Source organism: Canis aureus, chromosome 3, assembly GCF_053574225.1.
Source record: "Canis aureus isolate CA01 chromosome 3, VMU_Caureus_v.1.0, whole genome shotgun sequence".
NCBI lineage: Eukaryota > Metazoa > Chordata > Mammalia > Carnivora > Canidae > Canis > Canis aureus.
Window position 1 is genome coordinate 6,210,301 of NC_135613.1, and position 286,168 is coordinate 6,496,468.

Genomic DNA, 286,168 nt, shown 5'->3' on the forward strand with positions numbered 1-286,168 from the left:
GTGCTCGCTCCTACAGGGAGCCCGGCCTCCTCTCCGTGCCAGGGCCCGAGGCGTGGGGCCCAGCAGCACAGCCCAGGAGGCGGCGCTCAGCCCGGGGGCTCAGGAGGGCCCCGAGATGGGAGGTGACAACTGTTGGCATGCCATGCCGGGAACCGGAGTGGGTAGGACCGGGGACAGGACGAGGTGCCAAGGGTTGATGCAGGAGATGAGTCCGCGAGCGCCACGGGGTCTGGGCAATGAAACGAGGAAGGCAAGGGAGCCAGTTCAGGGCTTGAGGGTCCACAGGTACCCCTCTGGGAGGGTGGCGAACGGGGTGGATTACTCACACCGGCTCCCAGACTCCCCAGGGCCATCATTCGAGGCTGCCTCCGGAGAACGTCACTCCTGCCTCTCGTGCAGCCCAGCGAGCGCCCCTCTGGCCAGAGGCAGTCCAGCCCGGGAGTTGCGGCTGCTGGTGGGGAAGGCAGTAGGCATGCGGCGCGTCCAGGTCCGGCCAGGGCGTCCCCGACAGGGCACTCCACACAGGGCATCTCCAACAGGGCATCCCCGACAGGGCATCCCCGACAGGGCACCCCGCACAGGGCACCCCGCACAGGGCACCCCGACAGGACACCCCGCACAGGGCACCCTGCACAGGGCACCGCGGCCAGGGCACCCCGGCCACTTGTGCCGCCACCGTGACCCGCAGCCGGGAGGAGGGCCACCCTGGGACAGCCGTGGGCTCGCGATAACTGAGCCCCCCTGCACGCGGGGTCCCTCAGCCCAGGGGTCTGACTCCCCCAGGCTCAGGCCCATGCGGCAGCCTCGGCTCTCCCCACCTGCGGTCGGGCGCAGCCTGCTCGGCTCGGGTGGCTTTGGCGCGACCCACCGGCGCACACTCGGCTCCTGCACAGGGCCCCCCACGCCCACTGCAAGGCCACCGCCCCTACTGAGGTGTCACCGCTGGGGGCCCAGCTGACGACTGGCGGGCGGTATGAGGCAGAAGGGCGGCAGCTGCACCCCCTGAGGATGACTCCTCCGCCCGGGGCCCCTCTGCTGGCCTCGCGATGAGTCCTCAGGAGGACTCCCAACAGGGGCCAGTTACCTGGGTCGGGTAGGTATTTCCGTGCGGGGGTGGGGGGACACAGCCATGCCCCCAGGGTGGCAGCCCAGCTGTGCCGCTCGGCATCTCCTGGGGGATCCCAGGGCCCCAGCCCTAGCTCGCAGACTCCCCACCAGTGCCCTGAGCCCTGGGGTCCTGGGAAGCTCTGAGGCCCATTAGCATCCCCACGACTCAATTACGAGAGATGGAAACCCAACTCGAACCTTCTTCAGCAAGAAAGGATATTTATTGACTCATGTAACTGAATTGTCCAAGCAAGAATTCTGACTTCAGGCTTGGCTGGATCCAGGAGGTCCGGGAACATAGGCCAGAGTATTGCCTCTCTTGGCCCTGCTGCCCACCATGTCACCTTCATTGTCCCCCAGGAGTGACGGCTGTGGGTGCTCCAAGCCTATTTCGGCGGGCCCATGACCCGGCCCCAAGGCCTATATCACTGCTGGGCTCTGACAGCTCGTCCTCTTCCCAGCCCTTCCCTCCCGGGACTGTCCCTGTGTTTTTGAATCATCGCTGGCAGATGTCCCAGGGCAGGACTCAAGCTGGTTCTTCTCTGAGTGGTGAACCCAGGGGGTGGGGGCTTGGGGTGGACAACGGGCAATTATGATGGCAACAAATTCCTCTCTCTCTGTCACGGCCTTGAGGAGCCTAGACTCAGAGTTCTAGACTTGGGGTCCCTGACCGGACAGCACCCACAGCTGTACTCCCTGCGGCCTCTGCGGCTTTGTGGGGTACTTGGGAGCCTTTGGGCAGCAGGGACAGCTGCGAGGGAAGGCTAGGAGCAAGGCCCCCAGATGCATGGCTGTCCCTGCTTCTACCATCAGCTCACTGTGACTTTGAGCTGGCTCTTTTCCTTCTCTGGACTTCAGGACCCCAACTCACCCCCACCCCCACCCCATAGCTCTTGCATATCTCCAGTGCTCCCTTCCTCACCTCCTCCTGCCCCCTGTATTGTCATCAAAGTTAGTCGCCCTGGCAGGCAGAGAAAGGTTCTCACTAAGCCAGTCGCTCCCCCAAGGGCCCGGACAGCATGGGTGCAAATAACACCAAATCCGACAGTTTCAAGAGGCCCCAGAGGTCCAGTGGGGAGGAAACTGGTCCTGGAAAAGTTGAGCTGACCCCAGGGCGAGAGGAATGATTCCAGGCACCTGCCCAGGCACTATGCCACTGTGCTCTTGGGCCACCCAGGGGAGAGACAGTCCACGGGCACAGGGGCATAATGGGGTTCCCAAGAGCTGAGAAACAAGGTGTCCAGGATGAGTGAAGTGGTTACATCAGTAAGTAACTAAAAGCAATAGAAGAATCATACGCGGGATGGGAGGTGGGGGTGGAGACTAACTTGCGAGAACCAAATTGTTAAACTTTGGCTATTAGTAGGGAAAAAAAATGCAGGCCATTCCGGCCCTCTCCTCAGGGAGCAAATCTGCCTGGGGCCAGGGACAGAGACAGAGACAGAGATAGAGAGACCACGAGAAATAAGGCCCTTCTGTTTTAGACGCACATACACCGCCCAGCACCGCCTTCCTTGGCCTGGCGCCTGGTGGTTGCTTCCATGGCAAAGACACTTTGCAGGAAAGATGAAGGACCCTGAAAGGAGGCCGTGAACCTGGGTCACCCAGGTGGACCCAATATGATCACCAGGGTCCTCACCAGAGAGAGGCCACATAGTCAAAGTAAGAGAAGATGTGACGAATTGAAGTGGCAGGAAGAGAGAACCGAGAGGTTTACACCTGCTCCACTCCAGGGCAGCCTTGGGAGGAGAGTTGCCACCCCCAGGGATCCAGTTTCAAGTAGTTCTCCAAATGGGAAGGGACTTCCCAAGCACAGGGACAGGAATCACCCTGGCCATGGAGCTCGAGAAGGTTGCAGGAGGCAGGGGAGCCTAGGAGCTGGGAGCAGAGGGCCCCGAGATGTGGCAAGCCTGGGGCTGAGGCAGCTCCGAGTAGAGGCCCTTCCTGGTGACTGGAAGGCCGGGAGGCCAGCACAGGGTCCTAGAAAACCAGTGATCAAGAATCCTGGGCTGTGCTACTACATGACACCACGCCCTCAGCGGGGCTCTCCAGGCTGTGAGCCACCCGGGGCAGGGACTTCAGCTCATTTGCTTCTACAGCCCCCAGGCTGGCCTGCACGGGGACACACGCTGGATGCTCAAGGACAGCGTTTCCCCCAAACACCACAGGAGGACATGAAAGGGGACCCAGCGCCTAAGAAGTTGGGAAATAACACACACATGCAGCCCCCTTGCAAAAATTCACACCTCTACACACCTGCTCCATGAAAAGTCCTGAAACCCAGGAACCGGGGGACCTTAATTAGCCCAACAGAATTTATTTGACCACAGGAAACTTTTACTCACACAAGACTGATTATGAACCCCCAACAAGTGCTCCTCGTGGAGCACGCCTTGAGAAATGCTGACCCACACGGAAGGAGTGAGTCACTGAGTGGCTGAATGAGTGAATCATGACTTAATTATTTGGTGAATGAATGGAAGGAAGGGAGGAAGGTGGGAAGGGAGGAAGGTGGGAAGGGGGGAAGGAAGGGAGGGAGGGAGGGAGGGAGGGAGGGAGGAAGGAAGGAAGGAAGGAAGGAAGGAAGGAAGGAAGGAAGGAAGGAAGGAAGGAAGGAAGGAAGGGAGGGAGGGGAGGAGGGGAAGCCCAGCTCCAAATACTGGCCTCCACCTGTATCTCCCCAAATGCACCTTGCCCCATGGGGGCTCAGATACTGGGGGGTGAATGAGGATCCTAATGCTGCTGCCCCATTAATACCTGGGTCTGTATGAAAAGGGAAAGTCTCCTCTATTATAATTTTAATCTACTGCCTCCTGAGGGAAGGCTGAGGGGCAGTGAGCTTCTAGCATGAACCCCACCCTTCCAGGCCCATAGGGTTTATAATTCGCATCCCCAGTCTGGGAATAAACCAGCAGACTGTACAACAAAAACAAAAGAAAACAAAAAGGATGGAGGAAGGCGGGGAGGGAGGAAGATGGTGAGTGCAGAGAGGAAGGATAGAGGGGAGAGCACATAGGCAGTTGGCTCTGTTACCCCCAAAGCAGTCCAAGGATTTGCGTACAGCTTATTTGGGAGGTGATCCCGGGAAGCACGAGAGGAGTAGGGAATTAGGACAAGGGAGGGAGAAGAGCCAACAAAGCACGCTTTGTTGTTGTTTCGTGAGCAGCTTATTGCAGCAGGACCCGGAGCCGACCCCGCTGGGACCCTGTGAAAGAGTGGAGGACACACCTCAGAGCTGTCCCTCCAAGGGCAAGAAGCTGGGGGCTCTGTTCACTCACCCTCCTTGGTTGGTGGAGGGCTGGCCCTGGGTGCTGACACCTGGCACTTGTAGTTTGTCCCACACACCAGCAGAGCACACTCCTACAGCCGGAGACCGTTCTCAAGCAGGAGCATCACGACCTTGGCTGGTGACATCCGGAGTGGGCTGAGGGGACAGGCTGGCACAGATGGATGTGGGTGCCGCTCTGTCTGCTTTCCCATTCTGGGGACAGGGCAATGCCCGAGCCTGACCTCAGCTCTGCTCCACTGGGAGGACATGGCACAGCCCCAGCCACACTGTCTGAGCCCCCGGAGTGACAAGGAGTGAAGGCGAGGGCTGCGCACAGCTTTCTCTTCTGCTCTCACTCCCTCCCCAGCCTCCTGACTGAGCACCTGGGGAGGCCCCTCGCCCAACTCTCCTGGGCACTCAGCCTCCAGGAGCCACCAGGAGCCAGCCCCCAGCCCCAGGCCCAGGCCCAGGCCCGGCAAGGCAGCTCCGCAGACCCTCCTGGGCCACCTCCTCAGCTACCAGCAAGCGGAGGCAGGGGCGGCAGGCCCGGGGCTGCAGGCCAGCAGCCTCACCCACAGGGCCCGCCCTCTCTTGCATCCGCCTGAGCTTGTGGTCTCCGGCCCGGCCCGGGGGCCACTCACTCCTGGGGGGCGCCCAGCCCTGCCCGGCCCATCTGCCACCAACTGGGGCAGGCACTAGAGTTCCTGGAGCTCGTATCTGTCAACCTACCTCTGTTTCCCTGGAGGAAGGAAATCAGGTCCCTAAAGGTAGGCACCACCATGCCTCTGAGCAAGGGGGTCTCGGGTAGGGGCCAGAGCTCTGCCTCTGGGGGGAGCAGCATATCCATCACGCCCGCTGACTTTGGTCCCATTTCACAGTTGGAGAAACTGAGGGCTGAAGAGGTTAATGCAACTTTTCTATTGTCACCAGTCAGTAAGTGGCACCACCAGGCCTCAAGCTCAGGCAACGCAGCCTCCAGCCGCTAGACTATATGGCCTCTCCAAAGGGAGGAACCCACGAGCTCATAATAAACAAGGGGAGGAGTCTAGCTCTGGAAGGAAAGCTTTACTGTCTTCTGGCTCCTGGCCAGGACCGCTGGCGGGCAGTCAGGATATCGGGGCCTCACTCCAGCTCAGTTATTCTCTTGCTGTGTGACTTGAGACCAGGACCTGTCCTGTCTCTGGGCCTCAGTGTGCCCTTCTGTGAAATGGGACAGAGGGGAACATGATCACGGACCAGATTTCCATTTGGCCAAACGCCACAGCCCAACTGCTTCTCAGGAGCCTCCAGTGTCCCGGGGCATCAGCCCTTGGTCCTGCCTGGCGACTCCCAGCCACTCTGCTCATTGTGTCCCATCTCTAATACTCCTGTTTGTTCCAGACATACGCTGGGAACTATGCCTACCAGGTGCAGCCAGAGCTTTCCGAACACACGCTGCACACCTTCTGGGCAGGCTGGGCTCTGTGACCACCTCCGAAGCAGAGTTGTCACTTGTCCAAGCCATCAGCGTGGAGGACGCCAAGCAGATGGTGCTGGAGATCTTCCTGGCAAGAGCTGCATGCGAAGCCATTCTGGGAACCTCAAACAAGCAGGTCCCGGGACTGGGCAGAGAGAAACCAGCCAGGCCCCACTCCAGGCGCAGCTCAGAGAGAAAGCTGGTGAAGGCCCACAGTCGCCCCGAGGGGGCCCAGCCAGGCCCAGGGCCCGCAGAAAGGCCGGGGTCTGAGAGGGCCCCGGCTGAGGGCCCTGACTGTCAGAGGGCTGCGCCAGCGCCCTGAGTCGGCCTGAGTCCTGGCGTCCCTCCGCAGCCCCTCGCTGGCCCCTTGCTCACCAGGGGCCCATGCTCAGTGAGGAGTTCGTGACCTGCTACAGTGACCTTGTTCTGCATGGGACACCCTTGTCCCCCAAGGACCATGCCCTGAGCAGCCCGAAGGGAGACCAAGCCCAGGCCCAGCCTGGCCCCAGCCTACTGTCAGGTGAGGCATCCACCTCCTCAGGCTGCAGCGCTGAGCGGTCCCTGCCCCTGATGCAGCTCCTGAGAACCGAGTTGTCACTGTACCTGGCCAGCTCTGCCTGACACTGGGTCCCCAGTTGTCGGGCAAGCCCCCTGGCCCGAAGCCCGAAGCCTGAAGCCCAGCTGGAGCTGACCACCCCCGGCACAGACGCTGTTCCTCCAGACACTTCCTCTGAAGTGGATGAGCTCTGTGAACACTTCTCCCACCTCCTTGGGCCCCCAGCTCTAGCAGGCCATCCGAGGGGCTTCCCGGGCCCCAGAGGTGAGGACAAGGGACAGCCAGAGCCCCTCAATGGGGCCCCAGCCAGCCGGCAAGGGAGGCAGCACAGACAGTAAGGCCACTCAGCCCTGGAGGCCTCTCGACCCCCTCTCATGTACAAGAGCCCCCAACACTACGCCCCTCCTGTGGGAGCTGTGTGCTTGGTGAGTTTTATCAAAAGGTTCATATCAATGCATCTTATTACTGGCGATATTTACCTGCTGCATCCCTGGAATAAACTACTTGTCTTAGGAGCCCTGGGTCCCTTTACAGGAGAATGATGTTTAGACACCAAGATCCAGGTGCCAGGTGTGCTCACTGTTATTGTCACTGCTTCCAAGCCTACTCAGGAGACAAGTCAGGAAACATACGGACATATAGGAACCCATGCATACGGACATATAGGAACACAGGTGGCTCTTTTTCCATATCTGTACAGAATTTTTTAAACCATGAGTTTATACTGATACCTCTGCTTCTAATCCAACATCACAGGCTTTATTCTAGCTGTCCCCTTTTATTAAGAACTCCTTTCTCTAGAAGAGAACGAAACCCAGCTCTCGGAATCTACAGTCTACTTGTTTGTTCAAGTCTATTACCGTAGTGTCAGAACCGCTAACCATACCTCCATGAGAAATACTTTTAAAATGATAGGATAGCATCTAGGAAGAGTAATTTTTGCCTTCACTCTTCCTGCATCCATTCAATATACTGTTTTCTAGTTACTTAGGCTACGTCTCTCCAGCATGGCTGTTTTTCACTCGTGATGCTGCTCGGGTCAGCTGCGTCTGTATTCTGTGTTCCATTCCCCCTACAGCCGAGGTGATCTTGTTTATTTAGGGGGTAATGGAACACATCCCCATGGTTCTAAGAGTCAGTTATACAAGAAGACACATTCACACAAGTATCAACCCCTTCCCCCTGCAACATCATCCCATCCTTCCTTCTCTCCAGTCTGTTTAGTTGACAGGTTGTCCTCCCTGTATTTCCTCTCCATCTGTATATTTTCTTAGGTTTCTGCTTTTTATATAAAGGGTAGTAGATACTCATACTCATTTGGATATTGCTTTTTTTTTTTTCCACTCAAGATTGCCTTACATCCTGGAAATCATACCTGTTCAGAGAGAGCTTCCTCATTCTTTTTTCTACTCCACTGCGTGGCTGTACCATAGTTTATTTTAGCCACTCTGTTATGTAGGATCTTTAGGTTGTTTCCGATTATTTTGCAGTGAAAAACCAATGCTGCCATAAATAACCTTGTGCGTAGATATTTTCATATTGTAGGACGTACACATTAGATCCCAGAAGTGGGATTGCTGGATTGCAACGTAAGTGCCGACATAGTTTGTTAGGTACTGTCAAACTTTTCTCCAGAAGGGTTGTACAAATTTATACTCCCACCAGCAATATATGTGAGTACTTGTTTCCCCACAGCCTCACCGACAGAATGCTTGTTGTTTTGGTTTGCTTTCTTGCCAGTCTGGTAGGTGAGAAATGGTATGTCAATGTTCTTTTAATTTGCTTAGTCCATTTGGGCTTTTATAACAAAATACCACACACTGGTGACTTATACACAACAGAAATTTATTTTTCACCGTTCTGGAGGCTGGAAGTCCAATGTGGTGCCAGTATGGCCGGGTTCTGGCAATGGCCCTTGGCCAGTTTGCAGACTACTGATTTCTTGCTTTGTCCTTACTGGTTAGAAAAGGCATGGGCGCTCTGTGGGGTCCCTTTTATAACAGCACTGAGTCCACCCAGGAGGGCTCCGCCCTCATGGCCTAATCACTTCCTAAATACCATCGCCTGGGGCATTATGTTTTCAACATATGAATGGTGGGGAGGGGAGACACGCAAATAGACCATGCATTTGCATTTCTCTGAAAGAATTTGAATTTTCTTTTTTTACGTTTATGGGTCATTTTTAGATCTTTTTGGTAAGTTGTCTTTCACATCTTTTTCTCATTTTTCTTTTTGATTTTTGGTCCTTTGGCTTTCATTTATAAAGAATTCTTCATGGGTAGTTAGGAATATTGGTCCCTTGTCTGTTACATAAGTTGCATCTTCTCCCAGTTTCTTGTCTTTTGACTTTGTTCATGACAGGTGTTATCACCCAATTTAAAAAAATTTTATTTTAGGCACATTAACCTTCAGTTGCCCCTGGATTTTGAGTCGTAGTTAGGATTTCCCTAATTCCAGGTACTTGCAAGGTTCCAATTTTTACATTTAGATCCCTAACCACTTGGAGTTTATTCTTGGCTATGGTGTTAGATATGGATCTGTCTTTATCTTTCCCCAAATGGTCATGTTGGCATCATTTGTTAAAAAGTCCATCTTTACCCCAGTGATTGGAAAGGACATCTTTATCACATACTAAATTTCTAGGTGTGCTTAGTTCTCTATCTGGGCCATTCGATTCCACTGCTCTATTTATCTATTCGTGCAGCAGTACCACACTGTTTCAATACTAGAGGTTTTAGAGTACTTTTGAATGTCGGGTAAGGCTAGTCCTTTATGTTTTCCTTTTTCAGTGGTTTCCTGGTTATTCCTAAATGTTTGCTTTTTTAGTGTTTGTTTTTCTATATAAACTTTAGAATAATTATTATAATAATAATTCCATAAAATAGATTGTGGTGCTTCTACAAAGACTGTATTAAATTTGTAACTTAGGCAGAACTGACATCTTTATGTTGAGTCCTCCCATCCATGAATGAGATGTCTCTACATTTGTTCAAGTCTTATTTGGTGCCTTTGAGGAGAATTTTTGGCATTTTTCTTCTGTTTTTGGACATATCTTGTTAAATTTATTCCAAAATATTTAATCTTTTTACCATGGTAAAGGGGATTTTCACTACCATTGTGACCTCTGTTTATTCTTTGCATATGCTAATTTTGCATCCTACTACTTCATGAAAATGTTGTTGTGTTAGTTTTATCACTGATTCTTTGAGATATATCATGGTGTTAAATTCTTTACCCCAGCAGAAGGGAGTGCTGAGGTTCGTGGTGCCCTCCTGCCTCAGTCGGGGTTTTCTCAGGAATATTTCAGGACAGGGGCCTCTATGAGAAGCTAAACTATATGCTTCATGAGTGAAGGGACTGTGTCTGTCCTGTTCATCAGTGTGCACGTGTCACCCAGCACAGGGCCTGCCACAGGGTTTATGCATAAACCTGCATAAGTGCTGTTGAAATACAGGCAGAGAATAGAGGCCTGCTCACAGATTGCCCGAGGACTCTGGACTGAGCAAATGGCTGGTGAAGATGCTGAACTATTAGGTCCCCCACACCCCTGATGAAGAAGCAGGTCTTAAAAATGAAAATACAAGATCTCTACCACTCAGGCTTGGAGCAGTCCACCAACAGCTTCTCCCTCCAGGAAGGTGCAAGGAAGTCGGTCTCTTCTCCAGCCAACTTCAGAGACTTGGAAGGAGTTTGAAGGAGGAGAGAGTAGCCTGGCGTAGCTCCAGACCCTTTGTGTTCATCTTACGTTTAACTTACCCCTTCGTAGACTGTGCAGCCTCTCTCCTCATGAGGGAGAAAAACACCCCAGTGTCCACGGGAGGAAGAAACAGGACCAGAGAAGTGAGGGGACCTGCCAAAGGTCTTGTACTCAATAACAAGGGAAACTGGGATCTCAGCCCATATTCTGACCCCAAAGCCCATGTCCCACCCACAAAGCCAAATGGATCCCAAAAGGTAAGATTCACTTAAAACTTAACAATTGGCCATTGCCCATTTTTCTGGGCATTTCTTAGATGAGCCCAGAACTGCCAACATCTACCCATCCCTGGCTACAAATAAATCTGCTCTGTGCATTAGGGAAAGGACTAGTGAGAGATCACCTAAGCCCATGGAAAAGATCTGCCAAGAAGACTAGAAAACCATCAGTTTACCGTGTAAGGAATCCAGAGCCTTTTGGTACAAGGAGCGGTGTCCATTGCCATGGCCTGAGAAGCAGCTGTCTCTCCAGCCCTCTCATGCCACAGAAAGCCAGACGCAGATCCAGAGTCCTCGTAAGAAACAGGAACATTTTTAAAAAGAAAAGAAAGGCCAATTGCTTGCCCTGCGTTCTCTTATTCCAGAAAAGCCGTGAGGCACTTTTCAGAGGCACAGTCCCAAAGGCCAGTCCTAACCAGGGCTGTAGCCTGTGCCTACTGAACAGATCAGTCAAGGTGGCCCCCTGATTAACTGGTGAGAGCACGCATCCACACCACTCGGATGGAAAGTGCCGGTCACTGCAGTTGCTTCCATTTCTCAGCCAAGCAACTGTATTATGGCCCCATTTTCTGGGCTACATCAGATGAACAAACATTTATGGGGACACTCGCTGCATATCTGGCCCTGGACCAGACCCCTCCCATGTGGCAGGTCAGTTATCCTTGCAGCCCTGAGAAATGAGCAATTCTCTCATTTGATAGATAAGATAACCAACGCTCACAAGATGTTCAACAATCAACAAGGTGCCAGGTTCTCTCCGAACTCTGGGATGTCTGATTCTAGAAAGTGTCAATCTCAAGAGGTGGCCCATAAAGGGTGGCCCCTGGACCATAGCCTCATCGTCACCTGGAACAGTGTTAGAAAGCAGATTCTCGGGCCTGCCCACCCCAGATACCCTAGATTGGAAACTGAGGGTGGGCCTAGCAATTCAGGTTTTAACATGCCCTCCAGGAGATTCAGATGCGCCGAAACTGGAGAACCAGGAGCTAGAGACTCCCAAGAGCACAAAAGCAGCTGCAGGTCCCCTAAAAGTGCTTTTCCCCATATGTGTTCTGAGGAACACTACTCTCTTGGAGACTGTTAATGGCTATTCCCCAATGAGGGGTTCTACTGTCAAAGAGTTTGAGAGTCCCTGGCTTAAAGTTGAAAAGGTGTCTTGATCACAGGACTGCTGGAGTTGAACCTTGTGCATCTCAGAGAAAGTAGCCAGGTGGCGCTTCCCTAATTTCCTGGACTACGGAACCCTCCGTTCTCAGAACACCTGTGATTACCTCCCAGGACACCTGTGCTCCATGGACCCCAGCCTTGAAGAAAAAAAAAGCCAAGAAATGCAGAAATTCAGGACGATAGCAGTAACCGTGGAAACCCACTCCAGATTCCACAAGACTGGCTCTCTCCCGGCTTCTGTTTAATGACAGCCTTTGGCAAGCTCACTGTCTTCTGTAACCTAGGGGAGCACTGAGCTCACTCGGCCTTAGGGGAGCTGCAGGGTTGGGGTTATCAGGAGAAGAAAGCCCTGCCAGTGACCCTGGGGCCCCGGGTGAGTAATCCACCCCAAAGCCCAGAGGCGCCAGGCGGGACATTACTGTGACTAGATTCTCCACAGGGGGGCTGACGTTTCCAGCAGCCCCAGTTACTCTAATAACTAGAATTCTTCGGGATGGAGAGACCGCAGGGACGAAGGTCATTCATTCCACAGATGTGGGAGTATTTACAGGGAGCGCCCCCATCTGGCTCCAGGGCTCTAGGACAACAAGATGACACAGATTCAACAGTATTCAGGGGTAGGCAGGTTCTGGAAACATCTACCTGGTCTCAGAGTAGTAAATGCTTCAATCCTCTCCCCGACACCCCACCCCCGCCCCAGGTCTGGTGGTATGAGTCTGCAGGAGTCCCAGGCAGGGTCTCTGACTGAGGTACCCCACAGGTTGCGGGGGGCACTTCTCATTTAGGTGAGGCGCTCAGGTGGAAATGAAGGAGGGAGGGAGAGAAACGGAAAGGTGACACCGTTTCCTGGGGTCCACAGTTAGGGAGGGTTTCCTTGAGAGCCACGCTGTGGGAGTAGGTCAGACTGGTGGTCTCTGCCCATCTCAGAGGCAGGCTGAGCACCGGCTGGTGAGGAGGATGTGAGGTGACGTGAGGGCAGGGGGGAGGGACACGTGGGGCCAGAGGGCGCAGAGCACTAACGCCGGACCTGTGGTCCAGCCTGTGGGTCCCCACGTCCCTCCTGCCCTTGCCCCACCTCCAAGGCCTCTAGCAAAATCCCGGTAGAACCTTCCAGCTTATCTCAGTTGTGCCTTGCAAAGGTCATCATCAACATTAGAATTCACGTGTGCGTGGGGGACAGCATGTTCTGACAGTATGTCAGGGACCGTATGTCCTGGCCAACATTAGCCGGAGCAGGAGTTCTGGCCCCATCTTGGACAGGGAAGTGCTGGAGGGAGGAAGGAGGCCACGAACCATGAAGTTGAACTGGGCACCGAAAGCAGAAGGAGCCCGGGATCCTGATGGCCTCGGAGCCACCACACCAGCCCCGGATCACCCACCTCCACGCTTCTATGTGACACAGAAATACACTCCTACCTCATTTCGTTTGTTAATCGTCAAGTACATGAGATATTTCTGAATTATTCTAATCATGTATTTTGCATATAAAATTAAAAACCTGTAGTGTAAATTAGAACTATTTCACTAAAAATGCTGACTAAAACAATGTATATGCTGTTCAAAAATTTTTTTTAATTGCTAAGAGTCAAAGAGCCGAGACAGCTCTGGGGTATGCTCACGTTATGCCCTGCGGAACCCCACCTCAAGGTAAGAATGGGGCAACCCTGGCAAATCTGGAATGTCATTGCTCTGGCTTGCTAGGTCAACAGGTCAGAGATGCAAGCCCCTGCAAGGCTCCTCCCAGCCATTCCTGAGCCTCTGGGGATCACCTCCTTCTGCGCTAACACTAGGCCCCCCGCCTCCCATGTGCCATCTCCCTTCTTCTGCCCTGGCTTTTGTAACTGCTCCATGACCCCTGAAGCCACCAGCCCTGCCTGCCACGTGGGGAAAGCAACCTTCATCCATGCCAGCTGGGCACCAGCTGTTTCGTGTGACCTATCTGGGCTGACAGATTTTGCCACCTGCTCTGGCCTCTGCAGATACACAGCATCCTCTGCAGGGCCAGAGCAAGAGGATGGTGAGCTCCTTCGAGCCCATCCATCCCATGTTAGGAAAGATGGAGTTTACAAAATGACACACTTTATTCTACTGGCAGAGGATGCTGGAGGGAGCTAAAATCACTGGCCTAGGAAGCACTCCAAAATTAACAACAGGTTTTAGGTGAAGGATTTATTGGCTACCACAGGGCAATACTTTACTATTTTTAAATCATATTTCCCCCAAAACAGATGCTTAAAGTGAGCTGTGGGGATACTGGACTGTTCATTTACAAATTTCCAAAGACTTCCCTGGCTTGTCAAGACACCTGGCAGTACAGGCTCTTGCCTCCCCCAGGCTTCTGGTCAACCACTGACATTTGGGCTGAGAGACACATCCCCACTGGGTTGCTGCCCCTCATCCTGACCATGTGGCCCAAGAACTGGTCTGGGAGTCACAGTGCCTGCCCCTTAGCACTCCCTCTGGGACTGGACCACTGGACCAGCAGGATGCCTGTCAGCCACAGTGTGCACAGGAGCCATACTCACGCAGAGGCTGGGACAAGGCCTTCCAACCTGTTTACAACAACGCTGCTCAGGAGAGGCTGAGGCCTGTTTCCCCAAAGGTCACAACTGACCCTGCCCCACATCTACAGCCAGGCTTCTTGAAGCTCTCTCGGCCTGCCTCCAAAATATCAGGAGCATGAGTGCTCTAAGAGCCTTGGCTTGCAAGCTCTGATCTTCCTGTCCAGATCGCCCCCTATGAGACTGTTCTTTCTCTTACTTCCCACTTGACTCAAGAGACAGCTGTGGCTTTGATGCATTGTTACAGCTCAGTGAAGCTAAGATATATTTTGAGCCAATAAAGATGATTTCATGCTCTCTGGTCCAAGGTGTCTCCTTGGGTGGAAAAACATTTCAAAAAGACATAAGGCCACTTGTGTCTCTTCCCCAGGCCACAACCTCTCAGTAATTCCAAAGGCAAAGCTCTTCACACAAGGCCATTATAGACTGAGGCGGCCTCGGAATCCAGGGCTGATGGCCCCTTGCCCCAGCTTGGCACTGGCCAAACCATCCACACACCAAAAGCCCTTTCTCTGACATGGCACTGGCGGCAGCTCAGGCAAGGCCTTTGTCACCAAGGAAACCAAACACCATTCAGGAGTCAACGCATGATTCTCCCAAGGACACAGAAGCCCAGATGCCGAGGTGGCAAATGCCACAGCGGCCTCGTGCTGGGAAACCACTGAACATTAGGCTCAAGCCAAATACAGCACAATTTTGTGAAAGTCTAAGAACATCAATGGCCCTCGAGAACTACTCAGATAATGAGAAAGTGATGATACTGTCTCCATGCTCTGCTGGCTCTCTCCATACAGCTGTGAGATCTGTAGCAAGGGAAGACAGGCTCTCAGGATGAGACACAGAATGTTCTGGAGTCACCAAAAGTTTAAATTGTGCCAACTCCACTGTCCCTGGATGTGTGACCCTGGGCAACCCTTTAGCCTGAGCTTCTCAGAGGCCACCACCTCACCCTCCTGAGTAGTGGGAAGGGTTAGAGACCCTAAGCCCAGCATAACTTCAGGTGGCTCTTCCCTTACTCACATGGACCCAGCAGTGGGAAGCCACCAGGAGAAGGGCTGGGGGAGTGCAAGCCTGCAAACACCAAAGGGCATGACAAACCCATTGGTCCCATTTGTCATCTACCCACAAGGAACAGAGACCCAGCTGAAGACACTGGTAAAGAGGAAAAGACCGTCAGGAATACAAATGCGGCCAGATATAAAGCCCTCTCGAAAGGAGATATTTCCAGATTGCTCCTAATAGCTAAGTTGGTAGCAGCGGGCATTTTCCTGGCATGATCTTTCCATCCTATGAACCATGTTTCTGATTCTCTGGAGTTAATATTCGGTCCCGGTTTTGTTGGAAGAGTTCTAGCATTTTCCGCATGTCGTGGTCAGCCTCAATCACCTGGAAATTAAACACACGGGTCACAGGGCTGCACTTGACCTCAACATCATCCTCCCTTCACAGAGGGAAAGAGAGAAGGATGGAGGCAGGAGCGGCAGAGAAGTCCAAGGTCACAGGCAGATACAAAGGAGGGTTAGAGCAGAACAGCGCCAGGTTCTAGGTCAATTCACATTCTCAACTACATTTCCACTTAAGAATCCGGGCAGCCCGGGTGTCTCAGCAGTTTAGCGCCTGCCTTCAGCCCAAGGCGTGATCCTGGAGTCCCAGGATCGAGTCCCACATCGGGCTCCCTGCATGGAGCCTGCTTCTCCCTCTGCCTGTGTCTCTGTCTCTGTGTCTCTCATGAATAAATTAAGAAAAAAAAAAAAAGAATCCACTATGGCTGTCCCTGCAGCCAGCCCATAAATGACTTTTCCCCCTTTTCCCCTTAATCATCTTAATATTCCCCTAATGAGGGGGAAAGATAGATTTTACTTCTTTAAAAATCCAGTACAGTAATATCTCACTTTCCAGCAACCTCATGGCCTGGAAGCACCATGAGTAGAAGTATCTGAGCAATTCAAACAGATATCCCTCAGGCCACGCACAAAAGTTTGTGAGCATCCCTCTCTCAGATCCCACGCTGGACACACGCTCCCAAAATGTCTCAGTATCCATTTGCGCATCTGAAGAAGTTCAGCAGCAGCAAATTGGGAAAGGCAGGAGGGACGGGTGGAAATGACACACAGTTAGAGGTGGCGAGTATCAGCAGGAGAAAGAGGGCTGCTACACGAAGCCAACATGGGAACTCAAAGACATCAGTGGTCTGGGGCAAACAGTCCTACACACCTCAGCACTCCTAAGGGCGTCACTGTGTAACAGCCCAGACAGCAACTGGTGTTCCTTCAGATGCCCTGGGTCACCGGGAAGAGGGGCAATGAGGCTCCATGCCTGCTAGCCACTGAAGAAGGGATGGTTGCATCAGAAAGACCACCATCCCAAGTGGTTAAAACCAAAACCCACATCTGGAGGCTTCACCCATCTGGAATACTCCTTCACTGACAATGCTGGATAAGTGAGATGTTACTGTGGCCATCAGTGTAAGGACGTTGGAACAGGCCACCTTCTCTCAGGTCTGTCCAGCTGACTGTGAGTCTCATCCACAGTGAGGACCGGGAGAGAGAAAGGGCCCCTTCTACCCTCCCTGCTTCCTTATTCTAAATCCTCCAGCTCTGAAGGACCTTGCCCTTCCCCAGACTGCAGTGTGGCTGACATTCCCTGGGGCACTCCTCCTTCCAGAAAAGCCGCCAGCCCTGCCAGGGGGACTTACCAGAACAGGGGCTGCTACAGGGAAAAGATTCCCTTTGATGAGCCACTCCTCATAGAGGTGGTGAATGGCATCCAGGTACTCCTGCCAGGGAACACACACACAGACACACATAGGCACGCAGGCTGTCAAGAGCAGGGAGGGGAACAAACCTCTCCTCCAAGGATCTCAGGCAGGGGGGTGACTGTTAACGACCACGGAGCAGTGGCTGGGACGAAGGAGTCTGCAACCATCATCCTGGCTCAGGTGGATAGCATTAAAAGCAGCCACTCCCTCCATCAGGCAGCCTGGGCATCGTGACAGTGAGAGGCATCACTCCAGCCCCTACTCCATCCCTCTAGCACCACCCTGTACCACTGCTGCCTCATCCACACCCTCCCACCGGGCTTATCACACTTCCTGCCACTTCGCCATCAGCAGGGCCACCGGTTCCTTCATGGTAGGATCCCCAACCCTAGGCAGCCTCTGAACCCTCCCCTCTGTCCTTCCTTCGGGGGACTGCGGCCCTGACTGGCCTAGGGGACCCACTCCCACTGCTTCCACCCCACCAGACAACTTGTGACCTATGTGGGCCCCCTAGACCATGAAGATCAACTTCAGAAAGCACCACGATGGGGAACCCAGGGGGAAAGAGGCCCAGACACAACCTAAGCCATCAGAGCCTCTGCACCAGGCAGGACTGGATGGCGCACACTTTCTCATGCACAGGGCAAGGTGCTCAGGCCACACACAACCACCTCCCCAAGCAGTAATTTATAGCCAGCCCGGAAGCCCTCAGGAAAGCCTCATGGCCACCTTCTCATCCACCACTGAGTTCTCCCTTGGCAACGACAGATTTGTCCTGTAGGCCTTGTCAGAAATGTTAAGATAATGGCTTGGCTAATAACAGCTTGTAGGGACTCCGGACTTGTCATTTCTTCGGGACATCTGGGTCACTGCATAGAATGGCTGTGTCCTACCACAGCCCGGCCCAGCGCCGCTCTACTGTGCCCTTCCTCCAATCACTCCTACCTCCGGATTTCAAAGGAGCTACCTGGAGGGAGGCCTACGCCTTCACAGCTGGTAGCAACCTTGCTGGTGCCTGGGGAAGACAAGGCTGGGTGGGCCTCAGGGTCAAGTCCTGCAGACTCAACAGGTCTTCAAGGGCCCCCAGTCCAGCCCATCCTGAGCTCAGACCCCCAAGACATCCCTGTAAATGCCTGCCCAGCTGCTGTCTGTGTACTCCCAGTGGCATTCACATGGGGCATTCAGTTCTGTACTGAAGAACTCCTAGGTGCCAAGCTCTGGGAAACATGCTGGGGATGCAGAAGCAATAAGATCTAATCTTAAAAAGCTCACAGTTTGGGCAGCCTGGGTGGCTCAGCGGTTTAGCGCCACCTTCGGCCCAGGGTGTGATCCTGGAGTTCCGGGATCGAGTCCCATGTCGGGCTCCCTGCAGGGAGCCTGCTTCTCCCTCTGCCTGTGTCTCTGCCTCTCTCTCTCTCTCTCTCTGTGTCTCTCATGAATGAATTAAAAAAAAAAAAAAAAAAGCTCAGTTTGATGAGGGATGGGGAACAAATGTCTAAACAGTTCTGGTATGCTTGTCCTTAGGGCTGTGATCACCGTGAGCCCAGTGGTTAAGGGAGCACAATGGAGGGAAGGTCAGGGAAGGCTTCCTGGAAAAGGTGACATCTGAGCTGAAGGCAAAAGAAATCACTACACAAAGGCACATTTGTGCAACTGCATAGTGAGTGTGAGTGTGAGCATAACCACGACTGGTCTCTGTGGCCAGAACATGAAAGGCAGGGAATGGAGGGAGATAACGTCCATGAGGCAGGATCCGGGATGGCACGCTACCGGCGGGGACTTGACCCCAGACTGCAGCAAGACACCCAAGGGTCTGTGGCTGGGAAATTGCATGAGTGGCGTTCTGTACTGGAAGCTGCACCCAAGCAGCAAAGTGGAGGCCAGGTTTTGGAGGGACCATGGAGGGGTGAAGGAACAGGACAAGAAGAGCAGCCCAATAGTTACAAGAGTCCTGACCAGAGTCCCTGTGGCCCTGAGCCAGAACCCAGAAGGGCGAGGCACCGGGCAAGCGCCGAAGAGGACCGCCTCGAGCCCAGTACTGCACTCAGCACGGGGGATGTGGCTGCCAGTGGGAGGGAACATTCTAGCTCTAGCGAGGCTCCAGAGCAGGACGCACAAGCAAGCAATCTTCAGGTGGTGGACAGGACAAGCCCTGGGGACACCTGGGTGGGGAGAGGGAGCAGGGATGCGTCTGTGCGTCTGGGACCCCAGGAACTGAGGCAGGTCTGGACTTCATGCAGGGTCTCCACCCACAGAGGAAATCAGAGTTTATGCTCAGTTCCTGTTTCTCTCTCGGCAACCAGCACAATGATCTCACGGAGGGAGGGGCCGGGCTGGGGTGGAGGTGGTTTCCCGGTCATTCTGCGGGCTCACGGGCACACTCACCAGGGGAATGACCGTCTCCTCTTCCCTGCATCTCATCTGTAACCTCCGGTAACAGGTCTCAGGAGCGGTCCGGAGATAAACTGCAATTTAAAAAAATAATATGTGGTTCTAATTACCCTGTTTGTGGCTTGGAAGTGGAGGCCGGGGAGAGGGGGAAGGTAGGCATGTGGGCCAGGCGTGCAGAGAACCATCTGCCAGAAGCTCTGAGCAGGAGACGCAGACCACAGCCAGCTCCCAGCCCTACCGCTGACCGGCTGTGGGGCCTCCAGTCATCTTGACCCTCAGCCCAACTTCCGTTTTTCTTTCCATGTCACCAGCCGCCCAGGATTGCTGAGAGGCTGAAGAGGCTCTGTATGTGCACAAAGCTTAGCACGGGTTCTGGCCCGTGGGTCTCAGTAAAGGTCCCGGCTATGTCCCTCCTCCCCTCCTTGCACACTAAAAAAACCCCATCAAATCACAACAGACCCGGGAGGCACAAAGGACAGGGTGCTCCGCCAGGAGGGACCAGAAGCACCCGATCCTGTCTGCCCTTGGGGAGAAGATGAAAGAATCACCAGCGGTAAGGGCCCTGCCCGCACCCCTGCTGGCTGGCAGCCCCCCAAGCACCTCCTCCCAGCCCTGGGAGGGACGTCCGAGGGGTCCCTCACCTATCAAATCAACGGACACGTCGATGTTCTTCAGGATCCAATCAAACCATTCTGCCAGAACCACATAGTCCACTTCAGGCATCTTCCCACTATAACGAGAATTGTTGGGGTTTTATTCATCAAAAGGATCTGTGGGTCCTTCTGCGTAAAGGGCGTGGCACAGGGTACGTGGCACAGCCTCATCCATATGATATTGGACCCAGAACACCTCTGACCCTCTGCCGCCGGGGGACGTTTACGGTCTAACGCAGCAAGTGTCACAGACCTGCCGATGGGAGAGCACTTACGGGATTTGACCTCCAAGCAGAGAAAGGGGCTCTGAAGCCTGTCCCCAGGGAACAGGGACAGTGCTCAGGTTGGCAGGTGGAGCAGCAAACCGGTTTCACCTCTAGAAATTTATTTTGTGGAAATAATCACAGATGCCTGCTGTGGCACTGCCTAAAATAATGAAAAATGAAATCCTGGCACACTGATACAGCAGCAAACCATGCCTAACTGAATGGTGGTGGTGTAAAATGATACTTAATGACACGGAAAACACAAGTGAATGTTCAATGAGAACAGCAGGACATAAAATTGTGTGTAGTCTGACCCAACTGTATTTTCATGAGAATTCGTTCACACATTTTTAAAAAAGACTGGAGGGAGGGCAGCCCAGGTGGCTCAGCGGTGATCCTGGAGACCCGGGATCGAGTCCCCCGTCAGACTCCCTGCATGGAGCCTGCTTCTCCCTCTCCCTGTGTCTCTGCCTCTCTCTCTCTGTGTCTCTCTAATGAATAAATAAAATCTTAAAAAAAAAAAAAAGACTGGAAAGAAAAACAAAATGAATACGGTGCTTTTCTCTGAGCTGTGGGACTATAGGGGATTTTAGTGTTTTCTTTCTACCCTCCTGTATTTTCCAAAATCGGTAACATATTAGTTCTCAAATCAAGGGTTGGGAGGTGGGGAAACAATTACATATTTAAAATGTTAACTGAAAAAGAAGGAAGGAACGAACGAACGAACGAATGAACGAACCAAGATAAGAGACTAAGAATGCAAGAGGCCTGGCATTTCTCCCCAGCGACCCCCCCACCCCCTGGCTCCTGTACCTTTCTCCTGCCCCAAAAGGAAACCAGTGGCGAAGAGCCAGAGGATGGGCAACCTGAGAACAGAGATCTGTCAAAGGCTGGGTGATCCTCAGAGGCCCAGGAGAAGTCTTCCTTTTAACACCTCACCCACCTTGGATCCATCTTGGATCCACTCAGAGTGGATCCACAGAATCTGGCAGGACCTGCTACGGGACAGATGCTGTGCTTGGGCCCAGAGTACACAGGGGGCTTCTGGTTGCCTATCAATGGCTGGGGTGGGAGAAGAGCCCACTGGAAGGATGGTCTGGAGTTGGACTTCCACCTAGCAGGGAGGAGGGGTGCAGGGATGGGCATGGAGGGAGGCAAGAAGCTCAGACAGCTGGAGGGGAGCATCTCTGGGTGACTGACGCCACAAGCAGCCCTGCCTGGGGTCCAAATGACAGGGCATGGCACAGACTGAAGAGGGACACCCAGCCCTGGTCCCTGAGATGGTCATGGTGCCCTCAAGAGAGACCAGCTGTGCTCAGGCTGAGCAGTAAGAAAATAAACAACAACAACAACAAAAAAAAAATTAAAGGAAAGTACAGTGCCTGATAAAGAACAGCAGGGACAGAGGGGCAGCTGCTGGCGCCCTTGAGGTCTTCAGGCATCGGACCTCGGCCAGGAGACCAGAGCAGACTAACATGTGAGGGTTCCCCAAAAGAGTAGAGGAGGGCAGTGGAGGGGACAACTCCCACAACATCCTAGAGGGGACCCAAGCCAATGAAATCCAAGAACTGAAGGTAACGAACGACTTCACGACCAAAGGCTGGTACGGCGGGGGGACAGGTGGCTGCCCTGCCCCTAGTTCTTTCCTCTTACCTCCTTAAGAGTAGCCCATTATTTATTCAGGGTCTATCCACAGGCCTGCGTGTTCCAGGGAAACCTGACCCCACTCTAAGCTTCAGGGAAGGCCCAGCTGGTCTAAGAGAAATACTCTCGCCTCACCAAGCTGAGCCGATCAGGACAAGGCATCCCCTGGCCATAGGGCCCAGCCTGGACCAGTGAGACCCGAGGGAGGTTTGCAGGGGTTGATGGAAGCCACGCTTACTCCCACTCAGAGGAAGCCCCTGGCAAGACACCTACCCTCTGGCCGGCAGATGAGAGGCCTGATCCTGCCACAGCCATTTTGTCACCATGAGGGAGGGAGTTGTATTGAGGACACAAGACAGAGTAGGAAAACAGGGCCAGAGCCACTGAATGAAAGCGACCCTGAAGCCTGTCATTAAGACAGCCAGTAACGGGCACCCGTGTGGCTCAGTTGGGTAAGCGTCTGCCTTCAGCTCAGGTCATGATCCCGGGGTGCTGGGATCGAGCCCCACCTCGGGCTCCCTGCTCAGCGGGAGCCTGCCTCTCCCTCTCCCCCTGTCCCTGCTTGTGCTCTGCCAAATAAATATATAATATCTTAAAAAAAAAAAAAAAGACAGCCAGTAACAACCTCGTTGTTGAGTTGGGTTTTGGTTAGTCGTAGCTGAGAGAAGCTGATTTTAGGAAACCAAACCACTCTCTTTACAGGTTTCCCTTCGCTTTTCTTCTGGAGAACAAAACTGACTCTGAAGGAATGAGGATTTCCCAAATGGAAGCTGCTAGTCAGCCCCTCCCCTTCTCCACTAAAACACACGCTGGGTGGCCTGGAGGCCCCCAAACAGAGGAGCGACTCGGGGTGGCGGGCCAGTGGGCAGCGCGCAGGGGAGGGCCGTCGGCGGCGGGGGTCTCACGAGTCCCTGATGCGGGACAGGCAGTCTCAGACTGTACCCTGGAGGACTTCACCTGTGTCTGCAAGGGTCAAGGCACATCCTGCAGATCCCATTGCTGGGAGAGTCCCCAAAGCTGCCATTGCCAAACTGAGTCACAGCACAGAACACGGGGAGCACAATGTCAACTAAGAACCCAAATGAGGGGCACCCGGGTGGCTCAGCGGTGGAGCGTCTGCCTTCGGCTCCAGGCGTGAGCTCTGGGCAGCATCTGCTTCTCCCTCTGCCGCTTCCCCTGTTTGTGCTCTCTCTCTCTGTCAAATAAATAAATAAAATCTTAAAAAAAAAAAAAAAAAAAAAAAGGAAAAGAGAAGGAAAAAGGAAACTGAGGCCCAGAGCAGTGAAGCCCAACTCAGCCTGAGCAGGAACTGAAACCTGGGGCTCCACGGCCCCCAAACCCGTATGACCATGACATCACTTGCCCTCCCTGGTCCGTCTGCAGAAGGGGCTGCTCTGGACACTGCAGCGCCTCTTTGGGCTCAGCTGGAGGAAAGTCACAGTTCTCAGGGTCATGACATAGGCCTGAGTGTCTGGTCTAGGCCAGAGCAGGGGAGGTCAAGCCCCCAGGCCAGCCAGGGAGATGGGAGGACCTGCCTACTGTTCCAAACGCAGGGTCTTGATCAACGTCCACCTGCCCTATTGAGTCAGCGGTCTTTTCCAGCTGGGCCCCACTCAATCCCCCTACTTCTGCTCTTAGGAAAAGGTGACCAGCAATCCTGTAAAGCCTTTCCATTCAATTATTCAGCTCAGGGGCTTGGGCCACACAATTGCCTGCGTGGCCGCTGGTTTAGCCCTGCGAGGCCTTCTTGCCACCTTCAGCTTTTCATTTCAGGGCAGTGCCCACGCCTCACAAGTGCCAGTCACTGAGGAGGCAATGTAACTGGAATCTTCCTCTTTAGCAATTACCACGCTGTTCTCACACCCCTGTCCAGTGTAATTGCACTTATATTGTGCCCACCCCACACCTGCTGCTATGGGGGGCCCAGAAGAGCCAGGTCTCTCCCTGGGAAAACTCCCCACTTGTTCGAGGCCCAAACGGCAAGGACACCTTCGAGAACTTTTGCTTTAGGGGGCTGCAGAATGCCAGTATGTGGCCTGCTGTACCTCCCACCTCTCCCTCCCCAGATTCCAAGCCAAGACTGGAATGTTTCTCAACGGCTTTTGAGAAAGAGAAGAGGACCAACCCCAACACTGAGGGTCAGCAGCAACTTGCCCCCGCCCTGTGAAAGGGCTGTGTCCAACACGGTGGGAAGCCTTCTCCTTGAGCATCTGAGGGTGGGGGGAGACGTGAGCTCAGGCAGGAGCCGACACTCCACACGTGCTATCCTAGGGTCCCCAGCGCCCAGCTCAACTCCCCCTGGGAAACAGAACATCCTATTTTAGGCGTGTGCCAAGGATCCAGATAAACTCCATTCTAGCACACATTTGGTTTAGGTTCAAAATGACAGTCATCTGCATTTGGGGGGAGCAGAAACCTCTTAAAACACCTACTTTCTCAGTAACACTTCACGGTTGCTGACCCACTGCGCCGAGGAAAGCTGGCGTTGTAAGGAGAGTGACCTCGAGGAGAGCCCACACTCTATACTACCTTGCACTTGTTGCTTCGTCAGCTCTGGCTAAAAACACACTACTGTGCCTCCACGCAGAGAACCCCTGGCCTATGACTGCACCTCTCCTGGCCTAGGAGTAAATCAGGGGACCCTTAAAACAAAGAAAACACAACAAAAACCCCCCAACAACTAAAACCTGAAGCAACAAATGCAAAATGAAGAAATAATGGGCAGTGCAGGCAATAGGAAATCACGCATTACAGAACTTGCACCAGGTGGGCCAGCTGCCCCCAGGAAAGCCCGCAGGACTGGGCTCTTACTCTTCTTGACCCCAAGGAAGCCACAGGAACAAAACTCTCAGGGAAAAGGGCCTGGCATTTGGGCACAGAGTTCCTTGCCTCTGGCTGCTGGCTTCTCCTGAGGTCCTACTCCTCCAGGTGTGCTCCCCAACCAACAGGATGGCTGCCACTCACAGCTCTTGTTAGAAATGTAGGTTCTCAGGCCCCACCCTGGCCTCAGCAAAGCAGCATGTGCGTGTTACCAAGAGACACAGTGATCTGTGGGAGAAGCCCACCATAAGGACAAGTGGAAAGAGACAGAGGCCTGGCTCCTCTAAGTCGGCACCTTGGGGGCTCCAAACAGCCTGAAGCCTCTGGCCCTAAGGAGAGAAACCCAGAGGCCTCTCACCACCCCCTCATTCCTGCCGCCCCACACAGCAGAGCACGGGGCAGCTCCCCCTGCTCACCCGCCTGCCGGGCCAGGAAGGGGCACTGGCCCCGGATCCCATCTCCGTCCCTGCTTTGCCAAAAGGTTCAACGGTGCCTACACTTCAGGGCTGCCTCAAGGGCTCACAGAGGAGTGTGAAGAACCAGACAATAAATGTGGCGCCTGGCCTGCCCCTCAACCACTTGAGCAAACGCCTTTGTTTCCAGGGAATACAGATAACCGGGTCCAGGTCACAGGGGAAGCACCTGCGCCCCCCTGAGTTCTAGGCACCTTCTGAACCTGGGGACTCTGAGACACTCGGCCAAGGAGGGGGTACTTCCCACGCCACACGCTGAGCAGGCTGTTTGCTAGAGACGCAAACACAAGAACACATTATAGAGCAGACTGCAAAGTCCACATACATTTCTAAGACAAGAGAGGAGACCTCAAAGCAGCTTCCGGTTTGTTAGCCAGCTTCTTCGGGCTCTAGGGGCTCGGAGGGCAGGGGAGAGGCAGCCACCTGCGGGAGAGTTCCTTGGCCTCTGGAGGACGACACTGAACGGACTGAGGAGCACAGCCTCCCCCATCTCCCTGAAACTGAGGCAGCAGACGGCCGCCCCCCAGGCTGCCGCAGTGTTCCCAGCAGCCTCTGCAGTGCCCAAGGCCACCCATCAACCAGCAGCCTCTGGGCTGCACCAAGTGATACCAGAGACCAATCTTCAGGCTCCGACAAGGACTGCAGGGGAATCCATGCTCTCCCGAGGCTGCAGGAACTTGAGCCAATTAGATCCGGAGAACAGAAACTTCCCAGGACACGATAAACCTCTCCTGTGGTTCACTGCCCCACACAAATCCTAACCACAGGTACCAAGCTAAGGCATAAATATGAAGTTAACAAGGCAGGAGAAGAGCTCGAAAAAGTTAAAAGCTATAGTCTTTTTCCTACACTCCCCACAAGATAGCCCAGGGCAAGGGACCTACGACCTCAACCATAGCCACGGATATCAGGACACGAGAACCACCCATCAGAAACGCTGCAATGAGGGGATCCCTGGGTGGCTCCGCGGTTTAGCACCTGCCTTTGGCCCAGGGCGTGATCCTGGGGTCCTGGGATCAGGTCCCGCGTCAGGCTCCCTGCATGAAGCCTGCTTCTCCCTCTGCCTGTGTCTCTGCCTCTCTCTCTCTCTCTCTCTCTCTCTGTCTCTGTCTCTCATGAATAAATAAAATCTTTTTTTAAAAATGCTGCAATGAAAGACTACAGGCGTGAGTACCCAAAGCCCATGGACATCAGTTAAAACTGCCTCCTGAGAAAACAGAGACAAATGGCTCCTGGGGAAATCTGCCAGGTGTTGGGCAGCCTGCAGGTAAGGGATAGGGGGTTAGCTGGTGAATTTTGTGAAGAGCAGGGTAGACAGGACTTGCATAAGGGGCACAAAACCTAAACTAGGCAACTGCTGCATAAGATCTCCAGAGATAGACGACAGGAATTAGAGAAGGGGAGGGCTTAGGGAGGTTTAGGAACTTGGCCATGCTCACAAAGACCGCAAATTCCAAAGCCAGGATGGGGCCCAGGTTCTCCGAACTCCACACCTCACTTTCCCCGCTGGGCCTCTGGTCATTATATTCCCAGTTACCCTCTTCAAAGAAAGCCAGTGGTGGCCACACAGAAGTGGCCAAGCTGATGGCAATTATAAGACAGAGAGTCTCGCTAGATGAAGGGCACAGAAGTCCCACCCCGCTGCCCAGGGTCCACTCGTCGGCCTACTCGTCTGCTTTCATCAGAGCAATAAGCAAACACTGGTGGGGCTCCTTTGTTCCTTCTCGTCTCTCCTCTGCCTGTCTTCCCTCTGGCAGAGACAATGATGAGCAGGGAGCAAAGGAGAGCGAAGTGCTGGGTAAACCTGTGGTGGACACCTTGGCCCCACAGGTGAATCTCAGGCAGCTGGGGGAAGATGGGGCTCTAGCATCAGGACCACTCCTGCTGGAAGCTGGGAGGACAAAGCTACAGTCAGAACCTGCCCTGGCTAATGTCCTGACCCCATGGCATTAGTCTAATGCTCCGAATGGATGGGAGCAGAGGCTCTCGTTTTGGGGCCACACAGGCTAATAGGCATGATCCACGGCAGCTCAGGACCAATGGGAGAAGCCTTTATAGGGGCCCCCTCAGAGGAAAGGGTGTGAAACAGCTGGGGCCAGAGCCTGGGGAACAGGTCTGGCTGGAGACCCAAGAGCGGTCACACATCCCATCGCCCACCCAGCAACAGCTAACCATATGGCCCAGGTGCGGCCCCATGCTGGGTTCATGCTAGGCAAGTACAGCTGACATGCCCCCTGTCCTCGAAAAGCTTATGGTTCAGCTGGGGGTGTGGGGGGAGACACAACAGACAATTGAACAAATAAACATAAACCAAGTTGAACCACATGTAACTGCCATTCTTGTAGGTCAAAACTGGTCAAACGTTAATAATTTCATATGGTTCAACCTACTCAAAAGTTGTCTTATATACTATAAAGAAAAACAACAGAAAGAAGTAATTAAAAATGAGAAAGAGGGGCACCTAGGTGGTTCAGCCGGCTAGGCATCTGCCTGTGGCTCAGGTTGTGGTCCCAGGGTCCTGGGATTGAGCCCCACACTGGGCTCCTACTCGGCCGAGAAGTCGGCCTCTCCCTCTCCAACTGCCTCTCTTCTTCTTTTATTTTTTTTAATTTTATTTATTTATTCATGAGAGACACAGAGAGAGAGGCAGAGACACAGGCAGAGGGAGATGCAGGTTCCATGCAGGGAGCCTGACATGGGACTCGATCCCGGGTCTCTAGGATCACACCCTGGGCCAAAGGCAGGCACTAAACCGCTGACCCACCCGGGCTGCCCTCTGCCTCTCTTCCTGCTCATGCTCTCTCACTCGTTCTCTTTCAAATAAATAAATTAAATATATATATTTTTTTAAATGGGAAAAAGGTCCAACCCATCTAGCCAGGGTGGCTGGGGAGGGCTGGAAGAGGCAACACTCAGGACAGATGAGAAGGAGCAGGGAGCCAGCATGTAGAGAGTGGAAGACGGATGTCAGGACAAACCTGACATCAGGACCCATCTGTGAGGGAGCGATAGCAGCACCCCAAGCTCAGGGCAGGAAGAAGCAGTAACGCAGAGGTTGGCAAGGAGAGGGCGACCAGGCACACAGCTACCAAGGAGAGAGGGGTGTGGAAGGAGTCGAAGCTTCAAATAGCATCCTGTAGCCCATCTCCCCAAGACCCCTAAAATCAGCAGTCAACTGAGCACAGAAATCAGGAGGGTCCCAAGCTTCTGACACCTCAGCACTGTGGGCCACCAGAAGTCCCCTAACTATGTCTGTATGAGAGTCCACTCCCATGAAGGCAGAAGACAGTTTGGAGTGAAATTATAACAAACGCTGTGCATAACATCCTAGACTGAATGCTCTGTTGCTCTAGGTCTTCACCCAGCCCCACATCCCACTTTCCCATGTCACCCACATGGGCCCTCCCAACCTGTCAGACTGGGGTCGGCTAGCGTGACCTGCTTTGGCCAGTGGGATGTTAGCATATGTGAAGCTGAAGCCTGAAAAGCACTCATGCATTTCTGCTGGTGCCTTTTGCTCTCCATTGTCACCATGAGAAGTGTCCAGGCTAGCTTGCTGGTCCCATAAGGAAGATGAGCAGCAAGGAGAGAGGAGTCACCCCGGTCACCCTTGCCAGAGCCATCCTTGACCAGACAACCCCCAGACGTATCACTGGGCCCAGCTGCCAAGGTCAGCAGAGTCATCTGGCCAAACGCCCTAGATGCCTGAGCAATCAATGCAGAAAGTTGTCTGCCACCGAGGTCCAGGGGCTGGCTGTTACAGAGCATTACTGTGGCAGGAGCTAACAGATACAACCCAGTAGGTACTCAATATCTGTCACATGAATCCATATGTTCCAGTTTAATTTCTACAAAATTAATGATTTTATAAATAATCAATGGTGTGAACTACGGTACCTTCTATATAGGTTTTCTACAAAAATATATCTTGCGCTGTGAATCGACCGCTCCATCAACCGTACAGGTGATGTCTAAAAGAAAACAAAGTGATTCACCGACTCAGGTCAGGAAGGCTTGAAGAATGCGTGTTGCTTCCCCCGCCTCTGGTCTCTGCCAAATACAAGATTAGAGAAGCTGTGGGAGTGAGGCAGACACCAAAGCAGAAGTGCGGGTCTGACACGGGCCTCGCCTGCACTGTGCCCTCAGTCCAGGACCCTCCCCACACCCTGATGTTCAGGGGCCAGTGCGACAATGCAGGGACTGATGGGTTCAGCAACCGCAGCCTTTCACGGGAGAGGTGAGGCTCAACTGGCTTGTCGACTTGGGGAAGTGCTGGAAAAACTGCCAAGGGCTGTCCAGCAGAGTGTAGTCAGGTGAAAAGTGTGGTGATTATGGAGCCACACAGTGTGCATCTGCTTAAGCAGACGGATCTGTATGTCGGAGGTAGGGCCCCAAGAGGGCTGGGATGTGGGTGACATTCCGGGGGACTCTGCAAATCATCGACCGAGGGCCCGCAAAGATGTGAGACCTTGGTGCCTCCTCACAGGGCTGGCTGAGGATCACTGCAGCCCTCTGGAAACTGGGAAGGACTGTGCCCAACTTGGCAAACCCTGCTCTCACTCAGCCTGGCCCACAGCACCCACGGGACCTGGACCAGCAAATCACACGCACGTTCAAAGCAATAACCCAGGAATTTCCTGGCTCGCTCTCTCCTTGTGTTTATCTGTCTGTCATCTTCCTTTCCATTTTTTCCATCGTCTCCTTATCTATGACTCTCTACTGCCCATCTGCTAGCTCCCCGCTCAGCCATCTCTCCTTCCACTCCTCTTTCCTTGTCTGTCCATCTCTTTCTCTCCATCCTTCATGTTAGATTTCCTTAAATAGATAAAAACATATACGTCCTCTTATATTCAGACCTTAGATACAATTTAGATTTGCAACTGAGTGCCTGCTCAGGGGAAGCAGGGTGGGCAAAGGCGAAAAGTGCCAACCTCACAGGCTCTGATCTGTATCATGGAGACAGATATTTGGGGAGAAAGAAATTCATATGGATCTGCTCCTATCTTTCCATTTTTAAAAGATGCAGATTTAGGGATCCCTGGGTGGCGCAGCAGTTTGGCGCCTGCCTTTGGCCCGGGGCACGATCCTGGAGACCCGGGATCGAATCCCACGTCGGGCTCCCAGTGCATGGAGCCTGCTTCTCCCTCTGCCTGTGTCTCTGCCTCTCTCTCTCTCTGTGACTATCATAAATAAATAAAAGTTAAAAAAAAAAATTAAAAAAATAAAAAATAAAAGATGCAGATTTAGGGGCACCTGGATGGCTCAGTTGGTTAAGCATCTGCCTCGGCTCAGGTCATGATCCCAGGGTCCTGGGGTCTCCCTCTCCCTCTGCCTGCCACTCCCCCTGCTTATGCTCTGTCAAATAAACAAATAAAATCTTAAAAAAAAAAAAAGATGCAGATTTGTAGAACGATAGCTACAGTCACAACCCCCCAGCCCTGGATCAAACCATCCAGCAGAGTGGGCGTGGCAACATCACTGGCCGTAGGGATCTCCCGTCTCCTTCATGGAGAGTACCCAAAGCTGGCCTTTCAGGCTGGGCTTCCAATGCTGAACCAGAGGAGCCAATGCAGCTCTCCTCAGCCAGTCTCTCTGCTAAGAGACTCTGCTCCCATTCCCAGGCCTGTTGATGGAAGGGGTCGAGGCAACAGGTCTGTGCCCTGCGATCTGCCCCAACACCTGACTGGCACAGGGCTAGGCACAGGACCCAAGCTGAGCCAATCAAATTCTTTCACCCAATAATATGAACCAAGAGCCAGACCTCATGAAGGTTAGATCAGTGGTTCTCAACATGCAAACAAACAAAAGCATGCATTAAAATCACCTGGAGAGCTTGATAAACACAGATTGCTGGGCCTCATCTCCAGAATTTCTGGTGCACCATGTCCGGGATGGGGCCCGAAAATGTACATTTCTAACAAGTTTCTGGGTGCTCCTGCTGCTCCAGATCCAGGCACACTTGGAGAAGAACTGAGGTAAATAACGTTGAGCCCAGGAGTGGTCAGGTTGTGAAGACTCGAGCTCACAGTGGCACACCTAGCTTAGGTTGCTGGGTGGAGGCGCTGGAGGCCGGACCTCGGAGAGTGCAGGAACAGGAGCCCTTGGCCCAGGACACACAGGAGGCTGAGCAGCGCTCCAGGTCTCTCGCAGCTTCCTCGTGAGGTCTCCTTCCCTGGCTACCATATACCCCCCACATGAAGAACGCTTTCAGAAGGCTGAAGCCAAGCATCTGAAATGTACCTGAGGACGAGTATGGTGGTCCAGCATGGTGAGCTGCACGTATGTCTGCAGTGTGAGGCCCCAGCGACAGGCATCGCGGTACATCAGACCCTGCACAGGGGAAAATGCAGCATGTTACCTCAAAGAGCTCTAGCTGTAGGACTCTGGTCTCTTCAGTCACGGCCATCTCTTGACACCCCAATGGGGTTGCAGTGAGGCGAGGGATGAACCCAACGTGGTCACAGGGCTCTCAGGACAGTGGACAGGCACCAGGGCAATGACAGGACAACTAAGTAATGGCCATAAGAGGAGCCTCTATGAAGTCCTCAGGGAACACTCCATCAGTCAGGGTTTACAGGGCCCCCTGAAGTCACTTCTCCAGCCAGCAGTCAAAGTGAGCCTATTAAACCTCAGTCAGCTCTTGTCACTCCTCTACTCAGAACCTTCCAAGGACTTCCTGCTAAATTCAGAACAAAATCCAAACCCCTTACTAAGGCTCACAGGGCCCTAGGAAATCACTGCCACTTTCTCTTGTACCCCCCTCCCTCTGACTCAATGTGCTTCCAATCACGTGAGCCTCCTGAGTGTTCCCCCAAACACCCAAGCATGACCCCACCTCAGGGCCTTTGCATTTGCTGTGCCTTCTAACCACTCTTGCTCCAGATACTTGCACTGCTCCCTCCATCCCGATGTTTTAAGTCTGCGCTCCAATGTCACCTTAGCAGAGATGCCTTCTCCAACTATCCTATCCAAAATAGCAGCCCCATGCCCATCATTCTCTCTTGCCTGTACATAAAAAACAGTCCATGTTCCATATTCCACTTGCTAATAATCTTAAATTCTGCCCTTTTCAGCATGTTTGCTTTTTCTTTTATTCCCCTCTCAGTGCTAATGAATTGAATTCTAGTGCTCTGCCTAGAAAACTGTGGATTCCTACCTGCAGGTGAAAGAAAATCTGAGACAGTTAGGAGAAACCCTCCTTCTTGTCTGAAGTCTGCACGTGTGCATGCACACGCACGCACACACACACACACACATACACTTTCCTGCATCAGCAAGCTGATTCGGATAAAGTGATGAATTAAGACTTCCCAAAACTATCAAACTTGCCCTTCTGTCCAGAGTGAAAATGTGTGTCAAGATATCTAATTCTTTAATATTCTGTGTTATAAAACTGTCATTGGAAATGCTCTTTGTGAGACACCGGGTGGCTCAGCAGTTGAGCACCTGCCTTCGGCTCAGGGTGTGATCCAGGAGTCCCGGCATTGAGTCCCACATCAGGCTCCCTGCATAGAGCCTACTTCTCCCTCTGCCTGTGTCTCTCTCTCTCTCTCTGTCTCTCATGAATAAATAAATAAAATCTTAAAAAAAAAAAAAAGGAAAAGCTCTTTGTATCATGGAGCCTCAGACTCCTGAGACTGGGCCTATGTCCTGTGAAATGTCATCTCTGAGCCCTAAGGTCTATGACCTAATTGTCTGACCTAATAATCCAGTCCTGGTTCCCAGAGAATATGAGTGTTTGTTATGTCCAAAGAGAATGACTGACATTCCATCGTCTCCCACATGCATGGAGGGGCAACTCTTTTTATGTCTCTGAGATTCTTTATTCAAAGACTCGAAGAGTCTTTGCCATATTTAAATAATATCCTTTTGCCTGCATTAGATGTTTTCGTAGCTTCTATCACCACCCACCAAGTCACACAGCAAACTGTCTTCTGCCTTCTTGCACCAGAATATTAGGCCAAGAGAACAGGAGCTTGGAGGTGCTCACTGGCCCTAGTGCCTAGGACAGTGTCAGGCACATGGGAGGCATGCAGTAAATATAGGTAGAATGAATGAATGAATGAATGAATGAACGAACGAACGAATGAACGCCCACTAAGTGCTTCACAGAATGCTATGTTCTAGCAAACTACAGTTACCAAGTTAGACACAGTCCCTGCCTCTAGTGGAACTCAGAGTCTAAAGAGCCACACAAGGAGATGTCATTGGTGTTGCTGGAAACGAGGAGATGATAGCACAAGCTCCTTGGTCCGTGGGTCAGACTGTGATCTGTCATTTGCCAATGGTATCTCCTCAGGCAACTTATTTTAGCCACAGTTCCCTCACCTGAAAACTAAAACTAATCATCCCTCCATCACAGGCAGGAGCCCAGAAGCAACATCCGTTTCTTCAGCTCCCTCTTAGCGGACTTAAACCCCACCCCTCTCTTTCAAGCAGCCAGAGCAGAGCATTCTCCCTGGGGCAGGAAGGGTAAGGGGTGCAAGCAGAGCATAGCTTGCTTGGTCCACCCAGACCAGGCTGGTCCACCTGGCTCCAGCGTGAGGCAGATTCAGCCCAGGACATTGCCAAGTGCTAACCCAAATCAGAGGTTTGCCAAGGAAGCTGGTTACTCAGAGATGGGTCCTAGGGCCGGGCCTGAGGAGACCTCAGTTCCAACAGGTTCTTCTAGAAGAAGGCAGGGGTGGAATGAGCAGCAGGAAACGGACACCGCTGGTAGCCAAGGCTGACCACTGGGATAGGTCTGGGACAGTGGACCCCGTGATGTGCAAACACCCAGCCAGGCCTCGGAGACCGCTGACCTCAGAACACAAATACGCTGTCATGTTCCATCTGTCCCCTCCCTCTTCTCCTCCAGGCCAGCTTCGAGCCAGCAAAGGCCTGTGCAGGGAGGGGGCAGGCTCAGGCACCAGCACCACCATTCCCAGCACTCAGGTGGAAGCGGGCAGTTCATGCAAGAAACAACACACCCACCAGAAGGCTATGGCCACGGACATTTCTCCACTTGGGCACCGGTTCCTGTAACACCTGCAAGAAAAGAAAACATCAGAGCTCTGCAATTCCTCAGGACACGGGCTCCCAGGGTGGACCATGAGAGCCAGGCAACCATCTCTGTGAAGCCACAACTCCACCAGAGTGGCTTTCTCACGTGACTTTCCAAAGTGACCTGAGGACACTGTCCTTTCCTGAGTGCAAGTCTACACACATGCCGCCCTTCCAGCTGCCTTGGGAGCTCCCTCCCTTCCCTGAGGGCAAGGCAGTTCATTCGATCTCTCCTCCATGTGCTCTATCCTAGCCCGACTGTGCCCATGTCAGGCTGGCCAGACAGGAGACAGAAGCCAAGAGGGAAGCTACTTGCAGCACTTCCAGCTGTGGCCTGAAGCCCAGCTGCCCTGCTGGGGGCTCTCCTGTGACCTCAGCAATTTGCACCCCCCGCTCCACTTCCTCCCTTGGGTCTCTGCATTGGGCATGCAGACAGTAAGAATCAGGTTTCATTAGTTCACTTCCTCAACTGTGCCAGAGCCTCTCTAGGGGTATAGGTACATGCTAGAAAGGATTTAAATGGGGTTCTTGCAGCCAAGATTTTGAGAGTACCTGGATCCATCCAGGGACCGGAAAGGGCATGTAAGCGGGTTCTATAGGTCACTAAAGACCAAAGGAAAGCAATGTATGGGACCCAGGAAGAGTAACTCCCCCCACCCTTCTACTCCCCTGACCAGAGGCTGGTCACAGGTGGCCCTGACCTGTGCTCCATCTATGGCTCTACCATCCAACACTTACTGAGGACTCACTGTGCTAGGTGCCATGCTAGGCAAGAGTCCCTGCTTTTATGAAATTTTAAACTTAGGGCACCTTGGGGTGCCTGGGCAGTTCAGTGGGTTGAGCGTCCTACTCTTGGTTTCAGCTCACATCATGATCTCGCGGTTGGGAGATGGAGCCCCACGTGGGCTGCGCACTCAGCAAGAAATCTACTTGAGATTCTCTCTCTCCCTCCCTCTCTGCCCCTCCCCCTACTCAGGCACACTCACTCATGCTTAAAAAAAAAAAAAAAACAAAAAAACGTACTGTGAGAAGCAGGTCTTAATCAGATCATCACAGACATCACATATTTTCAAGCCCTGAGAAGTAGTATGAAACAAGGGTATAGAAGGACCAGAAGAATCTACACCAAGAAGGGTAACCTAGCTGGGGAGGTCAAGAGCAATGAGCTGAGATCCAAAGGTTAAGTGAGGTCTTCCTAAAGCCAACGAAGTTCTTTACACTACAGAGGTGTGGTCTCCAGAGCCAGTGAGCCCAGGCTGGGATCTGGCTCGACCACATGCTAGCAGTGTGACACTGGCCATTCATTTACCTCACTGAGCCTGTTTCCTGCTCTGCTACCGAGGGAATAATTGTACCTACCTCATAGAGACTACTCTCAAAAGACGGCAAAGCCAATTAGACGGTAGAATGAAGCCTTAACACAGTGCCCAGTATATAGTATTATCCTCGTTAGATGCGGACTCTTGTTATTATTATTTCTGTTGTTGTTCCCTGGCTCCAAGGTCTTAGATGAGAACATATGTGCTCTTCAAATGCCATGCAGAGTTACACTACTCAGGACAAGCATGTCAGGAGTCCCTAAGACCCCTGCTTCCCCAGGTGTGATGACCCACTAGGAGGATGCACAGGACACAGCACATAGTGGTATTCACAGCTAAGATTTGTACGGGGAGAGGATACAAAACAAAATTGGCAAAGAGAAAAGAGTGGATGGAAAAAAGTCTGCAGGGAGACCAGGCACAAGTTTCCAAGGGGCCTCTTGCAGGGGAGTCACACAGGAAGCAGTTAACTCCCTCAGCAGCAAGCTGAGACACCACGTGTGAGGTCGTGTCTACCAGGGAAGCTGGCCTAAGCCCAGCAGTTCAGGGATTTTATCAGAGTCCACACATGTAGGCAGGCTCTGGCCGGCACATGCAAAAATTCCAGGCTCCCAGAAAGAAAGCAGGTGTCCAGGATAAACCATATGGTTTGCACAAGCAGTTTAGGCACAGAGAGCCATTTCTATCAGTTAGGAAACGATGGAACGCTCCCAAAATCTAAGTTCCCACACGCCAGCCAAGGGCCAACGTTGCACATGAGCCTGTCTGAGGACAGTGGTCTTGGGCCTGCAAACTCTTTTCTGCACAAACAAGATGAGGGCTACAGAATGTTTATTCTTTTTATCAAACCATAGGCATATATTTTTTTAAAGGATTTATTTATTTATCTGAGAGAAAGAGAGAGAGAGAGAAAGGAGGAGGGGCAAAGGGAGAGAGATGAGCTGACTCCAGGGTGAGCAAGGAGCCCATGTGGGGCTCGATCCCAGGACCCTCAGATCATGACCTGAGCCAAAATCAAGAGTCGGATGCTTAACCGACTGAGCCACTCAAGTGCCCCTCAGACCATATATATTTTTAATAGAAGTAAAAAGCAGAGAAGGGAAAGAAGGAAAGAAAATACCTCTAAACGTATGAAAATTGTAAGATCTACAGTAACAAAGAAGAGCCAAAATTGAAAAAAAAAATGACACCATTAAACTAAAATCTACCAAGAAGAAGAGTCAGGGTCTTAGTGTAGAAGCACTTCTCCAAAATCTATGAGGTTATTCTGACTGACTGGGCTATAAATAAACTAGAGATTACGTTAATTGGCTACCCATGCTAATATTCCCCAGCCTGGACACAGATACGTCGGATTAACACTGCAACATTCCAGCCACTCTTACCAGCCTGACTTCCTTTCCACAGTAGACCCCTCCTAAGCCGACGGGAAGCCTATGCCCACAGTGTCCAACACAGTGGCTATGAGCCACGTGTAGCTATTGTAAACTTCAAATGTGAGCAGGCCATACGTCTAAAATACGTTCCAGATTTCAAAGACTTGGTGTGAAAAATAGAATACAAAATAGCTCATTGAGGGACACCTGGGTGGTTCAGCGGTTGAGCACCTGCCTTTGGCTCAGGTCACGATCCTGGGATTTTAGGATCAAGTCCTGCATCAGGCTCTCTACGGGGAGCCTGCTTCTCCCCCTGCCTGTGTCTCTGCCTATCTCTGTGTGTCTCTCGTGAATAAATACATAAGACCTTTTTAAAAACAGCTCATTGATGATTTTTACACAGATATATGCTGACATGATAACATTTAGAATATGTTGTATCAAATTAAATATTCTTTTGGGATTTGGGTTTTTCTTTTTTTTTTTTTTTTTTTTTAGTAAAACTATTAGGAATTTTATATTACCTATGTGGCTTGCATTATATTTCTATGGGATACAGCTGCTTTACACCCTCTATAAGTCACTTCCATCCAGCTTTTCCAGGTTGTCTTGAACCCAGTGTAGAGGCCATACCTCAATGTCTGTTGTGTTGGAGAAGAACTCCAGGCACGTCGTCTTCCCGCTTGCAATATTGCCCTCAACACAGATCTAACAAAAGATAAATGCACATTAGAATAAAAAATTAAGCACTGAGGGGAGTATCAGGGAAGAATTTCTAGGGAAGGGCTCAGGTAAAACAGCATAAATGATTCAGTTCAAGTCTTCAATGTGCACACAAAATTTCCCCCATGGGAAATTTCCAAGGTCCCACCATGAGCAGTGGGAATCACAAACTGATTCCCACTCCTGGTGGCTGGCTCCAGGCCCACCACGGATGGCCACCAAGTCACTGCCCGCCTAAAATCCCTTCCTAGACCATACACAGTTTGCTGTGCCCACCATAGCTCTGCCCTTCCCTAGCTCAACCCCTCAGACAGATTTTAGGCCCAAGTGTCCTGCCTCCTTAACCAGAGTACCTATGTGTTATGTGGTACCTAACTCACTGCTTTACACAGGAAAACATGGACAGCAAAGTAATTGGGCAGGAGAGGGCTTGGTTGAGCACCTTGCTTCAGGCCAGGCCATAAGATGGGTAATGTAGACCATTACCACACTTGACCGTGACAGCTAAGCAGTGAGTCCTAACATTTTCACAGAAGAGAAGAATGAGGCTTGTAGAAAGGACTTAAGCAGAAAGGACAGCTTGAACCCACACTGCTCACACTAACTGAGAGAGGGCTCACAGCCATCAGGGCACAGTGACCTATAAACCTAGGCGGGAGGGGCACCTGGGTGGCTCAGTGGTTGAGCATCTGCCTTTGGTTCAAGTCATGATCCCAGGGTCCTGGGATCGACTCCCGCATCAGGCTCCCCGTGGGCAGACTGCTTCTCCCTCTGCCTGTGTCTCTGCATGAATAAGTTAATAATATCTTAAAAAAAAAAAAAAAAAAAAAAAACAGACTGGAGGAAGGCAGAGAAACATGGGCCATGTAGATGGCTTGCCCAAGTCAGAGGGCTTGGCCAAGGAAAGAGATGGAAATGCACGTAGGTCTGTTAGACCCTTTTCATGACCCCAGGGAAGCCTGTCATCCCCCCCACATAACCCACGCGGGGTCACAGCGGGCCGTCTCACCTTGCTCCCCCCACTATAAACTCTGCCAGTCACCTGTGAACGTTCCCTCCCACCTCGATGTTAACAGGATGCTAACAGGTATCCGGGAGACCACACATTCCCACTTCTACAGATGCTGGCCCCCCTCTGGGTCTGGGCCCCCAGCTCACTCCCTCAGAACAAGAAATGGCAGAAGGAACCTAACAGACACACAAAAGGCAGATCCCATCAGGGCCCTAATGTATTTGTTGTCTTATTGCTGTTCTTTAAGGGAAAGGACTTTTTATCTTCCTAGAAAACGTAGAAGAGCTCAAGTTAGACACTGTTCTGCAGAGACTTGGTTCCTTTCCTGTTCACTGCAGGGAACAGAGTGATTAGAGGAGACCGTCATCCAGAAGTTCCTGTTCCTATTCTGTGGTGGTGACTGACTTCCCGTTGCAGCTCAGCACAGATATTCTGACTTCTGTCCCGTGGGACGTCCTCTGGGCACCTCAGTTCGTCAGCTCCCAGCCCCCACATACAGCTCCTCTTCCTGTTCCAGTCCTCAGGAGAGGCTGCACCATCCACCCCTCAACACCCCGGGGTGTCTCCGGCCCTCACCCAGCAACTTCTCCAGGCCCTGCTTCCCAATCATCTGCAGAACCTGGCCTGTCTCCCTAGCTCCCAGTTAAGGCCTCTACCCTACACGGCTGGAGCAGCCTCCCATTGGCCTCTATGCCTTCCAGTCTGGCCCAGCAGTGCCCCCAACCCTACCCATGGTCCGCCACCATCTCTTCCTTTTTTTTTTTTTTTTTAAGATTTATTTATTCATTCATTCAGAGAGAGCGAAGAGAGAGGCAGAGACACAGGCGGAGGGAGAAGCAGGCTCCATGCAGGCAGCCCGAAGTGGGACTCGATCTCGGGTCTCCAGGATCACACCCCAGGCTGCAGGCGGCACTAAACCACTGCGCCACCGGGGCTGCCCCCCCCCCTTTTTTTTAAGATTATTTATTTATTCATGAGAGATAGAGAGAGGCAGACACGTAGGCCAAGGGAGAAGCAGGCTTCCTGTGGGGAGCCTGATGTGGGACTCGATCCCAGGACCCCAAGATCACAACCTGAGCCAAAGGCAGACAGACTCTCAACCACTGAGCCATCCAGGCATCCCTCACCACCATCTCTTCCTGAGAGGCAAACCAGATCACATCCGGTCGAGTCTTTTAGGAGCCCTAGGTATTGGGAACCTATCTCCAGTCCCTCCTTTTCAGCTCTCTGGGGACTGACTGGAGTCTCAGGCCAGCAGGTTCTCTTCCTTCTATGACTCACACTTGCAACTTCCTCTGCTCCAACACTCCTGCCTCCCCTTTTGCTTCATTTCCCAGGATGCTTCAAGGCTCCCCCAGGCTTCCCTGAGTCCCTGTCCTCTGGAAGCCCTGCTCCCTACTCACAGCCTCCAGAATCACTGCTATTCTAGAACTACTAAGGTCCTATTGATTGCCTTGCTCCTCATCAGACCAGGCACTCACTAATGACAGGGCTGTTTGGTCCCCAGGAATTCAGAGGATTTGAATGATTAAGAGTAGCCCCAGGCCTAAATGCAGGCTACATGCCACCTCCCATGGACTTACTTGCATGCCTGAAAGCACCCCGATAGGCCTGGCTCACATCAGTGGTAGCTCAATTAATAGCACAATAATGCATCAATTCTCAGCCAGCTCAACATAATACCCCTTCTCCCTCTGCGATGCCTATCATCAGAACCCACCCCGCCTCTCATTTCAACACACTTCCACACATCTCAAGTGTTTCTTTCTTTTCTTTTCTTTTCTTTTTATTTATTTATTTATTCTTGATAGACATAGAGACAGAGAGAGAGAGAGGCAGAGACACAGGCAGAGGGAGAAGCAGGCTCCATGCCAGGAGCCTGATGCGGGACTAGATCGTGGGACTAGATCGTGGGACTGGATCCCGGGACTCCAGGGTCGCCCAGGCCAAAGGCAGGCGCCAAACCGCTGAGCCACCCAGGATCCCCCATCTCAAGTGTTTCAATCATTGATCCCCTTCATGCAACTTTACTCCTTCCCAGGCCCTTTCCATCACCCTAAATACCCCAGAGGGCTTACCCACCCTCTCTGCCCTCTGCAGATCCCAGCCAAGCTATTCCTGACATCACCCACCAAACCACTCCCTCCTGATCCACAGAAGCTACCAACTTCTAGCTCCCTCGAGGAACTGAGCCTCTGGATTGACGGTGATCAAAATGTTGCTCCCTACCCTAGCCTGCTAAAGACTCCAACGTCTGCATGAGCACGTCCAGCTGGGCCTTCTTTGACCTTAAACCCCATACCAGCCCCAGGCCCTTAAACCCCACAGCTGGCATCTCAAAGTCACTACACTGGCTGAACCCATGTCTGTGGACCCCCATGGATTCTCTCTGAAACCCCCATGCACTCCACTAGTCTCAGCACTGGAGGGCAGGGGGCAGGAGTCAGCCGACTTGCCTTCACAGCCAGGCTGCCACCCACTAACCCAAGAAGGTAAGCATTTTTCAAATCCTTTTGTAATCTTTCATCAAGCTAACAGTCCAATCCACCTAAAGGCTATAAATACATGTAAAGACTCTTGATAAGGATACTAGAACCTGGTAACAGGTGGCCTCTGGGAAGGGGGTCTGAGGCCCAGGGGTGAAGACAGACTTCCTCATCCCCAGAGTTCCTCTTATATTTCTGTTTTTAATATGTGCACATATTCCTTCTCTCAGCTCAGCGCTCCCTCTCTCTCTCTATATATATAGATACAATCTCCCACTGTTTACATACATATAATCCTACACTGGGGCATGCACATAAAAGAGGGACTTACCACTGACTTTTTCTCTTTTTCATTTTCTCTATCTACAAAAGAAAGAAGTCCATGTTTAAAGTCAGCTTTAAGTAATTCAGTCTTCTTCGTCCTAATTTTGGAAACCACCACAGAAACAGTAATATTTATGCTTCCTCCCTGGCCTAAGCATGTCTTTCATGGACATGGGAGTCCCCCCACGGGTGGATGGAGGCACACCCGCCACTGCTCTCTACCTGCACGCGAGACACACTGTGCAGCGGCGGCCCGGGGCCTGTTGGCACCGCTGGGCCCCAATTGTGCTCAGCTTGTTTTGCACTTGGTAGGTCATACTTTCCACTTTCCATGCATTTCATATTTACGATCCTCACAGATGGGTCCGGCAAGTCAAAACACAGGGTGGCCTCCACAGGGGCCCCACGGCTAAGAGTGGGCAGCGCGCGTGGGTTTCGGGGCTGACATCACACGGACGCCGGGGGTGCCCCGCACGGCCCAAGACCAAAGAACGCTACACCCTGGCTGGGCGCGGCGGTTCCCCTCTCGGAAAGGGGCAGCCTCCACCCACTGGGCGCAGCAAGTCAGAGACTAAACCACCCCCACCCTCCCGGGACTGCGGACTGCAGCTCCCGGCCTCCGTCTTCCCCCAAGGCCAAGAGCCGGACCCCGACGGGAGCAGCCCCCCGCCCGCGGGGGTGGGAGGGTCTTCCTGCTCCCCGGAGCCCCCTCCCCCCACCCCCGCTTCCCGGCTTCCCGCCCCACCCCCTCGCAGCGCCCCGGCGTCTGCAGCAGGTGCAGCAGGTGCAGCAGGTGCAGCAGGTGCCGAGGGCCGCCCCCAACGCCCCCCTCCGCGCCCCGCCCCTCCGCCCCCGGCCCCCTCCGCCCCCGCGCCCCGCCCCGCCCCTCCGCCCCCGGCCCCCTCTCCTCCCCCCGCCCCCTCCGCCTCCTCTGCTCGCCCCGCCCCGCCCCGGGGGTAGTTTCGGGTTCGGGCCGCCGCGCAGGGAGCGAGAGCCGCGGCCCCGAGCGAGGAAGAGCCGCGTTACCGCGAGGCGGGGCCCGGCGCGGCGCCCCCCGCGGCCCCGGGCTCCAGGCGGGGCTCCCCGGCCCCTGGCGCCGCGCCGCCCGGGCCCCCCAGGTCCGCAGCGGCCGCAGCAGCATGGCCCGGCCCACCCCGCGGCCCGGAGCTTCCTGCGGAGGCCGCGAGCGCGCCCCTCCCCCCCCCCCCCCCCCCGCGCCCGCCGGGCCGGCTCTTAAAGAGACCGCGGCTCGTTTCACCCTCGGTCGGAGGAGGGAAGCAATTCCAGGCGAGGGCGGAGCCCTTTGCAGCCAGGAAACCTTGCCTCTAACGGGGTGCCGGCTGGATGAACCGCCGATTTGGGGCGGGGGAGGAGGGGTCGGGATGGCCAACAATACCCCAAAACCGTTGCTTAATTAATGAGTGGTGGTTGCTCAATTGGCACGTGTTCTCCCCAGGCACTTGGCACACACTTGGGGTGTCATTTATTCTTCCCAACAATCCTGCAAGTGGATATTGTCACTCCCAGAATCCTAGCTGAGCTGATCCTCTGAAAACTTCGGAAACTTGTTTAAAATGATCAGAAGTATTCATTAAGGGGTGAAGCTGGAACTCAAGCCAGCCTTCTTGCCTCACAGCCTACGCTCTTTCCTCCAAACTTTGACATTTCCAGGGTCTAGACTGTCAATGTATTAGATGACTCAAGAAAGTGTTAAAAAACACAAACAAAAAACAGACAACAGGCTCAAATAGAGTTTGCTTATGCTAAGCCCCCCCTCCCCCAGCCAAGACTTATCTTGTTTCCAGAAATGGAAGCTTAGGCCAGTCCATCAGAAATAGCCTGATCAATACTATCTAGTTTGGCTGCTTGATATACCCCTGCCATCCCCTAAAGCAAAGTAACCTTGCAACAACCACCCAGCTTTTTTGCCAGTGTAACTTTCTTCTTCTGGCTTCCTTTTGCCTATAGGTCTTTTATCTTGTACAGCTCTTTGGAGCTCCTTTCTATCCACTAGATTGGATGCTGACTGAATCAAATTTTGTTTAAACTCTTTATTTTTTTAAGATATTATTTATTTACTCATGAGAGACACAGAGAGAGAGGCAGAGACACAGGCAGAGGGAGAAGCAGGCTCCACACAGGGAGCCCCAGGCAGGACTCGATTCCCGCTCCCCAGGATCACACCCTGGGCCGAAGGCAGCGCTAAACCGCTGAGCCACCGGGGCTGCCCAAATTTTGTTTAAACTATTAAAAATTAACATACCTCAGTTTATCTTTTAAGAAAGGCACAACCAGGGGATCCCTGGGTGGCGCAGCGGTTTGGCGCCTGCCTTTGGCCCAGGGCGCGATCCTGGAGACCCGGGATCGAATCCCACATCGGGTTCTCGGTGCATGGATCCTGCTTCTCCCTCTACCTATGTCTCTGCCTCTCTCTCTGTGTGTGTGACTATCATAAATAAATAAAAATTTAAAAAAATTAAAAACAAAAAAACAACAAAAAAAAAGAAAGGCACAACCAAATTCCAACCGAACAGAAAACTAGGGGTGGGAAGGCAGTCTGTAAATCTCATCTATAGTCAGGTAGCAAAAATTCAGCCCAGGTGTGAGGTAGATGGGGTATATATAATTCAACAGGCCCAGGCCCTGAAACCCAAGCTGATGCAGTAAGAACTGTGTGGGCATGCCCATCCTAGTGCTTGGGTGGAAGCATTTCCTACCTTTCTCAGAAATACAAGATGCTAGTAGTCACCTCTAGGACAGAGAAGTCATTTGCGAGAGGGTTCACTCAGTCTCTAGCTCTACCAGAAAACCACAACCCCATCTGAGGCTTTCTGTAATACCTGCCACAGACCTAGCACAGGGAAAACGTGCCCTCCATAAACTTCAGGATTAAGTTCCACGTGTTTGTGACTTGGGGTGAGGCTGTTGGATCAGACTGTGATCCCCTGGGGGCAGGGGCAAGGCAGGAGGCCCAGGCCACTGATTCAGAATACACATATTCTACATCCAGTATGTGCCAGGCCCTGGCAACCCTTCAGGGAGAGTAGCGGACGCTGGCAGGCTCCTGCTTTTGTGCAATTTATATTCTTTTTTTTTTTTAAGATTTATTTATTTATTCATGATAGACACAGACTGAGACAGAGAGGCAGGGACACGGGCAGAGGGAGAAGCAGGCTCCTCGCAGGGAGTCGATCCCGCATCCTGGGATCAGACCTGAACCAAAGGCAGGTGCCCACCCGCTGAGCCACCCAGGCGTCCCGCAATTTATATTCTTAAGATACATGTCAGCTAGTGTTCAGTGCCATGAAGGGAGAGTGATGGTGGCCACTCTAGACGGGGTGACCAGGGAAAATCCTGAGTTGGTGTTAGAGGTGCTCAGCGTCCCGGGGTGGCCCTGCAAGGGGTTCCAGCGCACCCCCCATCCCCCGCGTGCACACCCCTCCGGAAACGCTCCGGGCGGGAAGCCCCGGAGTCCTCGGCGCCCGACAGGGCGAGGAGGGCGGTGCTAGGAGGAGCCGCCCGCGTGGCTCCCCGCCGGGCCCCGGAAGTGCCCAGGCGAGCCCCGGACGCCTGCAAGGAGACGGCGGCGAGCAGCGGCCCCCGTGAAGCGCATGCGTAGGAGCGCGAGCCGCGGGGACGTGCGCATGCGCGCGCGAGGGCGGGAAGCCTGGGGGCGCCTCGCGGCCGGGGCGGCGGTTGCTGTGGCGGCGCGAGGCCCGGCGGAGCGGGGCGCTGAGGCGGCGCCCGAGGGGGAGAAGCGCTGCTGCCGCGTCCGCAGGCGTGATGTCGACGCTGAAGCCGAAGCCGAAGCCGAAGCACCGCCCCTTCTGCTTCAGCGTGAAAGGCCACGTGAAGATGCTGCGGCTGGTGAGGCCGGGCCCCCGGGCGGGGCGTGCTGGGCGAGCGCGCAGGGCCGCGGGGGACGGCGCCAGGCGGACGGTTCGCGGTGCGCCCGGAGGCCGCTGCTGCCCGCGGGCTTCACGGACGCGCCGCACGGCCCAGGGAGCACCCTGCTGCGTGGACCGCACCGGGTCAGAGGGACCCGAGGGCTGCGGGGGAGGGAGAGCCCGGGGATTGCCCGGGGCTGCCCCGGCAGGCGGCAGGGAATCGCGGTGTCTGGATCTGCTGGTGAACCTGACGCGCCGTAAGAAAAGGAGAGGAGTCGACGCGGCCCCAAGTCTTGGGCCTAAGCAACGGGAAGGACGGAGCTCGCACCGCCTGAGCACCCGGGAAGCAGATGTAGGAAGGGGATCCGACGCATGGGATCGTCCTGTGGGCAAGGCGTGAGGAAACAGGAGCTGAACGACGGAAGAAGACCTCGGGGAGCCGCGGAGAAGCGCTTTTGCATTTTTTTTTTTTTGAAGATTTTATTTATTTATTCATGAGACGGGGGGGAGGGGCACAGGCAGAGGGAGAAGCAGGCTCCCTGCACCGGGAGCCCGACGTGGGATTCGATCCCGGGTCTCCAGGATCGCGCCCTGGGCCAAAGGCAGGCGCCAAACCGCTGCGCCACCCGGGCCGCCCACGTACTTGCATTTTAGAAGTTGTCCCCTAATACCTTTGTCCTGGTAGCTCAGGGGAGATACTAAAGGGCTGTAGCTGTAGGGATGAAGAGGGGATGGGTTCCCAAGACGGTCAGCATTAAATCAACAGGACCTGAGGATTGATACGTTGTGGGGAGTGGTGAGGAGCACCGATAACAGAATTAATTCTAGGGTGGGTGACGGGATAGAAAGTGGTATGAACGATTAAGGGCAAGGAGCAAGCAAGATGAGCCCAGTTTTGGATGCGGTGAATTGGAGATTCCCGTAGGTATTCAGATAGAGATTGCAAATGACCATTTATATGTGAGATGTTGAGGATTGACTTGGGACACGGACCCACGCTTGTCGACCGAGTCATGAACAGAAGCCAAAGGAACGCCAGCATCTTAAAAGGATGGGTGAAAGGAGAGAAGCCCACCAAGGGAGAATCGCTGCAGGGGTATAAGGACTAGGAAAAAGTGACGTGCAAAGAAAAATAGGAAAAAGACAGGCAATGGCAATTAGGCCATGGGGTTCCCATAGGAGAAGAACTAAAAAATGTTCATGAAGTTTAGTAATTCTGAAAAATCATTGAGCAAAAGTAGTTTTCAGAGTGGTGAAGAAACGTGTGAGATATCGGTGGGATATTTAAAAGAGAACTGGAGACAAAGGCTGAAAGTAATGATAAAAGAGCTGTAAATAATGGATAGGGGAAGAACCTAGTGTGACTGAAATCATAGGAACTTTTAAGAAAATAGATTAATCACCAACGTCAAATTCCATGGTGCAAAAAGTTGACAGAGGATGGGGGCCGAAAAAGTAACCCTAGATTTCATGATCCATGAACTCAAGACTATGGTTCAGTAGAGTAAATGAAGTGGTTTGAGGTGAAATGTTGCTAATAGTAATTATATTAATTATAAAGAACGGCTTTTTAAGTTACTGGTTATATTTGCCACATACTCAGACCAATTTAGAAGCTTAAAGGTAGCTATTTTTAGGCTAATAAAGTGATTGAAAGAATTATGAATAATGAGCCTGTATAGATTTAAGGTTTAAAAGTGAGTGTAGGGGGAAATCCTTGGGTGGCTCAGCGGTTCAGCGCCCACCTTTGGCCAGGGGCATGATCCTGGAGTCCTGGGATTAAGTCCCACCTGACCAGCTCCTGGCATGGGGCCTGCTTCTCCCTCTGCCTGTGTTTGCCCCTCTCTGTGTGTGTCTAAAGTGAATAAATAAAATATTTTTAAAAACTTAAAAATTAAAAAAATAATAAAAAATAAAAGTGAATGTAGGGCAGCCTGGGTGGCTCAGCAGTTTAGCGCCGCCTTCAGCCCAGGGCCTCATCCTGGAGACCTGGGATCGAGTACCACGTCAGGCTCCCTGCATGGAGCCTGCTTCTCCCTCTGCCTGGGTCTCTGCATATCTCTCTCTCTCTCTCTCTCTCTCTCTCTCTCTCTCTCATGAATAAATAAAATATTAAAAAAAAATAAAAGTGAATGTAGATGCTACCAGCTAACAGACCAATCATAAAAGTCTAGCCAGGGGAAACTCTTGACAAAACCATTTTCCAAAAATATAGAGATTTGGGGTAGAGCTGTAACATGACAGCTTCTACGAACATGAAATTGACAGACTCCCTGAGACCTATCAGCTTATTTTTCCTTTAGGTCACTTAACATTTCTGTGTTTTATATCATCTTCCTTTGGAAATGAGATTGAATTAGATTATCTTCAAGGCTTTTTTTAACTCAAAATATTCATCAATTCTGATTGCATTCTATTTAGGTTAGAGAAAATATGTAAAAAGTGAAGCATCAGTATTGTTGAGAGTTTTTTTTTTTCCTTTTCTCCCCCACAGGGTTCTTCAGAGAATTGTTTTTCTCTAACAATTTATTTTTAATTTTTCTCCAATATTTTTCATGGCAACATTCTATGTGTAAATTTGACAGTAGATTCCAGATTGCTAAGAGTTAAGGAGTGATGATGAGCAGATGGTAAGGAATTACACAGTCATCATACAGGTGTTTTTGCAAAGCATCATAGAGAGAAGTAGAAAACAGGAGTTTTCTTTGGAGACCAGGATGAATGGAAGGCATGTGTGTGTGTGTTTTAAGAGAAGAGAACTTGGATATGTTTGTATTATGATAAGGAAAGGAGCCAGTGAGGAGAGATTGGAAGGTCTGAGAGAGAGAGAAAAAAAAAAGATATGTAGTAGGAAAAGATGAAGGGAGAAAGTGATGGTATTAAGGGAAGTGATGGTATTAGTTGTACAAGTGGAATGACAGAGAGGGACGCCTAGTCCCCTAAAACACAAAAAAAGGCAATATCCATACATTTTAGTAATTTTTCTTTTAGGTGTGCATATATATGGCATAAACACATTTATTACTTTAGAAATGATCATTTTTACAGCTTAAACTTGCATTCAGTAATCATTGAATGAATCTTTTTTTTTTTTATCCTTATAGGCACTAAATGTGACATCCATGACCTTTTTTATCATTGCACAAGCCCCTGAACCATACATTGTCATCACTGGATTTGAAGTCACTATTACTTTCTTTTTCATACTTTTATATATTCTGAGGCTTGATCGAATAATGGACTGTTTATTTTGGCCTTTGCTTGTAAGTGCTCAGTTTTACTATTAAAATTAACTAGTTTTTTTTCCCGTCATAGACATTTTTAAAGACTAGTCTTTAGTTTTTTAAGCCTTTATGGAATGTCTGATAGGCTTAAGAAGGAGGAAATCTACCCACTGCTACCATATTCTGTGTTGTTACTGGTGCAACCACAGCATAAATTCTCCTCTGAGCTCCCACCTACCAGTAGATGGGACTGACCCTTCTGTTAGAATTCACTTAAGTGTTTATCTATTAAAGAAATTTAAATTTAAGATTATGCTAAGAAAATTATAGAGCATTCTTAATCTTTATCTCCCTTTTAAGTACGTATTGAGATGGCTTCAAAATTGGGGAAAGAGATGGAGGCAGATACACAAGTATCCAAATCTTATATATCTCGGATCTCTAAATGGAAAACTAAAATAATCTGGGAAATGAAGTACAGGGTTATCTTACGTAAGAATGTCTGTAATCATTAATGCTAAATAATTAACTCATCTTATACTACCTTATTTAATAGCATATGAACTTAACTACTCTACTAATAGCATTGAGAATAACTGCCCAGTAGAGTGCCTACATGGTTCTGAAAACAGCCAAAATAGGCAAGTTGAAGATGCTAGTTAAGGTGAACATGTCCCTTTAGCCAGTACTATTATCCAGTTCTGGGATGAACTGAATGACCTTACCTCTCTCTCCTGTTTTAAGTTTTGTCCCCAGCATCCTGTCTCTGTATGTCTCCCTCCTAAGACCCCTTGCTACCACTCCCACCTTTGGCTGGACTGATAGCTGCAGTTAAGTCTTCCTCTGCTGCACTTGTCCCATCTTCCTGGATTCCAAAGTGCTGATATCCAAGCTAGTAACCCCTATTAAGAAGGGAGGACTTTAGAGCTATTCTCAAACCATAAGCATGCCTTCAAGTGGTACCTTCTAGAACCACCTTCAAAGGCCAATGATGAACATTTCAAGCTAATCACAAGCTGAAAAAGTCCCAAAAGGAGAAATCTGGGAAATAGGATCTTCATAGCAATTCTCTAAACTTCTACTTGATCACACTTTTAGAGCTGGACTTGACTGGAGGGAAGTCTAGGAAAAGAGATCACAATGCCCTCTTCAGCTGGCCCTCAGAGTATATAATGTCCTTTAGTAGCAGAAAGAGCTAGGCTAAATTATTCTAGGAATTTCTTCAAGGACATAAACATGGCCCATATCCTCTTTACTCAACAAGTTGTATAGTTGCTCTTCACATTCTGCTTTCCAAGGTTAATAAATCTAATGCATTTTAGTATTTTTTCTCCAAACTATAATTCTCTAGAACTTATTATAGACCCTAGCAATAAACTTGGAGCCCTAAGCTTAACAAACTACACTGAGAGGGCGAGTGGCCTATGTGTAGACTGAAATTTAGTTTCCAGTTCTCTGAGGATCAAACTTTGCTGAGAAATGGTGCTATGTGGTCAAATATGGGATTATTCCCTTATGAAACCCAGATTCCTCTCTGTTCTTGATCTAGGAGAATCATTTATTCAGCAAGTGTTACATGTCTGCTAATCCCAGCTTCTGTAATGTGTTCTTTCATAAAATACAAATCTTTTTTTTAATTTATTTTTTAATTTTTTTTATTTATGATAGTCACACACAGAGAGAGAGAGGCAGAGACACAGGCAGAGGGAGAAGCAGGCTCCATGCACCGGGAGCCCGACATGGGATTCGATCCCGGGTCTCCAGGATCGCGCCCTGGGCCAAAGGCAGGCGCCAAACCGCTGCGCCACCCAGGGATCCCATAAAATACAAATCTTATGACTGTGAAATTTTCAATGTAGCCAAGAAGCAAGACAGATGAGTAATTCAGTAATAGGTGCTGGGATAGATGCGTACCCAGAATCATATGGAGGCATCCAGCCAGGGAAGGGGACCAAATCATCATAGGCTTTCCTGAAAAAAACTATGCCTGAGTCGAGGGCTGAAGGATTAAAAGTAGTTAGTTAGCAGGTATGGGGATCAGAGGGCTTTCCTGGTAGAGGAAGCAGTATATGTGAGAGTCTAGGGGAAGGAAGAGCATGACACTCCAGCACCTGCCTGTAGTTCTGAATGGATGGGATATTGAGTTGTGGAAGAGAGGGGGCAAGAGTGGAGTCTTGAGAAGCAGTAGGAGGTCAAAGCATTGCAAGCCTTTATGTGCCTTGGGTTTTAACCAAAGGGCATTGTAAGCTTTTCAGGGGTTTTAAATGAGAGTCACATGAGCAGCTTACAATTTAGGAAATTGCCATGGTCAGTGTCAATAATGGCTTAAAGAGGAACAAAACTAGACGTAGGTCTCAGAGACCACTTAAAAATTTGGTTCTAGAGATCCAGGAGCACGGTTACCGGGCGGGCTGGGTCTATGGTCGCTCTGCGGGCTGCTCTGCCGGCTGGTGCTTTTTTTATCAGGGCAAGCTGTGTTCCATAGCAGGGAACTTTTGGCAGAGCTCCCATTATTTGCAGTGGATTTTGGATAAACAAGATCTGTTGAAGGAACGCCTGAAGGATTTAAAGTTTCTCTCAGAAGAAGAGTATTGGAAATTACAAATATTTTTTACAAATGTTATTCAAGCATTAGGTGAACATCTTAAAATTAAGACAACAAGTTCTTGAACAGTCTATTTCAAGAGATTCTATGCCAGGTATTCTCTGAAAAGTATAAATCTTGTATTTAAAAAAAAATCTTGTGTTAATGGCTCCTACTGTGTGTTTTTGGCATCCAAAGTAGAGGAATTTGGAGTAGTCTCAAATACAAGATTGATTTCTGCTGCTACTTCTGTATTAAAAACCAGATTTTCATATGCCTTTCCAAAGGAATTTCCTTATAGGATGAACCATATATTAGAATGTGAATTCTATCTTTTAGAACTAACGGATTGTTGCTTGATAGTGTATCATCCTTACAGACCTTTGCTTCAGTATGTGCAGGACGTGGGCCAAGAAGACATGTTGCTTCCCCTTGCATGGAGGATAGTGAATGATACCTACAGAACGGATCTTTGCCTACTCTATCCTCCTTTCATGATAGCTTTAGCTTGTCTACATGTAGCTTGTGTTGTTCAGCAGAAAGATGCCAGACAGTGGTTTGCTGAGCTTTCTGTGGATATGGAGAAGATTTTAGAAATAATCAGGGTTATTTTAAAACTGTATGAGCAGTGGAAGAATTTTGATGAGCGAAAAGAGATGGCAACTATTCTTAGTAAGATGCCAAAGCCAAAACCTCCTCCAAACAGTGGAGAGGAGGGTCCAAATGGAAGTCAGAACTCTAGCTACAGCCAACCTTAAAACATTCTGAAGAATTCCATAGTGGACCAGTTGGAAATAAACCATTGGACAGATTTCAGTTATGTCTTCAATGGAACACAAATGAAAATGAATAGCTTGCTTCTGTCAAACATATTGGGAAGTGATTTTATTTTTGCAAAATAAGTTTTTCTTTACCTAATTTGATTCTAGTACATAATTCATTAAAATTGATTATAATTGATTATAAAAGCTTGGAAAGGTTCTAAGGGGACCTACAGACAGTCTTACATAGATATTTCAAAATTAATAGCTTTTGATTAGTATACTTTTTCTTAATTTGGATAATAGAAATTATAGCTTTTTATTAAGCCAAGAAACATAAAGCATAATTTGTTTAAAATTCTCTTTGGTCATTGAAGGACCAAAAAAGGACATAAAAAGTCAAATATATGACGGTTTTATTTCCCTCCTTAAGTTAAACTTTTAAACTGTATTTTAGGAATCAAATCTTAACAAAATCCTGGAAGATTTTGGTAATGATGTTGATAATTTCAATAGGTACTTGATAATCAAGTACCTATTTACTTAAAAGTACTTTTTATTCAATAGTTTTAGTATCTTGCCATGGAAGATACTAGCCCAGCCTAGCAGAAAAGTGCAATATGTATAGCATACTTTGACATTTTAAAAGTTATTATTAATTCCATAACCATTTTGAAGTGTTGGGCAAACTTAAAAAAAAAATCCTACATGATGTTCTTTGCATTTGATTCACAATTAATCAGGCATTTTGAAAGCTAATTGGATAAAACATCATAATATGGTTGAAATTTGGTAACATTTTAATGTTAATTTTTACTCTGCTGTGAAAAGTTTTCTTTTTTTAAGTTTTTTATATTACATCACACCCTAGTTTATTTTTGTGTCTTAGTGTGGATTTACAAATTTACTACAGGTAAATTGAGCCAGGAACACAATCAGGTTTCAGGCCAGTTTGATACTGGCTGTTCTTAATTCTCATGAGTGTAGGACTTTGTTTTTGGTTGTTTTTTTTTTTTAATTTTTATTTATTTATGATAGAGAGAGAGAGAGAGGCAGAGACATAGGCAGAGGGAGAAGCAGGCTCCATGCACCGGGAGCCCAACGTGGGATTGGATCCCGGGTCTCCAGGATCGTGCCCTGGGCCAAAGGCAGGCGCCAAACCGCTGCGCCACCCAGGGATCCCGAGTGTAGGACTTTGAACTAAATGTTATGTCAGTGGGACTGTGCTATCTGTGGAACTTAAAATAATAATTTTCTTCAGATTTAAAGGAGAGTGATAAAATTTGGAGTCATAGGATATTGATGTACAATTTAAGGATTAAATTTTTTATAAATCAATTGTGAACAATGGATTATTAAATTAAATGTTGACTTCCTAGTATAAAACTTCAAGAATAAAAGTAAAGTTCTCCAGCTTAAAAAAAAAAAATTGGTTCTAGGGACGCCTGGGTGGCTCAGTGGTTAAGCGTCTGCCTTCAGCTCAGGTCCTGATCCTGGAATCTAGGATTGAGTTCCACATCAGGCTCCTTGTGTGGAGCCTGTGTCTCCCTCTGCCTGTGTCTCCACCTCTCTCTCTCTCTCTCTCTCTCTCTCTCTCAAATAAATAAAATCTTTTAAAAAAATTGTTGGTTCTGTAATCCAGGCATGAAAATTATAAAGGCCTGAACTACAGTGATAACAGTAGTTGTAGAGAAAGGGTTAACCGGGTAGAATTGATAGGACTACGTACATAAGAATTAAGAATATCTGCCATTTAAGTATCTTGAGATGATAATGATATAGGAACTACAGAAAGAAGAATAGGTTTAAGGAAGGGCCAGGGAGAGGAATGCAATGAGTTCAGTTTGAGAAATACTAGGTTTTAGTTGCTTATGGAATATTCAGATGGAAATACTCAAAACAGGTCTGAAGTTTGGGAGATAGGAGTTAAAGCTGCAACTTTGGAAGTCAACACCTTGTGATGGTAGATGAGCTCTGGGACTGGCCTAAATGGGAAAGAAAGAATGGAAAGCAAGCTGAAGGTAAAACTGGGAAACGCCCACATATTGGGTGAAAAGGAGGAGGAGCCAGAGAAAAGCAGGAAAGAATGCAAGGGAGACCCATGTCATAGAAGGCAAGCGAGGAAAACATTTCAAAAAGGAGTGGTGAACACTGGCACATGTAAAGAGAGCAAAATAAGTCCTGGAAGAAATAAATATTCACAGACTGTATTCCTGGAGGTCCCTTGACCAAAATGGTGTCCCTCAAGTGGACAGGTGACCAGAAAGCTGAAAGTATGGTTAGACTGAGCAGAGGAAGAGAAACAACCGTAACTAGAGGGGTGCTGCATTGAGGAAAGCTAGCCAGGGACAAAGAAGGATAATGAACAGAATAAGGTCCCTGCAGAGTGGTACACTCCCTAGAACCCACTTTTACCCATAAGCCATTCATATACACTTTCCTGAATTACTCACAGGAGGCAGGGCTGTCTGTCTGAAGTAAATGTGTGGCTTGCCTTGAGGCCAGCAAAATATCCAACACAGAGGAACATTAACCAATGACAGTCTGAATATTTCTTGCAAATGAGAACTTTTTCTTCCTACATGCATCTAATCTTGCCTGGTCCCCATGGAACTCTTCCTTTTTTTTTTTTTTTTTGTTTGTTTTGAGAAAATGTGAATGAGGCAGAGGGATAGAATTTCAAGCAGATTCTGTGCTGAGCGTGGAGCCCAACATGGGGCTCTATCTCATGACCCTGAGATCATGACCTGAACTGAAATCAAGAGGTGAATGCTCAACCTACTGAGCCACCTATGCACCCCCATTTTCTTTTTAATAACCACATTTCTAAATTACCAGTTTAAGGTCTGATATTTGTATATTAACAATACATTCCTGCCTACAGTTCCCTGTAAACAGATATAAACCATTCCAGAATAAAGACAGTTTACCTTTCCCACACTATACATCCATTCAAAATGCTAGCTTAAAGCCATTGTTCAGAGGGCAAAAGCTTTGTTTCTAGAAATCACTAAAGAAATGAACTACATGATCAGAAATAATAGCATAAACAGCCAGCCATTGCATGCAGATGTATGAAAGTTTTTTCCTGAAAATTACTACTTTCTGCCAAGTGGGTGCAGCTTTTTTATGAATTACATTAACTGCATTTTAGTAACATTATAGAGTTGTCTGATTTACAGTGTAAACAACTCCACATTTTCTCTTAGCATTCTGTACCATTCTATTATAAACCTTCCACACAATACATCATCCAGTCCCAACCAGATGAGTTCTCCTTCCAACTGCATTTAAATAAAAAGGAAAGTCTAAGTAGTTAAATGATTGGTATATCATAGGTCAAGAAAAACACTAGGCATTGCTGTAGACCAAATGCAATATAGGCATCATTTTACTGTGGCACTTGGATTTCCTAAAATAATTTTTAAAACCACTAAATTTAATAAAATGAAAATTTCAAAATCTCTAGGCAGCTGATTTATTTTTTGGTGATCTTCATGTAAAGCTGACCTTGCTATTCTGTGTTTTAGGATATTATCAACTCAGCGATAGCAGCAATATTCATGATAATCATATCTGTGTTGTCACTGTTACCAGAAACCACAACATTTATAGTCCTTGGAGGGGTAAGTATAGGTTTTTCTGATTTCTTGCTTTAGGTTTAATTAGTATTCAAATTTCCTTGAAAAATAGATACAAGAACAGAAATCTACACTGTATTCATCCTTGGGGCTCTTAGGCCAGTATATAGTCCCTAGTGGCTTAATATTTTTTGTGTGAGTACATGTCCTGATTAACATGGAAGAATATGATTTCACCCTAAAACTGAAGTTAACCAAGCTGTAGTTCCTATATATTCTGCATCAATATTCAGGGCTAGACTAGACTGATCTGTTACATTTAGCTCTGAGAAACCTGATGTCAAGCAGAAGACCATGGATGAGTCTCATAGCTCTCCCTTTTAAAGAAAAGGCTATATACCACTTGTTAAGGTGAGACAGATTGCTCTGAACTCAGTTTTGTTTCGTTTTGGTTTTGTCCAGATCTTTCTTCAGATGGAATATAAGATGTCTCATGACATGGTGGTAGGAAGCTTTATAACTAAAGAATTTATTTTGAACTTTACTTGAAGAGAAACAAGCCAGTTTAATCAGACTTTATCCAGGAAGGCAAGCCAAAATAAATAAGAATCAAATAATTGAGTTTTAGTTCCATCTGATACTCTTCTGAAATTTCTTTTTTTTTTCTCTTCTGAGATTTCTTTTTTTTTTCTTCTGAGATTTCTTATAGGAGGTTCAAAATCATTTGGCTTTTATAGATTCTGATCTAGAGATGTGAATCAGAAAGTTCTTAAATAAATCTCCCTCCTACTTCCTTGTCTTTCCATAGTATGGGCCACTTAGGAGAACTAACCATTCTCAGATAGCCATGTATGTCACAGTCCATGGTTTTTCATCTCCTTATTAAGCCCCAAGCAACTTCATAAGGGATAAGAATTATTCTAGAAATGAAATAGTGCTATAATAGCAATTTCTTTTTCAATATTGCCCTGGCTATTTGGGGTCTTTTCCGATTCCACACAAATCATAAGATTATTTGTTCCAACTCTCTGAAGAAAGTCCATGGTATTTTGATAGGGATTGCACTAAATGTGTAAATTGTCCTGGGTAGCATTGACATTTTCACATATTAATTCTTCTAATCCATGAGCATGGAATATTTTTCCATCTCTTTGCATCTTCCTCAATTTCTTTCAGAAGTGTTCTGTAGTTTTTAGGGTATAGATCCTTTACCTCTTTGGTTAGGTTTATTCCTAGGTATCTTATGCTTTGGGGTACAATTGTAAATGGGATTGACTCCTTAATTTCTCTTTCTTTAGTTTCGTTGTTAGCGTACAGAAATGCCACTGATTTCTGGGCATTGATTTTGTATCCCGCCACACTGCCAATATGAGTTCTAGCAATCTTGGGGTGGAGTCTTTTGGGTTTTCTATGTACAGTATCATGTCATCTGCAAAGAGGGAGAGTTTGACTTCTTCTTTTCCAATTTGAATGCCTTTTATTTCTTTTCGTTGCCTGATTGCTGAGGCTAGGACTTCTAGTACTATGTTGAATATCAGTGGTGAGAGTGGACATCCCTGTCGTGTTCCTGATCTTAGGGGAAAGGCTCCCAGTGTTTCCCCATTGAGAATGATATTTGCTGTGGGCTTTTCATAGATGGCTTTTAAGATGTTGAGGAATGTTCCCTCTAGCCCTACACTATGAAGAGTTTTGATCAGGAATGGATGCTGTATTTTGTCAAATGCTTTCTCTGCATCTATTGAGAGGATCCAATGGTTCTTGTTTTTTCTCTTGTTGATAATGATCTATCATGTTGATTGCTTTACGAGTGTTGAACCAGCCTTGCATCCCAGGCATAAATCCCACTTGGTCATGGTGAATAATCTTCTTAAAGTACTGTTGGATCCTATTGGCTAGTATCTTGTAGAGAATTTTTGCATCTGTGTTCATCAGGGATATTGGTCTATAATTCTCCTTTTTGGTGGGGTCTTTGTCTGGTTTTGGAATTAAGGTGATGCTGGCCTCATAGAACGAGTTTGGAAGTATTCTATCCCTTTCTACCTTTTGGAACAGCTTTAGTAGAATAGGTATTGTTTCTTCTTTAAATGTTTGATAGAATTCCCCTGGGAAGCCATCTGGCCCTGGACTTCTGTGTCTTGGGAGGTTTTTGATGGCTGCTTCAATTTCCTCCCTGGTTATTGGCCTGTTCAGGTTTTCTGTTTCTTCCTGTTCCAGTTTTGTAGTTTGTGGTTTTCCAGAAATGCGTCCATTTTTTCTAGATTGCCTAATTTATTGGTGGATAGCTGCTCATAATATGTTTTTTAAATTGCTTGTATTTCCTTGGTATTGGTTGTGATCTCTCCTTTTTCATTTGTGATTTTATTAACTAGAGTCTTTTCTCTTTTCTTTATAATAAGGTTGGCTAATGGTTTATCTATCTTATTAATTCTCTCAAAGAACCAACTCCTGGTTTTGTTGATCTGTTCCACAGTTCTTCTGGTCTCTATTTCATTGAGTTCTGCTTGAATCTTTATTAACTCTCTTCTTCTGCTGGGTGTAGGTTTTATTTGCTGTTCTTTCTCCAGTTCCTTTAGGTGCAAGGTTAGCTTGTGTACTTCAGTTTTTTCCAATTTTTTGAGGGATGCTTGTATTGCGATGTATTTCCCTCTCAGTACTGCTTTTGCTGTATCCCAAAGATTTTGAATGGTTGTATCTTCATTCTCATTAGTTTCCATGAATATTTTTTTAAAGATTTTATTTATTTATGAGAGAGACAGAGAGAGAGAGAGGCACAGGGAGAAGCAGGCTCCATGCAGGGAGCCCGATGCCGGACTTGATCCCAGGACTCCAGGATCACGCCCTGGGCTGAAGGCAGGTGCTAAACCGCTGAGCCACCTAGGGATCTCCCTCCATGAATCTTTTTAATTCTTCTCTAATTTACTGGTTGACCCTTTCATCTTTTATCAGGATGATCTTTAACCTCCACGTGTTTGAATTTCTTCCAAATTTCTTCTTGTGATTGAGTTCAAGTTTCAAAGCATTATGGTCTGAAAATATGCAGGGGTTAAGACCTGATTTGTGACCCAGTATGTGGTCTATTCTAGAGAAAGTTCCATGTGCACTTGAGAAGAATGTGTATTCAGTTGAGTTTGGATATAAAGTTCTGTAAATATCTGTGAAATCCATCTGGTTCAGTGTATCATTTAAAGGTCTTGTTTCTTTGGAGATGTTATGCTTAGAAAATCTGTCATTTGCAGAAAGCACTGTATTGAAGTCTCCCAGTATTAGTGTATTATTATCTAAGTATGTCTTTACTTTGGTTATTAATTGATTGATATACTTGGCAGCTCCCACATTAGGGGCATAAATATTCATGATTGTTAGGTCCTCTTGTCGGATAGATCCTTTAAGTATGATATAGTGTCCCTCTTCATCTCTTACTACAGTCTTTGGAATAAACTTTAATTTATCTGATATGAGGATTGCTACCCCTGCTTTCTTTTCAGGACCATTTGAATGGTAAATGGTTCTCCAGCCTTTCATTTTCAGGCTGGAGGTGTCCTTAGGTCTAAAATGAGTCTCTTGTAGACAGCAAATAGATGGGTCTTGTTTTTTTATCCAGTCTGAAACCCTGAGTCTTTTGATGGGATAATTAAGCCTATTCACGTTCAGAGTTACTATTGAAAGATGTGAATTTAGTGTCATCATAATACCTATTCAGTCCCTGTTTTTGTGGATTATTTCTTTGGGCCTCCTCTTTCTTTTACGGGGTCTCCCTTAATATTTCTTGCAGAGATGGTTTGGTGGTCACATATTCTTTCAGTTTCTGCCTATATTGGAAGCTCTTTATCTCTTCTTCTATTCTGAATGTGAGCCTTGCTGGATAGAGTATTCTTGGCTGCATATTCTTCTCATTTAGGACCCTGAATATATCCTACCAGCCCTTTCTGGCCTGCCAGGTCTCTGTGGAGAGGTCTGCTGTTAATCTAACATTTCTCCCCATATAAGTTAGGGATCTCTTGTCTCTTATTGCTTTAAGGATTTTCTCTTTGTCTTTGGAATTTGCAAGTTTCACTATTAAATGTTGAGGTATTGAATGCTTTTTATTGATTGGGGGGGGGGGACTCTCTCTATGTCCTGGATCTGAATGCCTGTTTCTCTCTCCAAGTTAGGGAAGTTCTCATCTATGATTTGTTCAAATATGCTTTCTGGTCCTCTGTCCCTAACACCAATTAAACGTAGATTTTTTTCCTTCTGAGGCTGTCATTTATTTCCTTTAACCTTTCCTCGTGGTCTTTTAATTCTTTTTCTCTTTTTTCCTCAGCTTCCTTCCTTGCCATCAACTTGTCTTCTATGTCACTCACTCTTTCTTCTACCTCATTAACCCTCATCGTTAGGACCTCCAGTTTGGATTGCATCTCATTTAATTGATTTTTAATTTCGGCCTGATTAGATCTAAATTCTGCAGTCATGAAGTCTCTTGAATCCATTATGCTTTTTTCCAGAGCCACCAGTAGCTTTATTATTGTACTTCTGAATTGGCTTTCTGACATTGAATTTTAATTCAAATTCTGTAACTCTGTGGCAGAGAGTACCATTTCTGATTCTTTCTTTTGTGGTGAGTTCTTCTTTCTAGTCATTTTGCTCAGTGAAGAGTGGCTAAAAACGAGTTGTACTTATTCGAAGCGCAAACTCTTCTCTCTGTAGCATTCCAGCTGTTCTCTCTTTAACTCTCAGGTCGAATTTGTAGGTTTTCAGGATGATTTGAAAGTTATCTAGGTAAGTTGGTGGGGACAGGTGATTTGGGGGACCCTACTCTTCCGCCATCTTGCCCCGCCCCTTAAATATTTTTTTTAAACTTACGAATAAAAAAAAGATAATCTTATCCCTCTACTATGGAGAAAGAGGAACAAGGCATAGGACTTACAATTGACCCTTGAACATCAATCCCCCCACACACACTTGAAACTTTTTAAACTCTGACTTCCCAAAAACTTAGCTACTAATAGCCTACTGCTGACAAGAAGCACTGAAAATATAAAGTTAACACATATTTTCTATATTATATATATATATTAAACCCTGTATCTTACAATAAAGTAAGCTAGAGAAAAGAAAATGTTATTAAGAAAATCATAAGAGAAAATACATTTACAGTACTGTACTATAATTATTGGAAAAAAAATCATATGTAAGAGCACCTATGCAGTTCAAACCCATGTTGTTCAAAGGTCAACTGTACTTTTACTCATTTGCTTATTCATTCACTGATTCATGGTTTAAAAATATGCACTTTAGTAGATGCTGACAAAATATAGAGTTGTGCTGTCCAGTGCAGTATCCACTAGCCACATATGACTACTGAGCCCTGGGAATGTAGCTGGTCTGATTGAGATGATCTATACATTTAAAATACACACTGGATTTCAATGACTTACCAAAAACTGTATAACATTTCATAATAATTTATTATATTGATGACATACTAAAATTATATTTTGGATATACTGGGCTAAACAAAATATGTTATTAAAATTAATTTCACTTGTTTTTTGTTCTTTTTAATGTGCTATTAGAAAATTTTAAATTATGTGGCTTACATTGGTGACTCACATTATATTTCTTTTGACAGCATGGACTAGAACATGAGCCCACCTTATCCTCAAATTGCTTAGAGCCTAATACAGAGAACAGAAATGCAAACAACTGTATATAAGCCATTGATAGAGTACTGTAGGCCACAAAAAAGAGAAAGCAGCTACCTTGCTCTGTCAGTAGAAATGCAACTTCCTAGGAATAAAGGGGAGACAAGGGAGATGTTTCCAGGTAGAAGAACCAGCAACATGCAGAGTACCAGAGTTATGGATGGATAGGTAGGAGGTACTTTTTGTGGTCAGAACCTAGGAAGCTGAGTTTGAGATTCAGGATGGAAAATGGAATGGAATCTAGAGCCAAGAGGCCAGACTTCCTAGCCATTGGATGGAACTGACCAAATAGCATGCAAGGTATATTCTTCTTTTCTAGCCCAGGTGCCAGCTCTCAGATAGCCATCAGAATACCTAAAGACCAGGTTCTAGTTTATTCCCTTTACCTTTTTTTTTCTCCTGAGGCCTCCTTAGAATCCCACCCTTAAGTGGATGTAGCCTAGCCTTTAAGAGTTCACTTTGGATCATCTTATCATTCCAGTTCTCTAAAGTGTTTATCACAGCTACAGTTGCAATGATTTAATCTTGAGCTGGTGTTAACTTTGGCCCTTTCTTCAGTAGAGTTTGTAATAAGAAAGGCAGTTGAACATTGAGGGCAGGTCAAGAGATCCAGACAAGTATTAATTTCAGAGCCCACACCACTTCAGTATTATTTCTGCTTACCTAAGTTATCTTTTCCCTTTCTCTAGGCAGCTAGGGAACTTGAGAATGAGAATAAAAGGATCCTTGAAGTTTCCTCCCAGTTTAGCATTAGGTGGAAGTGGATGGAGCAATCTCAGTATCCTAGCAGGAGAGGAAGCCAAATAAAACCTGTGTGAATGATGGAGGTCCAGACCGCCGGGACAGCAGTGACAAAGTGTGTTTGTTTCCAGGTGTTTGGACTCCTAGTAGCAGTGTGCTGTATTGCCGATGGGGTCCTTATGTACCGGAAGCTTCTATTTAATCCAAGTGGTCCTTATCAGAAACGTACTATTCATGACAAAATATAAAGGTTTTGTCATTTTATATTACTTTTTAGTTGATCCTAAGTATTAAATATATTTTTTTATTCTTCCACCTATTTCCTGTGGTTGTTCTTTTAATCTCAATATGGGAACTGGAAGAAGAGATGTGGGAAATCTGCCCAGCGCTTACCAATACTGTCACTTCCAAGTGAGCGCTGGTAGCACCAGGACCTGATCGGGTTGGATTTTCCTGCTCCTGGGCCTGGGTGGCAGAGAAGAATGCATCCGGACCTCCGGGGTCTCCGGAGCCCCCTTCCTTGGCTTGCTGGCAGCATGGGGGAGTGGAGTTGCAGGGATAAGTTCCAGGCTAGGCAGTGGCATCGCAATCAGGTAGTGACGAGGGTGGCCAGAGGGCCGGGTTTGTCCTCGGGCAGCGAGAGCTGAGCGCGCGCGCGGGATAGGCGGCCGGCAGCCGTTGGGGCACGCTGCTGGTTCCCAGGGGCCAGACTGACGCCGCTGTGCAGGCTCAGAGCGGCAGGGCCAGCCTGACACAGCCAGGCCCCGGCGCCCACCATGAATGCCAAAATCACCAAGACCCCCACAGGGAGCTTGCAACAGCAGCGTCCCACACGCCCAGGAGCTTCCACAGCTCCGGTGCCACCACGCCCTGGGCCGATGGTGCAACCCTCACGCTCTGGGTCGGGGGTGGCGCCCTCTCGCCCTGGGGCGGCGCCCTCTCGCCCTGGGACCGTGGCGCCCTCTCGCCCAGGGACGGCGACGCCCTCTCGCCCAGGGACGGCGGCACCCTCTCGCCCAGGGACGGCGGCACCCTCTCGCCCAGGGACGGCGGCACCCTCTCGCCCAGGGGCATCCAAGCAACCGGAGAATACAGGACCCAGGATGCAGCAGGATGCAGCCTCAAGGATACCCAAGGGCCAAGAGAAGTCCTCCATCCAACAGCGTGCTGAAGGACGGGCCAAAGTCCCGCTCAAATTCAGGGACAGCTTCAAGCGTTTTTTCTTCTCGCCCAAGGGGATATTGAAGATCCTGAGGCTGGTGAGTAAAAAGAGCTGGTGCTGCAGGGTGGGTGCAGCCTTGGGGGGTGAGTCTCAGGGGGCGCCACCTGCGGAAAGCTTTCCGACTTCCACTTGCCTCACCTTTATTTCCCTTCTTCCCTTGCTCCTTACCCCACTCAACCCTTATTACTAAACCAGCGCTCCTTTGCCGGTCTTACTTTATATTTCTCACATTTCCCCTCACAAAGGGAATTAGGGAAACAGTGAAGATAAGAGCAGAAATGTATAAAATAGCATACAAAACTCAGAACTGTCCAAAATTGATAGAACTGTCCAAAACCAGTGGCCAGTATAACAGGGAAAAAAGGGTGAAGAGAAGACATATATTTAAAGTTATGCACCTGACAGGGAAAATAATCACAAAGGATGAAGAAACTGAGAGGATCCCTAAGAGTATTTTGCAAAACAAATAAACCTAAATGAAATAGCTTATTTTCTAGGAAAATATAATTATCAAAACTGACCCCAGAATTGAGAAAAACCTAACCAGACCAATGTAAACACAGAGTAAAATGAGAATTAGTCAAATGAGTATCTTTCAAAAATATATCAGGGCCAGATTTTTTTATACATTAACTCTTTCAAACTTTCAATAGGATGTGATTCTGATACTATTGAAACTTTTTCAAAGAATGGAGAAAAAAGAAGCCCTTCTGAATTATTTTTTCAAAGTAGTATAGCACTGATATCAAAAACTGACCAAGTCAGAAAAAGAAAATAGAAATTTCACTTGTATCAAAGCAACAATTGATCGAGTTTTGGAATATAGGTGAGGTCTGGAGCCAATGACCAAGAAAGAATTCTTGAGACATCTTTGGCGCAAAATGGTGGTTTTATTAAAGCACAGGGACAGGACCCATGGGCAGGAAGAGCTGCTGCCCCAGGCCTGTGAGCAGTGGCTGATTATATACCTGGGAGTTGGGAGGGGTTTGAGGATAGTATACTCCCTAAGGAATTTTGGAAGCAAGGTTTCCAGGACCCTGAGTGGGCCAGCTATTGTTGGGAAAAAGTCATTCATTACTGTCTAATAAAACCTGTCAGGAGACCCTTCAGATGTATATCTGAGGGTCATGTGCTTGGGGGATAATTGCCAACAGTATCGTGAAGGGTTTAGAGATAAAGGAAATTTCTAAAGGAGTTTTTATATGTTAAAGTTGACTTACAGGATCCTGGGGGTCTAAGATGGCCTTTTGCCCTTAGCAAAGTATAAACATCAAGGCAGTTGAATCCCTAGAGGAATGAATGTCCCTCTGCCTGTTTCAAGAATTTGTCAATGTGTTATCCTGAGCTTATGCCTTGTCCTCAGCTAGTCTTCTGTCCTCCCATCAAAAGTATTAATATATTAGCAGAAAATTTTCATTAGTACTTTTAAAAAATACACTGTGATGATTCAATATTAGGACTTTATTAAACTAACCCAACATACTATAGGTAAAAGGAGAACAAATTAGGAGATTATATCAAATAAGGAAAATAACACATTTGACAAAATTTAACCTTCACCTCTGATTGCAAAAAAAAGAAAGACCATTAAAATAGGAATACATAGGTACTTTATTGACATTATAAAAATAAACCCAAAAGTCAGCATCATATATAATTAAACATCAGAAGTATTCCCATTAAATGAGGAACAAAGAGGATGCCCTTATCAATACTGCTATTCAGTATTTTCTGGCACTGCTAATCATCACAATTAGACAGGAAAAATAACAGTTGAAAAGAAAAGGCAAAATACATCATTTTTTTCAACTGATATCACTGTATTTCTAAAAAACTCAAAATCAACTGGGAAACAATTTAGAACAAGATAGTTTCTACTGGGATCGCTGGCTGGCGCAGCGGTTTGGCGCCTGCCTTTGGCCCAGGGCGTGATCCTGGAGACCCGGGATCGAAGACCACGTCGGGCTTCCGGTGCATGGAGCCTGCTTCTCCCTCTGCCTGTGTCTCTGCCTCTCTCTCTCTCTCTCTGACTATCATAAATAAATAAATAAATAAATAAATAAATAAATAAATAATTTTTAAAAAAAAGATAGTTTCTACTAATTTGGTACATGATAAAGGTTGAATTTCAGATAAGAGGGGATAATACTGGTGTTTCCCAATAAATGATGTTGGGATAATCATCAACCACTTGAAAGAGAAAAGTGGGGAGTTCTACTTCTTTCTATCAAAATCCATATATCCTTGTATATACTTCTTTCCAATATGAAATATACACTGTGAACAGTGGTTACTTTTCAGGAGCTAGACTAGGGTTGGGTTGAGGGAGAAGAAAGAAATGAGTTATTTTTCATTCTTCCATACTTAATGTGCACTTTTATTGTTTCCATGTATTATTTCATTGCTTGGAAATATGAGAAATTTGACCAATAAAATGTATGTGCAAAGCAACAGAGGCAAGTGCAATATATTCAGATTTATATTCTAACAGTCTATGGGTTTGCTTTGTTTTTTACTAGCCCATGTGCATTAAAACAAATCCTGTTTCTTTTATTGCAGGGTCTTATCCTAGGAGCATTAATTTGTTTCATCATTGCCAAAGCCTATGAGCCGTATATAGCCATCACAGTTCTGGAAATGTGCATCGTTCTTTTTTTTATTCTAATATATATGCTAACCCTTCACCACTTGCTGGTTTTTTTAGATTGGCCCTTACTTGTAAGTGTTCATTTTCATAATTCAAATATAAGCTCTGCACTCGGTCCCAGAGTAAAGTCTCTCCTCAAGTGAAAACAAAAGAGCTATCTCTCTGTATAAGAACATAACTCGAGTTGGCGACAGTGTTGCCCTGGTGACAGGGGAGAAACTAGCTTAATACTCAGAAAGCTTCCTTGGCCACCTCTGTCCATAGCACCACCAATACACACACCTGCTTCCATCACTTATGGCACTAAACACATGGTACTTTGCAGCCTGTCCTAAAGAAAATTTCAATTAGTATATTCAATAGGTAAACACACTTCTCATCTATTGCTTGTAAAACAGCACATGCTTCTACTTTCCAAACAGCAGCTACTCTAACAGATTTATAAACATTTCCCCCCTGCATTAACAAGAGTTGGAATGGTAAAGTTGTAGAAAATTATTACACATACACCCTGAAAGATTGCAAGAGTCAATCTTTTCATGGATAGTAAGGGTCCATAGTCCCAAGGGGGTGCCACATGGTGGAGTATTCAAGAAAAGACACTGCATTGCCTTCCTCAGTAGCTTTTTCCAGAACTTCATATTCTTTACCAACTGACAAATTCCTGAAGCTAATCCCTCAGGTCTCAGATAAATCCTATTTATTGTGGAGCATGGGGTTAGGCATCCTCACACACTAGAGAAGGACTACCGTTTTGTCCAAATACAAACACTGGCCCACTTACTGGCCCAGCACCTTCCTAGCTGTGTGAATGTTAGCCTCATTTTCTCCATCTAGGAAATTCAGTGGAGGAAAAGAACAATCACAATAACTACCTCATAGAGTTCCTATAACATGTAAATGTGTTTAAAGCAAACAGCACAATGCTCAGCATAAAGCCAACACTCACAAAGTGTCCATCAGACCCCATAAAGTAGTCAGATGGCTTTTACCATTTCATCTTGCACCGTAAACAATCCTAATTCAGAGGTTGGGCCTCTCTTACATCCCACTTCTTCTAGTAGTGGTACCTTCTTCTAGTCGCCAGGTAGGATTGGTTGCTATTCAGCTAAAGCTCAAAATATGTTCTTGAAGTGTGTGAAGGATTTTCTGAAAAAGCTGCTGAGCTCTCTATCCCACAGAATGCAGAGCAACAGGAAGCAGACAAAGCAAAATATGAGCAACTCTAAGTGGACATTTGGAAGACCCTCTTAGTTTATGGAGCCCTTATATAAGGATAAAGAGGTTTCTGAGGGGAAACTAAAATCTTTGACCATGGAGATTTTTAAGAAGGGAAGGTAAATTAACCATTTTGAGCACACAGCATGTACCAGATACTTTTTCATATGTGTTACCTTATTTAATCCTCACAACAACCCAGTGAAGTTGTAGCTCAGCAGATAAAAAGACTAGGTGAAGGAGATGAAGTTGCCCATGGCCATATGCAGTTATATAGAAAACTCAGGCCCAGCTTTCACCCTCTTTCCAGACTTTTTGCCCTATTGCCTTACGGTGGTTTCTCTGTCTTCATCCTCTTTTCATTGTTATCCTCCTTGGATTCTCTAAATTTTATGTTCTCTGTAATTTCCCCTGTTTCCTCGTGATTTCCTTAAAATGGGACCCAGAGGTGAACTGATTATCCTGGAAGGTGGGTCCAGGTCCTTGGGGCAAGTGACTGAGGACTTCACAGCCAGCAAGGTCAGCACTGTGGCCAGGAGGAATAGAGCCCTCTGAGGAAAACCCCACACACTGGAAAGCTGGAAAGCTAGAGGGAGCCTCAAAGCACCATGCTTTGCTGTAGGGGCCAGGGAGAGTATCTAGGAAGTGTCTCAGACAAAGGAAAGAACTGGGGGCTCCTAAGAATGAGCCCGGAAAATCCTAAAAGAGGAACTGCTCTCACTGTGGTCACAGATGGCTCAGGCCAGCTTTTATAGAATTGCAGGCCTTTGATCAATTCTGAGAAAGCCAGGCCCTCTTTTGCTATCTCCACCCTTGGGTCACAGCATTCCCTTTCCTTTAGATGACTCTGGGAGCCCAAAGAGTGATTCAGAGCCCCTGCCTTTTTCTTACTGCTGTCCTCCCATCTATGGCCCAGAGTCTGGAACAGCACATGGATATGCCTGGTGAGCTCCTAGGAGCTTCATGGTTGGGAAACTATGAAGGTCACTCAGTTTTTCTGATGCCCAATTCACTAGCAGCACACATACTAACCAACATAGTTGCTCAGATGGTGTGTGATCTAATGGACTAGGAAGGATTTTTTTAAAGACCCATCAAAATAGGATCCAAAACTATGTTCTCCTGTCCTGTCCCTTTCTTTTGGATCTTCCCTTTCAGATTCCATGCAGAGAAGGACATATGACATTACTCAGAAGGATAGTTACCACTGGGTGGTAACAGGGAGGTCTTGGCACGGGAAGCGATGTGCTGGTTTAGTGACAGGATTGGTGTCTAGGAAAAGACTACTTGTCATTTCAGAGAGTAGGTGGACTTGGAGATGTGTTGGCATCAAGCTGCAAAAGTCCCTTGGGACCTTATGGAACTGTGGGAAGCCAGAGAACTTATTTCCTACTGTCCCTGCTTCAGGGCTTCGTACAGGCTCAAAGGCCCACCCATACACTAGAGGCATCCAGCATGCACAGCTGCCACTTTTTCAGCCCTTTTCTCCTGGCAAGATGGTTTGGTGCCCTCAAGGCATAGCATTAGGGTAAATAGTAGTGATTTTAGGTGGCAATTTCCTTAAAGGCTCACATGAGTATAGAGTTCCTTATTCCTCTATTCCCATTCTTGTTTGGCAAGGGGCTAATGATGAAAACTCCCAGCAGGAAAACAGAAAATCTTTGATAAATCAGGGCTTCAGACGCTCAGCAGGGCAGCATCAAAGACTACTGTCCTCACTTACAGACCTGCTGAGATCTATGGACTCGGGGACCATATTTTGGCAAGGCCTCCTTCTCTGGAGAGATGATGGAGCCTAAGCTTGGGACTCACACTCCAGTCTCAATTGTATCTTGTTCTTGGAAGGCTATGCCAGCAACCCTGACACCCATGGGTCCATCCATCTCTTAGCCAGCCCTTGACTTGACATCATGGGTCTGCATCAGAGCTAGTGAGTATACAGCTTTCCTTACCGCCCCCCCATGGTGGGGTCACTGTCTTCATTTTTATAATACATTATAAATTTTACCCATTAATCTAGTGTCATCTGTCAACATCCCCAAGAAGAGTATGAATTGTAATTATCGTATGAATAGCTCATATTTTTAACACTTCTACACTACAAAAAATATCCAATATGGTCAGAGAAACTGTGTTCTGCTCAAGCAGATGTTTTTGCCAATAGAAAGTTGGGGGTTTGGGGGGTTTTTTTGTTTTTTTTTTAAAGAACATAATAAATATTTTAAACTAAAACTCTACAGAAGTGATGATTCCAAAACTACCAGCAATATCTTTACATTTATAAGGAGGAAGCATCAGCTTTAGAATATCCCCTTCAAATAAGCTTAATGAAAAACCACAGTTCTGGTCATTTCTGATCAGGCTATGCCATGTGTTTGGAGAACTCCAGGCACAAATGGAATCAGTGGGAGTTGCAGAAAGTTGAATACTATATAATGTTTATTATACACAAATTCATATTACAAATACCACATTTTGTGAAACAAGTTGTAAATGTTTACATTTTTCTCTAATATTCAGTGATATTTAAAAATAAGCATTCATCATTAAAGCACCTTGTTCTTTCCCAGTTATAATTCTACACAATTTTATCTCAACAATTTGGAAGCTTTATGGAAAAATAATAATCAAGTAACAAATCCATCTCTCATTTTAATCAGAGGAGGCTACCTGAGTTAATTAGCTATTTAGTCAAGAAGAAAAGAAAAAGATGAGTAAAGACGGCAGGTGGTAAGGTTCAGCTGCAATTTTACTCCATCAAAGAGAACATCTCTCTTTCTCTCTCCCCTCCTCCACCCCCCACCCCTGTCAAAGATGAGGCCAACAGCAATGATGTGTCTAAGTCAAAAAGGAGGAGGGGGGTTAGTCCAGAGAAGACCTCTGGATACTCAAGTCAGGCTGCAGTGGGTCCTAGCCACTTACTGGTTGAGCAGCCCCAGGCATGTTGCTTAGCTACCTGTAAATTGGGGATAATGAGAGTTTGTGAGAATCAAATGAGATTAACACCCTGGCACAGAATGTGACACAGGAAGTGCTCAAGAGAAGTGAGCTACAATAGATTGTTAGATACAAGGCAAACACATTAGCTCCAAAGGACAGTTCAGGAGAGCACTTTCTTGTGAGCAAGGACCACAGTAAACTTTAGTAAGGACAGAGTAAACACTAATAAGGACAGAGTAAACTCTAGTACTCCAGTGAGGAGATGGAATCATAGGGAGTCAATGACTGGCTAGCGAAGCCTAGTCTACACTTGGTTTATAGTGTTATCATCTAAATTCTCAACCATCTATGGCCACAGCTAATTTTTATTTTAAAGAGTTTACATTCTGCCTCTTAGTTGTAAGAGTCCTTGTTCACATTTTTTAATATCTTGGTTTACACCATCCTAAAGGACTAAGCTTCTTGCAAAACTATAAAGCACTATACCTGCCCCACTGTTGGCAGACCTCTCTCATTCAGCCCACAGAACCCAGCTGGATTTTACTTCTAACCTTCACCAGCCCCGTTCTTTGTCCCCCTTCCAGTGTTACCCACTGGGTGTCCAAATAATTAGCGCCCTTCGAAGAGGCAAGTCAAAAGATAGGGCTAGAGCTCCTTGCTCAGCAATCTCAACAGGAAGAACACCTGAAGTTTGCAGAAAGTTTACCAACTGTGTACATTTTGAAGGCAGAGATCACAAGTCCACACTTTAATGCACTCCCACAACCCACGATGCCAGGTACTTAGCTGGTATTTTCAGATTCATTATACCATTTAATCCTCAGATCAATCCAATGAATCCCAGTCACTATCCCCATCTAAAAATGAACATGTTGGCAAAGAGGAATGATAAAACGTGTCCCAGGTCACACATCTAGGAACTGGCAGGCCAAAAGAGTTCACCAACAAAACACACTCCTATCTTACATGTTCCTTACCATTTTGACCTTCCATAACCCATTATTCACAGAAAATGTCCAAGATGGATGGTGCACTTCCAACCTTGGGGATGATAGTTCATTTCCTCCTTATTTGAGTGTCCCTGATGGAGGCAATAGTGAGATGAGTTCTAATTTCCCTCCTTGGCAGATATCGAGTGTTAGGCAATTTAATAAACCTCTCTAAGTTTCTGCTATGTCCTCTTAAGATAGGGATCATAACAATACTGAATTTGGAGGGTACTTGTGATGGTTAAATAAGGTAATGACTGGGAAATACCACATTGAAAAGAGCTTCATCAGAGCCATTATGATTCTGTACACTGGATGGCAGGGCTCCTTGCTATATTTTGGGCAGGGGCACCAGACAGACTGACACTACCAAGTCAAGACATCAAGACTTAAGGACTTAAAATGTATTCCAATTAGATATCTGGGCCCTATCAGGGTTCTATCACCCTGGACTTTTGACTTATCTCCCCACACTGGTGCCACTGACACATTGAGTGCCCACTTTTCCATTACTACTCTATTACCAAAGCCCAGCCTTTGCTTATCTTCAGAAGTGGCCCCCATCTACTTATCCTCACCCTTTATTTAGCACACAAAACAGAAGATTGTGCTAGCAGTTAAAGAACTCAGTACTGAAATCCAGAAGAAAGGACAAAGGCAACCTATAGATGCCAGGGCAGACTCAATTCTGGCCATTTCTTAGGAAAGAACAAAAGCCAATACCATAGGCATTCACTCTAGAATACCAGGCCTGCTCCTCAGATGGGTTCTTGCCTTCTTGCAATTGATATGTGACTCTCCAGAATAAATATGACCCAACTAACTTCCAGGGTATCTGTTCTACCTGCAGGTTTGGGAATGCAATTAAATCAGTAAAGTACTAATCTAAAATTTAATTTTATATTAAAAATATATTATGGAGTAGAATACAGAACTGATATTAATTTAAAATATAAGATTTTTAAAAATCATATTTATGAAGATCTGATTTGGGTAGGTGTTTTTCACACTCACTTCCCTAATGCCTTTAAGGAGCATGTGATGGGAATGTTGTCAACTTTTTTTTTCTTTTTTTTTTTTCAATGGGATTCTTTAATGAAATTAAACCCAGTTATGCTGACAAAGTCCTATCCAGTACCTTAAAATGACATAAACTTGTCATGGAAGGTGCAAGAACTATACTAACAGTTCCTCTTAATAGTAATCAAAGAGAAAGTTTTAAAAAGACTTCCATCCTTAGATGGGTAATTGACCAATGTAAACATTTTATGAAAAACAATATTTTATGAAATTACTTTTTTACATAAAGTTGATAGTTTTCAATTCTGTATTACAGGATCTTATCAACAGTATCATTACAGCTATGTTCCTTTTAATAGTTGCCATCTTGGCGATGCAAGAAATGGAAAGAAGGCATTTATTCTATGTTGGAGGGGTAAGTTGAAGACTTCATAACCCCATTTAGGAATAGTATTTTAGGGGTGTCTGGGTAGGCTCAGCTGGTTAACCATCCAACTCTTGGTTTCGGCTCAAGTTGTGATCTCAGGATCCTGGAATCAAGCCCCATGTCAGGCTCAGTGGTCAGTGCAGAGTCTGCTTGAGATTCTCTTCCTCTACCTCTGCCCCTTTCACTTGTGCTGGCTCTCTCAAATAAATCTTTTTTAAAAGATCAGTATTTCAAAACTCTGCAAAGGGAAACTGGCAGACCATCATTACTTCATTTACATAACATCCTTACCCCTTCTCCTTCTTGCACGGACTTCTTCAGAAGATGTGAAGCTGCATAAACTCTAAACTCATGAAAATCTTCATTCTAATACTCATCCTCCAAATAGGTACAGACTCCTCTTTTGAGAAACGTACACACTATTTTTTGAAATGTTGCAACAAAATGTTCTTGTCTCCAAATGGGACTTTGATTTTTTTGGACTAGAGAATTATATTTTAAAAGCACATGAAAAGAAAAGCAGATGAACAGGGGGAAAAAAGTGAATGGCCGAGCCTATTCAGGAAGGAAGGAAGGAAGCTCCCAACATGTGCCCCGCACATGCCAGGCATGCTCTGACTTAATCTTTACAATTCTCATTTTTACAGATATGAGAACTGAGGTTAAATAGTTTACCCTGGCTCACAAGCCTGGGACAAGGTGGGACTCAAATCTTCATCCTATAAAGAGCACAAGAAGTGGCCGATTAAATGCTTTGAAGATGGAGGGTGGGAAGTGGGGAGGTGAGACTTTGGTTCAAGAACTTAAGCAATGAGGGATCTCTGGGTGGCGCAGCGGTTTGGTGCCTGCCTTTGGCCCAGGGCGCGATCCTGGAGACCCGGGATCGAATCCCACGTCGGGCTCCTGGTGCATGGAGCCTGCTTCTCCCTCTGCCTGTGTCTCTAACTCTCTCTCTCTCTCTCTCTATCATAAATAAATAAAAATTTAAAAAAATATTAAAAGAACTTAAGCAATGGGAACAGAAATTAATCCAGAAAAAAGGGTTTGAATTCTTTGAATTTGTTCCATAATCAGTAAATATCTGTCAGTCCCATTGGATTGTGCCAGGCTCAATCTTAGTGTTGAGGGTAGAGCCCCTTATCCCTATAGGAGCTCACAGATTAGCTGGGGCAAGACCTATCTGGGAAAAGTTCATTCAAGCAGCCAAAGATTAAGAGACAGTAAAGACAAACATCCAGAGCAGGCAGGATTTGAGGAGCATCTAGAATCTTGGGTGCTATGGTCTGCTCTTCCCCATCAGCTAACTCAGCCACCCAGCCTTCTCTTACCTGGGAGGGGCTCCCACCCTCTGGTCCTCCATCAATTCCTACCAGGAGCCCCCACCGCACCCCACTGGTGTCCCTGCCTCTGGTTCTGTTCACCTCATGGCCACTGCAAGTGGGCTTTCTGAATCTGGCACCTGGTATCTCCTCTTACGGTCCCAAATTCTGCACTTCCTAGCCTCAACTCTGTGCCTCCCCTCACCAGCCCCAGAGGTCTCAGCCATACCACACTCTCTGGAGACTCCTGCCCTGTAGTTGAAGTTCTCTTCCTCCCCGTTGGTCCTCTTGGGAACTCCCTCCTGCCCTTTTCAAACACAGCCCAGGAGTCCTTTCCACTAAGGGCCTCCTCAGGACCTCATACCTATCCAGAGCCTCTAGGCCAGTTCTTTCCTCTGGTCCTTCCCTGGTGCCTCAGGCATCAGGAGAGGTCATTACTGGCAGCAAAGCTACCATTTCCAAATCCTTTTCTCGGAATGGCAAAATGTGCCACAGCATCAGCTAGGCAGACACCAAGAGATAGTGCAGGGGCAGAGGGGCAGGCGGCCACCTGCAGCATCCTGGGATGGAATATAAAAGGTTGCGGCTAAGCTGCAAAATAACCTAGCCTTTCCCCTCCCACATATGGTCTTATGTCTGACAGATCCAGTGTCTCATGGCGGCAATGGTGTGTATCCTGGATGCGATGCTGGCCACCAAGACCATGAGGGAGAAAATAAAAAGATTCCTGGGAATCGAATTAGACACCAATGCCTCCCTGCTCCTGGAACCCATCCCTGAAAAAGCACAGGGAACCAAGTCATTCTGGACGCTATTCTCGAAAGCACCCACACCGGCACCTGGGAAAGCACCTGCGAAAACAGGCACGCCGGCACCCGCGAAAGCACCTGAGAAGGCACCCGCAAAAGCGGGCACGCCGGCACCCGCGAAAGCAGCCTCGCAGGCATCCACGAAAGCACCTGCGAAAGCACCCGCGAAAGCAGCCACGCAGGCACCCACGAAAGCACCCGCGAAAACCCCCACCTCGGACTCCAGGCGCACACCCACCCAGGTGTCCTCAATGGTATCCTCGCGGCCATCCTCGGGGCCCGCATCCTCGGTGCCATCTTCGCGGCCATCCTTGCGGACACCCGCACGGACATAAACGTTGGTGCTTCGTCCCTCTCGCTAATCCCAGCACTGAGCTTGCATGCTGTCGCCCATCCCGGCCCACATGCGATCATAAAATCAGGGCTGCTAAGTTGGGACCATTTTGCTTCCTCGTGTTGCCTTGTGTAAAAGTCGAGTTACCTTCTTCCGCGGCCGCTGAGCCCGGCGCGCGGCGCGGGACGAGGTTGCCCAGGGGCGGGTGGCCGGGGCCCTGACCCGGGGACGGGGGGGTGGGGGGGCGCCAGGGCGGGGCGGGGGCTCCGGTTCGCAGGTGTGCGGCGCTGGTGGCACCGGCCCGACACGCCCCCAGGTGAGGCCGCAGCCAGGTGAGGGCGCAGCCAGGTGAGGGCGCAGCCAGGTGAGGCTGCAGCAAGGTGACGGCGCAGCCGGGTGAGGCCGCAGCCAGGTGAGAGCGCAGCCGGGTGAGGCCGCAGCAAGGTGAGGCCGCAGCCGGGTGAGGCCGCAGCCAGGTGAGGGCGCGCGGGCACCCGCGGCGGGTGGGGGGCGCCGGGGCGTTGGCGTTCGCCGGGCCGGGCCGTTGGCTGAGCGGGACCTCTGAGCGGGTGGTGGCACCAGGCGCGCTCAGAGGCCAGGCCTGTCCGGGGACAGCAGGAGAGATCCGGCAGGCGGTGACAACTCCCACGCAAGGATGACTGACAAAGGCAAGAAGGGCAAAGCGGCGGCCCCCGCCCCGGACCCAGCCCCGGCCGCAGCCGCGCCTCCGCCCCCTCCGCCGGGCGCCAAACCCCAGGACCAGGACCAGAAAGAGGAGCCCAAGAAAAAGGAGAAGTCGGTGCAGCCCAAGGATGAAGTGGGCACGAGGAAGGGGTGTCGTCGCTACAAGTGGGAACTCAAGGACAGCAATAGAGAGTTCTGGGTTATGGGGCACGCCGAGGTCAAGATCCTGAGCTTGGTAAGTCGGGCTGGTACCGGGTGGTGGGGGGTGGGGTGGGTGGAGAACGATGGGGAGAGAGAAGGAGCTCACTCCAGATGGGCCCCGAGGAGCTGGAGGGCTGAGGAGAGCCCTTTGCCATGGCTCAGGTGCATGTCTCCCAGCAGAGCTGCCTAATAGCTTCGATGATAATGTTCACGGGGACCACGGTGCACCCTCTCCTGACCCTCATCATCACCATGGAGTTGTCCGTCTTCTGCTTCTTCTTCATTACCTACACCTTCGCCATCAACAGATATATGCCTTTCATCCTGTGGCCGATTTCGGTAAGTGAGGAGGTAGGGAGTGCGTGGGACTACTGTGCCTTCATGCATGTGTCTTGGTAAATGGAAGTGACTGTGAACAGAGCAATACGTCCGTTCCCCACCCCCCAACATACTTGTGCCGAGGGCATGAGCTCAGCACCTCCGGTGGGGCTAGGATCCAGGATAGGGCAGCTGAAGTTAGGTAGAAAAGGCTTTCAAAAAGTCCAGCTTTGGGGTGGGGATGGTGGCGGCTCTTATGTATCTAGTGGTCAAAGGAAGAGGTCTTTGCTTTCCTGAAGCTATGCTCTCCACCACAGCAGGTGAGGTACAACAACCAGCTGTTCCTCCCACTTCTGTGCCAGCTCACATTTGAATGGGGAGATCACCCCAGAAGGTACCCCACCCCCAGAAATCAAAGGAGAAAACCAAGGATGTTAAGCATAGGGGCACCTGAATGGCCCAGTCGGTTAAGCATCCAAACTTGATTTCTGCTCAGGTCATGATCTCAGGGTTGTGAGATCGAGCCCCTGTAAGGCTCTGCAGTAGGCATGGAGCCTGCTTAAGATTCTCTCTCCTTCTCCCTCTGCCCCCTCCCCTGCCATGCACGTGTTCTCTCTTTCTTAAAATAAATAAATAAATAAAGTTAAGCCCAGAATGTTCAGCCCAAAGTAGTCATCCATTGGAACAGGAGCTGGGCAAGTTACCCAACCACCTATAGCCTGTTTCCTTCATCTGTAACATGAGGACAGTAATAATCTCTCATGGGATTGTGCCTGAGAAATAATTACAAAGTGCTTGATGCTGTGCCTGAGGGTGTAGGGACTTGAATCCCTACCCATCATCTGTGTAATCACAGAGCACATCCACCAAACTCCCATGTCACTGCATATTCCCAGCGTGCCTCCAGAGCCCTAAACTCAAGGCTTCACGCACTTTACACATAAAATGGTCTCAGGATAACCAAGTAACTTACCCCCAGATAACTTAGCTAGTAAGCGGCAAGAAAAAGGATTCAAATCCAGCTTTACCAGTAAAGTTTGAGTCCCTAACTGCATTCTGTCCTGCTTCCTTGTCCAAAGTGATCAGGGCCTAGGGATTCATAGGTCTTAGCAGGGTAGGTGAGAACCCCCCAATAGAGGGAGAAAGGAGAGGAGGACCAAATAAGACTCTTGGGAAAAGGAATAAACAGAAGATAGAGTAGAAAGGCAGAGGGCTGACTCCAAGGAACTTGAGAAGATACTTTCAGTTCCAGTGAAATGAAAAATCAATAAACTCTGAAAATCCTCCTGCTGCACTTAGGGAAAATGTAAACACAACTGCTATAGCTGAATGACTGAGCCAGCAAAAAAAGAGAAAAAAAAAAAAAAAAAAAGAAAAGAAACAAATGCCAGCAATGAAAAACAGGGCAGTGATCAAATAAGCTACTGAAGTGTGGGTGGGAACAGCCCACAAAGTATTACCCCATATGGATTTTCATGCACTCATAAGTTACAGGAGGTGAGAGGCCTTGGTCTTCAGCAAAATGGGGATTTAGAACTGAGACCCCTGCATAAGCCAGCACCCTGAAAAGACTGCCCCCTTAGGGAAAAGACAGGCAGAGAAGATACCTTTCCCCCACACAGAAGAATAAGAAAGCATGTTCACCTCTGTCTGAGCTTTGAATTGAAACACACACACACACTTACCTTGAGAAAACAGAAATTTTGAACCTGAATTTTGTACAGATTTGGTTTGAATTTTTATTACTTTCATCTTTAAATGTAGGCACAAGCCTAGAAGACTTGTGCCTGGGAATTAGCATAAAAATTAATTCTAATTTAATGATGTTCTGATGATGTCCTTGGAACTCCTGACAGAAACAAATGCAAAGTCACAATCAAAGTATAAAGAGATACCCACAGGAGAGGTGGGAGCAGCAGGGGAGGAGGGGGAGACTTGTCAAAAATGAGTTCACAGTTCAAAACTACAAAATGCCTGATTTTAAAATCCCCATGTCTAATAATTGAGAATCAGCAAACCTAACAAATGGGAGGATTAGAACCCTGAGAATATGAGATTGATAGAAGAGCTGTCTTAAAATAATAAGAAATATACTTAAAATAAAGATATAAGCAGAGGAACGCCTGGGTGACTCAGCAGTTGAGTGTCTGCCTTGGGCTCAGGGCATGATCCCGGAATGCGGGATCGAGTCCCATATTAGGCTCCTTGCGGGGGGGCTTGCTTCTCCCTCTGCCTGTGTCTCTGCCTCTCTGTGTCTCTCATGAATAAATGAATAAAATCTTTAAAAAATAAATATATAAACAGAGCCCTAACAACAGAATAAGACATTCTGAAGACAGAATAAAAAGATCTTTTTTAAAATATAAAATATGGTATCTAGAATTAAACATAGTTATTGAAATAAAACTGTCAATAATGTGCTATAAAGCATATTAGACAAAGCTGGAGAACTAGCAAACCAAAAGATATGGGGTGGGGGGAAGATGTGGGGATATTACCCAGAATATGGCACTGAGAGATAAAGACAGAAAATATGAGAGAAGCTGAGTCAGAGAAAATGGAATGAGAAAGTCCATCATAAGCCTAATAGGACTTCTAGAAGAAGAGACTCATAAGAATGGAGTAGAAATACTCAGAGCGAAAATGACTGAGAACTCTCCAGATTTATTTATTTTTAAATATTTTATTTATTCATGAAAGACACAGAGATGCAGGCTCCCCATGGGGAGCCTAATGTGGGACTCGATTCCAGGACTTTGGGATCACGACCTGAGCTGAAGGCAGATGCTCAACCACTGAGCCACCCAGGTGCCTCAAGAATCTCCAGATTTAATGAATAACCACTAAAAATGGCAGAGTTGGGAACACCAAAATTCTGTCTCTCCACTAAAATAATGATTTGGCTGTCAAAAACTGTCAGAATCAACTTTTTCATGACTCTGGAATCTAATTTTTAAAAACTTATGGGGCATCTGGGTGGCACAGTGGATTAAACATCCAACTCTTGGTTCCAGCTCAGGTTGTGATCTCAGGGTCGTAAGATTGAGCCCCGTTGTTGGGTTCTGTCCTGGGCATGGAGCCTGCTTGAGTTTCTCCCTCCCTCTGCCTCTGCCCCTCCACCCCACTCTCTCTCTCTGTCTCTCAAATAAATCAACCTTTAAAAAAAAAAAACTTAAACAATCAGAAGAATGCTTAAGGAAGAAAGAAGCTGTTGAATTTGGTAAAGGAGTCTTATGACATTTTAACTACCCACCATCCCTCACATCCCAGCTTGTCCATAACCATGAATACAACAGCCCCCATTTCTGGTCATGTTCTTCGCTGGTAACAGAAGGAACAATACAGACCTATTGTCAAAAAATGATGGTTGTGCCTGGTGGCTCCTTGAGGGACAGGCCCAGGAACTTGACTTTCTTTTACCTGCCTCAGAGCTTTTTTAGGGCTGAAGCAGCTTCCTGGATATCATTTGTCAAAAGTATTTTTTTTTTAAGATTTTATTTACTTATTCATGATAGACAGACAGAGGCAGAGACAGGAAAAGCAAGCTCCTTGCAAGGAGCCCAATATGGGACTTGATCCTGGGATCATGCCCTGAGCCAAAGGCAGACACTCAACTGCTGAGCCACCCAGGCGTCCCTGTCAAAACTATTTAAAGGATATCTACTAACCATAGCCACCTGAGGCAAGGAAAATCAGATGAGGCAAGGAATAGACAGACCAGAGTTTGGGAAGAGGCTGGAGAAGGAAATACAGTGGGGAGTAAGAGCTATGCAAAGCTACTACACATACCAGGAAATCCAGAAGGCCACACATGTGCCGAGGGCTGGACACATGCTCGCAAAAGACCCTAAGCTTGTGCCCCTTGCAGACTTCTAGGTTCTGCACAAGCAGCAGGTGAAAACAGAGTTCTAAATAGCTTGGACAAGTGTTGAAGGAGTACCTCAACACAAAGCCAACTTGCAAAGACTAGTAGAGTACTTTTGTTTGTTTCCAGATATTTAAGGAAATCTCTTTCAGATCACTACCTGAAGGTACCTGGGAGTTCAGATGGTTAAGCATCTGCCTTTGGCTCAGGTCATGATCTCCAGGTCCTGGGATCAAATGCTGCATCCACCCCTGGCTCGGCAAGGAGTCTGCTTCTCCCTCTCCCTCTGCCTTCCCCTGCTGCTCATGCTTGCCCTCTCTCTGTGCGTCTCAAATGAATAAATAAAATCTTTAAAAAAAATTAAGGGGTGACTGGGTAGCTCAGCCAGTTAAGCATCTGCCTTTGGTTCAGGTCATGGCCCCAGGGTCCTGGGATCAGCCCTACATTGGATTCCCTGCTCTGTGGGAAACCTGCTTCTCCCTGTCCCTCTGCCTGCCACTCCCCTGCTTGTGCTCACTTTCTGTGTGTGTGTGTGTGTGTGTGTGTGTCAAATAAATAAAAATCTTTAAAAAAATTTTTTAATAAAAATCACTACCTGACCATTAATCTAGTGAAACAGCGACTTCAGTGGCAGGACTAGAAGAATACAGTCTTTAAAAAACAGTTTAGAGGGATCCCTGGGTGGCGCAGCGGTTTGGCGCCTGCCTTTGGCCCAGGGCGCGATCCTGGAGACCCGGGATCGAATCCCACATCAGGCTCCCGGTGCATGGAGCCTGCTTCTCCCTCTGCCTGTGTCTCTGCCTCTCTCTCTCTCTCTCTCTGTGACTATCATAAATAAATAAAAAAATTTAAAAAAAAACAGTTTAGAAAAAAAGTCATTAAACATACAGATGTCTACAACTCACAACAATCAGCAACAACAAATCCTGGGGAAGGAGGAGAATATGGTTTACAGAGTAACTACATTATAATATTCAAGATGCCCAGAATTATAAAGCATGCAAAGAAATAAAGTATGGTCCATTCACAAGGAAAAAAAATTAATAGAGACTGTCTCTGAGAAAGCCCAGATATTAGACTTACTAGACAAAGAGTTAAAATCCATTGTCTTAAAAATGCTTAAAGAACTAAAACCAGAAAAACAATTCATGAACAAGTAGAAAATATCAGTAAAGAGAAATTATAAAAAGGAATCAGGAAGAAATTCTGGAGCTGAAAATAATATAACTGAAATGAAGAACTGACTAGACTGGTTTAACGGCAGATTTGAGCAGACAGCATGAATTTGTGAACTTGAAGATAGGCCAATTGAGATTATCCAGTCTGAGGAAATGAAAGAAAAAAAGAATGAAAAAACTGAAGAGACCTATGAGGCACCATCAAGTATTCTAACATATGCTGAATCCCAAAAGAAGAGAGAGAGAAAGGGGAAGAAAGAATATTTGAAGAAATGGTAAAAAAAAAAAAAAAAAACTTTCCAAATTTGATAAAAGATACAAATCTACACATTCAAAAAGGACCAAGTAGGTCCTCACTCAAAGTGAGCCACACTGAGACACACTATAATCAAACTGTCCAGAAACAATGACAAAGTCTTGAAAGCCACAAACAAGAGAAGCAACTAATCTCATAATCTCATACAGATGAACTTTAATAGGATTAACACCCAATTTCACATCAGAAACCATGGAGACCTGAGACAGTGGAATGATGTACTTAAAGTCCTGAAAGAACAAACAAACCCTGTCAACCAAGAATTCTATCTTTCATATTTGCTATCTGTTATGAGTTGAACTGTGTCCCCTAAAAAGATGTTGAAGTCCTAACACCCAGTACCTGTGAACATGACCTTATTTGGAGTAAAGGGCCTTTGCCGATCATGAGGTCATTATAGTGAGCTCTAATCCAATATGACTAGTATCGTTATAAAAAGTAGAAATTTGGACACAGAGATAGACATGCTCAGAGGGAAGGTGATGTAAGGAGACAGGAAGAGAATAGAAGGGGAAACAAGCCAAGGAATGCTTAAAGTTACCAGAAACTTGAAGAGAGGCCAGATCATTTCCAGTACCTTCATAGGTAACATGACTCTGCCAACACCTTGATTTCAGACCTCTGGCCTCCAGAACCATTAAATAATAAATTTATGGGGTTTTTCTTTTTTTTTTTTTTTAGTTTTGTTTTATTTTTAATTTATGTTATTGTAAGCCACCTACTTGGTGGTACTGTGTTATGGCATCTTCAGGAAATGAAAACAATACCCTTCAAAATTGAAATCATCCTTCAAAATTTTCCATTTTGAAGCATCTTCAGTTGAGCACCTGACTCTTGACTTCAGCTCAGTTCATGATCTCAGGACCATGAGACTGAGCTCTATGTCGGGCTCCACACTCAGCATAGAGTCTGCTTCTCTTTCCCTTTCCCACTGCCCTGCTCACATACACATTCTCTCTCTTTCAAATAAATAAATAAATCTTTTAAATTATTCAAAAATGAAGGAGAAGGGGTGCCTAGATGGCTTAGTCAGTTAAGTGTCTGCCTTTGGCTCAGGTCATGATCCCAGGGTCCTGGGATTGAGCCCTACATCAGGCTCCCTGCTCAGCGTCTCCATCTCCCTCTGCCACTCTCCCTGCTTGTGCTCTCTCTCTCTCTCTCTTTCTCAAATAAATAAAATCTTTAAAAAAAAAAAAGGAGAAACTAAGACATTCTTAGATAAAAGTTTGTTGCTAGTAGACCTGCCTTACATGAAATGCTAAAGGAGGTCCTTCAGGCTCAAATGAGAGGACACTAGACAGTAACTTGAAGCCATAAAAGAATAAAGAACACCAGTAAAAGTAACTACATAGATAAATATAAAATACATTATTTTTTTTTTAACTTTCATTTATTTATGATAGTCACAGAGAGAGAGAGAGAGGCAGAGACACAGGCAGAGGGAGAAGCAGGCTCCATGCACCGGGAGCCCGATGTGGGATTCGATCCCGGGTCTCCAGGATCGCGCCCTGGGCCAAAGGCAGGCGCCAAACCGCTGCGCCACCCAGGGATCCCTATAAAATACATTATTGTTGCATGTTTTGATTGTAACTTTTTTCTGATATGAGTTAAAAGACGAATACATAAAACAATAATTATAAATCTCCGTTAATGGGACTGTATGTAAAGATACAATTTATGATGATAACAATAAGAGTTTTGTGTACTAGTAAGCCTAAGGTGGTATCAATTCAAACTAGACTATTATAAATTTAAGATATTAATTATAACCCCAAGGTAACCTCTAATAAATTAACTAAATAATGTATAGAAAAAGAAATAAGTAATGAAATTGACACTACAAAAAAATTAAACAACAAAAGAAGGTAATAGTGGAGGAACTGAGGACAAAAAGATATATTTAAAAAAAAACCAGCAAAATGACGGAAATAACTCCTTATCAGTAATTACTTTAAGTGCACATGGATTGAACTCTCTAGGGCAGAGATGATCAGAATGGATTTTTAAAATAATCCACTTTAAATGATATGATATGAACATAACAGATTCTTTTAGTCCAAAGATACAAATAAATTGAAAACGAAAATGGGAACAATTACTCCACGTAAATAGTAACCAAAAGACAGCTGAGGCGGCCATACCAATATCAGAGTTAATGAAAGATATGAATTCTCAAAGATATACCAAGAAAAATAAACACAAAACGACACTTAGGTATGTCATAGAGGCACTGCTGATTACCAGAAAAAAGGAAAATTTAAAATCAAGAGAAAATACTATTTGCATTAAAAAAAAACCCAAAACCAGAAGCAACAACAAAAACCCTCAAACTACTAGACTTAACGTCATATATTTCAACAGCAATGACAGTGGCCAGAAAACACTGGAATAATTTCTTTAAAGGGATGAGATGGCAAGAATAAATAAAGGCATTTTTCATTTTTATTTAAATTCAATTTGCCAACATATAGTGTAACACCCAGTGGTCATCCCATCAAGAGACCTCCTTTAGTGCCCGTCACCCAGTTACCCCATCCTCCCACCCACCTCCCCTTCCACGACCCTTTCTGTGTTTCCCAGAGTCAGGAATCTCTCATGGTTTGTCTCCCTCTCTAATTTTTCCCACTCAGTTCCCCTCCTTTCCCTTATAATCCCATTCACTATTTCTTATATTCCACCTATGAGTGAAACCACATGATCATTGTCCTCCGTTTGACTTACTTCACTCAGCATAATACCCTCCAGTTCCATCCACATCGAAGCAAATAGTGGGTATTCATAAAATAAAAACATTTTATTTTTATTTAATTTTTTAAAAAGATTTTATTTATTCATGAGAGACACAGAGAGAGAGAGACAGACAGAGACACAGGCAGAGGGAGAAACATGCTCCATGCAGGGAGCCTGACATGGGACTCGATCCCAGGACTCCAGGATCACGCCCTGGGCCGAAGGCAGGTGCTAAACTGTTGAGCCACCCAGGTATTCTCCAAAATACATTTTTATTTTTTTTATTTTTTAAAGATTTTATTTATTCATGAGAAACAGAGAGAGAGAGAGAGGCAGAGACACAGGCAGAGGGAGAAACAGGCTCCATGCAGGGAGCCTGACATGGGACTCAATCCTGGGTCTCCAGGATCACACCCTGGGCTGAAGGCAGCACTAAACCACTGAGCCACCAGGGCTGCCTCCAAAATATATTTTTAAACAAATGAAACAATTTCATTTCCCTGACCCTCACTGAAAGAACTACTAAAAGATATACCTCAGAAAGAAAGAAATTAAACCAAAAAGAAATTTGTGCAATGTAAAAAAGGAACAGTAAGCAAAGAGCCTAGTGCGCTTGTGGATTGACCTAAATAAACACTAAAGAGAGAATTGGAGGGACGCCTGGGTGGCTCAGCTGTTGAACGTCTGCCTTCAGCCCAGGGTGTGATCCCGGAGTCCCGGGATCAAGGCCCACATCAGGCTCCCTGCGTGGAGCCTGCTTCTCCCTCTGCCTGTGTCTCTGCCTCTCTCTCTCTCTGTGTCTCTCATGAATAAATAAATATTTTTTAAGTAAATAAATAAATAAATAAATTTTTTTAAATGAACTTATTTATTTATAAGGAAGACTTGGCAAACAGCAACCATAGTGGGAGATTTTGACATGCCTCCTTCAGCAATTGATAGCTTGATCTAGTGACATACACAGAACGTATGGAGCCCTATACCCAACAGAACAGGCTATGTGTTGTTTTCAAGTACACTTGGAACAATCATAAAAATTATCCTCAGGATAATTTAATAATAATAATAATCCTCAGGTGGCTCAGTTGGTTAAGTGTCTGACTCTTGATTTTGGCTCAGGTCATGATCTCAGGGTCCTGGGACTGAGCCCTGTGCTGGGCTCTGCACTCAGTGGGGACTCTGCTCGAGATTCTCTTCCTCTTCCTCTGCCCCTCCCCCTGTTCATGCTCTCTCTTAAATAAATAAATCTTTTTGAAAACTTATTCTCAGGATACCTGGGTGGCTCAGCAGTTAAGCATCTGCCTTCAGCTCAGGGCATGATCCTGGAATCTGGGATCGAGTCCCACATCAGGATCCCTGTGAGGAGTCTGCTTCTCCCTCTGCCTGTGTCTCTAACTCTCTCTCTCTCTCTCTGTCTTTCATGAATAAATAAATCTTTAAAAAAAATTATTCTCAATAAGAACACAAAGCAAATAACAAATAAGTAAGTAATTAACAAATAACTGATGTCATCCAGACCATATTCTCTAACTTCAGTGTAATATAATTAGAAATCAATCAGTAAAATTTAAATCCCCAGGTGTTTGGGGGGAAATCTAATGTGTTCCCCAAACACGAAGATTTCGTATTTATGTTGCATTCACAGATACTATCTGTAGAGTCTCCCTAAACTATTAAAATTCAAATCTATATAATTAGAAAAGAAGATTAAAAATTAATAGTCTTGGGATCCCTGGGTGGTGCAGCGGTTTGGCGCCTGCCTTTGGCCCGGGGCGCGATCCTGGAGACCTGGGATCGAATCCCACGTCAGGCTCCCTGCATGGAGCCTGCTTCTCCCTCTGCCTGTGTCTCTGCCTCTCTGTCTCCCTCTGTGTGACTATCATGAATAAATAAATAAAATCTTTAAAAAAAAATAAATAAAATAAAATAAAATAAAATAAAAATTAATAGTCTTAAGAAGGTGCCAAAACCAAATTAAAACAATGGAATTAAGAAGGCAATGCCAAAGATAAGAACTAGAATTCATGAAGTAGGAAGCAAAGATCCATTAATGAGGACTAATAAAACCAAATAACCTAGCTATTTGAAAAGACAAATAAAGTAGATGGATCCCCAGGAGGGAAAAGAGAGAATGAGCAAAGAAAAATACTACTATAAAGATCAAGAAGAGATTTTTAAAGATTACAGGGAAAATGTGAATTTTTAAAGATTACAGGGAAAATATGAATTTTTATGCCAATAAATTGGAAAGTTGAGATAATAGTTAATTTCCTAGGAAAAATTAACATAAAATTGACTCAAAAAGAAATAGAAAAACAAGTCATAAAACAATTCATCCATATTTTCATCTGGCACTTGTTTCACTTTCTACATTTAAATCTTTTGGTTCATTTGGAGTCATTTTGGCATATGGTGTGAACCATAACTCCAGCTTTATATCCACCTTTTTTTAAGAGTGAGTACCCATGTGAGCCAATGGGGGGGGGGGGGGGAGGCAGTGTGCAAAGGATGAGAGAGAGAAAGAGAATCTTTAAAAAAAATGTTTTAGGGATCCCTGGGTGGCGCAGCGGTTTGGCGCCTACCTTTGGCCCAGGGCACGATCCTGGAGACACGGGATCGAATCCCACATCGGGCTCCTGGTGCATGGAGCCTGCTTCTCCCTCTGCCTGTGTCTCTGTGCCTCTCTCTCTCTCTCTGTGATTATCATAAATAAATAAAAATTTAAAAAAAAATGTTTTATTTATTTATTCATGAAAGACACACAAAGAAAGGCAGAGAAGTAAACAGAAGGAAACGCAGGCTCCATGCAGGGAGCCCGATGTGGGACTCGATCCCAGGACTCTAGGATCATGCCCTGGGCCAAAGGCAGACACTCAACCCCTGAGCCACCCAGGCGTCCTGAGCGAGGAAATCTTAAGCAGGCTCCATGCTCAGTGCAGAGCCTAATGTGGTGGTCAGTCTCAACCCCAAGATCATGACCTGAGCTGAAATCAAGAGTTAACGCTTAACAGACTGAACCATCCAGACACCCCTCTAGCTTATCCTTATGCCTATCCAGTTGTTCTGCCCCATCACTCAATTTATTCATTTATTAAGCAGTATATCTTTTCCTCACTGATTTAATTTTTTTAAGATGTTATTTATTTGAGAGAGAGAGAGCGTTAGAGAGAGAGTGAGAGAGCATGAAAGGGCTGGGGCGGCAGAGGGAATGGGGAAGAAGCAACTCCCCTCTGAGCAGGAAGTCCAACACTGGGCTCTATCCCAGGACTGTGATCTCAGCCAAAGGCAGGCATTTAACTGACTAAGACACCCAGGTGCCCCTCCCCACTGATTTTAAATGGCATTTTTGTTAAATGTTAAAATCCCAAATGCAGGGTTTATTTCTAGACTTTATTTCTAGTTTCACTGGTCCCTTTTCTCTTCCCATTTTTTAAAGTCTTGATAATATGTTGTATTATCTAGTAGGCTTTTGATCTTATAATGTCTGATTTTAAGGAAAGTAAAGTATATATGCCTAGCTTATCTGAATATGGCTATAAAAATCCTCAGTAAAATATAAGCAAACTGAATCAAGTAATATACAAGCAAGTAATATATCATGATCAAGCAGGGAATGTGTCAGGAATGCAAAGCTGGTTTAGTCTGCAAAATTCTACTAATATAATTCACAATCTTGTATCTAAAGGAGAAAACCAGGCAGCCCAGGTGGCTCAGCGGTTTAGCGCCACCTTTGGCCTGGGGCTTTGGCCTGGGGCGTGGACCCAGGATCAAGGCCCACGTCGGGCTCCCTGCAGAGAGCCTGCTTCTCCCTCTGCCTGTGTCTGTGCCTCTCTCTGTGTGTGTCTCTCATGAATAAACAAATAAAATCTTTAAAAAAAAAAAAATAAAGGAGAAAACCACATCATCATCTCATGAGCTTCATACAAACTGTTAAGTAATATTCAATATTAATTTTTAGAAAACTCTTAGCAAACTACTTTAAAAGAGAACTTATATTAATAGTAGGTACCTCCCCAAACCTACAATAACCATTGCATTTCATGGTAAAACTTTAGAAGCGTTTCCTTCGCAGTGCTACTAGCCTTCCTTCTGTATAGCACTGTGCTGGAGATCTTAAATCAGTCACAGTGTAACAAGAAAAAACATGTATGGATTGGGAAGGGGAAAAAAACTAGAATCATTCACAGATATGATTCTCTACATAGAAAATCTAAGAGGATCGACAGTGGAATTACCAGAGTTGCTTGAGTACAACAAAGTAACCAGAGACAAACAATAGAGTTCCTGAATACTAGCAGTGAACAATGAGAAAATGTGACTTTTAATAAACTATTTAAAACAGCAACAGATGGGACTCCTGGGTATCCGGGTGTCTGGCTCAGTGGTTGAGCATCTGCCTTTGGCTCAGGTTGTGATCCCAGGGTCCCAGGATCAAGTCCTACATTGGGCTCCCTGTAGGCAGCCTGCTTCTCCTCCTGCCTATGTCTCTGCCTCTCTGTGTCTCTCATGAATAAATAAAATCTTAAAAAATAAATAAATAAAACAGCAACAGAAACTACAAGAAACTTAGAATGAACCTGTTCAAAGATGTGTAAGACTTTACACAGAGATCACAGTTTATTAATGGAAATAAAAGAAAACTCTACATAACTGGAAAAATACCCCATATTCACAGATTTGAAGAAGTACTACCATAAAGATGATTTAATTCCATAATAATCTATATAAATTACATGAAATTTAAATCTGACAGAGGTTGTTCCTGGAACTTTACAAGGTTATTCTAAAATTCTTACGAGGATTAACTCACTCAACAAGATGCCAGAATTACTATAAAGCTTTGGTCCTAGCTTAGGGATTGACAAAAAGAGTAAAGGAATTGTTATGGACTGAATGGGTATCCCCAAAATTCATAGGCTGAAATCCTAACCTCCAGAGTGACTATGCTTATAGATGGGGGCTCTAGAGTAATACTTAAGATTAAATGAAGTCAAAAGAGTAGGACCCTAATCCAATAGAAGTGTCCCTGTAAGAAAAGACAATAGAGAGCTCTCTCTCTCCCTCTTCCTCTCCCCTCTTTGTCTCCCCCTGCCTCCCCCCACAACCCCACCTTGCACACACTACAGAAAAGCCATATGGGGGCATAGCAAGAAGGCAGCCATCTGCAAACCAGGAATAGTCCTTATCAGAAACTGAATATAATGGCACCTTGATCAGGGACTTCTAGCCCTCAGAACCGTGAGAAAAATAAATGTCTGTTGTCTAAGCCACCCAGCCTATGGAATTTTGCTGAGGTCACCTGAGAAAACGAACGTAGGAATAAAAAGAGAACTCAGAAACAGACCTACATACGTATGGCAACTTCGTATATGGCGAAGGTGGCATTATAAATCGGTTGAACAGAATATTGAATAAACCTCCTTGGGAATGTGTGTGTGAGAGAGGGAGAAACTATGTATCAATTAAAATTAAAACTTTACAACAGAAGATATCATAAACAAAAATTTTAAAACCAATAGAAAAATGAGATCAGGGATATGATGATACCTTTGTCTTCTTGTCTGACTGCTGAACCGTGGATTTCCCATACTATGCTGAATAGGAGTGGTGAGAGAGGACGCCCTTGTTTTGTGTCTGATCTTGGAGGAAAAGCTTTCAACCTTTCACCACTGAATATGATGTTAGCTATGGGCTTGTCATATATGGTCTTTATTATGTTGAGTTATATTCCTTCTATGCCTAATTTGTTGGGAGTTTTTATGATGGATGGATGTTGGATTTTGTCAAACACTTTTTGTCTATTGAGATGATCATATGATTCTTTTCTCTCATTTTACTAATGTGACCTACCACACTGATTGATTTGCATAAATGTAAAACATTCTTGCATCCCAAGGATAAAGCCTACTCGATCATGGTGGATAATCCTTTTAATGTGCTGCTGAATTCAGTCTGCTGGCATTTTACCGAGGCTTTTGGCATTTCCATCCATCAGGGATTGGCCTGAAGTTTTCTTTTCCAATAGTGTCCTCTTTTGGCTTTGGTATCACGAAAATGCTGGCTTTATAAAATGAGTTTGGGTGTGGTCCCCTCCTCATTTTTTGGAAGAGCTTGGTCAGGGTTATGGGATTAAGCCCCAGGTAGGGTGCCGCACTCAGCACAGAGTCTGCTCGACATTCTCTCTCCCTGTGCCCCTTTCCTTCCCACCACTCATGCACATGTTCTCTCCAAATAAATAAAATCTTTAAAAGGCGGGGGGGGGGGGGGTGTCAATGCTAGAAGATATCTTTTATTTAAATTTAAATCTAAACTTGCAAAATGCACAAACTAGTATATACTGTTTCTGAATATATAATATGGAAGAAAATACAAATACACTCTTGGGAAGAGTACCCATTAGCTCCCAATGTGTGTGGCTGCCTCTGAGCAAGGGGCATGAAAGGGCAGAGTAGGGATACTGTGGCTCTATGAAGTTTTACTTCTGGCTTTTTTTTTCTTTTTTTTTTTAGAGATCTAAGCAAATATTGCAAAATGTTAAAATCTGTTTAATCTCAGTGGTTCATGGCTGCTAGAGGTGGAAGTAGGGATGGGATGTTTGCAATGTATTAAAATTCAAAAACCAGGGGCACCTGGGTGGCTCAGTTAATTAAGCGTCTGCCTTCGGCTCAGGTCATGATCTCAGGGTCCTGGGATCGAGCCCTGCATTGGGCTCTGTGCTCAGTGGAGAGCCTGCTTCTTCTTCTCCTTCTGCCCCTCCCCCCTCTCATGCACACGCACGCTCTCTCTCTTTCTCAAACAAAATCTTTTTTAAAATAATAAAATTTAAGAGCCTGAAAAAGAAAAGGCCCATGACAAGCAACTAGGGAAAGACAGTTAAGAGAAAACAGCATCACGGCAACCAAGGGGAAGGGCGGGCCTCATCCAGGGCTGCAGAGCTGGCTGTTGCCCACAGGATTAAGAGGTCCACAAGCTCTGGACCACCATTACCCCAGGAGTGATAGGGGAGGAGGCTGGCTTACAGTGGTCATGCTTTGGCCAACTCTAAGCTTGGCTATGCTAGGGGGTGGCAGTGTGTGGTACTTGCGGGGAAAGCAGCCCTTCTGCTCAGTCTGGGAACATCTGGACCTGGTCAGGAAGGAAAGGGAAGCAAGTATGGGGCAAGGGTAAGATGGAGGCCAGAAGGGATGAGAAGGAAGGTTGATGATGGAGGAAGTGGTGTGGACTTGCAAAGAGGGGAGTGTCTAGGAAGTAAGGCGGAGGGGTGGGGGCAGGGGTCGAGGAGGCTGCCAGGGTCATAACCAGAGAGGCCAGAATCCAACAGAAGTTCCTGCAAACAGCACAGCCCACCCGGGATCCAGAGGGGAGAGCTGGCCCCCTCCCCAGACTGATGATGGGGTTTGTACTCACCATTAATTTGAATCATTGTGCATTCACTTAAATGAGTATTGGGGAGAAAAAAGAAATTAAAGTGTAACTAGCCACTAAATGTGTCCTTTCAGAGAAGGTGGCAGCAGAAGGGGCCCATGAAGGCCGCTAAGCACCCTGGGCTTTGGGTCTCAACTCAAAGAGCCCAGCCCTGGGGGCCACAGCATGCCACCCAGCTGATGTATATTTATCTTCACATATATATATTTTTTAAATCAGGCAGAAGTTTGGAAACCATCACCTCTGGAGGAGGTCTATGCCAGGTTGGGTGCTGAGGGGGGTCTTGGTTGAGGCTGACTCTCCTGTCTCCCACACTTTCAGGACCTTCTCAATGATCTGTTTGCCTTCATTTTTCTTGTGGGGGCCGTGATCATAGCTGTGAAAAGCCGACAAACCATGCCCATGCACTACTTCATTGCTGTGGTGAGTCTTTCATGTTGGGTACTTTATTTGCTCAGAAATCACCTCTTCTGGAGAATGAGTGTTTTCCTCTGACTTAAGGAGAGGACTTCTTTTCTTTTTCCAAAATCTCGGGACCCATGCAGAGTTTAAAAGTGAAGTTGGTAAATGTTTCCAATGAAGAAGCCGCTTAAAGATGCTGTCCAGGGAGCCAGCCGAGGTCAGGGCTCCCTCTTCCTAGCTGTCCTCTGAGGCAAAGGGCCACACCCAAGCTGGGGATTGGGAAGCTGAGGTGAAGGGAGGGGCAAACTTAGAATGTCTCTGGTCTGGAAGTTTGTGGGGAGCAAGGGATGTGATAACCAGCACCTGCTGATGAATAAGAAACAAAGAGGGACTATGCCAGCTTTGGAATGAAAAGCAAAAGTAACCAGCATCCTTTTGTCTTCCAGATCCTTATTGGTGTGGCTGGACTTTTTGCTTTAATCGATATATGTCTTCAAAGAAAACATTTCAAAGGCAAGAGAATCAAAAGGAATGTGCTGACTCCTCCTCCTCCAGGAAAGGACCAAAAGGCTGAAAAGCCAAAGGAAGGAGAAAAACCACCAGAAAAGGCAGCAGAAAAAGCAGAAAAGCCCAAGGATAAAGAAAAGGGAGGCAAGAAATGATGGGAAGGAGACCCCTGCTGTCAGAACCGGCAATGTGTTTTACCACAAAACTTATGTCCACTATGTGTCTTGTCTTCTCTCTAGAATGGTTTTCTTTTCCATCCTAATAACCACCTTTGCTTGGAAAAGAAATTCTTCTTTAAATGGATTTTTAAAGCCTAAAGTTGACGTAAACATTATTTTGTTCATTCAACAAAAGTTCCCAAGAGTTTTGATGCAGAGGGCAAGACCGGAGCTGGGCCTCTCAGGCCGCCTGCAGGCCACAGGGCACACAAGGTGTGGGGGACCGGCGGTGTGGGTGACAGTGGCTGTCAACAGTGACCAGCCAAAAGGGCCAGAGGAAAACATGAGACTGGAAAACAAAATGAACATTTTGTTCATATTGATATTTTTATTTTCCATTTTTTTAGAACATCCAGGTAGTCCCTATGAGAAAAATAGGCTGTTGGCCTTCCTTACTCTTTGCACTTTAGCATGGGTGCTCGTTTGAGGTCCATTCGGGAGGAGGGCAAAGAGGCGGTATCATCCCCTCAGGGCTCAGGGCCTCCTAGAGTGGGAGTCAGGCGGCATGGGCACAGGAAGGCCTGAGGGAGCCAGGCCTCTGGGACCTGCGGTATCTCCCTCAGTGAGGACCTGAACAAGGCCCTCAGCTGGGCCTTGGAGCCACAGTTCCCACACGCAGGCCTCAGTGAGGGCCCCAGGCTCACTGAACAGACCAGCCATGTGGCCGAAGAAGGGTCATACTCATGAGAGGAAAGAAAACAAGGTCCCAAACTGATGCATGAGGAGCTAGAGGAGACAGGTGTGGGGCAGGAGATGAGAAGTAACAAGGCACCCCCCAGCCCAGCCAGGAACGAGGTGAGGAACAGGCTGAAAGGCTCAACTGGGCCTTGGGAGCCGTGGTCCTGACTCGGGCCTTTGCCCTGAGCACCACAGGGCATCCCTGAAGTGGCAGGGTCTACTCCTCCAGGAGATCACATACTCGGCTGCTGCAGAGCAGAAAGTGAGGCTGGGAAGAGGATGCAGCATGGCGTTTGGGGTGTGGGGAGCAGGCAAAGCCTGAGCTTGGATGGCCCCCACCCCTCTAGTCATACTCCCTCTGTAGCCCCCACAGTACTCCCTGTGGGCTGGGCAGGATGAGTCACAATGTGGGGGCAACTAGAGGGAAGTACCTTGTAGAGAAAAACTCAAAAGTGCACCCTGTCCTGCCGTGTGACCTGAAAGTCCTCTGCTAGGTACGAAGCCAAGAGGAATGGTGGACTAGAATGTTCATCATAGCCAAAAGGCAAAAAAGAGCCTAAATGTTCAAAAGGAGGTAAACTGTGCTACTACATTCACAAAATGGAATACAACTCAGCAATAAGAATATTGAAACAACATGATGATGAATAATGATAAAAATAAAAGATTCATAATGACGACTCTCACATTATATTGAGTGAAAGAAGGCAGACACAAAAGAAGGACATGCCCTATGATTCTATTTCTATGAAGTTCAAGAACAGGGAAAAATACAGTGAAAGAAATGGACACACTGGTTGCCTAAAGAGGTGGAGCTTGAGGACCGATTACAAAGGGGCCTGAGGGTATGAGAAAGTTGATTATTTTCACTAAGGGAAGTGGTCACACAGGTGTATACATTTGTCAAAACAACTGTATACATCTATTTCATCATATGGTAAATTTTATTTAAAAATGTAAGCTAAATAGGACTGTGTTCAGAATCTAATGGAAAAGGGTAGAACTTGCTGAACTCCTTTGTGTGGCCATTCCTCTCAATCCCTGGAGGCGGCTCTCCGGGCAGGCAGAGGTTCTCCACATCCAGACAGAGAAGGGTGCCATGGGACTGGGCTGGGTATGGAGTGCAACTTGATGCAGCCACCTGTCCTGATGAGAAGGGGATCCTGGGACAGGGCTGTAGTCACCAGAGCTTTCAGGAGGATGCTTCTTTGGAGCAAAACTATATCAGGTGAGTATCTGCTAGTAAAGAATGCATCCCCTATGGATCTGGTCAAAATGCAGACCCTGAAAAATCCTAACTAGCACATTCAGATGGATACTGTGTGCTTAAAAACTGTAAAAAAGACAATAAGTTAACAACAGTACTTAGTGGGGGAGGAGGAGGAGGGATTATGAGAAAGATTTTAAAATTTAACAGAAGGGACAGTGATATGGAAAAGTCCACATTGCTTGGTAAAATACACCAATTTGAAAGATAAAGAGGAAATCCTAAAAGCTTTCAGAACAAGAGAAATAGCACAAAGATATTATAGACATGAGAACAAAACCAAACATCAAAGGCCACCTGGAGGGATCCCTGGGTGGCGCAGCGGTTTGGCGCCTGCCTTTGGCCCAGGGCGCGATCCTGGAGACCCGGGATCGAATCCCACATCGGGCTCCCAGTGCATGGAGCCTGCTTCTCCCTCTGCCTGTGTCTCTGCCTCTCTCTCTCACTGTGTGCCTATCATAAATAAATAAAAATTAAAAAAAAAAAAACTGTCCAAAAAAAAAAAAAAAAGGCCACCTGGATATTAGAAGACAAGGAAGGGGTACCTGGGTGGCATGATTGAGTGGCCTACTCTTGGTTCAGCTTACATTGTGATCTCAGGGTTGTGAGATTGAGCCCCATGTTGGGCTCTGCACTGACTCTCCTTCTGCTTCCCTCACTTTTAAGACATCTTTTTTTAAAAGGTGGGGGGGGATGCACCTGGGTGGCACAGTCAGTTAAGCAACCAACCCTTGGTTTTGGCTCGGGTCAAGATCTCAGGGTCATGAGATCGAGTCCCACATTGGGCTCTACACTGGGCATGAAGCCTACTTTAAAAACATTAGAAATTTTTTTAAATTTAAAATTAAGGTTAAATGAGATCATATGGGTGGGACCCTCACCCAATAGGATTAGTGTCTTTATAAGACATCAGACAGCAGCTCATTTACATTCTCTCTATACAAGTGCACAGAGGAAAGGTCATATAAAGACACAAAGTGACCTTTGACAAGCTAGGAAGAGAGCTCTCACCAGAAACCAAATGTACTGGTACCTCTATCTTAAACTGCCAGCCTAGGGAACTATGAGAAAATAAATTCTGGTTGTTCAGGCCACCCAGTCTGTGGTGTTTTGTTATGGCAGCCCAAGGTGACTAACACACTAGCCCAAGAAACAAGAAACAGAGCCCTTGTAGATGAGGAAGAATGGGATAATTCCCTGGGGTTTTGTTTTTTACCATTTTTACCATTCTTTTCTACTCCAGCCTCCAGACAACACCACAGCATCAATGGCAGTGATAGAAGCAGCCAAACAAGCAGGAATTCAAACTCCAAGATATAGAAAGCTTCTTCTCTGACCAGAAGAACCATGGTCCCAAGAGTATGGAGAAAATCCCTTGATCTCTTCTCTCTGTATCCAAAGCAGTGGCAGGAAATATGAAATAGAGTAGAGAGGGGCACCTCGGTGGCTCAGTCATTTAAGCCTCTGCCCTCAGCTCAGGTCATAATCTCAGGGTCCTGGGATTGCACTCTGCATTGGGCTCCCTGCTCAGTGGGAAGTCTACTTCTCTCTCTCCCTCTGATCCTCCTCCCCACTTGTACTCTCTCTCCCTCTTTCTCAACTAAATAAAACCTTTAAAAGAAAAAGAGAACCTAAACAAGCTTTATAGAGGATCCCTCAGAACTTGAAAGTGTCAAGGAAACCATGAAAAGGAAAGATCTCAAGAGAAAGATCCCATCGAGCTGTAGATGAACTCCTGGGACACCCCCCAAGCAGTGGATGCATGGATCTGACCCCAGGGAATGCCCATGACCCAGGTCTCAGATTGAACACTCGGGCACACACAGAACAGATCAGAATAGCCCTACAACAACGATGGATATCTGGACAGGACGTCAGTAAGGATATAGAGGATTTGAACAACACTATAAACCATCTACTAACAGATGTATGTTGAACATTACACTCAACAACACCAGAATACATGTTCTTCCCAAGTGCATATGAAACAGTCTGTAAGACCAGACATTAGGACACAAACCAAGAAATTTCAGTTTCAATTTTTTTTTTCAGTTTCAAATTTAATAACGCTGAAATCATACAAAGTATCTGCTTTCATCACAATGGAATGAAGCTACAAATGAATAGCAGAAGGAAATCTGGAAAACTGACAAATATGTGGAAAACAAGCAATGGGTCAAAGAAGAAATCAGAAAAAGAAATTAGAAAATATGGTGAATGAAACTAAAACACAACATACTAAAACTTAGGAGATGCAGCAAAGGCAGTGCTCAGAAATGTACAGCTGTAAATGCCTATCTTCAAAAGGAAGAAAGATTTCAAACCAATAACCTAACTTTACACCTTGAGGAACCAGTAAAAGACCAAACTAAACCCAAAGCTAGGAGAAGAAAGGAAACAACAGAGATTAGAGCAGAAATAAAACACAGAGCAGAAAAATAATAATCAACAAATCCAAAAGTTAGTTCTTTGAAAATATCAACAAGATGAATAGTCCTTTAGGACTAAAGTCAGAATTGAAAGTGAGAACATAACTGCTGATGATAGAGAAATTAAAAAGAATTACAAGATAACTCTATAATAGTTGTATCCTGAAAAATTAGATGAAATGGACATACACACTAGAAACACACAAATTACCTAAACTGACTCAAGAAGAAATAGAAAATCTCAAAAGATCAAAATAGTAACCAACACCTCCCAACAAATAAAAGTCCAGTACTAGATAGCTTCACTGGTGAATTCCACCAAACTTTTAAAAAAGAACTAATACCAACCCTTCTCAGACTCTTCCAAAAAAGAGAAGACAAAGGAACACTTCCTAACTCATGTTATGGGGCCAGCATTACCCTGATACCAAAGCTAGATAAAGATATCACAAAAAGGAAAACTATATACCAGTATTTGTTTTGACTATAGACGTAAAAATCCTCAACAAAATATTAGCAAACCAACTCTAACAGCATATCAAAATTATTATACGCCATGACCAAGTGGGATTTATCCCAGATAGCACTGCAAAGTTTTTCAAGACTGAACTGACATTGGAGCCACAGTTCAATGGTGGGTAGGATATTGCGATCTAAATCTAACCAGTTGATTGCCTGCTTAAAAACAACAGAACCAGTGCTCTCTATAGGAATTAAACAAATCCAGAATTCATAGTATAATATTCAAAATGTCCAAGATACGGGATCCCTGGGTGGCGCAGCGGTTTGACGCCTGCCTTTGGCCCAGGGCGCGATCCTGGAGACCTGGGATCAAATCCCACATCGGACTCCCGGTGCATGGAGCCTGCTTCTCCCTCTGCCTGTGTCTCTGCCTCTCTGTGTGTGTGTGACTATCGTAAATAAAAAAAAAAAAATGTCCAAGATACAACCAATAATTACTTGATGTATTCAGAAGTAGAAAAATCTCTCTAAATTAGCAAGGCATAAGTTTACAGATTCAAGAAATTCAGTAAATTTTTATTTTTATTTTTTACTTTTAAAAAAAAAGATTATTTATTCAAGAGAGAGAGAGAGAGAAGGGGGCACAGGCAGAGGGAGAAGCAGGCTCCATGCAGGGAGCCCGATGTGGGACTCGATCCCAGGACTCCAGGATCACACCCTGGGCTGAAGGCGGTGCTAAACTGCTGAGCCACCCAGGCTGCCCTGAAATTCAGTAAATTTTTAAATAAGAAATCTAAAAAAAAAAAAAAAAATCAGTAAATTTCAAACAGAAGAAACAAAAAATACATACCTGGGTACATTCTAATCAAATTTCTGAAAACTAAGATGAAGAAAAAAAATATTGATAGTACCTAGAGAAAAATGATGTAACAATTTTAATAACTGAGAATTTCTCATCAGACCTGGGAGCCCAGCAAAAAATGGCTGTTTTCAAGTGTTAAAAGAAAATAACTGTCAGAGCACCTGGGTAGTGCTGTTGATTAATTGTCTAACTCTTGGTTTTGGCCCAGGTTGTAATCTCAGGTTGTGAGATCAAGACCTGCATTGGGCTCTGCACTCAGTGTGGACCCTGCTTCAGATTCTTTCTTCTCCCTCTGCCCCTCTTGCTTATGTCTTCTCTCTTTCTGTAAAATAAAGTAAATCTTGAGAAGAGAAAAGAAAAGAACCATCAAACTCAGAATTCTATATGCAGTAAAAATACCCTTCATTAACAGAGGCCAAAAGAAAAAGACATTCTCAAAAAGAAGAAAACTGGAATGCCTGGGTGGCTCAGTTTGTTAAGCATCTAGGTCTTGATTTTGGCTCAGGTAATGATCTCAGGGTCACGAGATTGAGCCTCATATTGGGCTCTGAACTCAGCAGGGAGTCTGCTTGAGACTCTCTCTCTCCCTCTGCCCACCCCTGCTCCTCCACTCTTGCTCTCACTCTCTCTAAAATAAAGAAATCTTAAAAAAAAAAAGGGGGAAAACTAAGAGAACACATTGCCAGTAGATCTGCTGTGAAAGAAGTGCCAAAGTAAGTTCTTTAGATGGTAGAGAAATTATACCAGAAGGAAATATATTATTTCAAGGATAAAGGATGAGCAACATAAACAGTAAATAAATATCTTAAAAATTAAAAAGAAAAAAATAAATATCTTAAAAATTAAAAACAGAACTACTATATGAAAAAAAACAACTACTATATGATCCAACAATCCTACTTCTGAGCATATATCCAAAGGAAATAAAAACATCATGTTGAAGAGATATCTGCACCCCTAAATTCATTACAGCATTATTTACAATAGCCAAGATATGGAAATAATATAAGTGTCCATCAATGGATGAACGGATAAAGAAAATATGACATATATACACAATGGAATATTACTCAGCCTTAAAAAAAGAAAACCTACCATTTGTGGCAAGATGGGGGGCATTATGCTAAGTGAAATAAGTTACAGAAAACAAATACTGTATGATTTCACATAAATGCAGAATCTAAAAGAAAAAAGAAAAAGTGAAACTCATAGAAAATGAGATTACATATGTTGTTACCAAAGGCAAGAGGTGGAGGGAGGGAGAATTAGATGAAGGTAGTCAAAAGTACAAACTTCCAGTTATAAGAAAAATAACTACTGGAAATATAATGTATAGCATTATAAATATAGTTAACACCACTATATAGCATATTTAAAAGCTGATAAGGAAGTAAATCCTAAAAGTTTCCATCACAAATTAAAAGGCTTATTTTCCCTTTTTTTGTATTTGTATTTGATGATGGATGCTAACTAAACTGTGTTAATCACTTCACAATACATATAAGTCATCTCCTCATGCTCTACACCTTTTTTTTTAATTTTTATTTATGATAGTCACACAGAGAGAGAGAGAGAGAGAGAGACAGTCAGAGACATAGGTAGAGGGAGAAGCAGGCTCCATGCACCGGGAGCCCGACATGGGATTCGATCCCGGGTCTCCAGGATCGCGCCCTGGGCCAAAGGCAGGCGCCAAACTGCTGCGCCACCCAGGGATCCCATACACCTTAAACTTAAATGTCAATTATTATTGTATGTCAATTATGTCTCAATAAAACTGGAAAAATAGTAAATATCTGGACAAATAGTATATTCTTCTCAAGTTCTTTAAAATATGTTTGATGTTTGAAAGCAAACATGTTTTTTATATTTATATATATATATTTTTTTTTTAATTGAAGTTCAATTTGCCAACAGGATGACAGTGCTCATCCTGTCAAGTGCCCCCCTCAGTGCCCGTCACCCAGTCACCCCATCCCCCTGCCTGCCTCCCCTTCCACCACCCTTTTTTATTCCCCAAAATTAGGAGTCTTTCATGTTTTGTCACCCTCTCTAATTTTTCCCACTCATTTTCCCTCCTTTCCCGTATAATCCCTTTCACTATTTCTTATATTCCCTGTGTGAGTGAAACCATATAATGATTGTCCACCTCCAATTGACTTACTTCACTCAGCATAATACCCTCCATCCATCCACTTCAAAGCAAATGGTAGGTATTCATTCTTTTTAATGGCTGAGTAATATTCCATTGTATATATAGACCACATCTTCTTTATCCACTCATCTGTCAATGCACATCGAGGCTCCTTCCACAGTTTGGCTATTGTGGACAATGAAAGCAAAAATCTTAACATTAGGGATCCCTGGGTGGCTCAGCGATTTAGCGCCTGCCTTCGGCCCAGGGTCTGATCCTGGAGACCCGGGATCAAGTCCCACGTCAGGCTCCCTGCATGGAGCCTGCTTCTCCCTCTGCCTGTCTCTCTGCCTCTCTCTCTGTGTGTGTCTCTCATGAATAAATAAAATCTTAAAAAATAAATTCTAAAAAAAAAAATCTTAACATTATCTGATGGGATTTCCAGCAGAGGTAGATGTAATATATGTAACAGCTACAGCATGAAGCCAGGAGGATAAAATGACCTATATGATGGTCAGGTTTCTGTATGGCATTTGTAGTGGTAAAATATTAATTCTAAGTAGACTGAAAAGTTAGCATGTATATAGTAATCCCTATGGAAAACACTGTACCAAATTGTACCAAGAGAGTAAAAAACTCAATATATTTTAGAATACTAAAAAAAAAAAATTAATCCAAAAGAAGGCAGAAGAGATGAACAAAAACAGAACAAACAAAACAAAATTGTAGACCTAAATCCAAATATACAAATAACTACACTAAATATAAATGGTCTATACAAACTAATTAAAATACATAGATTGTTAGATGGATTTTTTTTTTAAAGACCCAATTATCTGCAGGAAACCTACTTTAAAATAATGGTATAGGTATATTAGAAATAAAATAATAGAAAAATATATTCCATGAAAATATCAATCAAAAGAAAACTGGAATGGTTATACTAATATCATACAAAGATAAAGAAAATCACCAGGGATAAAAGAGACACCACATAGTGAAAAAATAATTTATCCTATGACAATACAACAATGCTAGATGTTCCTAATAGCAGAGCCTCTAAATGCATAAAGCAAAAACTGATAGAGCTCTGAAGAGAAAAATGGATAAATCTATACATATTGTTGAGGACATCATTTTTTCTCTCTCAGTAATTGGTAGAACAAGTACACAGACAACCAGCAAGGATATAAAAGAAATACCGCCACCAATCAACTGGATCTAAGTGACATTTATAAAACACTTCACTCAATAAATGCACTTTCTTTTCAAGTGCACAGAGAGCATTCATCAAGATGGGCCATATCCTGAATCATAAAACAAACGTCCCTAAATTTAAAAGAATTAAAATCATACATAATCATACATAATCTCTGACCATAATGGAATTAAACCGGGAATCAATAACAGAAAGAAGACTGGAAAACCTCCAAATGTTTAAAAATTAAACAATATACTGCCAAATAATCTGCAGTTCAAAGATAAAGTCTTGGGAGAAATTAGAAAATATTTGGAAGTAAACAAAAATGAAAATACAACATATCAAAATTTATAAGATGAAACAAAAATAGTACTTAGATATTTATAGTATTAGATGCTTATATGAGAAAAGCATAAACAACATGTGCAATATAAAAGCCAGAAAAAAGAAAGTGGGTGTGGTAAAATTAATATTAAATGAAATAGAATTCAAAGCTCAAAGCTTTCACTAGGGACAACAGAGATGTTAAAATGATACTTAATAAAAATATACACCAGGCATTATTCTATTTTTTTCTTTTGCTGGGCATTGCTCTAAGACATTTTTATATACTAACTCATATAATCCTTACAATAATTATATGACTTAGGTAATTTTATTATTGTCACTTTGTGCATGGAGAAACTGAGGACAGAGAAGTTAGGAAAGCAATAGAACCAGGATTTAAACCCAGTATTTATGCTCTCCATTGCTACACTCTACTGAACAAAACGCATGTTAACTTTTGGGGCACCTGGATGGCTCAGTCAGATGAGCCTCCAACTCTTGGTTTCTGCTCAGGTGGTGATCTCAGGGCTGTGAGATCTCAGTGTGGAGTGGGCTCCACACTCCATGGGGAGTCTGCTTGGGATTCTCTCTCTGCCTCTGCCCCTCCTCAACCTCTCTGTCTCAAATAAATAAATAAATAAATATTTAAAAGAAACAAAACAAAACAAAATACAAGGGCACCTGGTGATTCAGTAGGTTAAGCAACTGCCTTCAGCTCAGGTCATGATCCCAGGGTCCTGGGATCAAGCCCCACATAAGGCTCCCTGTTTCTCTCCCACTCCTCCTGCTTGCAAGAGTGCTCTTGCTCTCTCTCTGTCAAATAAATTAAAAACTTTTAAAACTAAAAAAAAAATAAATTAAAAAAACAAAATTTAAAAATGTTAACTTTTGTTCATCTAACAATAAAAAAGACTATTAGAAATCCAAGGAAAAGTAATAAAACTAAAACTTAAAAAAAAAAAACTTTAGTGAAGTTTTAATATACCTCTTTTAGTAAGTCAATACATCAAGCAACAGAAGATAAATATAGGGGTGCCTGGGTGGCACAGTCGGTTGAGCATCACACAAGTTTCAGTTTGGTGGTGGTTGCAGGGTCCAGAGATCAAGCCCTGTGGTGAGCTCGACACTCGGGGAAGTCTGCTGAAGATTCTCCCTATACCTCTCTCCTAGCTCCTGCTCAATCACGCACTTCCTCTCTCTCCCTCTCTCTCTCTTTCAAATAAATGAATAAATCCTAAAAAAAAAAATAGGAGGGGGAGGAGGAAGAGAAGAAGAAGAAGATGTCTGGTGGCTTAGTTGGTTAACTGTCTGCCTTTGTTTCAGGTCATGATCCCAGAGCCTTGGGATCAAGCCCTGGATTGCAGGCTCTCTGCTCAGTGGGGAGTCTGCTCCTCCCTCTGCACCTCCTCTCCACTCGTGCTCTCTCTCTGGCTCTCTCTCTCTCAAAATAAAATAAATAAATAAAATCAAAAAAAAGAAAGAAAGAAAGAAAGAAAGAAAGAAAGAAAGAAAGAAAGAAAGAAAGAAAGAAAGAAAGAAAGAGAAAGAAAGGTAAGAATACAGAGGGTTTGGGCAGGCCAGGTGGCTTAGCGGTTTGGCGCCGCCTTCGGCCCAGGGTGTAATCCTGGGGCCCCAGAATCGAGTCCCGCGTCGGGCTCCCTGCATGGAGCCTGCTTCTCCCTCTGCCTGGGTCTCTACCTCTCTCTCTGTGTCTCTCATGAAAAAGAAAGAGGGACGCCCTGGTGGCTCAGCGGTTTAGTGTTGCCTTCAGCCCAGGGCGTGATCCTGGAGACCTGGAATCGAGTCCCACGTCGGGCTCCCGGTGCATGGAGCCTGCTTCTCCCTCTGCCTGTGTCTCTGCCTCTCTCTCTCTCACTGTGTGCCTATCATAAATAAATAATATAAATAAATAAATAAATAAATAAATAAATAATAAATAAATAAATAAATAAATAAAAAGTTCATCAGAGAACCAGGTGGAGAAGAGCATTCCAGAAAGCGGGGCCCCGTAGGCACAAAGGCCCTATAGTGGGAAGGGAGCATGGTTTGTTCACGAAACTGTAAGAAGGTCTGTGAGTGGGAGACACAGGGACAGAGGACACCAAGGGGGTTATGTTTCTAGTGTCTCTACCAAGACTCCGGGCAAGATGGAAACTCCCAAGGTTTGAGGCCTAAGGGAGATGGAGATGATCCTGATGGAGACCTTAAGCCTCCTTGGGCTGCACGAGGAAGCAGAGCAGCCTCTTAAAGACGCCGTCACAGCAGCGCGGGTGGGGGGGACTCGGGGACCCAGCGGAGGCCCTGGCGGTGGTGACACGTGAACAGAAACAAAGAAAGCTCGAGGAGGCGAAGATGTGCCGGCCTTGGGGCCGGACCGATGGGGCGGGCGAGGGCGGGCGGGCACCCCACGGTCTCGGATCCCGGCGGGAAGGGTGGATGGCGGCGCCCCGCCCGCGGCCCAGGCGCCACCCGGCGGCCTCCGGGGGGGGGAGCCCGGGGAGCCTGGGGCGGCCGGAGGCGGGAGGCGTGGCCCGGGGAGAAGGGGGCGGCGCCGCGGTGCGAGGCGCAGGAGGCCCCGACGGGGTTCGCCCTCGGACGCCGAGGCTCCCGGGCCCCGGACGCGCGCGGGGACGCGGGCAGGAGGCGACGCCGCGGCGAGGGCACACCCCGCTCCAGGCCCAGGCGGGCGGACGCGGCCCCGACGGGGCGTTCAGGGGCGGCCGAAAGGCGGCCTCGGGGCGCCGGGCGGGGCTGGGGGCCGGGCGGGGGGCGCGAGGAGGCCCAGGCGGCGCGGGGCGGGGCGGGGCGGGAGGAGGAGGAAGGCGGGCGGAAGAGGGCGCGGGGCGCGGGGCGCGGGGCGCGGGGCAGGAGGAGGGGCCGCGGCGGGAGGGGCGGGGGAGGGGCGGGGAGAGGAGGGGAGAGGAGGGGAGGGGGTGCGCCCCGCGCCCCGCGCCCCCGCCTCGCTTCTCTCCTTCCGCGCCGCGGCGCTTCCGCTTCCCTCCCGGGCGCGGGCGGGCTCCCTGCGGCCGCCGCCATGTGGCCCCCGGACCAGGAGCCCGCCCCGGCCCCCGCCGCCCCGCCGCGCGCCCGCCGCCCCCCCGCCGGCGCCCCGGGGCCCGGGCTCCGCGCCCTCCTGCCCGCGCGCGCCTTCCTGTGCTCGCGCAAAGGCCGCCTCCTGCTGGCCGAGTCGGTGAGTGCGGGCGGGCGCCGTCGGGGCCGAGCAGGGCCAGCTCGCGGGCGGCGGGGGCGCGACCCCGGCCCTCCCCGCTCCCCGGCCCGCCGCCCCCGCCTGCGCCCGGGAGGAACCGGGAGGAACCGGGGGACTGGGAAGGGCCCCGGGACGGGTGAGGCCGCACGCACGGCGGGGGGCGCGAGCAGAGCCCTCCCGGGGGCCGGGGGCCGGGGGCCGGGGGCCGGGGGCCGGGGGCGGCCCGGCGGTGACTTCATCCCCCTCCGCGGCCCTCCCCGCTGCGATCCCGCCGCCCCGCCCCGCCCCGCCCCGCCCCGCCCCGCCGGCCTCCGGCCTCCTGCCTCCTGCCCGCAACCCCCACCCCCGCCCGACAGGCCTTTGTCTGGGGGACTCCGCGCGGCGGGGCCGGTGCTGGGCCTCGGGCAGGGAGGGGGCGGGGCGGGGCGGCGCAGGGGGGCGAGGTGCGGAGGAGCCCTCGGGAGATTCCTAGTCCGTCGTTATTCCCACTTGGCGGACAAGAAGGCTGAGGCCAGGAGCCTGGGGGACCTGACAGGTGGGCCACTCGAGGGCTGGGTGACAGCAAGGGTGAGAGCGGGATCTCATCAGTGAGATCCGAGGCTTCTGGCCCAGACCTGCCCTTGGCGCTGGCAGGACGGGACCTGGCTGCCACTCCTGCCCCTAGGGTCAGCCTGGAGGTCACGGCCCGGGGCCTGCCCAACCCCCAGGTGAGGCCCCCCGATTCGGGCCACACTCCAGGGGTCACCTCTGGTTGGCCCCGGCCCTGCCCAGAGGTTGACGGGAAGCGCTTTTGCAGAGAAGCCTTAAGCCCCAGCGGCCCTCAGCCCACAGGAGTCAGGAATCCAGATCTAGGCGCTCACAGGAGTAGGGGGCGGAGAGCGGCTCAGGGCTGATCCCAGGGGAGCCACGCTGGTCACCCCTGGCTGCTCCAGGCCTGAGAGGGGGAGGCTGACAGGGACAGGAAAGGGGAGGAAGCAGCCACAAGGAGTCAGGGAATGGGGGAGCAGGCGTGGGAGGGGGCTCCTCAGAATCTGGCTTTGGGGGTGGCGGACAGGAAGGGGAAGGGCAGCAGAGGGGCCCCTGTGGAGGAGGCACAGCAGGAGCCGGGTCGGCGCTGGGTCAGGGTCAGGGTCCCACGGCCTGGCTCTCCCTGGAGGCCCCTCTCTGTGCCTCAATTTCCCATCTGTTGAGTTGAACTCAGCTACCCCCATGGGCTCGTTCAAGACAGATTCGGGTGCCCTGGGGACTCTCTGGGATCTCTGCGGCTCATTTGTCTAAGCAGCCACAGTGTTTCCTGTGGGGCACCCGGGAGTCCCTGCGGGGCCCCCTGAGCCCCACTCAAGCTACTCAGCCACGGTGACAAATCAGGACGCAAGACGGCCCACACTCGGGCAGGGCCACTTGTCAGCCAGCCCTGAGGCCACATGCCTGTCCCCCGGGGCGCTGGGCAGCCACTTCACTGTCTGCACCTCGGTTTCTCGTTTGCCAAGTGGGCCGTGAGCAGCACCTGTGCACAGGTGGCTGCGAGGCCGCCCCAAGCCTCAGCGGGCCCTGGCCAGGGGACAGCCCCCCATCTTGGTCTGTCCTGCCCTGCAGCGGGCACCCCCAGGGCCGCAGCATCGTGGGGCATCGGTGCCCACCCATCGAGTGCGGAAGCCGGCCCTTGGGCGGGGCGGGGGGGTGCTGCAGGGCTGCAGGGCTGGCTGGGCTGGTAGGCCCAGGGCCTGAAGCCTCAGTGAACACTCCCCTCCCGGGAGGCCTTGTTCCTCCTGGGGAAATTGGCAAACCTGTAAAAAACTCAGAGTTACACTGTAAGGCCCCAACACCCACCGCCTGGATCGCGCAGTTGTGAACATGTTGTCGGATTTGCTTTATCTTACGCATCTGTCTGGGCACCAGGGCGGTTTAGTGTTTGATGCAGGATAAATTGCCCGCATGGGCACCTTGCAACTCCGAACACTTCAGCACGCATGTCACTAAAGTTCAAAATTCATAAGCTGTGTTTCAGCTAAAATTTACATTCTTGGGCGTTGGGTGTAATTTGTTGAAACTGGTTCCTGCTCAGCGCGCCGCCTTTGAGAGGTTTGATTTGCCCTATTGGGCCCCATCTGGGTTGGATGGATTCTGCCGAGAGCCTGCGGGGGGTGGGGGCTGGGATGCAGCCTCCTGGGGGGCTGGGCGCAAGTGGGGAGCTGGGACTTGGAGGGGGGTGGCCCGGGACGGATTCCAATCCTGGCAGCTGCAGGACCGTGGGCGGGTCACCTCCCCTGCTGGCACAGCCTCTGTCCCTGGATGCAGAGCCCTGGGCGCGGGCGTGCGAGGGGTGTGACTTTCCTTCTCACCTGCAGGGCCTCTCGTTCATCACCTTTGTCTGCTATGTGGCATCCTCGGCATCCGCCTTCCTGGCAGCGCCTCTGCTGGAGTTCCTCCTGGCCCTCTACTTCCTCTTCGCTGATGCCATGCAGCTGAATGACAAGTGGCAGGGCTTGTGCTGGCCCATGATGGTGAGGCTGCGTCCCCGGCCGGAGGGGTGGCTGCGCTGGGGCCGTCGCCCTTCAGCGTGGGGGGACTGTGCAGCTGCAGGCGGCGGCTCTCAGCGGCCCACCCCGCAGGCTGCCTCACCTCGCAGCCCCCGTTCCCCGCGCCGGGAACCCCAGCCGGCGTCCTGGCCCTGGCCACCAGGTGGCGCCGGTGCTCCCAGCCGCGGGCATTCTAGCCCTTTCCACCAGAGCAGGACAGGCTAACCGAGGGTTCGCAGGGCTTAGCCAGACTTCAGCCATCTGGCAACTTGCTTGGTCACCTGGGAGCCCTCAAAACCCCACCTCAAACTGCCTGAGGAGGGACAAAAACGCTGCAATTGAACCCTGGTCTCGTGACTTCGTACCAGTACGCGTCCTGATGAGCTGCACTCTGTGTCCCCGTGTCTGGGGACAGGTGAGCAGAAACCAGGACACGTAAATGGACCTGCCGCAAGTCTGTGGCACAGCGAGGCCCTTCGGAGAGCCAGCCGGGGGCAGGTGACCGGGTTTTCAATGTCTTTCTCATCAAAAAGGGAGCCCTGCATGTGGGCGAAGCCACAGAGCAAGCTGCAGCCTGGCCCACGTCCTGTTGTCCACCAGACAGGGCACGGCCACTTGGACCGGGCACAGGGCAGCCTCCGGGGGCACCCGGACAGGGGCAGGAACGGGTGGAGAAGGGTCAGGGAGTGCGATGGGACCAGGACAGGCCGGGAGCCCGGGGGATGCCAGAGCTGCGGGTCCGGGGAGTGCCCAGCCTGCCAGGCTCATCGTCCCCTGGGAACGGCGGTTCCAGCCCCGTTCCTGCCACCTGCTGCCCTTCCGAGGCCCTGGCCCTGTCTGGGCTCCGCTGTGCCCCAGTCCAGGGAGCCCAGGGCAGTGACCACACCCCGCCTCCCCAGGACTTCCTGCGCTGTGTCACTGCGGCTCTCATCTACTTCGCCATCTCCATCACGGCTGTCGCCAAGTACTCAGACGCGGCTTCCAAAGCAGCTGGGGTGAGTAGCCCCCTGAGCCCTGGAAGGGGTTGCCCGGCGATGCCCCCTCAAGGTCACCCCACCCCTGGTGGAGCCCCAGATGCCCTTTGGACACTCAGTGTCTGGGGCAGAGTCTGTCCCTGCATAGGCCCTTGGGCTTGCACGCAGGTCTCCACAACTGCAGAGTCCCTGAGCGGAGTGTCAGTGGGCCCCGGGTTTGGGGGGCTGCTTGCCCACCAAGGCCACAGTGCAGTTTCCTACTTGCCGGTCCTGGGAGGCGGCTGTGCTCGTCCGTCCCGCCTGTTCAGCGGGTCAAGTGGGGCGGCGGCTTCCCTGCCTGTCCCGGGCCCTCGGCCCAGAGACTCCCAGCTCCCCGTGATGGGTGCCATGCGCCCTGTCCCGTCCCACAGGTGTTCGGCTTCTTTGCCACCATCGTGTTTGCCGTTGATTTCTACCTGATCTTTAACGACGTGGCCAAATTCCTCAAAGAAGGGGACTCCGCGGAAGAGAACACGGCCGACAAGGCGGAAGGTGGGTGGCCACCCCGCTTTTCCCCGGGGACCCAGCTTGCCGACCCAGGGCTATTGCTGGGGACCCTTCCCTCCGCCCCCAGGGATACTTGGCCAGTGTGAAGCTGGAGGAGTGCGTCCTCCCCCAGGAGGGCAGGAAGCGTTCTCCCGGCCTGCTTCTCCCGTCCCTTCACGGGGCACGGATCATGCAGCCAGCTGGCTTCCCAGGGCCTCTGCCTCTCCAGGAAAAGCAAGCTGAGGGCAGGCCTAGCACCTCCTCCTCGGTGGGACCTTCCCGGATGAGCCCCCAAGGCAGCCAGTCACTGAGCTGCAAAGTGGCCACCTGCCCTGATCACATCCCCTGAACCCCCACGACACCTGCCCAGCGTCCCGGGCCCATGGCTCAGGGGCCAGAGAACCAAGCTCCCACCCTTCTCCACGGCGCCAGCAAGCTCAGATTTATGAGCCAGCAGAAACCATCCTTCTGCTAAAAATATGAGGCTCCTCTCTCCCCGTCCTGGACTTGGACCAACCCTAGGTTTAACGTCCCTAGACATTTTCCCCAGGCCTTTGTGAGCTGCTACCAGTTGCCTGCCATGCGTTCTTCAAGATAACCAGTCAGCAAGTAGGGAGTGGCAGTGCAGACATGTGTTTGAATATTGTGGGCTTTAATATTTGGAGATAGAAATTTTTTTTTTTTTGGTGGTAAAATGATTCCTAGCTCATGTGTTAGAATGAATACAGCAAAACCATAAAATCCCACCAGTCTAGCCCTTGGCACAGGGCTAGGGGGTCAGGGTTTTTGGAGGCTCTCGGAGCTCACCTGTGACCCCAACAGTATGAGGATTGACTGGGGCTCCAAGAGTCAGGGGTTGGCCAGGGAAGGGGGGGTCCCTCCCTGAAAATAGCAGTTGGCACTGCAGCTGGAGCGGGGGTTAGCGACTTGAATGCTGTTCCTCCTGCAGAAGGCTCTACAGAGTACTCTGGGGGGCTGGGCTTCGAGGAGCCCTTGAGTCACACCTTAGGTAGGCCCTGAACATCATAAAATGTGTCTGATCACCACATAAAATTAGGATTCGGGCCAAGGGGATTGAAACTCTAAGGTGGCTGAAGAGAGGATTCCTGATTTTCTAGCATATTTTACTTTCTTGTCCCAGAATAATGGCTGTGCCCACTGTGCCCTGCTGAATTGTGGCAGGGTTTGGGGTGCGGATTTGCCACGCTGACACCCCCAGGGGAGAACAGCCCAGGGAGACCTGGGAGAGGCTAGAGCAAGGGCATGTGGGCACCCCCTCCGCGTGGCCGTACCCTGGAGGTGACGGCGGCTGCCCATGCGGGGTCCCGGCCCGGGGCTCCAGCCGGAAACCCAGCCGGTCTCCCCGGGCACCCGGGCCTAGAAACTCCCGCCAAGCATCCCCTTTGTCTTCCTTCCAGAAGAGAATTCCGACTCTGACTCCGACTGAGGGGCGTCGGAGGGAGGCGGGGCCTTCAGCAGTGGGAGCTGCTGGCCGCCCGGTGACAGGCACACGACGCGCCACCAAACGCGGCACCCGGGGCGTCGTGCACGTCGGGCCATGTGTCCTCGTGTCTGCCACGGACCTGAAGCCTTGTAAGCGCTCTGCCAAAAATAAGCACAAGGGGACAGAGCGGATGGAGCCTGCACCTCCGTCGCAGGGAGCACCGGGGGGGGCGCACTAGAAGCCACCCCAGGCCAACCTGCTGGGCCCCAAGGATTCTCGTTTGCATTTGGTGTCCCACTCGTGCCAGGCACTTTGTCGAGAACCATCCTTCCGAGGGTTCCTTCAGGGAGCACCAGTTCCCGCTTTACTTTGCAACAGGGAGAAAACCGACCTTTGCTCCCACGGCACCCCTAACAGGTGCCTGTCACGCTCCGGAGCCACATCTCGGGGACGGGGCAGCTGTAGGTTGGCTCACCGGGGCGCAGACCCGCGTGCCTAACCGTGAACTCGCTGACAGCCTTCTGGGTGGCCCGGCAGGCCCGGCCGCACCCTCTTTCCCCGGGGCCCCCCGGCAGGCAAGGGGCCCGATGTGCCTTCTGTGTGCCCCCAAGGACGTGTGCTGTGTGTGTATGTTCAACGGGATTTTGTAACTTTATGTAATTTTTTTTTTTTACACAAAAGTAGTTTTTTACATGACACTTTCTGTGACCCAAAAGGCCTCACCTGGCCCCGTGTCTTGGGCATCTGTGACCTTTGTTCGTCTCTTGCATGTAAAAGCCACAGTGGATTAAACCAGACTATGTGCTTGCAGTGTACGTGTCTGAGAACCCTCAGCCCCAGGCAGCGCGCTCCAGGCCTGCTGCGCAGAGCGGCCCTGTCCGCCGGGCGTCCCCACCGCTCCGGTTCAGCGGCCGCGCTTGTGCCACCCAGGCACCCCGAGCGTCTGCCGCACGGGAGCACCCGCTCCTCACACAACCCCGGGTCACGGCCCAGGAAACTAACAGAAGGTTCGGGGACTTGCCCGGTCCCCAGAGCCCCTCTGAGGGGCCCGGGAGCCTCTCACTGGGGTGTCAGGATCACAGTCCACGGCCCCCCTGAGGCAGCCGGAACCCGGGGCGCTCGTGGTCGGGCGCTGGTCGCACGGGGGCCTCGGGCTTGAAGCCCGGGAGGACGCCGGGGCTCCGTGCAAACGGCCCAGGCGCTCTGCCCCAACTCTCGTGCACATTCGAAAACCTGCGGGACAGCGGAGCGTGCAGAGGCGCGGGGTACACGGCGGGGTCCACGCAGCCTGACAGCCCGACCCCGGCCGCCCTCACAGACGCGGGCTGCGTTCAGCCTTCCAGGCGGCGGAAGGAAGTGGGGGCCAAGAAGGAGACGATGCCACTTTTATGTGTCCATTTATTAAACAATTCCTTCATGACAATTTAGTACAATATTTATTAGCGATTAGTGTTGAGAAAATTATTTCCCTCTACATACAAAAATACAGATTTGAACACTATGAAAACAATCAGCACAAGTACCATGAAAAATAGGTCCTTCAAAAGAAACAAAGGGGCAAAACCGAGGGCAATGTGAGGCTTTGTCTGCTGTCAGGGACAAATCACCGGGGGCAAAGGCTCTGGGGCCCCAGACCTGCTCCACGTGGACAGAGTCCAACCCACGAGCCAGGGTTCGAGAAGCTGGGAGACACCCCCCCCCGCCCCAGCAGCATAAACCAATGCGTGCCGAGTGGCATCCTTCCGAATGCCCCACAGCTGTGTCCAAACTAGTAAAGGAAATAGACTTTTCAGAAGCAAAATGTCATAGTTGTTAAATTAACGTCGCCCCCCAGAAGTGCCACTGGGCCAAGTACCAGTGAAGAATCACTGCAGTTACCAGCCATCTGACTTGACTTCCTTCGTTAAAATAATTACGTAGTCTGACCCTTCCAAAGGACAAAAGAGGAGCTGTAATATCATGTTTCAGTAAATCCATTCCTTCACTTTGCAACGGCTCAGCTAGTTTACTCGAGATTTTTCTTGACCAGACAGAACTCGCGTCCTACAGGGGTGGGAAAGCCAAAGGAGCAGCTAGCGGGTTAGCTGGGTCTCGACTTCATGGGGCTCCGCACAGCAGGGCACCTATTTTGTCCAGGCAGAAAGCCAGAAAGGGGCACCGAGCCCATGTGAGATCTGAGGAGGCCAGCGGGCGGAGGGGGACGCAGGGCCGGGGGTGGCCTGAGCCGTCCGCAGACGCCAGGCCCAGGACCGCCCTCGCCAGGCCAGGACACCGGGGTTGCGACACGGGGGTTCTGCACCATCTCCACCCCAGAGAGGGGGGAGGTCAGGGCACCGCGGACGTCCATTCTTTTTTATGAAATCACTTTCCTCTTTCTGTTTGAGGTGAGCGGTGGCTCCAAGTGACCAAGTGGTTTAAAAATGCCAAATGCAGTTATACGGATTCATAATTATTTCACAGAAATATACTCTTACTCTCAGACTGTTGAAATAAGCAGAAACAAATCATTGGGGAGAAAGCAGCAGAGAGGAGGCAGGAATAGCCAAGGTGGGTATTGTTTCTTTAATTTTTTCAAAATATGTAACGAAGTCTAAAAGGGATAATGGCCAAACCTCAAAACCATCATTGCTAAAAGCAATATTAAAAGGACACAATCTAAAATCATGCTACAAAAATAGTGTCATCTGGTTTAACTAAATGTACATCTTTTTTTCAATTCCATGATTGACAAGTGTTTATGTGACTCACGCACAGAAGGCACCGAAGGTGAAACAATTCTTATTTGTCTTAAAATATACAAAGACAGAATTACCTGTTTTGGGGGAAAAAACATACAGTCATACCTGTAATAAATAGTTAAGTGTTTTTGCCACGGGTTCCTGAACCCCTACAAATCTCGACATATACAAATAGTTTCGATCCCTACATTCTTTCAGTGGGAACCATATCAAAATCAAGTTATTAAAAGCACTGGTTTTATCCACATACGTTAGTTTCATCATGAGGCAGGATCTGAAAGCTCATTTTTAAAATGGATTACAGAGTGAAAGCGCTGGAAGTAGGCAGCCCCGGTGTGGGCCGGGGCCAGCTTGGAGGTGCATCAGGCCTCCTGCCTGCGTCCTCCCCGGGGGGGCCGGCCCTTGGACCAACCAGTTCTCCCTTCAAGCCCTGATTATTTGCCTTCCTCGCTTCTGCAGAGAAGGGAACAGGATCTCAAAACTTGCAAAACCGATTCTGGAAAAGGCAAGAAAGCAAAATGGCCCACAGAGGGAGGCAGCCGTCAGACTGGCCCTGCCTGGCATGCACATCAGGTCCCCACACTGTCCTCGTGTCCTGGTAAAATGGGGTGCTTCCTACTGGGGTTTCTCAGATTTGACAGGTTCAGACTATTACCAAGTCCCATACAAACCATCACCCGAATCAACCGTGTCCTACTTTCTATCCTCTGAGGCACAATTAGGAAAAGAAACTTCCAGCCTCGCCCTGATCCCATCAACAAAGCTGATCAAGGTCCTTTGAGAAGTTCCTACTCTAAATTAGAACCATAAAAGTTCTGATAGCGCACTACAGTCCAGGCTACTAACCCCTTACTGAAGGCTCTCTGGCCTCTGTGTACGATGCATCCCAAAGAAAACATGCCACTCACAGGTGTCTAGATAAGCAGTAACCTGAATTGAAGTCTTGGCATAAAAATGCAGACAACAAGCTAACTCTATGAAAAAGATGTACTATTCAAGAATCCATAAGCTGAATTTTATTCTAGGCAAGTTGCCATTGATTCAAGCTCAGCGGACTTGTAGGTAACTTTTTTCTTTACTGTTTAGGAATAAGAAAAACTAGAGAGGGGGGAAAAATCCCCAAGGTTGAGAAATTAAATCCAAATGAAATAAAAACATGATCCAGACCAGAGAAGGGAAAACACATCAGGACCCATTCCTCTGTTTCCAGTCTAAGAGTATATAAATGCCATCTACTGGTGTGAAGAAAAGTCAACCCAGAACATTCCTTTTCAGAAGAAAGTTCCAGATTTAACATATTGAGGGTGTTTTCTGTCAGAGATTGGTTTCTAAATAAAAGCAATGTAGAAGGTCAAATATTTCAAATTACCTTTTCAACCAGACAGTTCTTAATGATCTCAGAAGTATCTGCTGAGGAGAGAAGAAACACGAGATTTTATAAAAAGCCAGGAAGGTTTGCAAAGTTCAAGGAAGGTGGCGTTATGTCTGCGTCTCCCTAAGGTGGCAAACGAGTTAATGGCAGTGCCTGGGCAAGAAGCACCTTTTTATTTTGCTAAAGAGAATTAATTGGCAATAGCCTTCAGCCTAGAAAGTGCTGCTGTTTTTTGTTTTTTGTGGGTTTTTTTTTGCCTTTTGCCTTTTGCTACCTGTTTAATGTCATTATTTTCCTGTATAAGCAAAATATGGAGAAAAAGACAATCAAGCAGTGGTGACACAACTTCATGGTTGCTTGGTTTTGAACACAGAGACACAAGGGGACCACTTAAATCATCACTGCCTTCCAGAATCACCAAACTGGCCACACACTGCCTCCACACACTATTGATCTGTGAGGGCCAGTTTTGAGAACCCAAATATTTGAGAACCAAATATTTTGAGAAATATCTTATTTCTCCTAAAATAGCACAGGAGTATCTGCAAGAAAAGGTGAGCTGGGGCCACACGGAGGACATGACACACGGAGGCGCTACTCCAGGCTTTGCTGTCAGGAGCACGGATTTGCATACATGTGCAGACAGAGTTACGTGCTTTCTCTCCTCAAGAGACTGCCTGTGGCTTAACCAAAGTCTCAATCACTAGGAAAGCATCAAAGAAAAGCAGATGAAGCTGCAGGCTTTAGAAAAGTAGACATGTTTTCAACAGAGTCCAAAGCTCTGAGCAGAAGCATCCAACACATTGGATACACTTCACGCCTACCCGTGGGCAAGAGCCTTCGTCCCAGGGGAGTCATGGTGCCCTGAGGACTCGGGGTGTGGTCCGCCTCCCAGAGCCCAGCCCTCAGAGCCAGGCTGGGTCCCAACTGCCTTCCCCAGGGCTGGCCAGGCTCTGCCCAGACTGGCACTTCAGCTCCAGGTGCCCAGGAGGCCTTGGCGCTGGGACTGGACAGGCTACTACATCCCTCTTTTGCCAGGCGAAAGTAATCTCTTAGACAAGTGTTGCTGCACAGAGTAAAAATCTGAAATAAAATACTTTAAATCAAACTTCTATGAGGTTTTAATCTGTGACTGGCTTCATCCTTCCCTGGGTCTCTCTGAGGCCAGCGAGCATCTTTAGGCCCCCATGACTGTAATCTCTCTGTTTGAAAGGGACAGACCTCTCCCTCCATGCCTTCAGCAGTGAGAAAGGAAGATGCAGGAGAATCAGAGGGGAAAAAAAAATACCACATCACCCAAATCTGTGCCAAGATCAACTTTCTCTGAAGACGTCAGTGTTTGCATCCATCTAAAACCACTAGAGGTTCCACCAAATGCTTGAGGGTTTCAACCATACAGTCTCCAGGAGCAAATTCCAATTTACACAACGACTGCAGTTCCCATCAAGTTTGGTACCAACTATGAAAGCCAGCATCATCCTACCAGAAAATTGATAAACACTATGACTGCCTCAGCCTTAAAATGCCCCCAAACCAAATGGATATGATCCATAGTGGAACTATTAAATGTACAAACAAGCTTCCTTCAATTTGGGGGGAAAAAAAATCCTGTTAAGCCCCCACTAAGTCTAGATTGTCTTGTTTGTACACAGAGGCAACACAAGGAAAATGCAAGTGTTGCCACACTCGCCCTAGACAGCCCTCCACGAGTGCTCACCACCACACTGCCGTGCATCTGCCTCACCCGGATTAGAGAGCTAGAGAATGGGCCTGGCCGCTGCTGGTTGTACTGGGAGCTAATTAAATATACAGAAATATATTTACAAAAACCATGGGGGAGGCTCATGGCACAAAGGATATTAAATAGTTACAGGGACATAAATAATTCCAAAGATTCTAACACTACGATGCAAATTGACTCCGAGTCGCTCTGTGGCACAAAGTGCCATCACTTTTTATCACCTGTAAGCATTTGTAGTTTAGATGGGCTTCAGAACCCTTTCTTGCAGCTTTCAACACATCCTCAGGAGACCAATAGGCCCTTTTTCACCAGATGATAAACTGGTTTTATTGCAGTGACTTGGGAAAACTTGGGCAACAATCCTGCCTGAGTGGTATTCTTTTTTTCAATCTCACTTCAAAGGCGGCTTTTTATTGAGGCCAAGTAACATGATTCCCAGCAGATTTCTGATAAAGTTCAGGGTGGTCCTTCCATGTGGGCCCCGCTGAATGCAAGCTTGAGTCTTTGTGACCCTGTTTCTAACGAACTCTCAGAGGGAGATGAGCCCATTTTGGACTATGCAGACACACTCAGCAAATGCAAAATAAATACATAAAATGAACAGATATAAAATCTAGATGTCACAATCTCCTCAGAAGTCACTACATACGCTAAGTCTGCGAAGCATGATTTGTGCTGCCTCGCAACACACACGGGAGGGGGCTCAATCGGACCGGTGTGGAAGCAGTGGGGGGGGGGGTGACCACCAGACCAGCGGGGCTCTGCACCTGCAGCCCACCAGCCCGCCGCCCCTGACGCAGACAGGAGCTCGCACCTGCCACCGGGGCTGCTGCCCCCAGAAGGAACCACAGCAGAATTGAGATGGTACCAAAGGGCTGGTCCAGGGGGCTAGGCCGTCACCCCAACCCTTCAGACACGGATTCACCCGCCTAGCAGGGCTACCTGCCCTAGGAAATCAGACGCTCTCTTCCACAAAGCGGGTGATGCCACGCACGGGGGGCCGGATGCTTTCCCAGCCACACTGCGCCCAACACACACTCACGATCTCTGCCCCGACGGTGCCCGGCTGCAGCTGCCATCAGCCACCACTAGGCGAGGTTCTGGGGGATCCCCTGGGCTGCAGACTCGTTCCCCCAGCAGGACGGGTTTCCTCCCTGGGGACAGCTGAACACAGAATAGCAGAGCAAGAAGGAGGTTTGTAAACATTAACAACAGTTCAGAGAGCGAAAACCCCACAACTTAAAACATTTTTCCCATGAAAGACACAATTGGTCTCCCACAGGAAAAATGCAAAGAACAAAAACACTACAGCATCACAGGGGCTCGTTTAACATGTCCACCACATAACCTTCACGTTCTCAAGCATCCATTCGAAACCTCACAGAACTACAATCTTTCCCCAAAACTTCCAAGATCCATGTTCATAGCTATGACCCTGAGGCACACAAAAGCTACAATCTGTGCCTCCCGAAACATCAGTGAAAGGATGTGTCGTGGTGGAAATTCAAGTATTTTCAAATCCTGGACAAACCTACTCAGAATCACTTTAGAGCTGTCCTCAGGCATTCAACACTTAGCACACATCCCTAAAGGAGAGGTGTGTCCCGACCTGTGGTCCACGAAGCCAGCAAACGGGCAAGCATTCTGGCTGCTGGAATGGATTGTATTTTTTGTGTGGCTTTTACCTGAGAAGGTAAAATTGCAGGAAGTCTGCAATTTGGCCTCCAAGTAGTAAGGGTGGGTAGAAAGCTGGAAAACAAGGTGGTCCCATATTCCTGGAGAAGAATGTGGGATTCGGGGAGGTGATGCATTTGAAGAGCCATCGAGTGAGGATGTGTTGTCTCAGCAGGGTAGGAAACGAAAGGCAACCTTCCCACCTGGCAGCAGTCCTGCCAAGCCGCCCCAAGAGGACAGCAGCTCTTCCCAGCCCCATAACATCCAGACCCAGCAAACAGCTCCACCAGCACGCCGGTTGCCAAACACTCAGCATCTCACGCGGCGTTCCGGGCCTGTGCTGCTGTCGCGATGCCCCAGGCCTGGAGGACGAGGAGCAGGGGAAGATCCAGGCAGCAAGACGACACGTCGCCCTGGGGCTTGCGGGGGGCCTGCCCAGTGATCGCTGCTGACTGCTCATTCCTTGATTTTTTACCCCTCCCGGCAGCTCCCATTAATCCAAATTCTTGACTTGTCACAAAAACACATGACAGGGTGGCTCAGAGTCAGATGTGAAGCCTGTGCTTGGGGACAGTGAAGACTAGAAGAGACGCGGCAGCCAGGGAGGCCAGCTGCCCCCACAGCCACCAAATGCTGGGCAATCTGCAGGCCTCTCCCGCCCGCCTCTGTCTGAACAGCGGGGTACAGGGGGCTCCCTGCCTCACGGACCCGCCACCAGGGCCACTCTGAAAAACTTTCCCAGAATGAACTTTTACCAAAGAGGACAAAATTCAACTTAATCACAGGAAAATCTGACGTGATGAGGGAAAGAAAACTTGGTTGAAAGGATGGGCATGAGGAGAGGGAGGAGGGCTCCGGCAGGTGCTCATGTGTCCAGGCGCTGGATCTCGGGGCGACCGTCCACATCTCTGGACTCTGTGCGTGCTCGGATGTAGTCACTGGCGCTCTGCTGGTGGACACTGACCCTCCACTTCTGCACTGCCAGGAATGTGTTCACCGCATACACCGCGGTTGCCAAGAAGCCAAATATCTACAAAACACAGGCACCGGTTAGTCCTCAGACACGTCAGCCGTCTACAGGGTGTCTGGGCAGGACCTGCCCTGCACAGCTCACGCTGACCCGAGCTGTGTGCAGCTCTTCCAGCTGTACCACGCCAGGCCCACTGATATTTGGCTGTCAGACGATGGCCAAGTGTGTAGTTAAACATGATCCACATAAAGTGCTGCCTCACCTGAAGACAGCCTACGGCTTCTTTTGAAGTGTTCTGGATCTATTAAATACACACAGACACATACAAATCATGGGTTTGCCTCTTTTTCATGGCCACTGGTCCCAGATAAGAAAGCACAATGTAGCCAAAGTATTATATAGACAGGAAATGAGGGTCTCATGTGTGAAACCCTAATCAAGCCACGTGGCCTGACGTTCCAAATCATAGCCCCCCAGCTCCCGCCTGCTGCCCGGCTGCCTCTCCCTTGGGCAGCTCCAGGTGGGCAGCTCTGGGGTAAGCAGCAACAGAAATTTAATGATTTGCTAATGACTGACCGATCTACTGAGTGACACTTGGGAGGGAGAACAGCTGGTTTAGTGTTTTTTACAAACCTTTTAAAGTGCCCTTCCCTGTCGCAAAAGTGCTATACATTCATTATAAATACAGAACAATACAGAAATGCAAAACACAGAGAATCAAAGTCTTACATGACCTGGTTCCCACCCTACTCCCAAAGGCATTCTTCCTTGAAAAGCAAAAAAAAAAAATGTCATTTGACTGCTAAATGGTGTCAAGACCGCACTCTTCTTCATTAAGACCCCACATTGACAGGCCCTTAAAAAAAAAAAGATTGTATTTATTTATTCATGAGGGATGCAGAGAATGAGGCAGAGACACAGACAGAGGGAGAAGCAGGCTCCATGCAGGGAGACCGAAGTAGGACTCAATCCCAGGACCCCAGGATCACACCCTGAGCTGAAGGCAGACGCTCAACCACTGAGCCACCCAGGGGCCCCCAGATAAGGCTCTTAAAAGCAACTGTCAGAGACATCCAGGGCTCTGCTGGAAACAGACTAAAGGAGTGATTCCCAACTTTAAGTGTGTACCTGAATCACCTGGAAAACTTTTTAAAACATATTTCTTCTGGTTCGGGGGCTCCTGGGCAGGGAAGTTGGTTGAGTGTCCGACTCGGTTTTTGGTTCAGGTCATGATCTCAGGGTTGTGAGATTGAGTCCCACGTTGGGGTCCACACTCAGGGCAGAGTCTGCTTGGGACTCTCTCTCCTTCCACCCCTCCCCACTGTGCTCTCTAAAACAGATAATTAATCTTAAAAAAAAAAAAAAAAAGGAGGGAGGCATATTTCTGATTCAGTAGCTCTGGGGGAGCCTGGGAATGGCATTTCTAACAAGGTCCTCCACGATGTGGAGGCTGCTATTCTGGGGACCACAGTCTGAGAACCACGGCTCCGAAGGAACCAGGCCCGCTACTGGCTCGGTAACAACATCATTAGCAAAGAAAAAAGCTGAAGAAGAATGAGCAGGACACACACTAGGGGACAGAGGAGGGTGGGTCAGAGTGTACAAATCAGCCTGTGTTTTAACCAACTGAGTTCACTTACCACGGCAGCAATTTCTGCTCCGGTTTTGTGGTTTAAAGCAGCCAATACAATCGAAGCAATAAAGAAAAAGAAAGTGCTGAGTCCAGTGTTGACCAAATCCTAAAAAAAAAAAAAAAAAAGGTAAAGTCACTTGAAAAGAATTATTTCATGCTTTGCCCTAAAAGCAACTGAAGGATTTTCAAATATGGAGGACAATATCCAGCCTCTCTGACGGCCCCACATTTTAGTCTTGATGCCCAGGGGACTGGACCCATGAAGGAAGGCAAAGATGGTATCAGTGTATGATGCTACTTGGTGTATCACCACAGCAAAATTCACACATTAAGCAACCATGCTGTCGTTTCTAAATTAATTATTATGGAAACCCAAACTGCTAACCCATCAAGGACATGCACGTTAATTACCACTTAGGGTTCTACTGTCACCTTTAAGAAATACATTCAAATCACCTTGGCGTGGACAATGCTCCCCAGGAGTCCAGAAACTTGAAACTGGTGAAATCCCCTCCAACATCCCCTCGTTCATGTGTGACATACAAGCGCACAGTTTTCAGACTTAGAGAACACACTTAGCCCGACCTCATGCTCTTTCTCATGCACGGTCTCTCAAGGATCTAAGTGCCTAAAACCTAGAGGATTTTCTCCTTAGCTTTTTGAAAAGCAAATGCAGTCATATATGCAATGCTTCCAATATTTAACTCCTGTCTTAGCTGTTGGGAGGAACGTAGCACAGTGATTAAGTGTCACAGCCTGACTGGGTGCTAGCCAACCATGACTTGGGACAAGTCCAACTTCACTTCTTGGGTCTTATGTGGGAAGAGTACCCCCGCCCCACAGAGTTGTTCTCGGGGTCAGGTGGAGCCACCCATGTGAAGAGCTAAGCACTGCACCTGGCTCACAGGTAGGGGTCCCTCTGCACGTTTATTGATGCTTCTGTTATTACTAATGTGACAATGCACCCTGACTGCCTGGGTCATACCAGGGTCCCTCTGGTATGTGTTTCCCTCTACAAGGGAAAACACAATCCCGGTGCAGGCTTCTGCAGGCGCTCATGGAGAAAAGCAAGTACCAACTACAAAGCTCTGACCATAAACGTCTGCCAGCAGGACAGTTTTTAGCTGTGACCAATGGTAAGTAAGCAAAGGCAAATTTCTCACAAATTTAAACCCAAAAGCATTTAGTTAAAATGCTCAGTCCTGGGTAAGGTGCTGTAGGGATAAAGAATATAAAATGAACTTTCCAAAGACTATTCAGAAATGGGGGAAAGTTTTATGACACAGTGCTGAAGCCAAACATCAAACATAATTCTATGTACATTAATGGTGACTACGTAAAAAGATAAATTTGGTCAAGGGCCTGTATGCATCAAAGGTTTTAAAGAGGTTCACGTTGTTTGTCTATGATTTCCACATTTGGAAATTAATCTTAAATATCATACTCATGCAAAAAGGTTCAAGTATATAAGGATGTTTGTTACAGAACTTAAAACAGGAAAAAAAAAAAGGTAAGCAAAATGCTCACCAACAGGGGATGTGTTAAATAAAAATGGAATACTACGGGGTCATTTAAAATAATGATGTAGTTGTACATTTAACACGGAATAGACTTAAAATAGTTTAAGTGAAAAAGCATGATTCTAATGGTTCTACAAGGTCCTCCCTCCTCACACATCACAACCTACACGCGGAAGGGAAAGCTAGTCTATCTCGTCTGGAAGGTTTCATCAAGTATGACAAGTGGTTACCCCAATGGGTTGCATCACTCGAAGGGCTTTTTAACAGCTTTACTGAAATAGAACTCATATGCTTGATAGTACACCCAATTAAAATATACAGTTCAATGACCACGACTTATTTTAGAACATTTTCGGCACTCCCAAAAGAAACTCATTAGCAGTTAATTCTTCATCCTTCCCCTAATCCGAGGCAACTACTAACCTGCTTTCTGTCTCTCTGCGGATTTTCCTATTCCAGACACTTCATATAAATAGAATGAGATATTTTGGGGTCTTTTGTGACTGCCTTCTTCCACTCAGTATGAGACTTCTAAGGATCACTCATGTTGGAGCACGTATCGATGCGTCGCTCCTTTCTATTACTGTGTCGTATTCCATTGTATCAATGGGCCACATTTTGTTTACCTTTTCATCAGTTTTTGGACATTCCAGTTGTTTCTACTTTCCAGTTGTTTTGAACAACTGTATTAGGAACTTACAAGCTTTTGGGTAGACATATGCTTGGATAGACTCATTTGTCTTGGATAATCACATGATTTTATTTTGTTCTTTTATTATTATCTGTATCTTCCAGTTTTTCTGTAACAAACATTGCTCTGCTCTGCACAGCTCAAAAGGCTGAAAAGTGGAAGACAGCAGATACTCGTCGGCATCACCTACTTGAGCTCCTTGTCCATGAAACAAACAAAAGTCAAGGCTCTTAGGTTCATCCTTCACATCACGGGAAACACACACACACATGCCCTCAGGCTGGGCTCTGGGAGTTTTTAGTCAACAATGGTGCTTATTATTATTATTTTCTAATGCTTTAACTGGGACATGTACTCGATCAGCCACATGCTTTCCAGCCTGCCACAGCCGTCCCTGTTCCCTACCGTCTCACACCCGCCACCACTTTATGTTTCCTGTCTGGTCCCTAGAACACCCAAGGCTGCAGCACCTCCTTGTGCTCAGAGATGAGAAGGAAAACCACCCTCACATACACATGCCCGCAGGTGTCTCCTTCAGTGTGAAGCCCTGGAACTCCAATAACAGATCAACAGGATGTGGCCTAGAGGGTGCAAATCTGAGGCCGACTGGCCACAGCTAGCTCACAGACAGGTTTGACTTGCACAGCATTCAAAACAAATGTGGACATGCCAACATTTAAATACCAGAAGACTGCACACAAAAAACTAACTTCTTTAAAAAAAAAAGAAAAGAAAAGAAAAGCAAAGCAAAGCAAAGCAAAGCAAAGCAAAGAAAAGAAAAGAAAAGAAAAGAAAAGAAAAGAAAGAAAAAAGAAGCTTCTAGATATACTCTTGAAAAGCTGTTCCAGGAGTACCCTGAAGCAACTGCACAGTCAGCTTGGGGCTGAGGAAGAGAACCACCTGCCCCGTCTCCCCGTCTCCAGCCGTCTTCTTACCTGCCCAGCCCCAGCAGGCCAAGTCCACAGCCCTGTTCCAGCGCCAGAGAATGGGCCACCCTGCAACGGGCCCCACAAGTGGGGGCCAATGGGCACCCACGCCTCTCTCAAGGCCCAGCTGGACTCTGGCTTTTTCTCAGAACATCCCTCTGCCGGCCCCCTCCAGGCTTCTGCCCTGAGGAATCTCCCGCCTCCGGCCTGTTCTCTGCCAGGCCTCACATGAACCTGGATCTCACGGAGCACACTTACCAAGGGCGGGCAGCTTGCGTTGACCTGCCCTGGGCTTTCAGTTCCCAAGCCCTAGCACACAGCAGGTGTTCAATACAGGTCTGCCAGACTGAGCACAGGTGAGACAGGTAAACAGGTTCAGCCCCGGGCTGTCACTGCAATCGCTCTCAAAACACTGGGGTCTGTGGCTGGCTCTGGTGTCAGCTCTACACATGGATGACAGGGGGGCAGTTCACGGCCACTAGTCCATACCGTGTACAGACTTGTGCTCAAATGGCCCTAGTATCAAAGGGACAATCATACTATGACGATGGTGCCAAATACCGTCCATGGAATCCCTATTGTGCCAACCGTGTGTTTGTCTTTATAGCATCACCAATCCTAACCTGATTACGATCTACAATACATTATAGAGCAGGAGACGTGTTATTTTGTTTTACTTTTAGGGGTAAGGAAACTGAGTCCCAGAAAAGATGAGCATGGTACGATAAAGATTACGTATTTGGTCTTTGTCCCCAGTTCCTTGGCACTTCCTGAGTGATAGGAGCGCCTTCTGTGATTCATAAGGAACCCCTCGCAACCATGCCTGAGTTTACGCTAATGAGACAACTCCCTGGAGCCCCTGGATAGTTTCAGGATAGGAGCTGGTTACCAGAAAGTCCAAAACCAACCAGGCTGTTAGAAGGCTGGAACTTTCAGCCCCACCCCCATGGGAGAAAAGAGGGGCTAAAAATTGAGTCTCAACAATTAATGAATTTAATCAGTCGTGCCTACATAATGAAATCCCCCAGAGAAAAAAAAAAAAAAAAGAAATCCCCCAGAGAAAACCCCCAAGCAACAGTGCTCCTGGAGCTTCCGAGCTGGTGACTACACACCTATGCTGAGAGGGCGCTACACCCTGACTCTTGAGGACAGAGGCTCCAGAACGTCGAGACTTCTGGATCCTGCCCTATACACACACACCTCTTCCATCTGCTCCTGAGTTGTACCCTTTACAACAAACTGGTAATCACAAGTCGAACACTCTGCTCACGTTCTAGAAGTTCCTCTAGAGACTTACGAACCTGAGGAGGCAAACCTGCAGTTGGTGCAGGTCACCTGGGAGCCCCATTTGGGGCTTGTGGGACCAAGCCCTTCTCCTGGGTGTCTGTGCCAACTACAGGAGTCAGTGTCAGAACAGAGCTGAATTTCTGGACACCTCGTTGGTGTCAGAGAATTAGACAACTACTTGGTATGGGAAAACAGAGATTCGATGTCAGAAGAAAAGACATACATTTAGTGTGAAAAGTGGCGTCAGAAAACACTATACCATGAGTCATGGCCGAGGCCTTAGGGCTCTGCATGTGGCCCCTCTGGGTGACCCAAACTGTCCCAACTCAGCACCCAACATGGGTTCTTGATCACGAGAGGTTTGTGGGTTGAGCAGGGGCCACCGAGGCACTAAGAAGAGCACCAAGGAGGAAGAAGAAAAGCCAGGGAGAGTGCGATGTCACGGCAGGCCAGAGTGGAGAGCACGATGGGAAGGACGGAGCACTCCGTGGCAGTTCGGCTCCCATGTTCAGTGTGGGGAGAGCTGAGGAACAGCTAGGGGATCCAGGAACAGGGACATCAGGTCTATCTTTTGACCCAGGTGGTAGCTCCACAATCTTGATCATTCTTAAGTCAACTGTACATTTTTAATGACTTTATCTGAATAAGCTATATTTGACAGTAAAAGGTGAGAAAAGAGAGATGGGGAGTCGGGACATAGAGAAGGTCAAGGTCCCTCCTTGTGGGAAGTTCAGCTAAGCAGTGGTGACGGACTCAGAGAACCGGCTAAGGAGACTGGGAGCCCCTGGCAGGCGTTCAATGGTTGGCAGGGGCTGGAAGAAGAGAGGGATGGGGTGAGGGAGAAGGCCCAGGGCACTAGCCACCGTAGACATGGGTGGGACACAAGTGTACGAGCCCCTAATACATGGAGAAAACCAAGCACTACAGGAGGAGTCCCACAAATTCATCAAAAACAAACAAGTGAACCCAGAGCTATCAGAATCTTTCTGCTGGCATCAAATAATGCTTGTATGAAGTATGTACTTTGCATCCTCCTCCTTATTTACCCTTTTCCAGGAATACTTTTGTCAACATAGGCTCCTGAAATGACCATTTTTCTAACTCTATACCAATCACATCCTATTTCACTCGTTAGTTGGCTCTACTGAGGACAAAATATTCTGACCATGTTGTTAGAGAAACACAACACAGCCAAGGCTAGTCCTCTGTAGCGAATCCATGAGCAATGCCCAGCCCCAAAGAACTCACTTTTTCTCCTCTTCCAGAGAACAGATGACCTGAGAACCCCTCAGTAAGTACCATCTCCTCAAGTGCATGAACTCACATACGCTTCTGTTCAATAAGCACACACCTTCATCTATCCCAAAAGGGTGGAAATTCTGGAAAGAATCCCAAAGGATTGAAAGTGTTCTCAAGGGACCACATCACACAGGCGTCTGCCCCACCCAACTCCATCCAGAAGAAAAGGACATATGTTAACTTTCCAGTGAAAAAGATGCACTTCAATATGACCAAATAATGTAGTAGTCAACACGTAGAAAGCCCTTCATGTTTAGAATAGAAAGATCAGAACTCCAGAAAGCTCACTGAGGAGGTATTTCTGGGGATAAAGGGCTGTATGAATTAATTATTAAGCTGCAGTATGAAGTCTTAACAGATTTATAGCTGTCAAATCAGTAGATAAGACTGAATTAAGGGAGTAAAGCGAAACCTGGCAGTAGTCTGTAGGGGAAACATGTGGTTGATAGGAAACAATGGCCCCTTGCTGGCAGTAATATTAGTATCTCTCAGACTGGCAGCAGCGCACACTGGCTTAAGGTCCCCTTATATACATTGTCTCGTTTCATTCGTAAAACAAGCCTGTAAAATACTATTGACTCTACCGATGGTGACCTTCAACATGAGGCCCTAAGTGACTGACCTGCCCAGGGCCACGCACAGCCGTTAAGAGCCACCTTGCACTTGAACCCAGACAGGTGTGACTCAAAGCCCTCAGTCTTCACCTTCCCAGCAGCCAACTCTATGTCAGGTAGGCCTTCCAACACTTTGCATTTTGGTTGGAGGAAGTCTAGAAGTTGGAGGAAGTTTATGAGGTTCTCCTATGCTGTCAACTCTGTGAGCACTTTTTAAAAAGATTTTATTTTTAAGTAATCTCCACACCTAACGTGGGGCTTGAACACACAACCCCTTAGGTCAAGAGTCACACACTACCAACTGAGCAAGCCAGGTGCCCCGAGAGCATTTTTTTAAGGGAAAACACAAACTTTATCTCAAAAATAGTTGAGGTGCTGTGGGGCACCTGGGGAGCAGGTGGGTTGAGTGTCTGGACTCTGGGTTTCAGCGCTGGTGGTGATCTCAGGATCATGAGATCGAGCCCTGAGTCATGCTCTGCGCTCAGCAGAGAGCTCTCTCTCTTTCCCTCCAATCCCCTGACCCTCTCTCTCAAATATATAGTCTTAAAAAAAAAAAAAAAAAAAAAAGGGATGATAAAACCTGCCACAAAACCAAGACAAAACCAACTGAGTTTTCAACTGACATCAGCTTTTCTAGTTCAGCTCTGCTTTTATTTTCCCTCCTAGGAGTTTGAGTAACACACAGAGTATTCCTTCAGGAAGGCCCACTCCTCTCAGTACCACGCCACAGGATCACCACGGGAGTGGCCCCATCAGGCAAGGTGACCAGCTCCACCTCCTCCCTGGCTCCAGCACACACGGGCCACACTTTCCATGGTGGGGCACACACCTAGCACTGGGCATCAGGAGAGGAGCACGCTCAAGGGTAGGTGGTCTGCAGTGCCCCCTCTCCTGCCACCCTGCACCCTCTCAGGAGTGGCGGCTCCACGGGGTTCTCCTCCCACAGGCACGGAAGTGTGAGGCAGCTGACTGTGCTTTCCTGTGACTTCCCTGATTCTCTTCCAGCTCTTGCACATGCTTATTTGTAAAGAAACATCAAGAAAACCGAGCACTATTAAGTTTCCTTTCCCATTTAGCAGGGTAAGGAAAAGTAACACGAGTCCAGGAAGAGGGGCCGGGGAGTGACCAGCCCTGAGCTTCCCATGCCCATCTGAGGGGAAGGCTGTCAAAGGGGGTTAAGAACCCAAACCATTGAGAGCACATGCTTCCACTCGGGACTCTGATCAAACCACCGAATCCTCCGTGTCCTCCCAGTTGCTTTGAATGTAATGATAATCCTAGGCTTTGCGAGTCACTGGCATTTTCACACTTGTATTTCCAATTCTTCCTTTTTTTTTTTTTTTTTCAAATTTTTATTTATTTATGATAGTCACACAGAGAGAGAGAGAGAGAGGCAGAGACACAGGCAGAGGGAGAAGCAGGCTCCATGCACCGGGAGCCCGATGTGGGATTCAATCCCGGGTCTCCAGGATCGCGCCCTGGGCCAAAGGCAGGCGCCACACCGCTGCGCCACCCAGGGATCCCTTTTTTTTTTTTTTTCCCAATTCTTCCTAAAGAGATACTTTGTAAATGGCTTTTGGGCCCAGGGTGAAAAATATGCAAATATATTTCATTTTCTTTCCAGATTCTGTAAACATCAATATTACCAATCTTCTCAGAGGATCATAAAATGGAAATAACATCTTCAAAGGGGTCAAAATAATTCTTATATGATGGTTCTCCCACTAGGGAAGATTCAGTTTACTTTATCTTTCATTCAACCCAGCAAAGACATTTAAAATTTCACTGTTGAATTACAATAAACTGAGTATCAGGATGAACTAGCACCAAACAAGATGACGAGAGATTCCAGCTTCCCTCGGGGCTGAGTGGCACCTAGTCCTTTCAAAGTCAGAGACAGGTGGTGACTTGTACTCACTGTCAGGTTCCAGTTGATCTGGGGGATCCTCATGTGCAGGTTCAGACTGAACAGAATCAGCAAGACTCCAGTTACTACAAATGCACTACAGCTCACGAACTCAAAAAAGTAGAGGCCTTCACACGGGGAGCACTCCATGATGGTCTCTATGCAGATGAACGCAATCAGGGCCAAAATCTAGGAAGAAAATTGGAAACACACATGTGCGTGTATATTTAGTACACATCCGTGGACATATGTGCCTGCCGCGTTTAAATAAAACCCACCACCACCACCATATGTGGCCAGTTTTCCTCCGGGGATGGAAGGATCACTGTCAGGAATATGATCTGATGAAATTCTTATGGAACAACAGGTAGAGGGAGGCCTTAATGAAAGGATCGAATTCCTAACGTGAACACCTACACCCTAGCACAGCCCCCCCGACACCATGCGGGTGCGGGTGCAGGTGCGGGTGCTGCTCAGCCCTCGGGAGGAAACAGGACCAGCTCATGTGTTCAGTTCTTCCTCGGCCACTAGTAAGTGGACACTGCCAACACACGTTTCTAATTTCTAGTCCCTACCACAATTATGCCCAACACTGAGAGGGCAGGGTCCCAATGGCATCCATCTATGCCATCTGCAGCTACCCTGGTGGTTCGGGCGGGGGGCACGCAGGCTGAGGGCTTTAAGACAGGGCTGGGTATAATCCCCTCTTCTCCCAATGACAGGCACCTAAAAATGAGGTCCACCTAATTAACTCGCGAGCTGTGCTTTTTAAAAGTTATCACTAGGGATCCCTGGGTGGCGCAGCGGCTTGGCGCCTGCCTTTGGCCCAGGGCGCGATCCTGGAGACCCGGGATCGAATCCCATATCAGGCTCCCGATGCATGGAGCCTGCTTCTCCCTCTGCCTGTGTCTCTGCCTCTCTCTCTCTCTCTCTGTGACTATCATAAGTAAATAAATAAAAAAAAATAAATAAAAAAAATAAAAAAAATAAAAGTTATCACTAGACTTGGCCATAAAAAGTCAGAATGGCAGTCTATAAAAACATTGGAAAAAATGACCAATAATGGCACCAATTTGTCTCTAAAGGACCACAGTAACATTCTAGCACTATGTCCCAAGAGATCAGAGGTCACGGTCAAACAGGTATCAGTGGAAATTACCAGGTGAGCTTTTATTTTTTTTATTTATTTTTAAATATTTTATTTATTCATTCATGAGAGACACAGAGAGAGAGAGAGAGGCAGAGACACAGGCCGAGGGGGAAACAGGCTCCATGCAGGGAGCCCGAAGCAGGACTCGATCCCGGGACTCCAGGATCATGCCCTGGGCTGAAGGTAGCACTAAACCATAGAGCCACCTGCTCCCCGCCCCCGCCCTTTTTTTAAAGATTTTATTTATTCATTCACCAGGTGAGCTTTTAAAGGAAGATTTCAGGAAAAGGAGGAGGCCCAAAGGCTGAGTTAATGACCCAGGGATCAAAGAAAAGTCAGGTGGTCTTGCACCTAAACCAAATCAACCTTAGGCTCCGGGCCTCTGCTCTAGCACTTGTCTAACCAAACACCTCGCAGCCCACCACATGCAAGCCTGGGCCAGGACATGGGCCAAGCCCCCACTGCAAAGGTCCAGGCAGTGTAGGCAGGTGCTCTGTGGTCCTAGATTTGGCTTTAGAGCCAACACCATCAGCAGCACCAGAGAGCTGGCTAGAAGTGCAGTTTCTGCCTCTCCTCCTTGACCTACAGAGTAAGAATGATTGCTTTTTGGTTTTGGGGTTTTCTTTTTGACAAGATCCCCAGATGATGAAAGTGTAGGAAACATACAAGGCACGGGCTGTTCTGTGGCCCTCCTCTGCCTACTGGAGTCCCACACATGTGCCACTCAATGCCACCTCCTCCCCATGCCTTCCCTGATTGTCTCTCTCCCAGCCAGACATGTTTCCATCCTCTCCCAGGAAAGCTTGTTCATCTGTGATTACATTCTACCCTTTTTTATAATTGTCATTATGCCTCCCTTTGCTTCCTGGGCTTTCTGAGGACAGGGCCAACCCACCTCTCTCCACTCCAGGTACCAAGCAGAGGTACTAGCACACCACCAGCAAACAGGGGGATGGAGAGGGGCCACTAAAAACCCAGACCCACAATTGCTGACATGCTTGGCAGGGTCTCCACGTAAAAGGCACACAGGGCAGGGCAGCTCTGCTCCATCCATTATCAGTACTTCCGCACAGCAATCATAAAAGACACCTCTCCTATCAAAACAAGGTTCACAATTTATTTTAAGTCAATGCATTAGAGATAGGGGTCTTTAAGCACACACTTTGTGCTTTTCCTAATGGCTCTTAAAATTTTCTATAGAACCAGAGACTTGAATTCTCCATCTGAATTACATGCCTGACTTGCAATCAATTCACAAAGGAGCAGTTCATATAAGGGAAACTCCTAAACTTTTTCTTCCCCCTGTAATTGGATCTAGTAATCTTGGGCAAGAAATAACACACTGTACTGATGAGTTACAAATGTTTCTGGTATGCTAACTTCAACCATATTTGTGTGGGAAGGTAACACCTACATTCTTAAATATTAAAATGAAAACAGTTTAAGAATATGCAAATCTAATAGGCCTCTCAATACAGCAGTGAACAAAACAAAAATCTGCTCTCTAGCTCATAGTCTAATGAAGGAGAAGCTTTTAAAAATTAAAAGTACAGTATGCTAGGCAGTGTGAAGTGCAAAGGGGGAAAAATCAAAGCAGGGCAGGAGAATGCAATGTAACTAGGGCAAAGGTGTTTGAAATTTTAGGAGTGACATGGAAGGCCTGAGAATGTTCTAGATTTATTACAAAGTTTATTACAGTCTATTACAAAGGACAATCAAGTGAAAGAGAACTTCAATTGCCTCTATTCTGACCTCAGGCTGTAGTCTTATTGAGTTCTTTCAAGCTTATCCCTCAACTCAAGAAAAATACCCTGCAGCAAAGCATGCCCTGTTGGAAACTGAAACTACCCCTTCAAGCAACAGGGACTGCCCAGAGCCAGCGAGACCCCGTGGGGTGACCCCAAGACAATCGTCAACCTGACCTTTATGCCCCAGCTGCTTGTACCTACAACCTTTGGCCCACATTTTCTTTCTTTTTTTTTTTTTTTGTTCAAGATTTTATGTATTTAAAAATAAAATAAATAAATAAATAAATAAAATAAAAAATAAAAGATTTTATGTATTTATTCATGAGAGACACAGAGAGAGGGGCAGAGACACAGGCAGAGGATGAAGCAGGCTCCATGCAGGGAGCCCGACGTGGGACTCGATCCCAGGATCCCGGGATCACGCCCTGGGCCGAAGGCAGATGCTCAACCACTGAGCCATCCAGTCGTCCCTGTCCCACATTTTCCTCACATAAACCCAGAAACATTTTCGGTACTTAGAAACACCTTTGAGATGCCAGTCCTGTCTTGCTGGTGTCAGCCTCACTGAAATAAATTCCTTTCTAGTTTCACCATCACTCTTTGGATTTTGTCAGTGGTGAGCAGACTAACCTGGTCCGTGGGGAACCCTGGAGCCAGGTGCTCTTGCACCCTGGTTACAAAGGGATATACCTGAACAGCCTATGAAGAGACACAGGAAGCAAGGTCCAAAGGGGCCTCCAACACAGGAGCTTCTGTCCGGGAGTCTGGAATGCACCACCTTCCCCCGCACGGAGATACATTTTGGTTTACCGAACCCTGGCGTTCAAGTTTTTATAGAGCTCAGTCTGTAGCCCCTTCCCCTTCCCAGAGATGAGTGGGGTTGAAAGCTCCAACTCTCTGATCACACAACTCTCTGATCACACGGCTGGTTCCCCTGGCAACCAGCCCCCAGCTCTAGTGCTTAGCAAAAGTCCTCTCATTAACACAAACTCTGATGTGGCTGAAAGGACGTTGATGAGAATTATCAAAAGACACCTCTTATCATGGAGGAAATTTCAAGGATTTTAAGAGCTCTGTACCAGAAATGGGATGAAGACCAAATATCTATTTTCTTATTATAAATCACGGTATCACAAGTATTCATATGTAAACAGAGATCCAGACAGAGACGCATAAACACACTATACACATACAATAATTTAATCAGTTCCCATTCGATAGGCATTCAGGTGGCTTCTAATATTGCTTCTAATAAGCAGTACACTTTTTTGCCTCCCTTTTGACACAGTCAATATCAAATTTTCCTCCAGCACAGTAAAGGCTGACTAACAATTGTTGCTAAAGTAAAAGCTACCTATTGACCAAAAAGAAGAAAATAAGGGTTCAAAGTTACACTGGAAGCCAACTTCAAGGCAAACAAAGGGATGCCTGGGTAGCTCCACAGTGGGGCGTCTGCCTTTGGCTCAAGGCATGATCCCAGTTCTGGGATCGAGTCCCACATCGGGCTCCCTGCTTCTCCCTCTGCCTGTCTCTCTGCCTGTCTATGTCTCTCATGAATAAATAAATAAAGTCTTTTAAAAAAAAAAGGCAAACCAAGAATCAAAAGTAATTCAACTTATAAAAGTTTTGCAGGGGCACCTGGGTGGCTCAGTGGTTGAGCATCTGTCTTTGGCTCAGATTGTGGTCCCAGGGTCCTGGGATTGAGTCCCACATCAGGCTCCCCACAGGGAGTCTGCTTCTTCCTTTGCCTATGTCTCTGCCTCTCTCTGTGTCTCTCATGAATAAATAAAATTTTTTTAAAAAAATAAAGTTTTGCAATAGACAAATGTCACAATGTAAAACAGCACAGAGATATTTAAAAAGATACAAATAAGTAACAGTTACTGCATTTGCTAACTGGAGGATCGTGCATGTCCTTGGACAAAGAGCCCTTTCCATGGGGCACCTACCAACGAACCAGGAATATTTTCATACTTGGTAAGTAAGCTGATATTAAATGGTTGTCAGGTTTCTAATTATGACTGACAACATTAGAAAGCACGAAGGGAAGGGGAGAAAAAGATTTGGCTGATTAAGTTACTATTAAAACTTTTTAAAATTTCCTAACACCCCATGTTTCTATCGGTGGGAGTGTTAAGCGTCAAGACCCTTCTGGAAGGCCCTAGTAATCAATCAGCAGCGCTGTTCACCAGTACACCTCGCTCTCCTCCTTCCAGGCACACCGCAGGGTTGGAGGTTTGTGATAAGAGATGTTCCCCAGGCAGATTTATTCTCAGGATGACAGACTTGATGCTCAGAACTCCAGACCTGCAGCTCTGGGTTCCTATCACAACTCCTTTGGCCAGGTGGCGATGGAATAAGAATGGGAGTTTTGGGGATTCGGCTCACTGGAAGCTGAATGAGAGACAGGTTACACTTGGGTTCAGCTGTCACCTCCACCCATAGTTACTGTACAGAGTTACATAGTTGTACAGTTGTACATACTGTACATAGTTACTGTAGCTTTCCCACTGCAGAAATGGCTTCCAGATATGCTCTGAGCTGACTTGATGAAGAAGAAATGAGCCCTAAAACTCACAAGGCAGATCAGGATTATATTCAATAATACAGAGTATGCAATTATAAACATACTACATATTTTCTCCCTTTTTGGTGGAAATGAAAGAGAATTGATCAGCTGTTCTAGGATATATACGGCAGAGGCCTGTAGCAGTATTACAAAGCAGGAGCACACGTGTGTGAGAGACTACAATTCATGCATCCCAGTGAGTCAGATGGCATCTGATAAACCTTGAACTAACAAAGTTGGAAAGCCCCTCTAAGAAAAATGGCACACAAAACTGCCTCCAATGCACTGAAACAGACTGAAGAAATAAATGTGCCAGTGACAAACTGCTACACACTCATCCATAAATTGATGCACGTTAGCATAACAGCACGTTGATCGCAAAGTGGTGTTGCTCAATACAAAACAGTGGCAATCTAAGATCCGAATTATTCTGGCGTATACCTACATTTCAGACTGATTGTGTAGACTTGTTCGGTATTAAACTGATCGTACCAAAAATTCAAATATGACCTGTATTAGTGTAGGCCAAAAACAAAAACATTTTTTAAATTCGTAATTTTGTGTTTCTCATTAAAAGTACTCACTCTCATACCTAGCTTTCTATTTTTAATTTTACATATTTTCCCTTAAAGTGGGCCTCCCAAAATCACATCAGTCTCAGGCCACTTAAAGCCTGGATCTACTTCTGGGTTTGGGTAACAAAAAGTCTGAGTGGGTGAGAGATCTGTTACTCTTGGCAGTGGCCGGCAGGCAAGCTCCCTTCTCCCTGCCACAGCAGCCAGCACTATTCCAGGAGCAGGTGGCCTGAGTACGGCTCATCAGAGAGGAGTGTATTACGTGCCAGAGAAGGAAGCCTCCCTTGTGTTAAGCCATTGAGATTTTAGCTTTGTTTGTTGCTACAGCATAATCCAACTCATACTCACTAGAAAAGAGCACTTTTGCATACTGTTAAATTTCACCAAAAAAAAAAAAAAAAAAAAAAAAATTCACATGTCCTAGGTATCTAGTACAAAACTGCCAATTTTATGGGATGAATATGTCACTCACTCATAAAGACACCAGACCCAAATTGTTCTATAAACTTACTAGATTGTCAAAATAAAGATGTAGAGATATTAACCATGTTATTTATAATTTTAAAACAAAAGAATAAAATATCCGGAATTTCATTTCAGGAATCCATCTGTGTGGTAGGACTATGGACATATATTTTTTTAAAGGCTTATTTTCCAAAATGTCTACAATGAGTATGTGTGGTTTAAAAAAAAAATTAAATATTCTCTATATTGAAGCATCCAGGTTTATGATGAGTTAAATGCTAGTGACCTCTAAGAATCCATCCTTATTTGTTTTGAAACTATTCATGAATATTTTAAAGTGACATTGAAAGCTCTAATGGAAAATGAAAGTCACTCTGCAAGTCCATGTTGGTCCCATTTCTTTATCAGAAGAGTTCATCATTTCTAAAGCCTTCTTGCGAGCATAATCCTATTTCCTGGCTGCCGCTGCACTCTTACGTGCAGAGAGTGGGCACAGTGTTAACAGCCTAGAGGCCAGCATGTAATAACTCTATGTGATGGCAAGGACCCTGGAAGAAACTGTGACCCTAATATCTATGAGGACATCTTTGAAGATGAGGCAAAATCCTAACCTTCCTTCATCACCAGTTTCTTAATGGATCTAATGAAACTTATTTAAAGATACACATGTAAGCAAAAATCACAATATTGAAAAATAACTTTAAGGAGCCTTAAAATCACCAGATGCAAAAATGACTGTCCATATGAAGACTGAGGATCTGCAGTGACTGCTATGTGGCCAGACAACTTCTTCAGCGACCCTGATCTCTCTGCACCTGGAAGTGGGCGGGGCTTAGGGTGTCAGTACCCACACAGTGAACACACCCCATTAGACACACAAAGACAGATAACTATCCATGTACAAAGGCTTAGTGTCCGGAGAGGTATTGAGGTTTAGGAGACAGAGGGTGGCTGAGGGCTTGAGAAATCTTTCCAGAGGGCACTGGACTCAGGCTGTCTTAGAAGAGAAACAGGAGAGAGCCCTGTGAGGTGGTGCCTGACTTTCACACTGAGATTCTTGGTTGGGGTCACGTGCAAGGTAGGCACAGAACCTGGTCCCTGACCAAAGTACCTCAGTTTTCATATTTATATTCCCATAAACGGTGGGTCCTGAACTTTGCTGACCAAAGAAGAGAACAGCTGTTTAGACACCCTTCTGAACTAATGCTCAAGGAAGCATGCAATCATCAGCCTGGTTTATACACTGGGAAAATATTTGTCATGCTGTTTAAAATTTTTTTAGGGAGGTGCCTGGGGGGTTCAGCTGGTTAAGTATCTGACTCCTGATTTTGGCTCGGGTCATGATCTCAGGATTGCAGAGTCGGGCCCCACAACGGGCTCCTCACTCAGCTGGGAGTCTGCTTGGGATTCTCTCCTCCTCCCTCTTTTCCTCCCTCCACTCATACATGCAAATGCTAAATAAAATGTTTTTGTTTTGTTTTGTTTTGTTTTAAAGAAAAGTTGGGATGCCTGGGTGGCTCAGTGGTTTAGGGCCTGCCTTCCACCCAGGGCATGGTTCTGGAGACCCAGGATCGAGTCCCATATGTGGCTCCCTGCATGGAGCCTGCTTCTCCCTCTGCCTGTGTCTGTGCCTCTCTCTCTCTATCTCTCATGAATAAATAAATATAAATAAAGAATGAAAAGAAAAGAAAAGAAAGAAAAAAGAAAAAAAAGAAGAGAAGAGAAGAGAAGAGAAGAGAAGAGAAGAGAAAAGAAAAGAAAAGAAAAGAAAAGAAAAGAAAAGAAAAGAAAAGAAAAGAAAAGAAAAGAAAAGAAAAGAAAGAAAAAAAAGAAAAAAGTTTCGTTAAGTTTGAAAACTAACCAGTCTGGCCCTGTCAGCGGCAGGGAGGCGGCCCTCTGCAGTGGCCCCGCAGCCCCGGGCTTCCTCCCGTTAGGCCCCAGACTATTTCCGCCCTGACCTATCCCTGGTCTTGGGGTACCCGGGGCACATCGACGTAGGGACAGTTATCACAAGCCTCACAGTGAAAAATCCGGTTTCTTTTATCTGACGCATGGCCTGTGTTACCCGAACGCGGAGGATTTTCCCCCCCGAGCGCTTCTATTAACCCCGCAGAGAGCTGCGCGGCTCAGCGCTGAACCGGGTCAGGTGGCCACCCCGTGAGCACGGAAGGTCCCCGGAGCCCCCTCCCCCGAGGGCCTATCACAGGAGTGATGCGCCCACGCAGCGCGGACCTAAGTGCTTCAGAACCAGGCCAAGCTCTCGGCAAGTCCTGCGCGTTCAACACTGTGGAGTGTGTCTCTTCCCAGTGAGACTGAAAAGGTGCTTAAAGATGGGACAGGGCCCCATCCTGCCACTGAGGGCCGCGGGGGGCCGCGGGGGGTCGGGGAGGGCCTCGGGGGGCCGCGGGGGGTCGTGGAGGGCCTGGGAGGGGCCGCGGGGGGTCGTGGAGGGCCTCGGGGGGCCGCGGGGGGTCGTGGAGGGCCTCGGGGGGCCGCGGGGGATCGTGGAGGGTCGTGGAGGGCCTGGGAGGGGCCGCGGGGGGTCGTGGAGGGCCTGGCGGGGCCGCGGGGGGTCGTGGAGGGCCTGGGGGGGCCGCGGGGGGTCGTGGAGGGCCTCGGGGGGGCCGCGGGGGATCGTGGAGGGTCGTGGAGGGCCTCGGGGGGCCGCGGGGGATCGTGGAGGGTCGTGGAGGGCCTGGGAGGGGCCGCGGGGGGTCGTGGAGGGCCTGGCGGGGCCGCGGGGGGTCGTGGAGGGCCTGGGGGGGCCGCGGGGGGTCGTGGAGGGCCTCGGGGGGGCCGCGGGGGATCGTGGAGGGTCGTGGAGGGCCTGGGAGGGGCCGCGGGGGGTCGTGGAGGGCCTGGGGGGGGGCCGCGGGGGGTCGTGGAGGGCCTCCGCCCAGTGTCGCCGCCCCGAGGCGATGGGAGCTGCTCCCCGCCGTCCCTGCAGCCGCCCGGAGCAGCACGGGGCCGCGCTGAGGGCACGGAGCACGGGGCACGGAGCACGGAGCACGGAGCACGCGAGGATGCTCTCCCGCCCTGCGCCGCGCTGGGGCCACTCGCGGCCGGACACTCACGCCCACTCAGGAAGCGGGTGGCATCGCCACGGTGTGGCCAGAAGATTGGTCCGAGGCCCCGAGGCTGCTGTTCCGCCTCGTTCTCCTCCACCAGGTCACCAGGTCTACCCCGCCCAGCTGGTGTAATTCCTCGTCGGGGCCCACACTGCGACCCGGGCAACCGGGGCCACCGGGGCGCTGGCAGAGCTCGCCACTACATTACTCATTCTCAAAGGGGCCTAACTGCAGTAACATCTCAATTTTTCTAAGAAAAGTAATCCACGAGTCGCTCCTCTCAAGGGGGGCCATCCATCCCCTAAGGAAAGTAGATTCAAAATGTGTCCCTCCAGGGGCGCCCGGGGGGCTCAGTGGTTGAGCGTCCAGCTTCCGCTCAGGGTGTGATCCTGGGGTCCCGGGATCGAGTCCCACATCCGGCCCCCCGAAGGGAGCCTGCTTCTCCCTCTGCCTGTGTCTCTGCCTCTCTCTCTGTGTCTCTCATGAATAAATAAATAAAATATTTAAAACACTAAAAATTTAAAAAAAATCAGATAAAAAACAAAAATTTAAATTTAAATTTAAAAATTAAAAAAAAAAAGTTTCCCTCCACTCCCCTGAGACAGTAGAGCAAGGAGTAAAAATTTTTTTTGGTTCTCAAACAAAGGAGCTAACTGCCATGCCACAGGGTGTGAGCTGTGGAGCTGAGAGAGGTGGGGAATTAAGAGAACCACCTGCTCTGGAAGGGCAGAGCTGCCCTTAGGCACTAAAGCCACCCAGGCCGGCAAGGAGCACGATTTAGACAGAAGAAGTAGGTAAGCTAAGGAGCCAAGGGGGCAGGGGCAAATAAGTGCCTTATTGTTGAGAAGGGAGAGCACAAAAGGGGGAGGCTGCCAAGGACTCAGGGCAGAAAGAAGAAAACAGGAGGCCAGGGGAGGTGACCAGCACCAGCGGCTCCGCCAGGTATGCCCCAGGGGCAGCCACATTCCGGGGCCTAAGGCTTCATTTTCGTTTGCAAAGAAGGACAGAAAGCATCAGGCTGTCACTGCACCGGGGAGCTGTCGGCCTGGTCTGACCTAAGCTTGGCCCACGTTACAAGGCCAGTTTGACCAGGACTCCGGACGTATTTTCCAAGCTGGGTTCTACTGTGCAAATAATTTTGCCATTCTGAAATCCTAAAGCTGTACGTAAGTTAGGAGCTGACTCAAGGGATTGTATTTCAACCTCTTTTTTTGGCAAGACTCTCACCTTTAACATAAATTATTATACTTACAGCGTAAGCGAGCTCGATCACACACACACACACACAGTAAACCCACGGGTCACTTGTACACAATGGCTGGCCACAGCATACCAGTCTCAGACAAATTAAAACAGGCTTATTTTTGGATATCCAACTACGTAGAGCACACAAACAGTGTTCCCAATGAAGTGCAAAACATTTTTTCTTAAAAAAAAAAAAAAGTTTAGAAAACCTTATTATGTGGTTTGATGATAGAATTGCGCATGACTTCAGAAAACCACAGGACGGTCAGCATCTTTCTTGCCAAAAAATGCCCACAGCATTTTCCTGCAAATGCCACCCTGCCCCAAAAGCTACATTTTCAGACCGTTTAAATTAGTAATGGAGCAAAAACAACGCACATGTAGCGGACACAGGAAACAAGCCGCCTTCAAATGATACACATGTGAAGATGGTTAACTATGCTGCTGGCATTCGACTTCCTTTCCCCACTCCTTTTCTCATGTCCTTGCTTCATGGATGAAGCTGAAATCCCAGGAAGTGGTATCACATCCCTACATGATTCAAAAGGAAAACCTGTCCCCTTTTCTGTCTCTCCCCAGTTTTAATTCTCAGGCATCTCCCCACCCTAGAGTCCCTAACCACTTTTAGCCAAATAGAAAGGACACTGTTTTTCTCATTGAACGAGAAACGAGCAATCCAAGGGTAGCTTTTTGCTAAAGATTAATTTAGGCCACAATAGCGAACTGCATATCCTAAGAGGCCAGGCAGCAGCCCATCGGAAATTCCAGCACAGCCCCAAACCCCAGAGCCTAATAGCCCCAGAACCCCTGTATCATCCACCTTAGGGAGGGTCCAGGAGGAGAGGAACCTACTTAAGTGGTCAAATCCATGATCCCCAGGACCTTGCACACAGTTTCAGGGATAACCTTTCAGCGGGCTTTGTAAATGGTGTCCCTAGCTCCAGAGACAATAAGGATAGTGGCCTTCCTAAGAAATTCAACATTTGCTGAGCACTTCTACTATGGGCCAAAGGATACAGTCACTGCCACAAACCTTCTCTCATCTTATTTAATCTTCATTCCACTCTGTGAAGAACACATGATTGGTTTGCTTGTTTGTTTTTTTATAAAAGATTTTATTTATTTATTCATGAGAGACACAGAGACAGAGAGGCAGAGACAAAGGCAGAGAGAGAAGCAGGCTCCATGCAGGGAGCCCGATGTGGGACTCAATCCCGGGACGCCAGGATCACACCCTGGGCGGAAGGCAGGCGCTAAACCGCTGAGCCACCCAGGCATCCCTGGTTTACTTGTTTTTTGTTTGTTTGTTTGTTTGTTTTTTAAGATTTTATTTATTTATTCGTAGAGACACAGAGAGAGAGACAGAGACACAGGCAGAGGGAGAAGCAGGCTCCATGCAGGGAGCCCGACGTGGGAATTGATCCTGGGTCTCCAGGATCACACCCTGGGCCGCAGGCAGCGCCAAACCGCTGCGCCACCGGGGCTGCCCGGTTTACTTGTTTTTATTTATTTTTTTATTTTTTTATTTTTTTAATTTATTTTTTATTGGTGTTCAATTTACTAACATACAGAATAACCCCCAGTGCCCGTCACCCATTCACTCCGACCCCCCGCCCTCCTCCCCTTCTACCACCCCTAGTTCGTTTCCCAGAGTTGTTTTTAATCAAGATATAATACGCATGCCATAAAGTTCACCATTTACAGTATACAATTCAGTGGGTTTTAGTATATTCGAAGTTATGCAACCATTACATTATGTAATTCCAGAGCATTTCATCATCCTAAGAAAAATATTGTTTGTTTGTTTGTTTGAGGGCGGGTGCGAGAGAGAGAGATAGACAGACAGACTCTTATGCAGGCTGCACATCCAGGAGCCTGACCTGGGGCTCAATCTCACAACCCTGAGATCATGACCTGAGCCAAAATCAAGAGTTGGATGCTTAACCGACTGGGCCACCCAGATGCCCCATGGAACATGGGTTTTTAATCCCCATCCTATTGATGCAAAAAAAAAAAAAAAAGAGGGAAAGATGTTAAGCAACCCATTCAAGATCGCAAAATCTCCAGCAGAACTGGGTTGAAACCCATCCCTGAACCTTTTACAGCACTGGTCACTGTGAATCACCCCTCCAGCCACCCTTGGCTTCTGCTGCTCTCTTCCCATCCTGCCTCCTCACAAAAGATGGAAGCTCCCCCAAGGCTGTGGCTCTGCTGCTTTCTCATCAAACGTGTGTACCCAACAGATTCCCCTGATCCAACTCCTACTTCCACATGTGCTTCTCTCGTCTGAACTTCTTTGTAAGCTCCAGATCCAGGCTGTCACACCACTGGCCCCCACAATGGGCATCCCTACCTAAATATCCCCAGGCACGCACAAAAATCCCCTTCCCTAATCAGTTAATGGCATCACTGGCCATTAGCACAGCCACTTGGCATAGCAGTTCAAGAGCTAGGACTCTCGAGTCTCACAGCCCTATATTCCGATTTTAGCTCTGCCACCTAGTTCTACAGCTCTAGGCATGTTATGTCCTTCTCTGGGCCTCTATTCATCCATCAGTAAAATGGATGGGGACAATGCTTATCTTGCAGGGTTGCTTCAAAGATCAGCTGTAAAATCCTTAGCACCGTGCCTGGCACATAGTGAGTGTTGAGTGACGAAGAGCCGTTGCCATTACAGTGTGAAAGGTGCAAGAGAACCCAGACTGCCTTCACTGGCTGAGTCTGGTGAGGAATGAGCACACGCTGGTATGTATCAGAATGTTCTTCCTTTTGAAGGCTAAATAATATTCCACTACATGTACATACCACATTTTGTTTCTCCATTCATCTGTCCGTGAACACTTGGATTGCTCCCACCTTTTGGCTATCGTGAATAATGCCACTGTGAACATGAGTGTGCAAATCTCTGTTTGAGCCCTGCTTTCATTTCCTTTCAGTGTACACCCAGAAGTGGAATTGCTGGATCATATGATAATTCTACTTTTAGTTCTTAGTAATCAAAAATTTAAGCATAAAAGAGATGAAAGTATGAAAATCAAAATCATAAATAAAACCCTTAAATCATAAATTTGAATGAGCTTTTTGCTTAAAAAAAAAAAAAAAAAAAAAGCTGTATTCACTGAAAAGACCTAGACATGTAAACCCAGTAATAGTGGCAACCCCAGTGCCTGGACTGAGTCTCTAAGAATTATTTTATACTAACAGGAACAAAAACATCTAGGAGAAATGACTGATTTCAAGCCTGGGGCAGGACACACACAAGATAAGCCTATGGGAAATCAAGTACACTGTCGAAGACTACTGAGGTTTCGTCAGAAGGTCACAGGGGTCAACCTGGAGGGGCTCCCAATGGCCAACAAGACAGTACAAATAGATGTATGTGTGTATAAATGTGCACATTTGAATAACATTCAAATCTTGGTTTCTAAATACTATCATTTTCCAATGAAAAGAACCAGGGTTCCTTGGAGAATTCTAGGGTGGAGGCAGAAGAATCTAAGATGAGCCTGGAACTCTTGTGTCTGAGAATGAAGGGAGCATATCTGAAGAATATCTTCCAAAGGGGCTCCCATTGGCCAAATCTGGGACAATTTGGGCATCAAAATAAATAATAATTATTAAATAATAAAGGGGACTTTATTATTTAAGGGGAATAAGGGGACCTGGGTGGCTGAATAAGGGGACCTGGGTGGCTCAGTGGCTGAACGTCTACCTTCAGCTCGGGCTATGATCCCAGGTCCTGGGATCGAGTCTTGCAGCAGGCTCCCTGCTCAGCAGAGAATCTGCTTCTCCCTCTACCCTTCTCCCCCTGCTTGTGCTGCCTCTTTCTCTTGCTCTCCCTCTCAAATAAATAAATAAAATCTTAAAAAAAAAAAAGTCTGTGAATAAAAACATGAACCCATACTGACATAAATAAACAGGGAAGAAGAAAAAATTCTTCCTTACAGTTGAAAATCCAGCTAATAAATATAGAAGAAATGACAGATCCATACAGTTGCCATTTGGCAACCATCACAACACTTGATTCAAGCAAGAATCATCAATGGATATTAAAACTAATGAGTGAAAGTTTGAGGAGTTACAGGATATTTACATACTCTAAAAGTATCTCCCCAGAGAAATACTAATTATACCCAAAAAATAGTAACTTGAGAGTGGAGAAGCCAGGCAGATAGCACTTTAACCAAGTTAAGATCCCCAGTAAGAGAACAAATATCTATGTCATCTGCCTCTGATAGGAGGCAATGAAAAGAATGCATCATTATTTCTGTGGTATTCCTGACAATACCACAAAATAACCAGAATCCAAACATGAGAAAACGTCAGACTAACCCAAATTGAGGGACGCGTTACAAAATAACTGGCCTGTATTCCTCCAAAACGTCAATGTCACGAAACACAAAGGCTGAGAACTATTCCAGACTCAAGGAGATTAAAGAGAAATGACAAATGAATCCAACATATGATCCAGGATGCTCTTGTACTACGCAGAACAGTTTTGAGACAACCAAAGAAACATGAAGAAGGTCTACAGTGTAGCTTCAGTATTCTATCAGCGCTCATTTCCTCACTTTGATCATGGTACTGTGGTTTTATAACATGGTCTTGTCTTTAAGGTCACCGAAGTATTTAAGGATAAACAGACGTCAAGTCTGTACTACAAAAGACTTGAAAGACTCAAAAGACTAAAATAAATTTTTTTAATTTTTAAAAAGACTAAAATATAAATATCCACATACATATGAGTATGTACACATAAAGAGAAAGGATAATGTGGTAAAAAGTTAACATTTGGAGAATCTAGGAGAATGTATGGATTATTGTGTACTACTCTTGCAACCTTTGCTAAGTCTGAAATTATTTCAAATTCACAAGTCTTTTTAAATGACCACAAAATATTGAAATACATTAAACACATAAAAGCCATGAGTTTTCAATGGACATTTCAAGGGGGAAAACGCCACTGTTCACCTTTGAGGGTTGCTAAAGCATCAGTTTGTATTAGGAAAGCTGAGAAAGGACAGGAACCAAGTAGGTACCTTGTTTGTCTTTCCCGTACAAACTGTATTTCAAGGCAATCAAACCGATGAAGAAAAGCTCCTTAGAGAATCACGCCAGTAAATGCAGAAGGAAAGACGGAATTACAAAATCACCAGTTGGTAATGGATCTGGCCCAGAGTTTCTCAGCCCACCTGAAAGCTTGATGTTAACTTGGCAGGATTCAATCAAAAAATATTCTTTTTTTGCCTGCCAATTTATTTATTTTTTATTTTTTAAAGATTTTATTTATCCATTCCTGAGACACACAGAGAGAGGCAGAGACACAGGCAGAGGGGAAAGCAGGCTCCATGCAGGGAGCCCGGTGTGGGACTCGAGCCTGCAACTCTGGGATTACACCCTGGGCCAAAGGCAGGCACCAAACCGCTGAGCCACCCAGGGATCCCCTTGCCTGCCAATTTATCAAAACCATCCTTCTAGCTCTCATTTGTGCCACCCTCCACTAAGGCTTTCTCTGGCTCTTGAGGCACCTAGCTGGCTGGGTGTAGAGCGTGTAGCACTTCATGCTGGGGTTGTAGGTTTAAGTCCCACACCTGGTGTAGAAATAAAAAATAAAATCTTGGGCCGGGGGTGGGGGGGAAGCTTCCTTTGGCTTACTCTTACCTCACTCGGACTTCCTGTAGCTCTTGTCCTAACCACTGGTTCACATACTTGGTGCACATGAGGATCTTTTCAAAATTCTGATACCAACACCATACTCCAGAACAGTTTCCCAGACTCGGCACTATTGACACTTTGGACCAGATAATCATTTGTTCTGGGGGCTGCCCTATGCACCATGTGATGTTTAGCAGCATTCCTGGCCTCTCCCAGCTAGGGGCCAGAACTCGATCCAAACTCTGTGGTGGCAACCAAGAATGTCTCCAGACACTGTCAAATGTTCCCTGAGGGGCAAAATCTCCCTCCTCCAATCACCACTGATCCAGGTTGTGATCATCATCGGCTGTTAGGCTATTAAGTAAAAGGCCAATGAGGAATTTTAAGTAGATGGATCAGGCTCAAAACACTTGTACCCACCAATCAATCCTAGTGTCACTAGAAGTGAGATAATCAGACACTACTGCCTTCTGATGTCAGTGCAATAGGATGTACACAGCAGCACCTAAAAGCTTTCTTACCATCCCCCAAAATCAAGCCTCCTGAGTCAACTAGTTTACAGGAATTGGAAGAGTTAGAGAAGCATGTTAAATTTACACTGAGGAAGGAGCTCATCAGCCAAATTCAAAATGTGGGCAATTCGACACAACAAATTACCTCATCTCATCAATAAATAAACAGCATAAAAGGAAGAGGGGCTGTTACAGATAAGAGGGGCATGTTCAGATTAGGAAACATACTGAGTAGAGGCAATGTGTGGATCTTGCTTAGATCCTAATTCAAACAAACCCAAAAGGCACTTTTGTGATTCCTGAAGAAAAAAAAAAAAAAACACATACTGGTTATTAGATAATGTTAAGGAACTATTAATTATTTAGGTATGATAATATGTGAATGTATCATTTAGGGGAAAAGGTCTTTAACTGTTAGAGATGCATACTAAGTATTTACAGTTGAAATGCTATGGTATCTGAGACAAGTTTTAAAATACGACAGTCAGGGCGGGAGTAGCGGTTTAACGCCACCTTCAGCCCAGGGCGTGATCCCAGAAACCAGGCTCAGAGCCTGCTTCTCCCTCTGCCTGTGCCGCTGCCCCCCCACCCCACTCTTTGTGTCTCTCATGAATAAATAAATAAAATCTTAAAAAGTAAAATATGACAGCCAGAAAAAGGCAGGGGGTGAGGGGGAGTTGATAAAAAGAGACCATAAAATGTTCGTTAACTGTTGAAGATGGGTGAAGAGGATATGGGGATACATTATACTATTCTCTGTACTGGGATGAAGATTAATTTTATGTGTCAACCTGAGTGGGCCATGTGGTGCCTGGATTAAACACTGTTTCTGGGTATGCCTGTGAAGGTGTTTTCAGGTGAGATTAGCATTTGAATCTTAAGTAATCTCTGTAAAGTAGATTGCCCTCCCCAGTGTGGTTGGACACCATCCAGTCCACTGAGGGCCGGAATAGAACAAAAGGGTGAGAAAGGAAGAATTCGCCCCTTTCTTCCTGCCCCACTGCCCAGTCCCGTCTTTTCCTGTGCTTGAGTTGGAGTTTACGTCATCAGCTCTGGGCGGATAGTGCTCTGAATTACACTACTGGCTTCTGGGGATCTCCAGCCTGCAGACAGCAGATCACGGGACTTCTTGGCTTCCACAGCCACGTAAGCCAATTTCTCACAATAAATCTCCTTTTATATCCTACTAGTTCTATTTCTCTAGAAGCCTGATTAATACAACTAAGTTAATGTCTGTTAAGTTTCCATAATAAAAACCTTAATTTAAAAAGAATGTCAAAAAAAATTTAAAAAAAATAAAAAGAATGTCAAGGGCAGCCCCAGTGGCTCAACGGTTTAGCTCCGCCTTCAGCCCAGGGCGTGATCCTGGAGACCTGGGATCGAGTCCCACGTCTCCCACGTCTCCCACGTCTCCCACGTCGTCGGGCTCCCTACATGGAGCCGGCTTCTCCCTCTGCCTCTGTCTCTGCCACTCTCTCTGTCTCTCATGAATAAATAAAATCTTTAAAAATAAAAAGAATGTCGAGGGCACCTGGGTGGCTCAGTTAGCTGGGCTTCGTCTGCCTTTGGCTCAGGTCACAGTCCCAGAGTCCTGGGATGGAGTCCCATATCAGGCTCCCTGCTCAGCTGGGAGCCTGCTTCTCCCTCTGCCTGCCACTCCCCCTGCTTGGGCTCTCTCTATATAAATAAATAAAATCTTTAGAATAGAATGAAACGAAGTCAAGGGATTTATACCCAGAATATACAAAGAATTCTCCAATCTTTACAGTAAGAAAACAATCCAATTAAAAGTAGGTAGAAGACACCTCATGAAAGAAGGTACATAGATGGTGAATAGACACATGAAAAGATCCTTAACATCCTTAGTCACTAGGGAAATGCAAATTAAGATCACAATGACATACCACTTCACACTCACCAGAATGGCTACAATATAGAAAATGGCAATACCCACAGATGTGACAAATGCAAACTTGGGACACATGGGTGGCTCAGTAGTTGACTGTCTGCCTTTGGCTCAGGTCATGATTCCCCCCACCCCCACCCATCAAGTCCCACACGGGGCTCCCTGCAGGGAGCCTGCTTCTCCCTCTGCCTGTGTCTCTCATGAATGAACAAATAAAATCTAAAAAAAAAAAAAAAAAAAAAGAATGCAAAGCCACTAGAATTACTGGTGAGACTGCAAAATGGCATGAAGCCACTTTGCAAATGGTTTGGCCAAACATATACTTAGGCCACATGGTCCAGTAATCCCACTCCTAGGTGTTTGCCCTAGAGAAATGAAAATTATGATCAGACAAATACCTATATGTAATGTACAATCTAAATGGCCTTCAATGAATGGATAAGCAAACAGTGGTATATACATAAAATGGAATACTATTTAGCAAAAAAAAAAAAAAATCAAACTATTGATACACAGCAACATGCATAATGCTAAGTGAACAAAGCCATACTCAAAGGCTACAATATTGTATGGTTTTACTTATATGACATCCTGGAAAAGGCTCAACTATAGAGATAGAAACAAGATATATTGTTTGCCAAGGGCTGGATGAAAGTGGAGGGAATGATTAACAAGAACATGGCAGGAGAAGATAATTCTGAGGGCTGGTGAAACTATTCTGAACTTCGATTGTTAGAGATGGACAAATGACTACCTATTTGCCAAAACTCACAGATTGGTATACTTTAAAAAGTGAAATTTACTGTATTCAAATTAAAAATAAAAATGAAACACACAGGGCAGCCCGGGTGGCTCGGCGGTTTAGCGCCACCTTCAGCCCAGGGCCTGATCCTGGAGACCTGGGATCAAGTCCCACGTCAGGCTCCCTGCATGGAGTCTGCTTCTCCCTCTGCCTGTGTCTCTGCCTCTCTCTCTGTGTCCCTCATGAATAAATAAATAAAACCTTTAAAAATAATAATAAAATTAATTAATTAATTTTGAAACAAGCCCCTAAAATGATAAACAAACTCTTCCGGTAAGCTTTTCCTGAGCCCTCCACGGTTAGTCTTTCTTTGTCCAGGCTTCCCCATGATGTCCTCCAAGCAAGGTGCCCTGAGCCTCATTTCCTCCTTAGCCCTTAGCCTCTCCTGCTGACTGAGGTGAAGGAGGAAATGCCTCCAATGTGCCTTGCTCCTGTGTTTACACGTTTATTGCGTGGTGGTGCCTGTCTCAGGAATTATGTCTATCTGGTTTCCTGCTCTATCCTCCTAACAGGCCCTCAGTAAACAGCTGGTTAATGACTGACTGACCAATGAGAAATGAACAGGTACCTAATAAATGACCATTAAACCATACCCACAGGTAACTGGACACTATCCAAAGGGTGATAATTAATATTTCATGTCGGCTTAGAACACAGGTTCAAGTGAAAGGCTTTGGGATGGCCATTGCCCATGTAAATTTCTAGAAATTATTTAGCAGAAAACATGCAAAGCTGGCTTATCACTTGCCATATGTGTGGATAACAGCCTTGGGATTGTTAATACGTAAGATAATAAGCTTCAAAATTATCCTAACAGGATAGAGAACCAGGCCAACACCATAAGGTGGACTCTAGCATACACTTAAGGGTCAAAGATTTAGCTACAGAAATAAGGAGGAGAGCAGATGTTAAAAGCAGTCAAGTGAAAACAGAATTTAGGTGATTTTAGGGGATGGATATCAGTCACATTAACACTAAATGTCAGTAAAAGATGAAATAAAATACTTTAATTTTGATGGCAGGGTTGAACTGAGTCATCATAAATCTTTTCTCATCTTGGACATTCCATTTTTACATCTATAGGCTGCAGTCTGTTCGTTGGTTTGAAAAGATACTAAGACCAAACTCATTTAAATGTATATTTTTGTGAGGCGCTTGGGTGGCTCAGTTGGTTAAACATCAAACTCTTGATCTCAGCTCACGTTTTGAACTCAGGATCATGAGATCAAGCTGAGTATGGAGCTTATTTAAAAAAAAAAAAAAAACAGGAGGGATCCCTGGGTGGCGCAGCGGTTTGGCACCTGCCTTTGGCCCAGGGTGCGATCCTGGAGACCCAGGATCGAATCCCACGTCGGGCTCCCGGTGCATGGAGCCTGCTTCTCCCTCTGCCTGTGTCTCTGCCTCTCTCTCTCTCTCTCTCTCTCTCTGTGTGTGTGACTATCATAAATAAATAAAACAGGAGGGATGCCTGGATGGCTCAGCAGTTGAGCATCTGCCTTCAGCTCAGGACATGATCACCTGTCCAGGGATTGAGTCCCACATCAGCTCCATGCAGGGAGCCTGCTTCTTCTTCTGCTTGTGTCTCTGCCTCTCTCATGAATAAATAAGTACACAAAATCTTAAAAAAAAAAAAAAAAATACACAAAACAGGAGTGCCTGGGTAGCTCAGTCAGTTAAGCATCTGCTGTGGGCTCAGGTCATGATCCCAGGGCCCTGGGAGCAAGTCCCACATCAGGCTCCGGCTCACGCGGGAGGCTGCTTCTCCTCCACCTCTCCCTGCTGCTCCACCTGCTTGTGTGCGCTCTCTCTCTCAAATAACTAAATAAAATCTTTTTAAAAATTAAATAAAAATAAATTTTGTGATTCCCTGCACATGCCAAGAATATCCAGAGTGATAGTTTAGACATTTCCTTACTTCTAAAACAGAAATAAACAGAAAAACAGAAACACCACAGTACTATGATTTATCTCTAGCCTCAGCAGGCCAAGGTCCCTGTAGCCTGCGAGCTAATAGCCTATTTGCTGTAGAAAATAAAAATAGGGCGCCTGGATGGCTCAGTCAATTAAGTGTATGACTCTTGGTTTCAGCTCAGGTCATGATCTCAGGGTCATGAGATTGAGCCACATGGAGTCAGCTTGAGATTCTCTCTCTCCCTCAACTCCTCTCCACCCCCACTCATCTGTGCTCTCTCTCTCTCAAATAAATAATCTTAAAAAAAAAAAAAGAAAAGAAAAGAAAAAAAATTAGAAAGCTTCCAAATAACACAATTTGGGAATTCCAGTTCTAGATAAAGGAGTAAGTACAGTGCACCCTGTCTCTCTCACTGAATGTGGCTATAAAATCTGGAAACAATCCATGCAACAACTACTTCAGGATGCTGAAAACTAATCAGTAGTAGGCAGATGAGGGAAGAAGACCAGAATTCAGAGTTCACTGAACCAGTGGCCAGTTTCCTTTTTTCCCCCCTAGTTTTGCCCAACTTGAACTTGAGGCAACCTCAAAAATCAGAAAAGGGAACCAGGTGTGGACAGAGAAAGCACCAGGCCAATCCCTTCAGTTCTGGCTAGAGAAGTGCTCAAGGGGATTCTTAACACTATAAATGTTGGGGAGGATATCCTGTTTTTAATTTTCCTTAAATTTTTTTCCCTTCATTCTCATATTCCAGATTCCAGGCAATCCTGAAGTGACAGAAGCAGCTGCAGCAGCAGGAGCCCATAGATGCCTTCAACTCTGAGGAAGGGAACCCTTCCCATCTGATCTGAGTAAACAGAGTTCCAAGAGGAGTGAGTTCCACTTCTTTTTTCTTTCCCTGTCCTCCTACTGCTTGCCACCAGGTGTGGGTACAGCTATGAAAAGAGGACAACAGCAACTAATATGCCAGCTTTTGGAACAGGAGCCAGAAAAGGAAGGTGAGGGGAAGGCTTCAGGGAACTGGAACATATGAAGCAGGTAGCAGAAAGGGAAAGCGATCCATAGTCGCTCGTAAACTTGGGGGCTCACCCCAAATTGTACATGTGTAGACATGACCTTAAATAGCACAGTGAAGACTTTGAGAACTGAACTATGTGGATCAGGTCACCACACAGGTCTCAGACTGACCCCTGGGTAGCACACACAAGGGAATGATCCAAAGAGCATCACAAAGGCTCTGAAACAGAACTGATATGGAATCCTCAACCCCACAAATGCTGGCTTGCCACCTGAATCCAAGCAGGCGGACAGCCTTCTAAAACAAACAAAACAAAGATCAACATTCTTTATAGGATTTAAACAAGACCAGAGTCTCAAAACATAACAATCAAATGTCCATGATATAATCCAAAATTACTTGGCATACAAAGAACCAGGAAAATCTCAAATCACATGGAAAAAGACAATCAACAGATGGCAATGCTGAAATGACACAGTGCTGGAATTATCAGGTTACAAACCAGCTATAGTAAAAATAATCCAAGGAGAAAGGATGGATGAGTACTCTTGAAACAAACAGAAAGTCTCAGCAAAGAAATTGAGATATAAAGAACCAAGGGGTGCCTGGGTGGCTCAGCTGGTTAAGCATTTAACCTCTGGTTTCAGCTCAGGTTGTGATCTCCTGGGTCATGATATCCAACCTGGTGTCAGGCTTCATGCTCATCAGGAAGTCTGCTTGAAGATTTTCTCCCTCCCCCTATTCACACATACATATGCATGCTCTCTCTCAAATAAATAAATAAAATCTTTTTTTTTTTTTTAAGATTTTACTTACTTATTCATGAGACACAGAGAGAGAGAGAGAGAGAGAGAGAGAGACATAGGCAGAGGGAAAGCAGGCTCCCTGTAGGGACCCCAGGATCATGACCTGAGCCAAAGGCAGATGCTCAACCACTGAGCCACCCAGGCACCCCAATAAACAAATCTTTAAAAAAAAAAAAAAAAAAGAAGAAGAAGAAGAAGAAGAAGGGATGCCTGGGTGGCTCAGGCAAAGATGTCTGCCTTTCGCTCAGGGCATGGTCCTAGTGTTCCAGGATCAAGTCCCACATCCAGCTCCCTGCATGGAGCCTGCTTCTCCCTCTGCCTGTGTCTCTGTCTCTCCCTCTCTGTGTCTCTCATGAATAAATAAATATTTTTTAAAAATTAGATGTAAAGTATTATAAGTATGGATTTCAATTAAAAAAAAAAAGAAAAAGAAAAAGCAAGTGGAAATTTTAGAACTATAAAACACAATATCCAAAACAAAAAATTCATTGGATGGGCTAAAAAGCAGAATAGAGCTGACCAAGTAAAAGAACCTCAAGATAAATCAATAAAAATGACCAAATCTGAACAATAAAGAGAAAAAAATGCACAGAGCTTCAGGGACCTATGGGATTATACCAAAAGGTCTATTTATTTCTGTCACTGGAGTCCCCAAAAGTGGAGGAGAAAAAACGTGAAATCAAAACAAGCATTTGAAGAAATAATGGCCGACAACTTCCCGTGTTTCACAAAAGACATAAATTTAAAGACTCAAGAAGCTCAGCAAATCCTAAACAAAAAAATTAAAGAAGTCTGTGCCTGGATACATCATAATCAAAATGCTGAAAACTAAGAAAACAATTCCTAAAAGCAGAGAAAAAAGATGCATTCTACATAGTGAAACGATGATTTAAATGATGCAGATTTATCATCAGACACCATGAAGGCCAGAAAGAAAAGGAATAGCATTTTTAAAGTACTGAGAAACAAACTGACAACCCAGAACTCTATATCCAGCGAAACTATCCTTTAGGTTTAAAGGTGAATTAAAGACATTCTTAGAAAAAAAAGAAAAAAGAAAATTGAGAGAATTCACAGCCAGCAGACCTGCTCTGAATGAAATGCTAAAATTTCAAATCTTCAGGGAGAATGGATCCCAGAGGAAAATCTGGAATGTCAGGAATAAAAGTAGCACAACAGCAATGGTAAAAATCTGGGTAAATACAATGAACAATTTTCTCTTCTCAAGTTTTTAAAAATATGTAGAATAGTTAAGAGCAAGATTTCTTTTAAGATTTTATTTATTCATGAGAGACACAGAGAGAGAGAGAGAGAGAGAGAGGCAGAGACACAAGGCAGAGGGAAAAGCAGGCTCCCTGCAGGGAGCCTGGTGCAGGACTCGATTCCAGGTCCCTGGGATCACAACCTGAGCCAAAGGCAGACGCTCAACCACTGAGCTCCCCAGCTGCCCCAAGAGCAAAATTTCTAACATTGTTTGATAGAGTTTCAATGTATGTAACAATTAAAATGAGGGAAGAGGGTAAAGAGGTAAATGAACCTATGTGATGGTGCGTACTTTACCTGAAGTAGTAAAATAGTAACTATAATTAGACTGTAAAATGCTATAAAGTAATTCTTAGAGCAAACACTTTACAAAACTACTGAAAGATATATACAGTCAAAATTCAAATCGGGATCCCTGGGTGGCGCAGTGGTTTGGCGCCTGCCTTTGGCCTGGGGCGCGATCCTGGAGACCCGGGATCAAATCCCACATCAGGCTTCCCGTGCATGGAGCCTGCTTCTCCCTCTGCCTATGTGTCTGCCTCTCTCTCTCTCTGTGACTATCATAAATAAATAAATAAATAAATAAATAAATAAATAAATAAATTCAAGTCAATTATAATAGGACACTAGCAAATATACCAATAATCCAAAAGAAGAGAGGAAGGGGAAAACCAAGGAACAAAGCATAAAGGGAACAAACACAAAATAAATCAATCAAAACATACGATTAATAACATTAGATGTAAACAGTCTAAACATACACTAATTAAAGATGAACATTGTCATAATGGATTTAAAAAACAGGATCCAACTATATGCCATCTTTAAGAAACTCCCTTCAAATATAATAATATATGTAGGTTGGAAGGAAAATGATGGAAAAACATATGCTATCCAAACACCAATAAGAGAAAGCTGGAATGGTATATTAATAACAAAGGACACTCAGCGCATAGAAAATTACCAAGGATAAGAAGGGAGATTATATAAAAAATAAAAGCTTCAATTCACTAAAAAGGTGTAATAATCCTAAATACATATACAATGACAGAGCCTCAAAATACATGAAGCAAAAACTGACTCAGATGAGAGAAGAAATGAACAAATATAGTTGAAGACTTCAACATTCCTCTCTCCATAATTGATAGAACTGGCAGACAAAAAAATCAGCAAGAATATAGAAGAGATGATGGATCAAAGATTGAGACATAAGATGTAAAACAATAAAACTCTTTTTTTAAAGATTTTATTTATTTATTCATGAGAGAGAGAGAGAGAGAGGCAGAGGGAGAAGCAGGCTCCATGCAGGGAGCCGGATGCAGGACTCGATCCCAGGTCTTCAGGATCAAGGCCCTGGGCTGAAGGCAGCGCTAAACCGCTGAGCCACCCGGGCTGCCCCAATAAAACTCTTAGAAGAAAGCATAGGAGGAAAGCTTCATGGCATTGGGTTTAGCAATGATTTCTGGGATATAACAACAAAAGCACAGGAAACAAAAGCAAAAAACAGATAAATTGAACTATATCAGAATGTAAAACTTCTATACATCAGAGGATACAATTAATAGAATAAAAAGACAACTTAGAGGATGGGAGAAAATATTTGCAAATTATATCTCTGATAAGGAGTTAATATCCAGAATACATAAAGTACTCCCAAAACTCAACAACGGTAACAAACAACTAGATTTAAAAATGGGCAAAGAGGGATCCCTGGGTGGCGCAGTGGTTTGGCGCCTGCCTTTGGCCCAGGGCGCGATCCTGGAGACCTGGGATCGAGTCCCACGTCGGGCTCCCGGTGCATGGAGCCTGCTTCTCCCTCTGCCTGTGTCTCTGCCTCTCTCTCTCTCTCATAATAATAAAATCATAAATAAATAAAAAAATTTTAAAAAAATGGGCAAAGGACTTAAACAGGCATATTTCTCCAAAGATATACAACAGATGGCCTCCCAAACACATGAAAAGACGCTCAGCATCACTAATCATTAAGGAAATCAAAGCCACAATGAGATATATCACCTCCTACCCATCAGGATGGCTACTATCAAACAAAACAAAACAAAACAAAACAAAGAAAATAATAAATGCTGGGGTACCTGGGTGGCTCAGTCAAGTGTTTGTCTTAAGCTCAAGTCATGATCCTAGTGTCCTGGGATCGAACCCCACATTGGACTCCCTGCTCACAGGGGAGCCTGCTTCTCCCTCTCCCCCCTGCTCATGCTCTCTTGCTCTCTCTCTCTCTCAACTAATTAAAAAAAAAGCTGAAAAAAATCAAAACTGCATGAAGTATGTCAACTATAATTCAACTTAAAAAAACAAACTGACATAACAGAACTAGAAATTAATAATGCAACAGAAATTAGAAAAATCTCCAAACACATGGTAATTAAACAACATATTCTTGAATAACTGATGTGTCAAAGTCCTAGGAGAAATTAGAAAATATTTTGAACTGAATGAAAATGAAAGTACAACTTACCAAAAACTTGTGAGATGCAGCTAAACCAGTGCTCAGAGGGAAGCATGCAACACTGGATGCTCATCTTAGAAAAGAATGGAGATCTCAAATCAACAATCTCAATTTCCACCTTAAGATTCTTTTTCTCCGAGGATGGAGACCAATGTGAGGCTTGAACTCTCAACACTGAGATCTAGACCTGAGCCAAGATCAAGAATCAGATGCTCAACCAACTGCACCACCCAGGCACCCCTTAAGAAACTTTTCTTAGAGCAAAGTAATTCTAAAGTGAGTAGAGAAAGGAAATAATAAAGACCTAAAATCATTAAAATGAAAAAATAGGGAAATATCACTCAAACAGAAAATAGGTTTAGTTCATAAGCCAGATGGATCCGGAAGCGGGGGGCGGGAGGGGGAGGGATTACCAATTACCAGGAATAAAAAAGAAGCTATATCTATATATCCTCACAAACATTAAATGAACAATGCAGAAATACTACAAACAATTCAATACACATAAATTTGGCAGTGATAGGGATCAATTTCATGAAAGCCACAAACTGCCAAAACTCATCCAGGAAGTAAAAGAGAACCTAAATAGTCTAATTAATCTATCAAATAAATTGGATTAGTAGTTTAAAAACTTTCTAAAAAATAAAACTCCAGGCCCAGATGGTTTTACTGACAAATTCTACCAAATGTTAAAAAAAGTAATCCCAACTCTACAAAAATCTCTCCCCAGAAAATAGAAAAGGAATACTTCCCAACTCATTTTATAAGCCCAGCATTACCTTGATAACAACCAAAGACAGTTCAGGAAAAGACAGCTAGACCTATATTCCCCATGAACACAGATACAAAAATCCTTAGCAAAATATTAAGAAATCAAATCCAGCAATTTGTAAAAAGAATAATACATCACAATCAATTGTGATTTAATCCAAGAATCCAAGACTGGTTCAATTTTCAAAAATCAACAGATGTAATCCATCATATTAACAGCTTAAATAACAAAAAACACATGATTATGTCAATGGCTACAGAAAAAACATTTCACAGAATTCAACATTCATTCATGATAGATGCTGCCAGCAAACTAGGAAGAGAAGGGAACTTCCTCAACCCAAAATAAGAGCATCTACCAAAAATCCATAGCTAACATACTTAGTGGTGAAAATGTACGCTTTCTCCCCAAGGAGACCAAAGCAACAATCTCTACTCTCATCACTGATATTCAACATTGTACTGGAAGTGCTAGCCAGGGCAAGAAAAATAAATAGAAGGCATACAGGCTGGAAAGAAAGAACAACTGTCCCTATTTGCAGATGGCATGATTGTCTATGCAGATGATCCCATGGGAATCTCTAAAGTTGCTCCTATAACTGAGTGAACTAGCACAGTTGCAAGATACAAGGTCAATACACAAAACCAATCATATTTCTTTTTTTTTAAGATTTTATTTATTGATTGATGAGAGAGAGAGGCACAGACACAGGCAGAGGGAGAAGCAGGCTCCACACAGGGAGCCCGACATGGGACTCTATCCCAGGGCCCCGCGATCACGCCCTGAGCCAAAGGCAGATGCTCAACTGCTGAGCCACCCAAGCGCCCCACTGATATTTCTATAGCCAAGCAATAAATCACCAGAAACCAAATTTAAAACAATAACAACAAAAATATATTTCAGTTACAAGGGCTGAAACGTATGAAGCACTTATGTATAAATCTAGCAAAATATGTATAAGATACACGTAGTGAAAAACACAAAACACTGAAGAAAGAAATCAAAGATGACCTGAGGGGCACCTGGGTGGCTCAGTGATAGAGCATCTGCCTTTGGCTCAGGTCATGATCTTGGGGTCCTAGGATCAAGTCCTGCACTGGGCTCCTTGAGGGGAGCCTGCTTCTCCCTCTGCCTATGGCTCTGCCTCTCTGTGTCTCTCATGAGTAAATAAGTAAAATCTTAAAAAAAAAAAAAATCAAAGATGACCTGAATAAGTGGTCAGATGTACTGCATTCATGGATTGGAAGATTCAATATAGCTACAATGTCAATTCTCGACAAACTGATCTATAGGTTTAACACTAATCCCAAAATCTCAACAAGATTTTTTTAATAGAAACAGTTGATTATAAAATTTATACGAACTAAAATAGTCAAAACAATTTGGAAAAAAGACCAAGGTCCACACTACTTGATTTAAGAATTACTATAGGGGCACCTGGGTAGCTCAGTCAGTTAAGCGTCTGCCTTTGGCTCAGATCATGATCCCCAGGTCCTGGGATCAAGCCCCATATGGAGCTCCCTGCTTAGAGGGGAGTCTACTACTCTCTCTCCCTCTGCCCTTCCCCCACTTGTGCTCACTCTCTCTAATGCTCTGTATTTTTTGCTCTCAAATAAAATCTTCAAAAAAATTACTATAAAGCTATAATAATCAAGACAGTGTAATATTGATGAAAGGATGTACACACAGATCAATGGAACTGAGTCAAGAGCCTAGAGAGAGAAACACACAAATATGGCCAACTGAAAGAATAGCCATTTCAACAAATCATATTGGAACAGCTTCATATCCACAGGCATACATATGAACATCAACCTACATTTTTCACCTTGCATAAAAACTCAAAAGGGATTATAAAAAGGGGATTATAGATCTAAATGTAAAATATGAAACTATAATTCTTAAGAGTAAACATGGGAAAAAAAATCTTCATGACCTGAGATTCTCAGATATGACACCTGAGGAACAATCCATGAAAAAAAAATTGACAAACTGGGGTAGCCCTGGTGGCTCAGCGGTTTGGCGTGGCCTTCAGCCCAGGGTGGGATCCTGGAGACCTGGGATCGAGTCCCTGCATGGAGCCTGCTTCTCCCTCTGCCTGTGTCTCTGCCTCTCCCTCTCTCTCTCTCTCATATGAATGAATAAATAAAATCTTAAAAAAAAAAATTGACGAAGAAATTCATCAAAATTAAAAATTTGTTCTGCAAAAGGCATTGTTAAGAGAATGAAAACAGAAGGAGTTAAAATATTTACAAATCACGTATCTAACAAAGGCCTTCCATCCAAAGTATATAAAGAATTTTCAGGGCAGCCCTGGGGGCTCAGCGGTTTAGCGCCGCCTTCAGCTCAGGGTGTGATCCTGGAAACCCGGGATTGAATCCCACGTCAGGCTCCCTGCATGGAGCCTGCTTCTCCCTCTGCCTGTGTCTCTGCCTTTCTCTCTCTGTGTCTCTCATGAATAAATAAATAAAATCTTTAAAAAACAAACAAAAAATAAGAATTTTCAAAGTTCAACAGAAAATAAAATGTCCAATTAAAAATGGGCAAAAGACCCGAACAGATTCTTCACCAAAAAGAATATACAGACAACAAATAAACACAAGATGTTTGACATCATTAACCATTTAGGGAAATGCACATTAAAAGCACTATGAGAGGTCACTATACATCTATTACACTGGCTTTAAAAAAAAAAAGACAATATCCAGTGCTGGCCGGGATACAGAGCAACTCATACACTGCCAGCAGAATGCAAATATAGTTACTCAGGACAACTGTGTAGCTGTTTCTTAGACAGTTAACATACAGTCACCATATGATCAGCAATTCTGATACTCCTAGGTATCAACCCCAGTGAAATAAAAATCTATGTGTGCACAAAAACTGTCTATGAATGATTATAGCAGCTCCATTCATAATCCCTAAAAACTGGCAACAACCCAAATGTCCTTCCACAGGTAAAAGAATAAAGAACCTGTGGTGACGTACCTACAATGGCAAACTGCTCAGCAAGAATAAGGAACAAACTATGAATAAAACATAGAATGAATGTGTCTCGAATGCATTGCTATGAGTGACAGTCTCGAAAGGTTGCACACTCTGTGATTCCACTTACATGGCATTCTGGAAAAAACAAAACTACACTGATGGGGAACTGATGAATGGTTGTCGAGGGTTGAGTGTGACTACAAGGAGGATGACAGTTTTGTGGGTTGGTGAAACTGTCGTGTCCTAATTCTGGTAGTGGTTACATGAATGTATATATGTGTTAAAGAATTGTAGAACCGTACACTGAAAAAGTCCATTTCACTGTATTTTAATTGAAAAAACAGAACACGTGGAGACCACCAAAATCGTTGGCATGTGCCCAAACCTCCAGAGCTCAAACTTCTGTCAGTTTTCTTATGCTCTAAGAAAGAAAATGGTGTGTGCTCCCTAGTTAAAAATGTTCTTGCTGATTTAATTCAAAACCATAATAGGACAAATTCTAACTTAGCCTTTTTTTTTTTTTTAAGATTTTATTTATTTATTTACTTATGAGTGACAGAGAGAGAGAGAGAGGTGCAGAGACACAGGTAGAGGGAAAAGCAGGCTCCATGCAGGGAGCCTGACGTGGGACTTGATCCCGGGTCTCCAGGATCACACCCTGAGCTGAAGGTGGCGCTAAACCGGTGAGCCACCAGGGCTGCCCTTAGCCTTTAAATGCTGTTTTTCCAGATTTAAAATATAGAATAAAAGCCTTCGATCTTGCCATTCAGGTATTAAACAAAACAAAAATAATTTAAAGAAAGAAACAAATCCGGGCACTCAGTTAAATGTCTCCCTTCAGCACAGGTCATGATCTCAGGGTCTTGGGATCGAACCCCATGTTGGGATCCCCACTCAGCAGGGAATCTGCTTCTTCCTCTCTCAAACAAACAAACAAACAAACTTAAAAAAATCCATTAAGAAAAAGGATGAAACAGACCAATTTCCAAAATGGCAACCAAATAGCAAGCCAGAGTCTACTGGATAGGGCCAACCAGAGACAGTCTAAAGCATCATGAAGCATATGCTCAGATAATAGCTGTTTTTTTGGACAGAGTGTTAAATGCTCACATGTTCAATGTTCAGAGTGTTAATATTCAGACGGAGTATTTTATGGAGTCATAAATATATCCAAAAGCAAGTTATGGAATTGCATGTGTAATACCCCATTTCTCCAAGTGTGTACAAAGGAGCAAAGTCTACAACAATCTATACAATCTCATATCTTTAAATTTATTTTGTAAAAGATTTCATTTATTTATCTGAGAGAGAGAGAGCGAGCACAAGCAGGGGAGAGGAGTGGAGGAGAGGAGTGGAGGAGAAAGAGAGAAGAGGGATCCCTGGGTGGCGCAGCGGTTTAGCGCCTGCCTTTGGCCCAGGGCGCGATCCTGGAGATCGGGGATCGAATCCCACGTCAGGCTCCCGGTGCATGGAGCCTGCTTCTCCCTCTGCCTGTGTCTCTGCCTCTCTCTCTCTCACTGTGTGCCTATCATAAATAAAAATTAAAAAAAAAGGGATCCCTGGGTGGCGCAGCGGTTTGGCGCCTGCCTTTGGCCCAGGGCGCGATCCTGGACGCCCAGGATCGAATCCCACGTCGGGCTCCCGGTGCATGGAGCCTGCTTCTTCCTCTGCCTGTGTCTCTGCCTCATTCTCTCTCTCTCTCTCTCTCTCTCTCTGTGACTATCATAATAAATAAAAAAAATTAAAAAAAAAAAAGAAAAGAAAGAGAGAAGAAAACTCTTTGCTGAGCAGGGATCCTATGCAGAGCTCGATCCCAGCATCCCCAGATCATGACCTGAGCCGAAGGCAGTCGCTTAACCGACTGAGCCACCCAGGCACCTCTGATCTTTTTTTTTCTTTTAAACAAAAGATACAAAATAAACTTATTTTCTGATTAAGTTTTTTTTTTTCCATTTTGAAAAACAACATGCAAGTTAAAAATGTGGTATTCATATCACAGATCAATTCACGTATGACTTAAGGCTGTGTGCTTCTTGACATAAAGGAACTTTGTCAGCCTCATTCAGTACCAGATCCCAAAAGACACTTTACTAGATGGGCAGCTGGAGAATGAAGAACAGAAATATAGAAGGCTTCTTGAGAGAAGTGGTCCCTTCTCTGGCGTCTCGAAATAAGGAAGAGGGGCTCAGGCCAATGGCAAAAGTGCTCAGATGAGGGCCCGTGAATGACGGTGAGCAGGAGCAATGGATCCTGACATGGAACAAAGGCAGGGGGGCAGAGCCAGGGGAGACCAGGAATTTCAGAAGAGGTACGAAGGAAAGTAGAGTTGAAGGAAGGCGTGTGACGGAGAGTAACAGTAGTTTCCTAGGACAAGGTCACTGTCGGTGCTCACACCTGCCTCAGAGACCTAACTCTTCCCTCCCTCTCCCCTCCCCGGGAGAAGTGACCCCAGACTGGCTCCTTACACACCGGTGTCATGCTCAGGACCCCAAGTGCCAAGAGGCGGCCAGGCACCCTTAGTTTGGCCTGGCTGGGAAAGCCCTACCCAAATAAAGTCAGCGGTAATCAGGCCCATCCGATGCTCTTGCTCTCTGCCATTCAACCGCAGTCAGCAAGTCAGTGGCAGAGAAAGCAGACAGACCTGGGGTGAACATTTTCAATGACCTATCAGAACTGGGGTGCCTGGCTGGCTCAGGTGCTAGAACATGCAACTCCTGATCTCAGGGTCGTGAGTTCAACTCCCATGGGGGGGTGTAGAGTTCACTTAAAAATAAATAAATATGGGGATCCCTGGCTGGTTCAGCGGTTTAGCGCCTGCCTTTGGCCCAGGGCATGATCCTGGGGTCCCGGGATTGAGTCCCGCATTGGGCTCCCCGCACGGAGCCTGCTTCTCCCTCTGCCTGTGTCTCTGCCTCTCTTTCTCTGTCTCTCATGAATAAATAAATAAAATCATAAATAAATAAATAAAATCATAAATAAATAAATAAATAAATAAATAAATAAATAAATAAAAGAAAGACCCCATCAGAACGTATTTATAATATGTCTAACCATATCTCTAGCAGAAAACCACATGACTGCAACTTTCCTAAGCATTCTTTCATGATTCTTCTGACCTCTAAGAGCTGCTTTTTGGGTATGCAATCACAGAAAATACCTAAGTGTACACGCCGCAGAGTCTGAATGTTGCCCTGGTCTTGTGCGCAGCCATTTAACAGTGAAATGTGGGTTGTTCCATGAGGGCCTCTCACTAGGGCGTTCCTGACAGCGGAAGATGGTTTCCCACTGCAAACAAGTGAGGCCGCAACGTTCTCAACACGCTCTCCCTTGCAGCCTACTCACTTTAAAACAGTATTTTCTTCAGCCAGTGTTCTCTTCTTGGAGCAACCAAGCAGAGCGTCCGCTTTTATTAAGTCAACTGCCTTCCTTCACCGTGGTTTTTGACTTCCCCTCGGGTCCTGGACCAGACTTGCTCCTGGAATTCTTTTGGGTCCTTGGCTATGGGAGACGGACCCAGGTGCCACATGCTGCCCTGCACGGTGGGGTCACGACGGCCCCTGGGCCCTGCCAAGTTTTGAGGCCCAAGTTCTGAGGCTTGGTCAGTGCTCTGAAGTCCCCGCCAGCAAAGCCCATCGGACTGTACCTGTCCACGAGCAGGCCCAGGTGGCAGAGGCTGAAGCACTCGGCAACCTCGGGTCAGAAAGACGCCAACATGAACCTAGGCAGAACTCAGTCCTCTTCCAGATGCGATTTGTTCACAGTCCGGTCTATGAAGGGAGGGCACGGGATGCCCTTGACTGGGCGGCTAGAAAGAAAAGCTGAGTCCCATATATTCAGCTCAAGTAAAATCCCCGAGATTCACGAGGCCCTGCCGCTTGGCTCCCCAGGGTTCCCTCCAAGGCCTGGCTTACCCCTCCTGCTGCAGACCCACAAGAACCCCTGTGTCTGCTCCTGGCAACTGAGAGCTAACCAACACTGCAGGGCTGGGTGCAGCCTTGGGAGAGCCCACCCGGCCAGTCACACAGGCAGCTCGGTGCACACATCTCGACGGGAACTCCTAGACGGAGGCTGTATCAGGTTATCTGTACCAACCCCTACTACCCATCACACATCATCAATTGCTTGACAGATGCTCTGAGCGGGGCTGAAAATTTTTAATTTCAATGACATGGGAGCTCTTGTCAAAATGAGTCAGCAAATTACCTTTTTATCTGTCTTCATTCATTCAGTCATGTAGTACTGAATACATCATCATCTGCATACCTCACAGAGGACCACACAAGATGCTGGGAGGCTCTGCACACACATGTGCTTATTAATTCAAAATAAATCCATTTAAAACACTGTATCTGGAAAATTGAAGTTAAAGTTTACATTTTTTCGCTTTATTTGGTCTTATTTAAAAATACACGTTCCCATCTAGCTTAATATCACAGCTAAGCCATGTTGCAAATATGTTTCCCAATTAAATAACCAAGACATACACTGCTGCATATAGTACTTTTGTGCCAGTTGGAAACAGATCTAGTCTGGGTGTGGGCTTGGCCTGGTAAGAGGATAGCAAATTAAAAATGGCATGCGCACACACACACCCAGGGCTGATCAATTGGAAAGAGGCAATCTTCCTCCCAAGGGGGGCACTGCCCAGGGCCAGGGCATGTGTCTTGGCAAGCACAGCATGCAGGCTGGATCTCAGCCCCGCTAAGCTTCTCAGTTAGATCGACTGTGCAGGACACAACCTGCCCAAATGTACAAAGTAGCTCTGGACAATGGAGATTTACAGCAGGACGATGAAGACTTTCTTTGTTGCTCCAGGACAATAATATTGCTGAACCAATCTGGCTAAATCCCATATATGGCTGGTCTTAATAATCTGTAGGTTAAGTATTAAGAAGTTAACTGTTGCAGTCAGGGTCATGATCTCATGGGTCGTGGGACAAGTCCTGCGTCTAGCTCTGTGCTCAGAGCGGAGTCTGCTTGGAACAAACTCTAATAAACAAATATATCTTTAAAAAGAAAAGAAGTTGGGATCCCTGGGTGGCGCAGCGGTTTGACGCCTGCCTTTGGCCCAGGGCGCGATCCTGGAGACCCGGGATCGAATCCCACATCAGGTTCCCGGTGTGTGGAGCCTGCATCTCCCTCTGCCTATGTCTCTGTGCCTCTCTCTCTGTGACTATCATAAATAAATAAAAATTAAAAAAAAAAAAAAAAAAAAAACAAGTTTACTGTTGCAAACAGGTACAATTTATTTTAAAAATTTTACCTTTGGGGGATCCCTGGGTGGCGCAGCGGTTTGGCGCCTGCCTTTGGCCCAGGGCACGATCCTGGAGACCCGGGATCGAATCCCATATCAGGCTCCCGGTGCATGGAGCCTGCTTCTCCCTCTGCCTGTGTCTCTGTCTCTCTCTCTCTCTCTGGGACTATCATAAGTAAATAAATAAAAATTAAAAAAATAAAAAATAAAAAAAATAAAAATAAAAATTTTAACTTTGTTTTCATTTATATTGATCTGGGCTGAGACACAGTGACAGATTTTACAGTCCATCAAAAAAAAAAAAAAAAAATGGGGATCCCTGGGTGGCTCAACGGTTTAGCGCCTGCCTTTGGCCCGGGGTGTGATCCTAGAGTCCCGGGATCGAGTCTCCACGTCGGGCTCCCGGCATGGAGCCTGCTTCTCCCTCTGCCTGTGTCTCTGCTTCTCTCTCTGTCTCTCATGAATAAATAAATAAAATCTTAAAAAAAAAAAAAAAAAAAGTGCTGCAGTCCTCCTACAGAATTCTGTAGAACTAGAAACAGAGAAGGGGCTCCACAAAGCACTGACCCCACTGGGCACCCCCAGACTTACCTCAATCTGGTAATTTGTCATTTTTTGTGGGTTTCACTCATCTAGTTAGCTTGGTAGCCCCTGGGGCCCCCAAAGTCCCACCCCAACAGCTGAGGCTTTTCCAAACCATCTAGTAAAGGTGAGGCAGGCATATGCAGTGTCTCCTCAACTATCTCACCAAAACCACCTTGAGCACCACAAGACCAGTAACACCCTCATTACCCCTCCAACACCATCACACATTTCAGGACTGTGCAAAAGAGCCATGCGTATGTGTTCTGTTCCTCTGTGACAAATGGGGGGTCTTTTTTCCCAGTTTTCAGCTCCAAAACCATACTCCAAAAGAAGACAGACCAACTTGCTAGCAGATTTTCCTAATCTCAGTTTATTATCAGAGAATTTAAGGGATCAAAAGGCAATTTTATTTCTACCAACATTTGGGTTTTGTTATAATTCAAACTTTAGAGCCACCAAATCAACTGCATGTCCTAGGACGTTCACTTAGGCAGTTTGCCTGGGCTAGTTAGGTAACCTCCACCTTATTGTTTTTTTTAAGATTTTATTTATTCATGACACACACACACACACACACACACACACAGAGAGAGAGAGAGAGAGAGAGAGGCAGAGAAAGAAGCAGGCTTCACGCAGGGAGCCCAATGTGGGACTTGATCCCGGGACTCCAGGATCACGCCCTGGGCCAAAGGCAGGTGCTCAACAGCTGAACCCCCCAGGCATCCCAATAACGTCCACTTTAAACAGGACATGGCAGGCAAAGACCTGATTTGTCCTATATGGTCTTTACTGAACTACTGGCCTAAAAGTGCCCGAGAGTATTTACTACTCATCCTCTCCCCCCCCATAATCACAGAAAGGGTAAGAAAGATCATCGGAATTCAAAGAGCTGTTACACAACGGGTTTTCACAGAGGGGAAGCAGCTAAGTCAGGAGGAAAGAATGTCAGCCTGAGGCTCAAGTCCCAGGGCCACCAATAAACTGGGTAGCCACAGGTAAGCCACAACTTCTCTAGGAGTCAGATTCATCACCCATAAAACAGAAGAGGGGCAGACACGAATGGCTTCAGGTTTCCTTCTAGCATAAAATTCTGCTTTTTCTGAATCTTAAGGTGTTTTGAGCCATCTTGAACCTCTATTACTGATTTATATATCATGCTCTCACCTATCTATGGATTTAAGTGTATCTATCTCTCTCCACCAATTCATATGCTAATGATGGTATCTAGAGAGGATGCCTTTGGGAGGTAATTAGGGTTGATGAAGTCATAAGGATGGAGCCCTCATGATGAGATTTAGTGTCCTTTTAAGAAGAGAAAGAAAGATCTCTCTGTGCATGCATGCACAAAGAGGCCAGGTGAGCACACGCAAGATGGCTGTCAACTACAAGCCAAGAGAAAAGACCTCAGAATGAACCATATTGTAGGTACCCTGACCTTAGTTAGCCCAGCCTCCAGAACTGTGAGCAATAAAACTGAAGACATACCCTCAACATGAATTAGTTGTTTTTCATTTCTTCCTGGATCTGGGGTTGGTTCCAAATTCACTAATACATCAAATTGAACTTGGATAAATTGTAAGTGCTTACCAAGCAACCAACTGAGTCTTTTGGCTTGCAGGTGTTTATAGACTTATTACAATAAACTGTAAGTATACCCAAATCTGTTCAGAAATTCAGAGTGTCTGGCTAGGTCAGTCAGAGGAACTTGAGACTTGATTTCTGGGTTGTGAGTTTGAGACCCACATTGGGCACAGAGATTACTTAAATAAATAAAACTTAGGGCACCTGGGTGGCTCAGTCAGTTGGGCATCTGCCTTTGGCTCAGGTTGTGATCTCAGGATCCTGGGATTGAGTCCCATATCGGGCTCCCTGCTCAGCAGAGAATCTTCTCTCTCTCATCTTCTCACCTGCTCATGATCTCTCTTAAGAAAGAACATTTTCTAAACTAAATAAATAAATGAAACTTTAAAAAAAAAATTTTAAATAAATTTTTAAAAGGAATGCCAGAGGGGCATCTGGGTGGCATAGTTGGTTAAGCATTCAACACTCGGTTTCAGCTCAAGTTGTGATCTCAGGGTCATGAGATTAGGCCCCACATTGGGCTCCGTGCTCAGCTCATGGGAGTCTGCTTGAGATTTTCCCTCTCCCTCTGCTCCTTCCACTCATTCTCTCTCTCTCTCTCTCTCTCTCAAATAAATAAATATTTTTAAAAAGGAAAGCAAGCAAGCAAGCAGAAAGTCCGGAGAATGAGGGACACACATAGAATGAGCTGGTATTTCATCCCAGGGCATCACAGGATATCACAGGACACCAATCAGAACAAAGAAAACCCAGTGGGCACGGCAGGGCCAGGAGGAAGGGTAGGGGAAAGGAGATAGGGAAAAGGATATAGGACCCTCCCTTACCCCAGCCCACTCACTGCTGGGTTATCTTCTGGCTGGGCAAAGGGCTAGAGTGCCTTTGCAGTATCAATGCATTACTGGGGAGAACGAGGAGCTTCCAGCCAGGATGAGGTGGCTGACCGAGGTAAAGAGAACCTGAAATGCAAGAGTGACTCAACTAAAACCTAGCTAGATGAGTGAGGACCTGTGGGTGCGAAGGAGAACAGCTAGCACTCGCTGGGTGCTTCTCTCAGCCAGGTTCCACACTAGGCACTTTCCATTCAACCTCACACCAACACTGTGGTGGCAGGTAATCCTCTTACCTGTACTGCTTGCTGCTCTGGCCTGACTCAGGCCTCTAAAGACCAGGCTGAGGACTAACGGGCATGGCCCTAAGTGTAGGTGATCAAGATCTATTTCTCTGAATGAAAGTGACCAGAGAAAAACAAAAAAACAACAAAGAAATCCAGAGTGCAGTACAGAAAGCCGTAAGGGATGCTCTTCCAGAGACACCACAGTGCAGCTGGAGGAGGGGAGGACATGGAGAGAAAGGGAAAGGGCCTAACATGCATGGGCTGGATTCTTAGGGACCAAAAGGGGTTAGTGAGTATTTTCAATGCAAGAATGGGCCTTGTTAGAATATAACTTTCCAAGTTATACGATTCTATGGGATTTGTGCCTTTTATGGCCTTTGATATATTCTGCAACTCTATTAAGTTGTACAAAACTGATACACGGTGCAAATGATTCTTGTCTTTAGACAGGCAAATTGGTGGAGAGACAAGTGATCCAGTGATCCCCCTCAAAGCCAAAGTACCTGTTTTGTTTTGTTTTTTAAGATTTTATTTATTTATTCATGAGAGAGAGAGAGAGAGAGAGAGAGAGGCAGAGACACAGGCTGAGGGAGAAGCAGGCTGCATGCAGGGAGCCCGACGTGGGACTTGATCCTGGGTCTCCAGGATCATGCCCTGGGCTGAAGGTGGTGCTAAACCGCTGAGCCACCTGGGCTGCCCCATTCTTTTATATTTGTATGTCCAGAGGTTAACAATTGTTTTAACCCCAAATACTTTGACATGATAGCTCAAGCAAACAGGAGGATAATCAAGCCTTGATTTTTACCTGTCCACCCTTCCTCCACCAGCAAACAGCCTCCAGCTTCCTCACGACTTTTACTGGTTCTGATCTCAGAAATTCCTAAATTTCAGTGGTAATTCAAGGAAATAAAAGAGAGGGCCTAAGAGGCTCCCTTTTATAATGACACCAACACCTCTCCAGACTCTGACAGAGGTGATCCATTCACTGTGGAAGAATCGGGAACCAAAGGGCCTGTCCAGGCTGTCACACCTACCAGGAGCAGCACTAGCAGAAGAAGGGAAATAGAAATGGACTAAGTCCCTGCAGGATGGGAAAGATGAATGATGTTGGAACAGGCCTTAAAACCTGCCTAATGGTTACAGAAATACACACACACACACACACACACACACACACACGAGGGGGTTCCAGGTATGGTCTCTGAAGGTTGGCTGCATAGCCAACCCATAGCCATGAGGACTGTGAGCAAGTCCGTGATATCACAAAGCCTGTTCTCTCATCTGTAAAGCATCTGCTTCATAGGACTGCTGTGGAGGTTAAATGAGAGAACACATGTAAAACACTGAGCAGTCTGGCACATGGTAAATGCGCAATAAATGTTAGCTTAGATAGTTTTCTGACTGAGAATGAACTGAATATAATGTAAAATAAAAACAAGGACTATAATAAAACATAATTGCCACCTATAAATCCCATTTCTCCCATTCTTTCCACTCCCATTGCCAAGAGGCCAACTGGGTCTTCATTTTTCACCTGAATTACTCAATATCTCCTATCACCCAGCTGGTCTCATCTCATCCTTCTCAAAGCCATTCCTCACCCCCTTTAACCTAGAGACAGCAAGGAGAAATATGAGAACCACACAAGTGTTTTTATTTTCTAACAGCCAGATTTTTTAAAAGTCAAAAGAAACAGGTAGAATTTTTATAGTATACTCAATTATACCCAAAGTATTATTTTGACATGTAATTAATATAAAAAAATTGAGATAAAAAAATTTTTTATTTATTCATTTGAGAGAGAGAGCAAGAGAGCTCAAGCAGAGGGAGAAGGAGAAGCAGGCTCCCCACGGAGCAGGGAGCCTAACATGGGGCTCGATCCCAGGACCCCAGGATCACGACCTGAGTCGAAGGCAGACGCCTAACCACCTGAGCCACCCAGGCGTCCCCAAAATTGAGATATTTTATATTCTTTCTTTTCCTGTTACAGCTTCCAAATCTAGCATGTATTTTACACTTACGCACATCTCAATTCATACTATCCACATTTCAAGTAGCCTCAGGTCCAACCGCTCCTCATCTCTTTCAGAAAATTCAAATTCATTGGTCTAACAAATCAGGCCCATTCCAACCTGGGTCCTCATCCCCTTGCATACCTGTGCCAGGGCTTACCCCTCCTCCTCACCCTCCCTCTTTTGCTGGGATTGCCTCCCAACTCCCAGCACCAGGACCACAGGACACACCACACCTTACGCTGGCCACTGGCTGGCTATTCAACACTCAATTTGTGAAGTGCCCGTTCCCACAAGGGCTCCCTTGCCAAGCTGTCCCAAGCCTCTAGGAGAGAGTCCTTGGCTCTGGTGGCAAGAACAGTTTGTGTGCTTTTCCACTCCATACCAAGCCTCACTCCTAAGCAGGCTGTGAGCCCATCGGAGGCAAGGATTTTAGTCCTGTTTATGCATAACAGTCCCTGACCCAGCTGAGGATTTCAAATATACATAAAGCACACATTTTTTTTTAAGGGGAGAATATGTTAGGACTTTCACCATTTAGCTACTGCTCTTGATCTAACTCTACAGTCATTCAGCCAACTCTGTAAGCATACACATGTACCAGGTTTGGACCACAAATGGTTTAGACAAAGTAGGCAAGCTGAAGAAGCAACTACCGCTGGGACAGCCATTGTTCCTGGGGCTTGCATTGTTGGTTTTTTTTTTTTTTCATTGGCACAAAAATCTTTTAGACTTAAACTGTTTTTCATAGCTGTGCTGGAATAAACGGGAAACCACAAAAATGAAGGCTTCCACTGCGCCAGTCATCAAATTGTAGTGGTAAGAAAGAAGCCATCCAAAACTATCCACATCTGATTGAACTCTAAACATTTTAAGTGTTTATTAACCCATATAATTCCCAAATTTAACCAATCATTTGAAATGCTCAAAGACAAAAATTCTGGGTTTCAGTATTTCCTATGGCCCCCTCCAGCCTCCAGAAGATCCAGGCCTCCCTGCCCAGGGCCCCATGGAACTGCTGTTCTTTTATTTTAATCAGAGAGCTTCACGAAGACAACCACTAGGACCCTCAGCTTCAATCCTAGTTACAACTTTTTCTTTATACATGTTAAGTGTCTACTCTGAGGGCTCTCAAAAGATGCTGACTTGGAGGATCCTGAGCGATCCTCCCTCTCTCAACGTGTTTATCAGAAAGTAGACAACTTTGATAATAATCGGAGAACCCCTGGTTTTCATCTTACAATTTCCTAAGCTAAAAGCTTGGCAAGGTCTCTTATGGTTTCCCCTCCTTTTACAAAAATCTGCCTTCTAAGCAAAAGCTTCTGTTTCCTAGTAGCAGTAGATACCCTTTTAAAACTCACGGTTTAAAAAAAGAAAAAAGAATTACAGTGGCATTTTGTTTCCATACTTTTCTCCCCAATATTTTCCACTCAGAACCAAGTCCAGAAGCTTATTTATGAATACACAAATATAGGTTATTTTTCCTTTGTAGAGTCTATGTTTTCAAATAGTTCGACCTTATAAGCTACATTAAGTAATACTCCCTTATTTTCCTCTTTTTTATTAAATGGGTATGCATATGCAACGGGCTGCTCAGTGCCTTGCTATGTGCCAGGTACCTCTTTTTTTTTCTTAAGATTTTATTTATTGGTGGGATCCCTGGGTGGCGCAGCAGTTTGGCGAGGGCCTTTGGCCCAGGACGCGATCCTGGAGACCCGGGATCGAATCCCACGTGGGGCTCCCCATGCATGGAGCCTGCTTCCCCCTCTGCCTATGTCTCTGCCTCTCTCTCTCTCTCTCTGTGACTATCATAAATAAATAAAAATTTAAAAAAAAAAAAAAGATTTTATTTATTGGGATCCCTGGATGGCTCAGCGGTTTAGTGCCTGCCCTTCGGCCCAGGGCATGGTCCTGGAGTCCCAAGATCGAGTCCCACATCAGGCTCCCTGCATGACACAGGACTTGATCCCAGGACCCTGGATTACAACCTGAGCCGAAGGAAGATGCTCAACCACTGAGCCACCCAGGCATCCCGCAGGCACTGATTCAGACCTTGGGGATATAGCAGGAAACAACACAAACACTGCTACTGTCATAGAGTTGAAGTTCTAGTTGGATGGTAAAAGCTACAAATCAAAAATGAGCAGGGAAAGGGGATAACAAGTGGTCAGGGAAGGTCTCTTTTGAGCAGAACAGAAGAACAACAGTGCTGAAGAACAGAGCTAAGTGACATTTTTTTGGCAGAGAGCAGAGGATGGCAAGAATAAGTCTCAAATGCAAAGACTCTGGGCAGGAGTGTGTTATTCAAAATGTCAATCAAAGCTTCTGATCAACATGAAATAATCAGGACCATAAAACCAATCCAAAAATAAATTGGCCTGATTACTATTTAATGCAGTTATATGAGTCTTTTGGAAATATAATTAGCACCTAGCCCCATAGTCTCTCAATCTCCCATTTCTACGTTAATAAACTCTAGGGCTCCCGGGAGACCCCACTCTGAAAACAGGTGACAGACAAACACCAATATTTCACGTGTGGACACAAGACCACGCATGAGAGATGCTGAGATGAACACTGGACCCCCCTTGAGTGAGAATTTTTCACACAAAAATCTTCCCCATCAAGAAGATAAATTGCATAAAAATAAAGCAAAGTTTCCCAAAGGAGGTATTGCTTTCTCGATTCTGTACCCTTCCCCTCGTCTGCCCCTTCTTCAGCCAGCTGCAGGGCTGCTCCCAGCCCTGGACCACTTTGAACGGAGCCTTTGAAAGTTTAAATTGGCTTTCAGCCACCACACAAGATGCTGAGGCCATCCCCTTGTCTGGGGGTGCCTTGTTCTTTCATTCTCTACCTCTCCCGGTCTATCCTTCTTCCTCCTGGGCCTTCTGAAGTCCCACCTCGCCAATGAATCCAAATCCCAGCTCATCTCGCCCGGCTTTTTACTTCTCTCACACAAACACACAGCCTGTCCCCCGGGATAATCTCATTTTCCAAACAAAAAGATCAGGACCCGTTGTTTAAGTACATGGGTACTTATAGGAATCACTCTAATTCCAATGCTTGGAATAGCTCATAATTTCAAGCAATCTCAGGGTGCCTGGGTGGCTCAGTTGGTTAAGTGTATGCCTTCAGCTCAGGTCCTGATCTCAGGATCCTGAGATCGAGTCCTGCATCAGGGCTCTCTGCTCGGCGGGGAGCCTGCTTTTCCCTCTCCCTCTGCCTGCTGTTCCCCCTCCTTGTGCTCTCTCTGCCAAATAAATAAATAAAATCTTTTTTTAAAAAGTAATATCAATTTTTTTAAACTTAAGATGTACTTCTAGGGCAGCCTGGGTGGCTCAGCGGTTTAGCACTGCCTTCAGCCCAGGGTGTGGTCCTGGAGACCTGGGATCGAGTCCCACGTCAGGCTCCCCGCATGGAGCCTGCTTCTCCCTCTGCCTGTGTCTCTGCCTCTCTCTCTCTCTCATGAATAAATAAATTAAAAATCTTAAAAAAAAAAAAATAAAAAGATGTACTTCTATATCATCTGATGGGACAGCACAGGACATTGAGACCATCTGGAAAAATTCAGGATCTGTGATCACAGTCACAGGCCTTTCACTACAGCTCTATTCTCTAACAAACAACTCAATTTTCCATAGAAATCGGACATTATCCTACAAAAGGATTTGAAGCTACTTCCAGCAACGAGGATACAGAGTCAGTGACAGCTGAGGGGCCGAAGGCCAGAATGCTGGCATTTCCAGGTTATTTCAAGAGCGTATGGAGCTAGCAGGACCACCGTGCAAAACAATCAGCCTTGGCTGCCACACAGACCTCAGCCCTTTGTGCGGTAGACTACACATGGGCCATAGCTCAGGTACTTCCAGAACTCCCTCCAGGCTGGAAAGATGCCTCTCCTGGGTACCCAAGTCAGCATCCATCTTACCAGGAGGGAGAGCATCACATATTGGGCAGGGCATATCCACTCCCATCTTACCTCCTCTTAAACATCCTCTGAAGTGCCATAACCTGGGAAAGGCTCAGACAGCTTTCCAAATATGAAAAAAAGGTCCTCCTCAGGGCCATCAAGGAAGAATTGATTTTACCCTGTAACTCTGCAGGATCCAGAAGGTCTTACTGAGCTCACTGTTCCCCAATGGTTGGGGGTCAGCATGCTGGAGAACTCAGACCTTCAGGCATATTGTAGAGAAAGGCTGACCAAGAACATAGTTTTTTTAATCTTCAGAAATTTAATGATACTGCCCTTTTTTCTTTTTTCCAAGGAGATCTGTTTGTTTTTTCTTTTTTTAGGAGATCTGTTTTATTTCTTAGTATGACTTTCCTGCCACAAGTAAGCATCATTCTACTTTTAAAATCATGCTTCCAATACTTGCCACTTCCTGGTTTCCTGGGCAAAGATTAACTAATATTATCTCAGTTGTGACAAGCTTTTTTTTTTCTTTTTTGCATATTTTTTATTGGAGTTCGATTTGCCAACTTATAGCATAACACCCAGTGCTCAACCCATCAAGTGCCTCCCTCCGTGCCCATCCCATCCCGCTGCCCACCTCCCTTTCCACTACCCCTGGTTTGTTTCCCAGAGTTAGGGGTCTGCCCTTTGATCCAGTAAAAGCATTCCTTAAAATGAGACAAAAAATAGTAACAAATCAAAAGAAGGGTGCAGGACATTTACTGAGCATTCTTCTTCACAGCCAAAAATTGGAAGCCATGATCCTATTGAGCCTTTGGAAGAGAGAAACTCCAAAGATTTTTTCATTTGATCTGTCATACTGAGATTTCTTTTTTCCTCATTCCTTCCATGTATAATTTTTTTAAAGGGAGATATAACTGACATATAACAATTTATCAGTTTCAGGTGTACAACACAATGATTTGATATTTGTTTATATTGGGAAATGATCACCACAATAACTCTAGTTAATATGTGTCACCATCGTGGCTCTGTTGGTTAAGTATCTGCCTTTGGCTCAGGTCATGATCTCAGAGTCCTGGGTTGATACCTTCATCAGGCTCTCCCTCTCCCTCTGCCCCTCCCTACCGTTTGTGCGCGCTTGCGCACTCTCTCTCTCTCTCTCTCACTTGCTCTCTCAAATAAATAAAATCTTTTTTTAAAAAAAGTGTCATCATCCATAGCTGTAAAATTTTTTTCTCGTGATGAAAACTTTTAAGATCTACTCCCTTCCACCTTTCAAATAAGCAATACAGGATTATTAACAATAACCACCATGCTATAGCACATTACAACCCCATATAATGTTTTTACTAATAAACTAATAAATGCGTCTCAAATGAAAGAAATTTTTCCTTTAGCAAATAAATAAATTAAGTGCCTGCTATCATGCAGAATGCTTGTGTTTTTCTAACAGGAAAAGCTATTGAAAAAATGTTTAAGCTTTAAGTTTTTTCAAGAGTTCTTTGTTATCTAAATCATTCTCCCCAAGGGCCTCCAAATTATAAGGTAAGTAAAAGTAAATTAAAGGTTATGGTCAGTATATTAGCATTCAGGTTAAGGTATGTTAAGGTAGAGCTAATAACAGCTAACGTTTTAATAATTTTTGAATAGAAGATATTTGCATGTGGCATACAATTCAAAAGTATGAAAATTCATATAGTAAAACTAAGTCTCCCTTCTACCCTGGCCCATCAGTTTTCCCAACTTGTGTCATTTCAGACATTATATATTCTATAGTGCCAACATGTTTGTGACACTTTGTATGTGAGACACTTTGCTCAGGATTTTGTATGCTAGGCTCATCAGTGCAGGTAGTACTATCAGTCCCAATTTATATGTGAAGAGACCTGCTCGTGGCATGAAGTGAACAACTGGCCAAATGTCTTCTCATACCATCAGAACCTGTCCCCATCTTCCCACTCCCCAACACACACACATACACCCTTAAACAAAGGTCACCATTGCTTTGCCTGGCTGATTTGACTTTCCATATAAACTTTAAAATCAGGGGCACTTGGCTGGCTCAGTCGGTAAAGCACGGTACTTTTGATTTTGAGGCTATGGGTTTGAGCCCCCACAGTGGGTATAGACATTACTTAAAAAAATAAAATCCTTGGGGAATCCCTGGGTGGCTCAGCAGTTTAGCGCCTGCCTTTGGCCCAGGGCATGATCCTGAGGTCCCCAGATAGAGTCCTGCATCAGGCTCCCTGCGTGGAGCCTGCTTCTCTCTCTGCCTATGTCTCTGCCTCTCTCTCTCTCTCTCTCTCTCTCTCTCATGAATAAATAAATAAAATCTTATAAATTTTTTGTTGTTTTTTTTATCTTATAAATTAATAAATAGATAAATAAAATCCTTTAAAAAAAAACACAACAATAACAACTTAGGAATCAGTTTGTCTCTACCTAAACAAATCTTGCAGGGATTTGGGGATTGTGTTAAACCTACAGACCGCTTTGTGGAGAATACAAATACTGCACCTTCTAAACCATGAACATAGTATATCTGTCCACTTATTTAGGTTGTCTTTTAATTTCTTTCTTCAATGTTTTGCAATTTTCAGTGTGCAGATTCTGTACATATTTCATTAAATGTATACCTAAGTATTGTATTCCTTTCAGAGCTATTGTAACTGTCAGGGGGTTTTGTTTGTTTTTTCCTGTTTCTGGCAACTTATTGCTTTTATTGCAGGGATACAGAAATACTGATTTTTGTGTGTTAACCTTGTATTTTACAACTGTGTTAACTCGCTTCTTAGTTTTAGGAGCTTTATCTATAGATTCCCATTGGATTGTCTGCACAATCATGCCATCTGCAAATAGGGACAGTTGTTCTTTCTTTCCAGTCTGTATGCCTTCCACTTATTTTCCCTGCAATGGCTAGCACTTCTAGTATAATGTTGAATATCAGTGGCAAGAGCAGAGATCACTGCTTTGTTCCCCATCTTAGGGGGAAAGCTTTCATTTTCACCACCAAGTATGTTAGCTATAGATTTTTTGGTAGATGACCTTTTTTTGGGTTAAGAAAGTTCCCTTCTCTTCCTAGTTTGTTGGCAGCATTTAGCATGAATGAAAGTCGAGTTCTGTGAAGCATTTTTTCTCCAGCCATTGACATAATTATGTGTATTTTGCTATTTAAGCTGCATATGGTGGATTACATCTATTGATTTTGGAAAACGTAATCAGTCTTTTATAACTTGGGATAAATCACAATTGGTGGTGGCTTACTATTCTTTTTACATAATATTGCTGGGTTGGATTTCCTAGTATTTTGTTGAGGATTTTTGTGTCTGTGTTAATGAGAACAACTGGTCTGTAGTATTCTTTTCTTGAACTGTCTTTGTCTGGTTTTATAAAATGGATGTGTACTTACACTTTCCTGAGGTCTGGGATGATAATTTTACTATTTTGAACATCATAAAAGTTAAAAGAGTAGTTTTAATTTTGCCTTTCTGTTAGAATTAATTTGCTTTTAAGTCCTTGGCCCGGAAGACAACTTCCAAAGCTAACCATAATTTCCTAAGTAAAAATTAGACTGTTTTACAAGGAGCTACTTTAAGGTAGATATGAAAATCCAGAGCAGTGAAACCTACTACTTCACCTGCAGGCCCTGTCATATCCTCCCCAAGAGCAGGAATGGTGAGGGGCTGTGTCCAATTGGCTTGAAGTAAAATAAAAGATAAGTCATTACTCAACCCTGAAATGTAAATACTCATGTTTGCTTTTGAAATACATAGGAAAGCACCTATCAGACACTGACTTCCTAGTTCCTACAATTCCTAAAATGCCTGGTCATTATTACCCACTTGATACTATAGAGGAAACCAAGACAAGGAGAGGGTTAAGAGATTTCAAGATCAGCAGAACTAAAATTTGAATTTAAACACCTCCTATCACTCAATTTGGTTATAAAAAGTTCTAAACAAAGGCAATGTTTAGAAAATAATCAGAAGGTCAATCAGGTAGGGAGAGGCTTAAGAAAAGGACCTGAGGCAAAAGAGCTCCCTGAGAGGTCTTTTTAAAACTGAAATGCTAAGGGTATCTCTTGAGGCCCAGCTGGTTAAGCTTACACGTCTGCCTTTAGCTCAGGTCACGATCCTGGGACCTGCTTAGTGGGAGTCTGTTTCTTCCTCTCCCTCTGACTCTGCCCCTCCCCTCACTCGTGCTTTCCTCACTCTCTCAAATTAATTAATTAATTAATTAATTAAATCTTTATTAAAAAAACAACTGAAAGGCTGAATCTCTTCTTGGCACTTCTGAGAACGCCCATCCCCTCATTGAAGGAAGTAGACAGATCTGCTGGGTGAGGAGCAGGACACCATACAGGAGTTGCACACTTGCACGATGGCCACTGAGAAATCGAAACCCTTGTAAGTCTCTTAAGCTTACAAAGTCACCCAAACCATCAGCAGGCTGCCAAAGACCACAGATATGTTCTTTGACTCAAGGTCGCCTGCTCTGAACACATCAAAATGATGTGTTCAAGGAAGCAGTAAATAGCACCAGACTGCCGGGTTCAAACCCCAGCACTACCACCACCAACTAGCCATGAGATCTTGAATGAGACACAAGCTGTGTGCCTTAATTTCCTCATCCATAAAATGGGGGTAATAACAGTAGAGTAAGCTCTCATTAAATGACACCTGCTGTTATTATCATTCAGAAAGTCTTGGCCAACCCAGGGCCTGTCCTCTTCTGACCCTGTCCCTAAATCATGGTATAAATGACAGTATGCCATTCCCCAACCATCCATCCCCCCAACCCAAGAGCAAAAGACTGCTTTGACCAAGCTGAAGAAAAAAACCAAAAGGCCTATATTAACTATTTCATTAAATGATGTCTGGGAGCTAAAAACCAATAAGCATTCCAGAATCCACATTCATAGGAAGGAAGTATTTACATCAATAGCTTAAACCAAGTCTTTTTCCACAGAAAGAAGTATATCTTAATGTTTTATATAACTAGGAGACATTCTCCCCAACCAAGAGACAGGTATAAGTTCCATTTTTAAAAATGTAATCTATGAAAATACACTAATTTTCATATTTCAGATTAGTTTTACTATCAAAAACATTCCATTTAAAATACCAATTTAACTTTTAAATTACTAGGAAGTTGGGGTGCCTGGGTGGCTCAGTCAATTAAGTGACTGACTCTGGATTTTGGCTCAGGTCATGATCTCAGGGTCGGGAGTATGTCTTCAGGCTCCAAGCTCAATGCGGAGTCTGCTTCTCTCTGTCTCTCCCTCTTCCTCTGCCCCTCTCACTTTCTCTCTCTCTCTCAAAAAATAAATCTCTAAAAATAAATAAATAAATCACTAGGAAGTAAACTATCTTTAACTCAAATATATAATTGTAATTTGGGGATGGCAATTTCATCAAGTTTCTTTAAAGACAGTAAATATTAATTAGCAACAATGATAGCTACATTTTATTACACACTAAGCACCTAATATGCTAAGTGCTAATTTCTACATCACCTCATTCTCTTAATCCTTTTAGGAGGTATAGGCTCTTTTTATAGAAAAACCTCAACCTTGAGGTTGAGTATTTATGGTTCTGATAGAGAACGGATTGCTAGCACCTGTATGAGGCTTTAACATTAAAATGATATAGAAAGGGGGATGTCTGGGTAGCTCAGTGGGTGAGTGTCTACCTTCGGTTCAAGCGCGATCCCAGAGTCTGGGAATCAAGTCCCACATTGTACTCCCCGCATGGAGCCTGCTTCTCCCTCTGCCTAGGTCTCTGCCTCTCTTGCTGTCTCTCTCATGAATAAATAAATAAAATCTTAATAAAATAAATAAAAAAAATAAAATGGTATAGAAAGGTTAAGTCCAGAGGGTGGCTCAGCCAGTTAAGCATCTGTCTTCAACTCAGGTCATGATCCCAGGATCCTGAGGTGGAGCTCCACATTCAGCTCTCTGCTCATCAGGGAGCCTGCTTCTACTTCTCCCTCTCCCCCTGCTCATGCCGTGTGTGTGTGTGTGTGTGTGTGTGTGTGTGTGTGTGTGTGTGTGAGACTATCAAATAAATAAATAAAATATTGAAAGAAAGAAAGAAGAAAGAAAGAAAGAAAGAAAGAAAGAAAGAAAGAAAGAAAGAAAGAAAGAAAAAGAAAGAAAGAGAGAAAGGGAAAGAAAGGAAGAAAGAAAGAGAAAGAAAGAAGAAAGAAAGAAAGAAAGAAACTGAAACTTGAATGTGCACGTGAATTACCGGGGGAATCTTGTTAAACTGCAGATTATGATTCAGAAGGTCTAGGGTAAGCTCTCTGATGCTGACAATGCTGCTGTTCTATGGACCACACTTGGAGTAGCAAGGATCACTACAGGTTTTAAGAGGCCACAAGCCACAAAAAAAAAGTCCATTAAAAACTAAAACAGAAAACTCATATTTTTCTCGAAAACAACACATTAATACATATAAGCTCTAATATAAGAATTATAACTTATCCATATTTCCTGATGGGATTCTACGCTGTGTAACATCTTAAAAATATCTTCATAATGACTTCTTGTTTAAATTTAGAGTCCAATTTCTTGGAGCTTTGTGGAGGGTTTCCACCCTTCCACTAATAACCCTGACTTATATCAAGGCTGAGAAGCCAGTACATGATAGATTGTTTCAAGTTGTCATACTTTTCTTTTTTAAAAAAAGATTTTATTTACTTATTCATGAGAGACACACAGAGAGAGAGAGAGAGAGAGAGGCAGAGACACAGGCAGAGGGAGAAGCAGGCTCCCTGCAGGGAGCCTGACGTGGGACTCGATCCCAGGTCTCCAGGATCAGGCCCTGGGCTAAAGGCGGTGCTAAAACGCTGAGCTCCCCAGGCTGCCCTCAAGTTGTCATACTTTTCAAGGAGGTCCCTTTCTTTCACTCATCCACTCATAGCATCCTCTTGCTGCTTAAATTCAAACATTAGACAAATGGCAGTTACGTGAGATTTCAGGGGCTGGGGCCCCAAGTTTCTCCAGATGAAAAGCAAATTTCCACAACCAAACAGCACCTTACCAAAAGGCAATGACAAATACCACCGGCTTCCATTTCTTTCCCTAGGTGACAAAGTTCCAGCTATGAGATGGCAATTAGCACTTTATACAAACTACTGATTTTCATTCTTTTACCGGATCCTTTGAGTAGCAAGTTCTGTTTACTTTCAAAAGTCCACAGAATAAACAAAGCAAGGTACTTGACAAGGCCCTATATTCCACCTGGGGCCAAGTTCATGCCTTGCTCTTTTTTTACTCATTTCTGGTTATCTGTCCTGTACTCAAACATTGGCTAGCTGCCTCTTTTAAAAGGCAACTATACACCATCACCACCCTCCCCACCCCCCTCCATTCTCTTTGCTAACAGCAATGTCTAACTACAGAACCAACATATCCCTGAGAACATTCCAGCTTACTGGATAAGGTCAGTTTAAAATTCTAGATAGGGATAACCTATTCCATTTGTCTTTCCTTAGAGCCCTTCAGAAATATCCTCTGGCAATCAGCAGAACAAGATGGAGAGGAGAAAATAGTCTATGATTCTGCAATTTACAAACACTGAGACCTTTATTTAAAGGGTGTCCACATTTTATATTATTCCCAAGGGATGTTTATCCATGTACTCAAGTAAGCTAAGCCCAGTGCTTGGAAGAAACAAAATGTACATACATTGCAGCCCCATGCAAATGGCTTCTCTGGCTAAGAAGGCTATGAAGTTTTGCTGCCGGGCCTCAGAGGAAGGCCTACCTGTGACAGGGAACGTGGGGACACAGTTTTTTCTGAACTGGAGCATGCCCTGTCCACAAGAGAGCTAAGCAACTGCCCAGAGAGGCCTATTACAAAACCATTCAAGAGGGTCAGGGCTGGCAGGCCCCAGCCCCGAATACCCTGGAAGCTGAAAATAAGAATTCTGAGAAACGAGCTCTACTGTGGACAAGTCTGACAGAAAGTTCTCTGTTTCTGCTGCCTGCAAAACTGGCTGCCCTCCTCGAGTGATTGAACTCTGGGTACCAACTGGGCAATGCCGGCCACTGTGCTGGGGCAGAGGATTCAGGGATGCTGGTTGGGTCTTCTGGGTTAATTAGGGAGAATCCAACCTCGGCGGCATAAGCTGGAGACTCTGGGGGGCAGGTCTGGGCACCCCCGGGCATCTAGGCTGCAGGGCTCCATTCAGCAAACATTTCCTGAGCGTCTACCGTAAGCTCTGCACTCCGCTAGGTGCGGAGGAGGAAAGCGAGCCACGGTCCCCCGTGCTGGAAGCAGACACTCGAAAGGGCCCCGGGCGGGGGGGGGGGGGGGGCGGCAGAGGCTGTGCGGGCCCCGGACCCTGCCACACTCCGCTGTGCCCAGGGCCACCCGGGGGCGCCGCACGACCTGCGCGCCGGGCTCCGCCGACCCCAAGCTCCATAGCGAAAGAGGCTCGCGACGGCGGGGGCAGGAGTGGAGGGGCAGGCCCGGGGGCAGGTGCTCAGGTAGGAGCACGCGGCCGGGGCTGCGGGGGCTGCGGGGGCTGCGGGGGCTGCGGGGTCCCCGGGGGCGGCGGGGGCGGCGGGGGCGGCCCAGGGCCCGGCGGCGGGGAGCGCGAGGAGCGGCCGGGCCTGCGCCCCCGGAGCGCGCGCGGGGCGGGGAGCAGCCCGCTAGGCCGCCCGCCCGCCCGCACCTGGGCCCCGCCCGGACCTACCACTTGGGCGACCTTGAGGCAGCCGAGCGCGCCGCGCAGGTAGTCGGGGTCGCAGCGCAGGCCGGCCAGCCCGCGGCGCTGGCTCACCGGCTCGGTGGTGGGCTGGTACGGGCTGCTGGCGCCGGAGATCATGGAGGTGCTCGAGGCCTCGCCCTCGAAGCCGTCCAGCTCCTCGCCGCCCCGCATGCTGGCGGCCGGGCCCCGCGCCCGCAGCTGGGGCTCAGCGCGGCCGCCGCATCGCTTCCCCTCGGCGCCCGCCGCCCGCCGCCCGCCGCCCGGCTGCAGCCGCGGTCGGTCCGCTCGGGCTCGGCTCCCGCCGCCTCGGCAGCGGAAAGGGAGGGAGGCGGGAGCAGGCGGAGGGGGAAGGAGGCGGGAGCCGGCGCGGCGGGCCGGGAGGGGGCGGAGCGAGAGCCCGGCCGCCGGCCGCTCGGCGGCGCTCCGCGGCGGGGGCGACTCGGAGGCGGCGGCCGGCGCCTGGGGCGGGGGCGGGGCCTCGGAGGGGCGGGGCCTCTGAGGGGCGGGGCCTCGGAGGGGCGGGGCCTCGGAGGGGCGGGGCCTCGGAGGGCGGGGCGGGGCGGGGCGCCGTCCGCTCGGACCCCGCCCTCACCTGCCCGCGCGGGGGCCGCGGGCGGGGGCGGGGCGGGGAGGGTCGCGGGGACCCGCGGCGCGCGGCCTTAGGGTGGGTCCCGGAGGAAGCGGGGTCCGCGCAGGTGGGCCGGGAGACCGAAAGGTGCCGCGCGACCCCCTCCGCTGCGGACAGTGCGGGTCCAGGGTGGGCCCGACCAGAGGGGCGAAGGCTCTGGGCTCCCGCCGCGGGCGCCTGGCCACGGACCGGAGCCGAAGCCGCGAGTGGAAGAATGAGCGAGGGCGGGGCGCGGAGTCCGCGCCGGGTCTGCAGGACCGACACGCTAAAGGTCCGTAACTCCCAGTGTGAGCTCTGGATCCCCCGGCCTGGCCGAGGAGGGGCGCCCCCACGTTGTAGACACCCCCCCACCCCCCCACCCCCGTAAGCAACGTTAGTTGCCTCGCAGCTGAAAAGATCTTGCAAGCTCTGTCTAACCGTCGTCAGGTTAAACACAGATTTTTGTTCTGACGGGCATTAATCAGGGACCAATTTGCAATTCAAGTGTGAAGGCTAATTTTAAGCTTCAGTAAAACACTGACTTTCTAAGAATTGTCGCTTTGGTTGGTATTGAACTCTCACCGCAAATACGGAGAGCTTCCGATGCTCCAGGCACTGAGCAAGACGCTTGAGGGAGATATTGTTCCCATTTTACAGAAGGGCAGATCGAGGCTCAAAAGAGGTAGTAGCTTGTCCTCAGCTTGCCCCAGCTTTTCATCACACAATATTGCCTAACATGTAATGTGAACTCCAAGCTAAGATGCAGTAAACTCCATAACTAGAAAGATTTCCGGAGCGCCTGGGTGGCTCAGTCGGTGAGCGTCTGCCTTCAGCTCAGGTAGTGATCCCGGGGTCCTGGGATCGAGTCCTGCATCAGGCCCCCTACGGAGCGCCTGCTTCTCCCTCTGCCTGTGTCTCTGCCTCCCTCTGTGTCTCTCATGAATAAATAAATAAAATCTTTTAAAGAGAAAAAACTAAAGAGATTTCCATTTAAAGGGCTTTCACTTTTAGGTTACCAAAGATGGGAAAGACTATCTCTCATGCTCTATTCAACCAACAAATCTGTATTGGGCACTTACTACGTGTTAAGAAATATACTGGGAACTGGAGATAGACTGCCAGGTAAAAATGACAGGTTGGATATAGGCTTTGGCCTTTGTTGTCTCCCAATATCCCAGTAAAATGACAGTGATGGAGATATTTGGGGTGGGGAGGGGGAGCATAAAACCACTGGGACAAAGAATGGGAGCCAAAGCAACAAAGTATTGGAAGCAGAATAGCAAATGGGCAAGTGATAACTGACAGCAGACCCAAGAAAGCTAAGCCCTAAACTGGCACAGGGAAAAGCTAAACTACAACGTAGGTTATATCACAGAACAAAAGGCTCCAGAATGGGCAGCACCAAGCACATGTAGAAGTGGATCACTAAGGCACAGTTTAGGGCAGGGGTACCATACTGAAAATTGTGTGTGTGTGTGTGTGTGTGTGTGTGTGTGTATGCTGAATAATGGGAGAGCAAAAGACTTAAAAATTCAATAGAATAATTAAAGAAGGGGCGCCTGCGTGGCTCAGCAGTTTAGCACCTGCCTTCAGCCCAGGGCATGATCCTGGAGTCCCGGGATCGAGTCCCACATTGGGCTCCCTGCATGGAGCCTGCTTCTCCCTCTGCCTGTGTCCCTGCCTCTCTCTGTGTCTCTCATGAATAAATAAATAAACTTTTAAAAAAAGAAGAATTAAATAAAAGGAAATCTTATGGGAAGTATAGCCAAAAGACAAAGACATTGGAAATAAGAAAAAAGAAAATTAGAGGAATAGTACAACAGAATAATAGAATAGTAAGACCTGCATAAAATTAAAACCAAGAAAATGGAGGGAAGAAACCATTAGATAATAATTGAATAACATTTTCCAGAACCAAAGGACATGCGTTTTGGACAGTGCCCAGGACAGTGAATGAAAGTGGACTCGCACCCAGGCGCACGGCACTGGCAAGGAAAAGATCCTCAAGGTTACAGAGAGAAATACAGCAGGTTTCACTATAAAGAATCAGGAATCAGAAAGGCATCAGACTTTTCTACAGCAGCTTTGGGAGCTACAAGGAAATGAAGCAAACTCTCTTCTACATCCTGAGGAAAAATTACCCCACCCTGAAATCTGGTTCCATCTGGAGTATCAATCAGGTATGAGAGTTGATGTCTCTTTTGGAGAACATTATGTTCTCATGCAGAGAACTCCCTTTGTCCTTTTCTCCCAAGGCTGCTGGAGGACACCACCAGAACAAGGATTTAAACCAAGGAAGCAAAGGACAAGAGATCCAGGAAAGAGTGGCTGCAGCATAGAAAGAGGTGGCAAGGATCCCAGAGTGAGGGGGGCAGAGGCCCCCATACATCAGGGCTGGGAGTCAACCAGCCCAGATTGGAGCAGCCAGAGGCTTTGCGAGACTTCTTCAAGATGGAAATTAATATGATGAATTACAGAAAGAGAGATGCATAATTTCAGGAAAGTTTTGAGATAAGTTGGGGATAAGTGCATGGAGAATTAAGTGAATATTCATATATACTTATTAACTGCAGGGAAAATAAAATGATGCATAGAAAAGTATGGTGAATCTCATGGCTCAGCTGTCAATAATCTTTGCATAACTATAATAATGTGAACAATGAATGCTGATCTAACCAGAAGTAACCAGACAGGATGTGTGCAGGTGTGATAGGGAGAAGGGGAGGGTACGCAAGAGATCTAAATACTCATCATCTATCATGAGAGATCAGTAGATGCTTAAAACTGAAAAATCCAGAGGTAGCAGTATATGCATATTAATTTAAAATATAAAGATAATAAAAAAAAAATAAAAAAAAAAGATAAGGGGACGGGTGGCTCAGTGATTGAGCATCTGCCTCTGGCTCAGGGTGTGATCCTGGAGTCTTGGGATGGAGTCCCACCTCGGGCTTCCTGCATGGAGCCTCTTCTCCTCCCTCTTCCTATGTCTCTGCGTCACTCTCTGTGTGTCTTATGAATAAATAAATAAAATATTTAAATATATATAAATATATTAAGTATATAAATATAAATATATTATTTATTAAATAGAAGTAAATACATCTTTAAATATATATATATAAAGATAAGTACAAAGTTTCAAAGTGTTGCTTCTGGGGAACAGGAAATTTAACAAGGGTTCTAGGCCTTGTAGAACTGATTCTCTCAACTATGTGCACATATAACTTTAACAAAAGTAAAAACTCCTAGCTGACTTAGTCAGTAGAGCCTGTGACTCTGGATCTTGGGGTCATGAGTTCAAGCCCCACATTGGGTGTAGAGATTACTTAATAAAATATTTAAAAATTGTTCAAATATCTAAAAATAAAAGCTAAGTTAAAACCCATTTTTTAAAAAGGAACTTGAGAGTCAGTGGTGAGCAAGGCAGATACAGTCCCTGCCAGCATGGATGTGGAGAGCAAGTATTGAAACCTATAAGTGTAACAGAGCATGTGCTGAGTATTGTTCATGGTGCTATGGGAATTTCCAGCAAGGATTTCATTGAATCTCTGGATCAGAATTTCAGCTGAGATTTGACATGTGAATAGCAGTTAGCTAAGCAAAGAGATAAGGGTTGATGGAAGTGTGTTCTAGGCAGAGGAACAAGATGTGCAAAGGCCCAGAGACAAGCAAAATCAAGGCATAGTGAAGAGGCTCAAACGCAGAATTCATGGGGAGGAGGACACCAGACAAGACCTGCAGCTGGAAGGAAGCCTCTGGCTGGTCCCTACGGGAGTCTGGTAGGCCATGTGACAGGGTGGACTCTGAACAGAACAGTGCTAAACAGAAGAGTGGCCTGGGGAGGCCTGACTTTTAGAGCTTACTCTGACTTCATTGAGGGAGAAGGATTGAGAGGAAGCAAGATTAGAGGCTTTCTCCAGTACTTATTAACTGTTCCCTGTTCCTGGACACTAGCCTAGGTTTATTTTTAGTTCTAGGGACAGACTCAAAATTTTTACTTCTGGTTTTTAACAGAAGTTAAACAGACTTCCAAAGGATGTTGTTAGAAATCCCACATAGTAATGGTAGGTAAAACTTGGTATTATCGTGCCTTCCTCAGTTTCAAATTGTAATGTATCATGAGTCTATGGCTGTAACTGTGTCTCCAAGTGTCTATCGGTGCGGAGATCAAGATGAGGATGATAAATGATAGAGAAGTGGGCAGCCTTCTGACAGGTTCCTAGGTTTCAAGGTCTGGTTCACATATCCAGGGCTGACTCAAGGCAATCAGACTCAGAATAGCCTGATGGATAAACCAGATGTTACTTTATTAATTGCTGTCAGTGGATAGAGACTCTGCCAGCAATCATAATGCTGATTCATATCTCAATCCCTGAACTTGTCCTGAAAGAGCTTCTTGGAGCATAGCATCCTTCAGTATGGGCTATTCCCCAGAATCCCACAGCTCCCTGGATCAGGCCTGGCCTGGCCAAAGTCCCTCAACCTCTCATTTAGCCCTGAGCTAATTTCCCTCCAGGGGCGGTCTCCTCACTCTAGCAACCCTAGCACTCTAACACTCTAGCACCCCTCCACAAACACCATGATTCCATGGACTCTTGAAAAGTTCTAACCTCAAGAGCATTGGTCCTACAGGGACTTCAGATTCTAAATCCCACAAAGGACTGGGAGCAAAGCACCTTCCTGAATGGTGGTCCCTGGTGCTCTATACCTGGAGGTGGTGCCTGTGTTGTTGAGGCACATTTCATTTCTTTCATTTCTTTCTGAGGCCTCTCCCTAGTGCATCTCTGTGGGTGCTGAAGGTGCGGGTAGCTTTTCCTGTAACTTCAATTAAGCAATAGATCCAATCTGCATTTAATAAGCTCAGTAATTGTAGCAGGATCTCTGGAGACCTCTCCTTCAAACAAAAATATAGAGGGTGGTAGGGAACTAGAACGTTTCAAGCATCAAGTATATAGTGGGGAAGATGAATTCAGTTTATCATGAACAGTGATCAGTGTTTAATATCAAAATGAACCAAATGCCCAAGAAAATCTTAACTTTTACTCTCATATGACTAACAAGTTAGTTTGAAAAGATTTCACTTGTAAGAGGCCTTTCAAGGAAGAGTACCCATACAAATTCCTTATGTCTGAAGGATTAGACTCGAAGATGTAAAAATAAACAACCCACTTTTGCGTTCGAAAGCAGCAGATGCCCGTGTCCTGCGTGCGGGACTGGCGGCTCCTCCAGCCTGCATTCCCACACGCCTGGCGAGGCTGGGCCTGGGTGAATTCCAGGCGGGAGCAGTTCAGGGCTTGGAGTGAACTGCTGCTTCTGAAAAAACTGGTCTCTTCAGCCAGAAAAATGCTCTCCAAGTCTTCTCTAAAAATAGTACTTGCTGGGATTTTCCAGTTTGACATTCCTGCAGCTCCTACCACCAAGGACCACGCGAGCCAATCCATCTGTGCCTCTTCCCAGAGACGCCGGTGGAATCCCACCCTCCGTGGGATGCCAGTTTGAAGGTCCTGCTGCCGTCAGCCCCCGAGGGCACTTGATGATTCAGGGAAAGATTTACCTGCTCAGCAGCTGCCTCGCTTCTCCCTGGCTGCCCTCCACCTTCTCTTCTCACGGCAGAGGAGGGGGAATGGTTTTCTAGGGAAGGGAGAAAGTGTGACCATAAGGAAATGTGGGTGCTGTCTTCACTTGCCTCCAGTACCCATGGCCATGCCAGGCCCGAGGCTGACTGCAAACCGGGAAACTCGGGGAGCTGCTGTGGCGGCCAGGGGGCGACATACATAAACCAAACCTTTGCCGATGGTCCACTTCCACGTGCCAGCCAGTGGGCCACGTGCTGCAGCCTTCAAGGCTCTCACCTTGAAGAAGAACCATGGGGATAGTGGGACCGAAGTGGGCATGCTTGCTTCTGTCTGCCTAGCAGCCACCCCCCTGCTTCCAATGACAGCATCCCCGCCTTGTTCTAGAACTACTCCTTTTCCATACTGACACCCACCTCCCACTCCCCAGGTGATGCCCACCCAGGAAGAGTCAGGCCCCAGACCCAAGTATGACCTGTCATGGTCCCCTTCTACCCTAGATTGGCTAGGGAGAGCTTGGGACATGAGTCAAGCCAATGAGACTCCTACCCTGGAACACCGGGCTATGTATGGGAATCACGCAAGGGGTAGATTTTTCAGGACCCCCTCCAAGACTCTGATGCTTAAGCCCAAGGTGGGGACAGGAATCGGCTGCTGCAGATCTGGGCAGGGCTGCCAGACCAGGATGACCGCCTGTGGGAGGAGAGGGCAGGGGAAGCTTCAGGGAGCTAAGCTGGGCCTTCTTTGAAGGCTAAATAGGGATTCACTCAGAACCATATGATCCTACCAACAGTTCTGCCTTCTTGAAACAGTCTCCTTGCCTGGTATATACGGCCGCAGGCTCTCCTGATTTTTCTCCTACGTCTCTGGCTGCTCTCTCAGTCCTCTTCATAGGTTTGGTCCCTGGAGTTCAGGGTTTCTCGGGGTACTGGCTTCACCACCTCTCCTGACTCCACACCATTCTCCTGAACTCCAGCCACTTAGATCCACTTGCTCACTAGACATTACCCTTGAGGGTCCTGAATTCCATGAGGCTAAAACATAATTCATAATCCCACTTACTGGCACCACCACCCCCAACCCTGCAACCCTGCCCATTCCTCTACGATGCCAATATGAGGAAGAGGAGGAGGAGGAGGAGAAGGCATTTTTAAAAAATTTAATTTGGGGGAATCCCTGGATGGCTCAGCTGTTTAGCACCTGCCTTTGGCCCAGGGCGCGATTCTGCAGTCCCGGGATCGAGTCCCACGTCAGGCTCCTGGCATGGAGCCTGCTTCTCCCTCCTCCTGTGTCTCTGCCTCTCTCTCTATGTCTATCATAAATAAATAAACCTTTAAAAAAACATTAAAAATTTTTAATTTAATTTAATTTAATTTTAATTTTATTTTAAGAGAGACAGAGAGCAAGAGAAGGGGGAAGGGCAGAGGCAGAGGGAGAGAGAGAACCTCCAGCAGACTCTGGACTGCACATAAAGCCCAACGTGGGGCTCGATTTTGTGACCCCAAGACTATCAGCTGAGCTGAAACCAAGAGTCGGACACCCAACCGACTAAGCCATCCAGGCACCCCGAGAAGGCATTTTAGAAATACATTCCATGTGCCAGACACTGCTCTACTTGGTTTTCATATATTAACTCGCTTAATCCTCAAAATAGACCAATTAAGAGGGCTAACTCCTAGGTATCCTGTAGGGCTCAAGCTAGATGCCCAACTCATCGGGATCACCTTCCTGAGTCTCCAGGCTGGGTCAGGTGCTCCTGCCCTGGCTTTCCCAGCCCCTTGCATCAAAGTATTTACCCATCCATCTGCAGCCCTTCCAATGATCTCCGTTGTATCCCTTGGGCCTGGCCCAGGCCCAGACTTGGGGTAGGCATGCAAGGAACCATGTGAGGAACACAGGACTATATTCACTGGCTGTGTCATCTCAGACATGTTAACATCTGTGGGCCTCAGTTTTCTTGTGTGTAAATTTTGTTTTAAGATTTTATTTATTGGGCAACCTAGGTGGCTCAGCGGTTTAGCGCCGCCTTCAGCACAGGGCATGAACCATGGAGACCCGGGGTCAAGTCCCGCGTCGGGCTCCCTGCATGGAGACTGCTTCTCCCTCTGCCTGTGTTTCTGCCTCTCTCTCTCTCTCTGTCTCTCTCTGTCTGTCTCTTGTGAATAAATAAAATATTTTTTTAAAAAATAGAGGCAGAGACATAGGCAGAGGGAGAAGCAGACTCCCCAGGGAGAGCCTGATGCAGGACTTGATCCCAGGACCCCAGGATCATGACCTGAGTCAAACACAGATGCTCAACCACTGAGCCACCCATGCACCCCTCCTATGTGTAAGTTGAAAAGGGTTTAGTATTGTGTCTGAGACAAAATAGATACTCTGCAAATGTTCAGTCATTGTCATTATTCTGAACAAGCAGGACAAGGCATTCTGGAAAGAGGAGCTAGCCTAAGCAAAGGCCTGACAGAAGGGCCTCAGGGGTTCAGAAAGAGGTGAGCAGTCTGAGTTTGTGTTCAGACGGGGAGGGTTAAAGGGTATGTGAATGGTAGGGGCAGGGACGGATGGGCAGGGAAGGTTGGGAACACGTTCTGAAGGCCCCTGCACTCAGAAGAGCCATCAGAGTTGCCCTGGGCTCTTTAAGCAGGGCACTGACATGATCAGATTTGGGTGAAAACAAAAAGTAGAGATGAATAATTCAAAGTCTTATCTTCTCTATCAAATGGGTAGCAGACTCTGTTACCTTAAATAATGTATAGAACCCTTTAAAAGTAAAAAGGTCTCAGAGCCCTCAAGAGGCCATCTGCAGATGCCTAGGGAGCCCCAGGCCGGTTTGGGGAAACCATGTTACAGCCAGAAAGCCCCAAGAGTTCAGGGAGCCTGATTCTTGAAGAGGGGGCTGGAGGTACCCTGGATCTGTGGGCACCTGAGCTAAGCCTCAAGTTATGGACAGGTCCTAGGTGAGTGGTCAGAGTGGGCAGGAAAGTATGATAGTAGAACAAGCCAAGGGCAGAGTCCAGGAAGCCAGATTAGAGGAGGGAATGAAGTAATAGCTGAGGGACAGATTTACTAAAAAAGGGGGTGGAGAGGTTTTAGGAGCTATTGTCAAAGGCATGAATGTTACATAGCTTTTGCTCTTTAGCTTGTATCTGTGGACAGACTTGAGGGTTGTTTTAATTAAATGCGTTTAGTTAGTGGCACCTGGGTGGCTCAGTTGGTTGAACATCTGACTCTTGATTTCGGCTCAGGTCATGATCTTGCGGTCATGGGATCGAGCCCTGCATCAAGCTTCACACTCAGCAGACAGTCTACTGGAGAGTCTCTTTCTTCCTCTGCCCCTCCCGCTGCTTGCAAGAGTGCTCACTCTCAAATAAATACATCTTTTTTTTTTTTTTATAATGTATTTACTTGGAAACAACTTCAAAATTTAAAAAAAAAGCACGTAAGTACAAAGAACTGTTTTTTCCCTCAACTATTTGAAAGTTAAGTTTCCAACCTAATATCCCATCACACCAAATATTTTAGTAGCACATTATGTCCTACAAACAGGGATATTCTCCTCCTTTACCAGAACACAACCATCAAAGCCAGGGAATTATTATTGATATGTTACTATCATGTAATCCTTGGATCCCATTTAAATTTTGTAGCAAAGTGATCCCATTAAGGGTTATGTGTTGCCTTAGCTGTCCTATTTCTTTAGTCTCCTTCAGACTGGAACAATTCCTCAGACTTGTCTTGACTTTCACAACCTTCATACTTTTGAAGATTCAACCAATTATTTTGCAGGAATGTCCTTCAATTTGGGTTTCTCTGATGTTTCCTCAGGATTAGATTCGGGTCATACATTTCTGGCAGAAATAGCCTAGATGCGATGTTGTGTTCTTCTCAATACAACGTATCAGGAGGCACATGATTGCTGTCTGTCCTGTTACATCAAAATGATGTTCATTTTGATCAGTAGATGAGGCTGGTCTACCAGCCTGCTCCACTGTAAGTTACTCTTTTTACCCCTTGTAATGAACAAACCTGAGCACACAAATAAATATTGATCACAGTGGATAATCCATTAAATAAATCATATAAACTGAAATGTTGGTGAAGAATGGAATGTTGTTTGTGATTAAACTTCCAATTTATATCAGATATAGACTCATGATTTCCTATTTTTCATGGGTTATAATCCTTTTACAATCTTTTTTTCTTTCTCAAATTGTGTCTCATTTGACTATGGATTCCTGTAGGGTCTTTTTTACTTTTTTGACATGTCTCCCTATTTGAGCCCTTCCTGACTTTTTTTTTTTTTTTTTTGATATTTATCAGTCAGATTTTATTTTTTATTTATTTATTTTTTAAATTTATTTATTTATGATAGTCACAGAGAGAGAGAGAGGCAGAGACATAGGCAGAGGGAGAAGCAGGCTCCTTGCACCGGGAGCCCGATGTGGGATTCGATCCCGGGTCTCCAGGATCACGCCCTGGGCCAAAGGCAGGCGCCAAACCTCGGCGCCACCCAGGGATCCTCTTCCTGACTTTCTGGCACAGATCTCCCAAGCTCACTTATACTTTCCCGGCGCCAGCCCTAGAATCAGCCATTTCTCCAAGGATCCCCAATTTATTGTATCGAATATCGTTGTATTTAGAAACCAAAATCTAGGCATTAGCTGTGCTCACTTGGACTGCTGCTGCTCCCAGGCCCTCTTGGTGCAAATGGCTAGGGACTATACATATGTATATAAACACACACATATGCGTGCCCATTGATATGTATCTGTGTGTGTATTAATTTTTTTTTTAATTTTTATTTATTTATGATAGTCACAGAGAGAGAGAGAGAGAGGCAGAGACACAGGCAGAGGGAGAAGCAGGCTCCATGCACCGGGAGCCTGACGTGGGATTCGATCCCGGGTCTCCAGGATCGCGCCCTGGGCCAAAGGCAGGCGCTAAACCACTGCGCCACCCAGGGATCCCTGTGTGTGTATTAAAAACCATAAGTTCACACTAATATCTCTAACTCCAATCCAATATTCTAGCTTTTTTTTTTTTTTAATATCCTAGCTTTTTAAAAAAGATTTTATAGGGTGCCTGGGTGGCTCAGTTAGTTGAGTGTCTGCCTTTGGCTCAGGTCATGATTCTGGGGTCCTGGGATCAAGTCCCACATTGGGCTCCCTGCAGGGAGCCTGCTTCACCCTCTGCCTGTGTCTCTGCCTCTCTCTGTCTCTCGTGAATAAATGGATGAAATCTTTAAAAATAAATAAAGAAAAAGATTTTGAGAGAGAAAACATGAATGGGGGGAGGGGTAGAAGGAGAAGGACAAGCAGAGTCCCCACAGAGTGGGAAGCTCAACGGGGAAACTCTATCCCAGACCCACGAGATCATGACATGAACCAAAGTCAGATGCTTAACGAACTGAGCCACCCAGGCGCCCCTCTAGTTTTCTCTCTTTCCAATATTTGTTAGTCCCTTCTCTGGCAGTGAGAAACCTGGCTATTATCTTTCATGCATTAATTTACATGGTCAATGCCCCTGTATGTAACCACTTTCCAAACTCCATCACTCCCGTCCCTGCACAGATGTTCTTCTACCTACCGTATGACCCACACTGGGCCCTTCCTCTCACGTGGAGACTCACTTTACTCATTTATTGGACTGATAACCAGAGTTAGGCCAGCCCCCCAAGGGTTTGCTGACCTCACCCCACTTGGGCTCTCTCTGAAGCCCTAGGCCCATCTCTTCCTATAGATGCCATCTTCACCCTGAGAAGAATGAGAAGGGTGTTTTAATGCCAGGCCATTCCCCCATCCCCACCCATAGGGACATTCTCTTCACACTGTTCAGCTTCCAGAAACGGGCTTTGGGTCACCATAGCTTCCCACCCCAGTCCCAGCCACCTACTGTGCTCTGCCCACCTAAAGACTTTAGGGTCCAATCAGTGGGGAAGAGGAAAAGCACCAATGATTTGGGGTTTTATTTTGAACAGAGAAGCTGCCTGTTGTGTGACACGTTGCTTGCCTTGTTTGTTGCTCCCAGGAGACCACTGTCCTGGGGGTGCAGAGCCTACCTTGTTTACCTCCCCATCATCAATATCTCAAGTGCACCCACTCATGCCCACGGTTCCTTGGAAGATAGCAATGGTTGCTGAGAGGCAGGGGAGGCCCCCAGAGGCCACATACCTCAAGCACGTATTCGAAAGCCCACGCATGCAGATGGCGGAGAGCTGCCTTGCCCAAGAAATCAAGCAGTTGCCCAGGTGATGGAATTTATAGTGTGCTGAAAGCTTGTCTGCCCTAAAATAGCTCTCTTGCTCACTGTCTAAACTAGCAATTTATTTCTTCCTATTTAGGGCCTGGTGTTCAGCACTGCCCCCAGGGGCTGGGGGAAAGTGTACAGATTAGGTAGACGAAAGCAGCCGGGCAGCAGCAATGACACTTGGATTCGCAGTCCCCGCTCCGTGACCTTTGCGTGACAGTGACCAGTAACTTCCCTCCCTGGCCTTTTTCCCCCATCTTGAAAGTGGTGATCTCAAGCACTAAGGTCTCTCTCTCCCACCAACAGTTCAGGGCTCGTTCTGTTTCAGGACCATCTGCACACTTGGCCCTGCACGAGGCATTTGCCTCAGTGCATCCAGGCTTCCCATGAGGTACGAGCTGGATTCTCCTCACCACTTTCCAAATGAGGATGCTAAGATTCAGAGAGGTTATGTGACTCACTTGTCCACGGTTACACAACTCTCAAGTTCTCAAGTTCCGGAGCCAGGACTCAAAACCCAAGCCTACCTGACAGCCCATGTGTCAGGGCTGGGGCTGTGGGCTATGTTTTTCCTTCTATGTCGGAGCAGTTCCGGTTCAGCTCGATGCCAGAAATACTTACGGTTCCAAGCGTGGGCGAGAACCATCTGGCAGAGAGGCTGGTTTGAGGCTGTGTTTGGTGATGCCTCCCTTGAGGACTCGGAGCCAGGAGAAGCGAGGCATTTGCTGGATTGCCCTTTGCACCTGCGACCCCACAGCCCCTGGTAGTCGCAGAAACCTGATCCCAGGGGCAAAACCACTCAGGGGTGTTGCTATTATGGCAAACCCACCAATTTACAAATGCTGGTTTCCCCAGGGGCAGGGGAAGTGAGAAGGAAGAGCAGGTGGGGCAGGAGAGAGGAAACTGAGAGACACACAGAAGTATCACCCGAGTCTAAATTCCAGGTCATAAAAATAGGGATCTTGACCAAGCCTCAGTAAACCCCACAGGTGAACGTTCTCAAAGGGCATTCTGTGGGACCCAGAGGACGTCCGTAGTCACAGCTAGCTGGGAGGGCTCACAGTTGAGCCCTTCTGAAAAGTCACACCTACCCAAGTCATCCTGAAACAAACCAAAACAAATAATGTTTAATTTAGCCTTGAGTCTTCCAGTCCCACTTGACCGCCTCTAATGATATGCCCAGAACACAGTGGGAAACCTAGACTTAGGCTTTCATAAAAGGGAAGGGAACGTCAAGAGCAAGGCTGCCCAGGGCGGGGCAGAGCCTGCACCAGGCTGAGGGGCATTCCCGCCAGGTACAGCGGTGCGAAGCCAATCCTTGCTGTTTGTTCCCTTCTGTGCTGCCCCGAGACAGAACATGCCCTCTAGATGGGTTTTCAGGGTGCAGAGCACCTAACGGTAACTGGGGCCCCTGAAATACCTTCACAACATGCACATATTATTACTTGTATACAAAGTCTAGCCAACCACAGTGTTTAGTTTCCTATATATGCCGAAGTCTGATTCCAGGCTAGCATTTGTTGGCTGATTCTGGGTGGGTAAAAAATGGATTCACAGTAAAATGGCGCCAAATATTTTAAATATCAGGGACAGATGTAACGTGCCGCAGACTGCTGACAGATGTACCAAGCACCCTCACTCTTTAAAATAAATTACTGCCTTAAAAAAGGAGTGTTAAATAGTTGAATTCTTCCCTAAATAAAAATTAAGATGCTTATAGTCTGAAATTCACATCTTGCTTGCCTTTTCTAGAACTTTAAGTAGTTCTTTAAAGAAGCTGACTGGGTGAGTTGGGTTTGGAGGGGAGGAGGGAGGGAAGATGGAGGAACGTGATGATCATTTCCGAATGTTAATTCAGTTCTATGCAAGAAATAGGTTCAATTAAATGTTCTAGAAAAACATCATCTATAAAGATATCTCGACAGTCTTGTGATTTATCTTGAGTTGATGAAAACAAGATGGAAAACAAAGTTAAGTGTTAACAGTACTGGAAAAAATTTTAACTTTACCCACATTGGAATTCCTTTTTTTTTTTTTTTTTTTAAAGATTTCTATTTATCTATTTACAGAGAGAGTGTGCAAGTGGAAGCAGGGATGAGGGCGGAGGGAGTGGAATCCCCAGCTGACTCCACACTGAGCAGAGCCCAACAAGGGCTCAGTCTCACTACCTGAGCTGACATCAAGAGTCAGCTGCTTAAACCACTGACCTACCCAGGAGCCCCAACACGTTGGAATTTCTCAGGAACGGAAACACTAGAAAGGTTAGGCAATTCCTGCCCAAGGTTGGGGAAGATACTTCATGACCTCAACCTTCCCACACAGAACCCCGGCCCCCCACTCCTGGCCTCTCAAACCCCTGCACCTTAGATTTCCTCAGACTCCCAGAGCCAGGGGAGACTTCTGGGCTGCAGCTCACCAATGTTCTGGCTCTTTGTACCAGCAGGGTGCACTGCCCATCCACATGGGCATTTTGGCTTCTTCCTTCCTCCTACTTTCAACCACAGGGCTATGGTCCTGTTGTTTCTGTCTCCTAATCAGAACACAATACCTGTGCCTCAAGTGGCAGAGCATCAGGATGGCACTTAGCATCCTCGTGGCGATCTGCAGGCCTTGCAGTACAGTACTCAACAGCAAGCACAGTCCTTGCCTCCAGAATCCAGGGTCAGGCGTGGCACCCCATGGGAATTGCACCAGGTGAGCGATTACATATTATCCAACCCTTCAACCTCTATTTTATTTTTTATGTTTTTTTTTATAAAAGATTTTATTTGGCAGAGAGAGAGCCAGACAGCACAAGCAGGGGCAATGGTAGAGGGAAAAGCAGAAGCAGGCTCCCACTGGGTAGGGATCCCGATGTGGGGCTCGATCCCAGGACCCTGGGGATCATGACCTGAGCCAAAGGCAGATGCCTAGCCAGCTGAGCTACCCAGTCACCCCTCTATTTTCTTTATAGATGAGCTATTAAACTACAAAATGTAAGATGCCACAAATGGAAAAGGTAGATTCTACACAGGTACAAATGGGATTGCGGGAACGATGTTTATAGTTTCCAAGGCAACAGAGCCAACAATCACACTGAAGACCAACCATACGCCAGGCACAGGTGTACCTCCTCTACTGGTCACAATGACTGGAGAGAAATCTTATCCCTCCTTTACAGAGGAAGGAGGCCTAAGAAGGGTGTGAGATTCCTCAATTTGGGTTGCTTTCTTGTTCTGCTGTGTTTTTGTTGTTGTTGTTGTTTAATTTAGATTTTAGAGAAAGAGGGAGAGAATCTCCCTGCTAAGCCTAGAGCCCAACACAGGGCTTGATGTCACGACTCTCAGATCATGACCTGAGTCGAAATGGAGTTGGACACTCAACCAACTGGGCCACCCAGGCACCCTTCTTGTTTTGCCTCTTGATCAGCTCCACATCTGTCTAAAGTGTACCTGCCTGTTTCCGAAGTAGTGAGACGTCTGTAAGGTCAGATGGAACCCAGCAGAGCCCATGCCTGTCCCATCGTGCCAGCTGCCTCCCACGTGTGCTGCTCCCAATCTAACGTGACAGCACAGGGAATCTAGAGTGGGCTGGTAAGTGTGTGTGAGAGCCACCGAGCAGGCAAACAGGCAGGCTGGCCTTGCACACACACTCGGGGATATCTACACACGTGAAGGTCTGTTTCTTGGGGCCTGACAAGAGGCCTGACAGGTGACCCCGAAAACTCTTCATGCCTTAAATGGCAGAGGTTCCAAGACAGGAGAGTGGCAGGCCCCTCAACCCATCTTCCTCAGTAAAGTAACCGTGATTACAGCTCCTTCTTCTCTGTATAAGTGTATTCAATACTTTCTCTTTGGGTGCATTCTCTGCCAGTTTCCCCACCTAACAAGAATGACTTCTCCATTCATGTCAGAAATGGAAAAAGGTTAAAAAGCAATATACATTTGTTTAGCACCATCAATGAACACACTTTCAATTGATAAATTTGCCTCATCTACCTTATAATAGTACACCGCACACCAACATAGCACAATTAGCTCATACTCCAAAGCTAAATGACTTGGGTTCAAATTCTCACTCTGACCTTCATAGCTGCTCAGCCTGTGCCTGTTTCCTCTTCTGGAAACTAAGATAGAAATCATGGCAACGCTTGCCTCATGAAGTTGTTGTGAAGGCTAAATCAATTTATACAAAACATCTAGAGGAGTCACTGGTATACAGTGATCTCTAAAATATTTGCTATTACAACGTTACTGCTAGTATCGTGAAATTAAATAATCCCCCATGTACTTCTTTATTCACCAAACTCCTAAAATAAATTTCAAGGCAAAATATAACAATGGATTAATAATTTCTACAACTGATAGGTGTTCAGAATGATGTAACCTTAAAAGAAAAAGATGTAACCTTCATGGAAGGGATTCTGATAACATCTAACAAAAACTATAGATGTACATTTACTTTTTTTTTTTTACCTTTTTAAGAAAAATTTGTATTTATTCATGAGAGACACAGAGAGAGAGACACGCAGAGACACAGGCAGAGAGAGAAGCAGCCTCCATGCAGGGAGCCTGATGTGGGACTTGATCCCAGGACTCCAGGATCACCGCTGAACCACTCAGGCTCTACATTTACATTTTGACTAAGGAGCCACACTGTTAGAATTTACCCTGAAGATAATCCCCACAGGTACAAACAACATATACACAAAATTATTATTATTATTATTATTATTATTTGAGTTCATAGTTGCTTTATTCATAATAGACCCAAACTAGGAACAGCTCAATGTGCATCAATGCGAGAGTGGACAAACTGACATATATTCATGCAATTAAATAGAATTCAGCAATAAAAGAAACTTCTGATACACAGTGGGAAGTCTTAGCTAGGGGATCAGAGAATAACCAGAAAACGTTCCTGCAGGGATCCCATTCATTCACTCAGGGCGTTGGGATGAATGAGAACTGTTCCCTTGAATCCAGGAGGTGCCAGGAGAGTAACCAGTTGTGCGAGGGGAGGGTGCTGAGGAGCTACTATGTGCTGCAGCTGGAGCGTGGGTCAGTGGGACACCACAGCCCAAGTACTTTTCAACTGTGCCACACTGCTTCCTTATGGCCCTATCTCTCTGGTCTAAGAGTGGACTACCCTACCCTTGCTTCACCATAATTTCAGACAGATCCAAAAATGTCCATTCCACGAGGGTGGGGACTTTGTTCACTGCTTGATATCTGCCACCAAGCACATAGGACGTTCAGCAAGTCTGTGGCAAAGAAATATAAGAATGAAAATTTGTGGTTTCATTGGCCTCTCCACTCTCTGAGGCCTTTGAGCTTGCTGCTGGCTGTCTGGCCCACTTGGTGTCTTTGATTCTCGTACCCTCTTATTTTCATCATTTCCGGTTCTGCTCCAGCATCACCTCCTGCAAGAGGCCTTCCCTGACCACCCTGTCAGTCTCCCCACCTCTCCATCATCACGTCATCCTGCTTTTTCCTGTTTTTTTTTTTTTTAAAGCAATACCAGGGTACAAAGCAATATATATATATATATGTATAGATTTATTTGAAAATCGCCAGTATTAAGGCTTTCTGATGTTTGCAAGGTACTTATTTGTCCTACTAACAGCTTCTTCCCAGATGTTCCCTATAAAGCAGGGAAGCTCTCCATCACCCTGTTTTGGTCTCTTCATACGATTGTCATCCTCTGAATTTATTTATTTTGGGGGGTACACAAAATTATTAATTGTAGCAGTATGTAAAAATAAGACCAGAAATGTCTTAAATGTCCATCTATGAGATTGGTTGAATAAGCTATGGTACATCTGCCTGAGAACTACACAGCCATGAACAAGGATAAAGACTTGAAGACAGAAGACTGAACTCATATAAATCAACTTTTAGGTGATGTTAAGTGAAAAAAGTACGTATTGTATGTCCACTGAAAGAGTCTAGATCCAACAGCATCCAGTAATGTTAAGCATGCCTACAGTCTAGACCTTATTCTGAATACCCATTCCCACTAAAAGGAACCAGGACTCCTTAGAAAACAGTTGATTCCAAGTCAGAGACAAGGGAAATGCAAGGTGAGCCTAAAAACACCTTTTTGTGCCAGAAAACAAGGAAATGCTCCAAGAAAAATGGGGGCATATTAAAAGGACAGAGCTGGGGGATCCCTGGGTGGCTCAGTGGTTTGGCGCCTGCCTTTGGCCCAGGACGCGATCCTGGAGTCCCGGGATCGAGTCCCACGTTGGGCTCCTGGCATGGAGCCTGCTTCTCCCTCGGCCTGTGTCTCTGCCTCTCTCTCTCTCTCTCTCTAAGTAAGTAAATAAATAAATCTTTAAAAAATTGTTTAAAAAATAAATAAAAGGACAGAGCTGTATCTGAGTCTTGTATCCAGTATATATAAAGAACTCTTACAATGCAACAAATACTTTAAAAATGAGCAGGGATGCCTGGGTGGTTCAGTTCCTAGAAACCAAGAACGTAAAGGAACACCACTTGTTAAAATTTAAGCCCCTTCCTGTGTTCTGACAGCCCACTAAGTTTCTCTCTGTAACAGCATTTATCATATTTAATGTAACTAGCTGGGTTTTTTTTTTTTTAACCATCTTCCTCAGAGGAGTATAATCTTTTCAAGGGTAGAAATGAGGCAAAAGCTGCTTATTATTCATCTCTGCGTTTCCAGTTTGTGACAGAGTACGGGTTCAATAGTGAATAGAGCAAGTTCCCTAAGTCATTTCCTTTTCTGTATGATGTGTACATGAAAGGTAATTAATCGAGGCACCTGGGTGGCTCAGTGGTTGAGTGCCTTTGGCTCAGGGCGTGATCCCAGAGTTCTGGAATGGAGTCCCATATTGGGCTTCCTGCAGGGAGCCTGCTTCTCCCTCTGCCTGGGTCTCAGCCTCTCTCTCGTCTTTCATGAATAAATAAAATCTTAAAAAGGGCAGCCTGGATGGCTCTGTGGTTTAGCGCCGCCTTCAGCCCAGGGCGTGATCCTGGAGACCCGGGATGGAGTCCTACATTGAGCTCCCTGCGTGGGGCCTGCTTCTCCCAATGCCTGTGTCTCTGCCTCTCTCGTGATTAAATAAAATCTAAAAACAAAACAAACAAAAACAAAACAAAAAACAAACTTAAAAATAAATAAAACCTTAAAAATAAATAATAAAAAATGGGCAAAGGATTTGCATACACAATTCTCATAACATATACAAATGGCCAATAGCACATGGAAAGATGCTCCACCTCATTAGTCACTGAGGTACCGTACCACTTTATACTAAGAGGCTATAATTTTTTTTTTTAAAGATTTAATTTACTTATTCATGAGAGACACAGGCAGAGGGAGAAGCAGGCTCCATGCAGGGAGCCCAATGCGGGACTCCATCCCAGGACTCCAGGATCATGCCCTGGGCCGAAGGCAGGCGCCAAACCGCTGAGCCACCCAGGGATCCCCAAGAGGCTATAATTAAAATAACATCAAACAAAAACAATGAAGAACTCCCAGAAAACAAATGTTAGCCAATATGTGGAGAAATCAGAAACCTTATATATTGCTGGTGGGAATGTAAAATGGTTTAGTTGCCATGGAAAACAATTTGTTGGTTTTTCAGTTAAGAGAACTGCCATAGGTATGTGTCTGTAGAACATGTTTACACACAAACTTACTTATGAATGTTCCTAGCAGCATGATTCATAATAACCAACAGCTGAATACAACCCAATTGTGTATCAACTGATAAGGGGATCAAAAGAAATGTAATTTTATCTATGCAATGGGACATTATTTAGCCATTAAAGGAAATGTACTGGTACAGGCTACAACACTGATGAACCTAGAAAATATTATGCTAAATAACGGGGAGTGGGGAAATCTGAGCTAAGAGATATGAGGTTTCTTTTTAGGGTGATGGAAATGTTCTGGAATTTGACAGTGGTAGTGGGTACACAACATGGTATACTAAAAACCCTTGAACATTTTAAAGTGGTGAGTTTTTTAAAAAAGATTTTATTTATTCATGAGAGACAGAGAGAGAGACACACAGAGACATAGGCAGAGAGAGAAGCAGGCTCCATGCAGGAAGTCCGATGTGGGACTCAATCCTGGACCCTGGGATCACGCCCTGAGCCAAAGGCAGGCACTCAATGCTGAGCCACCCAGGCATCCTGTGTATTTTATGTTGTGAATTATTTCTCTCATCAAATCTGGGGCAATTTGAACATCAAAAAGAATGAGTAATTAATTATTAACACTGAATTAAAAAATTCAGTGAAAACAACCATCCAAAAAGGGAGAGGGGAGGAAAAAACCTTTATAAATGAATGCCAGCTAATTAATGCAGGAGGAATGACAGGATAAGAAAATGACCACTTAATACTCCTGATAACTGATTTAGGCAAGGATCATCAGTGAACACTATAACCGATGTGTAAAAGGAGGCTGAAGACCAAGATACTCAATGGTACCACCCACAGTTTACTGGGTATATCTGGGGGACACCACCTTAACCAAAGAATCAAACCCAGCATCACCAATATAAGGACAACCTGATGTGATGCACCAGAACATAAACAACTGTACTATGTAGCATCCCTGAAAAAACATTTAACCTGAATTGAATCGTGAAGAAACAGTAAGACAAATCCAGATGTGGAGTTTTCTAGAAGACAACTGACCCGGACTTACTAAATATATTTAGAGGTAAAATGCCTTGATGTTTAAAACTTACTTTAAATGGTTCAGGGAGGGCAGCCCGGGTGGCTCAGTGGTTTAACTCTGCCTTTAGCCCAGGGCGTGATCCTGGAGACCTGGGATTGAGTTCCAGGTCAGGCTCCCTGCATGGAGCCTGCTTTTCCCTCTGCCTGTGCCTCTGCTCCTCTCTCCCTCTTTCTCAGTATCTCTCATGAATAAATAAAATCTTAAAAGAAATGCTTTCTAAAAGAAAAAAAAGTGATTCAGTGAGCATGTATCTGTGTGTGCGTGTGAGAGAGGAAGAAATAGAAAGAAAGTAAATGTGGCAAAATGTTAAAAACCGGTGAATCTATGTAAAAAAAAAAAAAAACATGGATATTCAACATACTTTCAACTTTTCTCTAGGTTTACAATTTTTCAAACTAAGTTGGGAGAAAATGTGTATAATCAGCCTTAAAGAAAAAAAATTCCACATGCTTAGTTAAGTGTAATAAATAGAAACAACGTATCTATAATACAACAAATCTGATTTTCTTGAACATATTTTACTGTTCCCCATTTATTTATTTTAAAGATTATATTTATTTATTCATGAGAGACACACAGAGAGAGAGAAAGGCAGAGACACAGGCAGAGGGAGAAGCAGGCTCCATGCAGGGAGCCCGATGTGGGACTCAATCCCGGGACTCCGGGATCACACACTGAGCCAAAGGCAGATGCTAAACCGCTGAGAAACCCAGGCGTCCCTGTTCTCCATTTAAATAGGTAAAAAAAACATTACATATAGTTGCTCTGAAATTCCTCTGTGAAACCTGATGGCTTCTGAATTAAGTAAGTAAAAATTACTTAGGCCAATTCAGCTGATCAAAAACTTATGTAAGAGGCAAGAAAATATGTTGGATAACTCACACCCACTGTTCTGTACCCACAGCTTAGAACTCCACATACTTCAAAGTATGGCTTCAATGCTTCTTCTTTAACAGAATTTCTATTAATTTTTAGTGAGAGGTATACATTTTTTGCTACATGGTGGATATGCCATATGATTAGCAGATAATTCAACTTATCTTCAGTGAGATTATTTGTCATAAAGAAAGTCACCAAAAGTTGTAAGCAGTCTGGATTCGTATTTATTGAAGCCAGTAATTAGAGACATCTTCTTTTCCAGCACTAGAAAGCAAGGTTCCACATGACTGCATAACTGCATCCGGTTAGAGCCACACCCCTGGACTAAGGCTGGTGGGGGAATAATCTGCAGTCCTAATTTTAAGTTAAAAACACTAATAAACTTAGTATAGAGACGACAGTGAACTTTCACTTACAGCATCAACATTGTTAAAGGTCATGATGTACAGAGCAGTCACTTTTCAACTTTGTTAAACTAATAAAACACGACAACGTCTTCAGTTTAAATAGTGATTTTAAAATGCCAATCAAAAAAAAAGTGCAAACAAAATTAAATAATTCTAGCAGCATACCCGTTGCATTTTTAGGAAAGACCAATTCTGGCCCATATTGGGGCCACATCTTCAAGGTTGGGCTATTTCTTTGATTTTTCCATTTCAAAGACAAACAGCAGATGTAATCACTATAATATATATAAATAGTCATAAAATTGTCTTTAACAGTCTACCATACAAGTGTATTCTGCAAATAAAAGGAATTTTACTTTAAAAAGTAAAGGCTGTTTACTGTTCGGCCTTTGGTTCCACTGCTTGAAAACCCCAAAATAAGAAAAAATATCTCCCCTCCCTCCCCACCCACCCCCAAAAGAACCCTGCAGCTCCCCAAAGTTGGTAGACTTTGGCAACCACTGAGCACATGACATTATGTGCACCAGTGTCTTGTTACTAGGAGCATCCACTTGTCATAAGAAACCAAAAGTGATCTCCAAGAAACCTTCCCTCACAAGACAGGTGTCTTAGCATTTCATCAGTTTTAGTACATTTTATACTGACACAAAAGTGCTTATCAGTTTAAATGACAAAAAATTTTTAAAGTAAAATTTTGCATTAAAATTTGAAATCACACTGTATCCCCTGTAGGCATGTGCCTTTCCAACAATTCTTTGTTTCTGAGGTCACTCATTTTGTCCCCCACCCCCACCCTAGCTGCTATAGAGGGATTAAGTGACCCCACCATCAACATGGTCACAATCGTTTGGGCATCTATTGGTCACTACACCACAACTATCCTTAGTACAGTCAGTTTACTGTCATTATCTAGACAATCTAGTCATTGGAAGCCACAATACATTTAAAAACAAAAACTGAATTTAAAAAGGGGTGAAAAAGTATATTTTTAACAATAAAACTGGCACAAGAAACTTATTTTTGTCAGAAAGGCAACTAAATACTCAGCTTTCTCCTTAACAGTGTTCAGACCTTTACAAAAAAGCAATTCAAGACAGTCTTAGAGTCTTGTTATATAACACAGGATATTAAGTTATGCCCAGTACTATGTTAGTGGTCAGTCGAATGTGGTAGGTAAAAGTAATGACATTAGGGAAGTTATGCTCAGACACAGTACAACAAACATTCACATAAAAAAAGTAAACTCCACATAAGTGAGCTGTGTTTTTTTTTTCCCTTGGTTTGACAACAAATGTTTTATACATTAAATTAATGGTAGTGTTTGCATTCAAATATTCTGTGTCACATATAAAATTAAAAGTGCCATTTCAAATCCACAGAAGTCATTCCAGAATAGTGGTACGACATGACGATGTGAATAATTTGCCCTAAATGGAGACACTGAAACTCATTTCCATTAGGAAAAAAACGCTACATTTTATGAAAAACACAAACAAGAGAACTGTATCATTTCCATTTTCAATATATAACGTTCACACTTATTTGTCCATCTGATAGCACTGATCAGACCAGAGAGCTAGGACAAGACCCTTTTGCATCAATGGAACTCTGTGAAGGTTTCCACAGACCGTAAGGCAGGGATTGGTGCAAGCCAATTCATCAGAGTGCAATTACATTATAAACCTCCCTCAAACTTTCTGTAGCACATTGCATTATGGTAAAATGAGAGGTTGGTTATCCATTCTCTATTAGTAGGCCAGCCTGTGGTAGTATAAAATTTTTTTTTTTTTTTTAATTTAAAAAACAAAGCAGGAGCTATTTAGAAAACACAATTCAAAGTAAACTAATTTTGTAACTGCTGACTTTAAACACGTCCCATAGTGACTGTCTGTCAGGACACACACGCGTGGAGCCCAGCACATTCCACGAGGACATGGCCTGGGCCACACACGAGTCTGGAGCAGCTGCCATCTTCCCCACCCCTGTGTCAGCTCCACCTGACTCAGGCACCCCCACAGTCTACAAATCTGTCTGAAGTTAAAGATGCATTCAGAACAAGTCTAATTCCCTCTTTCTTAGTGTTTAGTTTGGAAATGCTTTTGATTTTAAGTCTTAAAAATGATTATTCGACTTTCAACTGAACACACAGTATTTACTCACACTGCTCATCTCTGCCTTCCTCATCTCCTTCAACGTTCAGCTTCCCCACCATCACTTCTCTCATTCCTCCTTTCAGTCTTTCTCTTTCCTGGACTTGCTGCTACTTAATCTGCTTCCCAAGAACAAGTGAATTCGCTAACACGCAACTGGTCAGACTAACCACCCTCTGATCAATGATTTCCTGGTCTCATTTGCTCCACTCTGAAAGAAAGCGGGCCCTCTTTCTCTCATCTACCTTCCCTTCCACCAGAAGCCAGCTGCACTTGCTTCCCATGAGAGAGCCGCATGCCTGAGAGTCCAAGGGTTATCCTTAACAAAGGGGTCTGACACATAATCTTCCTAAATGTGCATTTCATACTCGGACGAGTCACTGAAGTATATTTTAAGTTCATCTCCCCTGCCCCAAAAAACTGATAGCATGTGCCATATCAGAAAAATCCTTGTCTTAGCAGATCAATATACATAGTTATTTGGTCATTTTACATATGCACTTTTTAAGGAGGATCAGGCTTCATTTTCTGTTGAAGAGTTTGTTACCATGGAGTCTGGTTTTCGAGTCATTCTATCCAGTTCTTCCTGAACATTTGTCAACACAGTCTTTTGTCCTAAAAAAAATTAAAAAAATTAAAAAAATTAAAAAAAAAAGGCAGCAGTGATGAGAAAACAGCAAATAATTTTTTAAAAGGAATATTTAAAATTAAAAGACTTTTTTTTTTTTTAAACTAAAAGACTTCTATAATTACTTATGGTGATAACAAACCTCAATAAGAATGAAAGCAAGTCTTTTTTTCACTGCAATGATTATAAGGACATACCCTAATTCAACCCTTCCTTAATTCCTAACATCACAGGTCTGTGTTCCCTGAATACATAACTGCCCTGTGTCTGGGCATGCATTCGTGCCAAATTTATAAGGGCCTTTCAGAAAACACTCTCACCACACAACCCCAACCTCATGCACTGTCATCACCACCTTCTCAGAGGTGGTGTGTGAGTTTCTGCTCAAACTACTTTCCCTGCCTCAGACAGAACAAGTGTTTGGTTTTGTTTTTAATTATAAACTGTAACTCATATAGGTAGTCTGGAAATACCATGTTTCAATAATCATATAAGACTAAGGTCAGACGTTTCAATCCTGCACAAAGTCAGTACTCATTCCTTTGTTATCAAGTGCTAACGAGGCCTGGAAATGACCCTTATCCCCTGTGAGGGGTTACTAGCCCAGAGCCTGGGCCACCAGACCGGATTGAGAGTCTCCAAGAACTCAGGAGCCCCTGAAGGCCTGGCTGACCTGAGGATGGAGTGATCTCCTGCGGGCCTTCTTTCATCTGAAAACACCAATTAGGGAAAACACTGTATTAACATTCCTTAGAGTCACTGAAAAAGTAAAAGCAAAACCCTTTTTAAAAGGGCCCCAAGCTTCCTAGCAAAATGGGTAATTCCCAAGGAACTTAGTTCTTTTGTTTCAGAGGCCTCCAAGACATAGACTTGCCCTATGGCCCACATGGAAGGACAGGAGGTGGGCTGCCACAGAGAGGAGTGTAACAAGGGGGGAGCTTCATGGAAGAGGAAATGATGCCCTTCTGGTGAGACCGGGAGGGTTCACAGGCTCCAGCTCATGGCAAGACTAGGGACAGTGGGGCAGCCCCGGTGGCGCAGCGGTTTAGCGCCGCCTGCAGCCCAGGGTGTGATCTGGAGACCCTGGATCAAGTCCCACGTCGGGCTCTCTGCATGGAGCCTGCTTCTCCCTCTGCCTGTGTCTCTGCCCCTCTCTCTCTCTCTCTCTCTCTTTGCATCTCTATGAATAAAATCTCAAAAAAAAAAAAAAAAAAAAAACCTCTTAAAAAAAAAAAGACTAGGGACAGTGAACAAAAATCTTTATAAAGGATCACAGAAAATTAAATATAATAAATAAAATGTCAATGTTACATGCTAGACAATGACCTCCAATCAATAGTTCTGACACCAGGGTCACATGTACAGTTTAGAATATACCTCAATTCACCCAACTGCTCAGTATAAGCTGGAGATGTGTTTACTTGCTTGGCTGTTCAGAACATGTCAGGGAAAAGCAGACACTCTTGTCCATCCCCCACCCTCAACACTGCTCAGCCACAAGATCAGAAGTCTCCAAGGACCCTTCAGTACCTGACTTCTTGGCTGTGCTCTGCACACCACCAGCACCAGGACTTCCAGGAGAACCTGTTTTTTTACTCAGCAGACTGTTGAAGAAGCTGGCCAATACACCTTCACTTGCTGCATTATCTATGGAAACATTAACAAAAAAAGCATCACATCACCACAAAACTAATTTTCAGCGTGGAATTATCCATTTGTGGCTATCATCTTCCCCAGACACTGAGCACATTCATTTACCATGATTCCTTTTATACTGCCTCTGCCAAGGCTAATTACGTGTTAGCATGATTAATTAAGTGCAAACCTGTTTAGATTTCCCATCTGTTTGGGGACATAATATAACTCATGCTCCACATCATCTCCCTGTCTACAAGGCAGTGTTTTTCAAAATTTTGTAAGCCTTTAACACTCCAAAGCTGCTGTGAAAAGCTCATTCTAAATAGGAGATAGTTATCACACATGCAAGGATTAAATAAAATTTTGTTTTGAGAGTTTCATTGCAGCCAACATCTTTGGGTATTACTAAGTTATTGGGATAAGGGCTACTTAAACTAGTAAGTAAGTGACCTTGACAAGAGAAGTGAAGAGGGAAGAAAATTCCATAATTCATAAATGGTAATCATATAAAAATGAGAAACAAAACCAAGGATTCAAAATATATACTTTATTGTATTTACTTTATTTTTAAAAGTAATCTCCACACCCAGTGTGGGGCTTGAACTCATGACCCCTAGGATCAAGAGTCACATGCTCTACCGACTAAGCCAGCCAGGCACCTTTCAAAATACATGTTCTAAAAAATTTACTTATTTAAGATCTTTTATTTTTGGGGGCGCCTGGGTGGCTTAGTGGTTGAGCATCTGCCTTCGGCTTGTGTCATGGTCCCGGGGTCCCAGGATCAAGTTCTGCACTGGGCTCCCCACGGGAAGCCTGCTTCTCCCTCCGCCTAGGTCTCTGCCTCTCTATGTGTCTCTCTCATGAATAAATAAAATCTTAAAAAAAAATCTTAAATAAAAAATTATTTTTAAGTAATCTCCACACCCAACACAGGACTCAAACTCATAACCTTGCTATCAAGAGTCGCATGTTCCACTAATTAAGCCAGCCATGAGCCCCTCAAAACACACATTTTAAAATGACTTATGTTGCATTCCTCTCTGCATAGCCTGAGGTCTTACACAGAGCAAGATGCAAGGGCCACTGATTCCAACTAAGGGATAGGCCTTGGTCTCTGCCAACGGTGAGCCCCCTCCCTTTGAGTGAGGCAAAATGGAAAATAGCCCCTTTTCCTGGGGAAAAGAACCCAGCTGTCATGAGTCTGCACCATCAAACCCGGTAACCCAGCCCCTTCACGGCTCAGGTCTAAGATTAAACACTCTCCACAGAGACAGGATACATACTTTTGATGTTTGGATCCGGCTTCTTTACTGACGTGCCTGGGGAGGCACTAGGTACACTGGCTGGTCCTCCCCGGCCCTGAGTTCTTGGAGAGCCAGAGGATCCTCTCGCAGGGGATTCCTAAGTCCAAAACCAGCCCAAGTTACATATAGGCATAAAAAATAACAGGAAATACATGCTCCAAAAACGAAGACATTCTCTGAAGGATATTTTTCAGTTTTGGGAGAGGGGTGGCAGGACTGGGAGGTTTTTCCTCAGCTCAGTCTCTTTCTAGAACTTGTTTCTCCTTAGAGAACAGGTATCAAGATAAAAAGGCCTGCTCACTCTATTTCCCAGAACTATATTCCTTCATCATTTTCTGAAGTCCCTATTATGTTCCTGGCCCTTTAGGGAAACCAAATTCTCTCCAAAAATGTAAAAGCCCACACACATATACACTCCTAGAAATAATGGCATAAAGTTTGAAGACACTTACAACACTGGCCCCGTTTAGTTTAAGGTACTCACGGAGGCTCTCGTGGGCGTGGCTGGCTGCTTGGCAAGGAGTGACTGCAAAGAGACAGACACACTGGCCATTAACCAAGGCCTGCAGAGTGCAGGGAAGGTCTGCAGAAACACTTTCCAGTATTCCACTAGGGGGCACCAATAACAACAACTAAGTCATAGATTTTATATCTACTATGCATGCAAAAAGTTTAAATTTAGCAACTTGGTATATGGCAAAAAAAATAATCCAAATAAACAGTTTTGGAGCTAAGAAAGCAAGGAGACCACAGGAGGCAGGATCAATTGGCAAAAGAACCACCAACATTCCAACCTGCTGAGCTGCCTGCACCATCAGGCAGACCCATGACACATCTAAGAGACACGCCTAACAGTCCTAGTAGAACAGAAAGGTGAGAGTGGGTTTGCATTCTGAACTGTCAGCTTGGGGAAGTTACTCTCCTATCCAAAATGGATATGTCAGCTGACCTGCTGTTTGGGGCTATGTAAAATAATGGAAGTGAGGGAAAGGCACTTGGTAACTGCCAGGAAACCTAATTTCCAGAGAGAAAGGCTACTTAAAATAATACTAAGCCTCTCATTGTTAAGACTTTGCAAACAGGGGCAGCCCGGGTGGTTCAGTGGTTTAGTGCCGCCTTTGGCCTGGGGCATGATCCTGGAACCCCAGGATCGAGTCCCGCGTCAGGCTCCCTGCATGGAGCCTGCTTCTCCCTCTGCTTGTGTCTCTGCTTCTCTCTGTGTCTCATGAATAAATAAGTTAAAAAAAAAAAAAAAAAGACTCTGCAAACAGGCAGGGGATCACCTGAGGTAGACAGTCTAATACCTACTCTGTACCAATACTAGAAATGGGAGGGAACAAGGAGACCTGGTTATAACCCCTTTAATGCTAGAGGCTCTTTGTGTTGCCCTCAACCTCACCCCAGGGGACTGGCATTTCATGCATGAGAAGGCCTATCCTCTGGCTTCACTGCTGCTTCTTACCTGTTGCTTCATCAGGAACACCTGCTCATCTTCCGCTGCCAACTCTTTGTCATGGACCAGCTGTGAAGTGAAGTGACATACTCATTTGTGGTCACAGGCCAAGAACACCCAACCTGCTGTCAGAATTCTCAATGAAAGAAGAATCTTGGGTTCAGGTCTCAACACAGGCCTGAGGAAGAGTCCCTGCTGCAACTGCACAGTTATGTTTCTCTAGCCTGGAACAAACTCTGTTCCAAGACAAGACAGGCTTGGCATGTCACCAATTGACATTTTAAAGTCTGGTAGATTCTATATAACACCTCCCAGATCAGGGCCTGCAGATCAGAAGAGCACAGAGATCTCCTGACAGGTATCCAGAGGCAGTGCTGGCACTGTCAGGACTTAGTGGGAAACCACAACCCAATCCTATGTGGGCACTCCATCACTCATGGCCCACCGCCCGTAACTATGTACTTAACACTAGACTTGAGCTGAACTTTTTTTTAAAGGCCGTCTAATTACTTTTTTCTTCTCCCGAAAATGGGTCAGTGTGTAAAACATGTATCTCTTAAGATATTATTTATTTACCTTAGAGAGAGGGGAAGGAGGGAGGGAGAAAGGGCATGAGCAGTGGGGAGGGACAGATGGAGAGGGAAAGGCGACTCCCTACTAAACAGAGAGCCCGATGCAGAGCTCAAGCCCAGGACCCTAGAATCATGACCTGAGCCAAAGGTAGGTGGTTCAATGACTGAGCCACCCAGGTGCCCCAACATACTTTATAGGTTTCTTTTCCCATACCCCGCCACCCCCCACCCCAAAAAAAACAAAATATAAAACACAAACCGTACAACTCAAAGTGACTGACTTGGGTACCTTTCTCACAGGTGGCTTCACAATAAAATCTTCATATGCATCTTCTGGCTTCACAGTTGTGAAGTTTTCATGTAAAATGGCTATTTTCTTTTCATTGTCCCAGCCTGCAGGTCTAAAAGGAAGGAAACAGGGATTGATTTCTCTTGGGACTGCCTCATAGCACACTTTAGAGCACATTCTGGGTTAAAGAGGGCTCCCCAGTGAGAGAGCCTTTCCCACAAGATCTGATCTGTAGTTGCTGGGGCTGCCTTGTAGCTTGTGGCAGACAAGTCAAAGTTTAGTGCTGGCATAACCTATCAGCTTGACATCGCAGGTCCTGCTCTAGACTGAGCTCTTGGGGCCCAAGATCTAAGGAGCCAGAATGAGATCTCACGGGCTACACATGCTGACCCACAGGAAGTGTTTAGAGTTTCCACACAACTCCACCCGGAAGAGCAAGGATACAATAGGGGCCCTGTTCTGACAGAGCGGAGGATGCAGAAAACCGCACAGAGGACAGAACCCAGGACGAGATGGTTTCTCTTGGGCTTTGGTGTACAGGAACTCTGAGAACTCTTCTGAAAACAGTTTTTTCATGGATTGTTTCATTAATGTTACTGTGTGGGAAGATGTAGAGCAAAGCAAGGCATCAGGACCTGCACTTTCCTGGGCCCCAAACCAGGGGGACACTAGGAGTCCTTGAGGCTCCTTCATGGGTGCTGCCCTAATTGATATCACTAAGCAGGATGGCACCCAGGTTCCATTAAGTTAAACTACAGTAACCTACATTCCCACCAGACTCTCCTCAAAGAACAACTGCAAAATGTCCTACACAACACACTCGCGAACTCTACAAGCTGTAAAAAATGGCAACTAATTGTTCTCAGAGGCCTCCCTTTCCCTATGTAACTTCTGCTTCAGAGCTCTATGACCCAGATGGCATTTTTAGCCAGGGTGCTCCACCCAAATGGTTTTGCAGACTTCAAGAGCTCCCAAATAGCTAAATCAACAACAGGATCAAAGATGCAAAGGGAGAAGATGTGATCAAGACATCAGCAGGACCCAGGCATTCTTCAGAAGCTGTGAGATGCTTCTCTTCTCCAGATCAGCACCCATCCCCAACCTGTCTTCCTGGGATTCTTATTCCTCAGGATCCCAAGTGATTTGGGCACACACATCTACTCACTGAGCTTGTGTCTTTGGTGCCTGCTTGACTGCTCTAGACAACAACTCTCTAAAACTCCATCCAAGGCTCTAGCCCTGCCATTTGTGAGCAGCCCAAATGAGGCTCTCCCTGAATGTTCAAGAAGCAACCCTATTCAGTCCCAAGAGCTCTTGGCTTTCTTATCTTCAGCCCTCCCAGAAACCATCCCTCCCCACCACCCCAATTACTTCTGGCCTGCCTAGCACACACACACTCCGCTTTCTGGCATCAGCCCCTCTACCCTCCCTGTCACACTGCCCCCACCACCCCATTACTGCCCTAGCCCTGCCCCCCAACACTATATTCAGGGACCATATGAACATTCATTTCTGTGTCTTTAGCATAGAACCTGGGTACCTAGGAAGTGCTCAGTAGTTGCTGAATGAACTGTAATTCCCAAATCAAGAGAAAAGAGAATTATCTAAGCCTACAAACACTGATCTACTAGCACAAGTTCTCTCAGAGATCCCACAGCTTCAACATTAACTCATGCATCCAAAACACTCATCATTCTCCAGGGACAGAAAGACACCAACTGGAACAAACAGGTACCTAAGTCTCTGCCCAGAACCATCAGTCCCAGTGGCTCCTAAAATATGAAATGCCAAAAACACAATAAGCATTCAATATAGCTAAAGCCTATGCTGATAGGTACACCAATGATGGTGCCTGTACCATCCCTGCCAATGGGCAGAGAAATCAGATGCTTCAATGGAAGACATCAGGGTTTCCAAAGCCCAACTCCCTACATTTCAACTCCTTCCTCCAGCCGGTGTTCTATCAGAGCTGACAGTAAGTGGCAGAAATGGCTGGCTTAAGTTTTGGCACCTTGCTCTCAATGAAGAAATGCAGCACTCCCGACCTCACTCAACCTACTTTTCTTAGACTAGAAGCAGGCATGTATCTGGATGGCAAGTAATTTGGAAAGAAGCTGAGTGTATCTATCCCCTGTGAGGTTCAGCCCAAGCACTTCGCCCCAAGGCAGTAGAAACCTGGCTGTGTATGACAGAGACAGAAGGTACCTTACTTGGAAGGATAAAATGTGAAGAGCAAATGTACTATAAAGGGTAGCATTTGAAATCACCTATAAGGAACTCACATAAAAACTGCATCCTTTTCCACAACTAAGGCAGGTGTGACAAAGTGGAAGCCATATGTTTTATGAACAATGTACTTATACAACAAGTCGAGGTTTTTCTCCTCCTTCACTGATGTGTAAATCAAGGCTGCTCCATCTAATCAATTTGCTTAAGGAAAACCAATTCACTGCAGGAGACAAAAGCAGACAAAAGCAAACACATACAAGCATAATCCTCAAAGAACTACTCACAGGTTAATCAGTTTTTGATCAATACAAGATCAGTAGAAAATGTTCAAACTTTTAAAGCTAAAACAGTAATAGTAACAGATGAACTATGTCAAAAGTGAAAAGCATGTCGATGCTGGCACAGGCCACACGCTTCATTTTTTAACACATACTGCTATCTTTTGACCCATAAGGTTGGTTCCTAAGCAGTAAAGTTAATGGCTCTAAGGTCAGCCCAGGAAAACACCCTCAGCATATCCAAGGTACACAGATTTGTTCCTAGATAGATGTTCATATGTGACCCAGCTTATTGTTAGGTGTATCTTTTACAAAAAATGGGTACCTCATACGTATCAGCTCTCTCCACTGAGCTGGACAAGATAAAAGGCCTAGATGAAGTGGTAGGAACCTATCCCTCACTCCCATATCCCAGGGTATAGGACTATAGCAGCAACAACTGCTATTGTATTTTTACAGAAATAAGACTCAAAAGACTGCTAACACAGTATCTCTCTCGTGGGCAGTACAAAACATAAACAAGAAACACTTTGTGGGAAAAAAAAAAAAGATACACTTTATGGTATCTAAAACAATATTGTGTTGGGTAATTACTCTTTTCTGCAAAAGAGCAAAGTTTAAAAAGATTTCTAAAATAGAATAAAAGTAATTTGGCAGTAAGACTACCCATATCTGCTTTCTTAATATGAAAGTCTTATCAAATGCACAGCATTAAAAATAAGTGATATAAGACACAAATTAGTAAGTCTCAAATTCTAATACAGTAAAATACAAAACTAGTAAAAAGATGTATACAATTTCTCTCTGATGGAAGACTGTTCTGGATTCAGGAAGTACTTTAGCTTTCCGAAGTCGCCCCATCTGGAGAAGAGATTAGCAGAGAGGGGAGCCTGTGCTCCCATGCCCTGACACAGTGCTCCAAGGATACACTGAAGGCAGAACCTCCGTAGGTGTGACTGGATGAAGTCAAAGTGCTCGTCCCTGTAATCATGCTCCTTCTCCAGGACACTCACTGCATCACACTGCAGGAAGACAGAAAGAGAAAGAAGTCATCTTTTGCTTCTCTTCCTGCTGAGGATGGGAACAGCACCATAATTCCAAGGAAGAAAGCCATAGCCAAAGGTCTGAGCATTAATTAGCAAGAGCCAAAAGCAACTGGAGACTTTTCTTTCATCCTGGGCCACAGTTTCCAGAGCTATAAAGTGGGGATTTTTTTTAAAAAAAGATTTTATTTATTTATTCATGAGAGACACAGAGAGAGAGAGAGAGAGAGAGAGAGAGAGAGAGAGAGAGGCAGAGACAGGCAGAGGGAGAAGCAGGCTCCATGCAGGGAGCCTAAAGTGGGACTCGAACCCAGGTCTCCAGGATCACACCCTGGGTTTAGTGGCGCTAAACCACTGAGCCACCGGGCTGCCATAAAGTGGTGATGTTAACAGTCTGATCACTTCACCGTTTTTTTTTTTTTTTTTTTTTTTTAACATTTTATTTACTTATTCATGAGAGACAGGCAGAGGGAGAAGCAGAGACACAGGCAGAGGGAGAAGCAGGCTCCCTGTAGGGAGCCCAAGATGGGACTTGATCCCCGGACCCCAGGAACACACCCCAGGCCAAAGGCAGTGCCAAACCACTAAGCCACTGGGGCTGCCCACTTCACAGTTGTTTTAAGAATCAAATAGTCACATCAGGGATCCCTGGGTGGCGCAGAGGTTTGGCGCCTGCCTTTGGCCCAGGGCGCGATCCTGGAGACCCGGGATCGAATCCCACATCGGGCTCCCGGTGCATGGAGCCTGCTTCTCCCTCTACCTATGTCTCTGCCTCTCTCTCTCTCTCACTGTGTGCTTATCATAAATAAATAAAAAAAAAAAACATCAAAAAAAAAAAAATAGTCACATCAAGAAGCAGGCCCATGAGACATAGCTGTGCACTGTACAAACCATAGAACTCTTGTCTCACAGAATATAATGCAAATGGCACACTCTGTGGTTGGGAATAAAGTACTTTTAAAACCCAAAATGTTGTGTTTTAAGTTTATTTCTTTATTTAAGTAATCTCTACACCCAATGTGGGACTCAAACTCATGACCCAAGATCAAGTCCCATGCTCTTCTGACTGAGCCAGCCAGGCATTCCAAAAATGAAAAATGTTTTTAAAACTTTTTTTTTTGTAAGAGAAATAATTTTATTTTTCTATGACTGAACTTTTCATTCCCATATATTCATTCTACAGGATAGAACAAACTGAAACTTTGAGTTCCCTTCCTTCTGTTTTTAGTGTTATTTCTGAAAATCACCTCAAATCCAACAGACTTTAAGACATCAAAACCCTAAATAATTCTGCTCTTCCATATTATTTTTTAACCATCAGCTTAGGCAAGATCAACTGATTCACAGAGCCTTAAGAAAACTGCTTTTAGTTCTGAGTTTGACTCACTCAATAAAGCTGACAGTGCTTCACAGAAAAATTAACTCAAACTATGAACAAAGTGAGTGATGTCATGTTTCCATTAGCAACATTATATGACAATAGTTTCTAGCCTGACCTAATCAATGTACTTTAATGAATCCCGAATTAGTACAACTCTCCTATAGGAACACATACAAGTAAAGCCTCTTAGTTTCTTTTAGATGGTGATTGTTCACTGGCCAAACCCAGCCAGATGTAGAATTCCTGGGCACATACCTTTGTGCACACCACCAACACTGGGATTCCCAGATTATGGGTTAGCATATTGTCACCAAGTGGCAGAGCAACATTTTCTTCATCAGGACCTGAGGTCAGAGGCCCTCTCCTCTGTGGGGAACCTTGACAACCTTCTTCAGGCTCAATATAGTCTTGAAAATCTTTCACAACTGAAAAAAGGAAAAGAAAATCACACACAAATAAAAACCACACAGGTCAGTTCTAGAAAACCAAAAAAACAGTAATAAGCACAAAACATAAAGAGTGGTGACAAAATTCCCAAATCTGCCCTATTGCAAAATTAGGGATTTGGATGTAGTGATGCAAAATTCTGACATTCACTTTGAGCACTGTAACTTCAGAGTAGCAGTCATACCTCTCTGTTGGACAGCTTTACTTATATCCAGCTTTTACATCAGTTTTAATTTTTTTTGGTTTACCTTTTTTTTTTAAAGATTTTATTTTTAAGTAATCTCTCTAACGAAATGTGGGGGCCTGAACTCACAACCCTGAGATCAAGTGTTGCATGCTCTATCAACTGAACCAGCCAAGTATCCCTTAAACAGGTTTTAAAAATTTCTAAGGTTTTGGGATGCCTGGCTCAGCCGTTGAGTGTTTGCCTTCGGTCCAGGGCATGATCTTGGAGTCCCAGGTTCGAGTCCTACATCGGGCTCCCTGCATGGAGCCTGCTTCTCTCTGACTATGTCTCTGCCCCTCCCCCCCATAAATAAATAAAATCTTTAAAAAATTTTTTTTAAGGTTTTAATAGTTTCTATTAGGAAAAATAAACATTTCTTATATACCTAACATTAAAAAAAAAAAAAAAAGCCAAGTAAAACCATCTGAATTCCACAAGAACATGCTGTTTCCATAGAGCCGACATATGTCCAAACCAAGGAGCGCGCAGGGCTTGGCCAGCCCATCCACTTCTCATCATTCTCTGACTCTCGTGGACTATCTCATCTTTAGAAGATCCTGAGTCACTATGCGGTGCTGACGGACCTCTTCCTGCCTAACATATGAAGAAATCAGCAGCATAATGCCCAATTCTTGGCACACACAGTCATTACTTCAGGCCAAGAGTGCAATCCCATGGGGAGGCCTTCTTCAAGTTGAAAACGGTCAATTGCCCTGGTTAAGCTAAGTGAACACAAAGTCCATGGACCCATAACTTTTTGTGGGTATTTCAAGGCTTACATGTAGGCCAGAGAACAAGGACATAATAATTAAAGCTACTCTGAGCCAGAGCAGCAAACACACAGCTCTATCCTTCTACACCCAAAAGGACAAAAGGACTAAAATGCCTTTTAGTCCCATCTACAACATGCTCATTAAGAAAAGGAAATAACAAATAAAAAAAAAAAAAAAAAAAAAAAGGAAAGAAAAAGAAAAGGAAGTAACTGTATTAAAGAGAATCTAGAGAGAGGTGCACATACTCTTCGTCCACAGAACAGGTTTCAAACATTTTTTTTTTAAACATTTTTTTTTTAAGAGAGGGAAAGGGGATGGCACAGAAGGACAGGGGGAGAGAGAATATTGAGCAGGCTCCATACCCAGTGCAGAGCATGACTTGGGGCTCGTCTCATGACCTAAGCTGAAATCAACAGTTACCTGGACGGTTAGCCAACTGAACCAGCCAGGAACCCTACAACTTCTCTTTATTAAGCTCATTCATGTAATTTCTTTTTTTTTTTCATTCATGTAATTTCATTGTCAATATAAACACTCCAGTCAAGAGATCTTTATTGTATTAAAAAACAAAACAAAACACAGAAGGGTTTTCTGATGAACTTAGCACGGTTGTTGAAGGATTTTAAGGAAATCACAGGTTCTCAAATTTTATCCTTGAAAGCATTTTAACAAATCTTCAAATCAATAGAAGATACAATGGCTTAAGTCTGGGTAACACCTATCACTGCCCAACATCACATGACGCACTCAAACAGGAATTCCAAGACAGGGAGCATGGCAGAGCCTGGAGCAAGTTACAAGTTGGCTAAATGGCCATGGGAAAGTGAGGCGGTGGGGTGGTGGGGGGCGCAGCTCCAGCAGTATGCTCCAGGAAACTCTATCACCCAGTGCCCTGCGTGAACTGCTGTATTCTACTTATGCCAGGATGTAAAAATAGTTGGGAAACCCTGGGTTAGACTAGTCACTGTCTAAAGGAATGACTTAACTATGACTATCTAGCAACCATAGGAAACATGCATGTGTTTTTAAGAAATGAGAATTTTAGAAAGTTGGAAGGCAGAGTAAGTATGCATACATAGAAGTTGGTATAAAGGGAAGATAAATACGAAGAATGTGTAATTCAGATAATAAAATGTGCATTTCCCTTAGGCTGAACACATACCACATTAATAATTTCTCTCTAATGGTGGGATGGCCAACATTTCAAAGTACACCTGGGGTCCTCCTTTAGCATCTTGTGGAAGTGGGTAGGGGAAGGAGATCAGAGTGTTGTACCCTAGCTGCTGCCACTTCTCATCTTTTTCCTCCCACCTCATTGGTCACCCACTAGTTCCACAGTCCTGGAAAGATCCCACAAACAGTACCTAATCTTTTTTTTTTTTTCTTTTTTTTTTTTAATAAAGATTTTATTTATTTATTCATGACACACACACACACACACACACACACACACACACAGCGAGAGAGAGAAAGAGAGAGAGGCAGAGACACAGGCAGAGGGAGAAGCAGGCTCCATGCAGGGAACCCAACGTGGAAATTGATCCTGGGACCCTGGGATCACACCCTGATCTGAAGGCGGTGCTAAACCGCTGAGCCACCCCCAGGCTGCCCCCTAATCTTTTTTCTATACTTGATAAGCAAGGGAAGCCCCAGACATAAAGCAAGAAAGACTAACCTACACAAGCACCACATTCCAGCAGCTCTGGTGCTGCTCTGCCCTCCCCCATTACTGCCAGCCAAACAGCTGTCAGATTCAGGACCACTGGGGAACCAAAATCTCAAAGAGCGGCTCGCTGTGGAGCAGCATTCCAAACTTAAAAGACTAGAGACTGGTGTTGGATTGGGAACTAGGCTGGGTGACAGCCCTTCACCCATTCAATACAATACCTAGAGTCCAATTAATCTGCAAAACGGGACTCTGATGAGCAAGAAGATGGCTGACTGCTTTATAAAAATGTAACCTAAAGCCAGCACTAACAAAGGCACTCCTTCAACAAGCAACACAAAGACATGATTACCCTCCAAACATCTCAGAGGAAGGGCAGTGAAAACAAAGGCCTTCAGAAGGTTAACCAGAGTCATGAGGCACAGACGTGGTTCCAGCAATCGCTAGTTGCCCTCCCGTGTCCTCTCCTCTTCTTCCTCATAACCAAACCCAACCCTGATACACAGAACACATGGCTATACAGAACTACATTTCCCAGCCTCCTTAGGAAGACTTGAGCATGCACCCTTCAGCTCTTCTTTCCTCTTCCTCCATGTGCTGCCTGGAACACGGATGTGAAGGCTACAGTTCCAGCTGTCCCGAGGAAGAGAACCACACCCTAGAGATGACAAAGCAATAAGCAGAAAGAAGCCAGGGTCCTTGACCTGCCTTCTCAGAGCTGCTTTCCAGGCCTGAACTGCCTACCTCTGGATTTCATTTACAGGACAGAGGAATCAACTTCATTCTTAAACCACTGCTAATTTGGGTTTTGTGTCACAAGCAGCTGAATCTAATCCTAAGTGACAGACACCAATGACTAAGCACAAAATAAATTCAATAGTTTATGGGAATACAAGCTCAGAAGAGCAGGCATCTTATCGGCTGTGTACATCTCCAATTCCCAGAACAGACCTGGTACAAGACATATACCTTCCCTATCTGGGAAAGAATAATATCCTTAGCTTGATCTTTGTTTTCTGCTTTAAAAATCTTCACAAGGTTATAACAGAAAACAGATTCAGAGGCTGAAATCTCCAGGGCATTAACCGATTAATATGGGTAATATGCTAAATGTGCAGTGAGAAACAAACAGCTCTTCAGCCTCAGAACTATTCTAAGAAGTAGTCTTTATCGTCTCTATTTCAGGGAAAAAAGAGGCATTATCTAGAAAGGTCAGTGGTTGAAGACAGACGAGCTGAGCTGCATAACAACCACTGTAGCACACATGCGGGTGACCCAGGAAACACACATGCACGCAGCAGACCAAAGAATTAGATGTTAAATAAACTCTGTTTTAGCTAATGTCAGACAGGAACAAGAGGAATTTATGATAGGAAGGCACACAGCAAGAGCTCTGATTTGGAAAGCACATCAAAATTTCTGAACCTTTCTGCCAGTAAGCGTGAAGATCCAGTGTGTCATGCCCTAGAAGTCCTCATTAATTCACTAAAGGCAATGATGTCATCCTGTGGAAAAAAGCCAACCCTGCCCAAGACTGCTACTGGTGAACACTGCCACAGCTCTAGCCCCTGCCCCTCCCATTTCCCTGGCGAGTAGACAGAAGCTGATGTAAGTGCACAGAAGCAAGGGAAAGGAAAAGTAAGTTTCTGAATCACATTAAGGAAAACAAAACAAACTTCGTTTAATTTGAAAGTTCTCTGCTGTCAAAAGGACCCGGGTGTCCTCAGTCTTAAAATAGTTTTCCATTTTAATTAAAACAAACAAACAAACAAACAACAGCAACAAAAAAACCTTCCTATTTCTAACTAAAATCCTATTTGCTGGATCCCAAAATGAATGAAGGTAGAAGCTGAAAGATTTGTCTTTTATAGGGCTTCCTTTAAACCTGTCAACAAGAGAGTCCATAGGGCATCAATGGAATCCCAGCACAATGGACTCAAGTTGCAGATCCCACAGTAAATCTCCACACCCACTGATGTTAACTCAGCAGCCAGACTAACACAGAAGCGTAAAGACCCACAAAACTGATCCAAATTTGAGGGGGAGGGAAGAACTCTTACTTTAAAAAAGAACCAATGACGATAATAAGGAATATGGACTCATTTACTTTCTTCAACTGTGATGCTTAAGAATAAGACTGCTTGGGGCAGCCCGGGTGGCTCAGCAGTTTAGCACCGCCTTCAGTGCGGGGCCTGATCCTGGAGACTTGGAATCAAGTCCTGCGTCAGGCTCCCTGCATGGAGCCTGCTTCTCCCTTTGCCTGTGTCTCTGCCTCTCTCTCTCTCTCTCTCTCTCTCTGTCTCTCATGAGTAAATAAGTAAAATCTTTAAAAAAAAGAATAAGACTGCTTTATTTTTTTAAAGATTTTTATTTATTTATTCACGAGAGACACAAAGAGAGAGAGGCAGAGACTCAGGCAGAGAGATAAGCAGGCTCCATGCAGGGAATCCATGTGGGAATCGATTCTGGGACTCCAGGATCACACCCTGGGCAGAAGGGAGGTGCTCAACTGCTGAGCCATCCAGGCGTCCCATAAGACTGCTTTAAATACTGACTACTGAATTTGTAAGAGCAATTTTGAGGTAAATGGTGCAAACAAAACCAAATATTCTGTAAGGGAAGCTTTGTAACCTCTTGACACTGAAAGGAAGGTGGCTTGAACCATTCAAGAGACTAGTGAATTTTCCAATTAAGAAAATTCTATTTTACTTACACTTGCGTTCCAGCTCCCTCATTTCTTCTGGTGGAATTTTCATTTTATCAATGTGCTCACGTAAAACACTAGCCCATTTCTGTAGAGATTCCATCACAGTCCAAGGCCTCGACATGTCTGCAACAAAAATGACCAGGGTCTCCGGCAAGGACTCAGCAGAAACTGCAAACTTCAGCAGGCCTTTGTGGTATAGGTCTCCATCCAGAATCCACACATTGCAGCGCGTGTGATCTTAAAAAAAAAAAAAAAAGTAAAGCTAGGTTACTACCTGACAATGACCATCAGCACAGCTGAAAAAAGCCACATCAAGAAGAACCTGAGGGCACGGTATCCAGATGGCTCAGTCAGTTAAGTGTTTGCCTTCAGCTCAGGTCATGATCTTAGGGGTCCTGGAATGGGGCCCTGCCTCAGTGCGGCAGGTTCCCTGCTCAGTAGGGAGCCTGCTTCTTCCTCTCCCTCTACCCTTCCCCACTCTTGTGTGCACACTCTCTAATAAATAAACTCTTTAAAAAAAAAAAAACTTGAAGGTGACAACCACAGAATTCCACACAAAACACAAAAAGAAATCCTCACTGGAAAAGAGTCCAAGTGCTCAGTGGGCAGTAATCCTTGGTCAAAGTGTCTTTAAAAAATTTTAATTACCATAATACATTAAATCCACATCTAAATAGACTCCAGCCATGTCTGAGGAATAAAGGGTGAAAGCCATTTTAGCTTTCAATAAGAAAAAGCTAAAATTGGGACTCCTGGGTGGCTCAGTGGTTGAGCATCTGCCTCTGGCTCAGGGTGTGGTCCTGGAGACCCAGGATCGAGTCCTACATCAGGCTCCTTGCATGGAACCTACTTCTCCCTCCGCCTGTGTCTCTGCCTCTCCATCTCTCTGGGTCTCTCCTGAATAAATAAATGAAATCTAAACAAACAAAAAAAGCTAAAATGTTCACTGGTCAACTGTACCACATTCTACATAACCCATTTTCCTCAGCTATCATCAATCAATGGGGCAGCAAGCTGTGATGAAGAGCCCGCGGTTATTAACAAGCTCTTCTTGTCAGGCACACCAAGCAGTGTGTTCACATACTACAGAGGGTGCCAAAGAGACAGGACCTTTGTGTTTAAATGCCAAGATAAAATCATAATGTATACAAATTGAGGTATGAATTACTGGGTGCCTGGTGATATTAAGGATTTAGTTTTTTTGGTAAAAGAATATAGTTATGTTTTTAAAAATCACTATCTTTCAGGAGTACCTGGCTGGCTCAGCTGATTAAGCATCTGCCTTCAGCTCAGGTCATTATCCCGGGATCCTGGGATCAAGCCCCATGTTGGACTCTCTTCAGCGGGGAGTCTGCTTGTCTCTCTCTCTAACCCTCCCTCTGCTTGTTCTCTCACACATTCTCTATCAAATGAATAAAAACTCTTTAAAAAAAATCCTTATCTTTTAAACATACATATGGAAGGATCTGCAAACGAAATGATATAATGTCTGAAATTTGCTTCATCATAATCCAGCGTGGAGAAGCAAGTGAGTGTATGGTTGAAATAAAACTGCTGAAGAACTGTTTAAGGTAACGGTTTAAGGCAAGTACCACATCGGAGCTTGTGATCCTAATAAGTCTATGCTATATCTATTTTTTGTTTTCCATAATAAAAAGTTAAACATACACACAAATGTGCAACTGCTGTCATTTAACGAAGCACAGGGCTTCAAAATCATACCTAGATGATCAAACCATAAAAAATAATTTTCCACAATAACCTACTTTAAAAATTTTTTAGGGGATCCCTGGGTGGTGCAGCGGTTTGGCGCCTGCCTTTGGCCCAGGGCGCGATCCTGGAGACCCGGGATCGAATCCCACGTCGGGCTCCCGGTGCATGGAGCCTGCTTCTCCCTCTGCCTATGTCTCTGCCTCTCTCTCTCTCTCTCTGTGTGACTATCATAAATAAATAAAAATTAAAAAAAAAAATTTTTAGGGGCTTAGCTGGGGATCCCTGGGTGACTCAGCGGTTTAGCACCTGCCTTTGGCTCAGGGCGCGATCCTGGAGTCCCGGGATCGAGTCCCGCGTCGGGCTCCCTGCATGGAGCCTGCTTCTCCCTCTGCCTGTGTCTCTCCCTCTCTCTCTGTGTGTGTGTCTATCATGAATAAATAAAATCTTTAAATAAATAATAAATAAAAAATTTTTAGATATTTTTGAGAAATATTTTTCTCACGAAAGTGCCTTGAGGGAAAACTCCTACAATCAAAAGTATCATTTCACTAACTTCTTTCCCAATAAATTCCAAAATACTTTAAAAACCTATATTTTGTTAGCTATCTTTTGTGTAACTGATTCATTAAAACATAATGCTGTTAAAAATTTATATTCATGACTGTACTTCAACAATATAATAAGGCATCTACATCTAGCTACACTTTAAGATTTCTAATACATTTTATTTATTTTTTTTAAAGATTTTTTATTTTTTTATTCATAGACACACAGAGAGAGGGGCAGAGACACAGACGGAGGGAGAAGCAGGCTTCACGCAGGGAGCCCGACAGGGGACTCGATCCCGGGTCTCCAGGATCACACCCCAGGCTGCAGGTGGCGCCAAACCGCTGCGCCACCGGGGCTGCCCTCTAATACATTTTAGACTGGTTTTGGTTTGGATTCCGTCGATGTCTTTAAAGATACTACTCTGTACCTGGAACCCACTGATTTTAAGGTCTTCCCCTCACCACACATGGTTCCTTTCTTCAGCTTCTCTTCCCACTGCCCACCACACATCATCAGCCATGTGCATGGAGATCACACACACCACATGTGATGTTAAACGGATGCTCACAACCCTAGAGGCAGTGCTTCTTTGATGTGTCATGCCCCACCACAAACGAGGGACAAGCCAGAGACCATTAACTCGACCTGTGTGATTTTCTGCAAAATTTATTATTTGTAACCCACTCACATCACACAATAAAATACTGCTGAAAGATGTATAATTAGCCATTGGTAAGGGCAACTCCTCCATCAAAAAAAGACCTGCAAGTAGGTCTAAATGGAGACCAGGAAATTTTTAAGACAACCTTAAGGAATCTGAAATAAATGTTGACATGTCCTTCAACTCAAAAGCAAATGAATCGTTAATATGATGCTTTGGCATGATACATGGTTATGCCATCTTAATACAAGTAGCTACCAAAATTCACAGAATATCTACATCAAGTTTTATACTTAAAAAAAATATTATTTATTTATTTATTTATTTATTTATTTATTTATTTATTTATTTATTTATTTATGAGAAAGAGAAACAGAGGGAGACAAAGACACAGGCAGAGGGAGAAGCAGGCTCCACGCAGGGAGCCCGATGTGGGACTCGATCCTGGGTCTCCAGGATCACGCCCTGGGCAGAAGGTGGCACTAAACCGCTGAGCCACCCGGGCTACCCAAGTTTTATACTTTTATAAAGGTACTAGAGCTACCGCTGTGTCTCAAGTAGTCGGTTACACCTAACACACACCACCTCTCATTCCGTCAACCTACAAAATAGTTATTGTTACTCAATTCTACAAACAAGAAAGCTGAGGTGTTGAGGGCTTAGGCCAGTCACAACTAGTGATTATAGAAGTAGGACTCTGAATCAGTTCCGGTGGCTCCAAAACCCAAGTGCTTTCCACAATAACCATGTTGCCCAACAGAAACAGGTTGCAAAAGACTCAGATAATATGAAGCCCTCTAAGCCTGGCTCAGTGGCCCCTCAGTCCCAGCCCTACTCACACTGATGCTGGTGGGTCCAGCTGGGCACCTGAATGCCTGTCTTCCTTATACAAGAAGAACCCTAAGCATCAAGCCTACCTCCTATCTCTCTCTTTCTCGTATCTTTCAGGCAAGGTTCCGCACAGCAAAGGAAGCCAGGAGAGGAGAAGCAGGAATCAAATCCCTGGGGTTCTAAAATGACCACTCAGTTAACATTAATAAAATGCAGGTGTCCAAGGTTTAATAAGCGATCCTTATCCATGACCTCTATTAAATGAGTCTTGGAGATCAAAAAATTATACTGCTGGAAAGGACCTAGGTCCATCTTCTTCATTTTAGCAATAAAGAAATGGGGAACCAGAGATGGTGGGATTTGCTCCCTTACATAATCATCCTCACACTGTGATCTTTACCGTTTAAATGGGTAAAAGCAAACATAAAGGAAGTAATCTAACACGCTTAAGTGAATGAAATCACCCTTAGGCTACACAGATAACCCTTCTACAAATGAAACTTTTTTTTTTTAATTTTTTAAAGACTTTATTTATTCATAGAGACAGAGAGAGAGAGAGAGAGAGAGAGGCAGAGACACAGGCAGAGGGAGAAGCAGGCTCCACCCAGAGAGCCTGACGTGGGACTCGATCCAGGGTCTCCTGGATCACACCCTGGGCTGCAGGCGGCGCTAAACCGCTGCGCCACTAGGGCTGCCCTACAAATGAAACTTAGCACCAATGATTATTTGTTCTGGAGCCATTCATAAAGCTTAAGTTTATAAAGCAGGCATTATGAAGTAGCGGTAACCAAAAATGATTACTCCAAACCAATTCATAATCATAAGAAAGAATTTTTTTTTTAAGGTTTTTTATTTATTCCCGAGAGACACACAGAGACACAGAGACATAGGCATAGAGAAGCAGGCTCCCCACAGGGAGCCCAACGCGGGACTCGATCCCAGGACCCTGGGATCATGTCCTGAGCCAAAGGCAGACGCTCAACCGCTGAGCCACCCAGGTGTCCCAAGAAATAATTTTTAAGTCATATCTAATCCTTATAAGAGTGCTTATGGGGATGCCTGGGTGGCTCAGCGGTCGAGTGTCTGCCCTCGACTTAGGGCGTGATCCCGGAGTCCGGGACTGAGTCCAGCATTGGGCTCCTTTCGGGGAGCCTGCTTCTCCTTCTGTCTATGTCTCTGCCTCTCTCTATCTCTCATGAATAAATAAACAAAATCTTAAAAAAAAAAAAAAAAAGAGTGCTTAACCTATTTTCAAGATTTCCAACTACCCTGTAGGTGGAAACTTACTACCCATATTCTAGAGAAGGAATTAAGAGAGAACACCTCCAAGCCTCTATTTCCTCCACTGAAAGAAACACAGGAAATTAGCATTTCTACATTGTCACAAAAAGACTCAGAAAACTCTCCTGTGAATATTTATTAAGCTGTTATTCTCTGAATCATACCAATTTTAGATTCTCCACTAGAAAGTGGCAGAGTAACAATGTGCCCAATCAATCTGCCAAGCATTTCTCCTCATAGAAAAGTCCAAAGCTTTTATGTATTCATTTTTTTTAGAAGCTTTTAAAAATATCTTTCTTACTACCTTTATGTGCATCTGAAACTCTACCTTCAATATCTCCTTTTAATTAGGGGCTACCCAGAGCAATAGCTAACAGCCCCAATTCCTCATTTTGACTAACATACTATAAAAAGGAAAAGTGGGTAGAGGCGCCTGGCTGGCTCAGTCAGAAAGAACATGTGACTCGTGATCTTGGGGCTGTGAATTTGAGCCCCATGATGAGTAGAGATTAAATAAGTAAACTTAAAAATAAATGGGTAAAGTCCTGCAAAGACATACATTTCCTCTATTTCCATGACTGACTCTCTTAGAACTAAACAGAAAATTGAGAGTGCCGAGACACAGCACAGAGCCAGAACCACAGAGTCCAAGGTGTGCACATACCCCTTACCATGGACCAACACCTCACTTACCATCTCGGTCCTCATCATGGACGCTGAGGTAGAGATACTCTAGGCCTCTTCCTTTTTTGCCATGCTCAGCTCCTTGAAGTTTAGTCATGAGGGTTGTTTTACCAGAGCCATCTTCACCTACAAACAATATATATATAAGGAAAAGTGTACCATTTATTCTGGGCAAGGACAGGGAGTCTTGACACTTATACAAGTAACAAGTAAGAATTTCATGCAAAGCCTGCTGCTGAGGTCTCACCTGCTTTCATCATAAACAAAGCAGGCTTTGCTGTAAGAGCAGTTGGGGGTGGTGGCAAAGGTGGCAAATTCCAAGATCTAAAATGATACTCTACTGCAGTCATCTTTATTTAAAAAAAAAAAGGAATAAGGTAGATTGGTAGGCCCTACCTACAATTTTTAAGACATGCATTTGGGGAAGTTAAAGGTGGAGTTAGTTTCTCACAAAATAAACTTTTACCGTAAAAAAAGCAAAATTTTCAAAATACAATTAACCTTAAAGCCCAGGAAATTTGAACTAAAAAAAGTCTGATCCTGCCTCACAATCATGAAGAAGAGAAGCTATTATTCACTTTTGATTTTAGTACCTCTCTCTTTCATAAACATCCTGAAAGCTAAGATACTGATGAAAATAATTACAGACCTGAGCAAAACTCTGTGAAGCACGGTCTCAGTAATTATCAAGCGCCTCCTCCTCCCCCTCCAAGTAACAACCACCCCCACCTCTGAAAAAAATCTCTTAAAACGTTCAGATCCACCACCCAGAAACGTTACTAGGGACCCTTAGGATCTAATAAGACGGAATTACAGTACATGAAAAATGAGAGGCACTCCACAGGTCAAAGGCGCCCTCCCATCCCCAATGGCACTACTGCTCTCAGATACTCCACATCCCACCTGGGCCGTGAACACTCGTCAGCCTCACTTCAATACCTGCTCATTTTTGCCACCTGCAACGCTGCTGCCAGAATTCCCTAAAACACAGACCCCATGACCTTGACGCCCCAGTTCTTGAAGATCTCTAAAGGTTCTCTACGACCTTCTGTAGCAATCACTTAAAGACCATAATTCCCTTCAAAAACACTGAGAAAACCACCTAACCAGCGATTGCCAGGAGGATTAGGGGATGGAAGAGAAACAAAAAAAGGCCCTTGAGAATCAAGAGCCTCCAGGAAAAAGCATCAACTCTTCAGCCTTCCACAATGTGCCCCAACTTACTTCATTAATCATCTTCCACAAGGAGCTTCTGGCAACTTCCAAACCCCCACACCCTCCTGTCACCTGTGTTCCTGCCAACACTAACCTTCTGTACCCCTGCAGGTTAACACTTAACCTTCTAGACACCTGACCCCAAAAGCATCCTCTTGCACATCAAGCAAGGTGATGCTCCCACATAATCGGGCCACGCCAGCACCATGTAGCGCGGCGACCAACGGATCGTCCCTCATTCGCCTGAGATTCCTGTGCAGTGTCTGAGGGATGTCCGTGCTGTCTCAGTCGCCCAGCCTACAGGAACGGCTCCACAAATGGGTTCTCTGATCAATGGGCCCGATCAAACGCCCTCACTCGTAGAAGGAAACTGAGACCAGACCCACTAAGCAACCTGACCCAGGTAACCCAGCAGAAGCGCTGGACTAATGCGGGAAAGTCCCTGGTGCGGACTCCCGGGAACCCCCGTGCTTTGCAGGGTCTCCCCGACCCGGCACCCCTCAGGGAGATGAAGGAGTGACCCCGGCGCCCACTCCCCACAGCCCTGACCCGAGTCCCTTCGCTCCGCGGCCTCGTCCCCTAACCTCATGCCCTCATCTCCCACCCCACACAGGCGATCTGGGGGGCCTCGCGGCGACCAGCGCAGCACGTCAGGGACGCTTCAAGCAAGGCTGACGCTGCGGCCAAACGACTAAGGACTGTGCGGCGGGTCCAGGCCAGCGCCTCCGGCCTCCGGCCTCCGGCCTCCGCAAAGGACACCTCCCAGAGTCTGCGGCGGGGCGCGGGGGGCTGGCCGCTCCGGCTGCGCCCGCCATCCCCGGCCTCCCGGGCCCCGGGCGACGCCCCGCCCCGGCGCTCACCGAACACCAGGATGTTCTTGCCGGACGGCAGCTTGGACCTGGCGCGGGTGGACACCTCGCTCAAGATCGAGGACCTGTGGGGACAAGGGAGAAGCGCTCAGCCCCGCGAGCCGGCCCCCGCGCCCCGCCCGCCCCCCGCCGGACGCGCCCCCGGGTCGGCGGCTCGGCCTGGCCGCCGCGCGCTCACCACAGACTCTGGCCCTCCTCTTCCTCGCTGGTCAGGTCGCCGGCGGCCGCCACCGCGGGCCCGTTGGGGCCCAGCAGCAGCTTCTTCTCCACCCCCACCGGCGCCATCTTGCCAACTGCAGCCACAAAGAGGGCCCTCCCCCGGGCCCGCCGAGGACCCGCGAGGACCCGGCCGGGCCGCCCCGCCGCCGCCGCCCGCGCCGCCCGCCGCCGCCCGCCCTGCCGGGCCCGCGCCGCCCGACCGCCCGCCCCGCCGCGCCCACCGCCCCTCAGCTCCCGCACGGTCGCGCGGCCGCCGAGCTGCCGGAGCGTGGGCGGCGGTCAGGCGGCCGCCGGGGCAGCCATGCGCAGACAGGCGGCGGCGGCGGCGGCGGGAGCCGCCCGGCCCGGGGCGCGCGCGGCCTCTGCTGGCCAAGGGGCGCCGGCGCACCCGAACTGGGGTCCCCGTCCCGCCGCGCGCCCGCCGAGCGCCGTCGGGGGCCGGGCGGCCAAACGCGAGGCCGGTGGCCACAGTGCCCCGCTCCCACGTTATCTCACCGAAGCCCAGCTAACCCTTTTACAGACAAGGAGCCTGAAGTCTGCAAAGCTCAAGAAACCTGCCCGAGGACCCCCTACTAAAGATGGCACCTCAGTACTTAAATCTTACTCACCGCGCCTACATAAACTGTTGTAGCATGAACTTGGCCTCATGCTCACCAAGCCCCGCGTGGAGAGAGGACCTTAAGCGAGACCCTCAAATCCTTATATTCCCCTTTCCACCTCCTTTCCTTGACCCTACCAAAACCGCAAAGTAGTGCCTTGCCGCCGTAAACAAAACACTCGAGTTTGTTCGTGGGTTTGCAAAAACGGCATTTCCAAGTAGCCAGCATTTCACACAAGAAATAGGCTTTCATTTCCTTTCTAGCGGGCAGCAGGGATGGGGGTGCGGGGCTGGAGGAAAGAAAATGAAAGAATAAAGGTCAAGGAGAGACAATCATAAGAAAGTAATGGGAAGGGGGGACATTTCACCTTCTAGCATAACTAGGTGTGGCCTCTGAGGGCTCTTGCTACCCTCTGTGGAAAACAGCTCACTGTACAAGGCATTTCTAAATATCACAAGGAAGTGGGATATGGCAGAAAAGTAACCACCTACATGAGCTTAGTAGAATTCTGATCCAGCTCTGCCAAAAATGTTGGCAGCAAGAGTTACAGGATCCAGCAAATGGGCATAGCATCTGCCAACCTGAAAGTAAGGTTCAAACAAGACAATGAGAGTGAAAACCCATTAAGGGTTACATCCTTGGAAATCCGGCAAGTGTTAAATTGTAAAAGGGCAAGCAGTGTCTAAATTTTCACAGGACAGAAGATGGGAGTTTGCAACTACAGGTCAGTGAACTTCATCAGCCCTAGGTAGAACACTCCAATGTGACCAGTTGGAAAAGGAAAAGATAGGACCAGATTTACAGTCTTTCTCTTTTTTGCAGGAATACCAGGCAAGAGAATGCTGCAGACGTAGCAAATGCAGTTTTCAACAGAGCATCTGGCAATTCACATCATAGACAAGAAAGTGAAAATTTTAAGTTGAGTGATAACATTGAGGCAGGTTAAACACTAGGCCCAGAGGGGGCTGATGAGCAGGAACAACCAGAGACTGCTAGGAACCTGACCCAACCAACTCAAGTTGCCATCAGTGACTTGGATGAGAATGCAGCAGCACACTTAAGCTGTGGGTGACCTGAAGCAGGAAAGGATGCCTAATATACTGGATGACAAACTGGGTACAGATTATATCTAGCAAGATAAAATTTAACAGACTACTAAAGTAGTGGGGTTAAAAATAAATGCCTAAGAACAAAACAGAAATCAGTTAAAACTATGATCTGTAAATTTTAACTATATTGACTACAGTCTGAGAGATGGTCATGTAGAATAACCAGAAGTATCTTAGGTGAAGTCCATGAAACCTCATTGGGCCCTGCAAAGCTGATTCCTTACTCTTGCAGTCAAGCCACATTACTTTCTGGACACAGCTTATAAAGACAAAGAAGTGTCAGTGGTCAGTGAGTAAGCTCATAAGAGAGGACACTGTTCTGCTGAGGAAAATGGGGCTTATCAGCATGAAACATAAAGAATGCAGAGGGAAAAGAAGTGATGGATACCTATTCTTTACCTTTCTCAAGGACTGGTATGTAGAAAAGAAATTCAACTTCTGTGGTTCTACAAAAGGTACTTGAGGAAGGCACATTTCATTAAGTATAAAGAAGAAATGACCATCAATTATCACCCTTAGTAGATTCCATGTTTCTGAGGATTTACATAAAATTAAAGAGCCACCAATATCCAGGTTGTTGTACAGCAATTCATGCCTCTTGCAGCAAACTATAACTGATATCAGTTCCAACTCCAAAGGTCTGTTATTATTAAAATAATTTTTTATTCCCTGTTGATTTGGCCAGGTCTGAATTCCTAAAGTCAAACAGTTCAAATATATGTCATCATTCCTTGGCTTTCCTTTTGATATGCCTTCTTTTTTCCTTTTGATATGCCTTTCCTTTTGATATGCCTGATAAAATAAATAATAAATTTATTTTATTACCAAATATTTGTTTGAAGGAAAAAGGAGCAGCTCATGTTAACTAAAAGTTAGTCAAAGGTTAGGATAAAATTCCAACGGTTCAGAAGGCAATATAGTATTGGTTATTTCCTTTTCTTAATTCTTACTTTTTTATAGGTGGGGAAGGGCAGAGGGAAAGAGAGAATCTTAAGCAGGTCCACACCCAGCATGGAGCTCAGACACAGAATTCAATCTCACAACCCTGAGATCATGACCTGAGTTGGACACTCAGCCAACTGAGCCACCCAGGCACCCCAATATTGCTTATTTTAAATACAGCCTCAGTAACTGAAACAAATCAGTGTCTAAGCTATAGAATGTGGGATCCCTGGGTGGCGCAGCGGTTTGGCGCCTGCCTTTGGCCCAGGGCGCAATCCTGGAGACCCGGGATCAAATCCCACGTTGGGCTCCCGGTGGTGCATGGAGCCTGCTTCTCCCTCTGCCTGTGTCTCTGCCTCTCTCTCTCTCTCTCTCTGTGTGTGTGTGACTATCATAAATAAATAAAAATTTTAAAAAAAAGCTATAGAATGTCATATTTTTGAGGATGCTTCACTTAAGCAGTGTTTGGTTTTTCTGTTACATACATCTCTTCCAATCAATAAAAGAAGTATTATCTGGGACCCAACTGAAGTGGAAAAATATGTTTAAGTTGTATCTGAACAATTTAGGAAACAACTTGGTTATCTAAACCAATATGGCTGAAACAACAGACAAAATATTTTCTCCTTTGACCTAAAATAATTTTCATAAATCCTGAGAAGTACAAATCAAAATAACCCACCAAACTATTTAAATAATCCCCATAGTGCTTAGGAAATACTGATAATGGACGAGATTCATTCACACTTTAAACACTATAAGGAATTTTCCTAAATGAAAATTAATCTTTTGTTTAAAAGGACATTTTAGATTTAAATAGAAAACTTTCTGCATATTGGCTCTCTCTGGAACTTTCATTGTGGATCAGAAAACTAAAAAATAAATAAAAATTCTGAGTTTATCAAAGTAGAAATAGTTAGGATGTGAAAAGTAGAAATAGGATGTGAAAAGGTAAAAGAATACAAACTTATAGGGAAATACATTTTGGGACTGAAGAAATAGTATTTCTATCATTAAGTCAGAGACCTACAATGACATGAAGCAGTGAGCCAATGGGTATACACCCAAATACCTATAAGCACAGGTAAGCTTTGAGGCCCTGATACTTAATCACTTTGCCACAGCAACAGCATTTTAAGTATAATACAGGCTGCAATAGCATCCTTTAGGGATCATGATAGGAATATGAAAAGAATAAGAAAAATAGGAAATTGAGGTCAAATTTTGTTTAAAAACAAGCAATTTGGGGATCCTTGGGTGGCTCAGCAGTTTGGCGCCTGCCTTCAGCCCAGGGCGTGATCCTGGAGTCCCGGGATCAAGTCCCACATTGGGCTCCCTGCGTGGAGCTGCTTCTCCCTCTGCCTGTGTTTCTGCCTCTCTCTTTCTCTCTCTCCCTGTGTCTCTCATGAATAAAATATTAAAAAAAACAAGCAATTTAAAAAAATGTTCCAAGCTTTTAAAAAGCAAAAGCAGGGGATCTCTGGGTGGCTCAGTGGTTTGGCACCTGCCTTCAGCCCAGGGCGTGATCCTGGAGTCCCAGGATCAAGTCCCAGGATCGAGTCCCGCACCGGGCTCCCTGCATGGAGCCTGCTTCTCTTCTGTCTGTGTCTCTGCCTCTCTCTCTCTCTCTCCCTGTGTCTCTCATGAGTAAATAAATAAAATCTTAAAAAAAAAAAAAAAGCAAAAGCAAAAAAACATACACCAAAAAGAAGTGAACATGACCATAGAATTCGGGAGTATTCAAAGGAACTGCACTATCAGCCTCTTGAAGAGGAACATTTTAGTTAACAGAATTTTTTTTAAGGTTCATTTATTTATTAATGAGAGACACAGAGAGAGAGAGGCAGAGAGACACAGGCAGAGGGAGAAGCAGGCTCCATGCAGGGAGCCCGACATGGGACTCGATCCTGGGTCTCCGGGATCACACCCCAGGCTGAAGGCAGCGCTAAACCACTAAACCACCAGGGCTGCCCTAGTTAACAGAATGTTAAACATTGATTTAATGTGTGGGAATTTTACTTGAACAGCTTGGAAAACTATTCTAAGTTCTGGGGAAGAACTTCCACTGAGTAAGAATATACTAAAGTCCAAATGTCTCACATGGTATCCATTACAATATAATGTCAAATAATATTTAAAGGTTGATCATTTTTTTTCTCTGAACTGTGTTCTTTGAGCTTAAAGAAAAATAAAAGCGTAATCCTAAACAAATGTTTGACCTTACAAAGGAATTTTGTTTTACTAAGCTACACATTAAAAATTTATTATTTTATAAATGACTTTAATAATTTGATGAGATAAAGCATCACAAAAAGTATGTAATTAAAACAGTATTCCTGTTTTCAGATTCCCTGTTTCATGAGAGTTTAGAAGAATATTTTAAATTGTGTTTCCTCAAGGCATTGTATTTTAAGAGTTCAAACTAACAAGTATTCCAATCAAGGAGCTACACACTTGGGGTGTTTGGTCAGCTTGTGGTATTTATGAGCAAGATCCACAGCCTTCCGTCCTTGCTGAAAGGGGAAAGACCACAAAATTAAATTCCAATGATTTCCCATTTTCTTAACTCCATTGAAAAGGTAATTTATTTCTTCTTCAGTAAAGTTTTTACGAATTCTTCTTTTTTCTGTAATTAATGAGAATTTTAGAATGTATTAGTACTTGCTGGAAAAAAAAAGGGACTCTTCTTGAGACCCAAATAAGTGCTTAACTTATTCTAAGGATATGAACTACATAGTGAGAAAGCTTCATGCCTGCGCTATTCATCATAGAGAAATCCATGTCACTTTTAAAATTGAGTGCCTACTATGAAGCTAGGCCTTATCACTGTGAATTCTTCAATAACTGTAACTTAATCCCATTGTAATAATACCTGCAACATCTTTCAATCAAGAAACACAAAAATTTATAAACATTTGATTGTTAATTCTCTCAATATTCTTGTGAGGACAATTAATAAACAGCTTACCTATCTTACAGATACAGTCTTCCCAAAGGGCTCCATTACTTCACAGAATAAAAATGAATATCAACACTTGTTATTTTAATTAACAGGCTTGATAATATTTTTAAAGAATAAGGGTCTTTTGAAATTCATTTTAAAAAACACATTCATTACCTATATGGGTGCTCAGCTTACTAAAACTCAAAAAATAGGCTGCACAAGGGGAGGTTACTAATCTGGTTTTTAAGGATACTTTCTAAAACAGAAAGTATATATATATATATATATAATTGGTATCTATAAACATAACTATCTTCTGGTAATGATTACTAGGAAATAGTTTTCCTTTAACCTTTTTTTTTTTTAAGATTTTATTTATTTATTCATGAGAGACAGAGAGAGAGAGAGAGAGAGAGAGAGGCAGAGACACAGGCAGAGGGAGAAGCAGGCTCCATGCAGGGAGCCTGACCGCTGAGCCACCCAGACGTACCTTCTTTAAGCTTTTTCATTCATTGCTAATTCCTGTTATCTTTGTGGATAGATGCTGATAAGGAGAAATGTTTTCTATTTCCACTTAAGGCTGCTATTTACTTCAGTAGGACTTGAAATAGTTGGGGCGAGACAACCTTAGAATATCTTGCCCTTGAGGATCCCTGGGTGGCTCAGCAGTTTGGTGCCTGCCTTCGGCCCAGGGCCTGATCCTGGTGTCCTAGGATTGAGTCCCGTGTCGGGCTCCCTGCATGGAGCCTGTTTCTCCCTTTGCCTGTGTCTCTGCCTTTCTCTCTCTCTCTCTCTCTGATTCTCATGAATAAATAAATAAAATCTTAAAAAAAAAAAAAAGAAAAAAATCTTGCCCCTGCAGGTCAAGACTGTTAGCCATTTGTCTACCTTTCCTAGGCTTTTCCTAGGAACAGAGCCATAGTTCAGATCTTTTAAAACAGTAATGAAAATATTACCAGCAGAAGGCTGAGAAATCATTGAAAATAATGTCTGATTATTACTTAATGGTATTACTTAGAATGTAAGCTCCATGAAGATAAGAATTTTGTCTGTTTTGCAAACCATTGCATCCCCAGTGCCTAAAACAGTGTCTGACACATAGCAGATGATCAATAAATATTTTGTGGAAAGAAAAAACTTAGTGGTAAAAAGTGTTTCAAAACTTATCAATGGGGGCTCCTGTGTGGCTCAGTTGGTTAAGAGTCTGCCTTCAGCTCAGGTCATGATCCCAGGGTCCTGGGATCAAGCCAAGTCAGACTCCTTGCTCAGCGGGGAGTCTGCTTCTCCCTCTCCCTCTGCTACTCCCCCTGCTTGTGCTCTTGTGCTTACTCTCTCTCAATAAATAAATCTTAAAAAACAAACAAACAAAAAACTTATCAATAAATTTACTCTTTACTTTTGGGTCTACTGGAAAACTGCTGTTACCCAAGAAATACAGGATTTCAACTTCACTTGCTAAATGATTTGAATTCATTATATTCAGAAATGGACAGATTATTACAATGTTCAGGATACTAGCATTTGGAAGTTGTTCACATAAAGACAATTCCGACTTTTCTAATGCATCTGCCATCTCACTGAGTCCTATAACTGTGCCCAATTCTCAAAGGTTACTGCAGCAGCCTACGAGGAAGCAGCTCTACCCCGCAAGGCTTCTCTTCTGTGGCTCCTTTAGCACTCCTCTTAATATTGATTGAATGTTAGGAAAGAGTAGGGGAAAGTAGGCAAGAAGGCTCAGTTCTAGAGACCCTTATTTTTCAAACCTTCTCAACACACCAGTTCATCCTGAACGAGAGCCAAGGCTCTTTAAAAGCTCAGATGCTGCAATGGTCTCTTCTCAAAAGAATGGTTCCAAATTTGAATGTAACTTACAACCAAACTTATAGTCATAACTGTCTCTTGAAAAGAAACGGAAATCAAGGGGAGAAAATGGCAACATATCCAAAATTCCTAGCCTGCTTGTAAAAGAGATATAAGACCAAACTACTCCATACCTCAAGATGCCTTTCCAAATTCTAAAAAAAAAACAAACAGGCCAAATTATTGACTATTTGGTTTTAGCTAAAGCGATTCTTACAAAAAAGACACATGTATTTATGAGCTGGATATCACTTAACAGTATTTAGGATCCTTCTGTATAATCAAATATAACCATAATTATGTTCACTTCATGAGGCTCTGGAAATGAGTTTACTATGTAAAATGATCATAATATATTTTTAGTTGTTATATATTTGCTTTTAAATCATGTTGTTGAAAAAATCCATTATTAATTTGATGTCAACTCCTTGTCAAAAGCAAATTTTCCAAGTACAACATGTTTCTATGGAAAAGTAACCATTTTCTAACAGTTTCTACAGAAAACATTACTTCAAAAGGTGGGCTGCCCTATAGGAGTACTGTATGTAATTTTAATTTTCATGCAAAACTTTTAACTTAGAAGAAGATCCAGGGAGACCTAGGTGGCTCAGTAGTTGAGCATCTGCCTTTGGCTCAGGGCATGATCCTGGGGTCCTGGGATAGAGTCCCATATTGGGCTCCCTGCATGGAGCCTGCTTCTCCCTCTGCCTATGTCTCTGCCTCTCTCTGTCTCTCATGAATAAATAAAATCTTAAAGAAAAGAAAAAGAAAAGAAAAGAAAAGAAAGAAAAGAAAAGAAAAGAAAAAGATCCAGATATAAAAAGTAAATTCGAGGGGTGCCTGGCTGGCACAGTTGGTAGAGCACGTGACTCTTGATCTTGGGGTTGTGAGTTTGAGCCCCACACTGGGTCTAGAGATTACTTAAAAAAAAAAAAAAAAAAAAAAAAAAAAAACAGTAAACTTGACATTTCCTTTAAGGCTTTGGAAGTAAAAATGTCCAGGTAAATATATAGCAAAATGTTTCCATATGTATCAAGTCTAAATATTTCTGCAATAAATAACAGAATAACTCTATAGATATTACTAAATTCCAGGGTTTTTTTGACAAGTAAGGTGCTCAACTGCTTATTCTTACTCTGCAGGTATTAATTCGATATGAAGAGAAGAAAATGATAATGTTAAGTCTCTAATAAACTTAGAATGGTGACAAACTTGAAATGTTAACCTGTAATTAAATAAAAATTCTTAGAAGTTAACTCATTGTTTAAGAAGTATTTTGATTTTTAAGCAGGGTTTTGAAGTATATACTATTTGTCTCTTCAATTCTGGTGGTGTGAAGTGCTATAGTTATGAACCAAAATTTGCTGCAAAATCTCTCTGAAGCACTTACACATAGGAGAATAATTTTGTTCTTAAAATAGACATGTGATCCAGAGGCTAGAAGAGGGGCTTCTGAAAAAAGACAGGCTTGCATTTGAATGTAAGCTCTGCCATTTGCCAACTCATTTTACCTTAAAGTGGGAATAAAATAAAACCTACCAGGCAGCCTGGGTGGCTCAATGGTTTAGCGCCGCCTTCAGCCCAGAGTGTGATCCTGGAGATCCGGGATCTAGCCCCATGTCAGGCTCCCTGCATGGAGCCTGCTCCTCCCTCTGCCTGTGTCTCTGCTTCTCTTTCTGTGTGTCTCTCATGAATAAATAAATAAAATCTTTTAAAAAAACAAAACCTACCTTATAACATTATTATAAGAATTAAAGGAAACGTCTATGAAACACCTAATCCATATTAGGTACTTAATGTTTCCTTCTGCTTCTTCCTCAGCTGACAAACAATGGGGGAGAAAGCAACACGAGGAAGGAAAGTGGGAAGGCTCTTGTTTTAGAAACTATGGCCCTCTTCAGAGCCAAGGGTTATCATTTAAGAACCATTAATGATGAGACTGAGAACAATCCTGCAGCTGTCCTCTTTTTCTCAGAACTATATGCAATTTAGGTTTATTTAAAAATTAAATATATTCACTTATTCTTTCAGAAGTAGCAGATTCACTACTGAGTTGTCTTCTACGTGGGGTCAGCAGAATTTCTGAAAAATACAGAAAACATTTAGGATAAAATATCAATCTGAGTAAGAGCACGTTAATTCCATTAGTATGGTATTTCCTACACACCTCCCCCCCACCTTCTAGTGGGAATTCTTAGATGGATTAGGAAGAATTTTTAAACCACCAGAGACTAAATCTGTTCCCTGGGTACATCTTAAAACACTGGTTTCTCATAGACATTTTCTTTTCAACATTATTTTGGTCTCTAGTTTTTTAATATATTTAATGTTCTGGATCACAGCTCAGAAGGTATAGTCATAATTACAGTTTCAAAGCTGCTGAATTAATTACTTTTGTTACAGATAAGTGATTTCCTTAGTTCATTTTTATATCTGTCTTCAGCTTCCACAATGACTTTATGACGATCACACTGGTATGGGCAAGAGTGCAAGAGCTTGCTAAAATTTCGGCTATTCAGAGATTTTCCTACTGCTATGCAACCTAAAAGAAAACAAAGTAAAATGATGTATAGATTATTACAAAATAGCTAATAACAAATCTATAAAAGCAAATATCTTTATGATGGTAACTGAAGTGAAATCAGGAACTTAATTATAAATATGTCAAGAAATTCTGTCATAAAGGATTAAAGACAACAGATACAATACTGTGAGATAAGTGTTACAATACTGTGTGTAAACACACAATAGGTGTGAACAGTTAGGGTGATATATATAAAAGGACTGTCTAGCTTGGTTAAGTTCTGAGCAGGAGTCACTATTAGGAAGATATCCAGGGATCCCTGGGTGGTGCAGCGGTTTGGCGCCTGCCTTTGGCTCAGGGCGCAATCCTGGAGACCCGGGATCGAGTCCCACATCAGGCTCCCGGTGCATGGAGCCTGCTTCTCCCTCTGCCTGTGTCTCTGCCTCTCTCTCTCTCTCTCTGTGACTATCATAAATAAATAAAAAAAATAAAAAAAAATTTAAAAAAAAGGAAGATATCCAAAAGAAGTGACTCTAATGCCCAGTTTTCTTTTTTTTCCTAATGTTTTATTAAGGAAAATTTCAAAGACACAAGAGTAAAGGGAAAAGTATAATGAACTTCCACATAGCTCTCATTCACCTTCAATAATTATTGTCATGGTCAGTCATATTTGTCTACAACCCCCTATACTCTGATCTGCCCCCCATGTATATACTGGATTATGAAGCCTGAAACTGACATTAAAGTATCACTTCATCTGTAAATACTTCATATGCAACTCTAACAGAGAAGGACTCTTTCCTCCAAACACATAAAACCATTATCAAGCCTAAAAAAATTATACCTAATATAATCTAATAACCAGTAAGTGTTAAAATTTCCTCATGATTTCAAAACTTTCTTTCTTTTTTTTTTTTTTTAAGCTTTCTTTTTATGGTTGGTTTGTTTAAACCATGATCCGAAGAAGGTCCATCATTACATTCAATTGAAAGGTCTCTTGAGTTTTTTTTTTAAGATTTTATTTATTCTTGAGAGAGAGAAAGAGAGGCAGAGACACAGGCAGAGGGAGAAGCAGACCCCATGCAGGGAGCCTGACACGGGACTCAATCCCAGGACTCCAGGATCACGCCCTGGGCCAAAGGCAGATGCTTAACCGCTAAGCCACCCAGGCGTCCCTCTTGAGTTTCTCTTAATCTATAAATTCTCCTCTCTTCCTCTTTATCATTTACTTATGTAGACACTGGGTCATTTGTACTATGGAGCTACCCAAAGGCTAGGTTTCACTGATTATATTCTAGTTAAATGCTTTAAAATGTTCCTGTGTGTGTCCAATAAACTAGTAAAACCAGTAATCAGATCTGGATGAGTGATAGGATTCAGATTCAATTGTGGGTTTTTTTTAAGATTTATTTTAAAATATTTATTTGAGAGAGAGCATGAGTGAACACAATTTGGGGGAGAGGTAGAGGGAGAGGGTCAAGCAGACTCCCTGCTAAGCAGGGTGTACAACACAGAACTCGATCTCAGGGCCCTGAGATCATGACCTGAGCCGAAGTTAAATGCTTCACCCACTGAGTCACGCAGGCACCCCTACTTTATTTTTTATTTTTATTTTTATTTTACAGAGAGAGAAAACAAGGAGTGGAGAGAGGGGTAGGAGAACCTCCAAGCAGATTCCCTACCAAGCACAGAGCCTGACATGGGGGCTCAATCCCATGATCCTGAGATCATGAAGCAGAAATCAAGAGTCAGATGTTCAACTGACCGAGCCCCCGAGGTGCCCCAATTCAATGGTTTTTAGTATAGCTCATCACAGGCAATATTGCGGACTTCTTACTGCATCATATTAACAGACACATAAAGTATCTCCTTCTTTTTTTTAATATTTTATTTAAAAAAATAAAGATTTTATTTATTTTATTAATGAGAGACACACAGAGAGAGAGGGAGGGAGAGGCAGAGACACGGGCAGAGGAAGAAGCAGGTTCCATGCAGGGAGCCCGACGTGTGACTTGATCCTGGGACTCCAGGATCACGCCCTGGGCCAAAGGCAGGCGCTAAACCGCTGAGCCACCCAGGGATCCCCTCTCTCTCTGTTTTCTTAATGTTAAGATTGATCACTAGGTTTGGGTGATGCTAGCCACATCCATTCATTATAAAGTTCCCCATCTGCCTATCACCTAATGTTATTAGTGGCCCATTCCTAAAGGACTAGAAGTTAGCCAGGCAGGAAGTTGGCTGGGATGAAGATATTTCAAGAACAATGAACATGTGCAGAATCACCAAAAAGCAAAAAAGCATAGTGTGCTCAGAGAATTGTAGGTACTTTGGTGTGGCTAGAGTACAAGGTATGAGAGAAATGTGGGAGGAAAGTTGAGGCTAGTAAAGGTTGGGAGGGCCAGATAAGAATAATCTTGAAAGCCATGCTAAGTATTTCTCACTATCTTTAAGTCAGTGGGGAGGAACTAAAGGATATTTATTAAGCAGGGAAATGACTTTCGTTTGTCTCATAGAAAGCTTACATGAAGGTAGGAGGATCATTTGAGGGGTTACTTCAACAGTCCAGAATATAAATGAGGGGACTGTGCAACAGGACATTTACAGGGAGAATGAAGAGATTTCCGAGGTAAAAATTGGTGAATGATAAGCTGTTGGGATAATGGAAAAGCTTAGGAAAATTCTTAAGCAACCTGAAGTTGATTGAATGACAAAGTTTAGGATAAGGATGGCAACTTTCTGACAGACTTAAAGAGAACAAATATGCAATAAAATTTAACAAGTAGAAGCAGAACAAGATCTCAAAAAATTTAAAAGCCAGGCAGAGAGTTTGAGTCCATGAGTTACAGAGAAGCGCTGAGGGTTCTTTAGCTTGGTGACATGATAAAAAGCACATGTTAGAGAAGTTAACATGCACATTATATCTGGGGCTTGGTAAGACTTGAAACTGCAGGGATCCCTGGGTGGTGCAGCGGTTTGGCGCCTGCCTTTGGCCTAGGGCGCGATCCTGGAGACCCGGGATCGAATCCCACATCGGGCTCCCGGTGCATGGAGCCTGCTTCTCCCTCTGCCTGTGTCTCTGCCTCTGTCTCTCTCTCTCTCTGTGACTATCATAAGTAAATAAAAAAAAAAAAAAAAAAAAAAAAGACTCGAAACTGCAAGACTGCTAGAAAGTTGGTGCAATTGAGGCATGAGTAAAAAGGCCTATGTGGGAATGAAAAAAAGAACCAAACTTGACAGACCAGAAATAGGAGATGTAAAGAGAAAAAAATGATTATAGATGATTTAAGGTTTGAAATTTGGGAGGCCAGAAGAATAGCAACAACACTAATAGAAATGGACTGGGTGGAAGTAAGGCAATTTAAGAGGGAGGAAGATGTGTTTTGAATACAATAAGCTTAAAGTTAAAAACAAGATATTGAAATGAGTATATCCTGGACACAGCTGAAAATAGAGGAATGAGGCTATAACCCAAGGTAGAAGCCCAGTAGAGAGATACAGATTTGAAAATCATCATTAAAATGATAGTTGATGCCACAAAAGTAAATGCTTCAACAGTGCTGAGTAAGTGCTACAGATTATGTCTTGGGGGAAATCTGTAGAAATGGGGCAGGAACAGAAAAATAAAGCAATATAGGTGGTAAAATGGCGTGGCTTTTAGACTTAAGGACTGAGTTCTATTCATCTTTGATACCCATGCCTGCCACAGGACAAATACTCCCTAAGTGTCTGTTAAATGAATGAATTATTACTGAAGAAAGGACTAGGAAAGAACCATCTCAAACAAGTAAGGGGTGAAAGGGAGTTAACAGCTTTAAATCATCCACTCTGCCTTCTGAAATACTTCCAACCAGAGGTTCCCAAATTTTTCTACTTCATGGCATCCCTAAGTTCTTGGTGATCTTTTTACAGCACCCCTGGGCCAAAGAAATACTGATTATCTGTTAAGTCCAAAACATCTTACTATGTATTTATGTTCTAATAATTTAGTAACCATTTGAAAAAATAATACACGTAAATTGAAAATAATAGGGGCATTTGGACCCATGCTGGAGCTTGTAAATAAACCCTCGTGTGTTTGCTAAAAAAAAAAAAAAAAAAGAAAGAAAATAATAGGGGCATGTGGGTGGCTGAGTTGGTTGGGCATCCAACTCTTGATTTCAGCTCAGGTCATGATCTTAAGGTCATGGGATAAAGCCCCACATGCAGCCCAGAATTTGCTTCTCCCTCTTCCTCTGTTCCTCCCCCACTCCCATATGTGCACTCTAAGAAATAAGGAAATAAAAATTTTTAAAGGAAAATAATATTTAAATTTCATTCTTTTAAGATTATTTATTTATTTATTCATGAAAGACACAGAGAGAGAGAGGCAGAGACACAGGCAGAAGGAAAAGCAGGCTCCTCACAGGGAGCCTGATGCGGGACTTGATCCCAAGACGCCAGGATCACAACCTGAGCCAAAGGCAGATGCTCAATCACTGAGCCACCCAGGTGCCCCAAATTTCATTCTTATTAAGCACAATTAATCCTAATGGGTTATATGCACCTACTAAGTACAGCACAACTTTTCAAACCTCAGAATCTGACTGACACTGCCACCCTCATCTCTTATTCCACATTATTTTCATGTGGTGCTTGCTTTTAATCACAGCCACTGAAAGCCCAGCTCCACAAAGACATGACATCATCAAAAGGAATGTAATGCAATCTAATGCTGAAACTGTAAATGACTCTGAGCTAGTAGTGCCTGTAGTATCCAAAAGATGTTGAATGTTTTGTGTTTCACTTAAAATTTAAAGTATTGTGTAGTGCTCTTGTGAGTTCACTGCAGACCTCCAGGGAGCCTGGGTGGATGGTTGGGAAAGTGTATCTTTAAACTACTGAGAGGGAAAGATTTCAAGGAATGATAGTCAATAGTGCAGAGATACTAAAGAGGATACGAATTTTTTAAAAAGTCACTGGTTTGGGCAGAAAAACAAAAGAGACTTCAGGTAATCTTTAACATTTAAGTTTAGTAGAATGGCAATAAAAGAAGTCAGATTGCAGGGAGTTAAGAAGGGAATAAATATATTGAAAGAGAAAGGAGAAAAAGCGTCTGGCAATGATGAAAGAAAGAGTGGCTGAATACTTGAAGAGACAGCAAGTCACATCAAGTATTTAGATTTTTCCTTCTCTCTCTCTCTTTTCTAAAATTTTTATTTACTTCAGTATCTCTATACCCAACATGAAGCTCAAACCCATAACCCTGAGATTAAGAGTTGCATGCTCCTCTAAATGAGCTAGCCAGGCGCCATAAAATTTTTCTTTTTTAGATGAAGAGAAATAAACATAGTTTATGGCGGGACAAAAGGAGCTAAAGAATAGAAAGGTAATGAAAAGAAAGACTTCATAAGTACTAAAACAGGGAGGAAAAAGAGATGGGATTCAGATTATAGTTAGATATAGCTAAGTTTTAGAGCACTAGAGACAAACTTTACATCCAAGACTAAAGAATGTTATTTTGAGCCTAACATAGAATAGCCTCAATTTTGTCCATAGAGCAGAGTGAGACCCTAAAAGAGGAAATATTAGGGTATGGAGGGGAAGGGAGGTCAGGTTAAGCATTGTGGAACATTTATTATAGGGATCTTGCAGAAAAAATAAAATAATGGGGCATGGAACACTAGAAACATTTACATATTAACAATAGACATAAAAAATAGATATTGTTTAATATTTAATGTATTTTTATTTTTATTTTTTATTTTTTTTATTTTTTTTATTTAATGTATTTTTAAAGAATACTTAATGTCTTGTGTTTAAAGCATTATTCAGAATACATACCTATTGGCACTCTGAAAATATAAAAAATGTTTACCTTACTCAATAAAGTTAAATTTGTAGATGGTATTAATTGTGATAAAAATAGAATAAAGTAACAAAAAGTATTAGCTGTGGTGATTCTTACAAATAAATACTGGGAACACAGGCTAGTGCAGACAGGAAGTATTGATCTGAATGTTTTATTATACCCCAAACTGTTAAATTTCTTCAAAGGAAATAAAGTTTAAATCACACAGATAGAATTATTACAAATCCTAGTTAATTAATATCATACAAAGTTTTAATTACAAAACAACTGTAATTGAAGAATATTTACCTGAGCATCTATACTTTAACATTTTGGGATGATTGTCTGTTGCCAGAAAACTGATGGCTTCTTCATCTATTATATCTGAACATAATGTAAATGGATCTGGAAAAAAAAACTGCAACATGTAAGATTCTTTTGATTAATGAAAAGGACTGGACATTGATGTAATATATTAGTTTTCAATATTTTCATAAACTTTAGCACAGTACTACATATCTAATCATCCTAGTAGATAAACAAAGATTCTGGTTATCAATAAAAGATGATTGAAGCTCTTACACCAGAAAGAGAGTCAAAGGTATGGCTTTTACGTTATAATGCAAATATACCAATATACATTTTCAGCTATCTTAGTCACCTAAATATGTTTTCTTAAAAAAATCAAAGAAGAAATATTTTTAATCATACCTGTTACTGGCAACTGTGGCTTTCCATTTTTGATGGGAATTGGATGTTTAAAAACATGGTCACTAAAAGAAATGAGACACCAGATAATTAGAGTAAACATACTGTTTGATGTATGGACAAATGGTCCTATAGGCAGTGGTGTAATTCTGGGCATTTGGCAGCCAGGAGATGAAACCAGGGTCTACTAAAGTCTTCCAAAATAGCATTTGTAATGGTTATAGCCGGGTTTCCAGAAGTGGAGTTATACAAGACTCTAAAGGACAATAATACTGATACCAGCAGAAACATGGGAAAAAATTATAAAAGAAGAAAATATGGGGGCAGCCCGGGTGGCTCAGCGGTTTAGCGCCGCCTCCGGCCCAGGGCATGATCCTGCAGTCCAGGGATCAAGTCCCACGTCGGGCTCCCTGCATGGAGCCTGCTTCTCCTTCTGCCTGTGTCTCTGCCTCTCTCTCTCTCTGTTTCCATCATGAATAAATAAAACATCTTTTTTAAAAAAGAAGAAAATATGGGGCACCTGGTTGGCTTAGTCAGAAGAGCATAAGACTCTTGATCTCATGATCATGGGTTTGAGACCTGCATTGGGTATAGGTATTACTGAAATAAACTTAAAGAAAAGAAAGAAAAATAGGAAAGAATAAGGGCAAAAAGGGGGAGAGAAAAGAACAAAATCAGAGGACCAGAGAGCATGAAGGCTGGCTGGAGAACACATCTTGTTTTGTTTTAAAGATTTTATTCATTTATTCATGAGAAACACAGAGAGGGGAGAGAGGGACACAGGCAGAGAGAAAAGCAGGCTCCATGCAGGGAGCCCGATGTGGGACTCGATCCCAGGTCTCCAGGATCATGCTCTGGGCCGAAGGCGGCGCCAAACTGCTGAGCCACCCAGGCTGCCCTGGAGAACATATCTTGATGCTCTCTGATTCCACATTCCTGAGAAATCAAGCTAAAATTGACAACAAGAATTGTTTTGAAAAGGAAAAAGGGGGTGATGATAATGTAATCCATCTCCCCAATATTCTGTTCATTCTGTAGCCTTTCCAGAATATAGCGGCATACTCTTCAGTTTGCCTCCAGGAACCGAGGAAAGAACACAAGGGTTTAAGAAAAGCTACAATCCCAGGTTCAGCCCCACGAACAATCTAAGGCAGAAAGGATATGAACTGGAGGTGACATGCAAGGAATAAGTAAGAAGGCAAATCTAAGGAAGATTTTCATCACACACTACTCCCTTTTATCAAATTAAATTTACAAACTGGTTTTTGCTATATTGCTGATGGATTATCAATGTATACATTGTTACACACTGTATAGGGTTTCAGATTAAGTTTTCTGAATATCCTTTCTAAAATTCAAATTTGATGTTACTCAATTTAAAATCCTCAAATGACTTTCATGCCCCATGAGGGAAAACCACAAATCCTGAGTATGACATGCAAGGCTCTAGATGAACAGGCTCATACATCCCCAACCAAACTCCTTTCCCAATATTTCCATTTAGGCTCAAGACCATGTTTTATCATTTCTATATCCAGGGCCTAACAGTGTGACACAAAGTACTGCACAAAAAATATCTAAATACATAAAAGTTAGAAAAAATTATTATTAAACTATACCTCGATTGAGAAACAGAATTCTTTTCTTCAAAAGTTGTTTGTCCATGTAAATTTTGATTATAGCTTGAATTGGCTTTACATAAAGTCTTATTTTGCACACTCTCCCTATAACAAGCATCAACTGGATTTGCACTCTTTAACAGGGTCTTCATTTGGTGATCATTTGCACATCCATGGGACTTATAACTCTGAAGCTTTCTAGACTGGTTTTTATCTTTATCTTCTGCTGTAGGACCTCTGCCAAGACTATCTGCATGGAGGTGTTTCAATGTGTTTTGAATATCTATGTTCACTGATGAAACATTATCCTTATCTTTTTCTCTTTGTATTTCTTCCTATAATGTAAAAATGACAAGTAAATAATCTCAAGATAATCTGTTTGCTTTATAATCCAATTTACACTCCCTTTAAATAATGTAGGAAAATTTCATGACAGTCAATAGAACATGATATACAATCAATATACATGATAAAATGCATTGGAAGAAAAGGGAATATATTCAATAAATAATCTGGGGACAACTGGGTAGCCATCTGGGGAAAAAATAAATTGGATCCCAATCTCAGAATGTACACAAAAATAGTCAAAATGAGCTAAATATTGTCATACAGAAAATGAAACTTCTTTTTTAAGATTTTATTTATTCATGAGAGACACACAGAGAGAGGCAGAGACGGGCAGAGGGAGAAGCAGGATCCACGCAGGGAGCCTGTTGAGGGACTCGGTTCCTGGACTGGGATCACGCCCTGAGCTGAAGGCAGACGCTCAACCACTGAGCCACCCAGGCATCCCAAAACTTTATGTTTTAAAAGAAAATCGATTTTAACATTCTTAAGGAGAAGACCTTTCCAAATATCACACAAAATCAATAAATCATAAAAGAAAAAATATATATTTGATCATAGGAAAAATGTTTTTCAATGTTCTGTACAGACCAAGAACAATGTGAGTAGGTGGAGGAGGAACTCAGAAGAATAAAGAGTCAGAAGCAAAATCAAATGATAATCAAAACATCTAAAAATAATATATATTAAGTCATATATTGGGGTATGATTTTTTATTAGCACTTATAAAAAGCTACGACAATGAAATATGAAAAAGATTAACAACAATGTAGAAAAGTAGGAAAAGGAGATGAACAGTTAACAGGAAAGGAAATATAAACAGCTAAGAAAAAGAGCTACCATATCCACCAACAGACAATTCTGCAACTGTAAATAAATAAAGGAGGGGTCGCTTGGCTGGTTCAGTTGCTAGAGCATGCAACTTTTGATCTTAGGATTGTGAATTCAAGCCCCACATTGGGCATGGTGCCTGCTTAAAAAAATTTTATTTCTGAAGTGCTTAGGTGGCTCAGTCGGTTGGGAGTCTGATTCTTAATTTCAGCTCTGGTCATGATCTCAGGGTCCTGAGACTGAGGGAGTGTGCTTGAGATTCTCTCTCTCCATCATCTTCTGCCCCCTACTTTCTCTCTAAAAAGATAATATATTAAAATAAAGAGATAAACAAAGAGGGCTTCTGGTAAAGATGATGAATTTAACACCACCATTTATGTTTGGCCTTCCAAAAAACCCAACTGAACAACAGGATTTAAAAAATATATATTTTTAAAATTTATTCATTTGACAGAGAGATCACAAGCAAGGGGAACAGTAGGGAGAGGAAGAGGGAGAAGCAGCCTCCCCATTGAACAGGGAGCCCAATGTGGGGCTCAATCCCAGGACCCTAGTCATGACCCGAGCTGAAGGCAGATGCTTAACTGACTGAGCCACTCAGGCACTCTTGAACAACAAATTTTAAAAAGTCATAAACCTACAGGAACAGGGGAAATGAAAGAAATAAAGGCAACACAAGTTTGGAAATAAAGCTGAATCCAAAGCTGACAATGGAAAAAGTTAAGAAACTACCTAGGATGTGCCGCCAAAGTTTCAAAAAGGCTTAGGAATTGGAGGTATTGGAACGTCTAAAGATGAGATGAAGATGGTGCTAAAAATAGAAAGACTGGATGAAAGTGTTTGAGAAATAGGTGGATTACAGGGGGGCCTGGGTGGCTCAGTCAAGTGAGCATCCAACTCTTGATCTCAGCTCAGGTCTTAATCTCAGAGTTGTGAGTTCAGACCTGGCATTGGGCTCCAGGCTGGATGTGGAGCCCTCTTAAAAAACAAAACAAAACAAAACAAAACACAACAACAACAACAACAGGGCAGCCCGGGTGGCCCAGCGGTTTAGCGCCACCTTCAGCCTGGGGTGTGATCCTTAAGACCCTGGATCGAGTCCCACGTCGGGCTCCCTGCATGGAGCCTGCTTCTCCCTCTGCTTGTCTCTGCCTCTCTGTGTGTCTGTCATGAATAAATAAAATTAAAACAAAACAAAAACCAACAGGGCAGTCCCAGTGGCTCTGCAGTTTAGCACCACCTTCAGCCCAGGGTGTGATCCTGGAGACCCGGGATCGAGTCTCCCACATCGTCAGGCTCCCTGCGTGGACCCTGCTTCTCCCTCTGCCTGTGTCTCTGCTTCTCTCTGTGTGTCTCTCATGAATAAGTAAATAAAATCTTTTAAAAAAAACAACAACACATAGTTGTTTTACTAGATCTCGACCCTTGTATACATAAGTGTATATATATATTTAAGTATGTGTGTGTCTGTGTGTATACACAGTGTTGACTGACACCAGAAGGTTGAAACTGAATCTTTCCCCAAGGTTGAAAGTTGAATCTCTGGAAGGGATAAAACAGAGTCTCTACATTGGAGGACACCAAACAAAACTAAAGGCAGAATACTATTCAAAAAACAAATCTAAGCAAATATTCACATATTGAATACTAAGACCCACAAGCTCTCTTCTCCCATTTTGAGTCCAGAAAACTGGCTGACAATCTCTAGGCAGGAGAGCAGATTTTGGAAGTTCTCTCCAAAAATGACCCATCTAATTAATCCTATGAGAATCCATAATCAACAAATTTTCAGAAAGACTTTTTTACTACCTGACTCCTTTTTTTTTTTTTTTTTTAATTTTTTTTATTTATTTATGATAGTCACACACAGAGAGAGAGAGAGAGGCTCAGAGACACAGGCAGAGGGAGAAGCAGGCTCCATGCAACGGGAGCCCGACGTGGGATTCGATCCCGGGTCTCCAGGATCGCGCCCTGGGCCAAAGGCAGGCGCCAAACCGCTGCGCCACCCAGGGATCCCTACTACCTGACTCCTAAATATGAATAGCAACCAAAGGTCAACAGAAATATGGAGAAAGCTAGAGACTCAAGGAAGGAAGGAAGGAAGGAAGGAAGGAAGGAAGGAAGGAAGGAAGGAAGGGAGGGAGGGAGGGAGGGAGGGAGGGAGGGAAGAAGGAAGGAAGGAAGGAAGGAAGGAAGGAAGGAAGGAAGGAAGGAAGGAAGGAAGGAGAGACAGCAAGCTAGCAAGCAAAAAGGCAAGCAAGTTCAGAGGAAAAAGATTCAAAAACTTCAGACCAGAAGAAAAAAACTTTGTTTAAAAGATTTATTTATTTGAGGGAGGGAGAGGGGGAAGGAGAAAGAAAGAAAGAGCGAGCGAGTGAGCGAGTAAACATATGAGCAGGGGGAGGGGCAGAGGGAGACAAGCCGACTCTTTGCTGAGAGTGGAGTCTGATGTGAGGCTTGATCCCAGGACCCTGAGATCAGGACCTGAGGCGAAACCAAGAGTCAGACACTCAACTAACAGAGCCACTCAGGCGCCCTAGAGGAAAAAAATTTTAATGAAAATTTTCATGAGGGATGCCTGGGTGGCTCAGTTGGGTAAATGGCCAACTATTGGTTTGGGTTCAGGTCACGATCTCAGGATCCGGAGATCAAGCCTCATTTCAGGCCTGGGCTCAGTGGGGAGTTTGCTTTTCTACCTCTCTCTCCCTCTCCCTCCACTCATATGCTTTCTTTCTTTTTTTTTAACATTTTTTAAAATTTTTATTTATTTATGATAGTCACAGAGAGAGAGAGGCAGAGACATAAGCAGAGGGAGAAGCAGGCTCCATGCACTGAGAGCCCGACGTGGGATTCGATCCCGGGTCTCCAGGATCGCGCCCTGGGCCAAAGGCAGGCGCCAAACTGCTGCGCCACCCAGGGATCCCATATGCTTTCTTTTTTTTTTTTTTTTTCATATGCTTTCTTTCTAAATAAATAAATAAAAATTAAAAAAAGGAAAATTATCATTGATATATTTATGAGAAGACTGCCACTCATCTCTTAAGTCCATGAAATAAGAATAAGATCATTTAAATGGAGTAAAAAAAAAAGAGGCTTTGAAAAAAAAAAAAAAAAAGAGGCTTTGGTAACTTACAAATATGATAGCAGAAGTGAAAAACATATTGGTTTAAAAAATAAAGATGAGAACACTTCCTAAAATGTAGAACAAAAAAAGAGGATAATATGGGATCCAGGAAACAAGAAATCAAACTAGGGAGGATAAAAAGAGAAATCTATGAAATGATGATAAAGGAATATCCCAGGGTAATAGTTCTATACTTGCCCTAAGGGATGTTATTAATTTATTGCTCCTCAGCTCCAAACCCAACCTTCTTCACCCAATTGTAAAACTGAAACTAGACTCTATGACTGCTATTCTATGGCTAGCATTGATGTTAGTCTCTCTTATTAGCAAGTGCTAGAAGTATAATACAAGATTGGAGAGAAATAAGGGACTTTTTCTCCTTTTGGTGTTCTGGCAAGTGGAAGTAGATGCATTATAACAGAGGTTCATAATTTCTTTAAGGTATAATTGTCCAGTGATTCCACTCCTAGGTATCTATCCAAGAGAAATAAAAATGCAAACTTCCCACAAAGAATTGTCAGCCATTGTTCACAGTAACATTATTCATGGTGCCAGGATCTAGAAGCAATCCAAATATCATCAACCGGTGAATAAACAAGTTGTAGTACATCCATATTATGGAATATTCAGTCAGCAGTAAAAAGGAACAAATATTAACAAAATTGGTTTATCTCAAATACATTACACATTAAGTAAAATAGGTCAAACAAAAAAAATAGGTCAAACACAAAAGATTATTTAACATATAATTCAATTTATGTGAAATTATATAAAAAGAAAACCAGCAATGAAAAACACATCAATGGGGATCCCTGAGTGGCTCAGTGGTTTGGTGCCTGCCTTTGGCTCAGGGCGTGATCCTGGAGACCCAGGATCGAGTCCCACATCGGGCTCCCTGCATGGAGCCTGCTTCTCTCTCTGCCTGTGTCTCTGCCTCTCTCTCTCTCTCTCTCTCATGAATAAATAAATAAAGTATTAAAAAAAAAAAAAAAAAGAAAGAAAAACACATCAATGGTTGCCTGGGCCTGAAGATGGGGAATGGGACTGTCTACAAAAGGATACAAAGAAACATTTTAAGGTGAGTGAACTGTTCTATTATTTTAATTGTCGTGGTAGTTATGCAATGGTATAAAATTATCATAAACTGTACAATTAAAATGTGATTATCATTGTATGTAAATAGTATCTTAAATTTTCAGAAAAAAATTTAAAGCAAAAGAGTAACATTACTGGGCAGTTTATAGCAATGTAGCTGTAAAATCATATATGGCAACAACACAAAGAACAAACGGATAGGTGAGCATGCTATTGCAAACATCTTACAATATACATTAATGGAATAGTATTAGTTGAATATAGACCATGATCAGTTAAAGATGTATAGTATAAACCCTAAAGCAATCACTTAAAAAACCAGGAATGTTTAGCTAATAATCTAAAGTGAGCTAGAATATCTTAAAATGATATAAATGAAGAAAGGAGAGTAGAAAAGAACAGTGAACAAATGGTATAAATAGGAAAAAAATAGCAATATGGTAGACTTAAACCCAAACATACTAATATTTACATTAAACATAAATGAAGTGATCACATCAATTAAAAACTAGAAATTGTCATACAGGATTTTAAAAAGGCCAAACTATATGCCGTCTACAAGAAACCCATGGTAAAGACATAGATTATGAGAGTATGTCCATCAATGAATGGATAAACAAAATGTGATATACTCACACAATGGAAAACTATTTGGCTATAAAAGGGAATGAAGTACTGAAACACACTAAAATGTGGATGAATGTTGAAAACATGCTACATGAAAGAGGCCAGTCACAAAAGATCATATATTACATAATTTCATTCATATGAAATATCCAGAATAGGCCAATCTATAGAGATAGAAAGAAGATTGTGCATGGGGGATGCAGGCAAGTAGTTAAAGGGTACAGAGTTTCTTTCTGAAGTGATGACAATATTCTAAATTTGACCATAGTTGCACGTATCTGTAAATACTAAACTACTGAATTACATACTTTAAATGGGCAAATTGTGTGGCATGTGAATTACATCTCAATAAAGCTTTTTTTAAATTTTTTTTCAATAAAGCTTTTTAAAAAAGGAATGAAATACTGATATAAACATGCATAAACCTTGCAAACATTATGCTAAATGAAAGAAGCCAGTCATAAAAGGTCACATGTTATATAATTCAAATTTATATAAAACGGATTAAGAAAAAAAGAAAAAATCCATATAAAAAGTCTAGAATAGGCAAATATATAGGGACAGAAAATAGTTTAGTGGTTGCCTAAGCTGAGGAGGTAGGGAGAACAGCTGGAGGAAATATGAAGGGTGACTGCTAAAAGGTATGAGGTTTTATTTTAGGATGATAAAAGTATTCTAAGATTAATTGTGGTAATGGTTGCACAATTCTGTGAGTATACTAAAAACCAATGAAATGTATACTTTGAACAGGTCAATCGAATCAAATGTGATTTACATCTCAGTAAAGCTGTTACAAAAATTATATATATGGCAGGATGTTTACTCGAGAGTTGTCTACACTGGGCACAGATTGAATATAATCTGAATATCCCTCAACAAAAGACTAGTTAAATAAATTTATAATAATCTATAATAATGAATATTAGTCATTTAAAAGAATGAAATTACATACTATTATACTAAGTTGAGCACTATGCTTTTATTTTTAAAAATGCATGCACAGGGTGCCTAGGTGGCTCAGTCAGTTGAGTGTCTGACTCTTGACCTCAGCTCAGATCTTGATCTCAGGGTTGTGACTTCAAGCCCCATGTTGGACTCCATATTGAGCTTGGAGCCTACTTAAAAAATAAATGAAAATGGATGTGCATACAAAGACACAAAGCATACATACACAGAAAAAATACTGAAACGTACACATATACATAGTCACATATGTAAAGAAAGAGATTATTACTTCTCCATCCTTTTTCTCTTATACAAACTTTGGATCTCTATCTTCCATGTCTTATTTTTTCAGTATTAATCTCCACTTTTTAAAAATCTTTTTCTTCCTATTCTCAAAGATGGATTCTCAAGTACCAATAATGAATTTTAAATTTGAAACCATTAAGATCTGGGTCTCCTGAATGGCCAGTCAGTTAAGTGTTGGACTCTTTTTTTTTTTTTAAAGGTTTTATTTATTTATTCATGAGACACAGAGAGAGAGAGAGAGAGAGAGAGGCAGAGACATAGATGGAGGGATAAGCAGGCTCCACACAGGGAGCCCGATGCAGGACTTGATTCCCAGACTCCAGGACCATGCCCTGAGCTGAAGGCAGATGCTCAACCACTGAGCTACCCAGGCATCCCAAGTGGTGGATTCTTGATTTTGGCTCTGGTCATGATCTCCTGGGTTGTGGGATCAAGCCTTGTGATGGGCTAAGTGCTCAGTGGGGGGTCTGCTTGAGATTCTCTCTCTGCCTCTCCCTCTCCCCCCCACACACACTCACTCTCTCTCTCTCATTAGAACAAATCTTTTTATTTCTTTTCATTTTTATTTTTTAAAAAGATTTTATTTATTTGTCAGAGAGAGAGAAAGAGCACTAGCAGGGGGAATGGCAGGTATAGGTAGAAGTAGGCTCCCCGCTGAGCAAGGAGCTCAATGTAATACTTGATCCCAGGGTCCTGGGATCATGACCCAAGCTGAAAGCAGACACTTAACTGGCTGAGCCACCCAGGCATCCCTAGAACAAAGCTTTTTAAAAATATATTGAAGTAAAAAAAATAACTTAGCAAGAAAAATCTTTTACCCTCCAATCTCTACTGTAGAAAATACTTGAAAAGAGTTCTAGGGATTCATGGGTGGCGCAGCGGTTTAGCGCCTGCCTTTGGCCCAGGGCACGATCCTGGAGACCCGGGATCGAATCCCACGTCGGGCTCCCGGTGCATGGAGCCTGCTTCTCCCTCTGCCTGTGTCTCTGCCTCTCTCTCTCTCTCTCTCTCTCTCTGTGACTATCATAAATAAATAAAAATAATTAAAAAAAAAAAGAAAAGAGCTCTATATTCTTTGAAACAAAAAGCCAACCTCATTTCTTTCTCTTTCAAGGTGTTCTAGTCTGTGTAGAAGTTCCTTTGCTTTTTTCCAGTACTCTTCAAAATTCTTCTCTTTAGTATTTATGTATTTTAATTGTTCTTCATTTTCACCAAAAGGATATTCTCCTAGACTTAGAGATAGTTTCTCAGCTTTGTAATATGGGGAAAAATAGTGAATTTATCCATTAGTAGAATGGTTTTTTTTTGACACTTTAAATATAATTTTAATACTTTTAATAAGGACAACATCATACCCCATACCCCCTCCTCTAAATTTTGCCCATCCAGACTATCTTAATTGTTTAGGTAGTACTAAAAATAAATGGAAAGCAAGTGTTTGGCAGAAGCCCAAGCCCCAGTCATAAATTAGAACTTTACTCTTCAGAGTTAGAAGAGAAAGAACATTATGAAAATATGTTATGCCAGGCACATAAACATCCTCAGGTATGTGGAAACTGGTTTTAAGGTAGTGTTTTGTTTTTTTTTTAGCAGTTTTCATAAAGCAGTTCTTCCCTATGATCTTTAAGTTTTCTTTTTACATATTGCAGCAGCAGCAATTTTTCTTTCATAAAGACCAATTCAAAGGCCATGATTCCTTCAATGCATGCTCCCTCCTATCACAGGGTCTTTGTGCCTCACTGTTGCTTATGGTTGACCTAGTTAACACTATACATTCAGATCTCAGCTCAAGAGTCACTTCCTCTGAAGCCTTTTCTGCTGCAAGTTGAGGTCACAGTATTTTGTTATATTCTAAGATCTATGCTCCATTCATTCCTAACCCTTAGGTTAATATTTAATAATTCATTCTTTTTTTTTTTTTTTAGATTTTTCAGTGACTATTTATCTAGTTAAAATTAGCTCTATGAGTGCAGACTGTTTCTTAATCACTATATCCCTAAAACCTAACACAGTGCCTGGTAAATAATAGGCACTCAAATATGTTTTAAATAAGTAAACAAATGTAATTCATAATTTAACTGTAAGTTACCTGTAGGCCTCAAATTTAAGTCCTACAACCAAATTGTCCACTTTGCATAAAATAAGTGAATTATCTATACTGTTGCTCTCTTCCACATAGGTTTTTTATATGCTGAAATACTCTAGTTGTCATATTCTGCTTTTCAAACATAAGAAGAGACTGGGAGCCTAAGGGGTTTGGTTCATCAAAGAAGATAAACTTCAGTATTTTTTTTAAGTAACAATAAACTTACCAATTTTTTTGCAATTGTGAAGCACAAAAGTGGCAGCTTTGTTTAGTTCCTCATTCTGTGATTCAGTTAAGGCTTGTATCATGAGTGGAAGACCATTGTATTTAAAAAGATCATACTGATTTTCCTCTGGAACACATATCAAAATTGAAAGCGGAATACAGTTATTTTTTCATATACTATCTACATAAGGTCATAATTGTTCCTTGTGATTTTTTAAAAAAGATTTTATTTAAAAAAAAATAAATAAAAAAAAATAAAAAGATTTTATTTATTTATTCACAAGAGACATAGAGAGGCAGAGGGAGAAGCAGGCTCCCTGTGGGGAGCCTGTTGCAGGACACAATCCCAGGACCTCGGGATCACAACCTGAGCAGAAGGCAGATGCTCAACCATTGAGCCACCCTGGTGACCCTCTTCTTTGTGATAATTATGAACATAGTTTAAATCTTAAGAAAGAGTAAAACAAATAGTTTCAAAAGTATTTTCCATTTAGGAAATTATCTTCTGATATAAAATAGCTGCCTCATAAGTGATGATCTCTGAAATACAGCCACAGGATAGAGTCATACCTCGTAAAACAAACAAACAAACAAACAAACAAAAACAGCCCTCATGTGGTTTTAAAAAAAGTTATAGTTGGGGAAAAATGGGTAAAAAAGGTATACTGTCAGATTAAACCTCAATAAAAAATAAAAATAAAAAATTTACAAGGTAGAATAAATCCAGAGCACCTGGGTGACTTAGTTGGATAAGCACCCAACTCTTGATTTCAGCTTAGGTCATGATCTCAGGGTTGTGGGATTGAGCCCCATGTCAGGCTCTGTGCTAGGTGTGGAGCCTGCCTAAGATTCTTTCTCTCACTCTCACTCCCCTCCTCCCTTCCCTCCCACTCTTTAAAAAAAAAAAAAAAAAAAAAAGGAGGTAGAAAAGGTAGAATACAAGGAGGAATTGATTCCAATTACATTGGTGAAAGATGTTGAGGGGCTAAGTGCCTAAACCGGCATTGGGCAGAAAGGGATAAGGAGGGGCACGGATGAAGGAAGATGAGGAGCAATATGACTAGTGTGGGGCCTGAATGACTTAAAGAAAGGCAGTACTTCCAAGTCTTTCATATGAAAATAAGAAAAAAAAAACAAAAATGGATTTCCACTCCACTATTTTAATAACCACACTAAACAAATTCAATACTTACCACAATCCTCTGTGCAATGACCAAGAGTAAGTATGATGCTAAATTTTTCTCCTGAATCCAGACTTTCATGAAGCAGTAATGTCAGAAGTTTTGAAACAATCTGATACTTGGATAGTATTATTCCAAAAGTAGCTATTGGTATAAAATAGAAAAAAAAAACTTAAAACTTATAACTATATATATAACTATATATACATATATATACACACACACATATATACTATTTGTCAGATCTTATCCTAGGAGAACGATACAATATCAATATAATATCTAATATTTGTATCTCATATGTATGTGACTATAAATGTATTGTAATAAGATAATAGCTTATATAGCCCTCATTAATCTCTCTTTCAAACTAAAGACAATTTATTAAAGCCTGTTTTATGAAGAATGGTTTCTTTTTAATTATCCTACATTGCTGTGAAGTATGAAGTCAATAGTACACCTTCCTAAAAGGTGAATATACTTACTCCCACCTTACATAACCCTTCTTATCTAGTGGACTATAGACCCCCCTATGTAACTAATTCCTGTCCATCACTGAAATACATTATTAGCTGGCCATGGTTCTACTGATGTTAATGACACAGTGAAGAACACCTGAAGCTATGATGCCATGTTACAAAATTCAAGAAGCTGACGTTTTAAGCTATACTTCTAAGGGGGTTTTAACAGAGTTCACCCAGCATCTAATAATATTCATACCAACACTAAGGTTGTAAATTCTTCAAGGGACTATATCTTTCTTTTTGCATATTTTTTTATTGGAGTTCAATTTGCCAACATACAGCATAACACCCAGTGCTTATCCTGTCAAGTGCCCCCCTCAGTGCCCGTCACCCAGTCACCCCAACCCCCGCCAACCTCCCTTTCCACCACCCCTTGTTCGTTTCCCAGAGTTAGGAGTCTCTCATGTTCTGTCACCCTCACTGATATTTTCCACTCATTTTCTCTCCTTCCCCCTTTATTCCCTTTCACTATTTTTTATATTCCCCAAATAAGACCATATAATGTTTGTTCAAGGGACTGTATCTTAATCATTTTTGTAACTCTAGAGCTCACAAGAAGCCCAGCACAAAACAGGCCCTAAATAACTGATTTTTTAAAAAATCATCTTATTTTTCAGTTATTTGTGAATATCAAGAATTGCTTATTACATAGATTTACAGAATATCATTCCTCAGTGTCTCTATATGTGAGAAGCTGCCACAGGTTCAAGTCTGGATCTGCCACACGCTAATTACGGCTGGGTAAGTTAGATCCCATACTGATAAGAGGCATACCTTAATTCTTTATATAATTTTTAAAAACCTACAAATTGGGTTTTCCATTGCTTATCTTTCTATGATGTCCCTTCATTTCCCACCTAAAGTCTTTAATTTAATACTGCTTTTTCAGTGAAACAAAGGTTTAGAAATGACAGAATCTAACTTGAAGTCAAAGGACCTTGATTTGAACCCTTAGGGAAAGACATTTTTAAGATTCCCTCCCACTTGTGAGAAACTGAAAGTCCAGTCCATGTTTGTGTTCAGTCTACTATTTCAACACTCACCATGCTGAATTCAAACAAAACTCAAGTGCAGAAAAATTACTAAGCATGTTCACTCACGATTATCAGCAATACACGCATCCACTGTCTTTGTCACCACCACTGCAAGCTTAGCACTGGAAAGAGTCTTGTGTGAATCTGATTCCAGTTGCACAAGAACTTGAGACAATACATCCAGTCCACCCACAGATATAAAGTATTTCTGAACATATGCTTAAGGAATAAAGTAGAACTATTAATAAAAGTGTTTGATCCATTCAATTAATTTACACTAAATATGACATTAACATGTCTTTTTCAAATACTAAAAAGTCCCAAAACTAAAAAATGAAAAATTCAATCTTTACATGTGTATATACATAATCATAAAACGAACAGGTCATTTACTCGGGTAAAAAATGCACTTTTACATAGAACTAACTACATATATAGTACACTTTCTCATGTGTTAGATTTTTTGTTTCATTTAGCAAGAACTGGTATATTTTGCAAGAATGACACTAGCAAACTAGAGGATATCTCAATAGAGATATGAAGAATAGATTCATTCATTCATTCACTGAAATACCAAGTATTTCAATTGGTATTGAATTGGTATTTCAATTAGCAAGCTGAATTCTAACATAACTCATTTCCCAGACTGCTTCAATCTACAAAGGGCAAAGTAATTATTCCAAAGGAACACGTATTTTATCTACTTTATTTAACTCTAATTCTTTTACTTCTTAGAACATAAAATTATAACATATTATTTAGAGTTATAACAACTATTCCAAGCAGATTCAGTGAAAAATACATATTTTTGAAAGTCTGAAGCATCTTGTTCCCCTGTTGAAAATAATTCTGATGGGAAAGTATCCCATGGGTCTATGCATTCAATAGTCTTTACAGCCCCTATCCTAGCAGTGGGCTTATAACAAATGGATACATAGGTGTGATTATAATTCTGCCACAAATCTTCCACAGTCTACCCGAATACCACAAATTGAGCCAAAATGATTTAAACGAGAAAATTACTTTCTGTGTTCAATAAAATATGAAGATCTTAACTTTAAAAAAAAAATCAAGTTCAGGGACACCTGGTTGGTGCAGTTGGTTAAGACTCTTGGTTTTGGCTCAGGTCATGATCTCAGGGCTGTGAGACTGAGCCCTGTGTTGGGCTCTGTGCTCACTGCAGAATCAGCTTGGGATTCTCCTCCCTTTCTGCCCCTCCTGCTTGTTCTCTCTTTCTCTTTCTCAAATAAATAAATAAATCTTTAAAAATATTAAAAATCAAGTTCAGAATTTTCTACATCTGTGAAAGGAACTGTTAGGAAATGTTACTGAGGGATAAATATTTTCAATATTATAGAGACTCCAAAAGAGGCTTATATTCTGCAAGGTATTTTCTTTAAAAAACTCTTGAGGGCAGGCCTGGTGGCACAGCGGTTTAGTGCTGCCTGCAGCGTGGAGTGTGATCCTGGAGACCGGGGATTGAGTCCCGCGTCGGGCTCCCTGCATGGAGCCTGCTTCTCTCTCTGCCTGTGTCTCTGCCTTTCTCTCTCTCTCTCTCTCTCTCTCTGGGTCTCTATGAATAAGTAAATTTAAAAAATCTTAAAAAAAAAAAAAAAACTTTTGAAAGAAGAAGTATTTTTAAATGCTTAAAAATGGCATTGTGGGGATCCCTGGGTGGCGCAGCGGTTTGGTGCCTGCCTTTGGCCCAGGGCGCAATCCTGGAGACCCGGGATCGAATCCCACGTCGGGCTCCCAGTGCATGGAGCCTGCTTCTCCCTCTGCCTATGTCTCTGCCTCTCTCTCTCTCTCTCTCTCTCTGTGTGACTATCATAAATAAATAAATTTTTTTAAAAAATGGCATTGTGTTACCACAATTTCTAGTAATAGCTTACATAATAAAAATTCAGGTTTATAAGAAATAAGAACATTCTAGTCTACACTTGTACATTGAATATTTCAAATTTTATCTAATCTATATTTTCACACCAGTTTCCTGAGTAATGAGGTCCTAAAATTATTACTATTCCAAGTTGACTTTTAGAGAAAAAGGAAATGTCAAAGCATCATGGAAAGAAAATCCAATTTTTGGAATTATAGAGGTATATTCCTTGCACATAAAACATGATTATTTGCTTTAAATATGTGAATATAGGTATATACCAACAATGCGTGATAAAGTTCTAGTTGCTCCAAATCCTTATCAACATTTGATAATATTAACCTTTCTGCTTTTAGTCAGCATGAGTGTACAGTGGTATCCTTGGGGTTTTAGTTTGGATTTCTCTGATGACTAATGATTTCGAGCACCTTTTCAAAAATTTTTCATTGCTTATTTACAATTTAATATTCATATCTTCTTTGGTTAATTATTTGTCCAAATCTTGCCCATTTTTTAATTAGGTTGTTTTTTGTCTTTCCGATTTTTAAGTGTTCTTATCTATATAATTTGGGTACAAGTTCTTTATCAGATGTACATTTCACAAATATTTTATCCCAGTCTATGGCTTGCCTTTTCATTTTAACATGTCTTTTGAAGAGGTAAAACTTTTAATTTCAGTGAAATCCAATTTATCATTTTTTCCTTAGTGGTTCATACTTTTTGCGTTCTACGAAATCTTGGTCTTCTACCAAGTTATAAAGATTTGCTCCTATGTTTTTGCATAGTTTTTCAATTTCAGTTCTTACATTTAGGTCTATGGATCATTTCAGGTTTATTTTTGTAAACAGTGTAAAATTAAGGTTGAGATTCATATTATGTGTATAGATATTCACTGTTTCCAGCACCATTTGTTGAAAAGACAAATTCCCACATGGAATTATTATGGCATCTTTGTAGAAAATCAACAACTATATATGTGTGGGTCTATTTCTGGGCTATTTTGTTCCATTGATCTGTCTACACCTATACCAATTCCACATTTTCTTGATTACTATATGAGAAGTATCAAAATCAAGTAATATAAATCCCTTAATTTTGACCTTTTCCAGAACAGTATTGACTATCCTGGTCCTTTTACATTTCCATGTAAATTTTAGAATCAATTTGTCAATTTCTACAGCAATGTCTGCTAGTATTTTGATGGGGGATGTTTTGAATCAAGAGATGAATTTGAGAAATGCCATTTAATAATACTGAGTCTTAGAATCAATGAGTATATATCTCCCATTAATTTAGGTTTTCATTATCTTAGCAACATTTCCTAGATTTCAGCATACAGACATCGCACAAATTTCATTAAATATATCCATATGTAGTTTTTTTTTCATATGTAGTTTTTTATATGATTGTAAACAATAATTTAAGTTCCCAATTACTTGTTGCTACTATACAGAAATACAGTTGATTTCTGTATATGACCTTGTATCCTAAAACCTGCTAAAATCACTTATTCATTCCTGTAGCTTTATTGTAGATTCTTCAATCACATCATGTATTAATAAATACTGTATTTTCTTCTTCCTTTTCAAATTCTATGCCTTTTATCTTCTTGACTTCTTTCACTGACTTGAACAACACTCAGGAAGATGTTAAAGCAGTGAGAGTGGACATTCTTGTTTTTTAACAATCTTGGAGTTGGGGAGGGGCACATGAAGTTTTTTACCATTAAATATGTTAGCTGTAATGTTTTGTACAGGCCCTTTATCACACTGAGAAGTTCTATCTATTCCTAGTTTACCAAAAGCTTTTGTCACAAATATATGTTGAACTATGTGAAAAGCTTTCCTTGCATCTTTTTTGATTATTGTATAGCTTTTCTTTTCTGTCATAGCCTGAGAATAAGGTAAATTTTCCAATGTTCAACCAATCTTGCATTTGTAAGATAAATGTCACTTGGTCCTAATATATATTATCCTTTCTGTATATTGCTGGACTTGGTTTGTTAATATTTTTAAATTTTTAATTATATATTTTTTTGAAATTTTGTTAAGTAAACTCTGCATCCACTAATGACTCCAAGATCAAGAGCCACATGCTCTACTGATTGAGCAAGCCAGGTGTCCCTGATTTGTTAGTGTTTTGTTAAGATGTTTGTACCTGTGTTCATAAAAGATACTGACTCCGCTTTCTTGTAAGGTCTTTTTCAAGTTTTAGTGAGGGAATAATGCTGACCTTCTAAATGTGTTGGCAAAGGGGTGCCTGGCTGGCTTAGTCATTAGAGCATACAACTCTTAATCTTGAAGTTGTGAGTTTGAGCCCCACATTGGGTGTAGAGAGTATTCAAGTAAAATAAAATAAAAATATTAAAATGTGCTGGGCAGTGTTTCATCCAAGTGTTCCAAGTTTCCAAGTGTTTCCTGGAAAGTTATGTAGAATTTATTTTCTTTAAATGTTTGGCATAATTCACTAGTAAACCCATCAGGGCCCAGAAATTCCTGTTTCAAGTTTTAAACTACAAATTCAATTTCTTTAATCCAAATAATAATATTCAGATTATCTATTTCTTCTGAGAGATCTTTGGTGGTTGGTGTCTTTCAAAGAATCTATCCAATTCATGCAAGTTCTCAAATTCAGTGGCATAGCTGTTTCTATTATTCCTTTATTATCCTCTTAATATCTGTTAAGATCTAGAGTGATGTCACCTCTTATTCCTGATATTAGTAATTTGGGGCCTCTCTTTTTATTTTGTAGCTAGTCTGGCTAGAGGATCCATTTCTTTTTATTTCCTTTTTGTTCTTTTTAAGATTATATTTATTTATTTAAGAGAGAGCAGAGAAAGAGAGAGAGTACAAGTGGGGAGGGGGTGGGCAGAGGGAGAGGGAGAAGCAGACTCCCCAGTGAGCATGGAGCCCACATGGGCCTCAATCCCAGGACCCTGGGATCACGATCTGAGCCGAAGGCAGACACCTAACTGACTGAGCCACCCAGGTGTCCCTAAAGAATCCATCTCATTGATTTTTTTAAAGGCCTACCTTCTTGTTTCATTGACTTTTTTACCCTATTCTGTTATTTTCTATTGCACTGGTTTCTGATCTCTATTTTTTTACTCTGAGTTTAACTTATTTTCTAGTTTCTTACATGGAAACTAATATAACTGATTTGAGATCTTTCTTCTTTCCTTCTACAAACTATGGTGCTATAAATTTCCCTCCAAACACTGCTTTTGCAGCAATCCAGTTTTTATTTAATTATTCATTAATTATTTATTTTTAGCAAACCAATTTTTTGAAAAGATTTTATTTATTTATTCGTAAAAGACACACACACACAGAGAGGCAGAGACAAAGGCAGAGGGAGAAGCAGGCTCCATGCAGGGAGCCCAACGTGGGACTCGATCCTGGGTCTCCAGGATCATGCCGTGGGCTGAAGGCGGTGCTAAACTGTTGAGCCACCAGGGTTGCCCAGCAAACGAATTTTTAAATGTGCTTTCATTATCATTCAGTTAAAAACACTTCTAATTTCTTTATGATTTATTCCTTTACTCATTGATTTTTGGGGTTTTTTTTTTAGGTCTTTTTTTTTTTCCTTAAAGATTTTATTTATTTATTCATGAGAGACACCGAGAGAGAGAAGGAGAGGCAGAGACACAGGCAGAGGAAGAAGCAGGCTCCATGCAGGGAGCCCGACATGGGACCTGATCCTGGGTCTCCAGGATCATGCCCTGGGCTGAAGGCAGATGCCGAACCGCTGAGCCACCCAAGCTGCCCTTTAGGTCTTTTTTTTTAGCACTGAGTTAATTTTCAGATTTTGGGACTTTTCTAGATGTTTCATTTTTATTCATTTCTAATTTAATTCTATGTGATCAGAGAATTAAAATTAAATTAAATTAAAACTCTGTGGGCTTTAGATTTCCTATCTAGTTGTTCTGTTTTGTAAAGGTATCTGGAGAGATTCAAAACTATGCTGCTACCTCCATCTTCCCACTTGTCTTCCTAACCATATCTACTTTCAAGATTTTCCTATCTGTAATAGTCTAAATGCAACCAAAATGACCCAACTTAGTATACTAAATTATTCCTTTAATTCAATTAATTTAATAATTAATTCAATAAGTTTTTGTTATGCTTTGAACTATGTTTCTTCAAGCAAAACCAAAGAATAATGAATACTTACTGTTATTTGCAAGAGTCAGTCCAATAAATGAACAAATAGGGCGAATTACCTCAGGTTTGATGCAATTTATTAGCCAGTCATTAGCATGCGGAAAAAGTGAACAGCAAAGCATTTGATTTTCATCTGAAAGAAGACAAAGTCAATTGTGTTTTAACATATTTGGAAAATATCAATTTATTTTTATTTTTTATATTTAAATATTTGAGATAATTACCATTTTGAGGATTGTTAACACAGACACACAAAGTACTACACACTGAAGACCATAACTGATAGCTCTGGAATGTATTTTTATCCGACAAATCCAACTCATATTTTGAAAGAACTGTCCTATTTGGTTAAAAAAAAGGCAGCAAATTAATACAAATGTGTTTAAATCTTAAGCAATAAATAATGACAAAAAATTTGTTTTCTTACCTGAACAACTGTGTAAGAACTGTAATACAACCAGTTTCTCTTACAAGTGTTTGTCCACTCCCTTAAAAAAAGACATGTAATGCACCAATATGGCTTTTGTTATAAATAATTTTGCAGAAGTGAAAAACATTTAAGTAGTACTTTTAATAAGCAACTTATAATCACTTTAAAGTATTACAAACACAGATTTACAATAGAGAAATATTTGTAATCACGACTATACATTGTCAATGCTCAGAGAATGACAGCATTCAAATTTCCTACAAAAATGAAAGAAATTTTAGCCAAGAGCTACATGGAATTTAAGGCCATTGTTGGCTGATACAGTAAACAGCAACTAAATGGCTAATTCTGTGGAAAACAACCAAACTAATCATCAAATCCCTCTTTGCTTTCAAAGCTGTTCCTTTACAATGCTATTTAATATTTAAATAGCCAAATCACTTTACCTATTTCTTATAATAAATATTAAACAAATATATGCTATTCTCTTTTCTTTAAAGCTAGTAGTTCTCAGAAGTTAGTAAGATATAGGGGCTTCTGGGTGGCTCAGTCGGTTAAGTGTCCGACTCTTGATCTCAGGGTTTTGAGTTCAAACCCTAAGTTGGGCTCCAGGCTGGGTGTGGAGCCTACTTAAAAAAAAAAAAAAAAAAGACACTGATTTATAAAGACTAGAATAAAAGGGAGAATGGCTATTTCAATGTATTATTTTTAAAATGTTTCTACAACATAAAAGAATGTACTTACTATTATTTGAAACTAGAACCAAAATAACATAGACAGTCATTCTTTTCAAATTTGTGTTTGAATCATTATTAGTTAAGAACGAAGTTAAGTCTTCAAACAATTCTGAAGTGCACAAAGTCTGCTGACAGTAAACTGAAAAATAAAAATTTCAATTTCTATGCATTAGCACAAGTTTTAAAAAATGCTGAACAAAATATAAAGTTGCCAAAGAGAGATACCTGGGTAGCTCAGTGGTTGGGCATCTATCTGCCTGGTCTCGGGGCGTGATCCTGGGGTCCCAGGATCAAGTCCTGCATAGGGCTCCCTGCATGGAGCCTGCTTCTCCCTCTGCCTATATCAATGCCTCTCTCTCTGTGCATCTCTCATGAATAAATAAATAAAATCTTTATTTTATGTAAGTATAAATTTTAAATATATATTTATATATTATATATAAATATAATTTTATATAAATATAAAAATTTAAAAAATAAAGTTGCCAAACAGTTCTCAACAAGATCTCAATTTTTTAAAAATTTTTATTTATTTATGATAGTCACAGAGAGAGAGAGAGAGAGGCAGAGACACAGGCAGAGGGAGAAGCAGGCTCCATGCACCGGGAGCCCGATGTGGGATTCGATCCCGGGTCTCCAGGATCGCGCCCTGGGCCAAAGGCAGGCGCTAAACCGCTGCGCCGCCCAGGGATCCCCCAAGATCTCAATTTTTTTTAAAGATATTATTTATTTATCTGACAGAGACAGAGAGAATACAAGCAGGGGGAAAGGCAGGCAGAAGGAGAGAGAGAAGCAGACTTCCTGCTGAGCAGCGAGCTCAAGGCAGGGCTTGATCCCAGGGCCCTGAGTTCGTTACCTGAGTCAAAGGCAGATGCTTAGCCAACCAAGGTACCCAGATGTCCTAATCAGATCTCATTTCATTGACATTTATTAGTCATGCAACAAAATTTCTGACAAATTGATATGTGCTTACTCAATTAACAGACCAAAAAAGCAGTACCTTAATCAGAAATACTTAACTGAGGCTCTAAAATATGTACACAATCTCCTAGAATTTCTAATAAAAACTTAACAAAAAAATCAAATAGGAAAAAAAATTTAAGAGGAGTAAGTAAAACACAGCAAAAGAAAAATTTTAGAAAATTCAGTAACCTGCTTTAGAAAATAGACAAATGGGATCCCTGGGTGGCTCGGCGGTTTGGCGCCTGCCTTTGGCCCAGGGTGTGATCCTGGAGTCCTGGGATCGGGTCCTGAGTCGGGCTCCCAGCATGGAGCCTGCTTCTCCCTCTGCTTATGTCTCTGCCTCTCTCTCTATGTCTATCATGAATAAATAAATAAAATCTTAAAAAAAAAAAGAAAATAGACAAATGATGCTTGTGCTATTTTTAAGAACTTTCTAGAAATTGGGCAGCCTGGTTGGCTCAGCGGTTTAGCACCGCCTTCAGCTGAGGGCCTGATCCTGAAGACCCGGGATCAAGTCCCATGTAAGATTCCCTGCATGGAGCCTGCTTCTCTCTCTCTGCTTGTGTCTCTGCCTCTCTCTCTCTCTCTCTCTCTCTCTGTCACTCATGAATAGATAAAATCTTTAAAGAAAAAAAAAAGAACTTTCTAGAAATTAAAATATCTTTCCAAAAAGCCAAAATGATACCTTACAGTAGAGTTTTGTGTGTGTGTGTGTGTGTGTGATATAATAATACAATAAACAGAGTTTTTAAAAAATCATTTGAGAGCACCTGACTGGCTCAGTCAGAAGAGCATGCAACTCTTGATTTGAGGTCGTGAGTTTGAGCCCTACACAGGGTGCAGAGATTACTAAAAACAAAACAAAACAAACCTTAAAAAAATAAATAAAATATTTTAAAAAATGATTTGAACACAGAGATATAATTAGTATTTTATCAATTATTTAGAACCACCTATTAGACTTTCTCTCAAAGGCAAGAACAGTGTCTCATTTATCCCAATGACTAGCACACAGCTTGGTTCCTACCAACTGATGAAAAAATATTTACAGATGAAAATTTTAGGGGCACTTGGGTGGCTCAATCGGCTAAGCATCCAACTCTTGATCTCAGCTCAGGTCTTGATCTCAGAGTCATGAGTTCAAGTGTTGCATTAAAAAAATTTAAGAATAGAAAGTTGTTTGACAAACCAATACTTTTGATTCAACTTCATTTTGGGTATACTATAAAAATACGTTACATAAATTTCCATACCTAGAGTATATTTATCCACATACAAGATGTTGTAGTTATCTTTGTCTTTTGTTTCAAATATGGAGATATATGGAGAATGAACTTAATAGAAAAACCAGAGGTAGACCCACTACATAGGCAAATTCATGAAACATTAATAACATCTAAATCAATGTGAAAAAGATCTTTTTAATGTGTTAGAATAGCTGGACTGCCACATAAAAAAGATAAAAGATTAAACTGGAGCATTCATCATGCCATAACCCAGGATAATTAAAAAGGAAAATATGAAAGTAAAAATAAAACTATACTAGTACCAAAAGTACACATGGCTGGATTCCCCTAGGACCTTAGAGTATGGAAAACTTTCCTATGACTCAAAATCCAGAAGCAAAAAGGGGAAAGAATGACTAATTCTATTTTTGTAAAAAAATAAAAGACTTCTGCATGACAAAAAAAAAAAGCTAAGCACAGTGAGAGAGTGAAAAAAAAAAAGTCTCCAACTAATGGCAAGAAAAATTGTGAAGGATTTTGAAATGAACAAAAATGAGTACTGAATGTCCAATCTAGCACACCCTTGTAGATTATCTAAGTCTTTCACTGTCTTTGGGCTATTTTACATCTCTGTAATTTGTAGAAAACTGATAGTAATCCAAGTCATTCATTTTTTAAAAGAGATTTATTTATTTTGAGAGAGAGAGCACAAGCGTACACATGAGCAGGAGGGCAGAAGGAGAGGGAGAAAGAATCTCACGTGGAGCACCACGCAGGGCTTGATCTCACAACCCTGGGATCATAACTTGAGCTAAAATCAAAAGTCAGATGCTTAATCAACTGCACCACCCAGGTGCCCCAGGTTATTGACTGCAGAAAGGGAAAACATTTTGGTCAGTCAAATGCAACTGACTGTTGCCCTATGGATATTGACCAGTTTGTGCCTACTTACAAATCTATTTCAGTATTCCCAAATGCCTATGTTGTTTTTTTGTCATTGCTTTTGAAACAGTTGTCATATTTTACTGGTTCCTTCATTAGTTAATACATGAAATAAAATATTTAGCATGCATGAATTTAGATAGATAGATAGATAAATAAATAAGTAAATAAATGAAATAAAATAAAATACCTGGATAAAACTATCCAGACACGTAAAAAAGGAATTTAATTCTAAAATTACTTTTTAGTAGTTTGTTGAAATATAACACAATGCTTGAAGGATAACGAAAAAAAGTTTTCATGTTTTACCACTTTGTTCTGCAACAGCTCCTAATGTATATAAGGCTGCTTCTTTTACCATGCTATGTTCACTTGACTTTGCAAGGTTTTTTATAAACATCAAACCACCAATTTCCCGAAAATAAACACCTGCATTACCTATAGGGTGCAAGACAAAACATAAATCATATTATAATTCTTTTAAGGAGAAAATAAATCACATGAACATAGCAACATAGCATGTAGAGTAACTGAGTTGAAGAGAAAGAACCATGAATATTTCACATATCAAAATACTAAAGAACTAGAATAACAGATAAAAATACACTATCATGTCTTACTGTTTTGTTGACAAATTGAATGAATAGTGACCAAAGCTTCCTTTTGTGAGAAAGGGTTGTCCATTTGATACTTCAGGCACTCCAATAGTAAGTTCAGGTCAGTCTTCATTTCTAAAGAACAAAAATTTCATTTTTTAAAAAACCAGATGTTTCCTTTAAAAAATTAACCATTTAAAGTTCACTTTTTAGATATATATCTTTATGTTTGTTTTTAAAATAAGTATATATTCCTTTTATAATCAAACAGTAAAGATACATAAAAGAAAGATGTTCCTTAAATAACTTGAAATACTTACAATTATTTGGTTTTTCCTTTGCATGAAATATAAGAATACAAAACTCAAATAAAACTACATTGGTTTAAACATCTGTCATTTAGAAATTAACTGAAAAAAAATGAAAATGTAATATATTGGAACTTGTGGGATGCTACCAAAACAGTATTTGAGAGGAAATTTGCAATGCTAAATGCTTATATTATAAAAGAAGAAAGGTCTTGTGACACCTGGGTGGCTCAGTCAGTTAAATGTCTGCCTTTGGCTCAGGCCATGATCCCAGGGTCCTGGGATTGAGCCCCATGTTGGGCTCCCTACTCAGTGGGGAGCCTGCTTCTCCCCTTCCGTCTGCCACTACCTGTGCTCGTGCTCTATCTCTGTCAAATAAATACAATCCTTTTTTTTTTTTTTTTTTTTTAAGAAAAGTCTCAATGACCTCAGCTTCCATCTTAAGAAACTATAAAAACAGTAAGTTAGGGGATCCCTGGGTGGCTCAGTGGTTTAGCGCCTGCCTTTGGCCCAGGGCACGGTCCTGGGGTCCCAGGATCGAGTCCCGCGTCGGGCTCCCGGCATGGAGCCTGCTCCTCCCTCCTCCTGTGTCTCTGCCTCTCTCTCTCTCTCATGAATAAATAAATAAATAAAAATTTAAAAAATAAAATAAAAAAATAAACTAAATAACAGTAAGTTAAACTAAAAGTAGAAGAATGGAAATAAAGATCAAAGCCAAAAATCAGTGAGATTAAAGCAGAAAAACAAGAGAACTGTTTCTTTGAGAAGATCAATAAAACTGATAAATCTCTAGACAAACTGATGAGGAAATAGGAGCACAGACACCAATTACCAATAACAGAATGAGAGAAATGGCATCATCATAGATTCTATTTATATTCAAAAGATAGTTATATACAACTTATCTGCAGATTCAATGACTTAGGTGAAATGGACAAACTGCTTAAAAGACACAAATTAGGGACGCCTGGATGTCTCAGTCTGTAAAGCATGCAACTCTTGATCTTGGGGTTTTAAGTTCAAGCTCCACGTTTGGTGTTGAAATTACTTAAATAAAATCATTAAGAAAGACATAAATTATGGAAACTCACCTAAGAAGAAACAAATCATCTAAATAGTACTATACTTATGAAAAAACCTAAAATCATATTTTAAAAACCTTTTGTAGGGGTGCCTGGGTGGTTCAGTTAAGCATCTGCCTCCGGTTCAGATCATGATCTCAGGGTCCTGGGATGGAGCCCCACGTCCGGCTCCCTGCTCAGGAGGGAGTCTGTTTCTCCCTCTCCCTCTGCCCCTCCCCTCACTTGTGCTAGCTCGCTCTCTCTCAAGTAAAATCCTTAAAAAAACAAAACAAAACAAAATCTTTTGTAAAGAAAACTCCAGGTTCAGATGGCTGCATCTGTAAACTCTTTCAAACATTTAAGGAAGAGGGGATCCCTGGGTGGCTCAGCGGTTTAGCACCTACCTTCGGCCCAGGGCGTGATCCTGGGGTCCCGGGATAGAGCCCCGCATCAAGCCCCACATCGGGCTCCCTGCAGGAAGCCTGCTTCTCCCTCTGCCTGTGTCTCTGCTTCTCTCTCTCAGTCTGTGTCTCTCATGAATAAATAAATAACATCTTAAAAAAAAATTAAGGAAAACTACTACCAATTATACACAAACTTTTCCAAAAGTTTACGGAAAAGGAATACTTCCCAACTTATTCTATGAGGTCAGCATTACCCTAATACGAAAACCAAAGCCATTAGAAAGAGACAAAAGACAACTTAAGACCAATATCCCTCATGAATATTCATGTAAAGAGTCTAAACAATTTTAGCAAACTGAATCTAAAAACATATTAAAATAATAATACATCATGACCAAGTGGGTTTATCCTAAGATTCAGGGTTGACTAAAGATACGAAAAATCAATTCGTGTAATATGACAAACATGTAAAATCATATAGTCAACTCAATTGATGCAGAAAAAGCATTTGATAAAATTCAACATTCATTTCTGATAAAAAGAAATTCAGCAAACTTGGAAGAAAAGAAAATCTCCTCAATCTAAAAATGTATATCTATAAAAAAGAAGAAAAGCCCTATAGTAAACATAATACTTAAGAGAAAAAGACTGAATTATTTTTCCCTGAGATCAGGAACAAGACAGAAATGTTTAACATTGTACTGGGAGTCTAGCCAATGTCATTCTGTTTAACATTCTATTTAATATCTTACTAGAGAGTTAGCCAGTGCCATGAAGTGAGAAAAAGAAATAAAAGGCATTCAAATTAGGAAGGAAGTAGTAAAACTATCTGCCTTCCTGTACAACATGACCTTCTATATAGATCATCTGACGGAATCTACAAAAGAGCTACTAGCACAACTGAGTATAGTAAGATTTCAGTACTTCCATTTTCCTATAAAATTCTTCACTATCGGGACGCCTGGGTGGCTCAGTGGTTGAGCGTCTGCCTTTTGGCTCAGGGAGTGATCCTGGTATCCAGGATCGGGTCCCACATCTGGCTCCTTGCAGGGAGCCTGCTTCTTCCTCTGCCTGTGTCTCTGCCTCTCTCTGTGTCTGTCATGAATAAATAAATATATAAAATCTTTTAAAAAAAATTTCACTATAGCCTTTAAACAATTTCTTCTCTTGGTTTTAACGATTTAAATTAAATTGTATGTATATTTTGACATAATGCTTGAATTAACACTTAAAGTTCTCAAAAATATAGGATGAAGAGAAAAGGTAAAAATACAGAGGAACACACTAAAAGAAACTTGTATCTATTGTCAATATTTAGTCTTCCTCTTAAAAGAAATTCAACTGACAATTTGGTTCAAGAAAATTATTCATGATTCAATTTGTTAGAAAAACCACAGTACAAAGGTTATCACTAAGTAGTCTTGGAGCAACAACAAACATTTATTGATCATATTCTACATTAACAGAGACTGTAAGAAGGTTAGTTTGGCTGTATGGATAGCAATAAACCACTCATCATCAACAATATGCCACAAGAGGATTTTTTTTTTTTTAAAGATTTTACAGGCATCCCAACACAAGAGGATTTTTGATGGGGCAGGGTGATTTTCAATTCTAGGCACAAAGGCAGAAAACAAGAAACTTCTTCGTGTATTCCTCTATTCCTCGCTGTACTCCCCTCTTCTACTTTGATGTTTTCTATTATAATCCCTCCCTTCCCAAAGCACCTAATGACATTTGCAACTCCGTTTTATCTTCTCCAGCCTATGCAACCTAGTTTCTTCAATACTTCCTGAAGAAAATAAAAACTCAAGTATATACAATACAAAAGTACAAGTTATAAAAGAAAACTGGAGAAATTTGACTTAAAATTTTAATTTTTGGAGCTTCAAAAGATATCAAGAATGTGAAAAGACAACTGACAGAAGGGAAGAATACATCTACAAATCAGGTATCTGATCAAGGGCTTGTGTTCAGAACATAAAAGGACTTTTTTTCATATAGAGAACTCTTAAAACTCAATAACAAAAAGATAACCAAATTAAGAAGTATAGACATTTCTCCAAAGAAGATCTACAAAATGTCAATTAGTATACAAAAAGATGCTCAATATCATCATTAGTCATTAAGAAAATACAAAACAAAACCCCAATTAGATACCACTTCACATACCACTAGGATGACAATAGTAAAAAGGCAGATTATGACAAGTGTTGACCAAGGATCTGAAGTAACTGGAGCACTTATACATTGCTGTAGGAATGTAAAATGGTACAGTCACTTTGGCAAAAAAGTGTAGCAGTTCCTTAAAAGGTCAAATATAAATTTATCATAGACTCAGCAATTCTACTACTAGATATATACTCAAGAGAAATGAAAACATGTCACACAAAAACTTGTACATGAATGTTCACAACATTAGTCATAACTTCCAAACAGTGAAAACCCAAATTTCCATCACCTCTTGAATGGATAAACAAAATATGATATATCCATTCAATGGAATATTATTTGGCAACAAACAGGAATGAAGATACTGAAACTACCTGAATAATCCTTGAAAATATTGTACTAAGTGAAAGAAGACAGCCACAAAAGCCCACATATTGTATGATTCAATTTATATGTCCAGAATAGGCAAGTCTAGAGATAAAAAATAGATTTGTGGTTGCCTACAGTTGGGATGTGACCAATAAGGGGTACAGGGTTTCTTTGGGGGTGATAAAAAAAATGCCCTAAAATTGATTGTAATGATGATACAACACTGTGAATATATTAAAAACAACTGAATTGTGTCTTTTAAATGGGCAAATTGTGTGTGATGTCAATTATATTTTTAAAAAAGCTATTCTATATACAAAAATCAAATTACTTGTATGCTTTGCAGTTGTCTGAATGACCAAAGTAACCCCAATCTCAGTTCTTTTGGGTAACTAATATGGACACTGGGAAAGAGAAAGTCCCCCTTCTCTTTTTTAAGATTTTATTTATTTATTCATGAGAGACACAGAGAGAGAGGCAGAGACACAGGCAGAGGAGAAGCAGGCTCCCCACAGGGAGCCCAATGTGGGACTCGATCCCAGGACCCTGGGATCATAACCTGATCCGAAGGCAGACCTCAACCACTGAGTCACCCAGGTATCCCTGAGACAGTTTCTCTTTTCTAAATCTCAAACTGTATGTAAATTTGGCTACTCACTTTCAAGGCCAAACTTTGGGCCTCTGTCATTAGTCAGAACAGGTCTACCAGTAATATTCTCAAACCTATTTTTTCACTTTTGGAATATTATCCGTAATTCTTTCAACTGTCTTACTTCCTTATTAATTTTTTTAAAAGATTTTATTTATTTATTCATGAGAGACACAAAGAGAGAGAGGCAGAGACACAGGCAGAGGGTGAAGCAGGCTCCATGCAGGAAGCCCGATGTGGGACTCGATCCTGGGACTCCAGGATCACATGCCCTGAGCAGAAGGCAGACGCCCAATCGCTAAGCCACCCAGGTGTCCCTTTTATATTTATTCCTTGACCCCTAAGATCTTTAATGCCTTTACTCCTGTCCACTGAGGCTTCTAGTTTCATTTCCTTCCCTATTCATCCTAGATCCCATGATTCATCACCTCAACCATTATTTGCTAAGATTCCTTTGACTACTTGTTCTTCTAGTAAAGATGTCCTATAATCCTAACCATGACTCAAAAACACATTCCTTTCTCTGCTTTTTCAGCCCAAATGTGGGCATTGCTAAAGGGAAAAAATTAATTATGCCATTACAAATATTTGGTATGCATTCCAAGTTATAATCCCTAACTCTACTCAGCAATCCCATCCATGGTCAGCTCTCTTCCGCTTCCTTCCTCTTCCGCTTCCTCTGCCATTTTCAACAGCTATTTCAAATCTTCAGCCTTTTTTTTTTTTTTTTTTTTTTATTTATGATAGTCACAGAGAGAGAGAGAGAGAGAGAGGCAGAGACACAGGCAGAGGGAGAAGCAGGCTCCATGCACCGGGAGCCCGATGTGGGATTCGATCCCGGGTCTCCAGGATCGCGCCCTGGGCCAAAGGCAGGCACCAAACCGCTGCGCCACCCAGGGATCCCAAATCTTCAGCCTTTTTTAAACCTCCAACCCCATCCTGCATCTCTCTCTTCCATTTTGTTTTAATTGAGTTTCCCCAGAAGCAGACCAGGAGACAAGGATTTGAACATTAAGTACTTTTTTGAGAAAAAGAGGACAGGAAGGTGGACAGAAGCAAGTTATTATTAAGGATAACTGGAGCTTCACTCCACAAGGAAACTCTGGGAGCCAAGGTGGAACCATGTGTCTCAGAGTCATCCCCACCAAAAGGTGAAGAGTATTTATTCATCAATCCCAAACACTCATTTGTTTAGGGCTGCTCTCAGGGAAAGGGTCATTAATTATCTGGCATTCTCTGGATTGCCTTGCTCTCTGGGCAAAAGCATATTACAAATGCCAAGATAAATCCTCAAAAAGACACAGATTTTAGGCCTGAGAGAACTCCCCACTTTGCACAACACAGAATTCCTACAAAATATTTACATCCATGCTCATTCTTTTTTTTTTTTTTTTAAGATTTTATTTATTCATGACAGACACACAGAGAGGCAGAGACACAGAGGGAGAAGCAGGCTCCCCGCAAGGAGCCCGATGTGGGACTCTATCCTGGATCCTGGGATCACGCCCTGAGCCAAAGGCAGACACTCAACCGCTAAGCCACCCAGGCGTCCTGCCACACTCATTCTTATCTCTTCCTCCACAATATTAGACCAGGTATCTAGTGCCCTACCTGTTTGTTCATGGTTAATCCATTCACCTATGTTCTGGGACCTTCTATAGTAACTACAACTAGTATACTTTGGTAGTTTTTTTTTTTTTTCCTCTCCAGAATGATTTCCTTTCTTTTTGTGGTTTCTTTGGAGAACTCTTCCTCACCACTCTTGAGTTTCCTAGTGGTATGAACTGATATATTTCCTTTCTTGCTTGAATTAGTTTGAGTTGATTTCTCTCACATACAACTCAAATGGCACATGACTTCTTAAAAATCTATTCATTTAACAAATGTTTATTGCCTGTCTACTATGCATCCACTCTACCAGATGTGGATTCTGATTTCAAGGAACTCAAAATCTGGTGATGGAGAAAAACAGAGAAAGATGTGGGTAATTCCCATAGTGTAATAAATGGTCTTATAGGGGCATCTACAATTATCCCCTCTCCAGGTTCCCCAACCTCCCCCTCTCCAGAATCTCCATTCCCTCTTCATATATTCTCTTGTCTCTACTCCCCTTACAAGGTTCCCTTAACATTACAGTCTCCCGCTACCTATTGTCATATATCTTCAGTCAAGATTTTTTTTTAAAGATTTTTTTTATTATAATTCATGAGAGACAGAGAGAAGACAGGCAGAGACATAGGCAGAAGAAGCAGGCTGCCTGATGTGGGACTTGATCACAGGACCCCAGGATCATGACCTGAGCCGAGGGCAGACACAACCCACTGAGTCACCCAGGTGCTACTTCAGTCAAGCTTTTAAGAAGAGAAAGGTATTTATACTATCTCCAGATTCTTATTTCCTACCCAAACTTCAATATACTGCAATCTGGCTGAAATGTATTCAATTTACTCTTAATAAAACAAATGATCTCCTAAATACAAAATCTGGTGGATAATTCAGTCGTCATCTGTGGATATTTGACACCAGTGAGCTCAAGCAATCTTTCTTCTAAAATATTCTCCTAAGTCTGATTTCCAAAATTCCACATTCCTGACTCTCCTTTCATCTTTCTGAAATGTTTTTTTCTGTCATTTTTTTGAAAGCCCTCTTCCTCAGCCAAATCCTTACATGATGGTGTGCATTAAGGAACACCATTTTCCATTCTTTTTTTTTTTTTAATACTTCCTCTGTAGTCAATCTCCTCCATGCCCATAGACATAATTTCCATCTTTCTAAGGACGACTCTGAAACCTGTACCTCTATTTGGTGGTGGTTCTCTCAGGTTCCCACTGTTCTTTACATATCTCTATTAAACCAGCTACCATATGGTATTCTAATTATCAGCCTACCTTTACCTATTAGGTCAGTAATCTGAAGTCAGTGAGACAGGCAGGGTAGATGCACAATAAATATGTATGTAAACTGCTGAATATTTTTTTCATTTCCTGGATCTTGTCAGATAATTTGCAGTATATCCCACAAATAGATATAAAATTAATTTGATATATAATCCATTAATTTCTCACCTTGTATCTTCTTTGTGTCCTCACTTGCCATTCTCATCTGTATTTTCCTTACTTCATCTATAAGATAAAGGTATTTTCTCAATTTAAATCAATGTTTGAGAATTACAGAATTATAAGTGTAAAGGAGTAGGGAAAAATAGTTTTCCTGAAGCCAGAAAAGCAGGGAGTAAACCTACAACTTCCTAAATATGTGATACAAGTTGTGCTTAACTTCTCTGAGGCTCAGTTTCCTTGTCTACAAAATAGGAAATCCCTTTTTTTTTTTAAGATTTTATTTATTTACTCATAGAGACAGAGAGAGAGGCAGAGACACAGGCAGAGGGAGAAGCAGGCTCCATGCAGAGAGCCCGACGTAGGACTCGATCCAGGGTCTCCAGGATCACGCCCTGGGCTGCAGGTGGTGCTAAACCGCTGTGCCACCTGGGCTACCCCAGAAATTCCTAATTTATAAAGTTGTTACAAGAATTAAATTTGAAGATATACATACATGCATGTGGCATTTGCATAAGTACTACAGGCATTCGACAGATTTTATTAAATAAATATAAAAATGGTTGGTTAACTGAATCTAACTGATCCTCTCTGGTTCTGCTTCCTCATTTTCTCTTCTGGTTCTGCTTCCTTATTTTCTTTCCTGTATTTTCATCCCATCATCTCTGACTGGTCATCCCTCCATGAATCAGAAATTTAAAACACACACATACCCTTAAGAACTCAATTTCTCCACACAAGCTAAACTTAATATTAAAAATTTATTTTTCTAACAACCCATGTTTTTCTCAACGTAGTATTCTACTATTAAACTCTTTGTTTATCTATCACTTGTTAGAAGAATTTTTAAAACAACCAGCAACTCTGATATGGCATCTTACATGCTAAATTATTTTTTTAGAAAAATCTAAGTCCAATTAACTTCTTAAAGCAATACAATAGGACTCACAGAACTCCAGAATTCTCTTTTTTACTCCAACACTACATGGTTAATGGGAAATAGCTACTTACCCATTCTATTTTTTTCTCACTCTCAGAATGAAAATAAAATTCCCAAAAAATTAATAACAAATGTTAGAATCTTTTATAAAGTAAATTTAAATATATACCAGCTTTGCCATTTTTTTTTAACCTAGGTATTCCATTAAAATAGACTACGGTACCATATGTGGATTTTTGCTTTGTGAAGGAATTTAAGGACTATTTCCTTAGTTTTAATTAGTCAGAACTAATTATAAAGCCTTTAAATATAGTTTTATGTTTAAAAAGGAATATAACTTTAAAATCTAAATGTCTTGAAACTCATACTAATACTCTACCTTCTCTTCCCTTTGTCTTATACTGTTTCCTAATAAATGGTTACTTTGCACAATAAAATTAAATACAGTTTTCCAACTGCCTAGGAGCATTAATACAAGTCATCTTATTTACTAGCTAAGTGCTTGGAAACATCCACAGCTAAGGACAAGTCCTTATGTTCAAAGGGTTGGTAATTATAAAATATAGTCTATTTCCCAACACAAAAGTATCTTCAATAAAGCAGATAGTGTTTTCCGTAATCTGGTGAAGATGCAAGCTGTAGTGAACGAAATTTCAAAATGATCTGCTGTATTCTCACAGGGCTGGGGGAGGGGGAAGGGTTCCCAGGTAAGGGAAGAAACTATCCCACTTACAGGTTTAATTCAATCCACTCCTCAAAACTGTGCTGTTAGATGCAAAGTCAAGCAAGAAAACGGAAAAGTACGCTTTCCCTTGGCCTAGAAACTGTTAACATGAAAAGCTTTCGCAGCATCTCTCCGTGTAAGGCTGGCAGGCTGAAAAATCCCACACTAACCGTCATCACCGAGCGCCTGAGAGCGGATACTCAGCTGGGCCTCATACAGCGTGGAGTGGACCGAGGCCCTCTGGGAGGGGAAGCGAGGGAGAAAGGGCTGCGACGGTTTAAGCAGATGGAGAACTAACAGGTGCAGAGAACAAGCGAAGGCCCCCGGAGCGCGCCCCCACCGCGCCCACGTTCCCAGGCGGGGGACACGGAGCAGCCGTTCCGCACCAGGCCTCGGCAGCCCTCGGCAGCCCTCGGCAGGGGGCACGGTGGCGACGCCCGACCTCTCCAAGGAGGGAAGCCCCCCTGCACCCCGTGTTCCCAGGGGCGCTCACCCGGGCTGGGAGCCCTCTCCTGGGGGCACAGGTCCGCCCCAGGCCCCGTCGTCTCACACCGCGGCCCTCCCACGCCCGCCTGGGGCCGGGTGCTGGTCACAGGGCGAGGCCCGGCCCAGCGGCCGAGGGGCCTCCCCACGGGTTCCCACGCCGGAGGGCCTGGGGGTTCTCGGAAACTGCCGGCCTCCAGAAGCCTGACTAACCGGCTGCTGTGGGGGCGAGGGCGGCGCCGCCCAGGCCCGCTGCCGCCTCAGGAAGGCCGTTCCCGCCAGCTCCCGCCAGCTCCCGCCAGCTCCCGCCACCCCTCACGGCAGTGGGTGAAGATGGGCACCGGCGGGCTGACCTGGGCCTCCTGGACACGGTCGGGCGCCGGGGCAGGGCCTCTGCCCTCAAGTCGCACCGCGCCGGGTTCCCGCCCGTTCTCCCTCGCCGGCGGCCTACGGCGGCGCGGGCCTGGATTTCCCGCCCAATGGGTCGGGCCCACTTCCGTGGGCGGGACTTCCGTGGGCGGGGCTCCCGGACGCTGCCCACCCACGCCCGGCCCACGCAGTGTCCCTCGGCGGAGCACCGCTCCTCCACATTGCCGAGGCGGGTCCCGGTTATCAAGAGTGTGGATGGCGTATGTTGGCAAATTGAATTGAAATTAAAAAATATAATTCAATTAAAAATAAAAAAGGGTATGGATGCAGTATCTTTGAGTGGTAGAAAGTCTCAACGTGAATGGGAACTCTGATCTCACTACGCCCGTTTTCGGATTTTCTTTGCTCAGAGGGGCGCTCGCAGCAGGGAGTTAGGCGAGCGGGCTCAGGATAGAGGAGGCTCGGTCTGAGACGGTGGCTGCAGGGCTCAGCGCAGGTGAAGTGGCCATTGCACCGAGCCTGGCCCTCATTCCTCTCTCCCCAGCCTCCTGTCCTTGTTTAATGATATAACTATACGTTTGAAATATTGGTCTTTTCATATAGTGACGTTCCTCAAATGTCCCTTGCTAAAATCGATGCATGGCTTAAGTTCATTATTTAAGACTGTAAGAAAAAAAAACCTATTTTAAGCTGTTTTTAATGAAACACAAGTTTTTTGTTTTTTCTTTAAGATTTTAAATACTCTAAACCAAAGGTGGGCTTGAACCTACAGCCCAAAGATCAAGAGTTGCAGGCTCCAGGGACTGAGCCAGCCAGGTGCCTCACAGGAGATTTTTATAAGGAACTTTGAATCAGCAAGCCATAAATAATAAACTCAATTAAAAATAGATAGCTTTTATTCTCAGAAAAACACTGTTTCCTTTCCCCTTCCCCCACAAAGAACAAGACTACATTATTACAAATGAGAAAAATGTTTATTAAGGAAACAATTTAACAGTTCTCCCTTACTAGAAGTTTACAGACTAGAGCACAAACTGAAGGCAAGTACAGCTTAAATCATTAACACACTACATGGGGTGCTTATTCTATAACTGGAAAGTTGCTGAAGTTTGTGACATGCCACTATAAATGTAAGTATTATTAAAAATTACAAATTGTTTGGTGATTATTTTGATAACCTCCTGAGCAGCAGCTCCTGTAAGGAAAAAAGAGAAAAGCAAATCTGAAAAAGGTAAATTTCAAGTTATATAAAAATATTCAATTCTGTAAAGAAAACCTTTCCTTTCCCAAAGCAAAAGTGTTTTTTTTTTTTTTTTTTTTTTTTTTTTTTTTTTACAGGATCAAAAGTGTTTTAACAATAAGCCAAAACAGGCATAGCTTACTGAGTCACATCAAAACCAAGGACTGCAATTCTTTATAACTATGTTAGTAGAGGAAATGAAAATTTTGTCCTATACATTCACACTTTGGGATATTATGCCACAGTTTAAAAGAATGAAGTATTATGGTGGTTTCAAATCGTTGACTAGATATTTTAAGTCAAAACAGTCTCTAGGAAAAGTAACTTGAAAAAACCAGAAAGGCTGAGTGGAGCCAGAACACTGTGTTTTTAATGTCAAATAAAGGACTCTGTTCTTGTTTTCTGAAGATCATTGTAGTGTACGTGTGTATTGACAGGACAGAGGGTAGGTTAAGTGACAGAGGGTAGGTTAAGTGAGAGACATGATCAGAGCTATCCTTTAGAAAGATCATGGACTCTTCACTTTAAGATGGACAGCAGTGAGGGTGGAAAGCAGAGAGAGACCAGTGAAATAATCTAAACAAGACAACATCCTGCTTCACTGAGTCCCCTTGTTAAAAGAGCTCAGAAAACAAAACTTCTTTACTGTGTAACCACAGATGCTAGTCTTCTCATCTATGGAACTCA

The 286,168-nt window shown here is 44.6% G+C and overlaps 9 protein-coding genes, 1 long non-coding RNA gene and 1 pseudogene across 37 annotated transcripts in view; 6 read left to right on the forward strand and 5 right to left on the reverse strand.

Moving 5' to 3' along the window:
• Positions 1-13,683: 13,683 nt before the first annotated feature.
• TK2 (thymidine kinase 2) lies at positions 13,684-37,535 on the reverse strand. Of its 4 annotated transcripts, none has more exons than XR_013373563.1 (9): positions 37,466-37,535; positions 34,069-34,122; positions 31,336-31,425; positions 28,993-29,066; positions 19,881-19,969; positions 19,234-19,313; positions 16,786-16,866; positions 16,305-16,369; positions 13,684-15,476 (listed from the first exon to the last, which is right to left on the reverse strand). XR_013373563.1 is itself a non-coding variant. In XM_077885868.1 (8 exons), exons 3-8 carry the CDS (start codon positions 31,417-31,419, stop codon positions 15,378-15,380), a joined length of 507 nt encoding a protein of 168 aa, XP_077741994.1. In that variant the 5' UTR covers positions 31,420-31,425; positions 34,069-34,122; positions 37,466-37,535; the 3' UTR covers positions 13,684-15,377. The 4 variants fall into 4 exon arrangements, 2 of the variants coding, with proteins under 2 accessions (XP_077741994.1, XP_077742001.1); XR_013373562.1 differs by having other exon boundaries at positions 16,305-16,416; XM_077885868.1 differs by lacking the exon at positions 16,305-16,369.
• Positions 37,536-45,059: 7,524 nt separating this feature from the next.
• LOC144306504 (chemokine-like factor) lies at positions 45,060-62,158 on the forward strand. 3 transcript variants are annotated; one of them, XM_077885893.1, is made up of 4 exons: positions 45,060-45,244; positions 48,369-48,527; positions 55,364-55,459; positions 61,788-61,964. In XM_077885893.1, exons 1-4 carry the CDS (start codon positions 45,161-45,163, stop codon positions 61,914-61,916), a joined length of 468 nt encoding a protein of 155 aa, XP_077742019.1. In that variant the 5' UTR covers positions 45,060-45,160; the 3' UTR covers positions 61,917-61,964. The 3 variants fall into 3 exon arrangements, with proteins under 3 accessions (XP_077742019.1, XP_077742029.1, XP_077742036.1); XM_077885903.1 differs by lacking the exon at positions 61,788-61,964 and adding an exon at positions 61,971-62,158 and having other exon boundaries at positions 45,069-45,244; XM_077885910.1 differs by lacking the exons at positions 48,369-48,527; positions 61,788-61,964 and adding an exon at positions 61,971-62,158 and having other exon boundaries at positions 45,071-45,244.
• On the forward strand, positions 48,576-53,171 carry LOC144306494 (cyclin-C pseudogene; annotated as a pseudogene).
• A 135-nt stretch (positions 62,159-62,293) lies between the features above and the next one.
• LOC144306476 (uncharacterized) lies at positions 62,294-74,875 on the forward strand. Of its 2 annotated transcripts, XM_077885885.1 has the most exons (5): positions 62,294-63,098; positions 65,621-65,779; positions 72,192-72,290; positions 74,265-74,508; positions 74,581-74,875. In XM_077885885.1, exons 1-5 carry the CDS (start codon positions 62,616-62,618, stop codon positions 74,763-74,765), a joined length of 1,170 nt encoding a protein of 389 aa, XP_077742011.1. In that variant the 5' UTR covers positions 62,294-62,615; the 3' UTR covers positions 74,766-74,875. The 2 variants fall into 2 exon arrangements, with proteins under 2 accessions (XP_077742011.1, XP_077742010.1); XM_077885884.1 differs by having other exon boundaries at positions 74,265-74,875.
• Positions 74,876-75,277: 402 nt separating this feature from the next.
• On the forward strand, positions 75,278-92,708 carry CMTM2 (CKLF like MARVEL transmembrane domain containing 2). Of its 3 annotated transcripts, none has more exons than XM_077885923.1 (4): positions 75,283-75,683; positions 75,827-75,988; positions 91,803-91,904; positions 92,330-92,708. In XM_077885923.1, exons 1-4 carry the CDS (start codon positions 75,420-75,422, stop codon positions 92,543-92,545), a joined length of 744 nt encoding a protein of 247 aa, XP_077742049.1. In that variant the 5' UTR covers positions 75,283-75,419; the 3' UTR covers positions 92,546-92,708. The 3 variants fall into 3 exon arrangements, with proteins under 3 accessions (XP_077742064.1, XP_077742049.1, XP_077742057.1); XM_077885931.1 differs by having other exon boundaries at positions 75,285-75,683; positions 75,830-75,988; XM_077885938.1 differs by lacking the exon at positions 91,803-91,904 and having other exon boundaries at positions 75,278-75,683.
• Positions 92,709-104,984: 12,276 nt separating this feature from the next.
• CMTM3 (CKLF like MARVEL transmembrane domain containing 3) lies at positions 104,985-111,445 on the forward strand. Of its 2 annotated transcripts, XR_013373613.1 has the most exons (6): positions 104,985-105,155; positions 107,522-107,677; positions 108,592-108,687; positions 109,077-109,197; positions 110,610-110,784; positions 111,014-111,445. XR_013373613.1 is itself a non-coding variant. In XM_077885971.1 (5 exons), exons 1-5 carry the CDS (start codon positions 105,000-105,002, stop codon positions 110,636-110,638), a joined length of 558 nt encoding a protein of 185 aa, XP_077742097.1. In that variant the 5' UTR covers positions 104,985-104,999; the 3' UTR covers positions 110,639-111,445. The 2 variants fall into 2 exon arrangements, 1 of the variants encoding a protein (XP_077742097.1); XM_077885971.1 differs by having other exon boundaries at positions 110,610-111,445.
• A 571-nt stretch (positions 111,446-112,016) lies between these two features.
• CMTM4 (CKLF like MARVEL transmembrane domain containing 4) lies at positions 112,017-183,361 on the reverse strand. Of its 2 annotated transcripts, none has more exons than XM_077885961.1 (4): positions 183,179-183,361; positions 129,019-129,195; positions 120,771-120,869; positions 112,017-119,190 (listed from the first exon to the last, which is right to left on the reverse strand). In XM_077885961.1, exons 1-4 carry the CDS (start codon positions 183,275-183,277, stop codon positions 119,026-119,028), a joined length of 540 nt encoding a protein of 179 aa, XP_077742087.1. In that variant the 5' UTR covers positions 183,278-183,361; the 3' UTR covers positions 112,017-119,025. The 2 variants fall into 2 exon arrangements, with proteins under 2 accessions (XP_077742087.1, XP_077742077.1); XM_077885951.1 differs by having other exon boundaries at positions 183,092-183,360.
• A 21,942-nt stretch (positions 183,362-205,303) lies between these two features.
• Positions 205,304-232,436, reverse strand: DYNC1LI2 (dynein cytoplasmic 1 light intermediate chain 2). 2 transcript variants are annotated; one of them, XM_077885983.1, is made up of 13 exons: positions 232,275-232,434; positions 232,088-232,161; positions 230,022-230,138; positions 224,300-224,530; positions 218,730-218,899; positions 216,979-217,072; positions 215,826-215,961; positions 213,544-213,655; positions 212,692-212,751; positions 211,714-211,755; positions 211,209-211,326; positions 209,818-209,934; positions 205,304-208,274 (listed from the first exon to the last, which is right to left on the reverse strand). In XM_077885983.1, exons 1-13 carry the CDS (start codon positions 232,379-232,381, stop codon positions 208,174-208,176), a joined length of 1,479 nt encoding a protein of 492 aa, XP_077742109.1. In that variant the 5' UTR covers positions 232,382-232,434; the 3' UTR covers positions 205,304-208,173. The 2 variants fall into 2 exon arrangements, with proteins under 2 accessions (XP_077742109.1, XP_077742108.1); XM_077885982.1 differs by lacking the exon at positions 205,304-208,274 and adding an exon at positions 208,828-208,997 and having other exon boundaries at positions 232,275-232,436.
• Positions 232,437-232,758: 322 nt separating this feature from the next.
• Positions 232,759-234,697, forward strand: LOC144306630 (uncharacterized). Its single transcript, XR_013373727.1, has 2 exons — positions 232,759-233,638; positions 233,737-234,697. It is a non-coding gene; the product is annotated as an uncharacterized LOC144306630 (long non-coding RNA).
• TERB1 (telomere repeat binding bouquet formation protein 1) lies at positions 234,663-284,382 on the reverse strand. 15 transcript variants are annotated; one of them, XR_013373714.1, is made up of 20 exons: positions 283,399-283,720; positions 281,735-281,791; positions 273,731-273,841; positions 273,420-273,548; positions 269,987-270,118; positions 269,240-269,300; positions 269,037-269,152; positions 268,823-268,945; positions 262,837-262,989; positions 261,225-261,356; positions 260,033-260,158; positions 258,814-258,971; positions 250,448-250,782; positions 248,832-248,893; positions 248,430-248,537; positions 242,162-242,311; positions 241,789-241,851; positions 239,904-239,924; positions 237,420-237,478; positions 234,663-234,815 (listed from the first exon to the last, which is right to left on the reverse strand). XR_013373714.1 is itself a non-coding variant. In XM_077885996.1 (19 exons), exons 2-19 carry the CDS (start codon positions 281,769-281,771, stop codon positions 234,734-234,736), a joined length of 2,250 nt encoding a protein of 749 aa, XP_077742122.1. In that variant the 5' UTR covers positions 281,772-281,791; positions 284,226-284,382; the 3' UTR covers positions 234,663-234,733. The 15 variants fall into 15 exon arrangements, 14 of the variants coding, with proteins under 14 accessions (XP_077742122.1, XP_077742132.1, XP_077742110.1 ...); XM_077885996.1 differs by lacking the exons at positions 239,904-239,924; positions 283,399-283,720 and adding an exon at positions 284,226-284,382 and having other exon boundaries at positions 237,420-237,591; XM_077886006.1 differs by lacking the exons at positions 239,904-239,924; positions 283,399-283,720 and adding an exon at positions 283,883-284,026 and having other exon boundaries at positions 237,420-237,591.
• An 811-nt stretch (positions 284,383-285,193) lies between these two features.
• The window catches only part of NAE1 (NEDD8 activating enzyme E1 subunit 1), a 23,584-nt gene continuing 22,609 nt past the window's right edge, over positions 285,194-286,168 (reverse strand). For all 3 annotated transcript variants that reach the window (XM_077886085.1, XM_077886096.1, XM_077886092.1), the window contains one exon: positions 285,194-285,436. In XM_077886085.1, coding sequence (XP_077742211.1) covers positions 285,327-285,436 — 110 coding nt within the window. In that variant the 3' untranslated portion in view covers positions 285,194-285,326. The remainder of the gene's footprint in view (positions 285,437-286,168) is intronic.

Excerpts from the sequence above, each read along its gene's own strand:
- LOC144306476 (XM_077885884.1), top strand. The coding sequence starts at position 62,616 with ATGAATGCCAAAATCACCAAGACCCCCACAGGGAGCTTGCAACAGCAG. Across the intron at positions 63,099-65,620 it reads TATTGAAGATCCTGAGGCTG|GGTCTTATCCTAGGAGCATT; the intron begins GTGAGTAAAAAG and ends CTTTTATTGCAG. Across the intron at positions 65,780-72,191 it reads TTTTAGATTGGCCCTTACTT|GATCTTATCAACAGTATCAT; the intron begins GTAAGTGTTCAT and ends TCTGTATTACAG.
- CMTM4 (XM_077885951.1), bottom strand. The coding sequence starts at position 183,277 with ATGCGGGGCGGCGAGGAGCTGGACGGCTTCGAGGGCGAGGCCTCGAGC. Across the intron at positions 129,196-183,091 it reads GCCTCAAGGTCGCCCAAGTG|ATTTTGGCCCTGATTGCGTT; the intron begins GTAGGTCCGGGC and ends TTTTCTTCCTAG. Across the intron at positions 120,870-129,018 it reads AGATCAACTGGAACCTGACA|GATTTGGTCAACACTGGACT; the intron begins GTGAGTACAAGT and ends TTTTTTTTTTAG.
- LOC144306504 (XM_077885893.1), top strand. The coding sequence starts at position 45,161 with ATGTCGACGCTGAAGCCGAAGCCGAAGCCGAAGCACCGCCCCTTCTGC. Across the intron at positions 45,245-48,368 it reads ACGTGAAGATGCTGCGGCTG|GCACTAAATGTGACATCCAT; the intron begins GTGAGGCCGGGC and ends TTATCCTTATAG. Across the intron at positions 48,528-55,363 it reads GTTTATTTTGGCCTTTGCTT|GATATTATCAACTCAGCGAT; the intron begins GTAAGTGCTCAG and ends TCTGTGTTTTAG.
- TK2 (XM_077885868.1), bottom strand. The coding sequence starts at position 31,419 with ATGTACCGCGATGCCTGTCGCTGGGGCCTCACACTGCAGACATACGTG. Across the intron at positions 19,970-28,992 it reads GTAGAAAACCTATATAGAAG|TGGGAAGATGCCTGAAGTGG; the intron begins GTACCGTAGTTC and ends TTCTCGTTATAG. Across the intron at positions 15,477-16,785 it reads CTGTAGCAGCCCCTGTTCTG|GTGATTGAGGCTGACCACGA; the intron begins GTAAGTCCCCCT and ends TTTAATTTCCAG.
- DYNC1LI2 (XM_077885982.1), bottom strand. The coding sequence starts at position 232,381 with ATGGCGCCGGTGGGGGTGGAGAAGAAGCTGCTGCTGGGCCCCAACGGG. Across the intron at positions 224,531-230,021 it reads CCATGATGAGGACCGAGATG|ATCACACGCGCTGCAATGTG; the intron begins GTAAGTGAGGTG and ends TTTTTTTTTAAG. Across the intron at positions 218,900-224,299 it reads GAGGGAGCTGGAACGCAAGT|TTGTGAAAGATTTTCAAGAC; the intron begins GTAAGTAAAATA and ends TCCTTTTTTCAG.
- TERB1 (XM_077885996.1), bottom strand. The coding sequence starts at position 281,771 with ATGAGAATGGCAAGTGAGGACACAAAGAAGATACAAG. Across the intron at positions 250,783-258,813 it reads TTGAAAGAGAAAGAAATGAG|GAAGAAATACAAAGAGAAAA; the intron begins GTTGGCTTTTTG and ends TTTACATTATAG. Across the intron at positions 248,538-248,831 it reads GCCACAGTTGCCAGTAACAG|TTTTTTTTCCAGATCCATTT; the intron begins GTATGATTAAAA and ends ACATGTTGCAGT.
- CMTM2 (XM_077885923.1), top strand. The coding sequence starts at position 75,420 with ATGACTGACAAAGGCAAGAAGGGCAAAGCGGCGGCCCCCGCCCCGGAC. Across the intron at positions 75,989-91,802 it reads TCATCCTGTGGCCGATTTCG|GACCTTCTCAATGATCTGTT; the intron begins GTAAGTGAGGAG and ends CCACACTTTCAG. Across the intron at positions 91,905-92,329 it reads TGCACTACTTCATTGCTGTG|ATCCTTATTGGTGTGGCTGG; the intron begins GTGAGTCTTTCA and ends TTTGTCTTCCAG.
- CMTM3 (XM_077885971.1), top strand. The coding sequence starts at position 105,000 with ATGTGGCCCCCGGACCAGGAGCCCGCCCCGGCCCCCGCCGCCCCGCCG. Across the intron at positions 107,678-108,591 it reads GCTTGTGCTGGCCCATGATG|GACTTCCTGCGCTGTGTCAC; the intron begins GTGAGGCTGCGT and ends CCGCCTCCCCAG. Across the intron at positions 108,688-109,076 it reads CGGCTTCCAAAGCAGCTGGG|GTGTTCGGCTTCTTTGCCAC; the intron begins GTGAGTAGCCCC and ends CCCGTCCCACAG.